The sequence below is a fragment of the Ooceraea biroi genome, chromosome 14 (assembly GCF_003672135.1).
Source record: "Ooceraea biroi isolate clonal line C1 chromosome 14, Obir_v5.4, whole genome shotgun sequence".
Taxonomy (NCBI): domain Eukaryota; kingdom Metazoa; phylum Arthropoda; class Insecta; order Hymenoptera; family Formicidae; genus Ooceraea; species Ooceraea biroi.
Window position 1 is genome coordinate 6,893,152 of NC_039519.1, and position 231,985 is coordinate 7,125,136.

Here is a 231,985-nt window from a genome sequence, read left to right on the forward strand (position 1 = left end):
GGCGATTCTCGAAATATCGAAATAGTCGAAACAGGGAACCAATCGCATTGCAGCCTTTTTAACAGCTAAATCGAATTGAAGTAATAATAAATAATAATAAATTAATAATAATAATTAATTAAGCAATACTTCCGTTGTAGTTTTCAATAATGTAAACAATATTAAAATATCGATATGTAACAAAGATGAAACTGATTTATCGAGTTTGGAGCTTTAAATAAATTTTTGGAGGTTTAAATAAATCGCGAAATATTTCGAACATAATTTTAAAATATTGAAAATAATGATGCAAAGAATAAGAAGTGTACAGGTACATTGGCAATCAGAAGAGAAGATTTATTTGCTAACCATTTGTGTATTTCACAGTATCATGAATAAGAAGAAGTCACAAGAGTTTTTTGTTCAAGAAGCTCAAAAGAGTTCCGTGTTACAGTCACAAAGAACTATGGTTCGGTCAACATTGTGTGAATGATCCCAAGACAGAGAACGACACGTAAATACTCTAATACTAAAATAAAAGCTTTCTTTCGCACCGTTCCTTACCGACCCTAAAGATGCCGTAACGTAAATTCGAAACAAAACGCAGCTCGAACTCGTATTTATCTTTCTCTTTCCCCCGCTCGAATTATACAGATAATTTACAATTAAAATATCTCTTCGTCATAATTTCACTTTTATTCCTCCGCCTTGTGTCAGCACTTTTCGGCACTTTTCGTCTTTTCGTCCAATCTTACAAGCGATTTTTCCGATGTTACAAAGCGCAGCCGAATTCCGTTTTTCGTTTTTTTACACGTATCTACACAGTAGCAAAGCATAAGGATCACCGATTCATTTGATGAACGTGACATTAAGCTTCCTCTACCAAAAATTTAGCAAAATTATTATTTACTCGTTATTCCCGTTATTCGCGTGAAAATGATTGGCGATGAATATCAACGTTCTTGAATTATTTTCCCATCGTCAGGCCTCACTCTCAGTCACGGAGATTCACCCAGGCTGTGGGCCTTCAATAATATCACAGCGCTGTCTCGTGTAAAACCCAACTCATATATACAATTAAGGAATATATTAACAAAAATCTCACATCCGTAGACATTTCATGAAAGAAAGAGTTTCACGACTTGTTACATTCTTTACGGCTATCCTAGTATATCATATACATGTACAGATATGGTTTAATTCTACTTTTTACAATAAAGTTCTATTATTAAAATTTGTATAATTTCCTTTGGATGTAAAACAGAATTTTATTAATTTTTTTTCTTCTTCGTTAAGAGTAAATTAAAATTCGTAAAAGGTACTGTCATGGTAACAACAGTGTGATGCGACGTTGACAATGACAATGGTAATGATGGTTATTAATAATATTACGCGATGTAGAAACTCGTGCGATTTCACTGTGAAATCCCTCAGTACTCGGAGGTAGAAAGACGCACGGTCGAAGTTTCACGAGTTCTCGTTATTTAATAACGACAACGATGATTAAGATTAAGATTTATAATAAGGTGACGATGACGGTAACGATGAGGATGACGGTGACGATGATAATTACGGCGGTCGCTATAGAGGATGTCCCAAGAACTGACAGTTTCTCTCGAATATTACATGAAGAATAGAGAAGCTGAAAATTTTGGAAGACTTAAGACTTGCCACCGTGCCATCAAATGCAAATGGCAAAACTTGCGACAGTTCGGGAGAGTTCTCTCTCCTCCCCGTCATCAAATATGATACAAATATGATACAAGTCTAAATATTTTTTGGCTCCGGACCTTGAGGTAACGGAAAAATGATTGATGCACTGTGTATCGATAATCGATCAATTCAATCCAACCGGTTCAATCAACAGTCTTATCCAAGAGGAAGAGCGCAATAATTCTGGGACACTCTGTATAGGTGGCTTGAATACTTATAACTTTATACTGTATAACATATATAGGTACTATGTATGTGTACGTGTGTGCGTGTGTGTGTATAATAATCTTATTTGCTCATTTAACATTGTTCTTCTATTCTTTCTCGTAATACTTAGTTTTCGTCGGAAGATCCGCTAGAACTTTCTGGCATCGTGTTGAACCAATTCTCCCGAGCTCCGGCAATCCTAAAGGCAAAGGCACTTCAAAACCTCACCCGGGAATATCCATCCATCAATATAATTCAACGATCGATCTTCCCATATATAATATAACAAGAAGTATAAGATACTATATTATATCGATAAGACGTATTACCTCGTACGTTGGCGTGTACTCGTCGGCAGTGTAAGTGAAGTTCTATAATACTGTGGTGTGGCACTTGTTTCGTCCGGTCTTCTCTGTAACGTCATCGTTTCGTGAAGAGACGTAACCAGCTCGTCCTCGTTATCCAAGTAATAGCGAGAGCCCGTCGCGCTCTTGCAGTTCTCGCACTCGCTCCGATAATCGTCCGCATCGTCGTGTAGAGTCGGTAACGCTTGCATGCTGTAGTTGCACGATTCGAAGCTACCGCTTTCGTTGATCTCGTTAGCTACGCTCAACGAAGGCTGCAAGGGTGAAAAAAAATTAAAAATACTCCCGCGTTTCCGGTGACATAATTGTAATAAGAATTTTAATAATTTAATTTAATTTAATTTTATATAAATTAACCATCGTCCTACGTACCTTAAAATCGTACGTCTTCTCGCACATGGCCACCGTGTCGATCGTATACGTTTCGGGTTGCACTAGACCGGACGCTGACGCTACGGGAGCATCTGTATAAAACGTGTCCGAGTCTTTGATATTTCTATAATTACTCGGGGCAGTTGCGGATAGTTGTACGGAGTGCGGTAGACCCTGCGGCGCCGCGACGTTGCTCGGTGACAATCGCAGGTAGTCCTTCGTCGAGCAATCGGTCAGGACGTCCTTCGCTCTGCTGGTGACGTGGGTGGTCAGCGTTCTTGGGATCGTGCGATGGGAAGACACGTCCGAGTTCGACAGAGTCGCCGATATTGTGAACGCGCCGCCGCCGCCGCCGTTGTCGCCCTGACGCGGAAACATTGCCGCGTGTTGGCGATAACTTTTGGGGATAGTCGAATGCGATATCGGTAGCAGTGGCTGCGTGACGGTACTGGCCACGCCAGAATGTTGTTGGCTATCATTGAGATGATTCGCCATGCCGACCGATGGGATGATGGGCAGATTCTCATACGTGTTTGTTCCCATGGTGAAACTCGTGGTCGAGGTGCTCGTGTTCAGATCGATGGTGGACGTCGCGCTGCTTTGGCTCATTGGTCGATAATTAGCAGTGTACATGCTGGGACTAGAGAGCGGCCTGCTCGATGAAGACATCAAGGGTGTGCTTATGTGACTATCATTGGATGATGCTTGCATGTTCACGGTTAATTCGCTTTGCGTCGCGTCAGTGACAATCGCCACGCCCGTGTGATTGTTAGCGTTCGGCATGTAATTATCCGAGAAGTTCATTGACAACAGCGTATGCGGATTCATCGATAACAACGCCTGTTCCGCCCTTGCGGCGGCTATCGCCTCCTCATAAGGAGGTGGAGCCTCTCCACGCGGGAAATAATTGCTGCCAGGTGGCTTCCACAGCGAGTAGCCCGTCCCGCAAGGTATGTCATCCATGGGAACCCCATGGGGCAATCCGCTTCTGTCCAAGTATCCCATATTACCTAAACTTCTTTGGTCCTCTCCAAGTTGTCTGCTTTCCCGGCCTGCCACACAAACTGGTACACCACATACTAGATTTTTATAGCAAAATATTTAATATTTATATAGCATAATTAATAGTTATTAAAGTTTATAAAGTACTACTGCATCTGCTTTGGAAAAGTGATAGAAATTTCTGTTCAACAGACAAGTTACAGTCTGCATTCGGTGGAAACATCGTTACCTTGTATTTTACGTTGGCGCAAACGATGTATCAAGAAAAACAACAGACTTAGTGAAAATATTGCTGTCACAAAACTGGCAACCGATCGTAAACCTATATCATAATTTGCGCTTCCATCTATTACGTTGCTTCCCCCTCCGTCAGTTTTGTCGTTAGATAACAATGTGTTGTCCAGACAAATAAATTCGCAACAGGTATCACCTCGACGGAAGGATTTGCAATTCTCCTGTTGCATAAAAGATATAGATTCTATATAATTCTTCACGCGGCACAAATTGTATTGATCATTTTAATTTCAGGCGAGTCTAGATACATGAATTGGCAATATTCCGAATATTGGTGCGAAACTTGGATAATTAAATCATGATACCTCAATTACATACCTCGATAAATTTGCAAATGAACGCTTTACACAGTGTTGGATTACCATTATCACAAATGCAGAAGGTACACGGTTCAGGTCCAGGAATATAGTGGTAACCGCTTTCATAAGAACGTCCATGTTGATCTTTACAAGCAACTCTGCCTTCCGCGTGTACTATAAATATTAATACATACTAGTTACTAAGATGAGAAAAAAGACAGATGAGTCATAAGATGAAAAAACCAGTTGTCCATAATAGATAATCGCTTTTTTTATGAATATACTTATGAATATAAATTTTATACTGAATTTCTTGTTCCGACTTCATATGTACTAATTAAATGTTTAGATTTTTTCTAGTTTGCTTTTTAATTATAGATTTGTTAATTATGGGTCAAGTTAAAATAATTAAATAAAAAAAGGAAATATATAGATATATACACACACACACAATGATTCATGGAACTATAACGATTCATATTTGTTGTTCCATTCAAAATAAGAAAGTGGAGAAGAGGCAGTGAAATTGTTATCAGTATTACTTTGTCATAAATAATTTTTGTGAATGCAAAGCGATGCATTTGAAAAATGCAACAGTACTTTTTTTAAATAGAGCTCTATCTAATTTTTTTGGAAAAATCGATTCCAGAATATGCTGTGTAAGAAAGTGTTAGAATAAGATAGCTAAAAATAAATATTGCTATTTAAAAATTTTATCTTCAAATTATTAGCACATTGAATTTTTTCTTTTGGTGTTACGGGAAGAAATTATATGAGAGGTATGAAACGGTTACTTTAACAATTCGATTAATAGTTTTAAAGTTTTAAAATTATTCTCCGTTTTACCTCCCATAGGAAAAGATTGGAGGTCAGTCTTGACACAGATTTAAAGACTTCTGGGACCTATAAAATTCCAGATCAGAACGATTAAAATTAATGGACTAAAATGAATAGCTAGCATTGAAGCATTTAGCTGATAAATCTTGCCATCCTCTCTCTTTCTGTACGTGTGTGTGTACGTATACATGTATGTATTTTCATTCGCATCACTTGTGAAAAGATCCGAAATGTTATACCCGACTAAAAATTTCACACATGTAAACATTGCATATAAATTCAATTTATTCTACAAGAATATAGAAATGATCCATGATAATTAACGACGCGATTATATACGCACGTAGCACGCGCACATATTATGCACTTGGCGAGTTATACGCGCAGCTTGCGCGCGCGTATGCACTTTTACATAGCATATAGAACTTGCCCTATTTTTCCGATGGCCCTTAAGCGTTCGACTTTGCATGCGGACACAATACGCGCTCCGACAATCGATGGCATTATAAATAAAAGGCAAAATAGAACGAAGCACTGACGTACGTGTAATCGCGCTCGTGTCTCTCAATACAACAATCGTGCAAATGAACTCACCCTTGAGGCGGGTGAGGGTGAACGTGAGGACCGCATAACCGAACAGATTACCGCTGCTGCTGTATCTCATTCTGCCTCTGTTATCTCCTCATAATTCTGGCCTGTCTCGGTGCCCTGACGGCGGCGATCCCTTCCCCGACGGGCCTGTTAATCGGCGTCAGTGAACCGTCAATGCCGCGACGAGCGTCGGCGATCACATCGCGCTGCCAGCCGTGGGAACGGACACGTTCACGCCGTTACGCGCTCGCTCACTGTCAACTACATCTCCGCGAGAGGCGCATTCATTACCCCGCTCCACCTTGGATCACCCTTCGAGGTTGCCCGTGCACGACAAACCCGCGGCAAACACGACCGACTCACACCGACTCCCGGAATGATCGATTAATAAACGGACGGGCCGTCTCCACGAGCGAGGTTGGCGACTGATCTGCCATCTACGAGCGAGTTGGAAAAACATCGCGAGATCTATCGAATTGGCCGCGTCGGTCACGCGTTTGGGTAATACTTAAGGAGACGGGCTTCCTCACCGATTTCCTTCTAACTTTGCAATATCGTTTATTTTAACGAGAAAATACGATTGCGAGAAAGAAAATCGTCGCTCTCAACTAGAAAGAAAGTTATCACCTACTGAAAAATGACAGTTTCGGGGTTAGGAAAACTGTCATACCGGCGGCGGTCTACGGGCGTAGCGCATACTGACCGAGCATGCGCGGTGACGTTAAAGTGCGTGGAATTAGAAATGTTGCGTGATTGTCGCTATCCAATAAGTAAGTTATTAACAAATCATTTAATTTATCGTACTAAAAATTATTTGCTACTAATCTACCCTAATCTGTTATCTGTTAATTCATGTGAAGCGAGGTTCCACGCAAAGCAAGGTTCTACATTGTAACTTCCACGCAGTACTTTTGGTCACCTCAAAGTTTTGTTATATTTTTTATGTGGAAGAGTACTAGGTGACGGGCGAAGCCCGTCTCCTCGTGCTCCTCCACCCAAGCATATACTTTCCCAGTATAAACTTTCTTACTTTAATATTATTAATTTTTTATACTGGGAAAGTATATGCTTGGGTGGAAGAGCACGAGGAGACGGGCTTCGCCCGTCACTTAGTACTCTTCCACATAAAAAATGTAACAACACTTTCAGGCGACCAAAAGTACTGCGTGGAAGTTATAATGTAGAACTTTGCTTTGCGTGGGACCTCGCTTCACATGAATTGAAGGCCTATTTGGAATCGTACTAATTTGCATTGGAAGTACAATTAGTACGATTCCAAATAGGTCTTCAATTCATGTGAAGCGAGGTTCCACGCAAAGCAAGGTTCTACATTGTAACTTCCACGCAGTACTTTTGGTCGCCTCAAAGTTTTGTTATATTTTTTATGTGGAAGAGTACTAGGTGACGGGCGAAGCCCGTCTCCTCGTGCTCCTCCACCCAAGCATATACTTTCCCAGTATAAACTTTCTTACTTTAATATTATTAATTTTTTATACTGGGAAAGTATATGCTTGGGTGGAAGAGCACGAGGAGACGGGCTTCGCCCGTCACTTAGTGCTCTTCCACATAAAAAATATAACAAACCTTTCAGGCGACCAAAAGTACTGCGTGGAAGTTATAATGTAGAACTTTGCTTTGCGTGGGACCTCGCTTCACATGAATTCAAAACCTATTGGATAGCGACAATCACGCAACATTTCTAATTCCGCGCACTTTAACGTTACCGCGCATGCTCGGTCAGTATGCGCTACGCCCGTAGACCGCCGGTATGACAGATTTCCTAACCCCGAAACTGTCATTTTTCAGTAGGTGATAACTTTCTTTCTAGTTGAGAGCGACGATTTTCTTTCTCGCAATCGTATTTTCTCATCAAAATAAACGATATTGCAAAGTTAGAAGGAAATCGGTGAGGAAGCCCGTCTCCTTAAGTATTACCCGCGTTTGAATGATCGATTATCGATAAGTAGAGAAATCTCTTCTTTTATTTTGAGCACCTTGTATGTATAATTATTTTTGGAAACTAACGGAAGTTAATCACTTATCGATAGAGATTTTTTTGTTCTCTTAAAATTGTCCACAAATATTTCTCAGACATCATACAACTAATTAATTAAAATGTATCAGTTTTATGCATAAACTTGCATAACATATTTTTAAATCATTGGTTATCAAGCACACAAAATGGATATCAAATACAAGTTTTAGCAACTAACCAAGTATGATAACGATAATATAACCGCTCACAAAATGTGATTATTACCGATGAAATATGTCTTGCTTACATATGGGACATTTTATAATTTAGACAAATACCATCATGGCAACAAATAACGCTGCGTCTTCGAACACAAAAGAGGGCAATGTGGAAGCAGAAATCGCCAGAGGTGAGCAAGACGACGTTTTAGAGGATTATTCAAAATCGACAAAGGCAAAACTTCAGGAAAAACCTCGCTCGAAAGCGTTGGCATCAAAAATCGTGAAAGTAATATAATTTAATATTTCAAAATTCTACATAAATAAATAATTCTATAATAAACTCAAAGCAATACGCTCGTTACTGACCTTCCTTACTATATCGCTTCTTTGCACGGTAATTATTGCACTATTAAATTCCTAATCTCGTTATATAAATAATACCATTTATTTTATAATGAATTGCTTATTTTGCAAATATACACAGCGCGATGTATCGCAAACCGCTCCAAAATCCGGATCAGCCCGCATCAAGGAATTGGCGCGGCCAACGAGACAACGCGTGTTGATGACATTGCAGGAGAGAGCATCGACATTGTCACCGGTGTTCGTGGATAATCTCATCAAAATTATCGAGGCGGAATCCTGCTTAACACCGGAGTAAGAGCATCAACCTATTCTTTCTATCCTAATTTGTAACCTAATATTTTATCCTAATTAATATTTTATCCTAATTTACTCTTTAAAATTTCAACTCGTTAAATTTTAGATAGTTTTACATGAAGCTTTTATCACATATTTTTTCTCTACAGTTACTTTTCTGACAAATTTGTTTGTTAATTTGTTATAGAGAGGCTGCGCAAGTACTTCGTGAAAAACGCAGATCGCAGAAAGCAACACGAGCTCCAGTATCCGTGAAAAAATGGGAAAGAAAGATTGCAAAACTGGATGGGACGGAAGCAACAAGCACGTTGGAGAAGGATGCGACGATGTGCCAGTATTTAATAGCGGAATGCTTTGTCAGGAGTATTCTGGGATACCAATGTCAATCGCAGAAGAAAGACGTTCGTGAAATCGCGCAAGTAATACTGAAACGTCTAACGTCTCTCGATGGATACACAGATACTCGAAGCGATGATCGAGCAACGCAGCAGTTGCGCCTGTTAGCTGACATAGTAGCTTGTTGGATAGCTGAAGTACTTATGGAAGTGGCTGAGACGCGTAAAGAGGCTCTAGAAGAATACCGCGAGAAGAGACGGATGAAAATGATGGAAGCAGATGATGATGATGATCAAACGGATAGCAAACCTAATTCGAAGCAAACGGAACGGCAGGAAGTGGCAAATGAGACGGCACAAGAAGCAAAAAATTGGATAAAACGAGAAAATAGTCCACTAAATGAAAGAGAAATAAAAGATGAAGAAATAAATAAAATCGACGAAAGAGAAGATAAAGAAAACGAGGGGTATAGAGTGAAGATAGAGGAAGAGTAAACAATAATAGAAAAATTAAACAAATTATTAAATTAATTAAATAAATTGATAGAAGACAAAGAAGAATGATTGATTAGTTCCCAATTCTAACAATAATATTGGAGAGGGCGTTAGCCATTATAATTTAAAGCAGGAATTTACTTTATCAATGATGATTTTGAAGAAGAATGTAATAAATTCTACCAAGTATAAAATTATTATATCGAGTAAAGGAAACAATAATAAAATGTATAAAATATAACAAATAATATAAATTTTCTCATTTGGAAAAGGAAACGTAACGATAAGAACATGCTCCGCTAAAGTTAACCTAGCACGATTCCGATTCCAGTGCATCCTTTCGCGTCATCTCGTTCGCACGTCTATCGAGTACCTTTTCATTGAACCGTCTGTTCGTTGCGTGTAACGGGCGCTTTCAATTTCAAGAGCGATGATAGCTACGTTACTTATCGATCAAACTATCCTCTCGATATACGATGAGAGAGCAATGTTCACGAACGCGTGTCGAAAATAACGAGGCAATTTCGCGTCGAGTCGATATTTAATAGTACCCTAGATAAATGGCCGAATTGTTATAGGCAGAAGACAATTATTGATTTAGAAAGTCAGCATAGACACCGCGGATCGAACATGGTAATTGATTTCGTAATTGATTGATGCATACTTCGAGAAGTCGTGCATCGCTCGTTGTAGAAACTTTTGTAACGATTTTTTTCCCCATAGGCGTCCACATCTAAGAAGCAACCTAGTGGTGCCGTGAGGAAGAAGAATATATTAAAATTCGAATTGACGGAGGAGCAGAAAGCTGACATAAAAGAAGCTTTCGATCTATTTGATCCGGATGGTACTGGAAAAATTGCTACCAAGGAGCTGAAAGTTGCCTTCAGAGCCCTGGGCTTCGAGCCAACGAAGGAAGAATTGAGGAAGCTAATAGCAGACGTCGATCCAGACGGTCTTGGCAAGTTGTCCTATGAAGAATTCTTACATTTAATGATGGTAAAGATGTCAGAAAAGGATTCAAAGGAGGATGTAATAAGAGCCTTTCGTCTGTTCGATGACGATGACACTGGAAGGATATCCTTCAAAAATTTAAAAAGAGTGGCAGTTGAATTGGGAGAAAATTTGACCGATGAGGAAATACAAGAGATGATCGATGAAGCGGATAAAGATGGCGATGGAGAGATATCACAGGAAGAATTTCTAAGGATTATGAAGAAAGCCTGTTTATATTAAGTTAATGTCAAAGTATAAATGTTTGGACAAGTATGTTGTATTTGTGTGTGTTTAAACGAAAGACTGATAAGTTATTATGCAACATTATACCATTTTGTTATACTTGTCAAAAATATTTTTTCATTAATTCATATCTCCACATTAATATGTTTAATAATATGTATGTGTATATGTGTGCACGCACCATTGATGACATGAAAATAAATAGTATCTTTATTGTAAACATATTTACCTTTTATTTTATTCTTCCACATTTCTCTAAAATTTTATTTTTCCTCTTTCTTCATGTGAAGTTAATTTTATTTCTCATTTCTAATAAAATATAACAAAAGATAGCTTTATATAACAGTTAATTTCCCTCTTTTATATTGTCTCACTTGCAGTTTTCTTTATACATATACTTTTTACACAAATATGTAACGTGTATGTGAATATGGTACAGATATTATAATGTAAAAAATGGATGTATAATGTAAATCATGATATATAAAATGGATATTATTTTATTTATGAAAAATATTTACGTATCTGTTTCCATATCGTGCACTGCAAGCGTCGAAATAGCAGCGTTAATTACTGATCTAACTGATTTTGCTCTTGTTCTTGCCATTTCCAATCCTTTGGAAAATAAATTCGCGGAAATTGGGATTCCACCTATTATTAAATTTACAATTGTTATTACATGCGATGCATAATTCGGTAATCATTACATTGTACAAAAAGTATAGAAATATAATTCACAGTCTATGCTGTGTATAAATAAAAAATACACACCAGGTTTATGCACGTAACAAAAGTTATCTTCGTCGTCTATCGCAATAGAGAATTTTCCTGAAGCTAAATCCTCTTCGTCATCCGTAGGATCAGTTATCAGTAGTTGCCTGTTGACGTAAACATGTTAAAAAGGAAAAAAACCACATAAAGATATTTCTTTATCTATATACATATATAAGCCAATCTTATATAAAATCTTACCTGTCAAATATCGCAAACGAAACAGAAACTGGAAGCGTTCTTACGGTAAATGGAATTTTCTTTTTTGGATGCACAACAATCACTCCCGTTTCCTTATTATAGTTCACTTCAGGCAGGGCCACTGTAAGGCAGATTAATTTTTAAATTAATTTTTAAAGTACAATTAATTTTTAAAGTTTTAATTTTTACACTTACACGTTTTAAAAGCTGCCATTATTGCTCCGGTACAAACGTCTAGAACTGAGCCGTTGTAATTTAGACACAAAATATCGCAATACAAGACCCATACTAATTTGCTTTTGCAAATGCAGAGATCCTTCAAGTCAAGCGCGGCTGAATTGTTCAATATGACGTCTATGCACTTGGAAAGGACTTGTGCCTGTTCACCAGGCGGGCCTGGACGGAACCTTGAGGAACACAGAGGAGACAATTCCACATTTGGCACTACATAACCATGATCTGGAGTGTCCACTTTTGGTGTCGCCAATTCCTAAAATATGATGATTTTAACTTCATCATTATTTTGTAAAATTGATAATCAATCTTTTGAGTTAAGTAATGTATAGGTAAAATAAATATGTAATATCAAGGTATATTTACAGCTTTAATACCACAAACTGCAGTAGTGTTGCCCAATTTGAAAATCGCTGAACTATCTGCCTGAACAATTGACGAGACGTTCACGCTTACTGGCCGAAATGACAAGAACTTTCTACCATCTGGCCGAATGCTTTGCTCCTGTAAAAGCCAGATTTTTCATAGAACATTTTTGAATAATATTAATTTTTATTCAGGCATATATACATATACAAGATACTTACAAGATGATCCTGTAAATACTTTACAGGATGGATTGTTCTGCAAATATATTTAAATAGCTTGTTTATAGATTGTGACTCACTTAGTTGAAATAAAAAGAAAATTATATCTTGCCTAAAAATTTTACAACTTAATTTGTATGTGTCAAATCCAAAAATACTTCTTTATTTGATTTAGCAAGCAATGGTAAATAAAGTTTTTTACCCATTTTCACAGAAAATGACAAAAGTTTGTTATTGCATACTTTTGTATAATGTTATAAATTTATTTAAAAAATAAAATACGCACTTATACTGTACATCCATTTAATTTATATTATATTTTGTCCACTTTCGTTTCTTTAATTTGAATGAACACTTGTTTATCAACCATGTGCCACATGCTGGATTTTAATAAAACTATATTTAATAAAACTATATTATTTTGAAGAATAGAAAATTGAATAAAGAATGTGATATTTTACTGTCGCGCTATCTGTTGAGGTAGTTTGATAACTAAGTGCATTTTTATTGAGTAGTTTAGAGAACCTCAAGTAAGAAAAGAGTATGGACATCGTGAATTCGCACCTGATTGGTCTAGTTTCTAGTGGGATCGAAAATGGCGGAATTGAGGTTTATCAATTAAGGGACTCTATCTAAAATACATCTTTGTAGTGTAAGAGAAGCGACATTGAGGGAATATCGTCTGATTGGCCAGGTAAATCACGTGTTGAGCGCCATTTTGTTTGCTACTATAAGTACTTTTATGTACATATTTATTACATATAAGTCACTAGTAAATCACCAAGAAATTCACAATTTCATTGGTCTAGTAAATTTAGGCAAGAGAGTGACATGACGTATCTACGTGTACTTCATTGCATGACAGTTAGTTTGTGAAAGCCGTGTATTCTTGCAAGTAATATCGCTCATATTATTTTTGCCGTTTAACTTGTAGACAGGAGAGGTTGCTATTAAAAATGGTACGTATTTACTTAATTATCGGTACGCTATATTTTACATTTTACATTATTTTTTTATCCAATTTTATTACAAAAAAAGAAGATGCATGGTTATGTCAAAATCATGACTTTTGCGAATGTGTATAAATACAATAAGCAATAATTTATAAAAATGAAGAATAATATTGTTGTTATATTAGTTTCCTTAAAATTGAAAAACAAAAATATATGTGCATCTTAATGCTATTTTTTAATGCTATTCGTCCTCATAAGTTACTTAATATCGAAAGAGTAGATATTGGAGTGAAAATTGCTCCTATAAAAGCAAAAAGTAAATACCGTGCTTTTTAGTTCCGCAACCAGTATGACAGTGACGTGACAGTATGGAGTCCGCAAGGACGTCTGCATCAAGTAGAATACGCCATGGAAGCAGTGAAGCTAGGATCAGCTACTGTAGGTCTCAAAAATAAAACACACGCCGTTCTTATTGCGCTCAAGAGAGCGTCATCGGAGTTGTCGGCCCATCAAAAGAAGATCATACCAATAGACAAGCACATGGGAATCAGTATCTCAGGTTTAACTGCGGATGCAAGAATATTGAGGTACATTATTTACTTATTGATTCCTTTTATTTTATATAAAGAATAAAAAAGCAACTATTGCATTTATAATATTAGCCTAAAGTTTTCTTTATCCATTGTTATTTTGTAAAGCGAATTATTATTCATAGCCGTTACATGCGGACCGAATGCCTGAACTACAAGTATGCTCACGATGACACGTTACCCGTGAGCCGCTTGATCTCATCTCTGGGAAACAAAATGCAGACATGCACGCAGAGATACGATAGACGCCCGTACGGCGTCGGTTTACTCGTGGCAGGATATGATGTGAGAATTTATCCTACATTATACTAACGATCACACAATAATTATATGGTGGACTATGGTCCTCTACTGATAATTATTACAGGATCAAGGGCCACATATATATCAGACGTGTCCCTCGGCAAATTATTTCGATTGTAAAGCGATGGCTATAGGATCTCGGTCTCAGAGCGCACGGACATATCTGGAGAAACATTTGAATGAATTTTTATCATCTGATCTAAACGACCTGGTGAAGCATGGCCTCAGAGCACTACGTGACACCTTACCCAATGAAGTCGATCTGTCAGTAAAGGTAAATTCGGTGTAATCGCGCATTAATTCCTTTGACATATTGCATTATTTATAATAATGATAAAATTTTTAGAATGAGCAATTTTAACTTTATTAGTGTTGAATTTTATATCTTTATTAAAGAAAGAAATATTGGATCAGAAAATGCATTGAATATATATAAATTATTAAATAAACAAATATATAACTTACAAATATGTTTTTCAGAATGTATCAATCGCAGTAGTAGGGAAGGATCACGATTTCACCATTCTCGATGAAACCGAAACGGCGACTTACTTGACTCAAATCGAGGGCGATGATAAACGCGGAAGGCCTTCGGAGCCGGCCGTGCAGGACGACAGCAGGCCTCCACAGGATCCTCCTGCCGACGAAGGTCCGCAGGATCCTCAAGTCGCCATTGCCATGGAGACAGATTAAATAGTATAACGTAAACTTTATTGCATACAAATTACGTATAAAACTGCATTAAAGCTGCATTTCATTATTAAAATATGTCAGTTTTCTAACAACGGCAAATAAAACCACGCAACATTTATAGTCGGATAAGAAGGAGTATTTGAATTTATAGTCTGCCTATTTATCATCTCTCGCAAGCAACTTGCGATACAAAACTTCTTCACAAATCCAGTTTTTCAAATTATTACGCACATGCGTATAATAATTTCCCATTGCAATTAATTGTAATTCTATTATATTCCATTCGACTAAACTCTAGTTATTTACACAATATCTTTGGTTCGCGTTTCAAGAGACGACTGGTCGTCGATCCGCTGACTCTTCTTCCGTTGCTTTAATATATTTGTCAAGAAATATTCGCCAGCTTTGTACGATGATCGCACTAACGGACCGCTAGCAGTGTACAGGAAACCTAATTCATTTCCCAGGTTTTCCCACGCTTTAAATTTCTCAGGCGTTACGTATTCGATGACTTTCAAGTGTCTCTTGGTGGGCTGCATGTACTGTCCCAATGTCAGAGCGTCCACACCAACGTCCCTCAAGTCCCGCATAGTCTGCTCGACTTCCTCGTCGGTCTCACCCAGGCCTAACATTATCGACGATTTCGTGATTAACTTCGGATTGAGCTTCTTAGCTGCTTTCAACACTGCCAGTGATTGCCTGTATAATAAAACCGTAAAAGATTAGTTAAAAGCATATGAAGTCATTTTAACAAATATATACAAAATTATAATATACCTGTACTGAGCACGTCTATCTCGAACGAAGGGAGTTAGTCTCTCCACAGTTTCGATATTATGTGCGTACACGTCCAGATTGGAATTTACGATCGTGGCAACGCAGTCCTCGTTCCCCCTAAAATCTGGTACTAGACACTCCACCAGAATATTACTCCTACGGTGAGTGATCAAGCATATTTAATAACAATAAAGATTGTGAGCTAAATTTATTGTTAGAAAATGAAAGACAAAGCACTCTTCAAATGTGGATAAGATACCTCTTTTTGAGTTCCTTAACAGTGGATGCGATGTGACTAGCCCCACCATCTTTCAGATCTAAGATAATCGCGATGCATTTGGTGAATTATAATAGCACAGCGTAATTGCATACTTCATAAAAATGATTACTAACCATCGCGATCCACTGATGTTAGAACAACATAGTCCAAGCCCCAGTCTGTTATTGCGCTAGCAGTGTTAACTGGCTCTTCTGCGTCCAACGGCGGTGGTACACGTGCAGTCTTAACAGAACAGAAACGACAGCCGCGTGTGCACGTATCTCCCATTAGCTAGAAAAGCGGTAATTTATTTTTTTATATTCTTTATAGAATTTAATCTTTTTTATTAACATTACAAATATTATATATTTCTAATAATGATGAATTCTATAAATAATATAATACACAAATTAATCGAATCATTAAATTGGACGAACCATGATAGTAGCGGTTGCTGTGCCATGACTACCTCCGCCCCAACATTCCCCAATGTTTGGGCATCTGGCTTCCTCGCAGACTGTGCTTAGACGTAATTGTCTTAACTGAGCTTTTAAATTACTATAACTCTTGCCTATAGGTATCTCCGTTTTTAGCCATGGTGGTAACCTCAGTCGGCCCGACTCCCCTTTTTCCAATTTTAACTTTCCATCATATTTTTTATCTTTCAGAAAGTCTTCGAATCGTGGACCATTTGCTAGTTTTTCAGAAAATGTTTTATCATTCTCCGTTGAAGTCCGCAAGCACTGTAACGAAACATTTTTGTAAGCTCTGAGGGAGCTTTACAATGATACTATGCTGTCACAAATAACAAAATTTACAAAATTTACATTGATGGAGAAAGATTTGTTATTACATAAACATCTCTTAAATAAAAAACATTAACATTTACCGTAAAATGAAAACTGCAGCTAACAGGGTATCTGAGATTCTCGACGCTGGATATCCGTAACATATTTGTACCATGAAATTAGAAAAATATACTTTTAAATATAAAATTCAGGAACAGCTAGCTCATATTTTTAATCTCATTTCGTGGAATATCGCCTTTAGAAAAGCGGAGCAGCGCCAGCAGCGCCGCCGAGCGTTCAGGAACGGTACTATTCGACAGATTGAGTGAACTCTAGTTGCATCGCGCACTCCACGAAACATCGGCTAAAAAATAGGATGATGCGTTTTGATTACTTGCGGAAAACGTGAATAGGAGATGCAACGGAGCTCTTCAGTTCGTTCCACCTAATTCGCCGTGAGAGTGAATGCGCACGGGTCATAGGAAAGTTGATCTTTGCAGCATCAACTTTTGATAAAAAATCGTCGAAATTGTTCGTGTGTACGCAACGCCACGATTGCCACGCCGAACGACCCAGGAAGCGCTGTTGCAGCACGGCGTTGATTTATCCGGTAGAAATGTTGTAGCCGATAAATCAGTATCCGTCACGATACGATGGAGTTTATGTCGCTGCTAAAGTCTGTGCTAAGTGCTTGTCAGTGTCACTCTCGATTTACCGAGTCATAAAATGGTGAGTGTCCGTTACTAATATCTCTCTCTGGGAAAAGCAGATTCCGGAGAACAATCTTCTACGTGAAAATCGCAGATGCGTATCGAACGATCAGTCATTCGCGTGTCAACAGCCCTAAGTGGGTGATCCTGTCCGATGTGTGCGCTGTACTCTTTTGCCACCGTGACTGTCGCGCTTTTTTTACGGATAATAGTAACGTATTAAAAGATTATATATTACTTCGTGCGTCACTGGCATAAAAATCTAAATAAATGCATCGAGGAATTAATCTATTCCATCGGCTTAATAGCTTACTTGTTTGTACATGAATCTTTGTTATCTATAATCGTGATATATGTATTTCGATTTATGTTACTCAGACTGAGACGTTGCAATGAACATAATTCCTGTGTAATATTAGACTGATAATGATATTTTTCTTTCACAAAGTTAGATCTCTCTATGTTTTTGCTTTTTCATATTTATTTTCTATAAAATAGGTTATTTTATTATATTTTCTTTTATATTTATTTTTTGCGTTTTGTGGTTAACATAACAATTTAATTGATTTATTTAATTATCTTGTAATAACATTGGTATATAAATATCAAGTAATCTCTCTTCTGTAATACATAATTTTTGGAATCTGTGATTCTAGGGTGCAAACATATCACAATTAGAAAGAGATATTGGCTCTGATCAGTTTCCACCTAATGAACATTATTTTGGTTTAGTCAATGTAAGTGTAACAGTTTGCCTAAAGCAATTTAAAACGTTTACTCCTTAATGTTGCTTGATGTATAATGAAAAATGTTTTCTCGCAGTTTGGTAACACCTGTTATAGTAACTCAGTACTGCAAGCTTTATATTTTTGTCGACCATTTAGAGAGAAAGTCTTAGAATACAAAGCTAGAAACAAACGAACTAAAGAGACACTATTAACATGCCTAGCAGACTTATTTTATAGTATCGCAACTCAAAAGAAAAAAGTAGGTTCCATAGCACCAAAAAAGTTTATTGCCAGACTGAGGAAAGAGAAAGGTACGTTTTCGAAGATGGATTTGCGCATTTTGCAATTATTTCCTAAAAGCCGTTTCAATCTTTATTACGCCAAGTTAATCTTTTTCAGAGGAATTTGATAATTATATGCAACAGGATGCGCATGAGTTTTTGAACTTTCTAATAAATCACATAAATGAAATTATCCTGGGTAAGTACTCACTTGACTTTTCGACAGCGTTCGCATTTCATTGACGTTCACGATCTCGTATTTCAGCAGAGAGAACTCAAAGCAAGCCGGCCGGAGGAAAGTGTGGGGCAGGGGATGCTGTTGGCTCGCCACCGGAGCCCACATGGGTTCACGAGATATTCCAAGGAATACTGACCTCGGAAACACGCTGCCTTAACTGTGAGACTGTTTCTAGCAAAGACGAGGACTTTTTTGATCTACAAGTTGACGTAGACCAGAACACTTCGATCACGCACTGCCTCAGATGCTTCTCCAATACTGAAACCCTGTGTAGCGACAACAAATTTAAATGCGATCATTGCAGTAGTTATCAAGAAGCTCAGGTATTAATGACAGGCGGCAATTATGCATCACATTTTCAGCAAATCTCGTAAATCGTTGTTGATTGCAATGTTGTTGTGAATTACAGAAACGAATGAGAGTCAAGAAACTACCTATGATCCTGGCATTGCATCTAAAGAGATTTAAATACGTAGAACAGTATAATCGTCATATAAAAGTTTCTCACAGGGTAGTTTTCCCATTGGAACTCAGGCTTTTCAATACTGTGAGTACTTTTTTCCATGTTTTCGATACAAAATATGCTAAAACTTGATCTTAATAAATTATATAAATGCTGCACTACTAATATATATCGAATAGCATTTAAAAATATTTTATTTATTTGTAACCAGCAAATCTTTCTCTAGAAAAAATAAATATTTAGTGACAATGCATGCAATTGTTTGACTTGTAGAGTGATGATGCTGTAAACCCAGATCGTTTGTATGATTTGGTGGCAGTTGTGATACATTGTGGAAGTGGGCCTAATCGAGGGCATTACATTTCTATAGTTAAAAGTCATGGATTCTGGTTGCTCTTTGACGATGACATGGTCGATGTAAGTACGCTTACCTTAGTGCGCGGCTATATAATATGCGATATAAATATTACTAAAATTGTAAAAAAATATTGTAACATTCTCTCTTAGAATATTGTTTTTTTTTTATTTTCAGAAAATTGATGCATCAACTATAGAAGATTTTTATGGACTTACGTCAGATATTCAAAAGAGCTCTGAAACTGGTTATATTCTGTTCTATCAATCGCGAGATTGTAGTTAAAATTTAATATGAATAGCGATTGAAGTTGAATACTTCTACATGCTAATTTCATTTGAAGCAGTTTTTTAAAAAGTGCGCATGTAAATTTCTGAATGTTCTTATAGTATGTCAGGTTATTTATGAAAATAATAATAATGTTTGATCATGTTTTGTCTCTTAGAAATACGTGAAAAGAAGCATTGTAGTTTCATAATTTAATCTAAATCTCTTCAAAATTATATTTTATAAAATATTGTATAAAACTATTCGTTTTATAGAAACCACCGATTGTTTCATAATCATGAAAAATTTTGAAAGCAATTTATATGTAATGTTTATATTTATATTTATGTTTGAAAGCTAGTCTATCTCCGAAGAGGAGAGTGAACTCGGTTATTTACGTTATTACAATAATTTACGTGTCCATTGATATAGAGAGAAGAAACGTTGGAAGCACTATCAGATTCTATACAAATGTAAAGAAAATATGACTGAAAATAAAAATATTGTTATGAAAATGTGCATTCCCGTTGCATTGTATGTAATAATAATAATATATCTATATAGCTTGGAATAAAAACAAATCAATTAGCTCCTAATCAAAGTATCAATATTTTACATCTAGACGTATTTTACATTTTTAGCATACACTTGGAGTCGCGTAATGTTTTCACCTTGACATAAATTCCTTAGGAGGCGGTATTGTTCCTTGTGTATCAATATAAACAGTTTCATTTTCCGGAACGAACGATGTCGACCAAGATATAATTGCACGTCTTGGTTCGCCAAGTTTAGCAGCAAGCATCGAAGGCGTCGTATTCGAATCAGTTCCACGGGGGGGGTTCTTTGATGAATCGTTTATTCTTTTCTCTCGTCTACACTTTTTCGCAAAGATGAATCCATCAGTCCCTTAAATATAATGCTGATATTGTACAATATAATGCGCGGACTCTTACAGCGTACTGTTAAATCCTAATGCGTGAAAAAGGCTGATAGTTTTCTGAGAAAATATTATATTCAATAATATAATATAATATAATATTCAATTTTCATAGAAACTGTATTACTACAAACCTTTTTAAACGAAGCCATATTTTTAAAATAAATGTTTTACGAATATATATACTGGATAAATAATTTATACATTACAACATTATTTACTAAAAGCACTACTATCTGAGAAACACTCAAATCTAGCGCTCGCACAATTTTCCAAGATTATTTCCGAGAAGAATATTCCTTTTATCACGAACTCGGTTCCGTGATTTCAGCAACACTCCGATAGCAGGAGAAAACCTACTCACATTTATTGGATAATATCGTTTATTCCTAACCACTCGGTAGCGTTGCTAGCACTGGTTTGCCGTTCGATGAGGTTTTATTTAACTAATTTATCCTATTTTAAGTAATTTAAAATAGCATGAAGTATAAATGAAAAATTAATAAAAATATGAACTATAATTATGAAACGACGATGATCACGAGATAGTCTATGTAATCTCTATAAAATAAATTAATGTCTATATACAATGAGTCTATGTAGCTGCTTAATAGTATTTACGTAGATTAATAGTATTTACGTAGATACACAGAATAACATACACGTAAATATTAACACGTTAATTAACAGTGATCGCCGACCCTAGCTGCCGCATTAGCTTGTAACATTCCTGAAGACGTTTCCGGTCTCCTATGCGTTCAAGCGTTTTAGCAGCCTCCGCGAGCATACCAGCACGTTCTCCTGGCGAGGCTAACAATAATGTTGGTAAATGCCTGCACGCCAAGCACAATGCGACTGCGTGCTCCCTCTCGCTGTTATTCTGCTCCTGCGATCGGTCCTTCCCACATATGATGGAAGAACGTGAGTTCCTGTGATGCAGACTTCGATCCAGCAAAATCTGAGTTTTCACCGGCGTTGCTCCAGCCATGATACGCGCTGTGGCCTCGTATAAAAACACTCGCGCCAATACGGACTAAAACAAAAATATATATATATTTCAATATGTCCTATATAAACAGAAGCATGTAACAAAATTTTATCATTGTTTAAATGGATTTGTGTACTCACTGGAATATGTTGGCACAATTGTCTCAAGCACGCTAAATCGCGTTGGAACTCGGCGAGAGGCATGCTCGCCGCTGGTTTTTCTAGCTCCGCATCTGACTCTTGCCACAATGTCGTGCGTATCTCGAGGAGCCAGTCGCAGACCCACAACTGAGTGAGCTGAAAAATGAAATAATAAGAAAGATTAGAATATGGAACAATCGCGTGCACGCGCACGACTCACAGGTGGGCATAAAAACTATTGTACTATGTGGTGCTGCGACCTGCCACAGGAGTTGCACTGCAGAAGTACTGCATAGTTATATTTCATGCAATGCAACTACAATGCACACTTGTAACAGGTAAACAATAGCACGGGTTATGCTTGAAAAAAGTTTTGGTGCATTTAGTATACAAGTGTTCAACACTGAGCGACGAAACTTGAAATTCTTTGCCACCTTCGTAGCAAAAGATTCTTCAAGCGTAAAATTGCGCAAATTTATTCTAGCTTTAAATTTTTGGACTCTTAAAGTATCTGCATTTAATGATTTTGTTATTAAATTTAATGCTGTCAGGTTGATGTTGCATTTAACAAAGCTACGTTAACAAAATGATGATTAAAATTTAAATGATAATCAAAATGATTTTTTAAATGATAATTAAAATTTAATAAAAATGTTTTGATAACTTACCAAGACTTGCTGCGACGACTGTTCCTTGCAATTGTAATACACCATAGATTGTTCGAGCAGCAGTCCCGCTTGATCGATAAAACACATAGAAACTAGCTTTGTAGAATGTTTCGCTGCCTGCAGAACGTTGAATACAGCGTGCGGCAGTGGGCTGCTATTGTTGTCGCCGATTTGGAAGTTTCTCTCGTAAGGAAATTTACTCTCTACGATGTTCCATGCCTTCGAATCTTCCTCCCCTAGTCTCCAACTTGCAGCGGCGCAAATCACCGCTCCCCACCACAATCCAATCTCATCTTCGCAAACTGTAAAAAAATAAAAAAAGGAAAAAAAAAGTACGTTATATCATAAATTGCGTAATTTGTAAAAATGCTTCAAATAATTTATGATTTATTTACTTTACGGTTTCAAATAAATTCTTATATTTAAAATATATTTTTACACGTATATAGAAATATATTGTCAATATAAAAAGCTTTTCTTGTAACCTTAGGCAAATCCTTTTGCACTTACTCGCTACGCTGATTTTATCGGTACACGGGAAACAAGCATCCACTTCCGCCGAGGCCATGATCGTTCGTCCCAACTCGAGTACAGAAGACGCGTGACACTCTCCGACTGTACCAGTCAGCAAACGCAGACACTGCTTTATCAGGTGATCCCTGTACGCGCGAGCCGCATACGACAGAGGGTCCGCTCGGCTACTCTGCGACGTGAATTCACTGTTCACGAATTGCTTCTTGTACTGCCACTTCTGAGACGCCAAGAATCTCGCGCCTTCGTCGGTCATGATCCACTTCAATTTCGGAGGAACGGTGCAGGATGACAACAGGGCGCGTGCCTTGCCCAAGTAATACTTGTGTATGTACGGGAAGAGGGACTGTTTCAGGCACAACGCGGTGTTCACGTATATCTCCGCCAGAAGCGGCTTCGGCATGTTCTCACCAGCGACCTCCGCGTAATTGACCGCGCAGAGCGCGAGATACAGGATCGAGTCCTTCGTGCCCTCGGATAAACGCAGGCAGAGCATATGCTGGTAGACGATGGCTATCTCGACCGCCGACATCTCCGCCTGCTGCCGCTCCGACTTTTCCGACAGCCACTTGCTGACTTGCATGATCCACCTTCCCACCCATAACTTGTGGAGGACCTGCCTCACTATTTGCCACGTGGTAGCAAGACAGACCTCCGTTCGCGACAGCGGAAAGGATCGGCCGAAGTACTGCAGGCACTGATGCAGATCCCGGTACGCCTGATTGTACTCGTGCTTCGACATGTTGAACTCGGCTTGGCGTCTCCAGCGACGTAACTCGAGGAAAGCCTTGCTGTCAGTTGGCAAAACGGGGTCGCCGTACAGCAACAGTCTACAGAGGCCACTGGTCAGAAGTATCAGGTTGGTAAACCAAAGAATCACATTGCTCCACGACTGCTTGTCCGATTCAGATTGATCTGTAATGAAAATATTAGCAGTGATGTAAATTTAGCAAAATTATAAACAATAAATTGGAGTTGGAAGGTTTTCTAATTATTATTTTGCGTACCTTGATAATTGAGGATCGTCCGTCCGTCCAGTTTCGTGTTCAGGTAATCAGAATTGAATTTGCCAATGTTGTTCACAAGGATGCCGAGAGGATTGAACGCCAAGAATAATAACATGAGTCCACACAACGTTAACCGAGTGTGATCTCTCATGCTTCCGCTGGACGAAGTGGGTATGGAATGCAGATTGTGCAACGCGTCCGAATCGTCTTTCACCGATGACGGAGAAGGTGGTGAGAGCGGTGCGGGCGCGGGTGACAAGGATGGCTCACTCGAGTCTGAGCGCGGAGGCGTCAGTTCTCCGCACACTAACAAATCGTGAAGATTTTGCCGTTGGGCAGCCATTTTCAGCGCCATGACCTCGGCCTTTAGCTTCGCATTGGTATTTTGTAAGTACCTATATAGTTGCACGAAGAAGGATTAGAGACTTTTCATGGAATTATTTGCATTCATTTATAATGGAATATTGTCCTCGTTCACGATACTCTTGATTTATCACGAGTGCGTGTACGTGAGAAAATTTGCAATTTGATTCTCACCTGATGTAGTCGATGGTTTTTCGTAAAATTGCCGACTTGTTCAATTTCGCGTCAACTCCGACTATAATGTTCTTCAACTCGATGATTTTATCATTAATCGATGTCCTATAACGCCGCTCGATGGCATTGTGGGCACTGCGCTTTACTTCTCTCACTCTCGGTACACCTACGTGTGTGCCAGTGTTCAGACGATTAATTTGTACTTTATCAGTGTCCAGGACTACAGGAATCCCTTGAATCACATAAAATTATAGAAAATATTGATGCATTTTGTATCATAGAACTAATATTTGTGTCTTTTTTCATGCTTGGTACAATGATGAAAATATAATTATTCATACTTATGCAGATAACGTACATTTTTGAAAATGTTTATTTAAATTATTTTGTTTACCAGTGGTTAACACTGCTCCATTAGCAGTGTTCACGAGAGTATGTATCTGATGCGGCACGGGAGTTGACGTAATGGCCTGTGCGCCCTTCGAATATACGAGGGACTCCGACTTTATTAATTTGGCTGGGAGAAGCAGTTGCCTCTGTTGAGGAACTGGAGCTAAAGTCACGACGTTCGGCGACTGGACATTAAAGTTCACATTTTGCGTTGGTATGGCATACTGCGAACTAAACACGGTAGGTGCTGTCGAAGCAACCGATATTCTCTGCGGTCTGTTTTGCAGTACCGGTGCGACGTTCTCTTGTTGCATGTAAGTAATAGGTTGATTATTATTCGTTACTGTTTGTCGTGCCACCATAACATTTGCACTTTGCCGCTCAATAGGTGGATCTTTGAAGTCCTTGAAATCCTTGAAATCCTTAAAGTCGTCGGTGTTACTAAGATTCAAGAAGTCAAACGTACTTCCATCCACTGGCATGGGCTCTTCCAACTCGGACAGTAAAGCTTCATCGCTGAAGAGATTCTCATTGTTCAGTAGTTCGCTCTCGCAATTTGTAAGAAGATCTAGAATGTAATAAATTAATAAATAATTATCGGAGCTTGATAAGACGTAGTAAAATATTCATAAGTTATCTTTCATCATTTTAGATAAATATTTTACTACGTGTATTTACTTCTATTAAGTATTCTACTTCTCACAATTTGTGAGATCTAGAAAATAATATATTAATAATTATTGAAACTTAATAACATGTAGTAAAATATTTATAAGTTATCTTTTATCATTTTAGATATTAAATATTAATATGCAGATTGTTAACATTGTTTACATACGTAGTTGTATGAAAAAGACCGCACATTAAATATATACAGCATTATTTGTGACACAATAATATGAAAAGCTATAATAATTATGCTTTAATATTCTTAAATAAATAATTCTATATATCACAATATTTTTACGAAACATGGCAAAAATGATTGTTCAATAATGTATACAATTCTATCTAATGACTGTATCCCTCTTGCAGATGTAAGCAGCAGTATATAAAAAATAGATAAAAGAAGGCTAAAATATTCAATAATACAAACGAGATAGCGGTAATAAGCTCAGCAGTAAAGTAACATTCATGAAGCTTTCCAAAATATGTGAAGAGTTCGTCGAAAAAACACTGTGCAGAACCTACCATCGATACCAGTGACTTCGTTCAAATTGAAGCTGTCATTTGATTGAAAATTCGAAAAATCATTCTCTTGAGCAGGTACCCATCCTCCTGGGTCTGCCATTGCGCTGTTGCTGTCCTTAAATACTTAATCACATCAAATAAATGCGAATTGTCAATCACAGGTAGCTCGCGCGATGTAACACTGATATGTCAAACGCAATAACTAAAGAATTACAAACGATCATACGATTCCCGTGTGGCCAATCCGAATGCCGCTGCAGATCGGATGATATTTCGTCATTGCGCGTGTTACTAAACTCACTGAGGTGAGGTTGCACGAAAAAGGAAGAAAAGAAACAAATGCGTCAGATATGAATTTAGCAGACGTGCAACGATAAATATGGAAAATGTATATGCGCAAACAAATTAATTATTCAATAATTATTCTGAATTTGAAACTATATAATCAAGATGATAAAAACAAATATGAAACTACTCAGACGATAGAGAGACGGAGAGAGAGAGAGAGAGAGAGAGAGAGAGAGAGAGATGTTAATGCGCCTCATTGACCATGTGATGCAATTAAATCAATGTTGTAATTAAATCGTTTTACCCATATCAAGTATTTCATCTGCAAACGGAAGTCGACGGTTGGCAGCGTAAAACAGAATGAAAAAGCGGAATTGCTCTTAACCTCTGTTCGACTAATCAAAACGTTGCCCGCTACATTTTGATTGGTCGAATCTCAATTACCAAACCGCACGTAATCTCAATTTCCAATGCGTAGTCTGACACGTGCTTTAAGCCTGATCTACAAAGTGCTCTTTGCCTCGTTTTTTTGAATCTTTTCTGTAAACTTTTTCTTAAATTAATAATTTGATACTAAATTTAACTAAAAATATACAGTAAATTTAATGATATATCTTATGAAACGATAAATCTTTTCGTGTATTTTTATAACACATTAAATTTTATTTTGTAAAATATATAGTACAGATACTTTATATTTATAATAATTTTATAAATATAAATAACAAGTTTTACTTCTCTTTGGACAACGCCGCAAATTTATTGTTTGCGAGTGGTATATCACTTTCTTCGCTTAACGATTCTATCGAATTACTGCTAGCTGTATCATCTGAGAGTCTCTTTTGTTTTTGACCTTCAGTTTCTTCACCATCCGAGGACGTATATTTAACTGACGTATCGGAATCGTTCTCTTGCCGGTCCTTAGCTTGAATCCATCTTACTGTATCAATATCTGCATGCTCCTCCCATTTTGCTGAAAAAACAATATTTATTCCAAACGTTTTACATCTCTCAAACGCAACTTTATGGAAAAACAAATATAATAAAAATAAATAAAATAATACTTTTGTCAACGGTCCACTTTGGTGGATACGTGTACAGGGGAAGTTTTCCTTCGAGAGTCATTCGTAGTAACGAATTTGCCGCTCTGTACGTGTCCAATCTTGCTGCTCGAGCCGTCTTGAAATCCTTTTTAATAGCCCAACCCTCGCAGATGTCCATTGCGCTCCATGTATCGTCATTCTCCGGATGTGGAATCCTCAGCAACTTCGGCAGATTTATTCTTTCGGCCATGAACCTTATGGTTGTGTACGGTTCTCTGACTTGGGCGATCGGAAACGAACCCATCAACGTCTGCAGCTGCTTTGGTACGGTTGAGGGAAAGACCAAGCCCGGGCAATCGCACAGGCACACGGTTCTCGTGAGGTAAATTGTCTGGAAGTACTTGGTGTGACCAGGCGTGCGAGACACGCTCACGACCTTCTTACCTTAAAAAGAAAAAACGTAACCTATAAAATTACCTATAAAACACAAGAGATCAGGTCATCGGATTCCCTTCAATTAAAACAAATGTTCTTACCCATCAGCGCGTTCATCAAGGATGACTTTCCGACATTTGGGGTTCCGACACACCCGATAGTCAGAACACCGTTCCTGTATTTCTCATGTTCGACGTACGCAGTATCCTCCTTTTCTATCGTTACGTTATCCTTGTGATCTACGTCCTCTAGATCGCACTCCGAGTGCATCTCTTCCATAATTTTGCTACACCAAGAGCTCAAGTCGACCTTGTCCTTCACAATGTCTTTGCACACCTCCAGCAGCTTCTGCGCTCCTTCCGCGGCCATTTTCACCTTTCCTCTTCGACGTCTCTGCTGCAGACCCTGCTTCTCATCACTGGTGTTGCCACGGAGATTGTAAGTAGGGTACGACGTGAACATTAAGACACGCAACTTTGGATACTGTTTGCAGAAGTAATGCTTCCAAGCGAGTACCAAGGCTGGAGGCACTAGGTCGATCTTGTTTAATACTAGAATCATGTCCTTCTGCAATTCCGTGGTCACGTAATTGTACAGGTACGGGGGAAATGTCATAACGGGATATCGAATGTCGACAATGATCAATACGATATCCGACATCTCCAGCACTCTCCACAGCTGCCGCCAAGTTTCCAGATTCAATTCGAAGTAACTTAGACTATCTAACTCCTCCATCTTTCCTAGGTATTCCTGTATGTAAAGAATTATTAAATTAGTAACTGATAAACAAAAAATATTAACTTTTATTAAATTAATTAAAAAATATTAACTCAATGTAGATCAGTGAGTTTTCTTAAACACAAAGTTATAACTACGCACCGTGAAATATCTCTGTTCCTTCATTTCTAATTGCTGTTTCGTCATACCAAAGTCCCATGGAGGTCGTTTCGGCATGTCCATTCCACTTGGATAATACTTGTCGGATACCTCCTGATCTTTCAGGCTGATAAATTCAATACTTTGAAAAGCTCGCTCCTTACGCTTCTGCAATTCCTCTTTAGATTCTTGAAAGAACTGCAGTGCAAATCTGTTGCTCGAGGATCTGCTATTACTTGGTTGTTCGTTTATCTTCTGCGTCAGTTTCTCACGACTTATATGTTTTGCATTATTCGAATTAATGGAAGGGTCATCCTGGTCGTCGACATCCTGATTTGCTGATATAAAAATACATTTTGTTTTTTGTATAATAGGACATGATTAATTTGTCGATTAAAATATGATTTATCAACAGGATAAAATATGAGATAAAATATATTTGAATGATCAAAATAGAGTATAAGAACATAAACAAATGCAAATATTTTTACAATTTTAACGGATATTTTAGAAGTGACACGTGAACTTACACGATATCGTATTTTATTACAAATTTCTTAAATGTCACTAATCCTTTTATTAATAAATTTTATTAATAAATGATTATTATTACGTGATTCCTTACCAAGCAAAGTTCGTTGTCGTTGTTTTTTAGCCTGTATTTGCATCTTCTTGGCCTTCCCACTGAATGGGATTTTTCGTCTTCCTTGGGGCATGATTTTGAGATTGTACGTATTCTGTGTCGCTATTTTACATTAGCATAAATGTTAAACACTCATCAAGCAGAAATTTATAAACCACTTTGCAAATAGAAGAATAAATTTAAAATTTTTAATTAGGTGCTTTCAGCTCAACAAATCATGTAGCACCGAACACGTCGAATAGAAGAATGCAGTAAAACAGGTTGAAAACAGGAGGAAACGATCTCTAAATTTTAGAGTCCCTAGAAGAGTGTCGCTTGTGTGACAGATGCTGGAAAAGACCCTATACTAGCACTAGTGCAATTCTGCCTAAGAGCTTGTCGGCCCTGGTTTATCCCCTTCCTTCTTCTCTTGGCGGCAAGTCAGAGTATTGTTCGCAACGTGCAACGGAAAAGTTGGATGCAGAATTAGTTGTACTTTTGTTTCTTCTGGAGACTGCTGGAGACTTTCGATAACGATGGAAGACAACTGTGTTGTCAGCGATAATGTAAGTGTTAATGTTACATGCAACGGTAATCCAAGTTCCGCCATAGGTAAGTTCGAAATAAACATATTTGTGTACTCACGTTTATTAGATTGATAATAATTTAAAAGTTTACTAAAAATAGAACAATTCATAGACATGTTTTTCTCTTTTGTTAAAAAATATGTATGACAATTATGGCTATGATCTAAAGGATCATAAAGATATTTGAACATTTCTTCTTTATCTTATTTGCAATATCGAGATCTTTAAATATTTTGCTGATCAGCATTTTTTATATGGCAATATTTGAACATTCTTACTGTGCGTCAAGCTAATATATCTCATCTTACTTCGCAGAAGACACATTAATTGCCGATAATGTTACATTCAATAACGCTCCATTGCAAGAACAAAATGAAGAACCAAATAGAAAAAGAAGTCGCAATAAGGCTGAACTTGAAAGCAAATTGCTCGCCGAGGAGGAATATAATCGCCAACACGATGAAAAAATATACAAGCAATTGATGCATTTGTTAAATAAGAGCCAATTTTATTCGAATTATTTAGTAGATAAAGTTCAGAAATCCATGAAGAAAGCGAAAACCACTAAAGAGAAAAGTACAGCAAGTTTCGTTAACGATGAAAATATACCACCACCACCACCAACAAAGAGGAGACTAAGGAGGGCTAATATAAACAGATACAATATACAAAAATACATGCCTACAGACGTAAGTAATGTGACAATCTTTCGTCAGTATTTGAGTATTTTGAGTAATAATATTATTAATACTCAAGTATTAAGTATTAATGTATTATTTAGTTGTTAATAAAAATTTAAATTTTATTAGATATTAATGTATCAAGTATTGGCATTGAGTATCAATAAATCATAATATTTAAATATTAATATTAATATTTAAGTATAATTTAATTTGATCAAATTATAGATTAAAGAGCAAATACAAAATAGAGACAAAAACAATCTGAGTGCGGAAGAGAGAGAAGCAGCATTGTCTGCAGATTCAGACAACGAAACGAAAACAACAACATCAACCAGCGACGTGGCCGTTACACCAAAATATTTTCATGGCGCTCTGCGCGATTATCAGCTAACGGGTTTGCAGTGGTTGAAAGTGCTTTATGAAAATGGCTTGAATGGAATTTTAGCTGATGAAATGGGGCTTGGGAAAACGATACAGGTCATAGCTTTATTCTGCCATCTCATAGAGAAAGAACAAGCTGGACCTTACTTAATAATCGCGCCTCTTTCAACTTTACCGAATTGGCTGATGGAATTTGAAAGATTCGCTCCCGACATACCAGTTGTGACATTCTACGGCAGCGAATTCGAAAGGCAGTGCTTACGTACAAAAATCAAAGATAAATATCCGATTGCTGATGCCGATGGTTACACGACCCAACCCGTTGTAATTACAACCTACGAAATACCATTGCGGGAAACTAAATTCCTTCAGTCTCAGAAATGGAGATACATTGTAGTAGACGAAGGGCAAAGAATAAAAAATCCTGACTGCATACTGGTCAAGTATGTCATTGCTTATTGCATTATTAAGTACGAATTTACAATTTTAGAAATTTTTGAGGAATCGTTTTTTTACCACGTGCATTTTTCATCAATATTTTTATTCTAGAATTAAAATTAATTAATGTTATATTATTAACTCTTTTTTTTAGTATTCTGAAAACGGTACAGTCCATGAACAGACTGATATTAACTGGGACTCCACTCCAGAACAATTTAGCCGAGCTGTGGTCTCTTCTGAATTTTTTACTGCCAGAAATCTTTGACGATCTGGCCGTTTTCGAGTCGTGGTTCAATATTTCAGAACTGCAGAAAGAAGGCACTGGAAAATTGCTGAAGCAGGAGGAGGACAAGCAGGTATTAATGATAATGCGCGATATCTTGAAACCGTTCATGTTGAGGCGGGAGAAAACCGAGGTTTGCCTCGAGATTCCTTCTAAGAAGGAGGTGATTGTTTACGCACCGCTCACGGAACTACAATACGATCTCTATAAGGCTGTATTAACTCATAACATCGAAATATTGAGCAAAATTAAAACAGAGTCGATCATACCAACTATTGATGGTAAAATGCCAAAAAGACGATGCTTTCTAAGAAGCCCTTATGGATCAGCTGGGAACAGTTCTCAGGATAATACATTGTCGTTGTCATCGGATGCTTCGTTAGAGGAGAAAGAGATCGGTAATATTAGTAACATCGCTGGTTGGGAAACTATGAAGCTTAAAGATAAAAAAAATTTGTTAATGTGGAAACAGTATACCGATGTTACGGAACGTAATAAAGATTTTTTAATCAACATCCACGGGTCTTACAGATGTAAGTATTATTATTGTGTCAATGTGACGTTTATACATCCATAGTTCTTATTTTATATTTCATATTTTACATCAGTAATTTAATTTGTGCTATTTTAGACCCGTTGTACAGGAAGATCGTAAATCATCCATATTTAGTTCATTGCCCGTTGGACGATGTTGGTTTACCAAAAATCGATGAAGAGTTGATCAGATCTTCCGGTAAACTTTTAGTGCTGGATGCCATGTTGGCGAAGCTCAAAGCGCAGGGCCACAAGGTTCTGTTATTTTCGACAATGACCATGATCCTGGACATGATCGAAAATTATCTCTCGTTACGGGACTACTATTACGTGCGATTAGACGGCATGACTAAAATCGACATGAGAAAGGAAAATATTCAGACCTTTAATAACGATTCGGATGTGTTCCTGTTCCTGATATCTACCAGAGCCGGTGGCATTGGACTAAATTTAGCGAGTGCCGATACCGTTATTATATACGACAGTGATTGGGTACGCTTATATATTCATAATTGTTTTACACTTTCTGGCATTTATATTTTCATTCGTGCGCTTCTTTAAACAGAATTTTCATTTTATTATAGAATCCACAAGTAGACATACAAGCTATGGCGCGATGTCATAGAATAGGACAAACGAGACCGGTGGTTGTTTACAGGCTGTGCACTAAAGGAACGATTGACGAGATAATCATTAACCGTGCCGACACCAAGCGATTTTTGGAAAAAGCTATTATATCAAAAGAATGGACGTGGAATGGTCTTGACAAAAAAGAGTCCTTGTTGAAACTGATGGAGCTAATTAATTCCAAAGAATACGAGGTTGTTAAATCTAAGAAAGAAGGTAAGTGTTAGATAATCTGTGTAATGACTAAAGTATGTATACAGGAATGAGAATTTCTAAGACCAATAAATCGATCTTTTTTTTTTAGTCTTTACAGAGGCAGAGTTAAACAAACTCTTAGATAGAAGCGATATGATATGAATCTGATGACACCAAGTAGTTTAGTTTAAAGTAATATTTATTTTGTGGTTATCGTCGAAAAGTATGTGTAAAGATATAACTTTTTTTATAATTATGAATAGGTGATAAAAATAAGTGGCTGTTTTTGTATTTTTATATAAATAATTTATTCAATTGTCTAAGAAAATATATTTAAATTAATTAATTAAGGCCCTTACTCTATGTTTTACACATTTATTGTATAATGCGCAAAAGTTGTGGCAGTAGATATCTCTTTTTCCTTCTTTACATAAAATTACAAAACAAATTTTAACACGATATCGTAATTAAATCTTGTGTTATACATATAAATCAAAATTTATTAGATTTCATGCGAGTCTTCAAGGGGTACCTATATTTGCACGATTGAGCTAATTGTTCGCGAAATTCAGCTTCCAATTTTATGTATGCTCCACCTGTTTCAGACACGATTAGCTTAATATTCATGTTCCATGCTTCGGTTAATACGATTATACAGGAGAAAAACGTACCAATAGGCTGCTTCGCCTTATGGCCCTGTTGTTGCTTGTAAGATTTCGAGAGTAAGTTTTCAGTAACGGTTCTTTTCGTCAAGAGAGCTATCATCTGCGTCGCTGCCCTTTCCTCAAAGTCCCTTTGATTATCTTGATTGCGCCTTACGCTCAAGTTACTGCTCCAACATCTAGCGCTGCTCCTATAAATAGTAATATATAAAATATATTCCCTTAGATTTTAAGAATGCTCCGCGTTTTTTTTTTATTCACTGCATGCAGCGTTATGTTACTTCTGATTATTCGGACGCTTTGCTTTCCCCATCGACTTCAATGTGCACAGCGTATTGGATTCCTCACTGTAATACGACTCTTCATCTATGCTGCTGTCTTCGCGACTCGCGGTTCCGCCATCGTCCTCGTCATCCTCGTCCACGATTGAAGAGGTGGAAGACGAAACGGTAGTTATGGAGATTTGCCGACGCAACTTTTGCAACGATTTTTGCGAATCCTGCACCTGGAGCAATCGACGGAGTCCCGAGCCTCCCCAAATTCTACCTGCTTGCGAAGATAAAACATTTTTCCCTGCGTTATAATAACCTGATCTTGAGCGCGTACGATGCAAAAGGAGGTATAAATGGCAATTTATACCGAGCAAACCAAGCTTTGGTCTCTGTGGCACAAGTTCTATACCATGCCACCACATTGTATCCTTGCACACTAATTTGTCTGTGCGAAGAGACGGATCCCGTGTCACCAGTCGTGTGATCTTCTCGGGGAAGAAGAGCTGCGGGGGTTCGACAGTTATTATTTCTCTATACGCTGTCAGAATATTTAATATATTTAATTCTTTTTGGCTCTTTATATCTGGCGTGTGTTCCTAAAAAAAATGATAAAAATCGTAAGGAAACAGGATCTTTTTATGATGTATTTTCTCTTATATTCAAGTTCTCTTTATTTATATTTAATAATGAAATAACATCCTCCTTTGTAGACGCAAAATTATAAAAGATATGTAACGCTGATACCAACTTTGTACCTACATCCGCCTTGACTTGATAGAGCCTCGAATCTATAGGCACGTTGACTACAACATGGATATCTTCCTAATGGAAAGGGCGTCGGTCGTTGTTGCTCATTCACGAAGAATTGCGCAAGTTCTGGGTGATAACAACACCAATCGATCTGATGTACCGGGAAGTATACGTTGCACTGCTGGCAGAACAAGAAATGGCAATCTCCCCACAGTTTCCAATAGACCTTACGCCAAGAGCGTAATTCCGAGCGCAAGGTAACGACATAATCGTTCAACGTCCATGTCAAATCTCTGTAAAATAATGAAACAGAAAAAATTATATTTTCTACGTATTATTTTGATATTTATAGAAATATTCTCGTATACCTGACATGTTTGCTCTGAACGACTCCCTTGGTATCGATCTTCATTGCGCTTGGAATGCAAGGCACAAAGTCCGAGATTGACTGTATAACGATCTTACTGCACTTTCCACATTTAAATAGCGTGGCCAGTGAACTGTAATGCCCCTTTTTATTATCCGGAGTGGTCTCTACCAGTGACGTTATTAATTTACAAAACAAGCGACTTTGGATTTTATCCTTCTTATCTTTTAACGCTTCGATATCTTCATTGGTAAATAATTCAGCCAATCTACAAAATTACTCAGAGTTTTAATCGAACAATCGATGGCAGGAAACGAGGGCCTTGGCAGAATATTAGAATGCATAGTTAAAATAGTTTCAACTATATCTAAATTGTAGCGTTAATGAGATACGTGCCTTGTGAGAAGATTGTCGTCTAAACATGATAGGATCGACGACGTCTTTAAAATATCTGACGTATTGTCGTGGCAATATTGAAGGCAAATCTCTAAAAGTGGCTCCATTTGCAGGAAGCAAGCAGATACCATAATCGGAATGACATTACTCGCCTCCAGCACTGGCCACTCCGACTTCTTTATCAGATCCTTTTTCACCCATCTCATCAGCCAGTCGAAAATAACAACGTCACAATGTACCGATATGTCTATCTCATCAAGCTTCTGTCCTGCCGTCACGTCAGCAAAATAGCACATCTTTTGTATGAGAAGCTTCTGAGGACATCGGAAGTTTTTCTTCATATTTTTATCTTCATCGTATACATGGATCTCGACTTCATTTCTAAAATATGACGAATGCAAAGGTAATAACGCTTGTCTTTTAGACAACTACTATTTATTATCCGCTTGTATGACAAACTTTTTCATAGAATTTTAATGGAATACATACTCTAACGACTTCTTGCTCATCTTATTCTTTTCTTTATCCTTTTCTTTAGGAGCCGAGGCTGTTATCTTGGTTTCAATTACATTACTCAATGAGGAACTCTTTTTAACATCCACGGCAACATTAGACCTCTTGATAACGGGCTGTGATAGCGCAGATTTTGGGAGCATGTATGGCAGAACGGAATCCAGTAAGCCTTCATGCAAGATATCTCTGAGATTTTCCTTCATGATTTTCGCTAAACCATGTTCGATTTCTTCTGCACACTCCGTCTTTCCTTGTTTAGTGCAGACTTGGCTTTCCGATGACTGATCTACTTCTTTAATATTATCCTCTGTCCTTAAACATTTATCAGAACTGTTTCCTGCATTAGATTTAGATTCCTGGACGGAGTCGGCCTCATTAGACGGTTCATGATTGATGTTACGGGACGTCGCAGAGGACTGCAAACTCATTACGCTTTCCGATACACATGGATACGTTCCTTTATCCTTCATTGTCTGCAGCAACAAATCTTGAATAGAATTGTCGCTCTGTTGTTCTCGTATGTGGACATTGTAGCTATTACTGATTGCTTTATCATCTTCGTGTGCTCCCTGATCCAAAGTGATCCTTGCTAATTCATTCCAATCAATTTCACTGTTTGCACTCAGCATCGTGGCTAGATCTTCGCAGTTATCATTGACTTGGTACGCAGTTTTCATGAACTCAAAGAACGCTCCGATCGTTAGCTTCGAGTGCTTCTCTTCTTGGAGATTTCGCAATCTTTCAGCTAAGTTTATAAAATGCTCATTATTACAATCATCCATAGTTCTCACGTTGCAATCACGATGCAATTCAACCCATTTTACAGTACAAATATTAACCGACTCATTCCCAAGTGTTTTCTACTCATACACATATATCACATACAGGCGTAAAATGCGGCAACAAAAATCGTGCTAAAATCGTACGGCGTTAGACGAAGGCGCAGAAATCATCAAAATATTTCAAAATAACTATGTGGCGTCCGATATCTAATTTTGGTGCAATCTAGCGTACCGGTGAGCCTACGTATACCTTCGTTAGTCGTCGATGCACATGATCTCAGTATCGCGTGTGCATTTAAAGGTACGTTATTAACTTTGTGCGACTCCATGGTTTTAAATAAATTATACGCTCGCACTGCTCTCGTAACGGTTACTCGTGTAATTAACGTAATTAATGTTCCACGTTAGTACATCGTATCTCGACGTGTAAATGTGTCATACAAATATTTGTGAAAATTGTCACAAGAATTTTATTATAAATACGATACGAATTATCGTCGGAGGTATAATAAATTGTGTGAGCTGTGTCAAGTGATTATATATCGTCAAACATATGTTAAGTACAAAAATTGCATACAGCTGTCAGTAACTGACAGTTGGAAACCATGGTTATGGTTTAGTCGATATAATCGATATATTTCTACACGAGAGTATTTTGAAGCATTCGTAGCGCTAAGTGCACCGCGAACCATGTAGCCGTGGTGTCACACCACCTCGTGGTGCTCGCCAGTGCTCGCCGTGCTCGGTTTGCTCCGAAATCACGTGACTGAAGCTCGACGCCGACGTCTGCTCGCTCGCGTCTACAACGCAGCAGATATCGAGTTACAGGATCGCGCTGATCTTTGTCTTCTGAATGCAGTCAATCTTTACGTGAGAAAAGGAGATACATGTAAGTACAAAACTCCAAAACACTCGATCTTTATCGATAATTATTGCTATATCTTTATTTTCGTGTTATTACAAACCCGACGTTTCTTACATTTTGTCTTTATGACAACAGATTTAATATTTTTATGTATATTCTTGCAGGTTAAGGAGTTTTTTAAAAATTTTATTTCGCTGCTTTATTTAATGTATATTAATATCTAATATTCAATACCCACCAAAAATGAGCAAACGAACGCAAGCAAGTGAGAGCGATATCTTAAAAATAGGCCGAGTTTTGAACGACACTGCCAGGCCTTTGAAGGAGAGATTCCGTGCCTTATTCACTCTGAGGAACGTGGGTGGTGCAACAGCGATAGAGCAGATCCATGCTTGTTTCAAGGATCAATCAGCGCTGTTAAAACATGAGCTTGCGTATTGCCTGGGACAAATGCGGGATCCTGCGGCCATTAAGATCTTAACTGGTGTCCTGGAGGATCTAAAGCAGGAACCGATAGTACGCCACGAGGCAGGTAGGTGTCTAGTGCATGTGAGTTTTCAGTTTCCTGATTGTTTTTATAATATAATAAAAAAATATCCATTTTTTGTTGATTAGGAGAGGCATTGGGTGCTATCGGTGACCCAAGTGTAATCCCGTTGTTGAAAAAATACCGTGACGATCCCTCGCCTGAAGTAGCGGAAACTTGTGAGCTGGCTTTAGATCGGATCAACTGGCTGCGATGCAATAAAAGAAGGGACTTTCCAAACAAATATTCAACTGTCGATCCCGCACCACCAATGGACAGACTGGAAGTGATAGAAAGAATGCGAGAAATGGAAAGTACGGGAAAAATGGAAAAAACGCGAAAACAAATGGGAAAAATGAAAGTTATTACAAACGACGTTTGTTTCTTAAAAACTATTTTATTGGATGAGAATGACTCACTGTTTAACAGATACAAGGCGATGTTCTTACTGAGAGATATGGACACTCAGAAAAGCGTTCAGGCACTCACTAAAGGTAATTGAAAATTATTATAATATTATTTTTGTAAGACAAGGATAATAACATCACATATTAATTAATGAAAAAATGCTCTGTTTCTCTACGAAGGTTTGAAAGCCGGCAGTGCTCTGCTCAGGCATGAAGTAGCATTTGTGTTAGGACAACTTCAAAACAAATCAACTATATCGGCACTGCGGGCGTCATTGGAGAACACGGAGGAGCATGAGATGGTCAGGCACGAATGTGCGGAGGCACTGGGAGCTATTGCCACTCCCGAATGCTATGCGATATTGAAAAAATATCTCGATGACGATAAAAGAGTCGTACTTGAGAGCTGCATCGTCGCTCTGGATATGTGTGACTACGAGAACAGCACGGAGTTTCAATATGCGGACACCTTGGCCAATCTCGCTACCGCGTAACAGCTTTGTGACGTTATCGAAATATGCATCTGCGTTGTAACATAGTTCTTGACCAAAGCAAAGAGAAATGCCAGTTATTCTCAATTCTTATACGTATATGTGACAATATAATTGTATAAGTTTATATCTGGTATGAAGTTAAGAAGAAAATTACATTCCTTATTTTAAATATACACTTTCCTCTCTTTCCTTAGATTTAACCCTTGGATTTTCTTATCTCAAATTAGCTAGTTCTACTTCGACCTGCAGTGTCGACGAAAATTTGAATAGAAAAGTTCATGTTATTCTAAACATGAAACAACAATTATATTATTAGAGAGCTTGATATTAAAAAAATTAGGTGTTTTAAGATATAAAGATACATAAAATATTAAAAGATAATTGTATATATAAATATATATATATGTGTGTTACATTTTTCCTAAAATTACAAAAATGTTTATAAAATTATATACGGAATGATGAATGATACACTTCCGTATCTGTACATGTACGTCAGTGACGTTCGCTGCGCATGCGTCAAAAAACCGGCCCGTCACAACGCTGTCACAGGTTTCGAATTTTTTTGATAATTAATCTAATGCAGTGTGATATGATAATATGCCGAATCGATCATAAAGTATGTATGTATTTTGTCGTCACGACATTTCTTTTTCAAGAAAATTGTAAAATCGACAGATTGAATCGCGGCGCGATCCATGCGGGTGTACCGCTACCAGTGAATGAGTTCGATAAGAACGCGATACGAACCGGGCATTTCAAGGCAAAATCGATCAACCGGTCATACTGCCGTTTTTTTACCATAAAATGTATTTGTTCGAAATCTCTGCGTTAAACAAGGTCGTACATAATTTTATAATATATCTGATTATATCTCTGTGTGAAAATATAGATTCACAGTAAGAATTATAATCAAAGGAAAGACATTCTTGATTTAGAAAGAAGCTTGACTTAACCTGAATAATGAAACTGTTAATCAGCGTTCGTGAAACAACACATTGACGTGTTGTAAATATTAGACAAGTAGATATATATAGTCCATCAACTGTTACAAGTCATCCTCACTGAATACATATAAAACACTTCATCTTTATTTAAGACAAGTAGATTATAAATATAATTTTGACGATGCAACTCCAAGCGTAATTTTCAAGTATATTGCAAGTATCAAATATTATCACTTTGCAATATTACATCCACAGTTTTTTATATTAATTAACACGCTTTTAATATATCACACATCCATCTAATCTATTAAAATTATTCATTAATATACAAAGAAATAAATTAAGGTAGAAACTCGTTGATGAAAGTGAGCGCAAGCCTCGGCCTACTTGTCCGTCCATTTAATCTTTATTTTCAGTTTAAAGATACGTTATAGGATGATGATTTATTTTTCATGACTCTTTATCGAGGTGCTTGTAACACTATTGCCCTAAAGTATAAGACGATTCTCGTCCAAGTGGGGGGCGGACGGGGTGGTCGATATTAACTGCGAAGCACCTTCCTCGGCGGAGAACGCGACGGCGATAGTCACATGCCGGTCGCGGTCGAGTGTACTCGTCGTGGATTCACATCTCTGCTCTGCTCACAAAGTAAGCTTCCGTCTATCAAGATGTTAATTATAATAATTCACGAATGGGGATCAATGAAAATAATTATAATTCTGTATTATTTTCTGTAATATTTTGTCAGTAGTGTCTTTCGAAATATTGGTCTCGCACTTTTAATTCATTAGATTTATATCTTTTAAATAATATGTGGGATTTTCATCAAAGTGTACATAGATTCCATGAGTCTCCATTAAATTTCAAAAAATTACAAATAATTTCTTTGCAAAGATACGAAGATAAAGTTATATTTTTTATTGATATTGTTGAGTTGATTAAGTGATTTGAAGATTTGACAAAATTGGTTTAGCTGCGTAGTGTTTTTAATAATATATATTATTAAAATTTTTCTACAAGTTTCAACATCTCCTTTTTTGGGCTCTTTTTTGCATTGCACTAAATATTTTAATGTAATTGTTTGAGCCCATTTTAATATAATTTCTTGTATTATAATATATAATACTATTTAATTATTTGTACTATACTCTAATACCATTATAATAATACTGTAATATTATAAATTATAATACTAACAATTTTAATATTTCGCGAAAGCTTTACATTCTGGGAAAATTGAATTGAAAATAATTAAGTTTTATCAAATTAAACGTAAATTTGCAAAATCTGTAAAGGAAAGCAGTTCAAATTGTTTAGACAGTTCTATCTATTTTTTAATTTATTAAATTTGCGAATTGAAATAATTAGAAGTAACAATAGAAAGAATAGAAGAGAAGGTAATTAATTGCAAATTATCGATCTTTAATTTAAAAAATCAAGATTAACACTCAAAAGATATAAAAAGTATTTTAACTTTCTAAAATGATGTATTGCCGACTCTTTTAATTTACCAGATAGACAGATTATACGTATCATACTTTTATCGTGATCAATGTTAATAAATTAAAGCCCAATGTTCTGTTGAAATTTAATTATCATGATTATTATCAAGCGTGCCTTCGTCCATTTTCAATCTGGAATATGCATTTAAAAAAATATGGAATACGCACGTTCTTTCCCTCCAGATTATGCAATCGCGTTTCGTGTGTACTACTTTTTTACGCGGGGTTCATGTCGTGAGAGATTTAATGATAAACTTTGCGACTTCCCTCTCGCGAGATTTTTACCGTCTTTAAAAATACCCGTTTGCTCGTGTAGCATGGACAGCACGACGTCGCAGTATTTCAACTTTAAAATCGTTCAAACGTTGCCATTTTTTCTCGGCGGTCAAAGACGGCGACGGGCATTTTACCCCCGTAAAATGCGTGTATTCAAAGTATGTACTTCCGCGGGTATAAGCAGTCATGCCACGGACGCATGCGAAATGAAAGACATTGAGCGTTTGATACGATACCAGCTTTCTTTATTTATGAGATATCCGTTTATAAAATATGCATCCTCAAAAGTAATCGCTCGTCTGAGTGCATGAAACAAACTGCTTCGTCGAAAGTGGCAGCTGTCTTTGCAACGTCGAATTGTATCGTCGGACGGACGTAGATGCCGGAAGCAAAACAAATGTCAATCATTCATCGCCGATCGCGCATATTCCGGAAGAAGTCATAGAACCCGCTGCGAATAGGAAATTGTGGGATGCGCTATGATGGACATTCGGAGAACTTGATATCGTGATATCATATACATTGAAATAAATTATTTGAATATGTGTATATGATATTTGAATAAATATATGAATACATAAAAATTGAACATATAAATATTAATACATTAAATTAGATTTTAAATTTAATAACATTACATTTCATGCGCGCGCGCTTTCTCTTTCTCTCTCTCTCTCTCTCTCTCTCTCTTAAATTTATCAGCTATTTAACAACTCTAGTACATTGAACAAAACTTTATATTCGTAAACCCGATATTGCAGTTTTTAGTAAATGAAATATAAATAAGCAGGATTTGGTCGATCGTTAAATTGGCATACTTTATGTCAGCACTCCCGATCTTTACAATCCTAAGTTAACTTTGTAGAAAAAAATCGATTCATTATTTTCTTCTCGATATTACCGTCCTTATCATGTTGTCTGTGACAGTCAATCTCTTTCTCTTGATAATTTGAACAATTAGAAAGATGCGATGTTCTTTCGCGATATGTAAATGTAATATAAGTACAAAAGACACGCTACAGTACGAATATCAATTTTATGCAATTTTATGCAATTTTATGCAATTTTATGCAATATCATGTAATTTTGCTTTAGTATGGCGATTTCGTAAATGCCATCGATGAATGATCTGGAACCAGATTCGCGATCGCAGAGGATCATGAGGAATGATCAGAGGTTTCTGAGGGACGAGACGTAGGGGGATATGTCCGGCTGCTTGTCCTCATCTATGACAGGATCGACAGATGCGGGGCCTTTGCAGCCCCAGGAAGATCCCGCGCCGCTTCCTCCTGCCACCCGATCGCCAGCAACTTTGGACCTTAGACCAGTGTCAGAGGACAACAGTTCGTTGGCTCGACGAGGACATCATCGTCATCAGCCACGACGTAAAATGACGTCCGGTCCGGCATCCGGACAAGCAATACAATTGACTCCTCTCTGGGAACATGTGGTATAAGATTATTTTACAAATTATTGTATATTAATTAAAAACGTATTCTTTTTTAAATATTATATTTTTTACGTTTTCTGTCTTTTATTTTATTTTATTTTACATTTTGTTTCTATATATATATATATATATATATATTTGTATTTTATATGACGTTACGTACGCATTTTTACAGTTATTGTAACTAATTTTTATAATTAACTAATGTAGCTTTATAGTCTTTTATTGATTTTTCTTCTATTATATTACGTCAAAAAGTCTTTTTCTTTTATTCTGATTCTGAGATGCGTCTGACATATTTCTGGGCAGGTGCGTACGCGTAGGTTTCCATCCGAGGTTGATACGCAGGCGACTTTTGTCGAGATCTCCGAGCGACTCCGAGATCCAGAATGGGAAGTACGCCAACACGCACTGCGGGTGCTGATGGACGTTTTGCCAACGTTGAATGCCGATGTCGTTGACAAGGTCATGCAACCGGTGGTGCCGGAGTTGATCAATAATTTGGGACATCCTGCGCCAGCGGTTCGTAAGGGTGCCTTGGACACGCTGCGGGTATACCTCGTCCATAGCCCTAACAGAGACAGCATGGTGAAAAATGTAAATCTTATTTTTCTAAACTAAGCTAATCTCTAATTACACTTAGATTTATAAACTTTCTCGCTCTCAAAATTTTACTTTCTCAATTATTAAGAGGAAATAGTTAAATCTGTTTTGATGATATTATTATAATGACCATTTTTCTTTGCAAACAAAATTTCCTAGCACAATATTTTTGGATATCACAAATCGAAATATGAGTTTCTAGATATTCTCTGCATTTCATTTTTGCGAAAGCAATGACATTTTATCTATTGTAATTCTTTTCTATTTGTTTCGTTGTAGATCCTTCATGACGGTTTAAATCGCCCGGATGCTCACAATCCATTCCAGACGAACGTAACGACAGGCGTGATACTAAGCGCGCCTCTGTTGCTGTTTCCATCCTCCAACAGTCCGCCTCCGACGGCACAGGTCCTTAAAGATGCCACGATCGCTTTCGCATCTCGACTGGTTCAGGTACCTCATCAGGAGGCCGTTATCAAGTCTCTCGTGAAGATTCGCGACATGGTTGGCGAGGAGGAATTCGAAAGTTACTTGGCAGATTACGACGACAAGCTGAAGAAAAACATCGACGTTCTTTCCAAGATTTACAACATCAAGCCAAGCAGAAAGAAACGAGAAAAAAATTGCGCGCAGGATATCATGAAGGAGCAAGGCTTCGACAAGTCTTGGGACAGCGACAGTGATACCTCCGGCATTGCCGAGGAGGAGGATGAAGCCGCTATGCCACCCGCAAGAGTCGTTCTCGAAACCGAGATCAAATTCAACGAGGAGACGGCTATCACGATGACAATCCTGGAAGAGAAGGACGAGGACGACAGCGAGAACGACGACCAGCAGAATATCGAGACCACCAAGAACGACACGAAGAATAATGAGGCTGCCCATAAGAATCTCTCATCTCCGGACAGACACGGACGGAAGACACCTAGACGGGTGCATTTCGGCGGTGAAATCGTTAAGTTAAGGACGCCCGACAGCGATGAGACGGAATCGATCGAGAGAACGTCTAAAACGAGGATACCGTTGCCCGTGTCGCCAGTCACTAAAATGCCGGAAACGACGAGGAAACGACCGTCGTCGCAACCCTGCAGTCCCCACATGGAGAAGCGAGGATCGAGGCGAGCTTCCAGATCGGCATCCAGCAGCCCGAAAAGAGAGACGTACACGCACAACGCGCAGTTGAGTCCCAAAAAGAGCATCCTCACGAGAACTGGAGGGCCTCTCATCGTCATCAATCCCGCGACGGAGGAAACCAAGAACGCGAGGAATTCTGCGAAAGAAAGAAGAAGCGGCAAAGTGATTTCAGAAAACGGGAATTCTCGTGTAATTAGTATTGCGCAGGAAATCGAGGAAGCGTCAAAGAAAGAAGAAATGGCGTTAGTTCAGGCTGCTGCGTCATCAGCAGACAAAGCAGAGAAATCGGCGAAAAACGAAAATAATCGAACGAAAAGTGAGAACGAGGTATCCAGATCGAGCCAAGATGCGAACACAGATATCTCGAAGGATGCAGTTTCGGTGCAAGAACTAGCGATTCTTGAAAAAAATCAAGCGAATGCTACCAATTCGAACAGGAGCGACATTGTCGAAGATCCCTCGAAGCAGGAGAGAAACTTTACGCCCACGAGATCGAGCCCGAAACGGAAGACGGTTAAAGAGAGCAGAGAAAGGGGATGCGCGAACGATGAAAAGCCGTCGGAGGGCGACTTTCCTCATGAATCTAAGATGAATGCTCGCGCGAATGATTTTGCGTTTGGGTCGCCGGTCAACGATGCAAACGAATGCGATACGCGAATGGATCCGATAGACGATCTGATGAACAGTAATTTCCTTAATGACAACGAACAGGCTGTGCACACTTTCGATGTGATTGCGAACGATCGTGTAGTGACCAGTGCAAAATACGACGACGGCGAGTTCTCTGTTAGGGATAGTGACGGTGAGGGGCAGAAAGGAAACAGTCAGCATGACGGAAAGAGCGCGTCGGAGGGAAACGGAAGTATCACTTGTAGCAGCAGCGAGGGCGAGGGCAAACCGCAGGAACCCAACTGGGAAGAATTGGGGTTGGTCGGTCAGGAGGTGCTGGACGACTTGCACAACAAGGTAAGAGGACTCGTGAGATAAATATGTGCTGGCTTAATAAATGCGCAAGTATTTTCTAAATATTATTAGCAAATTATATTTCTGAAATTCTTTATAAAATTTCCAAATAATATAAAAATTATTTATTATATTACATAATGTATATAACATATGGATATAATGACACATACGATATGCTAAGCAAGATATTTGGATAATTTTTGAGGAAGTTTATATTCTTCGTTTCTTCATGTGTTACTCGTAAGAGATTCGTTCCCATTCGTGCAAGAACATTCAGCATTTCTGCCGCGTGACAGGGTAATGCCCTGCTTCGGGTTTTCGATTCAAGTGGCGATTAACGTGTCTATTCGGACCCTTGACTTTAGGACAAACCGTCCGTCCGATACATTAGGTATGGTGAGAAGTAGGTCGATCGATTTTCGTCGACAAAAGTTCGTCGCGTGACGTAACGCGATTTAAGCTCCATCAATTATCAGGATTACGTGTGCACGTGTACTGGCTTAACGTGTCTTTTTCTTTTTTCTTTCTTAATTTCATTGCTCATGTTTCGAACGCCAATATAAAGCATCGATAAACATTAGGTACTTTGCATTTGTCACACATGTTGCGTTATCATAAAATTGTGCCTGAGAAAGTTTTTTGATACGATCTTACATAAAATAATTATCGTCATACTTGATTGATTAATTAATTAGTCGGTAGACGTAGCATATTCGTAATAAGTATCAGGCGTGTAATTAAAAAGTTCGAAATCCAGCTTGAGTTTCTCGTATAATTTCTGCACTGTTGCTCTGTCCAATTGACTGAAGTATACTTTGGAGACATTTGTGTAACCATTACTATGTCTCCACCTAGGCTTGATCTTGTCTTGTAATCCCAACTTGTTGATCGCGTACACTTGATCTCGCCACATCGATTCTACCTGTAAAATTAATTTAGGTTCTTAGAACGTTTAATTATATCTACTAATTAATCTCTCAGCATATTTAATTTAACTTAATTAAACAAAATATATATCAATAATTGCGTATAATAAAGTAGTTTACACTATAATTATTTTGTAAGATGCATGATAATAAAAAATTAGAAAATTGAGATCAAGCGCAACGAACAGGGGTTGCGAGTATGTGTTCCGATACCTTTGCGATGATGTCGTACTTGACGAGGCATGGCGTGCAAAAGAGATAATACGGCATCCAATGATCGTCGCCGTAACTAGCGAGATCAGTATCGATCATGTAATCGACAAATTCTCGAAAAGTTGGCTCCACACCGGCCGGTGGTGGGACACCCTCGCGCCGAATCACCTGATCCTGTCGCGGTTTTGTGAAATCTTTCTCTGAAAGTTTATCGAATTTGTTACCGTGAGATTTTTCCTTTATTTATTAAATTAATTAATTAATATTATTTATTTTATTATATTACCTAACTAAAAACAATCCAAACTCAAGACACAAAAATTGAGAGGATAGTAAATCGTTGAATGGAAAATTTGTTTACAATTATGGGTGAATAATTATATCGTTCGCGTCTGAAGAAGATTGTCGCTGTTCAATGTTCTTTCTTATAACTTACTGCGATATTTCTGAACGATCTTGGCCCCGTACTTTTTATAAAAATGAAGCGTTCCGTGTTCCCGTCCGGCCACGGAGTTTTCCAATTTGTCACGGTAAGCGCTTAGCAGTCTTTCGAACGGATGTCTCACGACCAACAATTTTCTACTCATGTTTAGAACTCGATCGGCCTCAGGATACCCAAGTTCCGGTATAACTCTTCTGGCAATAGTTGATAATTGTTCTTTGCCGTTATTTAGCATCTCTTCAGATACATGCATTAATAAACAGAGATTATAGAGCCAAGTCGTGGTGGCTGCTTTGTATATCGGACAATACGATATGTTGTACGGCCTGCGCAAAAATTGATATCTTATTGATAAGAGTATTTCATTGGCTCTCTTGTCAATTGTTGACCCAAGTGTGACGTTTACGAACCTGTTCATGTAGAAGACTGCATACTGCGGTGCAGGTGGATGCTTGAACAACGAGTCTTCGGCGAGTTTTCGATAAAAACCTAAATTATATTTTTTACATACTCTTTCAATGTTTAAAGATCGCCGTGTATTGTCCGCCTCTGCATCGATCTGAAATAAATAATACAGAATTGTTCAGTTTTTCTTGAAATTTCATTCAAATGTTTGATCGAATCTCTTTTTATAAAACAATTAATATGACTTTGTGACAAACCATTAATAATTAATTAATATTCCGTTTTTCTTAATTAATTATTAACTGTTTATCACCCCCTTACGGTATTTTTATAATTTTCTTTTTCTATTACCTAAGATGGATATAATACTCACCATTAATTGCCTTAAATCATCGGCATTGGGAAGAGGTTTACTCTCATCTCCGATAATAGCGAGAGACAATCTTAGAGTCAAGAGAAGAATTCCGACATAGACAACGATCTCAAATATTCGGAAAAGTGTACGTTTTCTCTGTCGCAACATAATGGAAACAACAGGATTTGATTCGTGTTTATAAATTCGTAAATATACCTCACTTCGCGTATTTTCGCTTAATAATATCACGATCGTTAACGGAATTTTCTAAAGTCCACAAGACAAACATTCTCTCTACCTTCTGCCAAGATATCGACTGACCGGTTTCATGCACCGGTTGCGACAGTGATGGATCCGAAATGTCGCCAGCCCTGAGTATCATTGATACCGCGTGATAACTGTAATAAAATATTGCTATACAAATGCGACATTAAATTTTTATGTCTCAGATATTTCTATCGGTCTTATTAATTTTTCTTTTTCTTTTTCTTTACTTTAATTTATTTCGATGGTTATATTTGGTTTATAAAAACAAGCAAGAATGAGTAAATCGTTCCAGTGTCAATAATTGTATCCACTCCTGAACTCTTTGAGTGGGGAACATCGTGTTGGTCTGAGGAAGCCCAGAACACTCTTTGCATACTAATTCCGTTATCTCAGTAGTTTTTAAATGGTACTCAATCGTTCAACAGAGACTTGACGATTAAATACTAATTGGATCGCACCATGCTGACATAAAAAAGTGTAAATTTTTCGATTGGTGCCAAATAAAAATTTCATCTTTCTTTAATACTTTCTCCAAGTTTTGTAAGAAGTGGCTGAAAAATGGCAGCTTTCCGAAAGTATTTATAGTTGACTGTTACATCCTGTCACAAACTCAACAGTTCTAATAGAGTCGAACGGAGTCAAGTGGTGACACATCACCGCAAAATAATCAATTTCGAAGCTACGGAAGAATTAGAATTAAATCTAGTTGGTTGGTTGATGTTTTATAGATTGTATGACGGGGCATTTGTGTCCAGTGTTAATGTATGTGCACGATTAAACGTTTTAACAACGATCGTCATTGTCGCAGGTACGCCTTTATGTTCATTCAACGAGGAACTTCAAGGTTACTGCACTAGACCTTTTTATGAATGCACATGCGACCCCGTCGATGCGCGTCTGCGAGAGGTCTATGAAAATAAAAACCGATTCCCCGATCGATTTCCACGGGACGTCGTTCCGCGCCTTCCAGGCGTGGAATCCCAGGAAAATGAAATACATATTTCTGACGGCTTTAACTTCGAGTTCTTGCAACGTTGCATCGCGTTGCATAATTGATTCGCGACGCCACGAAGTGTATGATTTTAGAGCCGATTGTCTAAGGCAATTGTGTGCGAGGATTAAATAAGAAGCACTATTTGCTCAATGCAGTTTTCTAATTTTCTATGTTAAATATCTTGCAAACAAACAATTAATTAATTAAAACATTAAGTAATAAAATATTTAGGAGCTAATAGAATAAAAAAATCAAATATCACCAATTTTATTCAACTGAATACATTTACGATACAGCAACTTCGGAAGTAGCTGCTTTCCAAGTTGATTCATGAAAGGGATGCCGATAAGTAATCTCGCCCGCAGCGTATTCCGTCAAATTGTTACGTCATTTCTTTTGTTTAAGTGTGGTGTAATGTCAAGCTTATTATGTGCTCGTACTTTGCCGCGTGCGGAACGATTCGGCCGAAGCGGTGCTCTGATATCGGCGCCCGTATGAATATTCCGCAGGTGAAAAATGACGGGAGATTTCTCCCTCGCGTATCGTTACATATGACGGGTGCATGGGATGGGGGAGGTTGAGGAAGAAGTGGGTAAGGGTGGGGAAAACCGCGCGGCAAGCCGCAAGAAAATAATTAGGCACGTGTTGCGTGCCACGTCGGTCCAGGAAGGCGTCACTCCCATGTATATGCAAATCAGTAGCAATTGTACTGCCGTTTACAGTCCTGGCGCTTAAGTGCAATTTTCAAACTGTTCTCTGATTCATCATAGAGCAAGTAGGCGTACCTACTGGATGCATCACCTCTGTAGTTGGCCGTTTGAATCGTTAAATTCTCCACTACAACCCCTGCGAGATCCTGTTAATATTACCGATAACAATATTTGATTAACAATAATTTAATTTATTAATAGTAATTTAATTTAAATTAATTTAATTAAATTCTCTACTACAACCCTGCAAGAAAATTTCCAGAGAAAGTTCTTATTCTGTATATACATTGCGAGCACAGAATGGGAGATAAACTTCACTTCCGGTCTTATGCGCCAAGCAAGAAGAAGAAGAATTCTTAAATCTCTTACGTTGTTTACTCTTCAGCTAGTAAAATTCGCGACTAAGAACATTAAAGTTCGAGAACGTAAAGAGCGCAATTTTGAGGAATGTTAAAAATCGCGAATTAATCATCTCTCAAAGCAAGGAATGTTAAAAAATCCGAGGTCCGCATTGATTTCGCAGTTAGAGCTCGATAGAAATACATGGGGTGGAATGCAGATGTATACCACCGGTACATTGCATTCGGTCTCGCCGCGACGATCAATAATGTCGACCTGTGAATTTCTTGCGACACTGCTCATATTCCACTCTGTAATCGGATTTCCCTGGTAAAAGAAATCTCTGCCTGATTCTAATCTCATTTATTCCAATCGCATATAAAATGGAGAGAAGTCGAGAGAAGTCAGATAAAAGTAACGGTAATAAACGGTAATGTACGTATGCAATGGCGCATAGCATTAAACCGACGTTTTGGTGATTAGATATTTAAATAATTAACTAGTTCCGAGTCAATGCGGGTGAATGCGGCTTACCTCATCACGCGTAAGTTGTTGAGAGATTTGCAAGTCACGCGAGGCGAGTGTACGGGGAAAATGCAATATTACAACAATTGTGGCAATTTAAATCGATCTTCTCGCAATTAACTTTTATTCTTATTTATTTATTTATTTTTTACTTTATTATTATTATTTTTATTATTATTAATTAATTAGTTATTTTATATTATTAATTTTATTAATTTTATTTATTAATTACTTTATGTTATTTAATCCTTTGGACGTTTTGGTTCACAAATCTAATGAGACACAGCCTTCTTAAATAATTTGGCATTGTCAAATTGTAGTGTAAGAGAAAATATATGTATTGCAAGCGAAGAATGATTATAACTGTTATGGCAGTCATGGTAGTCTTGTTATCACTGCATTACGATGCGCCATAGGAACCCTGATATCCTCTTATCATTCGTCCGTTGTCATTTTTCAGGACGATTGGCGGGCGCGCGTGAGAGGCTTAGAGAGAGTCGCGTCAGCTCTGCGGACGTCCTCGGCGCTAATTGCGATAGAGTCACGATTAGGATCGCTCTTGCATGCGGTGCTCGGCGGCGAAAGGAGCTGCCGAGTAGCTGCCGCTGGCTTAGCGGTGGCGAAGGTAAGCTCATAACTCCTCTTACCTTAAGATCGCCCTTAAATGCGCCGAAATCGCGGCCAATTTATCACCGAGAGATAACCGCCAGTGGATAACGCCAAACGTTGTTATTATGTAATATATTTCACGATAAATGGGAGAATTTACACTTACCAAGAACTCCAATATTTTTTCAATAAGAAAAATTAATCTTGAAATTTATTAAATTGAAAATTGAAATTTGTCAGTTTACTTCCAGATTCTGAAATTATCATTTGCAAGTTTTACAATTAGATTCACAGACTTTTTAATTCGCGTGAGACTGCTGAGACAATTTTACGCTACAAGTACCTGCATTTCTCTCGATGTTAGAAATATATTGCTGGAGGAGTTACGTGTTTTAGATAATACAAGTTGCACAAGGACACCTATCACACGTGCTATTCTATACTACAAATTGCGTAAAAGCCGACTTACAGTGCAACGGAAAAAGAATGCAGTTTGTAACTTTTTTTATAATGTCAAAGGTTCATGATACGTTCTAGCGTCAATTGTCGTTCGAATACTCTGGAATTGCTATTCGCACATTAGGAACTATTTTAGGAACTATCTTATATTTCAGGTGGTCGTTGCCGGTGTCTCAGAGGACGCATTGAGGAAGAAATTGCCTCAACTAGCTTGGGGTCTCGCGAGGCAGGGTGGTTCATCTGCGGCACAGCTCGCTCGAATCGCCATGCTTCGACTCAAGCCTAGCTTGCTGTTGGATCAATTGTTACAGACGCATTGTCTGTGTGCTAGAAATGCCAAGGTAATCTTTTTCTGTATCTTAATGCCGTTTCTAGTAAAGAAATATAGTCATGAAAATATTACTTTGTGAATAAGTGAATAAAACCGTATCTATCAAGTTCGTATTTTTTTTTGCAGACGAGAGAGAACGCGTTGCAGTTGCTGATCTTCTCGTTGGTAACATTCCCGAGTACGGAGTTTAATTTGGACATGGTGGCTAGCCGAGTGGCGACAATGGTTGTGGATCAGCGGCGCAGAGTACGCCAAGCCGCACTCGATACCTTGGCTGTTTTAGGACAAATTTACGATCCCGAGGTATTATCTGAATAAGAAAATTTGTGTAGAAAAGGGTCTTTAAGATTTTAATATTCAGTTTTATTATTATTAATTTTATTTGATTTCAAATTTTACTGAAAAATTTTACTTTTGCGAGTATCAATTTCCGAATGTTTTAAAAGTAGAGTAATTTTAATTGATGGTATAATCTCTTAATCTCATGTTCGTAGGAAGTCTTGGAGGCGGGTAAACGAGCGGCCGAGGGGTGTGCCGATGCCGAAGCGATGATAGCCGCCATCAGAGCACGACTGGCCAGAAAATCACTGCCATTGGTGTCGGCTGACGGTCTCGTGGTGTACGGTTTGCAAATTTCACCGACTGTTCAGATCGCTACTGGTAATAACAACCAGGAATAAGCGAGTAAAGCATAATGCACTTTAGCAGATAAAATCTATAACAATGGATTATAATCTTGTCATTACATCTACAAGCTGAGCAGAGAGATTTTCTGACATTGAAGTTGAATTAGTTGTGATAGGAACTTTATTATACGTTATAAAAGAATTAAAAAGAAATTTGTAATAGAATTAAAAGATATACGAGATGTAATTCTTTATTTTAAGATACGTCAACATATCATATCTTAATCTGTTTCTTATATTTTCGAATAGCACCATTGCATACATATTATAGATAGAAACTTACGTACTACTTGCACATTTTTAATAGAAATTTAAAAGTCTTATATTTGGCCATGGTATTGCGTGACGTTTCACTATGAAAGTTTGATTACGTTGTTATCTGCACGTGTATCGCAAAGCTCATTCTCTTTAACTAGCTTTAGCTGTCCCTGATTTCTTTCTCAGAAGTATGAACGCATGTTTATCTCGTTTTAACTACAGCACATTTAAAGAAATGTGTAATTACAATGGCCAAAATTCTCAGTTATTATATAAGTAAGAGTGCAGTTTTTTATTCTTAACTTTTACAGAAGATTAATTCTTCTCTCAGGTCCTGACGTCGATTGGATCGTGGCAGGAAGCGGTTCAGTTTCGCCTGGCACCGGACGTACTAGGGGACAAATTATTGCTACATCCAGATCAGCGCAAGGAAGAGCGTCCAGGTAGTAATTTGAAAGATTAGAACGCGAAAAAATACTCTGTTAGTAAAAATACTCTGTTCGTTTGACCATCATGTTATTTATTTTAGGAACGAAAGCGTGAATAATTATGAAAATCCGTGGATCGAAAGACCGAGTCTTGTTACGCTTGGTGTCGGCCTACCGTCCAAAGCTGAACAATCGACGGCCTGGCAAATATTACCTTCGCAAACTAATGTAAGATGGATTATATCTCCCATTTTATTTACTTTTTATTTTTTTTAAGTATTGACTAAGAACATATCACAATAATAGTAAATATATTAAGAGTCAAATAACAAATTTTGTAAATATGCAGATATATTTTTAAAGTTTTAAAAATTTGACATATTTGCACGTTAATGAGTTTTATGTCCAGTAGAAAGCCTACATTTATGTGTTATTAATGATATTCATCATTATAACAATGCTGTTACTTTACATAAAATGCTATTGATTTCTCATTAATTACAATACTACCACATGTTATTTTCCTAATGTCATTATCATTATTCATCGGGAATCTGAGCTTTGCAATGCAAATACCGAAATATTAAGTATCCAACAAAGTAGGAAAGCGACGATGATACATGTCTCTTCTCTCGAGTTTTATTTTGCATATCTCCGCGCGACCCTCCGTAATTATTCCTCAAGCGTGAATTGAGTAAGAAGCATTAAACACGGAAGGCATCACTCTTTGCGTGATTTAATAATAATTTTTTTCAAAATTTGCATTTGGGTTTTATTTCACGTCATCACTACAAGCATTTGATATATATTGAGTTGAATTTTATAAGGTCACTGATTAGGAAGAAAAAGATAAAGTGTTGTTAAGATTACTTAAAAGATAATATTTTATGATTTATCTGCGTCATGCAGAGTTCGCTTGTTTTTCGACCAAGCTCGATAGTGCGCATTGCAATATAAAACATAAAATACTTTCGGAATAACAGGTTATTTCTCTATTTGATTATAGACATTTTTTAAAATTCATAACATGTAAAATAAAATTTTGCAACGAAATTATATCTTAAATATCATAGTTTTAAAAAACCCAAGAAGTATCACGCAGTTTGTGAGGACTTGGTGTCAAATTGTATTCAAATATAATAAATACTTCTTTTTGTTACAGAATGATAATGAGAATGAGATAAAAGGTCTGAATGGACGAAACATAAATGCAGGTAATAACTTTCTCCAGTTTTCTTAATTTCTATTACATCAGCAATCTTCGATAATTCGATTGAATACGACAAAATAGATATTGTAAGAAAATACCATTTAATTTTCCAGGAGTTAATTTAAGATTTGAAGAGCAACAGCGATCATCTTACACGTTATCAAATCAGTCGTATGATATTGTCGGAACGGATGCTAAGAATCATAAAGAAGTTCTCGAGCAGAAAACGCGAAATCGTAAAGACGTTAAAGAATTAGTTGCTAAGGAAAAGGCAAGTCATAGAATAATACATGCGAATTATTTTGCTTCTCTAATAATTTATGATACGAGATTATACAACAGATATGTCTTAATTGCGAGATCATGCAGTGTGAAAAATTAAATATGTTTTAAATATGTTTACAGGAAAATGCTAATCTCAGAGGAGAATCCAAGATCCCGATATTATCAACGCGTTCCAAACCAACAGTAACGCAAAATCGTGAACAAGCCATCAATTCGGAACATGTTAATTCTAATTCGCGAAAGCAGACGAAAGATGCGTTAGACAACAACAAAAATCGAATAAACCCGCGACAAGAAAACCTCGGGTGAGCATTAGCGATGGTGATTATGAGAAACGCAATTTATTTATTCTGTATTTAATTAATTGTTGCATTAACTATACATACAGATCATACGCTACACATCAACGACGGAAGCGCCTTCAACGAGAGGAAAATCAAGCGTTGAATCAGACATTTGATTCGCATTACGGCAATTATCATTCTACGAAAGCTTTGGGAGCAACAAATAGAGAATACGTAAGGAAGATGACTTTGTTAATAACTTTAAATGCTTGTAGAGCTATAAAGATTTTTACAAATTTTACAAGTTTTGTGATTTCGCAGAGTGCTCCAGTAAACAGGCAAGCAACTTTTTCGGATGATAATTTACATAGTTACGGCAGATTCGTGGATACCAATAAATTCACGGATAAAAACGAAAATTTGGATAGTACAGGAGGACGTCAACGTTCCTTACCGAGGAACATGCAGCAGCAAGCGCTTGTCGAAACGTGAGTTCCCGCATAAAAAATCATCCTCTATAAGAAGTTTCTTATTATTGATTTTTATAATCTGCTTCTATATTAAACTTTGTAATTATAGCTACAGCTCGATTTACGAACGGCAACGAAAACTTATGGATAGAAATTCATATCGACCGTTACAAACTGCACCAAGTTATTATGGGTATCACGAATCTCAAAATTTAGATCCGCAAGGTGTAGATAACGAGAGAAATGTGATATATCGAGTAAGTAAATTATTTTAATTATTATTGCTATCTTTTCTAAAGTTCTGATTACTGGATCTTGATCGCCAAAACAGGCTACTGCAATTTAAATGCTAATATATAAAATAAAATGTAAAGTCTTAATTTAAAAATTTCAAATTTTAATTTAATTTGAATGAAAGAATTGTATTCTTATAAGTTTAATAATTTATATATTTGTGGGTATTAATTCGTATTTATTCGTATTTATTCATAGCAGTCTAAGGATCGTAGAACGAAAGATGCGACAGTGGCGGAGCAAAGGACCGAGATGGATTTAGTTTCGTCGGATCCGCAGAACGGTCGTCCGTTTTCCGAAAATTTCACCGATCCTTATCGCAGAAGGTTACGATCATTATCTCCATCGCAACTCCATCGATCCAGACAATTCGTCAAATTAGCTTCCAGCAAATTTCACGCTGCATCGATGTACGATATGTAAGTCTTTTCTTCTTAAAATTCAAATACCCACATACATACTTCAAAATAAAGTTTCGGCACACGCTATCGCGAATCGATCAAATATTTTTCTCGCACTGCAGCAATCCAGACAGGATCGATTTTGTCCTAAAATAACCGTGAGGTAATATCGATCACGTGAAATGATATGCGTAAATGCCTTCTAGACATCAATACACACATGTACGCGTACACAAGTTTATTAAAATCCATATCAAGTCCCAAACCAAAAAAAGTGACCTGGTCGATATTTTTATGATATTTTTTAAATTTATTTCTTACATGAATAATAAGTATTTTAAATAAAGAGAAGTTTTGGGCACTGTTAATTACAAAGCTGTTACATGTGTGCTTATAAGAATAATTAGGCCTATAATGGTGATTTCATAGTACACGGATTGCATGATACGAGGTATCCGACCTCATATTTCGTTTTAATCTTAATCTCTTCGCATGATACACACATTATTTTTAACACACTTAACGTAGCATAGTGAGATTCAAATCATCGCTAGTAGCAGGTTGGATTTCTGGTCTGGCAAAAATCGCTTTGCATGTCAGTGATGAGGAAAGCTGATAAACGTGATCGACTTCAATTTATAAAAACGCGACTTGCACCATTCTTCAATCGAGATCGCGAGGATTGCGGCTTAATATTTAACACGAGAGAGCTCATGAACTATGCCAGTAAGAGCCTTCATGCGTTAAATATGTATCGCGAGCGAACAATCTTCAAATTAACGATCGATGAAATTTAAAAAATTATGTGCTCCTGCGCGCGACGAAACGGGCGCGCGTGCAGCACGATAGAGAAGTACTGAGTTTTGCAGAAATTGTACAGCTCTAGAAATTCGCATTGCCTGAGGAGCAGGTACACGGGTATTAATGACGCGGGTTACAACATGCGGGACTATTACCGAAGCGCTTTACCGCGTTATCGTACGTTCCTCTTCGTTGAATATTTTACGTTTATATTTTACATCGGCAGCTATTCGATCGTTTACTCTCGCACTTGCTTAAATATCTTAAGATATTTGCTATACATCGAACTTTCCCCTGAATCTTGATCGTTCCAATTTCTAAACGTATGTAATTTAATTAGCGCTATGAAGATCTGATAGTTCTCCAAGAACACGAAATTTCTCGGAAGGTATGATTCATAGTGCTTCTTCATCGAAATGCCGCATCGCAACAGAAAAGTTGTTGATGAAACGATCGGGAATTTCACTTTAGCGTGCCGGCAATTAGAATTCATTTTCGCCGAAAGAAGAGTTTAATTACAGCTACAATGATCTCGCATTGTGTTTTCTTAGAGCATATAAAGCTATGTAAATTTATAAATACGTATAATTCCAATACTCTGAAGCTATAAAAAGCTATAAAAAAACTCGAAATGAATTTCAAGACGAAATAGTAGAGAATAAAGCGACAAATGCGTTTATCACCTATTTCAACCTTCTTTGACCGCGTTTTACCTGACTCGCACGACAGCAACCTTCTTTCGTGACCACAAGTAGAGAAGGGTGAGTTATGGTCAGCACGGCTTATAGAACCTCGCAGGGAAAGTTTGGAAGAATGGTATTGGGCCATCGAAGCGATAGGAATTTTTAATAGATAATAAAATTAAAAAAGAAATATTTTTATTATATTTTTGAGTTGTAAAATTATTTATAATTATAATTATATTATATTTATGTATCTATAATTATGCTTAACTAAATTTTCCATGAAAACGTGGATTACTGAACGTTTCTCAATTGTTCAAAATAATTATATTTTAATTATTATTATTAATATTGTTATATCATCAGTTTTTTAATTTAAAATCGAATTCACATGACGGATTTGATAAGTTTTTCTTGAAAAAAAGGAGACCATATACTCTTCTCCCTCCTTCTCTTGTATCCATACTCTTCACTTTTACAGTTAAAAAACAAAAGGTCAGAATTCCCAAGTGGCGTGGGGAAACGAAGGGACGAACGGACACGGCGCGGGGATGACGTGGGGTGGCGACTGCGGTGGCGGCGGTCAGCGTTGGGACGCCCGCCACCTCCACTACAGTTCCGCGTACGTCGTCGATTGTCGCGAACGCGTGTCCACGTACGTACGCAATTATGCGTTCTCGTTGTCGGCCGCGTTTGCTGGTCCCTTTCACTGCTTACGAGGAACTCACAACGCGAGGATGCACGCGCGGAATTGCTATATCCGCTCGCGCGACACCGCTCGATGATTACGTACGCGCGCGAGTGTCGTCAACCCCCGTTATTTGAATCGAATGACAGTGACGCAGGGCGACACGTCCCCGTGTATATCGAGTGCATTCGCGACGACACGTGGATTCGCGGCTTGCATTGCGCAAGGCTCGCCCTTGAAAAGTTGCCGTCCTATAAGCACGATGAGCATCGTCTTCTCGATCGAATCGCTATTAGTTTGATGAGGGTTTGCACGCGACAGCTGGAGGATAAAATCGCGAATTCGACCGCGCGAAGAAACCGTACGTGGCGGTTCGGAAATTATACGAGTAAGCTGCGAGTAATAATGCACAAAAGAAGAAAGATTGACAGGATCGATCAAGCGGAATTTCTAAGATAGAGACGAACGCAACGTTAACGGATAAATAAAACGAAGTATAAATATGGAGGTGAAAATGAGGTTCGCAGGCACGAGCGATAAAACGGAAACGCGTCATTCGTTCAAGGAACTTCGGAATACAAATATGTTTCTTGGACATTTGATCGATAAATAATCTGTTGCTCGATCTAGTTCGTGCGTCCTGTGGCTTGCGTATTCTAATGCAATTGCGATCCCGTATTTTACATTTCGCGAAGCACAAAACGGTCGAGCGGTAACGATTCGCCAACGCTTGAAATTGTTATTAGTATCGATTGATTCCTCGAGACTCTCGCGCGTTTATTTTCTAATCATTTCAACGTAACTTTGAAAGGTCGAGATATGTCCATCACTCAGGAGTTATAGAGCAACGTTTAACCTTTTCCATGTGATATTATTTTATTGTTTTATTATCGGAAACATTATCAAGGTATTCTAATCAATATTTCGACGATAGTCTCCCTTAATAATAAATACCTTCTTTTTCTACTTATAAAAGACAAATATTTTGCTCGCAAAATTCGCAGACAGTGAAAGCCACATTATGTAAATAAGTATGAATATTTCTTACATCAAGATAGAACAGTGATTCGAGGATAAGTCATGCTGAATTTGATACCGCACTCGCTATACTCGGGAATCGATTTATCGTTGTTCGAACACGTTTCACGATCGCGCCCGAAAACTCTCCAGCGACGAAACCGGTGAAGAAACGGCAGGACGATGATCTTCAAATCCTGCGCGTGGCCAAATGAGATGAAGGATGAGAACGCTATCGGGGCATCGGCTGCAAACGAAGCTACCGAGCGCAAGATCGCGGACGCCGTTCTCCGTTGCTGCCCGTGCGTCTTCCGGTGCAGGAAATCGGTCGGTGTCGATCACGATAAAGATGAGGACGACAATGTGTCTATTTCGACCATCATCACCACGGCGACGACGCCGGTTATCGCCTTGAGGTTGAATCGGAACAGCGACACGGTGTACGTTGTTCATTAACTATCCCGATTCGCGGCTCGACGATTCCTCAACGATTCTTTTGAGGAAGAAAGATGGCACACACATTACTCGTTAAAAAAATATAAAATAATATTAATATTAATTTAAAAAATATAATAATTAATATTAAGAGCTACGAAGAGAAAAAAATCGCTTGTAGAAAAAGCAACAAAGTTTTACTGAGAAATTTTATTGATTTAAAATCGATTAAGCTGTCCGACAAAGTCGCTTCGATTAAATCGATTAAAGTCCTACAACGTAATTAAATAATCGACCGAGGACAACAGGTGTAAAACATTCGGTATAATTTACAGGGTTATAACATATATTCGTTATTAAAAACACTAAACAAATGGGATGAATTAAAAGCTGATAATTTGATTATTATACAGGGTGAGGCACCTAAGACAGGCCACCTGAATATCTCGGCTGTTATTGGTGATAGAAAAAAATGTGTCAGACCAAACTTGCATGGTTTCGAGGGACAATTTAATTTGTTCTAAATAATTTTTTATTAGGTGGACGCGTAGAGGTCATATGAAAGTCAACTTCGTTTTTTTAAATGGTATAATATGTTTTTTACGTACCATCTAGTAGAGCGTTTGAAGATGCGCACATTGATCTACGGGTCAAAATCATTCAAGGTCATTGAAGGCCAACTGCAAGGGAAAATAATTTACTTTATATTGCCTAGAGTTCTCTGCTATTAAAAATACTGTAAACTATACTAATATGTAGACTTTTATATAAGTATAAGAGCACACGTTAGGCTTACTCTTATCAACCTTAATACCCGCACTGTTTTATTTATCGCGAAGGTGATTCGCGTGACTTCGGAACTGACGCTAAAAAATCAACTTATTATATATATTAACTCGCATAAAAAACTAAATAAAATAACTAAAGCTCGCATACAAATACTGCTCTGTTGTACGCGAAGCGCCGTTAGTAAAACATTAATTTAGAACGCGAATCAGTTACATGCATTGTGAAGGAACTCTCAAGTCGATTTCTATTTCTGCATTTCTTGCAGTGATAAAGCAGCTGTGGTGAGCGAGGAGGAATACAATGCACGGAACAAACGGCATTTCTCATTCGAGAAGAACTACCGCAAGCAAAACTCAAATAACGAGGAATTCCGGTATCAAGGTACGTTAATCCTGTTCCTCACAGTGTTCGCTGCCACTCCGCGTCCTGATAGTCACGATTTATTTCTGGCTTCAATTTTTAATCCTTTCCTTTAACTGCAACAACAAAAATTAACTACTCGTTGACTTTTATACTTAATCGATAAATATTAATTTCTTCTTCTTGGATTGGCACGTTGTATGAAGTTGTGCTTCCAATGGCTGTTCGTTTTATCGAAAGTATTAAGAGTCAAATTTTACTGCCACTCGGCAGAGATGCTGAATGATAATGTAATACTGAATAAACACGATGAAGCTTTCGGCTTGCGCGCGGCCAAGAACACAGCGAAATGGAACGAGAGGTTCTTCACCTCGTCGTGCATGCATATAGAGCTTAGGTTTTGCTAACGCTGTGATCAATATTCCGCTGGTCAAGTCTAAGGTACGATCGAACCTCGCGCTGTATCGTGTGAGAAGTCAGATCGATGATATGTTCATTTTTTAAGTAGATTTTAACAACTTTTATTTATTTGTGAGAGAACGGTCCATGATAAGAATCCTCACGCAGAGAGAGTGACGAATTCCATCATCTTTTAAGAAGAAACCGATTTTTTAATGTTAGAGAGAGAGATCAAACGATGATTACGTTTGATGTCTTCGATAAGTATAGAAATGTTCTGAAATATCTTTGAATACCAAATTCTTAGAGTTTCTACGTTCCTTCTCAGTCGGTGGGCGTGCGCGCGAACGTCTCAAAAGCGCAAGCAGTTCGTCGTCAGACGTTTCCAGAAGCGATCGACAAGGCACGGAGAATCAAGATGCGGCATTGCGGCATTATCGCAACAATAGTGAATCGTCGACTCCACGGAGTCAGGATGCCGATGATCCAGCGTTCGACGTTATCACGCAACAAGCGACGAATCGCCAAAGCGCTCGCGACGATGTCGATTCCTTTTTCGTGAGAACTTTTTTGAAATTGTTATATAAAAATATTTAAAGAATTTTACGCTTGAAAAATGGTGGATAAAATTTTAATAATATTCTAGACATCGCTGGATACTAACAAGGTGGAATATCCGATTGAAATGGCAAACGCATCGACCGTGGAGGAGGTTTCGAAGGAATGGAGCAACGAGGATGACATGAAGCCGACGGTTCGAATCGGATCGATTTCAAGGCACTCGAATCACGAAGAGCTAATCGCCGTGGATGAAAATTGCAACAGAAATACAGGGAGTAGTTCCAGCGTACCTGAACAACCGGAGGATGACGGATTGAACGCAAGGAAAAAGTCTATCGTAATCCCGAATGAGCGGATTCTCCCTTACGAAGATTCGAAGATATTGAAGGAGTCGTTGCAAGCAAAAGCTGGGAGTCCCAAGAAATCATTGTATCAGTCGCCGAATCATAATGCTCATCATCCATCGATATCCAATTCGCCATCTAAACGGACCTCTCACTGCAGTTCGCGCGATTTGGTTAGTATTATATTTATTATATATTTATATATTTTTTAGTTGTTTTATAATCTAAATTGTTTAATCTTTCTTTACATCAGATGGGTGACAGAGATTCTAGCGAAGAAAGGATAGTTGCTTCCATAGTACCTGACGAGGATGCTTCCATTCAATCGTTGGACGCTGTTGGTCATCCTCCCATAGACATTGGCATGACTGGTAATTCACCGGCGATTATTATCGCGTCGAGACCGCATTCTCACGAAACGGTCGAGTACACCGAAGACATCGAAAACGCTAATTCGCGTAACAAAATTAATGCTGAGGAGGTAAGAGATACACGTATAATTCGTGATGAAGAAATGTTAATTAAAATATCACAATTTTAGTCCACGGAGGAAGAGTCCAGCGTGAACGACACCTTGGAGGATAGACAAAGTAAAGACAGCGCGAGCGAAACGAACACGGAACCAGGAATATTGAAAATCGAGGTACAACTTTTGACAAAATATATTCTCTTTAAATGATGAAATTTTATTTACATAAAAAAGTCTCATTTTAATAAAATTAAAAAAAACTACAGTAAATTTGAAAAAGCGATATAAATTATCGTAAATATAATATAATCATCACACACATAAATATAATATATAACATAGAAGGTAGTATATGTCATAGCTAGATAATAACTTATCGAGAGAATCTTATTCACAGTCTGAGCTCGCTGAAGCCATCGAATCCCGCAGGAGAGCCCCTTCGAAAGTACCGTTACGTGGTGCCGGTAGGTACCGATCGTTTTCCAATAAAAAAGCTCCGGAGAAACCCTTGGAAAAATCGAATCGAATGGTACAACAATGCTTCGCGCAGCTTGAGAACAAGGATTGGCAAGTGTTGGCTTGTAAAGCCTCGTTATTTTCTCTTCTCAGTTGAATTACGTCATTTAGTAGAACAAAAGTTAATATATTTGAATTTTCTATATTTTAGGGAGGTAACGATGAAAGGTTTAAAGGCGCTGTCTCAGATTACAAAGCAGCATCCGGAGTACTTGGACGCTTGTGCAGCTGGAACGATAGGCAGATTGCTGGGACGACACATAAAGAATCTTCGTTCGCAAGTTGCGCGAGCTGCGTGCCTCTCTGCCAGTGACGTCTTCTGTTCTCAGATCCGAGGCATCGATCAAGTATGTTGCAAACATTTCGTATGCAAATAATGATTATTTTTCACATAAATGCATCATGATCGTAATATTTTTATTTGACACACCATTTAATTCTTAATTCTACTGATCTACTTATTTTTTTCTACAGGATTTGGATGACATAGCTGGACCTCTACTTCACCGAACGGCTGATACGAACCGATTCCTTCGCGCGGATAGCAACGCAGCCCTGGATCAGATGGCTCAACATTTGCCGCCTCATAAAACCATCGGAATCATCGTGCTTCGAGGCGCCAAGTAAGTTCGAGAAGTTGAGAATTGCTAGAACAAAAATAATATTCATGACGGTGATTGTCTCCTAATTTTTGCGTTGCAGTCATCAGAACGCTATCGTTCGCGCGGCAACCGCTCGACTGCTGTCGGACATTACCGAGCGCATTGGACCTGATCACATCATGATTTTACCGCGTGACGTGAAGGATAAATTATTAAATGCGGGCGCGAAATTGTTGATGGATGGAAATCTAGACGCTAGGTAAATAAATCGACTTATCTTGATCTCGATTTTTGCATAAAAATTTGCTGACAGGTAATCTCTCAAACCTAACGATGAATTTACATATTTATAGAAATCATGCAAAGAGATTGTTTCGGCGATTGACCCGCTGCGAGGGATTCCGGAAGGCACTGACAGACGCGGTGCCCGAAACGACGTTAAGACACATCGACAAGACCATGAAGACTCTGTAATCGACTGCTTGGCCGATATCAAGTCTGCGTAATGTAATTTAACTGTTTGCCGTTGTCTCATCGCTGCACCATTCCAAAAGACTGCTTTATTGCGAACATTGTTTTAACGATCAGTTATAGAAGTCAATTTACGGCGTAGGCAGAGAACGGCTTCTCTCCGCTGCACGTACATTTTCCTCCTGGAAGTTACATGGAACGAAATGTGATTCTAGTGATTAATAAGCGAAAAAGGCTGGAGAAGGCTTAAAAAGGCTCACGTATCAGAACTTGATCTATTATTTTTCATCGACGAATTGTATTGCGCGGTGAGGTTTTGATACTTATATAACTTTAATACATATGCATGTATATGAATTTTTTATACGATTGTATAAAACAATGCACTTTGGTACAAGTGCATTTGGAGAACTTGTAGTGCCTTCACATTGGTCATTATAAATCATCTCCAGTTTAGCTCAAATACCTTTCCTACGTTTTCGGAAGAAGAAAAAGATATTACATTATACACATGCTGTTGTCTTCACCAACTCTACATTAACGAGTTGCAGGAAGAAAAAAACATAAAGCAAATTTCCGCGGGGAAAAGAATTCATTGCTGACGGCAATGAGTCTGTTTCGGAATCGGTAATATCTTTTTGAAGTGAAAGTTTATTTTTGTTAGTTCAATATATATTATTTCTCACTTAGTTTCTCAAGAATGTTAATCTACAATAAAAATTTGTGCGGAGCAAATATCAAATGCGAAAATTTTAGAATTTGTTCATATAAGAAATTGACGTTATAAATATTTATTTAAATTATTAAATTTTTAAGTTTAAACCGTCCGATTTAAATCTTTTTAGAAAGAATTGTATATCAGAGAATAACAAATATTTATATAAAATATTTAAATATACATAATAAAATAACAATTTATATGTATACATATATCATCATATCAAGATAACTGCTTCTATATTATTGAAGGCACATAAATCTATATATATTATTGATAAATAAAATTAATGTTGTTATATCATATTGGTCTTTTTATTTTAGCAATAACATAGTGTATACTACATTGTGCATGTAATTATAATTCAAAACCTGATTGGATGGATTTAAAAAGTCTTATGAGACTAATATAAAATATTTCTTACAGTTGTAATTTAAAATGCGCTGGTATTAAAATTTACACAAACACTTGAAAGTAAATAAACTGTTTTTGTCGTTGTCAAAACAACAAACAGTAAAAGATTATTTTATTAAATTTGCAGAATATATCGATATATAGAAATATATCGATATTTTATTTTATAGATGAGATTAATATATCGATATATTAAACTGTTTAGTGTGCATTATATCACATTATATTTAAATAAAAGGGACGAAAATATGTTTCCAATGGAACAATCTTCAGTTCAAGACGCGCGAATTAAAAGAAGCATTAAAATAGTTATAGAGACTATTGAAAACATCGTAAGTTTTGTTTGCATAATAGAATTATTATTTCGAATTGGTAACGAGACTTCTTTTTGTAAAATAGACTACGAAGAAAGAAACTGCCATATCATTTATCGTGATACATAATGATGTACTACTCGGAGAATGTCCCTTGATTATCGAAGCCGGCTACAAAGAACCTCCGCAAATTTACAATGTCAATTTTACTGTTGAACTTCCATTCATAGTTAACAATCGCAGCAACATGAATCTGATTGTATCAACACCAATTTTAAGTAAAACATCTCTTTCATATCTCTTAATATACTTATATCTCTTAATATACTTATTACATGCACATCAATAAGCAAAATAAAATTGTTAGTAAAGGTGATGTGCAGTACTCAAGATCAGCAGTCTCTCAATTCAATCACATCAAGTGCAGAATCAAAGAAAAAAGTGACAACGATTACTCACGAGCAAATAGGATCAAATGTGATCGGTTTCTGCAACCTTGATTTAATGCCGTTATTACTAGGTAATATCTAACTAGGTAATATTGCTTCAAGATAAAATTGAAGTATATTTAAAAACATCTTGATGGTCCGGTTATCAGGTGAAAAATTGCTTACCGAGAAACTCATAGTGCAAACCAGATATCTTTCGTTTGATGGCACTGCGGTTTCCTGGCAAAATCTTCCCGTACTGACTGTCACGATCATGTGTGATGATGAAATATTTTCCTCAGACGCAATAATAAATTTTCTCAGTATTACAGTAGAAAGTATATACAACCCACCAGAATGTTTTGCTAAAGATGCGGAATACAAAGTGGCAACAATAGTGTATGCTGACGAGGTGACTAAATAATCACGTACCACTCTCTCTCTTTTTCCCTCTAGTTTGAAATAATGAGAATTTCCATAACTTCGCGTATCTATTTCTTAAATTATCAATATGAGAAATCAGCGGAAATATATAAAAAATTGAGATATTAAGATAAACGTACCTATATAAAGAAAACTGAAGAATATTGTGCGATTTTGTTCATTTTTATAGTATACATCAGACTGAAAGAAAGTTATATGATATATCAGTAAAATGTTGTATTTTTTGTTTTAATATATTTATAAAAATTTTAAAAGAGTGAGAAGGTAACTATCTTGATTTCGTTCTTAGAACTGATAATTCGTCTCAATTGGTCCGTACGTATTACTTTTATAATCTCTTATCTTCTCCGATACTTTACTGCACCTAGTTTGTTACGTTACTGTAATTCTTATATATTATAATAACGTGTAGTAAACTGGGTGCAGTGAAATATCAGAGAAGATGGGTGGAGAAGATAAGAGATTATGAAAGTAATACCCAAGGAGACGGATTATCAGTTCTAAGAACGAGATCACGAAAGTTGAAATATAATCTAGGATCATGTATCCAGGCAAACAGTCGAGATTAAAATTTTATCTATATGTTATCATACATTCGGATAATTCGTTTCTGGTTACTCCAGATAAATCTATCTATTTATATGTCACATATAAATATGTAGAATATAAAATAAACATTTTTGCTACGTTTAATTGTTTATTTTGTAATAAAAAAAGAAGTTGTATATTTTATTACAGGCCACAGAAAATTTAATATTTGAAGACGGTAAGTGGACAAAGTATCGTGATGTGGAAAGAACTAAACGATGGCAGAGCTTACCGAAGTTACAAAGTCGCGCAAGATTGTCGAAGCGGAAACTCAGTCAAGATTACGCAAATATTAAAAACACGGTTAACGCAGAATTCGACTTACAAGTAAATTTTAAATAAATACTTTACAGGTTGATGGTATAAATTAATGGATACTAATGACGTATAAATTAACATACAATTTGTAGAAGAAGATGTGGCTAGACGAGCCTAGAATCGAGTGGAATTGTATGAGTCGCAGTATGATGAGTAATGCAGAAATTCAAGCAATGCAAAAGCATATTACTAAGTAAACACCTTTAGTTTTAGTTTATTTATCAAACTCCTTCATATAAAAATTCAAAAATTTATTCTAAAAATGAGTAAATTTTATTCTTAGGTACAAATATTGGCCATTTCAATTTATAGTACCTGAAACTAGGATGGGAAGGGACAACACTAAGTCGAAGAAGGAAATGCCGATTAAATATCAAATTTATCAATGCTACGTCGATTTGTCCGAACTTCTTTTTCCGGGAAGTGAGTATGAATAAATAATAAATGTAGTAAAAAATAAAGAGAACGTAATATATACTGTCATTCTCTTAATCTTTTATCTTTCTCATAAATTGTTATACACACTGTATTTAAAGTGAACTTCGTTAGATATTAATAAAATTTTTCTTGATAGAAAAAGATACGCGCGTAATGGCGCAATTATACACGCATAACGCGTCAAATATGGCTGAAAAGACTGGTTTAAAGGAAGATATCTTTCATATAGAGCTTTGGAATAAGGATTCAAAAGAACAAGGGCGAAAAACCAAAGCATCCGAGGTTAGTCCAATGTAGCACACATACAATGTTAATAAAAATCTCATGCATCATATAACACATTGTTCTGAGTTTCGAGAGCTTCTACATAGGTACTAATTTAAAAAGTAATTAATCCAATAAGGTTTTCTTGAATTTATTTCACGTAGTCGATCCAATCGGATAGCGAAGTAGCGCAAAGTACTCCGTTAGTTACGGAAACTGGAGAACCAGTAATTGTGTTGATCGAAGTTGAACTTCATTATCCATTTATTCCTTGCAGACTCGAAACTGATTTTTCAAGCATGTAAGTTTTCAATTTATTGTAATACAATTTAATTTTAAGCAGGAGTCAATAGTCACTTAAAAACATTTTAATTGATTACGAATTGATTGGCTAGAATTGATGATATGATGAGGCCAAAGGTGACTAAACCGTTTTATATTTATTCTGGCGACGTAGCTGAGGATCAATATGCAACATGCATTCAAAAACTGGTGGAGATTATTACGGAGAGTTATCGGGTATTCCATATTACGAATGATAATATCATTGCTATATATTAAATATATTTTTATATATTTATGTTACGAGTATTATAAATATAAATTATGAATTAAGATGAGAGTTACACCCACGCACGTGCTATTTTTCACGTTAGGATTTTCGCGATGAGAAGAAAGGAGTGTCTACTTCGAGTAAACGAGAAAGTGGCTGGAATAATTTTGAAAAAGCAGGCAAAGAAGACTTTTGCTTTATTCCTGAAGAGGTAGGTAAATTTTAATAGTAATTATGAAATTAACAATACATTATATAAAATATAATGAATTATTGTGTTGCGTGTGCATGACAATTTTCAGGACGAGTTAACTTGTTTCACGCAATATCTATATAAAACTGGCACGTATTTGGCTATACGTAGCACTTTGAAGATGAAAGTTATTACGTTATTGGATCAGAATTTTAAAATAAACATGAACACCATACATTCCGTCAATAGTCAGGTTTAAAAATATTTAATTTATAATTTATTATACGTTTTCTCAATTATGAGTTTCATACTTATAAGTTTATTTTGATCTTGTAAAAAAATAAGCTTTTGCAAACTACGATTTATTTGCAGAATTTTATAGCATCCGTATACATGTATCTCGTGGAACGAATGCACCTTGCCATCAATAAGATCATTGAAAGTCGTCTCGTAGACGACAATTCGTCAAAAATGACAGAATCTGAGAAATTATATTTCTATGCCGAAGAAGCTTACGAGTTAGGTCATACAGATGACGCAAGACGACATCAGACTGTACGTATGATTTATCTTTCTGTGAAAATAAAGAGTATATACGTCGCGCATATTAAATGTATTGTTATGTACATATGTATCATTTTGCTTACAGACAATCGCAGCAGATAAAAGTAATTCTGAAGCATGGACGAAGTATGCAATTTTTCTCTTGAAAATTGGCGATGTGGAGCGCGCAAAGGAATGCTGCCGCGAAGCGATTCTCTTGAACAGACGAGATAAAATTGCGTATGTAAAAGTGTACACAATTTTATATTTTCTTTGATAAAGTTTAAAGAAATAGATATGAATTTTATTTATAAATATATATATGCAAAATATGATAAATGTCTTTTTTTACAGTTTATTAATATACGGATTAATTCTCGTTGAAAATCGGAATTGTTGGGAAGCAGAAACCTTTCTAAGAGCTATTACCGATTTTTATCCGCGGTTTGTTGAAGGCTGGGTTATCTTGCACCTATTTTATATTCACACAGATTATTCTCCAGGTACAGATGTACAAATCTATAAAGTCTATATTAAATTAAATGCAGGAAAGCAAAATATTTTTTGTAACAAATAGGGGTGGATCTCACTTTACGTCTAGCGGAAGAATGCATGAGGGACGAATATCGAGAAACGGAGTTTTCGAGTGAAAATTCGCTCGTTTGGTCGACGGTTCACTGTCCACGAGATAACATATACATGATAACATTCATGCTTTTAATGAAGTTACATTCCTATGATGTATGTACATGCTGCGCATACACACGCACATTTATAGAATACTATACATATATAGAGGATGCATTTCGCAATCAAAATGGATTCTAGCATCTATTTCGTTGAAAATAGGGAGAAAGTGGAAAGACAAAAGTTGAATGGTATAATAAATTTTACTTTTTTGCTTCGTATTTGTGTAGTTTGCTGGTATGGCATTGGCAGAAGAAATATTTCGCACTGGCAGATCCATCCATGTTCTTTACTACCTGGCTGTGTTACATTATTTATCGCACCGATACGAAGATGCCTTGTCGCATTTAAAAGAAGCTGAATGTAACTACGGACTGGTGGGTATACATTATTCTCATTTAATATCGTACATAGAATCTTAAACATTAGGTAAAATTTTGATATGAATTGATCTAATTATTTACTTAATTATATAAATATATAATTTTTATTATATTTATGCGTTTCTTTTATTTAGGACTATTCGATAAGCAGTTTACTGGGACACTGTTACTTTCAAACGGGTAATTTTGTGGAAGCTATTCGTTGCTACGAATTTGCTAACTCCTTGTTTAACAGGCCGAGCGATCTACATCTCGTACAGATAAGGTTTTAAAAAATGTTTTGTATATCTTAATACTATTTAAGACAGTTGGAAGAAAGGGATTATAAAGATATTTATAACAATATATTATAATAATAGAATGGGATTCTGTTACGAAAATGCCGGTGATTTCCAGCAAGCATTAAAAACTTTTCTTAGAGCATGCAGAACATCACCGACGGCGGAAACTTGGCTTGGAGCAGGAGTCGCTTTTTATGAGGTAATATATCTTAAAAACAAGTGATCAATTATTGACAATTTACATATCACATAAAATTATTAACATATAAAAAATAAACTAATTCAGATTGTATAAAACAGGCTTTGTTAAAATTAGTTTTATGCAATAATCAGTTTAATATTAAAATCGCTTCTATGTAAACATTATTTTAGTTACAGCGATATACAGAAGCCGAAGCGGCGTTATTAGAGGCAAATCATATCGACAATCATAACGCAAATGTTTGGAAGTATTTGTGCTTCTTAAACATGTCTTTACAACGACACGATGAGTTTGCTCAGTGTTACAGACAGATGATTCAGGTGAAAATCTATTAAAAAGCCTGATGTTCTTGTCGATTTGTGTGATATGTTATCTTTTATTTTGCAGGACAATGAGACTTTCTCTCTAGAAAAACGATCTCTCAAACCACGAAATGGAAAATCACCGAGATTGGTCATGCTCTGAATGCTGCAGACGCCGTCGCATATAAACATCCTCTCTTTAACTCAGAAATTTAGTCAGCCGTTCTACGACGTTCAATAATCATTCTGACGAACACGATGAGATTATTGGTGAGTTATATAATTATGTAATGGATTTATAAATCTGTCTGCGTTTTATTCTTTTTTACCGTTACTTTTAGGATATCCTGTATAATTGTGTCAATAATTGAAAACTAACACTTTCTTACAGTGTGCTATTTTTATTCTTGGTCTGCTTCAAATAACGATGTTCACAACGATTAAATGCAATGCGTCAAGCGATTTTATGCCTCATCGGGCTAGAAAAAGAGGTAAACGGCGCGGCGATAACCTAATAGTTATCGAGTACCAATGCACTTGTGTAAATGTGTATATTACTCTTGCACATCTATGGACAGAATAGTATCATAAATAATAAACTGTAATTTCTTTTAATAGATTCGATTTTGCCAAGACAATTTCCGCCGAGAGACTCTCCGTTTTCGCCGCGTTTTTATAATTTGTTATAATAAAAATTTTTGTCTTTTTCCGCAGTTATAGTTCCATAATTATATCTTCTTTTTTAATAATATAAAACAACAGTCGATTATGGGGCGGCAAGAAATGTGTGTTAATACAAGATAATAGTATCATTAGATGAATATACATAATCAGAAAAATATGTAATTATTATTTATTTGCAGACAATGTTCCACGAGTCAGAATAAAAGTGTTTCGTGGTCCAACTGAAGAAGGAAATGGCGAATTATTCACTACTTGGGGATATTGGATTCAACAGCCTAGCAGATAATGTGTGTCAAATTATGTATTTTTTTTGTTTTTTATCTTTAATATAGAATATTCATATGTAGTAATAAAATAATAATTCCTTTCCTAATATCTTTTACACACGCACACACATATATTTATTTCGATTTGAAGTAAGCGGAACAGAAATCGAATCAGGGAACATGTAAAATATATATAGGAAATATATATAGGAAAAATAGAATTATAGGAAAATATACGAAAAAAGAAACTTCTGATTAATCCATTTATATTATAAAATTCTACGGTTTACAATGCCAATCGTTATATTAAGCATCGTTATATAAATATCTTTTACTTTTGATATTTCGGATTATTCGGATTCTTCTGTTGAGAATGATTGTCTAAATCAGCCTTCGTGCCTGTTCCTTTGTAGCCTGCTTCATGGCCAGGTCCAGTAGGGGTATGGGTCGGGTTGCACTGGTTTGTGCGATTATCTTGCGCTGCTTTATCCATCTAAGAACAAAAAGAACAAGAACGAAATTTTATTTAATACTTTAATTGTCGATGCTTCTTATACAATTTTAGCTAAACAATTAAAACCAAAGTTTAAAATTGCAATGTTCCATAAGTCAAATAATGATAACAGTTGAGCCACTCGTTTCCAAATATATATTTAAACGTCAAATAAATATATTTATATATATGTTGTTTCGGCTTTAGTTACGAGAAGACATCACATTACTATTACGATTTTATTATAATATACAATAGATATAAATATGTAAATAGCTTAAATGTATAAATGTTTATCATAATCCGAAAAATTCTAAAGAAAAAAAAATGAAAAGTATAAAAAAAGTAGACATAATTCATTAAAAAATAATATTAAAACAACTTCTGCTGATTTGATTTATGTCTACTTCATTCTAATTATTTTTGAATTCATAAACATCAAACTAATAAATACAGAGTTATCGATTTTATTTAAAAAAACTTTTATTGGGTTGATCAAAAAGTCGATACGGATTTTAAAAATTAACTAAGAATTCATACAAAGTATTGCGTGTGATTGTGCTAAAAAATCTGCATGGACTTCCCATTAATTAATTATTAAGCCAATTAAGCCAATATATAAAATTAATAAAATAAATATAACTTACTGCTTTTTAGAGCCTTGTTAGACACAAGCCAATAAATTTCTTCTTCAGTCACTACTACGTAGTTGAAGTCTGAATCAGATTCTGCTTGCAAAAGCACTCGTAGCTAACTCGTAACGATTTACAGTTACATCTATGCCGCTTACACAGTATTTATAGGCTGTTGATAGCCCGTTCTATCAAGGGGGTTTTTCTTGTGGATAAATTATCAGATAATAAAGAAGTGGGATTCCCCTCCTCATAAAATAAGATAGAGTTAAAGTACAGAGTTGGCAATCCTATAATATCAGTTGCTCATGCTTATTGGCGCAGATACCAGAACGAATACAGGAGTGTTCCGTTTACGTACAGTTGTTGATTGAATCACAGTACGTTGCGTTTTAGTGAATTGCAATATCCTCAACGCAGTAAGTGCTATAATCGTGTCCAATTGCAATTGGCCAATCATTCGTAGCATCATTTGGCATGTGCTAAGAAACGATATGACAACCAATTATCTTGCAATGCGTACATATTAAATTAATTAGCCACTAGCAAGAATATTTCTGAAGATATATATTTACTTTTATCCAAAAGCAGATTAATGAGATTTATAGTTAACACGAAATAAAGTCTCTAGAAACTTACTGCATATCATGAAACTCTCTAAATCACAATTTCTTTAGATTTTTAAAACTTGTCACAATTTTTTATATCTAATAATTAATTAATATATATATTAATATATATATAGACAATTTTTAAGTTATTATAAGATAAACAATATTAACTATTTTCATCTATTTGAAGTATTTATAGCGTTAAGTGGACTGCATACTAGGGTTGTAGCCTAGTTAGCACTGCGAATGTTACAAAACACTTTCTATCCTTCTTTTTATTTGAAAGAAGAAAAAGGATAGAAAGTGTTTTGTAGCATTCACAGTGCTAACTGGACTAGCTACACTTGATATTTAAATGCTTCAGAACACTCTTTCTCTCCTTTTTCTTCTTTCAAATAAAACAAAGGGAAGTATTTTAAGTATCAACTGCAACCGACATTTCACAAACTTCAATAGCAACACTTTAAAAACTTAAAAAAGTGAGGACTTATTTGAAATTTAAATAATTATATCAGAGTGTTAAAGGAAAGATTAAAACTTTTGCTTAATTCCTATATTAAATAAAATTCTAATTTTATAAGAAAGGAATCAAATTAACTTTTACAATTAAAAGAATTGTATCATAAATTTTATGTATTTTAAAAACTGTCTTGAAAGAATTAAATTATTCCGAGGAAAACGATTTTAAGACTTTTTCTGAATAAAGAAACATAAATATAATTCTTTATCAGATATAAAAGCACCTTCATGTGTTTTTCGAAATATCGTATCACAATAAATAATTAGAATAATCGTTTCTACAGAAATCAATAATCGGTCATCACTTCTATTCAAAATGCCATTGCAATTCAAACCTTACAAATGTACAGGTTTACGTGGATGCGCACATACGCGCTTAAGTAACGGTTTGCACACATCTGCCCCTCATCCCTATACAATAGGGGTACAATAGGGCTCGTAAGGACCCCTTCGCGCTTCTACGAGATGCACAGTTGGGATCGTGCGCGCACGCGTGCGTACAGACAAGGAGAAATTGGTTGAGAAAACGATTTTGCTATTAAAATTCCCATTTGTCTGATAAAACAATGTCCGTAGATATAGCATATCTATAGAAGCTATTATCATGATGCAAGAGAAGCATTATTGTGCTATTACCACCTGTTAATGGCTTCATTCTTTCTTGTTATCGATAACCCCGATCATCATCAATTAGCGAGAATGCGAATGAAGTTTTCCCTTGGCAGGAAATCATTTTCCGTTGCAGCGTACATGCGTATATACTACATACACATTGTACATAATAATTCAAATATTTATTTAATTTATTATATACGATAATTCATAATTTATATAAAAGTTTCTCACAAAATTTTCAAATGCAAAATCAAATTAATTGTTCTCATTAATTGTCATCAAAATCTCTATAAAAATTCAATACAAAATTTTGGACAGCATTTCTTTCCAAAAATTTTTCTTTTTCGAACTTTAACGGTAACATTTTCCTAAATAATGCAAACAAATTTCACAGTTAACAATGGATTCGTATTAACCATTGCACAACTCTTATACAAGGTGAATGTGCACGAATGCTTTAAATTTCTCTGTTCTTTAAATTCAGCTACGCAACACGCGGATGCGTATGAGTGAGTCATCCACGTGCACACGCATGACGCATTATCACAGGCATTTTACACGCAGATGTTCCAAGAGACGCGTGCCTCCACACTATATCGTCCTGGAGAATGTTACCGTGGTTGTTTGGGGGGCTAGACCCCCGCTCGATCGAACATGGGGGAGCCAAGTCACACCTGGCCCTTAAACATACCATTGGCGTGATTTCGTGACGTCTTCCAGACCCGAGCAAGCTGGAAAACGTCGATTTCTTGAGACGTTGCGATTGTGAGACGTGGCTACGCCAATGAGTGTTCCTCAAAGAGACAGACTTATCGCTTCCGAAAGTAAAATGGAGGCAAAATGTCTGTTTGTCTTCAAAGATACCCAAATTTATTATTAATATTATTAATTGATCGCTATTCATAATTTATTAATTACAATAAATATGTAAATCATGAAGAGAGAGTAAAAGAAGCTAATTTAATTATCTCAATATTGCAATAATATTTTAATTTCTTCAAAGCTATCTTTACTTCGATATCTTCGAGATCATCGTTTATCGACAAAAAAATGATCACAGCGATAAAACTGCATCGCGGTCGCGAAATCGAACAATTCTACCGTTTTGCATACCAGAACCCGGATCACCTTGTATCCATCGAAGCTCAATTAAAAGGCTTTCCTGCGTACGTCGTTCTGTCAAAGGGAACGCGCGCTTCGTTACGGTTTGACGGTTACACACGGACGTGCACGGTGATTCGTGTGCGTAAGGGGATACCTATGGAGAAACGTATGGACGCCCCATGCAAGCTGCCCCCATAGAAACGACCGAGGTAAAAAGGGGAGGAGGAGCCGCTGCGTTTTCACACGACTTGGCTTATGCGCCTCTGGGCGGGGAGGGACGCGAGAGTCGCGCGCGAGTGAGGAAGTCGGAAGTCGGACTTGAGTCAGTCGATTGTGAAGCATTAACACGCTTAGATCAATCATCGCTTAGATCAGTCGTGCCTATATGTGTTATCGCACGTGATAACATATATGTATACGTGGATGGAGAATTTATCATCGCTTCAATTTCGAAACTTCAATTGAATTTCAACTACAAACTGATAGCTGAGGAGTCTTGAGTGCCATGACTTTGTGATAATCGATTGTGAGCTTCAAAGAGCAACTCCTTTCATTAATGTAGTTTCCAATCAAACAGTGAAAGCTTCATTTTAATACAATAATTAAATTTGGAATCATCGATCGACTCGACAAAGTTTTTACATTACCGTCTTGTTGAAGATCAGGATCCACCAAGGAAGAGTGCCTGTCGCGTGCCGGATTCACCGTTAAGCGTAGCCTATGGGGGTTGCGACGAACACCATACGGTCGTTCTCCAGTTAGCCACGCGATCACCAGCCGTGGGAGGGTCGTTTCGCTCCGCTGAGTCGTGAAAGCACCCCGTTGGGGTAATATCGCTCCTGGCGCCCTGTGCGCATCTTGAGCAGCTTGAGGTCTCGCGGGTATTTATCGTGTCTCCTTGCTCGTCCACGACACATTCTAGGAACGTAATAAAATAAGAGAGGATTAGCAGTGCTTTTTATCTCTCTCTTTATTTCGATTGCTTACGTTTTGTTAAAATAAAAGTGAAAACATGAGTGCGTTCAAGAGGTGTCCAAGTAAGGTGTTCTGGGATCAAATGGCTTTGCACGATATGGAAAATGAACGTTTCGTAATGAGGAGTGAGCCTGTGCGTTACAGTTTTAATGAATATCTTTATCGAGAAGAAGACGAGGAAGAGGAAGAAAATTCAAACAGCAAATCAGGAAATGACACGACTGACGATGCAAATATTACTGCAATACATGTTTCTAATAAAAGCAGCGAGAGTGAACCAAGTCAGGACGTGCGTCACAATTCGTTGACCCGTGATGAAGATGTCGCAAGTCACAGGTATCTTAAATAATTAAAAACATTTACTATTAAATATTATTATTGCAATAATAATAAAATTAAAATAACTTTCGCATGTTAAGAATTGTAAAAATATTTAAAAAATTAATAATTTGGAATGAAAAATTTTTATATATAAATGCATATAATAATTGCATTATTAATTTTATTAAACGAAGAATGCACATACGTATATTTCTATATTTAAAAAAAGTATAATTTTAATATTTAGGAAAGTGGAAAATATGGATAAAGAAGAAGAAGAAGAAGAACATGATAGTGGCGTAAGAAATAGATCTTGCAGCCCTTTGAGCCAAGATTTTAAAAGCCAGGACTCTGGATTTTCCGATTCTGAAAGATCAGATTGCTCGAAGACTTATGAAAATGCAACTCCAAGGCGGAAGTTGAGGAGGAAAAGGATTAAACGTAGGATTCAGTCACTGGGAATTGCTTCACCATGGCTAGAAGAGGAATGTTCTCCGATCCCAGCACACACGTCCACACCGAACTCCAGAGTATTTACAAGAAATGGTTTCGAAAAATCCGCGAGAAGCTCATCTCGAGAACACAGGTGAGCGAATTAATCGTAAAAAACGTTAATCATTGTTTCAAATGAAAACAACTAAGTTGCTTCATCAAAGTGAGTTATAAAGAAGAATCAATTAGCAATCTTAGTTTTTCATTTCATTAGAATAAAATAACGCGACACAATCGGGATCAGATTAGATCAACATTTTGCCAAATCAGATAGTAAGGATAATTATGCCTGATTTAGCAAACCTGATTCACGTAAAGTAAGTATGCAGTAATGTCGACCTCATTTTATAATAATTATGTCTCGCAACAACGAAAGAATGCAGAGTATCTTCTTTGGCTTTCGGGAAACGAATTACTCGTTGCGATAAGATTGAAAAAATGAGTCAATCAATAGGAATGTGACACGTAAGACACGTAATTTTCTTGCTGCCGTTTTCAATGTAAAGTGTCTGTGTATGTGTGCATGTGAATCGTACGGCGTTTTGTACGGAAAGCGACCGCGCACATAAGAATATCATAGGGTCTCTTCTTCTTCTTCTCATGCTCGCCGTCATAATATTCGAGAAATGTGTCGGAGGCTCAAGTGAATGATTATCAAGCCTCGAGTCGTAAAGGCGCTTCGGCTTATCGTCGGGCCATTGTGCGCATCACACCTTCGTATACACAGCTATCTGATTCTTACAGTGTAACGACGATACAGTTTTAAATCTCACCGTACGACAATTCAAAGTGATGATTATTTATTCTGCTTATTAAATAAATATGGATGCGCACTTGCCGCACGAGTCAACATTTTCCTTGGCTCGGAGACGGATAACATGATTATTAAAACCGCATATCCGCATATATTATGCAGCGTACTGCAACATGCAGACATGTAAATTAGTACCGTGCCGGAAATACACAATTTCATCTGCGTATTCTATCGCAAATTGTTACGAAATAAGGATACCAGTTGCCAGGTGCCCTCGTGCCTACAGTCGTATTTTTTTATTAGTCACCGTATACATTCGTGGTGTTGTACGTGAGTCAATGCAACGTGCCGCACGAGGAGAATACGTAAATGAATGAGCGAATGAAGTCGGCTCGAGTAGCTGCGCGAGGTTTGACTCAACCGCGGTGAGGCTGTGGCTTTCGTCAGTGCGGCGACAGCAAATCTACGAGGAATTCAGCTGCAGCGTGCACCGCCGCGCAGGTGGACGCATTACAATACGACGTATCGTATAAGAACATGAGATTAGTCATCGCGTGCGCGGGAAAAGAGCGCTCCTCTAGCTCCTTGCAGCTCGCTTAGCTCGATTAGTCAGCCGTTCCACCGCCAATCTATTCCTCGCCCCCGGCGCCGATTCCGTCCTCCCGGAAAAATCGCTCGGCGACGATTCCGGGTATATCGCATCGTGATACATCTCGCAGTAGCAGGAAAATAATCGTGCCATGCCGACAGTGAAGATTGGTTCGTTATGGTTCATCGTTTAAGGTAGTGTCGTCATTCAGACTACTCAAGTAAAATGTTAAGAGGCGTTTGTGAGATTATACGGGACATTTAAAAAATAACTTCCAGCATGTATTCTCATTTTCGCAACATCCTATGGATATTTATATGTGGCCGTGTGTTTTATAAATGTATTTACTTTTGTTATTACGACTTACCGTCGTTGTTATATATTTAAAACCATTTTCTTTGTATTCTAGGCCCAACGAAGAGCGGAACGACGCGTCGCAAGTACCCTCATTTATTTCGTTGGAGGACGAGTGTCTCGGCGATTTTCTATATGCGTCCGAGCCGCCGGAAGACAACGTTCAGCCGTCAATAACGAAATCGCGCACTTCCATTGACAGCGCGGAAGTGATTGCCGCCGGCAGGGACGTATTAAATTCTAGAAACTATCGTCAATCGTCGTCCATGAGAGCCTGGTTGACCGATCTTGCCATGGAAACCGAAAATGAGTGCGGCAGCACGCTTCAAAGCAAGAATCTACCGCGCGGGAGAGCGCAATTGATATCCGGCGAGAATCACGTGCGAGACTTGAAGATGCTGTGTTCCGCAGCCACCGCGGCCGCGAGCAAGCTTCTGGTCAGCGCAGAACAATTCGAGCGACATTATCGAAGCATTGTTGAGTGAGTCTCCGATTTTCTAATCCTTCATATTATGCGTATTTAGATATATCTTTTTATATCAAAATAGTTAGATGTCTTTGTTGCCTCAAAGGCGTCATATTTGGTTACAAATAGAAATAATTATCTTACTTATTTTTCAAAAATCTTAAAAAGAATAAAAACTAACATTTTTTATGCTGTTATATATCGGATAAAATATAACAAAATTGTATTAAAAATATTAAAAATTTTATGTATACATATTTTTTTAAATATAATTGATTTATATAATAATTACGTTAATCAAAAATATATTATAAATATACTTACGTTAATCAAGCATACCGTCCACAGGAAAATAACACAGCTGGAAGGCGGTAGATCCGAAATGGAGCTCCTTCGTAACATAGAGGAAGCTGCGTTCTCGATTCTCTCTCAATTAGGATCGCCTCCTCCACGAAGAATTCAGCAGGGTAGTCTAAGGAGTATCCTCGCGCAGTTGCAGAACATGAAGACGCACGTTGACGACTCGGTCAACACGCGCTTAGACTTCTATATCGAGGTTGGTAGAGGAATACTATCGTGGCAATTTTATATTCATCGAAACCGAGACCATGAGCACCTGCTGATCGTAATCATTTTCCAGAAAATAGTCCGCGGTCTCGAAGAGGCTCCACGGGAGGATAACGGTGTAGCTCGAGGTGCTCTGGCAGCCTTGACGGCGCTGGGATTATCGGACCCTCGCGCGGGCAGCAGCATAGCTCGATGTTCCGGCATCAAGGCGCTCCTGACGTATCTCATCACCACCGGTCGAGTTACGGACGATCTCGTCGCGATCTCGTTGCGTGCTCTGGCCAGCGCGTGCTCCTCCGTAGTTGCTATCGAGTATTTCGCCAGGGATGGCGGCCCGGAAATCCTGACGGATCTCCTGAGCGCAGAATCCTCCTCCGAGAAAGAGAAAACTGAGGCCACCGCCTTGGTCGTGCAGATTACCGCACCGTGGACGGACGCTCGAGGTCTGCCGTATCTCGAGCCTTTCGCGGCCTCACTGATTCCAGCGCTGAATCAGCTGGTCGAGAGCACCGGCTGCGCTCAGAGCTTGCTGTTGGCAGCCGCGGCGTTGAATCACCTGTCCAAGTCGAGGCAGTGCGCCCGGATCGTACTGGAGGAGGACAGCGTGAGGAAGATTCTGAGAAGCGTGAAGAAATTCGCTGGCGGCAACGTGTGGCTGATGGAGCAGGTTGCCGCGCTGATCGGCGAACTGGCGCGCCTGCCCGAGGGTCGATCACACCTGGCGAAGGCTAGAGCTTCCGTCGCGCTGGTTTCCTTTCTCAGAATGAGGCCACCTGGCCTGGAGGACGCGTACCGACGACTGGAGATTACCGCGACAGCCGCGTTGACGAGGCTCTGCGTGGAGCCGGAAATCGCGAGACAAGTAGTCGCAGTCGGCGGTGGGGACTGTCTGTCCATCCACGCGGATCCATGCAGGGATAACGAGGTCCAGACGGAGGAAGAGGAGGTGCAAGTGGAAGCGGGAAGCTTGTTGAGGTACACCAGGTCGTTGAGACGAGCGTGCAAGAAAGCCGCAAGGCAAATCGGCATCGCAAAAGCCAAAGATCACAGCCCGAACAGTCTGAACTAAAGAAAATATATGGGAAAACTTGAAAAGTTGATTATCGAAGTCGGAAATCACTCAGAATTGTTACAATTTTTGTCATTATTACCGTCAGAATCATATATAGTGAAAAAATAAGACTGTAAATATAACTTATAATAATAATCCATGTATATAGTTATATTTTATATTATATTAACTATATATATATATATATATATATTTTATATTATAGAAATAATAAAAAAGAAATATTTTTGTTAAACATGTATGTACAAATATATTTAACTTTGCGCATCATATCTTAGATATGAATACATACTGTAAAGACATAGCCATCTAATTGTACTATCACATGTTAAATCACTGTGCCCATAATTCATATCACATATCACATTCGTAAAAAGTTTACAAAAATATTAACTATTTGGTACTTATTAATTGATCACGTCACGTCCAGCTTATTTAGTGTGCTGCTGAAGCTGATTTTTATGAAAAATGTCTACAGTGGTTTCCAAGCACGGTCTCAGTTCTAGGTCACACGAGCCAAGAACAAACTTGCCCTCCGGTGCCTTAAAGTAATCCAATCCACGTCCAATTTTTATCACCCATCCATTGCTCAGCCTGAAATGGATATAAAAATTTAACAAAAAACTTCTAGGGCACCACATTTTCCGCGTAATGAACAATTGTGTTCAGCCTTACGTGATTTGTCTGTCGTGCAACGTTTCAGAGAAGGACAGGTCAAAAGAGATTTGATGGGACGCCAAACTTTCCTTCAGCTCGGCTAATCTCGCGACTTGATTGGAATCTTCTGAATCGTAAGTCGTGAGCAGAGATATCTTGGATAATGCACAGCATTTCTGAACGGCCAGCTCGCAGAATCTGACCAGGTTCTGACACTGCAAATAAAAATCCACAATTAACCATAAAATAAAATATGAAATTAATGAAAATGTAAAATTATTGTACGAGTTATGTTTACACACTTGGTGAAAGGCTCGTATGTACGGATCCTCGATGTCGATGTAGGTGACATTTCCATCTAAGAATCTACCAAAAACGCTCGCGTAACCGTGTCCCGTCGATCCATTTTCGATTCTAGTCATCTCCCTGTACGTGCCAGCTGATTTTCTCGTACTAATAAATGTTTTCACTTTCTCAGCTCTGTCCAGGTACTCCTTTGTCTTGGCAGTGAGGTATTGCGCCTTGCGGGCCTCCTTTGACTCTGCACCGTTTTATCATAGATTCTTGAATTGAGTCACACAAGAGTATGACAGTGAAGCTAATAGGAAACTTGTTTAACCCTTTCGCTACAAAAATCTCTAATGAAAAAAATGTATTTACATCCAGCAACAGTGAAAGACTATAAGCTGTTCCCTTATTCGCTGCTAGTTTTGGTGAGATCATCCTGCGCTTTTTGTTCAAACGAAGACAAAGTACGCCAGTAGCAGTAACAATGGAACATACACCAGGCATAGTCATCCTAGCGAAGGGATTAACAAACAGAAAATTGCAGAGACGAAACAAGCGAAAATTGTAGAGACAAGAAGAACGAGAATGATAGATAGATAGATTTGTGAGCGTCGTGGTTCGTATTTACCTTTCACAGCATCAAGAAGTATTTGTACGCCTTCCTGGTACAAAACTAACGCCATCGTATACCGTTCCTTCGTGTCCATCTCCACGGCTCGCATGAGAACCGCAGCCGCCGCCGATTCCATTGCGTTTCGGTTGATAATGCGAAACCTTTCCCTCGCTCTAGAAGAACTTCGAAGTCACGCGCGAAGATCGTATCTGCATCAGGAATTAACTTCTTTTAGTTTTTAGTTATCAGGAATTTATCTCTCTTGTTAGTTTTTAGTTATCGGGAATTAACCTCTCTTAGTTTAGTCTCCTTCAGGGTCGCCAAATAATCCAAAGGAGGGTTGAAGGCGATCTTGTTCCAACCGGAACAATTTATTAAAAAAAAGTCTCCTTCAGGTTTTAATTCTGGCGATTTGATCAGATGACTATGGCGATTAAATACGCGTGAGCACGTTGTGTTGTGCGAGAGGAAGGTAAGAAATGATGCACACGATGCACAAGTCTCAAAGCAGATGCCATGTCACACTCGAGGTTCCTTCTGGAATTCAATGCAAGCAGGTAATATGCTACTTCCTCTACTTCTACTTTCGACTGAAAAAGACGCACCTGGGATCACTGGCGCCAATTGAGGCCGCGCAACGTACGCACACATGGCAGCAGCCGTGTACGTGTGCTCGGCGCTCGGCGCGCCGCCGAATCTCTGCCTGCAGAAACTGATATCCAAATGAAACAATGTGATTGGTTACGCGGTTACGCGTTACGCAGAAAATACGTGCCATGTGAATTCAGCCTGAGGGATCGCGAGTGCGTGGTCTGCTAACTTCACAAATACAGCGTCGTCTTGTCTGACGCGAGAACCACGGCGCGTTACAAATACCAGAGAATGTAATTTCTCCAAATATTGCATATATGCGATTTATGTTATGTCCGAGTAGCAAAGTGATTAGGAGACATTAACATAATGGAGTTATTATATTGATATAATTGATGTCACTTTGCTACTTGACTGTTATATAAATATTGATCGTCAAATGAATAACGTAACAGAGTTTTATATATTCTTTTAAGTACCATGAAGTCCAGTAAAAGTTTAGCGAATGGTGGCTTGTGGGGCGAACTGCCAGCACGAGAGACACTCAAGCAAGAAATAATAACGCCAGACCTGATAGAAAATATCTGGCGACAAGTCCTGGATGACACTAATAACACTGACTGTGATTATCGGATTGACCGACAACCCGAGTACTTACAGTAAGTACGATGCTTCTGATGTTCATGTATAAATGCTAATAAATTAAATTATCGTTGCACACCGTTAACGTTTTATTACAGACTGCCTATGGGAAACCTACATGTATTGAACACTATAAATTTTCATCAGCAATTACGCGCAATGGTAAAAAATTTAAACAAATCTTTTAATATAAATTAAATATAAATCTTTTAATAGAAATAGATATAAACAGATCTATTAAAAGCAGTAATAAAAGTAAATCTTCTTTTGTAGGAAGAGGGAACTGTGCTTGGGAACATGACTGTCATAGAGTCGCAGGACACAAAAGCTGTGGCACATTCCAAGAGTCCATTTCACTTTTTACCTTTCCATAAACCAAAGGGGTACTTGTTATATTCTCAAAAAAACATATTTCTCATGGTCTCACAATTTAAATTGTCATTTATACTAATATTCTAATAATTATTTTAGAGATACATTTAAGGATGCCTCTACTGTACATCACCTAACACCGCAAACTGCGCGAAATCTGTTGAAACATTCTGTGACTATCCTGCTAGCTCACATCGGGTTTGAGAATTCATCGGACGTAGCTATAGAAACCCTCACTGACATCACGGACCATTTCCTGAGGCGGATGACCCTGTTGCTGAAAGCGGCAGTTGAACAGAGCAATGGATTTCCTGTAAGATTTAATAATACAAAAATTTATTATAAAATTTATTATAAAACTATTAATTTAATTAATTTTACATTATTATATATCCATATTGTGATTAAATTATTGCGTTTGCCAGGACGCTATGGAAAGGGTACTGCTCGAGACAGGCGTGGGTGGATTGGCAGCGCTCCACGATTACTATCAGGAATACGTCCTGAAGTACGAAGAGAACACGCGGAAGAAGGTCGAGGAGATGATGGAGAAACAGAGGCAACTTGAACTTAATCCTTGTAGTACTAAGTATTGGATCGCATTAAACCGTTGATACGATATCGATCCTCAGACAGCCGCGTTATATCGAGATAATATCTGTCAATTGTTCAGGATGGTCCTAGACGAGGCGGCCAGCAAGTTGCAATTCGAAGAGCTGGACGAGTTCGGCAACGTGTACAGGGAAGTGCCAACGTTGCAACTGCTCGATCCCGAGATGGGCTTCCCGCCCAGTTTGGACGCCGGCTTCCAAATGCTGTACAGCCTCGAACAGGATGAGTAGGTTTCTTCATGTAGGGAGCATGCCGCCACACGAAGTGATAAAATATCTTAGTGCTTCCAGATTGAACAATATAGAAGTGGAAGAGGAGGAGGTGAATGTGAGCGATTCGCCAAATACGGGGCAACAATCGAACGTATCTCTAGATAAAAAAAGATATTGAAACTCCCTGTACGGTGTATTTTTGCCTTCGCGATAGGCTTACGTCTTATTTTAATATTATTCGTCTCCCTAAAGATGATATTCACGGATTCGTGCGTTCATTTTAGACTTTGAAATTTAATTGGCAAAGAATAAGTTTTTGTAACAAAAGAGCAAACCTACTGATAGAGCAAAAAGTCCTCGGTGGATATTCGAGAATTTATTTTATTTAGAATTTATTCTACAGTTTACATTTTATTTCATAAATATTCGTGAGGTAATATCGATAAGGTAGGGAATATTATAGTAAAAAAATATATATCATAAATCTTGTAAAATATTATTGGTACAAATATACAGTAAAATAGAGCATCTATAATTTAACATGACATCATGATTAATGAATAAAAAAACACTGATTAGCGACTATCGATAGAGTTCCTGTTACTCGGACACCTGATTGAATCGAGCGTCCAATCGCGTCCTGCAACGACGCGATATTTCTTTTTTTTTTATCTGTTATGTACTGAAGAGTGGCTGTTTTCGCTTCCGCCGTTTGACACGCTGCAATTAGGTATCGACTGGCATCGCGTACGTACGTATACTTATTGTCGTGTCCGTTACGCGTGTATCGCGTTTCCTACTTTTGAAGAATCGTGTATGTACCGTCATTAAGTGACTTCAGCGCCAAGGCAACCAGCTTTCGCCACGCGTCCCAGAATTCCACCGTGACATACGTTGACAACACGGTAAAAATGGCAGATTCTGCGCCCAGTAAGGTCGACATCGAGGAGATCTTTAAGAGATTGCGGGCCATCCCGACGAACAAGGTTGGTTCAGGCGCGATATCGCGATGCGGATTCGTAGCTAAATATTCGGGAAGAAAAACGGCACGATTGATCGGTCGATCGATAGAATTGCAGCGTCATACTGCCTGGTTGCGATCTCTTTAATTTTCCTGGTAGCTCTCTGCCGACCGAGTGACACGTACGGGATCGCGTACGAGGTCGCGTGTCGAACTGTCGTATTGCATCTTGCGACAATATTCGTGACGGACATTCCGCGGAAGATTCCGCGGCGGACGGACGTGACTTACGCGTCTCGCTGTCAGTTCAGCTATTTCAGGCTCGGTAATTAGCAATTACTTTCTTGCTGTCAGGCATGTTTTGACTGTAACGCGAAAAATCCAGCATGGGCCAGCGTGACATACGGAGTCTTCTTGTGCATCGATTGTTCAGCGGTGCATCGTGGTCTGGGGGTACATTTGACATTCGTCAGATCCACGCAACTTGATACGAACTGGACATGGCTGCAGCTCAGGAACATGCAGCTGGGTGGTAATGCCAATGCTGTTAGTTTTCATATTCAATAATATTAATGTTCTTATTTTTGTTGGAGGGGAGAGTAAATAAACAATTTCGATGAATACGTTCTATTAATTTCAAGTGTGTTATTGATTTTCAGAGAAAATTCTTTGCACAACACAATTGTCTCACGACCGATGCTCAGCAAAAGTACAATTCACGTGCAGCTTCGCTGTACCGGGACAAATTAGCACAGGCCTCTGCACAAGCGATGCGTCGTTACGGCAGAAAGGTATGACTAGAATACATCAATGTAGTAGTACCTAGGATACTTTAGTAGCCAGTATTAGACTTCCACTGTAATTATAAACGTGGTAATTATAGGTGTCTCTTCCTACGTCAAAAAATAAAACAATGGTGAGCTGAGTAAATGTTTTGGCAAACAATTTGTTTAGAATTTTACTAACATCTGCTCATGACATCATCCTAAATTGCTTATTCTTTCATACATGCATATATGTGTATATGGGACACTCTGTACATCGTTCTTCATGTATTCAATATCAATGCACAATGTTTCATGTACAGAGTAATTCATGTCACAAATACAATTATTTACAAAAATTGAAGATATAACCTATAAAATATAAAGTCTTTGTATCAAGAGCTTTTTTTTAATATATCTTCAAGTTTTGTAAATTACATCGGTCGGAAATACGAATGGATCACCCTGTATAATCATCCACAATTGTTTACATACATGTACAGTTTTGATGTTAACGAGTTTCGTCCTTTTTCACGAGTATAATAAACTCATTGTGATAATGCTGTCTAATACAAGTAGGCATTGTTAATAGAATACAACATCGTAATAATATTTGTTTCTTTTCGTTGCTGTACTTAACAGTCTGCGCAGGATGTCTCTAAAATGTTCATCCAAAAACTTTATCAATGTATTTTGTTGACCATCTCGAGGCAAAAATATACACAGATTCGCAAATGTACTTTTCACTTGCACATTGGTAAAGTTGAATTAAACGTTTTAAGAACGTCGTACTAATTGTTACCACTCATTTTTACAGTTGCACTTGGATGAAGGCACGGAAGCGGCATCGGAGGAGACAAGCGAGCTAGATTTCTTCAAGCAACACGAGACTTCGGGTTCGCACGAGAACGAGGCGACAATTCCAATAGAGGAAAAGGCATATCTCACACCCAACGCAGTGCCAAACAATGATAGTGTGGAGAAAAGTGCGTCAGAAACTGCTAATTGTTCGGAGCCTTCCGTAAAGCTTTTCGAATCTACCTCAAATATACAGGCTGAAAGGAAGCCCACTATAGGTGGCAGGACAGTGCAATCCAAGCGTCCCGGTGGTGTAAGTTTGATTTTTCTAATGAAATAATAAATACGACGAAATTGCGTTGCGATTACAGCCTCGTTAATTTATCAGTTAGGAAAGAAAACCGGGAGCTTGGGCGCTCAGAGGGTCAAGACCAACTTTGATGAGTTGGAGAGAAGCGTCGCGGAGGCGTATAAACAGGCACAAGAGAAGAATAAAGAGATCACAAAAGAGGAGCAGGAGGATCTTGCCACGCGTCTGTCTCAGCGGTACGAACAGAATCTGAGTCAGCAGGCGAAGAAGATAGAAGAGAGGGCAAAGCACATGGATCCACTGAAGGCTACACAGGCGGAGCGACTTGGAATGGGATTCAGTGCACGAAGGTAAGAAGAATTTCTGCGTTTTCTCTCTCTTTATTTCTTCCCCTCTTATTTATTAAATTTTATTTTAATTTCTGTTTTTTCTGCTAGTGGCGCGAGTCACTCCGCGCTCGGCGACATGAAGACGATAACGCAAGAGACGAGGCAAGACAAGATTATAACATCACCGGAACCGGTATCGGCAGAGGCGGATGTTTTCTTCAGCTTGGATGAGTTTTATTCAGTTTACGCCAACAGCAAGCCTTCTCGCGGTGAGGAGATTGTGGTTGTGGCGGAACCGGAGCCGCCTAAACGACTAGCTCCCTCGCTCCGAACCGCAAACACGAGGAATGATGTGAAAACCTCGGCCGCTGCCGAGGGGGAGGCTCAGAAAAAGTTTGGCAGCGCCAAAGCCATCAGTTCAGAGCAATATTTTCAAGACAGTACTTCCGATAATGCGGTAAGTTGAAATTGTAGACAATCAATATTTTGTAACAAAAAAAAGTATAATTTGTAATTTTTATCAGACATTAACGGCGTACAGAGCAGGATTTCTCGATTACAATCGTTTCTTTTTTCGCAATAAATTACATAATAAATTTTATAACAAATAAAATATAAAATTTCCAAACTTTTCAGTGGGAACGTAAAAACAACTTACGTCGCTTCGAAGGCTCGTCTAGCATCTCGTCGAGCGATTATTTTGGCACTGACAACTCGACGCCAACCTCGCCCACGTCTCTGTTATCTACGCGCTTGAGCGCTGGAAGAGCTGGCGTCGTAGATCTGGACGACGTACGAGAGAGCGTACGTCAAGGTATGAACAAGGTTGCTGGGAGACTTAGTTCACTTGCGAACGCGGCGGTCTCTTCTATACAGGATCGTTACGGACTCTAATTAAATGGAATGGAATCTATTGCATTTTATGAAGAATTGTTACAGCATTATCCCGGACCCCGATCTTGTCCATTGTTCAAGATTGTAAATAAAAGCTTATAATTGAGCTGTTCTCGCGTAACTTATTATTCTCAGGTGGACTGCGCGCAGAGGCATATTTATATTTTCATCAGTAATGAATAATTAATAATCGATATATAGCGCAAATGAATACACACACACACACAAAATGTGTGTGTGTGTGTGTGCGTGCGTGCGTGTGTGTGTGTGTGTGTACACATACATACATACATACATACAATATGAAAATTGTGCAATGAAAATATAAATATATTTTATAAATACTTCTTTCTGGCCATGATGTGTGTGTGTGTGTGTGCGCGCGCGCGTTTTTTTAACAGCGTCAATGTATTCTTTCAATAATGTCGCGTAACAATGTATCTATATCAAAAGTCTCGGGGGGTACGTCACAAAAGTAAAATACCTAGAATAATTTAGGTCGGGAGGATAAAAAATGTCGCCTAAGATCTAAAACAATTATTCGTCTATATCCGGCGGGGGTTCTTGACAATTCAGGACTAGCTGCGAGCAAGGCTTGCCGTGGAGGAAGCACACGAGTATCACTGTCATGTTGTCGCAACCGGTGCCCATGAGAGCGTCCGGTGCTAGACAACGATTTAGCAGCTCCTCGCAGATCTCCTCGGGGTGTACGCTGGCGTTCTGACACGACTCGCCGTCCCCACCCAGCTTCGTTTGAGCTAAGCGCGTTCTCACAAACTCGACGACCTCCTCGTTGGTCATTACGTCCCAGATGCCGTCGCATGCCAGAACGACGAACTCCCATTCCTCGGTAATAGAAAATTCTTGCACTTCGGGAAAAGCTGCGTGTTTAACAATTTTTTTATTTATTTATTTAAAAAATGTGCATTATGACTTTTCAAAATCATTTATGTTATTTAAAGCAGGGCCCATATCATCATCAAACTGAGCTTCGTGGCAAACTTTCAGCTGTAATTTAAGCTCTCTTGGACCTTTAAGTTAAAGTTTTTGTCAAACTAAATCTTGTGCCATCCCGAACGTACTTGTGATCTATATCTGCTTAAAATACGCACTTATTTACGTTTTTGGCATGGCCCGAAGGTTGGCACACGTGATGCCGTCCAATAAAACACGTAATTATACTGCATCATGCCCTTTGATACGACGGCAAAATTTGCTTTCTAATGGCAAGCTGCGACCTGAGTTGCGTAACATCGAAATATTCATAACTGAAGCTTAACTTGACTTGCAAATGCGCGCGACAAACGCTCGCAACGAAGCTCAGCTCTTGTTCGATGACGCAGACCCTGTTAAGTGTCTCATTATTAGTCTCATTACCAGTCACAATTTGTTCTTGCGGGGATTTGCGATCGTTCCGTTTAAATATGAAATCCCCGAGCGCGCGGGACAGCGCCAGGTTGCCGTTCACTCTCTTGTACTCGACAAAACCGCCGGCTGCTTCGATCCGTTTGCGCTCGTCCTTTAACGTAGGTTTGTGATCTCGACTCAGGGGCACCGTCATGCCGCTGATACTCGCCACTGCCCTGCTGTCACCCGCGTTGGCCTGTAAAACTTTTTCACTGGTCAGGGATTCAAATGTCGAAGCGCATCGTCCTGCGGATACCGCCAAGATAATGAGTGACTTACGCTGTACAGAATGTTATCTTTAATGAGAAGCGCGATGACAGTGGTCCCGGCGTGTTCGTCCCTAAGCACGACGTTAGTCTGCATCGCTTTATCCAGCTCCAGGAAGCCTTGTTGTATACCTTCTACAATGTCGCCCGCCTTGTACTCGCTTCTCTTAGTTATGTATTCGTGCAAGTGTTTCCCAGCATGCTGCGCCATAGCGGCACCTTATAAATATACGAGTGCTTGTGTAAATGAATAATTTATCGATGACGCAGTCAGTTTAGATCCCGTTGTTGTCACTGCGTTACAGATATATTTCCTTATTCCGTTCTGTATTATTCTACATCTGTCTTGTACGCAGCGTACTTACCACCGTGTCCGTCATAAACGGCGAAGAACGCAGCGCCTGGGTCACTGGGTAGGGAAAGTATGTGTACGTGCGAGTCTTCCATTTTGATACGCCATCCTTGCATGCAGGAGCTGCCTACTCGATAGTTGTTATCCCGGCAACAAGCAGACTTCTTCTTCGTTACTGGTTCGCTAAGTGTTTGCCCCATTTCCTCTTCTTTATTGATATCAAACCTACGCGAATAATGCGCCATATAATATTATAAAAATATTAAATAGAATTTTAATTAGAATTAGAAATTTAATAGAATTATAAAAATATTACAGTTATAATAATATAAAATATATTACATAGAAATAAGTCAGAATTAAGCGAACTCGAGGCGTAGCATTTACGTGATTACGAATTCACAGAATTTTACGCTGCAAATCTCACCTAAGAACTGGCGTCGTCGCCCTGGGGCTCCAAGATTAAACACTTTTCATGTTGCTCCGGTTTCATAACAGCTTTTCAGAGAGAACGTGCAAGGATCAGCGCAATCACGAGTCACTTCGTCGTCAGTTCCACCCTGAATTAATCCCCGCGTTGTCGATCCAGTCATGAGAACCGATACGCGTACTGTCAAAATGACTGCGTGCAGACATCGACCGAGATCAACAGCTGATCTGATATGACGTCACAGTATCGTTTGTCTTTTTTTAACGGAGAGAAAATACGATCCTTCCGCGGTGAGTTTCGGAACGCACCGCAGAACGGTAATCACTATCCTGGCGCATGCGCGGTGAATTATTGTAACGTTGGCAGTTGATTTAGTGATTTTTATAATTTTTCTGTTTGTTACACTGAACAATCAAACGTGAATTTCCGTTTCCGTCATCTCTGATCTTGTCGCAGCTTCTGTACACTTGATTAGACTGCTAACTCTTTACGATAATTGCCGCCAGCTTTATAATTCTTCTATTATGAAAGGTATATAAGGTAAAACGCATGCGTTACATATGTTAATTAATCAAACTTAAATATAAATTTAGCTGTTACATTATTTATCATGCATTTAAAAATTCACGATTAATTTCATATCCTAACGATATAAGTATAATAATACTGGATCTCTCGAAATATATATCGTTACCCATACAGCACAGAAGCTTGCACCAACGTTGCAGCAACGTTGCAACGTTGCAAATTACAATGCAACAGTACAAAGACATTGCAGAGATATATATCCGCAAAATACCAGCACACTTGTAGCAACATGACATTAATATTTCGGAAACATCGCACAATCAAAATTTGTAATTAATTAATATTAATAATTCATTTTATTAAAACATTGGAGTCTTCCTATCCTAACGAGATTTGTCCAAATCTATTCGACCAATGATGTGTGATGACCAGAATCTGAGCTCGGTAATATATATGTGCATGCTTAAGCTCCGGTTAGGATTGAGAGATCAAAGTATGTCATTTTACATATAATTCTATACATACTTGCAGTATGTATATTTTTATGTAATTTTATGCTAATATATGAATTTTAATTCCTATTTTATTTTTACAGGCAACATACAAACAAAAACGAAGAAGATTCAATTATTTAATTAAAGGAAAAATAATATCTCAAGAAGAGGATTTTTAAGTTTTTTTTTATAAAGAACAGTTACTTTTTTATAAGAAAAATAGAGAAAATGTTTATTTCATTTTTTATTACTATTGTTATATTACATATAATTGTCTATTTATGTTAATAAATAAAAATATTTAAAGTATATAATAATGAATAATTATAATTATTGCAAATTCATTACATTGCAATATTATTATGACGTTTCGTTGCAATGTTCCGAAAAGCGGACATTTTCACATTCCTGCAATCCCATAGCAATGCTGCAGAAACATTTCGCAGTGAATTTGCAATGTTGCTACGTTGCGGTGGAAGATTCCTGCAATATATATGCAATCTTTTCGTGCTGTATGGGTAGTAGTGCATCCCTGCAATATGACGTAACGTGACATTATACACGCAGGCGGCGAGATGAATGTCTTCTCGCCCCGTCGTTGTATTGTCGGTGTGAAGAAAATTATGTCACAGACGGTGCGACGCGACGCGGCGCTGTTGAATCTCGATCGCTCGATTATGTAGCCTCTACCCCGTGTGTCCTTCCCGTCTGCTTGAATAGCTAGCTAGCTGCGGCAAATTGCGCAAAAAGCTCGGGAGTATTTTTAAGGGATCGCAGCCGCTTTAAAACTTAACGACCTGGATACGTGCTGGCTGCAGTGCTCACTCGCACTGTATTTCGCCATGGGTGAAATCCGCGATTTACGAGCGTTTAATTTAACGTTCTCCGATTTGAAATTTTTCTAAACTTCGTCGTACGAAAGTAGGAGAGTACGAGTCCTATTACGAAGCGCTAGTTTTTTAAATGCGCGACCTGCTGACGGGATTAATGTCTTTTCTAATTGAAAAGAATGAAGTCCTTGGCTTGGCAGCGTGCAATATATTTGAAAATCGATACCGTGTATGCTCTTGCCCGATATTGAAAATTAAAATTCTACACAACTGGTGGTGGAACGGGTTTATCCCTCATGTCTCTCGCACGTTACCGTTCTACCGTCCAAATAGTTCGTCGACACAGTGTACAGCGGTGTACAACGTGCAAAGCACGCGCCTAGAAAAGTGTGACTAGAAATATTTAGCTTGCATCCCATGGAAAATTTAAGGCACGGACAGTTTGGAAATCTTGATTAGATCGCCCGACTTATTTCCACCAGAATGTAATCAAATTACAGTCGTTTTTCTGTTGACCAGCATATCTCAGAACAGTTTAAAAAAATAAGTTGAGAAGAAATAGACATTAATAATTTGAAAATCAAATTTCCATTCCCTTAAAATAGAAGTTGTTTGATTTCTGGATTTATTAATATTTCTATTTATCACGTTTATTATGTTTTCTTATATCTGTTTATTATATTTTTTAAGAATCTCAAAGAATCGCATCTCCTTTGATTATTTTACATCATCGTTGTCAATTATAGTTTTTAATGACATACTAAGCAAAATGAGGATTGACATCTACAGTGGTAGTGCAATTGACTGTCGAATGCATTACAAGCGATGGCCAAACAATGCATCGCGATGCAAGGAAAAGGATAGCATTGTTCGCGGTTTGCGGAATCGATCGCCTTCGTTCTTTCGACAGAATCAAGATAGAATGATGTAATGGCGAGTACGCGGCAAAAAGAGTGCTTTTGTTTCACGGGCATGGATACGTAAATTCTTTGGTGTGTGACAGAACGGGGTTAGTCACGTAGCAAAGTACGAGAAGTTCGGAGCTGATAGCGGCTCGAATGCAACAGTTTCTTATCAGTAGACGTGAATCAATGGAAAAGATATTTAAAACAAGATAATGCAAACACGCGGATAGAACTATATATATATGTGGCATTTAAATTGAAACGCCTAAATAAACATAAAAAAATAAAGCAAAGTGAAAAGAAGTTTCAAATAAAAATTATAGAGCCTCAAAACCGACGTGTGATAATGCTATTGGTTTGATCTGGACGTTTCCATCTTCTTTTACAATCTTTTTCAACTCAATAAAATGAAGAATGTGAATATTTCTCTCGGGATGCACGAGAACGAAATGGCTAGGGTACACTTTCATTCCACTGTACGCACTTGAATCTCAGCGAGCAACAAAGAGAGAGAATGACTTTTATGTTGCTAACTGTTGTGCAATAACGCAACGCGCGTCTTCAGTCAGTGACATAAAAGTCATTCAGTTACTCGCTGTGACTCGAATATGTATGTACTCGGATATGAAAGTGTGCACTAGTCATTTCGTTCTTGTGTATCTTTTAAATAAGAACAGTTTACTTAGTTAAAACGGAATGATTAACTGTAGCGGAGAAAATGAATACGATTTTCATTTACGTTCATGAAGCACTTGTTTTCTACGTCGAACGATTTCCTGAGAGAAATGTTTTGTCACGTTTTTTAATTTTATTTTCATTTACGAAGAAAGAAAGATATAACAATTTCTTCCTTTCCGTCTTATTTTCCGAGCCAAGTTTCACGAACTGTGAAGTCGAAGGCACAACATGCATTACTGGCTATAAAAAATCCAAGATAGTTACGAGAAACTTGAACAGCGGTCATGAAGGATTAATGTCTCGTGCGGAATAATTGGCGATACATTATTTGGATCCTATTTCTTCGATGTAATGATTCGGGACGTTGAGTAAATCAAAATACAGATATTTTTAATAAAATAAATTCAACTAAATTAAGAGAAAATTACCTTGATTTAAACTCTGCTTCCGTCATTTGTCCTCGAATAATCTCGAGTGTGTGATCATTGAAATCGTCATGAGAAAGGCTACAAACGTAGATGTTTAAAAAAATAGGATCTCAGTCAAAAAAATTGAAGTTGATTTTCAATTCATCTTGATAAAGATTATGAAACTGTTAGCACCATCACACGTCTCCTTACAATATCTGAAACATTTATTTTCATTTTATTTTATTTTTTATATATTTCGACATCCCAGTTAAATGTTGCATCCTGTATGTTACAGTTTATTTTACCGCTCTGTTATTTGGTCTATAATCTTTTTGCAATAAATAAAAAGAATTATATTGATATATAAAACATATCTATTTTCATAAGTGTCTTTCTGTTTGGACGCCGTCACTAGTTTCCACAAGCTATCGGTATCGGAGAATTGGTATTTGCAGACAGATCCGTGAGAAGCATGAACTTATCGTAACGTTGAATAGAAATCGGCAGTTGGATTGACATCGTGAAGTGAGTGCAAGAAAGTGCACTTGCGTTTCACTGAGTTTTATCAGGAAACGAGAAAAGGGTTACTAAAAGCATGTATGCGGTAACTTTTTAAATTTACTGTCAATAGTGAAACAAAGTTTGTAAGTTTGACAATACTGAGAATGAATCGCACAATTACAATGAAACTTGGCTTTAGATTTTATTGTTATAACGTGGAAAAATCTGATACAGAATTTTAACAAAATCCATTCTCAAATCTCATTTCAGGAAGGACGTAATTTGCCTAAAAGAAGTAATTTAATCATTATTAGTTAAATAGGTAGACAGAGGTCGCATGGAAATAGCAAATGAATGCGATTTCAGAATAGACAAATCTGATTTGAAATCACAAAGTTGCCTCTCAACTTACTCTTGCTTATTTCAACTTATTCTACGGAAGCTCTTAAACCGACGCCGATAACCTAATCTAATTTTCCCTCTCCGTTTATATCGTAGGTGGGACTATATCCTAGAAAGTGATGGCGAATTTTGTTACAGCCAGATTGTCCAACTAATTTCTACCGTTGGTGCAATCCGGCACCAACTAACTTTCGTGCTCACCAGGGAGAGAATAGTTAATGTGTTATACCTATAATTATTATATTTCCGTTTCAAAATGCGAGTTTTCAAGCTTATTCCAATTTATTTTCAAATTTATAATTCTCTGTGTATGTATACATAATTATAGTATAATTTTATAATTTAAAAATATGAGAGACGAACGTTTGCGTCATCTCTAAATCATGTTTTAGAATAGTAATAAGTTAATTTTTATTATTTAAAGAATACTACATATTATTTATACATTTATATAATTTATAAAGAATTATAAAATTTATATTATTATAAATTGATATTATTATACAATTATCGTTTACCAGAAATTAATTTTGAACGTCCTCGTGTAGCACTTTGAGAGTACCGAATTACCGATATCTTCTACTCGATATCAGCTTTCGGATGTCAATATCCACCACATATAGCGAGTATATAGCATCCATGTCAGTAATGATCATTAGCAATGTCGAAATTCTGGATATCAAGGACGAATATTTAAAACCCTCCGATACCTCCGAACCCTCGGATGTTCGAAAATCCCTAAACCGTAAAATAACTAATCCACTAAAATTGCAGGACACGGCGTGGCGCGTGTAAAGAAGATGGAAGCGGGGTGACGCGGAATAGAGGGAGAGTAGAAGCAAGAGGAGGAAAAGGAGGCTGAGGAAGAGGAGGTGGAGAAGTGGTGAAGGAGGTGGAGGATGCCACTACGGATACGAGGGTAGGAATGGGTAGGAGGAGGCTGAAAGAGAGTCTCCCGCGTCCGAGGGACGACAGAGGGTGCGAATGTACCGCGGGGGCAAGCAGGCAGCACGGGGATGCTGCGAGAGAGCAGAGAGAGGTGTTCAGTCGCGCGACGGCTCTCGCCCCGGCCAGTCGATTGAGCCGTGTTACGCCAACAGCGGCCGGAAGCAGCCGCGTGAAAAAGTTGGCGCGAGATCACTTCCGCCGCGCAATTTTTCCGGTGGTCGATTGCGAAGCGTGCAGCGTCCGCCTCTGATCGCCCGCGTGCGAGGCGGACGAGTGACTTTCTGAAGCAACCACCTGTACGTCGTCACAACCATCGCCGTCGTCGTCGCCGTCATCACCGGATCCTCGCACATCAGCAGACGCGCGTACGCACTAAGCCGGGAACGACCAATCGGGCTCTCGCCACTGTGTCGCGCGCGACCGGCGAGCATTCGCGGCCGCCTTGCGCGAAAAACGTGGTCGTCCTCGTTTGCGCGTCCGAGGGTCAATTCTTGGAGTCAAGGTCAAGGAATTCCTGGGGGAATGCAGATTCGACGTGATCAGTGAATCGACTGGAATCGGGATCATTGAGAGCGCAGATACGAGGGAAGGATTTTCTCGATGAAGGTAAGAACTTGTTTTATGCTAATTCCGCGTCCACTTCTCGTACCTAGAAACCACCGGAGCGTGTTGATTTGCGCGCGACAGAAAGATTGATCTCGTACAAGGTCGAAAGAGAAAGGTGAGAGAGAGAAAAAAAGAAAGAGATGTTCCCCGCGGTAATTTGCCTAGTAAGATGTTTTTTTTGCTTCAAATTCAGATAATGCCAAATTTGAAAACAACAAATTCGCAAAAAGTCATTAAATGACTTTATCACCTGGCACGCATCATTAATGCGAGTTTGCATTAACAATTTTCAGCCTAAATTAGATACTTTTGAGTTACAATAATGCAGGAATTTACAAGAAATGATTTTCATAATTACTGCCTAGGCAATATGTTTCACGCATTTAATTTATTTAATCTAATGTTAATCACACTTTATAGCGTAATACATAAGCATGAAATGAATAGGTTATTATTAATCAATTACTAGTTATATGATAATTTCAGTTACTTGCGCTTTTATATGTTTTTCGTAGTTCGCACATTATTTTAAATTATATGGATATAATAATAATATCGCGAAAAATGACATAACTCGCGTGATAAATTATGTGCGGCATAAAAATTGCTAATTTCTTTTTTATGTATGCGTGTCTGCGGTAATATCACCTTAACATATTTAAAATGAAATTAATACTCTTGAATAATTTTATCGAAGTTTGTTTAATTACATGGATTTTACGCTAATTGCTCTTTCGCTTGGTAATTATTAATCGGTTGTTTAGGTCACATTGTAAGTCTACAATTAATTATTTTGTAGACGCAAAACGAAACTATTTTTTACTATATTTTCGGAAAGTTGATTATTTATGAACAATCATAATAACAATAAAAGACGCAGCATTTAAAATAATTTTTGAATCGAATTCTTCAATTAGCGGAGTGTGATAATTTGACAGGTTTTTATTAATTCGTCAATTTCGGTAATCTCTAAAATTTTTATTAAGCTATATACGTTTATCGATTACCATTGCGGAAAGTGATACGTTCTTCCATTATAAAGTATTGTTTGATCATGCGCGCGCGCTCTTGTTTCTTATCGAATGATTTTTAAAGCGGAAAAGAGCGTCGCGCGCTTCCCGAGTTTATATTTGAGTAACAATATGAAGCACTTATTTCAATAACAGCGCAATTGTATTGTCTTTCAATTAACCCTATGATATTTTATGAAAAATTAAATATGAATGAATATGAATATGAATATATAAAATTAACTATAAATGAATAGAACCTTTTTTTTATTTTCAATTTCATTAAATTTGGAAGCAAATGCGTTGAAAGAACAGAAGCTTTATTAATTTAATTTATTGAAACATTGGAATTCTATTTTAAAAACATTCATTTTTAAAAGAATTTTTATATAAGTTTAGAGATAGATGGATTGATAATTTACGATCATTCATCGTGCGTTTTGCCACAGAAAACTTGAAATTTAAAACAAATTAAATTTTTTAATTAAATTTAAAATAAAATTAAAGCATTTAATTTTTTTATTAATATAAATCAGTACATATAGCAGCGTTTTAGTTAGCCAGTGTATCATATAACTAATACTGTGTTTTGGATTCCGTAACTTAAAAAATCGTACATTGCCAAATTACATAAAATATCATCCCAAGAAGTTTGAAGATGTAGAAACGTTGGGCAATTTTCACATCGATTTTTCTACCCTTCATTCCTCCGAGGCACATACATTTGTTAAATTTCCGAACGGCATCGAGAATTCCGATGCACGTAACTCATAGTAATTACTTTTGTGCTGGACCTTTTCTACCGAACATTGATCAATGAGCTCTTACCCCGCGAAAAGCGAAAAAGCAACGGGCCACGAACGCTGGCACATCAGACGAGGATTTTCTCCTCGAAAATTCTTCTTCTCCACGCGTATCACAGCGATTTGTGTGCATAATCAATTTGCGCGTGCATCCCGCGGATTGGCGGAAGCTCGATAAAGCGCGACGGCGTTTGATCGCGTGGGATTGGCTGAAAAGCCGATGCTGCCATACGCGAAATCTCAGCTAAACGTACACGTAGCGGTCGCGTGCTCACCCCCTGTACTCAGCCACCTGCGTACGTGCACGCATACGGCAAATACTTGCAAGTGCGCCCCGCGCGCACTACCTACAGACAAATACATTTTCATGGAATGCAAAATGCGGAGCGACGGTTACGGCCGCATGAATTAGTGAACACTGTCTGCATCTCCATACGCATATTTCACCGGGCTGATATAGTGAATTCCTTCCTCGCTACCTGACAACCGTAACTCATAGTTCACGGTTAACCGTAACCTTCACCCTTTCAACCTTCCTGACACGAGTGGCAGGAATGACGGTATAATATTGAGATGTTCCGGCGAGACGTTCGAAGCTGCATTGATTTGCTAATTTAATCGATTTTAATCTCGTTCGATCTAAATCTGTGCGTCTGAACATTGTGAAACGAGCTGTTTTACAAAATTACATCTCTTTTCATTGCCTATAATTTTATTTTGGCTACATATTACGTATGTAGGCAATATCTAATAATTAACCATTAGAAGGTACATATAATTTTGTGTATTTTATATTATTTTATATGCACGATATTTATATTTAAACAAATTCTGGCAATTAATTTTTTAAATTATTTTTTATAAATTAAAATACAATATCTCCTTTATTTCAATATCTGTTTAAATTAAAATACTTAGCTCTGTTAAGATATATATATATATATATATATAACATATAAATTTAAATATTTATTTATTGTAATAAAATTATTATTACAAGATAATAATTGTGTCAGTACGGTCAGTAGTTGATTTTCAATTTTGTAAATCAATTTACGTACAATACAGGCAATTACGTTGATAATGTCTACATCATAGAAAATAATCATGGACATGATGGTAATTACTTGGTTGATGAATTATTTGGTTAACTGACTCAATACGTATGTTACAAATGTTACATGCTGTGATAGCGATATACAACAATACTTCTTTTATTAATAAGATCCGTGTTAACAAATCTTTACAAAAATGAGCCGCAGTGGTGTTTTCTTTTTCTGAAAATATGCACGTAATAAAAACTGCCGATATCAATTATTAATCTCATTGCACATTTTTCACTGAATGTTCACGCGCAACGGAGCAGCCCGCAAGAATTTTGCAACGGCACTTTACGGCTCGTATATTTTATCACCTCGCAATTTTTTTCTCGTCGCACGACTGTTAAATGGTTGACCGAGTTTTATGTTCTACGCGAGGCAGACTCCATGAACATAATCAAAGGTAAAATAACAAATGGAAGGTGTATGCATTAAACTGGAAATCAATTGTGTGTTGTTGTTGTTGCAGCCAAATATTATCAATTCTTTTTTTGCATTTCCAAATATAACTATGTTTGTTGAAAATAATTACATTTTTAGCCGTGAGAAGAAAAATTTATCCCATATCCGGAGAATGTTATGTCACTTATAAGAAAGTGTTATAAATAAGCAAATAATATCATTAGTAATCGAAATAATTAATATAAATGCTGTTATTTATCGAAATAACGACTAATGAATTTATCGTTTGACACGATCGCTAGTTTGAACAACGGACATCATAAACCACGATGTTCTGTCTTGCACGTAGCAACCCACCGAATCGATTCATTAAGGGATGATCCAACGATGTATTGTGCTTAATCGACTGTGTTAAACAATGCACCTCTTCCATGCTCTGCTATCGTGCTATAAATAAACAAGCGCTTTATGGCCAAAATTTTCTGACTTAAAACTGTCGTAGTGTTACCCCTTTCACGCAGAAGAGCATATTTAGGCCGAGAAAACATACAGTCTCTATGTTCCTGTTGCAGATAACTGTTGTATTTAGTTCTCGCAAATATAGCTGTTCGATTTTATAAACATTCTAAAAAATTTTGTTTAATACTGTAGTATAGTACAATTATGTTAAATTTTATTATTTCAGTAGAAAGAAATTATTTATCAACCAAGTAATCGCTATTGTTGTTTATGATCATTGATTACTGGTGACAAAACAGGTAACACAGAATTTAATGCTGCCTTTTATCCGAGAATAGTGCGTTTGAATTTTGCACGACTTTCCGTCTTATTGGGTTCCGTATTTCTTCAATTCCGTTAAAAGCTATTTTAGTTAAATGGTTTCTTTCTTATTTAGTTAAATGGTTTCTCTCTTATTCACCGCTTCAATATCCGGGCACATAATCGAGAATATGATCCCGTACCACGTTATTTAAAAAAACGCAATGAATTATTTTACATTGGCCTATATTCTCACCGTATGATTATTGGTTTTATTTATATATAAAGCAATTCTGCAATTTTCTTTACATGACATTTATGCACTATTCTGAGAAGAAAAATGAAAGTTTTTGATGAAATTAGAAAATTAAATATTTTATTTATCATTTTTATTAATTCTTAAATTTAATATGTGAACACTTTTTTGATAAATTTGATATAAATAAAATATTTTTCTAGGAAAGATCGTTTAAGATTAATAAAAAATATCTATGTTAATTTACTCTTTATATTCTCAGTATAATTATCGCTATAACCATTTCTATGAATAAATTTATATTATGTTTACTATATTACAAGAATGGATAAATAATAAATATATTCTAGAAAATTGCCACCATTACACGAGGAAATAAAAATATACTTCGCCACCAAGTAAATCCTTTGGTGCTGAGTACAAAGTAAGCTCCAACTTTGAACAGGAAATTCATTGGGTATGGAAAAACGATTGAACTTTTATTCTATCGCGTGTTTCACAGGCGGCGTTCGCATGCAACGTATTTTCGTTCTTATTCATTTATGGGAACCGTGCCAACCGATAGAGTACATACAATGAATACGGTGAATTATTGGTCGGTGTCTCCCTTTTTTCGCACGAATGCAAAGCGTAAGATTCGATCAAATCAATTCTGCGCATTTGCTTGAGATTGTACTCAATGAACTTGCAAAATTGCGTAGCGATGTGTTATTAAGTCTAACTCGAAAATAATCTACTATTTTCCTTAAATTAACTGCGTTTAAGTAGATTGGCTATTTTACATGCCTAAATTTGCGTAGATAAATTTTCAACAGGCGTTGAAATTCAGAGGTATTTTATTAATGAATGCACATAACAGAGCTAAGCATCCTGCTGCTGTATATGAACTGTCTTGTTTGTTAGATCGTGATTATAAATGGGTTTCACTAGGTAATATGCATATCATGCGGTGGGATCTTGGCACGTTTAACCCTTTCAAACTAAGTGACATAATTCTCGCTGCACCTATTGTCAGCTTACCTATCGGATGAATCAGTCTTTAGGTTCTCATATTAGTCAAGAAAGACAATTGCATTGAAACGTAATTGTTAAACTTTACACAGGCGCGGTCAGGAAGGATCAACACATTTACAACTAACGTCATATTTGAATGATATATGCGACCAAGCCGGTTTGCGGTTTCGCTTCTCACCGTGCACTGTCGTATACGAGGGTAACCAAAGATTTATTATTATATTATCCACGCTTCATATATATATAAGGATGGCATCTTTTCTTATTGAAAATGTTTAGCCGTCATCTATTCTCTTTCACAATCAAATTGAACTTTTGCTTGCAAAGTTGTGCACGGTAAATTACCATTACGCTTAAAATTAACTGTAGGACGAACTTTTCTTATTTGTAAACTACTCAAGAACGTAGATTACAAAACCACTTTAATTCTGAATGATTAATGACTCAAAAGCTGCGCGGGATGATTAGACATAAAAATTTACTTTAAATTAATTAAAAAATTGTAAAGAAAAAGAGAGAAATTTTGAGCAGAGTGAGAGACAGAGAGAGAGTCTACGGAACGAATAAATTGACAGGATACATGCCGACATTTTGAAATTCGTAGATTCTGCTGACTAAAGTGCACTGTACGGTTCATCAGAGAAAGAGAGAGAAAGAGAGAGGAAAAGAAAGGGAAAGAGACTGCATTTTTCAACATCTCTTTACATTTCGTCGAATGTGTTAACTTGATTCTGCCATCACAGAGCGGCGAAGTCGCCACAGCATCCGTATCGTCTAGGAATCTCGCTACATCCGGCCGGTCCATGTACCACCGAATAAATTTCCGTCACCGCCGCCGGTGATTCATTTCTGGCTGGCAGCGAAAGGTCGACTTCTTGTCGGCCGAGGAAAAGCGAGGGCGACCGCGTCTCGTACACGCGCGAAAAACGTGCGACGATCCTTAGCCCGTGGCAGACCAGGAACTTAGCCATTGAAATATCGTCTCGGGGAGATATTCACGAGAGGAGGGGTAAAGGCAATTAGTTACTGCCATAAATTACCATTACAAGCGCGCGCACGCGGCGCCGGCGTTTCTACCGGAGCCGGCCGATCCTTTTTATTCGCCGACTCCTGATATTGGGTTAATGAAACGATGCACCGCGAGCACGATGCTGTTGCAATCGATTTTAGTTAGATGCAACGGGTTACATGGCGCACGAGTCGGCTTACATGATCCGTACCGCGAGTACCGGCGAAGGATAGTGATGACTCTGAAAACAGAAAAGAAATGAAGTTTCAAACAATTATGACGGAAGTAATAAAGCTTCCGAGCTCGAGAGTTAGTAGGACTAATGTACTCTTCCAGTGATCCTTCTTTTTGACTTTTCCTTTAAAGAAAACTTGCGGAATCAATAATGGAGTATTACGAATCATCAGGCAATGATTTTAATGTTATATTGTAATTGTAAGTAATTTTTTACAACGATACGATCATGTAACTTTAAATTTGATCTTACACAGAGTAATATTTGCAAAGAGATTCATATACACATATTCGAGGCGTTAGAACATTTTATACAATTTATTTATATATTTATGTGCGTAAAATATTATTCACTGTAAATATTTTCATTGATCATAATTGTAAATAAGTAGTTAATGCCTGATAACGTACTCGTATATGTTCAGTTCGGAATATTGATGCATTAGTATTTCGGTGTGGTATCACTCGGAAGCACTCGTTAATGGGCCGGCTGGAGGAAACGGAGATACAGTATGCAGTACCACCGGTCCGCAGCTATATTACCAGGATTCCGTTTTTCCGGTGACAATATTGAGGGTGGAAACGCTATTGTCCCTTGGGTCCATATATATCCGACATACTCGCGAATTGTTACATACGCATGAATCTTTCGTGAATGTACGTATATATTCACACCACTTACTGCCGAAAGTATTAAATCGTGCGAAAACGAGTCCCCTGCTGAGATAAAAATCAAAACGATATGTTACTTGTGCCTTCGCTGCTAACATGAGTATATTATACGTAATTGCCTTTTGCGCGAACGTTCCTACTACTCTGCTCTATTACATATGTTAATATTATTTTGGTGTTAAAGATTTGTTTAGATTAATTATTTTATTACTTGAAGTACTATACGTGGCGTATTTTTATATGTAAATATTTAAAATCAATCTCGCTTTATAGAAAAATATTATTCGACGAGACGTTCCTTTTTATTCTATTCCATTTATTCTTTCATTGCATTCCATTTTTTATCAGAATACTTGGAATTTATTTCGAGTCTCAGGAGTCCTTTCAGCATCATATTACCATTAAATATCAAGTAAGCTTATGCTTGTTTTCGTAGATTGTATAGTTCTCATCTCGTTATTCAATCTTTTGTAGCAATCCTGTTTGACTACGTCGACATCTTTGTCTATACAGGGTGAGGCACCTAAACAGGCCACCTGAATATCGCTGTTATACCTCGGCTGTTATTGATGATAGAAAAAAATGTGTCAGACCAAACTTGCATGGTTTCGAGGGATACATAATTTGTTCTAAATAATTTTTTATTAGGTAGACGCGTAGAGGTCATATGAAGGTCAACTTCGTTTTTTTAAATGGTATATGTTTTTTACGTACCATCTAGTAAAGCGTTTGAAGATGCGCACATTGATCTACGGGTCAAAATCATTCAAGGTCACTGAAGGCTAAAATTTCTAAGTGCTAGAACTTTTTCATTTCTGAGTTTACGGTATTTTCAATAGCAGAGAACTCTAGGCAATATAAAAAATATAGATATCAACAACTCAGAACTTCTCGGAAAAGAAAAAATTTTTAACGGCTAGAACTTTTTCATTTCTGAATTTACGGTATTTTCAATAGCAGAGAACTCTAGGCAATATAAAAAATAATGATATCATCAACTCAGAACTTCTCGGAAAAGAAAAAATTTCTAAGTGCTAGAACTTTTTCATTTCTGAATGTACGGTATTTTTAATAGCAGAGAATTCTAGGCAATATAAAAAATAATGATATCATCAACTCAGAACTTCTCGGAAAAGAAAAAATTTCTAAGTGCTAGAACTTTTTCATTTCTGAATGTACGGTATTTTTAATAGCAGAGAATTCTAGGCAATATAAAAAATATAGATATCAACAACTCAGAACTTCTCGGAAAAGAAAAAATTTCTAACGGCTAGAATTTTTTCATTTCTGAATTTACGGTATTTTCAATAGCAGAGAACTCTAGGCAATATAAAAAATATAGATATCAACAACTCAGAACTTCTCGGAAAAGAAAAAATTTCTAACGGCTAGAACTTTTTCATTTCTGAGTTTACGGTATTTTCAATGGCAGAGAACTCTAGGCAATATAAAAAATAATGATATCATCAACTCAGAACTTCTCGGAAAAGAAAAAATTTCTAACGACTAGAACTTTTTCATTTCTGAGTTTACGGTATTTTCAATAGCAGAGAACTCTAGGCAATATAAAAAATATAGATATCAACAACTCAGAACTTCTCGGAAAAGAAAAAATTTCTAACGGCTAGAACTTTTTCATTTCTGAGTTTACGGTATTTTCAATAGCAGAGAACTCTAGGCAATATAAAAAATAATATCATCAACTCAGAACTTCTCGGAAAAGAAAAAATTTCTAACGGCTAGAACTTTTTCATTTCTGAGTTTACGGTATTTTCAATAGCAGAGAACTCTAGGCAATATAAAAAATAATGATATCATCAACTCAGAACTTCTCGGAAAAGAAAAAATTTCTAACGGCTAGAACTTTTTCATTTCTGAGTTTACGGTATTTTCAATAGCAGAGAACTCTAGGCAATATAAAAAATAATATCATCAACTCAGAACTTCTCGGAAAAGAAAAAATTTCTAACGGCTAGAACTTTTTCATTTCTGAGTTTACGGTATTTTCAATGGCAGAGAACTCTAGGCAATATAAAAAATAATGATATCATCAACTCAGAACTTCTCGGAAAAGAAAAAATTTCTAAGGGCTAGAACTTTTTCATTTCTGAATGTACGATATTTTTAATAGCAGAGAACTCTAGGCAATATAAAAAATATAGATATCAACAACTCAGAACTTCTCGGAAAAGAAAAAATTTTTAACGGCTAGAACTTTTTCATTTCTGAATTTACGGTATTTTCAATAGCAGAGAACTCTAGGCAATATAAAAAAAAATGATATCATCAACTCAGAACTTCTCGGAAAAGAAAAAATTTCTAAGTGCTAGAACTTTTTCATTTCTGAATGTACGGTATTTTCAATAGCAGAGAACTCTAGGCAATATAAAAAATAATGATATCATCAACTCAGAACTTCTCGGAAAAGAAAAAATTTCTAACGGCTAGAACTTTTTCATTTCTGAGTTTACGGTATTTTCAATAGCAGAGAACTCTAGGCAATATAAAGAATATAGATATCAACAACTCAGAACTTCTCGGAAAAGAAAAAATTTCTAACGGCTAGAACTTTTTCATTTCTGAGTTTACGGTATTTTCAATGGCAGAGAACTCTAGGCAATATAAAAAATAATGATATCATCAACTCAGAACTTCTCGGAAAAGAAAAAATTTCTAACGACTAGAACTTTTTCATTTCTGAGTTTACGGTATTTTCAATAGCAGAGAACTCTAGGCAATATAAAAAATATAGATATCAACAACTCAGAACTTCTCGGAAAAGAAAACATTTCTAACGGCTAGAACTTTTTCATTTCTGAGTTTACGGTATTTTCAATAGCAGAGAACTCTAGGCAATATAAAAAATATAGATATCAACAACTCAGAACTTCTCGGAAAAGAAAAAATTTCTAACGGCTAGAACTTTTTCATTTCTGAATGTACGATATTTTTAATAGCAGAGAACTCTAGGCAATATAAAAAATAATTATAACAACAACTCAGAACTTCGCGGAAAAAGAAAAAATTTCTAAGAGCTGGAACTTTTTCATTTCTGAATTTACAGTTTTTTTAATAGCAGAGAACTCTAGGCAATATAAAGTAAATTATTTTCCCTTGCAGTTGGCCTTCAGTGACCGTGAATGATTTTGACCCGTAGATCAATGTGCGGATCTTCAAAAAAAGAAACACTTCTAACTTATTACAATGTATTCTCCTAGATTTAACAGTTGAACAATCTCTATCAAACGTACCATGAATACATGTGCACGTGCGCGCGCGCGCGTATGTGTACATACACGAATATATATCTTATTATCAGCTCACAGATCTATTTAAGATGGAAAATCTAATAATGGAAAATCTAATGTTCTGTATAATAAAGTGGATGAAATGCGTTCAATTACAAGTTGAGGGCAAATCGCGCCGCACCGAAGAGAGCTAACCCACGTTCGTGGTCGCCCGAATTCGGCCGTATATTTCATTAATGAGACGGAACGGGCGCTGTGCAGCGGGGAACGATTAAGGTTTGTAACCTGTGGTTAAGCCTCGTGGTATCGGTTCGTGCGCGAACGTCGGCTCCGTGTGAACACCCATGTACACATACATACGCCCAGACACAATCCATTGGTGCAGGAGTCGCTGAAAATGGAAGCAAATTATCGAATTTTCAAGATATTGGCAGCCGGAGCGACGTCGCATTCTCCTGGCTTTATACGCGTGCAGGATTTTCGAGAAAATGCACGGGCGCAAGTAGGCTAACGTAACTTAGCGCAACTTAACGTAACGTTTGTTCCTGAGGGAATTTGTCACTAGTCTGGTATTAACGAGAACTTAATTTAGATTGTTCATTTAATTTTGGACATTAATTATCCTTTACAGTTTAATCAGAGTCTCGTTAGGCTAATGGCTGATGAGAAACCATCGAGAAACTACTTATCCAAGTATATTAATATAATCTGCTGATAACTTACGGACTTATACACGTGTACATACAGAATATTCAAGCGTTGGTCCTTGTGATTCCACAATTTTTTGACCCTCGCGGGTATCCTCGCGAGTGGAAATTTTTTCAAGGGTTGAAACAAGAGAGCGCTTTAAATGTAACAACGGGCACCGACATTCGATATTTTAAAATGTTATGCAATCGGTTCTAGTATTTAGGATTAACTTAATATTTCAGGATTAACAGTCGAACTTTATTGGACCATCGTAATTTCTACTTTCTACACTCTTCCGCTCGCCCGTTCGGAAAATCCATAGATAGGGGATGCGTTAGTTTCGCGCGTATTTTGTTAAATCGCTTCGTGTGAAGTGCGTGACATAAATGCATTACGCAAACAACGTTCGCACGTGTTTGCGAATAACCGCTTTACTAAGTTGCGTTACAGGGCAAATATTTTTTCACTGTGTTCACAAAGTCATGCCTCTCCCCTCGCCCCTCTGCCATCTACTACCTCGCTTTATCTCTTCTCCCCTCGAGCTACAAATTTAAATTGTTCCGTACTTTGATAAATATTCGGACATATTTGTTTCGTAAATTGCAATACCAGGCTTTTGCAGAAAAGCGGCGCCGGATATGTCGTACTGCGAAACAAAATAAACATCCGTTGCAGTGGCATATGCAATTCGGCGCGTTGTTAAACAAATCTGTTGTTTAATCAAACGGAATTATTTTCAAAGCTAGTTAGCTTTTGCTCTCGTAGATTGCCAAATGTCATAAGTGCTTCCATGGTGTCGTTGTATTTATCTTTGTGTGTTGTTTTTTTATTCCATCTATAATTTGTTAATTAATCCGTGTAACAAGCATTTTTAAGGCTGGTATATTAAAAAGCGCACAACTTTCGACAGTCGATATTTGTAAAATATGTATGTCGAAGGAGAGAAGGGAGGATAATATATACAAGATGAAAGTTTTTCTTTCTACATTCATGTTTCAACCTTTTCAAGCCTCTGACGGCACATGTCGCGGTAAATGAATACAACGTTGTTTTATGTGCAAACTTCGTCGTAATACACACTGTTACTTTGTGGTTTGCATCCTTACAAAGGAAACTGCATTTTATTCACCTGGTTCTGAAACAAAGACAGTTTGTTTATTTAACGAAACAGTATTATACTGTTTATGCTGCATTATTTGCATTATTACTCTATTCTATTATAATTGCATTTTTTCGAAGATTGTTTATTTTTAAGAAAAATATAGTTTAAGAGAAACCTTAATTTCTCTTTCTAAAATAAATTTTCTCTTTATAAAACGTCGTCACAATTTCAAGATAGATGTTATCTAAAGATATTTACGTCTGAATATTAGTGCATGAATAGAAAGAGACACTTTTAAAAATTCTAACATTAAACAATAATTTCCTAACGAATGTAATACATTCTTTACGATTAATTTATATCTTTCTGACGAAATCTGGTCTAAAAATATCGATAAATATTAGGGCCAATCTCACCATCTTTAATTATTATTTAATTTAATTTTGTGATAAAATATTTTACACTGTACATTATATCGCACATGAATATTATACATACATGATATGGAGAACAAAACCACATATATCGATCGACATGTAAAAACGGTGTCATCCCATCTATCCATACCGCGGAAGCATAGGGAAACTCGGGTCAAACTGGAATCGCAACAACCAATTTCCCGGGATGTCGTCGCATACAAGTGGGAACGTAATGGTCCAGGCACCACAGTTGAGTTCTTGTCAGCACGAGCGCGATCGAATCTCATCGAGCGGAACCAACGGGACATTGTAAAAAAGAGAATGGAAAATGGCAAAGTTGCAAGGAGGAGCGGCGAACAGTTGGGAAAACGACGCTCCGCCCGGAACGATTCGCGCGCGCACGGGAAAAACTTTCTTGCGCTCGAAAAGGCACATTCGAAGATTAATTTTCCAAATGCACGGTCGTTCGCGTGTTCTTACACGCGAGAGCGCATCAACTTGGTGCCGTTTGCTGCTACTCAACTTCGTGCGACTCCAGATCAGGCTCAATTGGGGAGGCTTTAGGAACTTTCGCATGACGCGATTGCGACCGTGGTCTTGTACCACAGATAATAGAGATCTGTCTGTATTTCGAGTTCTAAACTGCCATCCTAGTCAGCAACGAGACACATGTCTGTCGCCTGTCTTTAATTGAACGATGAAACAGCTGTTGGAGTGAAACGAGATCATTTTATTCAAGTATTTTGCAGCAATAATGTATATAGCACGTGGCCGTTCTTTTTACTAAAGCTAAAAAAGCTAGATTACAGTTTCAATCATCGAGTCAGTTTTTTTAGAATGCGAGTTATTTAACAATTCACCGGATTTTCTTTATTGTTTTTTTTTAAGTGACTTGATACGTTGCTCATTTGCGTGCATGCAAATGTGGGATTTATTCAAGTATGTGACAAGATAAATATTTGGGTGCAATTCTCATCTCTTGTGCAGCTTCAACAGCTTAAGATTACGCGGTAAATAGATAATCCAGTACAATATATCGCATTCTTGTGTGCACCGTTTCTCGCGGGAATAGTTTTTCAAGTTGAGCTTAATGGATGCTAGATAAATCCAGACTAGACTTCCCAGGACGAATAAAATCAGCAAGTTCTCGTGGTCCTTCCATAGCCGTAGTTTTTCACCGCGCACTTTTTTCGTCGAGTTCCTGAGCGAGTGCAAGCTTTTAAAGATCTTTAACACTAGTGATCCCGCTTCGCTTCACTTAAATCTTTGCTTCATTGAGTGGAAAGGTATTCTCTCTTTCTCTCTTTTGTCTCTATTTCGTTGGTACAAAACTGTGACAAACGGAAGTAATAACTGTGCGCGGGAGCTCATTGACAATTAGTTAATTAGGATATTTATATTGTACAATTTGACGCGTCAATTAATCTGAGCAAATTATTGAAATCGAAGATGTACAACGATGAATCAAACATTAATGCCATTCAAAAAATAAACTACAAATTCCTATTGTGCATATATTTTTTGTAACATTTTGCGTATCAAACAAATTCTTAATTTCTATAAATTATTATAATTTATCTACTGTTTTACAATATTGATACGCTTGTATAGATCCTTCTGAAAACTCAATTTTCATATTGCGTATCCTCCGATTAATTCATCTTCCATGAAGGGAAGTGTTTAATATCGCAAAAGCATTAACCGCTGCTACCGAGCCGAAGACGGAACTCTTGAGAAATTCGCGTACACGTGCTTGAGTTCACAATGTTATCAATGTAAATCTCTCTGAACATGCTTTAACTTCCGGCCATTCAACTACTTCTTGATCCCCATGGATTTCAATGGTCGGTATCTATGAATTGCAGCAATTACGAAAGAAATACTCTGCAGTTGAATAAGATCCACATAGTATATTTAACGATGCATTTCCAGCACACTAATTGCATCTTTTATCACGCAAATCGATACAACGAACAGTCGAACGTATTATACCTACTATAATATAACAATCGCATTATATAATATTATAATAGAATAATCTATTGTCCACATTGAGGACAGATGCATTATATTCATAGAATATTTACAGCAGTATAAAAAACTACGTCGTTCGACGTATTCTCAATTGCTTATTAGTTGCGTATCAGATTTCAATGAATAACTATACATTTCACGAGCAACGCATCTCAACGACGTTTCATTCGTCGTCGAGATCGTCAAAGAATTACAAAGATGTTCGAAAGGTATTAAAAGATACTTAAAATGTACTTCGATCTTTCAGAAGATTTTAAGACATCCATTAGACCCGTTGACTTTATCTCTTTTTTAAACGAAGGACGTTCCTGAAGTATGTTCCAACAAAAGGACCGTGTACTGCGCCAAAGAGAGAATTTTAAAAGCTAGATATATTTTCACGTGCAGATGCCGTGCACAGAATAATATTTGAACTTTTTCGCGCTACGTTGTGCGCAGCAACGGTTTATTCTGCAAATATTCCGCGTGCAAATCGACCATTTATAAATACTTTGTTAAAATGATTACTGTTTAATCATGTATTACGTGCGCGCGTGCCCATTTGAATAATTGTACACGAAATTTCAAGAAGCATTTAAAATTCAACGAGACATCAATTAACGATAATAATGATAAAATCGTATGAAATCACGGGATGACATCGCGGATATTCCACCGTACGCAACAAGTTAGCGGTAACGACGAGCTATGAGGGCATGCTCAAACAAAATCGAAATTAATGTGCGCAGCACGAGGACGGAGCGCGTAATCAAACTGATCAATGCAGGACGATACCGTGATTGCAATTCCATGCATTAATATAGGTACGCAGAGCTTCCGAATTAGGCCGCGATGAAAAACGACGTCGAGCCGAAACACGGACGCAGCTGATGAAGAAACTTGCGCGCAGCTGTATCCGGATAATGTATCTGGGCTGCGAGAGGTGTGTGAATGTTCGAGCCACCATCCCCTTTTGCCTTCATCGGGGATTCTGACGCCCTCGTGACTGGAGATCGCGACAATTAGGCGAGAATCGTCGAGCTGGAGCAAGGCCTGCCTCGAAATTAATCCGCCGGGAGGATAACGTCCCTTCGCTATTTTGCCTTCGTTGCTACCTGTGGCAACGAGCTCTTCGACATTGAATCGCACTGGTGTGCGGCGACCTGGAAGAGAATGCGGAGCTTAATATGCGTCTCCTTTTTTCATGCATACTGAATGCTACAGAAATATCAAGAAATAATTTGGTGAATGCGCAATTAACTACTTTTCAATTATAAGCAATTGAAAGTTCAACTATGAATGGAATCTTATTAGATTCTTAATTGATATCTATTTTCTTAGGTCATTCACTTTGTGAGAATATACATATATCTTGTTACAATATTAATTTACAATAATGAACAAAATTAATTTACACAAAAGCGCACGGAAGAAAAATTTTACCTAGAGAAATTCTCCATGAATAAAAGAAGTAGCGATAATTTTTTGACGAAGAGGAGGAAGAAGAAAGAACGCGCATGTATCTACATAAGTATCTACTTTATTGCCGATTGTTAATGTATCAAAGCAGAATAAGTCAGGAAAATCTACGAGGCTGCCTCGAGACACCTCGAAAAGGCGGGCAGACCCAAACATGCGCTCATCCCGTTGCAGAGAAGAATAATGCAGATTTGCATAGATATCGCGCGGTTACTTTCCGGCTATTTTTCATGCCGCTATCGTGACGGAAGTAATAATTAACCGTCTCAACAAAAGATTTAGGCTGCGTCGCAACGTCCGGCCACCGAACCGTAAGCTCGCAGGGACAAAGGCCCTTCCAGGGTACCTATAATTCAATCTCCGTATTGTCCCCGTGCGACATCATTCGTCGACGGGTGTCGTCTTTCGCCATTAAGCAGAATAGCCGGACAATGGACGCAATGCGCTATTAACCCTTTCGGCGTTGAGAGTTTCGAGAGCCGAAGAGCATGCTCGTGGCACCCCATAACGACTACAATCCGACTAGGCACTCTAGTACAGTGAATGCATTTAGCGCATTTGCCCATAACGCAGCTCAAGTAATTTGCCTCGCTGCGTTTTGCCCGAGATTAGATTGGGATATGTACATCTTGCAAATATTTCGGCCCATGCACTTGATTGTGTTAATATGCATTCGTAATACAGACAGATACTTATGCCTTCTTGTGCAATTTAATCTGCATGGTTGCAAGAAGTCATTTTTGCGTAATTTAGTTTTTAAGAGATTAAATGTTCTAGTAGCTGTAGGAAATTGTCAAACGATGCTCGACGATAAAAATGTTACGATATTGATATCGAGAGACAAATGTCACAATAGCTTTCGAGCAATTTAATAACGTTTTGCAGAATAAGACAATTCGATTTTTCTCACGTTTGTTAAATATTGAAATTCGATATAAAAGCGTTTTAATTACCGCCGCTAAGAACTTGAGCGTGTTGTTTTCTCATTTACCGACTCGTTATAAATGGTGAGATGAGCTTTATTACAGAAGTTTTAATTAATTATGAGATTGTACAAGGTTTGCATAAGCATCAAAGACTTTCCTCTTTCATGGTTTCTATTAATGAAACGTTTAATTTGAGTTGCGACTTGAAAAGGAGATTATTGTACTATTATTACTACAATTTAGAATTTACAGAATGTAGGTAAAAATGATAATCTTTTTTAATACTCAGTTTAACACTCAATAAAGTTTAATTTTGTTTAGATCATATTGAAATCTCTCTCGCTTTCTTTCTCCTTTTCTATTTGAGATGTTTATATTTTTGCATTTCTGAAATACAAAACAAAATCCTAGAATATATACTTAGAAACAAACTTAATTTACTTACAAACTTATTTTAGAGTAAAAATTATTATTTTTATCAGTTTCAATGAATTCTCTCCTTAGAGGGTTTCATTGAAGGGGAAATAATCTGGTAATTGGTAAAAGAGTGTAGGTGAGATATTACTATTAGTATAAGTACGGAAATGATAAATAGAATTGAGAGTCACATAAGAGGCTTTATCTGTGGAATAAAAGAATATTATTTTGTAATATTTAATATTGTTAAATTGAAAATTTAAAGTTTTAAAGATTTGAACTAATTCTTTCCATTAAAAAGTAATTTAAATTTGTTGATTCGATTACGATGGGTATAAATCTGTGATTTATACCACAAATTTCTGAACATTGGCCGTAAAATAATCCTGGTCGATATATAAATAGATTAGTTTGATTAAGGCGGCCTGGGGTCGAATCTATTTTAATTCCAAGGGAGGGAACTGTTCATGCATGAATGACATCTAAGGAGGCTGTAATAATACGGATGTTAATGTTGAATGGGATAATACATCGGTTATCAACATCAAGGAGCCGAAATTCATTAGATTTAAGTTGATCAGAGGGGGTTATAAATGAATCAAATTCAATGTTAGGGAAATCTGAGTATTCATAACTTCAGTATCATTGATGACCGATAGATTTAATGGTTAATAAGCATGATGGTGATTCGTCTGTTAAATATAAAATATTAATTGATGGGATAGCAATTATGATTAGAATAAACATAGGGGTAATTGTTCATAGAATTTCAATTAGGTGTCCATGAAGAAGAAACCAGTCAGTTAGAGTGTTAAAAATTAACGAGGTTATAATATATAAGATTATGCATGTAATGAAAATTAAAATAACCATGGCGGAATCGTGGAAGGAGATTATTATGTCAAGAATGGGGGAGTTAGAATTTTGAATTCTCAATATTCAAGTATTGATTTTTAATAAAGAAAAATAATTTTTCTGATATCATTGAGAGGGGGAAGGAGGGTGTTAGTTAGTTTTGTAGTTTAGGGAAAATATTAAATTGCAAATTTAAGGACCTACTTTATGAAAATAAAGGTAGTAAAGCTTATTTTTATATTGAATTAAGTTTGAGGCAATAAGATTTACTAAGGAAGGATTAGTTTTTTAAACTTTGAAGGTTTAGGGTTTAGGACACTAATCTAAAATCTTTTTTATTCTTGAGTTTAAAGTATAATTAAGGAGACGGATAAAAGAGGAATGGTAAAATAGATTATGTAATTTGTATTTATTTTAATATGAGGTATTTTTCAGGGAATTAAATGAGGTAGAGGGGAGGTAATTAATTTAATGTTAGTAGATATCAGTCAGGGTTATCTTAACAATTAGATTAATATCAATATACAATATAAATAAGGACCTAAATAATATAATTAAGGGTATAACATTAAGTTCTATTTCTATGATAAATAAAAAGATTGTATATATCACTTAATAATAAAAAATGAGAACGGAGGAAGCCCAGATATGTTTATTATTGAAAATATTAATAGGAATTTCATACAAAAATTGGATTTCAATCAGGTGGAGGACTTAATTTTAAAGGCTTTAAATAGCTTAGTGATTAGAAAAAGAATAAGAGAGTAGAATAAGAAATAAATTACTCAGATGGTTGGGGAGAAGACAATTAGGAGAAGTATTCATCCTGTTTGATTAATTGAGGAATATGCCATAAATTTTTTGAAATTAGTAATATTAAGTATTGAAAATGGGGGAATAATTATAGAAAGAATGATTGGTAAGAAGAACAGGGAGGAGTGAAAATTGAGCAATCAGATTAGGATGAGGGGGATAACCTTCTGAATTGTAAAAAGGATAAAGATTGTAAATCATTTTATATATAGAGAAATTAGTGGGAGTCAGAGGTGGAAGGGGGGAAGACCTAATTTTAACAACAAACTTCTGAGTATTAGGATCAGTACTGCAGAGTTACTTAATTTTAAGGAGTTGATTAGTAATAAGATAATTAAAATGAAAGATGCCCTGATTTGAATAAAAAAGTATAAGAAGATTATTTTTTTATTTTTTATTAACAAGATAATGTGAGTTGTGTATAGGAAATTATTAATTTCTATGATAAATCAAATTAAAATTAGATCATTAGTTAATATAATAATAGAAAATAATTATACATCATAAAATGTTTTACTATTACCTAAACTTATTTATCCTTAGGATCAGAGCTTTAATTGCTATACTATTATTTATTATGATGATTGATTGAGGTTGTATACACATACATTGGAAAAATTAGAAATTTTTCAGAAGTTTTTATATATAGAGTAAAAGATGGGGATAAGAAATAAGTGTGCCTTAATGTATGATGCATGTAAATTTTTGAAATTTTCTGAATTAGTTTAAATCTAATAGACACAGAAGTAAAGAATAAGTGTTAGGAGGGGAAGGGAGATAAATAATGAAGGTATTTTATTATCTAATTACATTATTAATTCTATCAGAATTACCCTTTTTTAGGCACTTCATTCTCCCTCATTGCCTTGAGTGAGAGAAAGAAGGGGCGATTTTGCTTGATTAATTCATAATTAATAAGAGAAGGGCAATTTCTGTTTTTAGGGTGTGAACCTAATAGCTTGTTATCTTAGCTGACATATTATTTGTTGGTTTTAAAGTCAGTTAAGGTGAAATTGATTGGGAAGAATTAGCCCCCCCCCCGGGGGGGAGGGGGGGGCTAAAGGATTAAAGTAGATGGGCGGGAAGGTGCCCATCTACTAGAACATGATATTTTACTTTGTAATTCTTTATGTATTTGAAAAGCTGTTTGGGGTGTTGTTAGAATTATTAATAAATTTGGAAAAATTAAAATTGGGGTTTTTTAAAGAAAAACAGCTAATTTGAAGAATTTATTTCAATGTTAAATTAATGATATATAAGTATTTATTTAAATATAAAACTTAAATTATCAAATATATGATAATTAAATTCTTATAAAACATTAATTGATATATTAATGTTTAAGATCTTATATCTTAATGTATAATTAATATTAATTAATTTTTAATTTTACAATTAAATGTTAAATTGTAAATTAATGATAGGAAAATATAACATTATGATAAATAAAATATTATGAATCTGATTATATTAATGTATAAAATCCTAATTATCACAAATAACGTATATGATAATTAATTAAGTATTATAGTATCAGATTTTATATAATCTTATATCATTATTATTATTTAACTATTATTATTTAATAATAATATATATATATGTACGTATATATATATATTTAAGTAATTATAATTTAATTAAATACTTAATGATTAAATAAAAAATTAATGTTATATAAATTTAAATATAGAAACTAATTGGTTAATAAACATTAATGTAATATACTTATATTTACTAGTAAAAGATTTTAAAAAGGAAATTTTAGTACTTTATATTAAATAAGAATTTAATGTATTTTCGCTGATATGTATTACACTGATATTTTATTCTGATGTTTTATATTACTATTTTACTGTTAGTGAAACTGTTGTATCAGCAAGCAAAACCTTCTAATGATATCTCGTTTCATCCAGCAATAATATGTCACTGCACATAATTACAACGTTATTATCATTTCCCTTGATTTAAGTATTCGAGAATGTTATTCAGATTATTAAACTAATAGCCGCAATCACTCTCTCTCTCTCTCTCTCTTTGTCTCTTTATCAGTTCATACAATTATGACGCAAATCTGTTACGCTAATCGTTCATTTTACTATAACCAACAGTGAGATTTAATAAATCCTGCGAGTTACTCATTTTATTAATATAATCTGCATTTATCCGTCGTTCGACAAGGTAACATAATGCGATCGCATTTCCGGTTGCGTTACAATGATGTGTCACAATTATTCATCGAGATATACAATTCCAAACCTGCTTAACGAGCTGATAGTACCTTTTCTACTATGCCATTCTTCTTTATTTATGACGATCGTTAACTTCTGAAATCCTAAGGCTAGATAAACTTATGCGAGGTGGATCGAGAATGAAACGTATCACGCGAGTGCGTGATGCACAAGGGTGTCTCCTTCCGCTGTAACATTATTTACGATTCATTCAGCATTTACGGTCCTTCGGGGATATCCGGCACACAGTGGATGCACGAGAGCTAGTAATGACAACCGGAGAACAAGTTGTACCATGTAGGACGAGCATTAACGGGGGCACGTGATGAGAAGTACGCGTCCCGTTGGAGTCTATCCGCTGAATTTGCAAATCGTGATACCATCTCCCCTTTAACGGGTCATCAATAACTATCGACAGCTATTTTTTACGCCAGGTCGCTGCCACAGAGATTGGCATAACTCCGTTTTAGTATACTGCGTTCGAAACCCACAAAATAGGACCAATCTCGGTACGCTCGGCATGCTCTCCGTTCGCAGAAATGTGCGAAATGCATGGCGATGGCCGATTTTTTTGCTGACGAGATAACGATAGTTTATAGACTTGTTATTGTTAAATCTGAGTTGTTTAGATGCAGTTAACAATTATGAATGTGTCTGCGTATATATTGGATTGACCGGAAAGTCCGTGCAGATCTTTTTAAATAGTAAAATTCAAACGCAGACCTTTATATTAGATAATATTATAGATTAATATAATATTATAGATAATATTATATTAGATAAAGATAATACAAAGTTTTGTGTTTTAATTTTGCTAAAAAAATCCACACGGACTTAACTTTTCTTAAAATTGATCAACTCAATATTAATCGGATCTCAAAAGAAAACTTTACATACATACGTGTTTGTAAATGTTTTTGTTGGATTAAGTAATTGAGATGTAAGATAAAAAGATAAATTACGCAAGTCGTGAAACTAATTAAGAAAGAAATATCGCGTTACATGATAAACATCAATTTAATGATTCCTTTCTCGTTATCTCTGACATTTGACATATGATTTTCTTTTCCTTTACTTTTTCTTTTCCTTAATTGCTTTACTAATAGTCTAGTGTTTTTGTTCTAATTCCCTCAAGTTTTGACAAAAGAATGCTAGTGGATAGATAGCATGATTCATAACTTAATAACCTCAGAGAAGGAAATCACATTATCATTTTAGATTACAAGCAAATTAGTGAAAGACATCACATTCACATTAGTGATATCGTATGGAATGCTGCCAGATCCGTGTGACAAAATCTCATTTAGATAATGGAAGTATGCCAGTCTCAATCCTAAGAATTCAGTCTCAGATTTGATAACTCTTTGCTTTCTCTTTCGAAAATTAATGGTTTCAAAATAACTTAAATTTCAAATTTAAAGACAAAAGAAACTCAATCAACGAAATGGAGGAGGGTTGTTTTAAAATTAATTTTTAATTGTATTATTTTTTTGGAAATATTAACATATTACTAAAAGATTAAGGATTAATGTATTAGGTTGTTCATTAAGTTCTGCGGTTTTTTTGCCCTAAATTAAAACAAATCTATTGTACTTACACATTTATTCAATCTAGAATGTATTGTCCATCTTGATCGACCACCTTCTGCCAATGTTCTGGAAGGGACATAATGTCGCGTTTGTAGAAGTCGCGCGACTTCTGCGCGAAAAAGTCCTCCAAGTACGTTTAAATATCGTCCAGTGAATTAAAGCGCTGCCCGTCGAGATTGTTTTGGAGTGACCGGAACAGATGGTAATCCGACGGCGCAAGGTCTGGGGAGTACGGTGGGTGCCGCATGACTTCCCAGCCAAAGCACTTCAACTTCTTCTTGGTCACCAAAGCAGTGTGTGGTTTGGCGTTGTCGTGGTGGAAGACAACGCCCTTCCTGTTCGCCAATTCCGGCCGCTTCTCCGCCACTGCCTGCTTCAATTTTTCTAACTGAGCGCAATACTTCTCGGCGTCGATGGTCTGACCGCGCGGAAGCAGCTCGAAGTACAGGACGCCTCGCCAATCCCACCACACACTCAGCATCACTTTCTTCGGATGCAAATCCGCTTTGGCAACCGATTGTGACGACTCACCCGGACCGCACCATGACCGCTTGCGTCGAATGTTGTTATATACCACCCATTTTTCATCTCCCGTGACGACCCGTTTGAGAAAGGCCTCCAGCGAGTTCCATTTCAGCAGGGATTCACAGATCATGACGCGGTCCAAAATGTTCTTTTCAGTGAGCTCGTGAGGGACCCAAACATCTGCTTTTTTCGACATCCCAAGCCGTTTTAATCGCTGCGCAACCGTTGTATGGGCGATGTCGAAGCGCTCCGCGATCTCCCGCGTCGTCAAGTGTCGGTCTGCTTTGATTGCGGCGACGATTTGGTCGTCGTCAGTGGTGGATGGACGACCGGAGCGAGCAGCATCGGAGACGTTCACATCTCCGGAACGAAAGCGCGCAAACCAACGCTGACGAGTGTCAGCGCTTATGGCCGAGTCCCCGTACACGCCGCATATCTCACGTTGTGCGTCCGTCGCTTTTACTCCTTTGCGGAAGAAAAATAGCAAAATGTGCCGAAAATGCACCTTTTGATCCTCCATTTTCAATGAATAGCGCGTACACACAACACGTCAAAAGACAACAAAGACTCTGGCGAAATGTCAAGCGTTGTCTAACCTGTCACGGAGTATGCGGCACTCTGCGGTTCAGGCGATGCATGCTATCTTTTTCAATGGACAAACGCTATCGAGAAAACCGCAGAACTTAATGAACAACCTAATACATCAGAAATTGCGGCTACTTCTTTCTGTTCAAACCGCCGTGTATTTTTAATTTGCATATTTCCGCTTTAGTGGCGACGTAGTTAGCAAGAAGCGCACCACTTCGGGCGTTGACGCGAGCACGATCCACGTCTTGTTTGCGGACAGGCGATCGAATGTTCGGTACACAAGCAGAATTCGCGGGCCACCGAGCGTGCACGAGCATCAATGGAATGTAATCTACGAAAAGTATCGCATCGCTCACACATATCTGCTTGTACCCGCGAGCAATCGTGATTTATGCTGACAGCTAGTTATCTTTCGCTAAACCCTTTCCTGCCACGTAAAAAAGCTCTTCAGATTTTCAGGAATTCGAATTTACAATACAGATTTATGCTCTACGTGACCCAGATCTGTCATCTTTTATTTCAGTTTTAAGTTTACGTCGTAACATAATTTTCTCGGTTGTCATTTCCTTGTTGTAACTCGCAACATTATTATATTAATAGACTTTTCGCTTGAATTTCATATTAACTTCCCGAGCAAATTGTCTACTTGGAATGACTTGAAAGTACGACTTCATTAATTCTGTTTTCTGTGTTGTGCAAGAAGAGAGAATCTATAATGCAATTACGAGTAATTCAAGTGAGATAAAAACAAGTGCAAGACTGCTTTTAATTTAGATATGTGGTTTCCTTTGTTTTTAGATTTCTATTCGCGTCACCTGTACATGGCGTTAGTAGAATTGAACTATATCATGTACTTGCGGAGAGTCCTTAATTTGCTCAATGACCGCACGTACTTCATAACACGTGCGATAATAATTGGATTAAATAGCACTCGCATAGAAAATGCGAGTGCAAAATTAGTCGATCTTTTTTGCTATGCGCTCAAAGAGCAGACGTGTGAGATTCGCGGCCGAAAAATGCAGCCCTTTTTTAAAAAATTCTCTCTGTCAGTACATATCGATCGTGCCTACCAATTAATCGGCTCAGCGGGCGTATTGTGCACGCGGATATGACGAGCATGTCAGCGAATCGAGACCTTTTGGCGCATTTGCATCGCTGTAATTAGCTTGTTTCGTAGCCCTTCGATTCTCATGGTGCTTGCGATAAATCGTCTATTTTGATTAGCTATCGATTAATTAAAAGGCTTAATTGTTTGCCCTGATCAATACGCTTTGATCAGTATATTAATCAGAAGTTATGATTGATACCTTGGTAAATACATATTAGACATCAAAATTGTGATTATGATACTTTGCATTTTACCGTTTTATATTTACAAAATGAATATACATACATGCAGCATAACGATGTGACTTAACACTTAAAATATTCTCTTTTCTATCGGATTATGCAAAGTAATTGCAAATTATCAACAAAAACGAGGAAATCCAGTGAACAGCAGTTTGGAATAAACAAAGTTTAAGAGACAGAGTTTCGTGTTATTAACTTGTTCATACGTACGACTTATTTTTGTTTAATTTTGTAAATGGACTCACTTTTGCGTAACATCGTTCCATTATGAAGGAAAGTTAGGTACTTCCGTATCCGTAAAAGTTACTTTAGCGCGCGTTATACTGAAATCGCGTACAGGACGACGTTCCTAAGCGTCGAATGAAATTGTCGCAAGAAATAAATTCCATCCAATTTTGTCCGAAAAATCAAACATGACAATTTTTATACGAAAGATGGATTACTCACTTCCTGATTTGTGTGTCGGGAATGAAAGAGAGCAGCGTGTGTCCCGATGGACGAAGTGGCTCGTTGACTCTTTGAAAAACGCAAGGAAAGTTGGTCGAAACTTGCTTTTCCGCATCGGCGCTTATTAAGTCCAGAGGAACTTTGACGCGCCGAAAGATCGTAGAATCGAACTGTGATGCGAGACGATCGGGGGATTATTGGATTAATCCGGCCTGTTAGTCTCTTTGGTGCCTCCCACTTACGAGTTTTCCTACTTTCGCGATCTATCGCCGGATAAGATGGAAGTTGGCAGCGTGGGATGGAAATCGAATTAAAAAAGGGAACGGGTGGAAATTTGTGAGAGACCGGCTGAATGCTAGCGGATTCAATTCGGTTGCGCTCGGCTGTGTTCACCGTCTTTGAAGATTTACTTTCGTTTACGGTCGCTTTAAAAGATTCGTTAACAAGATTTGAGACTAAACAGGCGGCTTAGGTATAGCACGTTAACTTGGTCTTGTCTTGTCTCCCAGAATCAATAACGTCTATCAGTTTGTCTGACGTAATTTGATTTGTCCTGAGTTGAGTTAATTCGATATTTCTGCTTCGTGAATTAAAAATTTGGAAAAATATTGAACTTTATCATGTTACCGTAACAGAAATTTTCCTTTCTCTCCCCTCTTTATTTTTTCTGTATATAAAATATTAATTTTTTGTTTGCAAGGTTTCGTGATGTAGAATTATCTCAACGAATAAGAAAAAATTGGAATTTCTTAAAATGGACAATGCAAAAGTTTTGCCTCCGAGTTTATTACAGAAGCAAATTTACCTTATTTAAAATTTTAATAAGCTAGATAAACACTCGCGGTCCTTTAAATACAATTTGTTACACAAACGAATTTTACAGAGATTTCTATTATTCTTAAATTTTGTTTGCACCTGCAAATTCTGTTGAAACTGCATAGAAGTGGAATGCGTTCCTCCTATCTACTAGCGAACTTTACGTGCATATGAACAAAGCACGGGGATGTCTTTTTGTCAATGTCCCTTGATAATTCGGCCGCGTTCAGTTGCGCGCGAAGATCGAAGGGCAATCGGATTAATTCCGAGTCGCCGACTGCCCATGCCTCCACTCTTTCTTCCGCTTGCTATAGACCAGAAATGAACAGGATAACGAACAGCGTGAACGACGACAGGAGACAAATAGTAGCTTGTTTGTTCACTATCCCGGAATCTTCAGTCAGTTGTCTGACCTGACGTCTATTAAGCTGACACAGCCACTTTAGCACAATCAAATAAAACATTCATAAAAATTTAGTGCTCTTTTGTTGCTAATTTGTTGCTCTATTCCGGATTTTGTTGCTGCAGCCATTTCTTAAAACACAGTGGCTGTGCTAGCTTAAGTTTAAAGTTAGCACAGCCATATTAAAAAAATTTTTTTTAATAAAAAACAAGGCATAATTATTTAGTGCTATTTTGTTGCTAATTTGTTGCTTCATTCACAAATTTGTTGCACCACTCTTATCATCGGAACACTACCCTTAACTATTGCGCATTTAGCACAACATCCTAGAACTCGAATTTCAGGAAAAATTACGACGGATTATGTCATTTCGATTTTGTTGCTTTACATTTTTTCCATCAATCCCGATTTTGTTGCTCCACCCCTATGAGCAGAAAGCCACCCCTAGTTACACCTACCCAGCAACAAATTCAGTTATTGATATATTGCGATAGCCCGTGATTCAAGGAACAATTCGTCTTGACTTTAACTGTGGCGGATGGCCAGGCGCTACAGTTAAAGTCCGCGACCATATAGGCGGTTAGTTTATCGCTTTGCAGTTAGCAACAAATTCAGTTATGGATATATTTCGATAGCCCTTGATGCGAGGAACAATTTAAGACCAAAATCATTCAAGCAACTAATTCTTTAAACAATCTACACCATCTTGAAGTTAAGTGTAACGCGTGACCGCGCGCGACCGTATAGGCGGTTATTTTGTCGCTTTGCAATTAGCAACAAATTCAGATATTGACATATTTTGATAGCCCGTGATGCAAGGAACAATTTGAGACCAAAAGAGTGCGAGCAACTAATTCTGTAAACGTCGGTTGAAGAAACTTGCAGCGCGGCTCGAGCGTCCGTGATAAACTAATGTTTTTCCACATGTTAGAGTTAGCAACAAATTTGGATATTGATGTATTTCGATAGTACGTTGCCTTTAGATTATTTTGGTACAAAATACATGCGAGCAACTAACTATTTTAATGAGTTTAAGAGGATTTGTTGTGAGTGGCAATGACGCGCCGCGGTGCGGTGATGAGTATATGGTGATTTCGTTAATTGTGTTATATTGCGAAAATTCTTTTGCGCTATCTTAGAGCAACTAAATAGCAATTAAATCTAGTTTAGTTGTTTTGTTTGTAAAACCACTGTTTATATTGTTTTCGTTATGGGGGGTCCAGCTTAATGGCAAGCTGGCCCCCCCCCCTACTTTAAATGCGATTTCCTGCTAAACGGTTTGAGCAACAAAATTGGGATTAGAGCAACTAATTAGCACCTAAATAGCACTAAATTTTTTGATAGGTCCGAACTGGATTTGCGCTGGGGGGGGGGGTTCAACTTAATAGGGGTCCAATTCGACTACAGCTATCAAAAGTGAAGCAACAAAATCGAAATGACATAATCCGTCGTAATTTTTCCTGAAATTCGAGTTATAATGTGTTGTGCTGGGTAGGTGTAACTAGGGGTGGCTTTCTGCTCATAGGGGTGGAGCAACAAAATCGGGATTGATGGAAAAAATGTAAAGCAACAAAATCGAAATGACATAATCCGTCGTAATTGTTCCTGAAATTCGAGTTATAATGTGTTGTGCTGGGTAGATGTAACTAGGGGTGGCTTTCTGCTCATAGGGGTGGAGCAACAAAATCGGGATTGATGAAAATGTAAAGCAACAAAATCAAAATGACATAATCCGTCGTAATTTTTCCTGAAATTCGAGTTCTAGGATGTTGTGCTAAATGCGCAATAGTTAAGGGTAGTGTTCCGATGATAAGAGTGGTGCAACAAATTTGTGAATGAAGCAACAAATTAGCAACAAAATAGCAATAAATAATTATGCCTTGGTTTTTATTTAAAAAATTTTTTTTAATATGGCTGTGCTAACTTTAAACTTAAGCTAGCACAGCCACTGTATTTTAAGAAATGGCTGCAGCAACAAAATCCGGAATAGAGCAACAAATTAGCAACAAAAGAGCACTAAATTTCTATGAATGTTTTATTTGATCGTGTTAAAGTGGCTGTGTCAGCTTAATAGACGTTCTGACCTGATGTGAATCGTACGATTCGCACGAATAATCACCCTAACAACTCCCACGCGCTATTCGGATTTCACGTAGCATAAATTGATCACTATGTTTGTAGGAATCCACATTTACAAACAAAAATATTTTTGGAATTGTAATAGTTGCTTATGTAATTCTGGTAAATATATTGTTAGAGGTAGAAAATTTATATCATTAAAAATAACTAAAAGAAAAATTACTCTCTCACATCTGTGATAGGATATAGTATTATCCGGTATATTTCCAGGTCCGGAATCGAATATTTATTCCAGATTATTTGATGTTGAGAAAATGTCACAGAATCATCAAATTTATAAAAACATTATCTGAGTAGCCCAATTAGCGCAGTAATTAATTACGCGTCATTGTCGTATGCATGCGTAGTTGCGAAACTCGTTAATTCCAAAATAAAGTCAACGATGTTTTCATATTTAAATTAAAATCCTTCATTTGCTGTTTAGCTTCCTACCGTATTTATTTTCAATGTCGAATTACGCATGTTATTGAAAGCTTCACAAATTATTACAAGTTGTAGTATAAATTTATCTTTGTTAATGCAAAACATTTTATTTATTAATTTCAATTAATCAACATTAAATTTAATTTCAATAAGATTACTGTCGATATGTTACAAGATTTTTCAAACTTGTAATTGCAAAATCAATTCGACATATTAAGTACATTTTGACACGAAAGTGACTGTTATAGTAAGAATTTCTGATGTTATAATATTATTTATACTTGTATAACACTCTGCAAACATTTTATTATTAAGAAAAACAAGATTTTAAGAGAACAGAATATTGTAATAAAATTTCACGAATTCTATTATGAATTTGTTTTACATTACTTGTAGAAAACTTGAAGTTTTATATCGATAAATAAATTACTTAGGTTTAAAATGCGAATGGACATGCAAGATTTGCTTAGTACGAGAGGCGATCATAAATCACACTGAAAGAAACTCAAATTGTCTCCAAAGCGTAAAGACAAAGAACCGGTAAGCTCGCCTTAATAAGGTGGTCAAAGGACTCTGATACGAGCATCCTATCTGTTTCCTCAATCCCCGATCCGTCTAAGTCGGAAATCGCCGCGGACTTTATCAATTTTTCTGAGATACTTATTTACACACACACATACATCGACACACAAACCCATCGTAATTGTACTCTCGCCAAAATATCTCGCCATCTCAGTTTGATGCAACAGTTTCTCTGAAATCTCTATAAAATGTGCGTGTAAAAATCCGGCGCGAAATCGCTGCCTATCTATTCAACACAACAGCTGTTGCGTTTCGTGTTACGGGGAACACGTCCCACCCTCCGTCTCCCTGCCGAAATTAACGGCGGGAACATTTACAGTCGCCGTAAACCTCAGGGAAGGTCCACGCCGGCAAGTACGGCGGTGTCTCTTTTTGCTTGACTTTTGGGACATCCTGTACGGAAAGGAGCGTGGGCGAAGAGAGTTCCGTGGGATGAAATCAATAATACCTCCATTCAAAGCTGCCACCGCCGCCGTCGCCGCCGCCGCCACCGCCGTCGATGTCCTTCCTTATGGTCTTACGAGGTATCGGATCGTTCGCGCCTGGTTTAACGACCTAATTACCCGTCCTTTAGGAACACTCCAATCTCGAAGATGCACCTGTGATTAGCGACAGCACCGATATCCCCTCGCCCAGCCGCTATCGAATACCGGAAGCATCTACATCAATCTTCCGCGGACCATTCCTGTCCGATACAAGGCGAGGTATCAGTTTTCTTGAGGGTAGTGGCATCATAAAACCAATCGAGAATACCTTACCTTTGAGTGAAATGTCGAATCTGCATGATCGTTATTTCGTTATCGATTATAGTTTACTGGAGCCAGCGGGAGTAATTAGGGCAGTGGATAAATTTGACATTGCAACGTTTCCCGATAACGCAATTAACAAGCGTCGGAATCGTGAGAAACGGGAAACATTTATTGTTCCATCATGCAGCTACACGTGCACACGTGCGTAAAACTATAATTAAGAGATCACTCGTTTATCAGATATATCTGCTTTTTGATATACATTATTGTTCATATTGAGCATATTTATTTTTTTATAATCCTAAATTAAAATATGTATTACTGTCGTTAAATCGCTTGCGTTCGCTTCACATTACGGTATATTGCATACCGTATTATACGGAGAAATCATTTTAAAAGGAGGCTACTTATTCATGCAGATCAGCATTTGTACAGAACGTCTCTTTCATTTTCCGCAAGAGCTTGCAGCAGTCTTAATAATTTTGGAATACACCGCGGATTCCTTTGCACGAGCAGAGGACTTGGTTTGAAATTTGCAAGTCGATATCTATTCGAGTTTACTCAGCAGTGTGTACGATGCGCCCGGGCAATCCGACGAAGATGAAGAAAACGCACATATCGGCAATTAAAATCTACGCCTTGACCGCATCGTGGACACTCGTGGTATATACGGGTCATCAGTTTTATCGATTGGTTGTGCACTGAAAAAGGGAAGCGTCGAGAACAGGATGCGTTCCCGTTATGTACCTCGAATCAGGAATATCGATTTCACGGGAACGCAAATGCTCCCTTGTAGGAAATCATAAAAACATACGCTCTCGCAGGCAAATTGCTGTCTCGAAACTAGCTCTCGTGAATGATTGATTAATTAAGAAAACGATTTGTTTATTTGTTGTTACGCCATGCAAATATGAATGGGATTACTGTAACCATAAGCGTAAGCGTGGAAAACGTGAGCAATTACGAAGTAATAAATTGTGACTAAGCGAATACAAGTTTTCACAATTCACCATTAACGGAATTATTATATGTTATTTATTATATGTTATTGAAGGCATGTATGTTTTAGCAATATTTTATATTTAGCTCCTAAAATATTTTATGGTGAAATAAATCCATGCCTTCAATTATCTAATCCATTTTTTAGTTGCATTGTTACCGATATTAAGCTAACGCTTTATTTCTTAATATTCATATATTTTCAATGACAATAAATACATTTACTTATATATACGTGTACGATACGATATGATACGATTGCAATTGCAAGTTTTAGGTCAAGATTTTATTTTAAGTACAATCGATAAGTAGCTCTTAGCGAGAAGCTAAGAGATCTCAATTGATTAATAAGAGAATAATAAAATAAAATAATAAAAAGGAATAATGTAATAAAATAGGATGATCGTCAAATAAGTAATTAATCTGCTTAAAGCAATTAATGATGAGCGATTAATCGGGCAGCGGAAAATCGATGATTGCGAATATTTGACCGTGTACAGTATATATTTAATCGTAACCGCGAGCGACGAGATATTCATAATGCAACGATCGTAACGGACGAGTAACGGACATGTCGAATCGTCCATTGATCTGTGATAAATAGATAACTCGTGATTCAATAGCTACTTTATCCTTGTTGGTCAATAATACATTCCGGCGTCCGCATCTGCGGCGAGAGCAGAGATTGCTACGATATGACGTCTCAATCAAATAGCAGTATTGGCCTGTTCAAATATTTAACGTTTTATGCATGCGGAATAGCGTGATGTATTACATTTGTTTCTCTCTGTGATGATAACAGTCATGATAACGAACAGTATATCGCAACAGTATATCGATATAACAATGTGCAATATTTATATTGTATTATTCAAATCTTATATCACAAAGATTATTTGTGCCTAAAAACTGTTTTTCTATACCTTTTATTTTTTGTCAAAGCATCTTATTTCTGTTCGTATAAATTATATTTATCAAGCTATTGTAACATTTGACAATTTTTAATTTTAATCTACCGGGATGAACATGTTAATACTTTTTTACAATATTTTTTACAAATATGTTCTTCTCGTGTGGAATATTTTTAAAATTTTGCATAGTGTTTTGCAATCTAAAACATAGTGATATAAAATTTAAACCATTTTTCAGGATTATTAGTTATAATTTCAGTAGAATAAAAAAATTTTTTTTTTTATTTGCTGATATAATTATCGTATATGGAGAAAAATTAATAAGAGAAAAAGTTAGATTTGGATTTAAGTAATATAAATATGATACTCATAGTAGGATTGCAACGGGATATCTTTTAACTAATGACAGTCAAGTTGTATTAAAGAGGTCGCACGCGTTTGCGGCTAGCAACGTTCACATTTTAACTATTTCAGCTGACAAGATGTCAGTTTCACGTTGCGGCCACGTCGGGCTAGCTTGATGCAGCTCGTACGTTTTGTCCCAATTACGGAAGCGTCGTCCATTTAATATCACAGTGGGTCTCACTTCAAACGAAATTTCTTTAATGATTTCAACTGCGAATTGCTCTGAATTGATCCAATTTGTTCTTTGAATGTTTCGTTATAATTTTTCGTTAATTTGGAAAGATCATTCGCAAATTATATTCCTATACACACTCGCAAACATAAAGAAAGGCTCTCCTTATTTAATATATATTGTTATATAAATATTGTTATAAACTAGGGTGTCATTGTTCTTTATTAGTGCCAGAATTAACTAAATATAATATGTGTAGAAAGTATAGAAAAAGATAGAAAAAGAAAGCGAGAAGAGAAAGACATTTTATCATTTTATTAACATTCACATACATTTATATACGAATATATTACCGTCGCGTCGTAGGAATTTTTGTGGCTATAATCTATCATCACTGCAGTAATAATTAACGCGTAACCGCAAAGTGATAAGCAATTAATAACAATAGAAACAATTCATTTCAATTCAGCTACATAAATTAATTTGGAGAATATATAATACATAAGTAAGATTATATGTGTGCACAATGCGCGTGCAGCGTATAAATTTAACGTAATATATTAACTAAATACCAAATTTATATATACTCTTAACAAACCAAAAACTTTTAGCTATAATACAGATCTAAGAGGATCAAAAAATAGAATTATTTAATGCTCAATTAATCTTGAGTAACATCTGTGCACGAACAAATTATAGGAATACAAAAAGAATCTTTTTTTCGCGTAAAGAGCTGTCAACGCGCGTTCTTAAAAAGAACTCGTCGAGTTGCGGAGTTGCGAAGCACTGTGGTCTTGGCATCATCTCAACTGCCATTTGGGTGTATATCCGGATGGTAACCCCATGTTCCCTGAGTAACAGGACAAGGACTTGACGGTAATGGCGATATCTTTTGTTTGCACCCACACGTCTCTTGCAGGAATGTTTTCATAGGAAATTAGGGAGAGAATATGAGGAGCGGAGCGCGAGATGATGACTTGGTCCCCGGCCCGTGGGCGGCGATGGTTACACGATCATCCACCGCGTGGGTCGCTCGAGCTTAGGGGTGGATTCAATCTAGCAGGATTACCTGCGGCTCTATCATCCGCTGTCACGCCTACATACCGCCGCGGGCTTTCTATCGGTCTGGCCCTAGCTAGACCGGAATTCGATATCCCATGTGTCAACATGCATCCTTTCGAGTCCGGTTGCAGACTGTCTTGATCCTTAGCGCGCCGAAATAAGGGCGAGAAATGACACGATATTAAACATTCTTTGGATAGTTTTATCTTTTAATTATGATTCTATTTTAATGTTATTTTATGTACTAAGCAGTAAGCTGTCGACAAAACATCCTTTTTCTCCCTTTAATTTCAGATACTAGATTAATGAGTTTCGTTAATAGTATATAGTGACATTAAAAAATACCATTAACATATATATTTATTTATATCTAGTATATTTGTACATAAGAATTGCAAGCAAAATCACGCATCTGTTTTAGACCAAGAGATTGGAATTTATATATTATCATTAATATCATTTAGTAAGAATTTCAGAAATTTTTTAGCAACGTATTGTTTAGATATAGGTAATAATAGATATTTTTTGGAAAAGAAATCACAAAGAAATAACAAAAATATTTGTTATTTCTTTGTTACATCCCGGGAGAGAAAAACGTATTATTGTTGTGCCATCAATATGCATGATTGCAGCTGTTACAGGCATGAAAGAACCAGACAAAGGCAACGAGGCAATGTAAGCATGGGCCATGCAATAAAGCAATTGCGCGTGCCCGGTTAATTTCGTGACTACGTGCATAAACGATAATTACACAGTGGCACAATATTTGTTTGGGGACAAACCTGTTTCTCGGTACGCTTTTACGCGTGCTCATTTGCCGCTAATTACACTGTTATTTGATATTAGCTTCTCCCCCGACATGTGAAAATCCAAAATATGTTTATGAAGGGTGTGGTGCCCTTCCATTGTTGTAAGCCTTAAACATATTTCAGTATAATTAGAACACGGTTAATGTTACTGCGTGATTTATCTTTCACTTGATAATTATTATGGACTGACATAATAAAATGTGCTTTTCATTTTATACGTTCAATTTGTTGCATTAATGGAAATTTGCGTATGTTTATTTATCTATTTAAATTTATTATTTTCTTACATAAAACTCTGTACAGTGTTAATCTTTCCAATAATATAGGATACATTTAAATGTGCAGAGATAATTTATTCAAGTTTAATTATTTAAAATATTTATTAAAATAATGTCTAGAATTTAACGAATAAATGAGAAGAGTAATAATAATATTTTCATTTTCATTAAATTGTTTTATTAAACCGCACATATTTATGTAAAACCTTTCTATATTACATTGTAAATGTAATTCAACCATGAGAGATAATGAAATGCATCTGGCAATGCTGATATATTTATATCCACTGATTTATTCTTGTAATTCTTATTATTATTAACGACAAATGTGCAATAATTATTGATTGCATTGACAATACAGAAACCCGAAATACGGTTTGTATTGCCGAGAGAACGCCACTTTGAAAACCATTTGAAATTTTATTTGCTTAATAGCAATCAGTACAATTGTCATTTCATCAACTGAATTTGATTTATGTTTAACTCTCCGTGGACGAATATACATACATACATACATACATACATAGATATTTCTACCGGAAAGAATTATATACTCATGAAAACCAAATTAGCTACAGAAATTTATGTTCGTATTTGTCTTCTTCTTCTTCTTGCTTTATGCACATTTGCAAAAATAAGGAAAATTGAAAAAAGATGTGAAGTATTAGAAACATAACAGATACGTTTTAACGTTTTAAACTTTAACGTCGAATTATAAAATAATGTTTCGGCACTGCGCCAGAAAATACTGCAGTTTTATTGGATTGTCAGGGACATTTGATAGCTGCGCGAATTAATTTTTTTTTTAATTTTTTGTAAAAGCAACGAGTGACGCGTGTTGCAGGCGTCGCGCGTTTCTGGAGCTTCATCCGTTTAAAAAGCGCCGATTAAAAAGCGCTTTGTGAGAGGATTTATGGCCGTGGCGTTCTTAGGGCCATTGCGTAAATTCTCCCCCTTTCCCGGCGATGCTTTTCTCGTCGACGTGAAAACTGGGATATATGCCGGACGCCAGCAGCGAATACAAATCTGCCGTTTGTTTCCAACGCTGTTATTCTTATTGTGAGACTTCACTGTATGCCGGTTATGATATCGAGCTTGCGATAGGGCAAGCCGAAGGATCAGTAGCATGCGACGGAGAACATAAATCTTGCGAGATAAAAATTGCAACGTCAGAAGGCTCGATATAGTACGCGTATAACAGTACAAATAGTGTAATGCTGAGATCCAGCATGATAGTATTCATCTTGATACAAGTGCATTTAGCATGATATTGTCATTTATTGCAATAGGAAGAATATAGAAATAAATGTGAATGCAATTGATTTTTTCACTCGAGAAACTGTATTTCTCTCTAAATTGCTATTTTCATATCATTATTTATGGGAAGTAACAGTGTACACGTAGTAGTAAACAAGAAACAAGAAACAAGAAACTGAAATAACAAAAAGCAAATGAATCTTCTGTTCTGCATATTATGATAGCTCCTGTTTAACACAACATAAAGAGAACATATCAAATCTAACATATGTGGTGTATGCATATATAATATTAATATACGCTGTAAATTGCAGGTAGCGTTATAATTAGCGAGGACACCATGTGACACTGTTATCAGATTGTGCATGCTCAGAATTAGCTATGGACGTTTCAAAAACATTCAACACGAGCCCGCAGTGCAACGTGTGAATATCAATGCAGTTAGGGTGGTTAGAAGCGCAGCCAGGGTTGTGCAGTGTGTTACACCAGATTGCAAGAGCGTACACGGGTAGCTTTAATTCTCACAACGGATTAGAAGTAGATTTTCTTCGCAAGCTCTGCTTTTCGGAAATATAGTTGCGCAGGATAATTATATAACGATAATATAGCACGTACAAATCTCAGTGAATTGCACCACTTTAACATCCTATTTCTACTGTCCGAAACCTCTAATTGTAAAATTGTAATTTTATTTCTAACTTGTTTTCTTTGTTTTTATTTAACTTGTGTTCTTAGTTATGACTATTCCAGTTGTAACAAACCTGCGGTTATCAGTTTTAATTAAAAGATTTTTGAAAGGTTTTATAGAACGCGTAATATAGTTGTAAAAACCCGAAAAGAGTTTTGCTAAAACTGCAGAATTCATTGTTATAGTTGAAATTGCAAAACGGTCAGAAATTAATTGAATTCGGCCGACGAAATGGAATGTGTTTTTGGCATATATGCCAATACCTCGAAGCAAAATAACTTGCGCGTGCACATCCGATACGCATCCGATATCAATTTTATCCTCATCGACTCTTCTCGGATGAATACATGCATAAAACATTCACACTATAAATTTCCGTGTTTAAATCGCACTTGTTCAAATTCTGCCCCTAATCCATATATTTGATATTTAATAATGCTTTATCTACGTTTGTAATCCTTTGTTTTCTGACTTTTGATATATAATAACGGAACCATTAAATTTAATAGTAATGATCCCCATTTATGCTGTATAATACAATGACTATTATGAGTTTAACGGAGAATGCGTTTGGGTGCACATTTCACAATTTCATTCGTAATTTCTAAAAGTAATTGAAGGCAAAGTTAATTAATGGTTTTTAACATAGCATATTCCTGACGTAGAAATATATTGGTTGCACATCACATCGATTTTGATAAAATCAATTTTTATTAAATTATCTTAATTAAAATATAGATCGTAATTGTGTTTTTTACATATATGTAATACGCTGTGTCAATATAATCTATCACGAAACATGCAATTACTGCATTACGTTCACGTTTGACGCAAATAATGCGCATATGATTACAATAAGAGAGAAATGAAATACAATTATTACTAATTAGAAATATTGATCAAAACGTTCTTTTTTTGCTTGCAGGTCAAAATGAGGAACACTTCTGAAATTCCAAACGCATCAAACGACCGTAACTCACCCTGTTTGACGAGACTCGTTTAACGTTATCCAGCTCGGAAGTTGAACGGAGGCGATTCAAGTCTGCGACAGTACAGAAGGAACATGTAATTTAATTTTCGCTGGACCTCGCCGGGGGTAACGTGACATGAATAAGTTACATCGAGCGAATCGAAGTGATCGTTGACGTCGGGCAATGTGGGAAACATAAAATGCGGCGTGTTCATCCACTCTGAAGATGCTGGTGGATGATTGCGGAGGCGGAATGGGGTGGACTACAGCTAGTGTACGCGGGGGATGGTCCACCCCGGGAGGATGCAGAAATTCGGCCATGAGCTTTGGCGGTAGCGTGCCATCCTTGCACCCGACTGGTTCGATAAGATCGTTGCGTTCACAACATTCCATGCAGGTGAGCGATAAAACTGACCGATCGTTATTATTTCCGCTGATTGTATCGCGGCTGAATTACTTTGTGAATTTGCATTACCTAAATTTCAAAATTATTTAGCAGTCTTTAAATGTTTACTAAAGTACGATTTTCTGTTCTTTTCTGAAACAAAAAGTTCAAAGTGCAAAATTTGTCTCAGTTAAATTTAACTAGTATTCTCATGAATGACATTGTTACAATTTTGAAATTTATTATTATACGCTTTTAGCATTAAAGGCAAAAAAGCATTTCAAAATGTTAGTATATTTTTCTTTTTGTTTGCATTCTTCGAATCATGCCTCCAATTTGAGTTATTTTTATATTCTTATTTTCAAAACTACAGTTTTATTTTTGCATATGAGTATAAAAAATAAAATATAACAATTTTTTAAACTTTGCATTTTTCCTGAGTTATATAGCATATCTTAAAGTATAATTTTTTCACATTTACTTTTCGTATACGATCCACGCAAGTTATATTACTGTTTAAGTGACAGACAATTTGTGCAATATCACATGGCAACGTCAACCTACAGCGATATTTCGTGACAATAATGAACACGGATGACTGTCTATGCGAATTCCTCTATATCGTATTCTCCGTCTCTCTCTCTCTTTCTCTCTGTGCGTGTCTGTCTGTCTGTCTGTCTTTCTTGCTCTTCCTGTTGCCCTCAAGAGCATTAGAAATTTATCTTGCTTGCAGGTTCCGCCCGAGACACCACGAAGATGCATACATTGTCATCCGGTACATATACCCAGCACCCCCAATAATTACATACAACATCCCATGCAGTACTATACACCAACTCATTGCATGGAAGGACAAAATGGCACGTATACGCCGCACCGTGGGAGTTCATATCACGGTGGTGAGTTTACTTTCAGTTAGTACGGGTAAATTCCAAATAGTGTTGATCCCTGATATTGGACTGTTATGCAAGATAGTTTAGTTACGGGCCACATCCTGTTTCCCTCCTCTCTTTCTGTGCATGTGTGCGTACAGTTTTCATTATTTTAACAGTAAACATTAAATACTATTATATGTAGCATATATTAAGTTCAAATTTAATGCATATTATACGATATTATTCTGCGTTTATGAAAATGATATTAGATTTATGATATTTAGACATTTAATTAAATGTATTTTAATTAAATAAACCAAATTAATTTAAATTTATCTAAATTGACACATGATATCCGACGTGCAAGTTCGTAATAATAATTTAAATAGTATATCCAATTTCTTGTACTATGATATTTGTACTATGATAGCAGAAGTTGTTACATACAATAGTGTTGCAATAGGTTTTGGAAAGAAAGAGAAACACATTTTTAATAAAATTTTCTTCATACGATATAATTTACTTGCACTAATATTGCGTACAATTTTTAATAAATTATTTCATCTTTATAATTTTTGTACGAAAATACGTACACATCTTTGTAGAAAATAAAACAATTTTAGAATTTTCGTAAAATTGCGAAAATTGTTGCTCGGGTATTGTTTCTTCCACTTCTATACGAAAGCAGAAGTCAAAAGAAGTAGATGGAAAGATTATAGAGGATTATATAGAGGATCGTACACATATACAGATATCAAAGAATAAGAATCAGTTTTACTTAAAATTGTCAAAGAGGTAACGTAAAATTTCGAACTTAATGTATCACTGAGAAAAAGAGTACCTATCAAGAATGTAGGTCAGGCCCATTGGTTTTCAATCTTGGCAAACAAAGGTAAATCTGAGTGTAGTCTGAATTGAAAGCGTACTCTGCCGTATTTCTTTTGTTTGAAGAAACTGCAGCATCACATCTATGATAATAAAGAAAATGTTAAGAAAATAATATAGTCATATTATCTTCTATGATACATGGCGATATGTATTTTATTTTGATTTATTTATTTTCTTTTAATTTGTATTAAATTTATGTCACAGTTAATCCAGCAGTGCCAAGCTTTTTTCCATTAAAAAGTATTTAAAAAAAAGTAAATTCTGTACGGATATTTTATACGTATAAGCAGTTATTTTCGGGATGGAATGGAAAAATCGCACATAGACACCGGCAAAAATAAGCATGTCACTTTGAAAAAGAATGGATATACATATATTTCAGTTCTCTTATACAAGACGCTCGCACTCGGTTTCGGTTTTCAGAATCTCTGCTCGCTCAACGCTAGTCATATATATTCCGAAGCAAATGGTATCCCTCAAAACTGTCAATCGCGCGACAGACGCTACTCATTTTGTCTCGCTCTGCTAGTGGTAAATATCACTATTTGTCTTGGTTTGTGGCAAAATATTATTTGTGCCTCGAGAACGTAACGCTCAAATTCGAAATGCGAAAATATATTACTGATAATCCGAATGGGACGTTTTTAATGCTTGCCGCGCAATTTGGCAAATTAGCTGCAACAATTGATCGTTCGTTGGTCGAAACTCCAAAGGTAGAGCTCTATAACCGATTTGTGTCACGTAAGCAACCAAGAGAACAAAGGCAGGCATGTTGTGATCATTGTATCGACATCATTGAAACGAGTACACAAGGTCCAGGTGGTTGGACATGAGATGTTGTTTTTCGGTAACAAACTTAAAGAAGTCCAGAACACGTCTTTGAAACTTGTCCTATCGCGTGAAGAAAAGATAAAGTTTTTCTGTTTCTATGATTCGAGCGGCATTATTTATTTGGATCTCGTTCCGGGAGATCAAACTGACACTAGTCAGTATAATTTTGACAATTTTGAAAATTTGACAATTCGGCTATTATTACCGTGTCTCTTGATAAACAGTAACAAAACAAAATGGGCATTTTTTTACTTATCGATTAATATAAATGGCGAAATATATGCAATATATATTAATAGCTTTACACTAGACTTTTTGAAGATTATAAACTCATACAGTAGTAAATATAATGATGAATAAAATTTTGTTAATTATTACATGCTACAAGATGCTTGATACTATTGCGTACGGTAATGATAAGAACTTTGAAAAATTTGATATGACCGTAAGCGAAAATATTCGCTCGATACAAGCTGCTTATATTTGCAATACCCGTACACAGGAACTTTTTTATATTATTACAAGTTCTGCACATTTGTGCAATTTCTCGCAATCGCCGCGCAATCTCGATATTCTCAAATTTCCAAGAAATTTGAGACATTTCGCTTCAATTGTTTCGCGGCAACGCGATCGTGATTTCAGTAAGGATGCGGCACGTTCGCATTTCTCATTTTCTTTACTTTCATGCGAACGTGCCGCATCTTTCCCGGCATCCCGAGGATGTCTCTCGTAACTCGTCTCGCGGCAATTTCGCCCTCAGCACCTGGAATCACCCTCGACAATTTCTATGTCTCACATCATTTTTATTAAAATATCCCCTCATCTTTTTTCTCTGCCCGCCGCGTTAAAACATTCCTTATTCCGGGTTCCTTGCATTCCTTATTTTCATTACACACTGGATAACGAAGAATATTTCGTCCTCGCTGCTACTAATTTACTTCTCTAAAAGCGGACGCATGACGCCTCTGGACAACGACGTTGACAATGAAACGCAGTAGTACCTTACATTCTCCTCTAAATAGTTTCACGCGCCGTTAATGAGCAACAGGGCTTGCTAGAAACTTATCCATTTATGTTAATTGCCGGGATTAAATTGAATTAGTAAAAGCAGTTTTACTCATACCGACACAGTTGCAGGATAATCCATTACTTATATCAAATGATTGTATGATTTACGAAGATTTTAATCGTGTGAATGAAAGTGTAAAATAAACAATAGCATGCAAGTAAACTTTGTGAGATATGGCAACGAACTTGTTGAGGAAAGGAAAAAAAAAAGGAAAAAAAAAATAGAAAAACAGGAAAATCGAGTTTGACATAATTAAAAGTACTTAAGAAAGCACTATATTAATCTTTCATGTTCAAGGAAACCCAGAAATCAATTAAACTGTGATCAAACTTATCAGATCGATATCGTTGAAATCGGCTACCAGATACTGCAATTTTAAACAACTGCAGTTGCACTCGGATTAAATTATACGCCAGGGTGTATGGCAATATAATACTCTCGTGTATTTAACATTTAACGCTGCTAATGGAAAAGTTTCTACTAGCTACGACGCGACCACCAGCAGCTCGTATGCATTAGCCATAATTCAGTTAGGTACTCTTTTTTTATGGCGAAAAACGATCGGGACCGAACTTGAATTGACGACTTTACTACGTGCGAGATGAAGCTGGGCCGCTTCTGTTTCGCGATCATTAAACCCTCCTTCTTTCTCTCTCTCTTGTAAGTCGCCCTCCAACTCCACTACGCGGCGGTACCTTTCTACTCACCACCTTGGCCCTTTCAAAAGTGCATTTACCTAGCCCTCGCCTCCACTTCCTTTCTTCCTTCCTTCACATCGTTTCTTTCAACTCGTTTCTTACCCATCTCGCACACTGTCGCATGTACACGCCGTCGTTGCTAACCGCGGGGGTCGTCGTTGTGAACACTCAACAGTTGTAAGCCGCTGTATTGTGCGGAAAAACGAAAAATTCGATGCCCTCGCGAAAGGTATTGCCCCCAGAATTATACGTTTCGACTCAGCGTAGGAGCTTTTGTTCGCGCAGCAGCGACGACATTTAATAAAACCCACATCCTACATTGCTGTCCCTCAAGACATGTTATTTTGTAAGAATGCGTGTAATTATAATTTTGTCTAATTTCGAGGAAAGTGGTAGAATAATTGGAATACCTATGCGGCAACATGAATAAGTTGTTCACGATCGATTTACGGCTTCTTCCAGACACGCGTCTACGTTACATGGACGCCGATGAAAGCATGGGAAATACGAACTGGGTTCCAGGCGACTTACACAATCTACACCGCTGCGTACCAGCGTTTCGTCGCACAGGTATACAGTATAACATTTTGCCTTCCGTTCTCCTGCTTCCTTCGACGAAATTACATATTCGAGTATTTGATGCAGTCTCTTGCTGCATTTCCGTTATATAATTTTACATTAATAAATTCAAGCATGATAAATACTTGTTAGATATTTGTTACAAGTAATATGACAAAACGATTGTACACATTCCTAAGTAACCTTAATATTAATGGTTTTGGAGAAGTTCTTCACTATTTTTCACACATAGCAAAGAAATGAACAAAATCATAATGTTCAGATATCTTCTAAAAAACAAAAAAAACAGGATTCATCTATTTTGCTTCCAAGTTCTTCATTCATACGCTGGAAATCTCTTTTCTTGATCAAAACACTCACATAAAAGTACGAAATCCGCATCTGTCGCGAGATACTGAATTATCCATGATATCGGAAATAAAAGGCGATTTCGCGATTATTGCTAAACTATACAGAGGAATAATGTTTTTCGCCAGGTATAGACGTTACTGGTATGCGGACGCATTTCTATCCGGAGGGTGGCTGGGGCTGGTTGGTTTGCGCTGCTGGTTTCCTCGCCCTGTTGCTCACCACCGGGATGCAACTCGCCTTCGGATTACTTCACCTTTACGCCGCGCGGCATCTTGGTGAGCACCACTTGATGGACATAGGTATGTCAAGCACCTCTATTGATCTCGTGATATTATTCTCTTAATATATATTAGGCATGCACATTCATTTTCGTGCCACTTGCCGCTTAATAAAGAGCGAGATTAATTCCTGCTATTAAAAAGATCAGATTGTTTCATAATTTTGTTATATCTTAGCATCTTGTAAACGTTAATGACAGTACTTTAAAACCGCGGTGTTTAGATCTCAGATAATTATTAGGAAATGGGTAAAATAAAACGTATCAAATTTGTTTACACAGTTTATATAGAAATTTGATTAAATAATGTATTGAATACTTGTTGAACTTATTAAGAAAAACATTGATTGTTTTAAATATCGAAACATCAAAATATTCTGGTAGTATATATTACATTATGTGATATCTAGATATAAAAATCTATTTGCATCAAATTTTAATAAAATCTTTTCGCAGTATGAGATTATAATATTATCCAAGTGACATGAAAAATATTAAATTTTTTAAAACAATTTTTAATCCGGAAAAACGCAAACAAATATCGAAACATTACGAATGATTTTGTTCATTTTTGTGTTATATGGAAAAATAGTGGAGAATTTCTCCAAAACTATTATTTTGTACATCTATAAAAAAATGATTATTTGTCAAAATGATTTGATTTTTTTTTTTAAGCAGACTTCTATTCTATTTCCGTCTATGCGTTCCTATGTAGGACGAAAACGTTTTCCAGTGCTTTCAACGATTCCGCACTCGCACTCATTAATATTTTACTTTCTTGCCAGGTTGCTTTTACACTCGTTTCTATACCGATATATCGCGAAATGCACGGAGCGTTTTCTGCTCGATGCACACTGCCTCGCACAGTTTCCGAACTCTAACGTGTATATTAAAGTTCTATTTCTTAGATTGCGACGACGTATTTTACGGCAGGTTGAAGCAACAAATTACGACTCGCGATAACTCACGTCGTACCGTTTTTCTAAGCGCAGATGGTGAATGCAGTACATAAAAAATGAAACTATAAATAAGTAGCAAGTTGCATTTTTCATATAATTTTAAGTCAACATGTTCTTCGGACCATAGTTAATTCAAAACATTTATCTTTTACCTTCAACGCAAATTAAATTTAAAATAAAACTTTTGTCGAGGCAAAAGTGATGTGTAATTAACTGAAAAATGAGGAATACCGTTACATTTGACGTTTCATTTATCAAGACTAATTAATATTAAATAGTTTGCTGATTGTGTTCTGTGTATCTTTCTTGCTCTGTGAATTTATGAAATTTTATTATTTATGAAAAGAATTTGCAATAAAACTGGGAAAATAATTTATCAAAAGAGTAACTCATTGTGAAAATACTTATCCGATTGTGAGCTCGATTCCCCGAAACAATGCATTTTAATTTATATTTTTATTTCGCCATTACATATATATTCTGTACGTGACCTATCGTATATTGGTGGAAATGTAATTTTATTTATTTATAATGCACTTTCAAGTTTATTTTGTATTTTTCGATTTACGTCGGCAGATTGTATTATCGCTTTTTGTCATTTTGTCGACATTTCTCTTGTGCTAACGTCAGAGCGTCTGTGTGGATTTATATTTATCGCGAATAAATCTGCCCTTTATAAATTCACAGTTTAGCAATCACAATTCCGTTGGTGCGTTATGGAATTATCGACCATAAAGCTTGTACCGAAGAACGGAAGAATGATTTTTAGTATAAAACACAAAGTTATATAAATAAATTTGCATACCTATGAAGGTCCATTTTATCAGCTTGGTAAAATTAGCAGCTTGAGTTTGTCATTATTAATTAGTTGCTTATTATTACGCTAGAAAGACCGGTATTTCTTAGTAAGTACATAAAGTCTTAAAGTCGTCTAGTAATAATTATTTTGATATGAATCCTTAGATACTCTAGGCTTTGTCTTTTGTTCGTGTCAACGAACAATAAGTTTAACTCTACAAAGGATTCTATGACAATAATAATGTTTTGCGCGCTCGAATACCGCATTAATATTAATGCGCACAGATACGTCTTTACATAAATTTACTTTGGAGAGATTACATTAGAGAAGTTTCTTGTAATACGATATCATAACTATCTCAATCCTTTATCCTTCACAATTTGCATTATATTCTGCATTATACTGCTGCTTTACTACTTTACAGTATTACATTATACGTTATCAGTCTATAAAATAAGTTTTTAATACATTTAGATAACAAGAATTTTGTGCAATCTGACGTCATAGCATAATCAATAATATGCTTGTGTTTTATGTCGATCCGATTTGCACAGATTATTTTATTGAGTATTATCCCAATCAAGCTTATCAGAACGATAGTATCTGTTGTACTGATATGAATGCAATATATTGACGGGCATACCATCATGTGAACAAAAAAATAAAAAGAAAGAATGCAATAATAAAATGTGTAATATAACAATACATTCGAAAAATTAAAAAAGATTATTATAATTGTTTGCTTGCTTATAACGAGACACTATAGGGCTGATATTTTATTCGATGTTGGGCATTAAACAAATAAAATGCTCAAACTCCGATTTTTAAATAGACATTGTTGACACAATCGATTTTCTCACTGTGTTATTATAATAAAATCAACAAGATACCTTGTATCGAAATTAATTTTGTTTTATTAAATTTATTATAATATTACTTATATAATTAGAATTTTATTTATAGTAACGTTATTTTTTATGTAATAATTAAAATTTCATATAACAAAAGCAGTAGCGAAACAATTCGGAAAACTGAATAGAAGAATAGAACATTTTGCTTATTGAGTTTTCGCAACCAAAAATAGTTGATCTGCCCTGCAGGTAAAACGAGTGTCAGGAAGGATTAATCTTGTTATTGCGACTTATTTTCCTAGCCAGTGGAGTGTTAAGGAGCGCTTAATTTACACGTTATTCGATTAAAGGTTAAACGGCAAACTCTACCGCGGGCTGAGCTCGATCGATGGACGAGAAGTTTACATTATATATGCATATATGTGTATATATATAGGGGAATGTGTGTAGAATAAAAGTGAAAGGTCTTTCCTCTTGACATGACATTTTGCTCGACCTTAAAGTAATTAAAAAGTTTTATGTATCGATTGCGTACTTAGAGACGAGCTTCCTGGTTTTTTTAATGGTACACGTGTACATGCTCGAAATATCCTGCGTATAAATGAAAATATATAAATAGAAAAATGGTGATATGTGCATTGCATATGCATATTGTAATATTAATAATTATTTACGCGTTTAGCTGTTTTAATTATTTAAGAAAGAGAGACAGAGAGAAAAAAAGAGAGAGAGATCAGGAGGATATAAAAATCTACTAAAAGGGTACTAAAAGGTATTTTTGTAGTCAGTAAAACTATTATAATATTATAATTATATATTACAACAAAGAGCTAACTTTAAGTTACAATTATCTTGCAATTAAATTTTATATATACGTGTATAAAATTATAAAGATAGGGTGTATAATAAGATTAACGAGGAAGCTGATAAATAAAGGTCATTGAGCAAATTGATAATCGTTAATTATAAAATGATCAATGCGAGTAACGGACGTAACAATCTCGCGTGTGTGACACAGGTATTGATTATACAGGTATTGATTTTGAATACTGGACATCCATTGTTTTTGTCACCTTTTTCAGAAAATGAAAGGTTGATAGCATACGAAAGCCATGCATGACGTTTTATCGAAAATACCACAGAAAAAAAATATTGAATAAAAAAAAGAATTTTGGGCGGAGAGAGATCTAACAAACTATAACGTGCATTTCACACTCATAGATGAAATCGCGGAACCAAACTTGTCAAACTTAGCGCTCAACCCCGACGACATCGCGAGAACAAGATCGCCCATTTTTCGGAATCCAGTACTGTCTCGATTTTTGCTCACTCATGTTCCTCGACGAGCGGGAAATATCTTACAATTCGGAAAGCGCAATGGAATAAGTCGAGGCAAATTTATCGTGAGAATTTAACCGTCGATATCGCCAGACCATGCTTGCGAGCAAAATGACGCGTCGTTTCACGGAAATCCACTAAACCCCATCAATAAACCGATCATTCATGTTATCGCTACTTAGCTCCGTCATGAAAAACATTCTGATCCCTCTACGGGATCCCCATCGTGCCGTCTTATTAATAACTTTCATATCGACAATTTCCCAATATTTGTCGCGTTCAATAATCTCGTCCGGGTGTATTGACAATGAGTATTGATCTCGCTCTGGAGTTTCCCCTTTAGCTGCCCCTTTAGGCTGCGTTCACGAGACCAGAGTCATGACGGAGGCCAACTCTGAACGTGAACCTGTACATATTCGTCTTTGTACGTTTGCACGATACGACCAGTGACCGTGTTATTTGTCGATCGACCCCACGTGATTCCCACACCGTGGCTCCTCGGCCACCAGGCACGAGTGGAGTTGGGGGAGATCCTGGTTTGTCCCGGGGGTTTGTCCGGTGGTTATATTTCAACTTGCGGCACGAACCAACCGCTGTCCGCGAGTCGCGTCCCTCGAGCTTTTCGCCAAAGCACGATTAACGTGCCATGGCACGCGTGGCACCGCTACAAGCAGGTGATTCCGCTTTTTCACTTCGAGCCTCGTATGACACAGAAGACTACCGAGTTTGGGAAGGAAACAGCGCTTCCATATGAAAGACAGTAGATTTGGTCAAGTGACATTAAAGATGCCTAGAAGGCATGCTAGACGCTAGATTTAAGTTTATCGCGTGACACTTGGGTCTGATGAAAGCATTAATATAATGTAAAATGCTGAAGAATTTTCTGTAGTCGTTGCGAACGAGTGGAAATTTGTAATCTGATAAAACGTTGCAATAGAAAATATTTTAGAAAATTAAAACTACCACAATTATTACAGTAAAAAAATGTTAATAAAGGAAAAAAGCTCGGATAAAATTCGTATAAAGTGGAATTGATTTTTAAAAAATGTCTGGGGAAAATTAAGATGTTCTTGTTTAAAAAAGAACTTTATTTTACACAGTTATCTGTCTTTGTTTATTATAATTTATCATTTAAATAGAATTGCGAAATATGAAATTACAAAATATCATATTTGAAGAAATAAGTTTATATAATAAAACTGAGAGAGAGAGAGAGAATAACAGAGTTTAAAAGTATAATTTTATAAAAACAGTAAAACGATAAATTGAAGCGAACAATCCTTTTGCCACTATGCACATGACTGTGAAAATTTTATTGTAACAACTCTATCAAGTTAATGGTTAATTAATTCTAATTTCTTATACACGTGGTCGATTACTTAGAATCCAGTACACTGAAAATCTCGATAATCCGAGTACGGCCTTGCTTTAATCAGTTCGGATTACGCAACTTGCTGTATCACGTAAGCCGTGGAAAAGCGATGTTACGAGCAGTGAAGCCTTGATTTCACTTCAATCTTCTTGGGCAGCGATCACGTAACTTTTTCCCTAGGATGAAAAGTGAAAAGTGAAAAGTTTCACGTATTTTCGCATCAAAATATTCAATATTGTATAGTTTTTTAAGAAAACGGTGAGAAAGACACTCCCTTAGGGATTGTACTTTTCCACGAACAGAGTTACGTAATCGCGTAAATACTGAAACAGTTCACACGAAAGGGATAATAAAGTGGAATAAATAAATAAAGTGGAAAGTGAAAAGTGAAACGTTTCACTCGAAATTACATGATCGATCCCCTGTAGACGGATAATGTCCGTTAAATCGTTAATGGCTTTCCAAATTTGAGTCTGATTATTCGCCATCGGCGATCCATGATTATTAATCGTTGGTGAGGCAAAGATTTTAAGAGAATTGATAAAGTCAGTCATTAATCCAGCCATTAAAAACTCTTTTATCTTTTGGTATAAAGCTGATTAAAATAGTATTTTAATAACGATACTTTCACGACATTTTATGTTCTTTAATTTAAGATGCAAAGTCAAAGAAAAAATAGTAAAAATGTATGAAAACTTTTCGATCTTGTTACATAGACTTAGTTCCTTTCTACTAGCTCTGTTGTTGTGAAAATAACACTTGTTTTTTTTATTTGTGCACTTTCTGCACTCTCTAAAATGTTATTTTCTCTCTTTCTTGTCTTCAATACTTGTTTCATTCTAGGTGCAACGACCGCAACAAAGCACTCGTAAAAGAAGAACAGACCTTATTGCGTTCTAGTAAATGGATGTTAGCCAATTTTTACAATGTTTTTACAACACAAGCTTAAATAATTAGAATTAAAGTTTGTACAGTATTTTTATATTTCTCTCGTGTCTGTGGTAATTTTTTAATGCAATGGAAAGAACATGTAAAATAATTGATATAATTACATGCGTGCAAGCGCACAAAAGATATTAAAAATTAATTTTAACATTTCTTAGTATACAGGTGAGGCACCTAAAAGAGGCCACCTGAATATCTCGGCTGTTATTGGTGATAGAAAAAAATGTGTCAGACCAAACTTGCATGGTTTCGAGGGACACATAATTTGTTCTAAATAATTTTTTATTAGGTGGGTAAAATATACAGATATTTTAGTATATCACCAAATGAAATAAAAACAATTGGGAAAGTGAAGACTTTTAACCATAACATTATAGATTTGACATAGTTAGTTTAACGTATAGGATCGTTTAAAGTTCCTTTTGCCAAGTCCTATACCCCACACGTCATACTAGTTTAGGATTAACTCTACAATCATGAAATGATATTAGACTTTGTGTCGCTTTACCTGCCACCCTGAACGACAACGTCAAGCTTGCTCAGAACTAGCGATATACACAGCATTGCGCTCAGGAGTGGAAAATTGCTCATCTCCTGTTTGGAAGCGAGTTGCTCCAACAACACTGTTTCCAAGTAAGACAGAGCATCGGAACGAGAAAGCGGAGAAGGATAGAGAGCGGATTGGAGAGTGAGGAAATGAGAGAGAAACTAGGAATTAACAAAGATTTTCGAATTATCAGTAAAAGACACTTCATTATCGTCATAACGAACGCATAACGAAAGAGCGAGCCAGAAAGACAAAGTTATTTTATTGTAATCTGCAAAATTTATTAATTTCTTGAAACATGATAACAACTCATTTATAATTGATGCATGCAATAATGGTTTAACCGCACATAAATAATGAAAAGAATTTTATTTTATGCGTTATATGTTTTTAACAACAAATATGTTTTTTAAACAACAACAAATAACAGTACTTTTTAAATTTTTAAATTTTATTAGTCCTCATTAAATTTGATAAGATTTTAAAAAACTGTTTACTGTACTTAAAAAATGTTTTTAATTATATTCTTTAATTATAATAATTATAATAGTATAATTAGATTCTTTAATTAAATACAAATTTATCAGTTTATTAATCATTATCGAAAAATTTCATTTTTCCTCAATAATATCTTATTTTCATCTCTTATAATGTTTATTATGGAATCTAATAACGTAATTTGTCACTTCAACGTCATGCTTGTTAACGTGATGTTCTATGATAAGCATGAATAATTCAAGCTTCCATTACGCTACGATATTTTAATGAAACTATTTCTATCCTATGATTTCGTCCGATCTACCTTCGTTCTCGAAGAGGTCTGTCTTTCTAACTCCTTGTGTACACGTAGCATACAACTTGCTTGCAATCAGTGTGTGTGTGTGTGTACACACACACACACACACACATATATATATATTGATTTGATTGAAAAGTCCGTGTGCGGATTTTAAAAACATTCAGACGCAAAACTTTGTATTAAGAATTATGTTTATTGAACCAAATATGCATCATGTTTTTCGATAACTTCCATCGCCATTTCTTAGCTAACTGCATTATATCACTTTGATAGAATATTTGATTTTTATTGGCGAGGAACTGAACCAGATGATTTTTGAAGTCCTCTAAAGAATACGAAATATAAGTGGAAATAACTGGAATAAGCGACCGGAATAAGTGAAAATCACACACTGATGGTGCAAGATCGGGAAAATACGATGAATGAGGCAAGATTCCAGCCAAGTTGCAATAATTTTTGCTGGCTCTGTAAAGAAACGTGTGGTCTAGCGTTATCGTGTTAGAACGTAACACCCTTTCTATCGACCAATTCTGGACGCTTCTCATCGATTGTTGCCTTTAATTGAGCCAATTGGGGACAGTATTTGTCCGAATTAATTGTTTGGTTATTCGGTAGAAACTCTTAATGAATGGGTCTCTTCCAATCACACTAAATGCAGAGCATGCAGATCGGCCTGTGGTATATTAATGGTACCTTAATAGTTTCCTTGCTTACCCTACGACCTATTTTGCACTATGTTATTGCAAGCGAATAATTGTCCTCATCCGTCCAACCAATCTTTTAAAAAATCATTTTTACTCCTTTTCGGCAATGAAACACAGATGGAAATGTGTCCATTATATTTTTTTTCAACTAATGCGGCACCCAAATATCCAGCTTCTTTATCAATCTCAGCTTTTGCGTGTGTTCGGGAATAGTGGCGAATGTTGAGTTTCTCTACGATCTTCCTCTGCGAGTAGTGATTTGCCGGTCCGCATCAATTACAGTCGTGATTTGGTCGACATCCGTAGTAACTAGCCGATTGAAAGGAGAAGCGTCTTCAAGATTCAATTCTCCTGCACGAAACTTCGCAAAGCATTCCTGGCACATTTCCGTTTGTTAATAATATGTTCTGTCCATACACAGCGCATTCATCTTTTGTTTAATTTGCCTCGCATTTTTATCTTTATCGATAGTAAAATGGCATTATGCACCAGAAAAGCGCGTTATTTCCTTCCATTTTCAAACTGCTGTTAAAACGCTCGTGTTTACACGATTGCGATCGCTTTACTCAATAAATGTGTGCTGAAGTTGTCACCTTTTGGAACGTCCACATACTTGACAAGTTGTACTGAAGTTGGGACATGTTTGGTTGAAGTGATCGACATCTGTTGGGAAATCCGTATGGACCTTCTGGTCAATCCAATACATATAAAAAGAAATAAATGGTTGAAATTTTATATATAAAATTTATTCAAATATTAATAGAGCCAAAATAATATTAAAAAGTTTATGATTATGATTGCATATGTAAGTGTCGACGCATCCAATCTTTATCAATTAACATAATAAATAAAAACAGGGAGAGAAAAAATTCTCTTTCTAAAATCACAATTTCCTAAATATGTATAATTTATTAAGAAGAGAATAACAGAAGAGAAAGAGAGAGGGAAAGAATATTTGTTAAAGAATTATTATACAAGTATTTTCCTATTTATACTTCAATTCTGTTAAAGGATGTGTCTTCAGTTTGTTCCCATGACAGTAGAATTATTCATCATGGAACCAACATGGATAAATCCATAGTGATAGATGCGATATGACATCGGAGCAGTGCATATGGCAGCCTAAACGGCGAGAGCTCGCGACATGTTGCTTCCCGGTGATCCTTCCCGGCTGATGTCTGTCGTTCGGCATCCGATTGGGGTGCAGCGAGTCGATATATAAGCCAGAAAGACGTAAGGCGGCCGGGAAGCTTCTGGGATCTCTTTCTCATGTGATATACTGTGCATGGCGATGCATCGCTGGCTGATGCACGTAGAGAGAGAGAGAGAGAAGAGAGAGAGAGCCACGCTATGGGGATATGTACCCCCCAACCGGAGATAGACCTAGTTTCGCAAAAGTTATCCACTTCTTCGTTCCCTGTCGAAGTTAGTGGTTCGAACGATGATGGCAAACGCCTACCATAAGGCGCCTCTCAGACCATCAATATTCTAGTGTCGAGAGACCGAAGTATTGACAATGCTTCAGTAATTAGCGTCAAACCGGGTGCCGCCACAGCAATGAACAATATACGTGCATTGTCGATATCTTCAGTTCACGCCGCATTATCACAGAGAGGCTTTATAGAGTGTTACTCCGGGGAGAAGGGTGGTGATCTAAGCGTGATAACTATTGTATTTTGTGTTTAAATACATCAAGGAAGATATAGGTGCACAAAAAAAAGATAAGCGCCACGAAATTGTTATTACCGACATAGTAGAAACAAATATTGACTGCCAGAGAGCAGCTTAAAGAGAAAACTTTCATCAGTAATCACATTCTTTCTTCTTTATTGCTTTTGCAATATTGGTTACGAAACTTTGTAATCTTCTGATTGAAAATTTTAGAACTTTTCATCTGCAAGTTTTTATTTCTTTTAATAAATTTAACTTCGAATTTTTTCGAATATTGTGAAAATACTGGAGTTTTTAATTTAAACTATGTAGTGTTTTACGTTTGTTTCTTTTGTTAACGAATAGTTAATTATGTTTTGAGTTTTGGTAACATTTACATATACATACAACTTCTCTAGTTTTTGTAATAAACTATTTTTAATTTAACTCTTGTTTTTAATTTTAAAAGTTGAAATCGATATTATTTAGCTTGATAAGTCTCATTCTTATTAATATAATTTTGATATTTGTTTAATTTTTTTAATTTAACAATTTTATAACAAAAGAAACACAATAAAATTCGAAGAAGAAATATAGACTTTTTAAAATTTTGCAAAAAATAAATGGAGAGAGATTCCCACTTATTCGTAGACAAGTCTGGATGATTGCATTGTAAATACATATCACAATGCAGTGCAATTCTATTTATGTTTGAAGTTTACGTTGCAACTTTCGATTTGATTAACTATTACTAACTAAACTAGCATTAAGTAACATTACGTGTACGTAGGGACAGCATGATCGATGCGAGCGTCATACTTCTTATTTTACGCGGAACCGCAAGCATAAAATTTATTACACTGCTCTCTGTGATAAAAATACGCGTATCTTTTTTGCCGTAAATCAGAATGCAACATACTTATTTCCATCCATAATTCAAAAAATAAACATTTCTATCTAATTACTTTAGATTTTTTTATTATACTATACCAAAAATTGTTGCAAAATTAATATGACGAATTAATTACAAGTACTCTCATTAGAGAGATGTTAAGCAAACATTATAATGATATGAAAGTAATAATAAAAAAAAGTTTAAAAGATTACAAAGCAACGTCAAGATGAATGGGCAGGTTAATAAATTTGTTTCTCCTTGAAAAGTGAATAGTACGCTGAACAACCATGTTGCTGAAATCACATACGCATTCTTTGTTTTCTCTCATAAGGTTTCTCAAGTAACAATGGTAAATTCTTGGTCTAGAAAGTTTCTGTGTATTTTTGTCCATTCAACATTCTACCAATGAAGTAGGGGCTCAAATGCATCACCGATAATTCTGCACCAAACACTCCTTCCGTTTACCCAAATCCTCGATCAGAATTTGATGTACAATGCTTTTAGGCATCTCAGTGAGTTTCTCGATGAAACTTGCACACAGCGGTCCGATCCGAAGGATTTCAAGTACTTTTTGCACGTTTTCGGAGATACGACTTGTTTTCGCCGGCAGTGCTCGTGGAGCGTCTGCGATGTTTTCCCTGTCGTCACGAAATCGAGCATCTGAAAACATTGGAACGATTCAAACAATCACTACCACACACACTTTTCATCATTTGGTTCCGTCAGTCGTTTTGCCCAGTTTAAAACAAAATTTAATATCGACTTTTTGATCCATTTTTACGACGAGCATGGATAAAGTATTGTCACAGTTAACGTCAAAACTAATGACCGCAGACATGCTAGCCTCTTGAAACTGTGAACAGTTATAGCTGAAATGTCAAGCTTTATAACGCAACCACTTATCAAGTATGGCGCTGCCGTTATTGCCGAATGTAATATGACAGATTATTTCTTCAACCAACAGTCACTTATTTGCTTTTCTCTACCTATTTTAGTAGACTCGGAAAGTCGTTTATTTTCTATTGTTTGACGGGGGCTTTTACAGTTTTACGGTCTTTTTAACATTTTTCTTATTATCGACGATTATAGTCACGGGGAAATAACGGAAATTACTCACTGTAGAAGCAACAATCGCCGTTGGCAATGAAACGGAAACGGTTGCGGAAAATGTAATTCGCGGGTATCCTTTGAAATGGCCGGAGAGAAATGATGTAGCATTAGACTAGCCTTTTATCGACGCCAAAATGCATCATGAAGCTTATGCTCTGGAGCTCTGGGGCGTCGCTAAAATATTCTCTGGGGATGAAAGCGACGAAGAGGATAGGTACGGTTCTCGCAGAGAGAGACGTCATTGAGAGTTACAAGAGAAATACGTAATGACGGACGAGCATCGAGACAGGCATCAGGACAGGCATGAACAAAGCCTTTGCGCTATCGTCCATTCGAATTCCTTGTTGCTGCTATACGTTAAGACCGCCGTGAAAAGCTCTTTTATGCTTTGCGAATGTATTTAAAGCACAGTGTCATCGGTGTGTTTCATCTTTGAAAAATTATCCTGCCCCGTCTGATGACGTGTTCTCATATATCATCATGGTAGCATAATAGGAAACATAAACCCGTCGACATATCGCTTTTCAAATATTTATGGTTTATAGTAGAAACGTTCCATTACAAAAGATGATATTCTTTTTATAAAGAAGACGACCGAGCCAGAAATGACATGTAAATACTTTTATAAAATTTTACTCTTGTTATAATAAGATAAAGATAACGTGCACGATTATTTCTTATTTCTGTTTCAACAAATAGTCTTCAATTGTAAATGTATTATATAAAATTAAATTAAATTATATTAAATCAAAATTCATCTGTTAAACCAAGTGATGCTCTAAAATAGTAAAGTATTAATGGATCTCAATTTATACGTGTACTTTTCGTCTTGTAAATAATAATTGTTCACGGATGTTGTAAAACAGAATTAGCAGTTGCACTGAAATATAAATAGGTAACGTAAGTATTTCGCGGATAAATCCGATTTCGGCTTAAAAGCAAATCCAATCCATGAAATTCTAAGCGAACGCTCATCGCTGTATTTGATTGCGTTTGTGCAAATAACATTCAACCTCGTTAATTATTCGTGCAAGAACGTCGCTACCTGTTGAGGTCATGGTGCACCAATATCCAGATTTCTTCGCAAACCCTTTTAAGTCACAAGCTAGACAATGCATATTCATTTCGGGGTCGTTCCGTTTCTTTCGATCCCACAATTTTATCTCTAATACCAGGATTACGTACTCAGCTTAAAGATTAAACATCGGATTGCATGAATTTACGTGCGGTGCTAGAGTACAAGGGAGAATTTTGCTAATAGAATTTTAAGTCTGAAACATAAAACGCAATATAACTTATAGTTGTAAAACGTAAATTGATAAATTAATAGATGGATCATCAAATTAATTTAATGTTGGATACTTTATTTATGGGACGCCTGTCAAATTAACGTTTTTAACGTAATTTAATAAAGTACAATATTGTTTTTGTTAATTTTTAGAATTAAGTCTTTTATGTGAATCGATATGTTCGACATTGTGATCAATTATGTGATCAATTCGTTCTTGCAACAACGATACAAAACGCGACGCTAACATGCGAGCAGTTATATGTGAGATAAGAAAAGAAGTATCGGTTTCTTTTAAATGTACTGTTATTGTGAAAACTACTGTTGTTCTTTATCGTTTCCGAGTTTGCTTCTCCCAACACATATAAGCATCGCTCTGAATGAAGTCATTCGCTCTGGCATACAGTATAAACTGATTATAACGTTGATGAAGCATTCTGATATACATGTAAATTGTCTACCCTCGAGAGAAAATAGAGAGATGTTTCTTCAAAACACCTTCTATATCCATTTTACATGATTATTTAATACTTAACGTAAAATACGTAAAACGTTGACGTTGTCGAATTTACGTGAAAATTACAGTTCCAAAAAAATCAAAGCAAGTTCCAAAAAAATCGAACCAAGGAATGTACATTGCTTGTGTTGTCATGTGTATAATTATATACGTGCATGCACTTGCGTGTGAATTCACCATGACAAAGTAGTAATTTTCGTAATGCAGCCTTTTAAACGCAGTGACGCAAGGCACCTCGTTCGTTTCGGATATAATATCACGCCTTAAGTATATTCTCTAGTGCTGCAAGGCATTTTCTTATTTCTTTTTTATAAACACACAATAAAGGTACATTTATATTTTTAACAAGATTGATGGCTCATTGCAAACACACGGAACTCTTTAGAAAGTGTATTCAGCTGCAAGAAGTTGCCGTAAAAAAATTCTAAATGTGCTTTAAAACTATGAACGACAAATATTCAGAACGACTATTCATGGGAATAATATAAAATATTACCCGCATGCATATGGGCCATTATGCATTATTCCTATGCAAAAATTTAATTTGATACTCAATTAAGAAGATTAAAACCTTCAAAGACGTTTGCGCGATCTAATCTCAAAAGGTGTAACTAACAGGATTTCTTCATTAATTATCCTGAAAGTTTTTAAACTAGGAGCTCAATTTTATGCTTAATTAGCTAATTGCTTTACGTTAAAATTAAAATATAATAGTACAATTGAGATTTATAATAAAAACGACTTTTTATATTTAATTTCTTTGAAAATGTTTTTATATCCAGAATATAATCTCACTAAATAGCAATCCTTATTTAATTATCATTAGGAGATTTTATGACAAATACGTTAAATTGTGCGGTGTATTCTTAGAAATACCGTCGGTAGTTTTTAATACAACTCGCGTCGCTCTGAATTGAAATATATTTTTATATTTCTTCTGAAAACTTGTTAGAATTGTCCACATTTGTCTGAAAACATTTGCCGAGCACTCGATATTCTAGATAGATAGGCAAATGGGCAAGACGGTAAACATAGATAAATTAAACTAATAGAGTAACAGAAATTTGTGTCTTTCCTTCAATATAAATTTGATTTCAATTCAGCTATTCATACTGTCGGGTTTGTGATCGAGAATACAAGTGTGCGAGACACCGTGCAACGTCTGTTGAAATTGGCACGGTATATTTATAAAAAGAAAGAGGCGTTACGCCACTTCGCCAAGTAAAAAGGATAAAAAGTGATGCTTTTACGAGATTACAAGACATGTACGTCGATACAACTGACGTAGCCCCGTCCAATTTTAGCATTACAGAGAGATCAAGCTATAGTGCGCTTTGACGCGATGCCATTAAATCGGTCGGCGTTCATATTCAGCGCTGCGATGTCTTCGTGCCTGCAACACGCGATGCATATCGAATCTCTCCCAGATGTCAGAATTTTTATCCGCGCAGCTGCGGCGGGATATAAAATTTTACATGAATCTTTGCATGCGTTTGGACCTACAATCAGAAAATTTTTGAATCCTTTTCTCCTGACTAGATTTCTTTATCCTTTTGCCGCACGAATATAAATATATTCGCTTTATTCTTCTCTTAAATGTAAATGTATACATTTTTCTAATTATTTATACATTTTTCTAGTAGGAGAAAACGCCGTTTGTATATCGTTATACTCGTTTCATTAGGCGTTTAATTTCAGAGTGCGGGGCTATTGTCACATCGTCATATCCGTAAACAGCACTTAACGATCTAACGTTCATCAAAGAAAATTAGTGTAGTTCCCGTTAGGAAGATTTTGCCCTAATTGTGAAATCTGACGCTCTTTGCGAGGAATTGCGAGAAGCTGTGCAATAAACATGGATAACTTTATCGGAAACGTGGTATCGTAGAAAGCAAAGGAAAACAAGAACTTTTTACTATTTTTTTATGTGATAATACGATACGAACAAAAATAAATTTTACATTAGTAAATTTATTGTATAAAGAATGATTGTGTGATTCAATTTATGTATTGGTAATTAGTTAAATTTATTCTTGTTAATTATAACAAGAATAAATTTAACTAATTACCAATACATAAATTGAATCACACAATCATTCTTTATACAATAATTTAATCAAATACTTATATTTCGGCGCGATCTTTCTTCAAGATCAACTAACATCTGCGCAAAAAATGTGAACCAAATTTGTATCACTTTAGAAAATATCTAAATATGAAAAAGTTTCCTCAGTGTCCTACAATTTTGAAAACACAATACGAATGGTAGAAACGTGTGAATTTGTATTTCCGCCATTTCACCCCCGACTGGAAGCGCGGTTTCGTGCCACAAACGGCAATATTGGCGGAAACGCGAAACACGTGAAAATAATTCTCGCACGTTCTGCGAATCCTACGAGCTCCGTCGAAATCCGGAATACGAAGGAATAGTTTGCGAACGTTTCTCGTTAACGTTCGACGCGAATCAATCGGCAAACGAGCTCTCGCCGGCCGACCGGCCGGCCGTCATCATTCCTGTTCGTTGTCGGTCAACAAGGGGTAGCGTCAGATGAAACGACCGTCACATCTCACGAACGTAAAAGCTACATAATCCGAGCCACGTGCTTAGGAACCACCCTTGCGCATCCCTTTCCTTTCCCGCGCTGACCCTGCAGTCGCGCTCTAATAATTGTTCTAAGTTGTCCAAAGTAACTATCGGATAAACGTTTCAGTGTGGACAGGGGCGTTGAGCGCTGCGGTTTCCCGTGGCTCGGCGCCGTTGGTCGTCGGCGCGTGTCGTCGTGGCAATACAAGGCTTACGGCGGTGATCGGTGGCCTCGTGCTGGCTCTGGCATCACTCTTCACCTCGTTCGCCCTCCATACACATCAAGTGCTTCTTAGGTGCGTAACAGCGCAAACAGTACAATTGTGCTTGAGAAAACATTACTGATAGACATCTCGTTAAAAATCCTTCACACGAGCGTTCCAGCCCTTCGTCATTAATCTTGCACGCCCAAGGCAAAATGTGAGAGAGCCGTTCACCCTGAATCGTTCACCCTGTTTCCGCTGAAATAACTGTGATTTATTATTTAACGGATTTTTTTTGGGTCATACTGCAAGCTCGGCCGGCTCTGGCTTGGAGAAAGATATCATGTTTTACGGGATTTGTGTTTTTCCGAAATTCAAGTAGATATTGGTAACACGAGAGCGCTGAGAAACGTGTTGTTCTGTGTATTATATTATACAATCGAGTAATCTACAAAGAGTCGTGTTTCCGCGTTGAACTCAATTCAGCTGCGCTTTGAACGAGGCGTAATGGCATTTCCATTTATCATTCGGGAAAGTCGCATTAACATATGCAAGAAGCAACACTTTCAAATCAAACGAGCATTTGCGGCTCCATACGTCTTCCGAGTTTCTTTAAGACGTCAGTCCAGGTAGGAAAGTGACGTCAGAAGACGATACGATAACATCTATGATGATACAATGACGTCATTATGTCATTACTTTTTTACTTGGGAGTGACACCGTTCTCGCTGCCCTTTCTGATAAAGATCGTCTCAACTTATCCCTTTGCGCAAACCAGACGATGTCCCAAATGTAAAGTCATACGATTTACTTTTGCAAAATGCAACAGCTACGGGGTCGTGCTGGGCGTAGGGACTGGCCTCGTGAGGGAAACCGCCGGGTTGGTGTTGGGCAATTACTTCAGGAAACGACGAGAGTTCGTCGAGATGGTGGTGCAAGCCGGCACCGGCGTGGGAATAGCACTCTTCAGCGTCTTCTACAAGGAAGCAGTCGGGTGAGTTATTACGTGTTATTAAGGGAGAAAAAATGCGTGGGATACATTAACCGATACCGTAAATATCCGTCCGACATTTCCTTCAAGCCGAGTAAAAAAGATCCGATTAACCTTTGGTCGTGTTATTTTTTCTCATGCGTGGGCGCGCGATGCAATATTTAATATCACTTGCTATTTTTTCACCGTGCGGAACGACGGGAAGCGATACCAGAGAAGATTATACCGGCCGGTATGACGAATAGGTTTATCACAGATCATTTTTAATTTATATCGTTACAAACTGAACTTTCGAATCTAACTTGTACAACTGCAATAAAAGTAGCAAGATTAACGTGAGAGAGATTATATTTTAATATGAATGAATTTAAAATATCACAATGAGAATTGTGTTCCAGAAATCATTCCTCTATCAGATATTTCTTAATTAATGTTACTGAGAGCCAAAATAAGAAAAAAGTTAGAAAAGTACAAATACAATATATATTTATTATATTTTCCGATGAATGACATGTTACTTGAAAACGATCAATTCTGCTGGCAATAGTAACGATACTTGCCTACTGGACGACAATGACTCCCGAAACGAATTGCGCAGGACGAAAAGTCGGACGGTTGCGTGCAACATACGGGCAAAGCTGCTTTCAATGCATGGCATCCCTTTATCGTAGAGTTTCGCGCGACTGCATGCTCCCTCGCAACATCCGTATGGCGTGGCGACGGTTACACAAAAATAGCGAACAGATTCGATGTGAAATAATTGATCATTCTATTCGATTCAACTCTTTATCTCCTCTTTTCGGTCCTCACTTCGTCTATTTATGCCTCTCATCGACGTCAGAATAGTTCATTTTGGAATTTCCAGCGGGCGTTCGTTAGTATCATTGATCCATTCAATCTGTCCCTGCGCCTGTTCGACATAAATGCAAATTATTTTTGGTCGCACCTCGTGTCCGAATAGCCTTTCACAGTTACTAAATCTATAATGACTAAATAATCTATGATTGCAAGTCAATTGTTTTCTAGCGAAGGCGAAAAGTTATTAGCCATTTAATTTTTTGTTTTTAATGTGTTGTATGTAGTTAACGTTACGCGCGTTTATAATAGATTTCTTGTTAAACTCAGGTTAAAATTGATTGAAGAGCAACGTTGCAGTACCTAATTATTTTTGAGATTTAATTCTCTTAAAATTTCTGTGATTTCTTGATTTATAATTTATCTCTCGTTATTAAAATAATTATCCTTTTTCCTAGTCATTTTCAAGTGTTTCTGTGATTAAAAAGGCATTTATAAGAATGCCTTGCATACAAATAATAGTTAATTATGTGCTACCTCCCATCATCGGAATATCAGTTTTTCAGAATTATTGTTAAAATAAATAATTGAAATTTGTTTTTGTTAACGACCGGTATTTATTGTAATTTAATCCACGTGTGTATGTGATACAAATACATGCAAATACATGCGCAACGGCACATGCAAGTTATTAAACATTTAATTACTCCGTTGCTATTGCAGTAATTTCAGTTCAGTATAAAAATATGGCCAATTAGAGATCGAGCTCTTCTGGACTGACGAGCATATCATCCGGTTGCTGGAGTAACTCGCTAAGTCGATATAGTTTACTCAATAACTGGGGATAAGCTCGTTTAGCAGCTTGACGATACACCAAGGCAGTTTGTAACGTCGAAATTTACAGAAGCTATGAAACAAAGAATGGTACACAAAGAAAGTGTTCAAAATGTTTTAACATGGAAAAAGAATAATGAAATACGTCGATAAGCATATTAATAATAAAAAGATTCTTTTTACGATTTGCATTATTTTTTCTTTTCATTTAATATTTCAAATACAAAACTTATCAATATAATATTTATACTGTTATAATAATCAATTATCCATAATAATTATCAGTTATCCGTAATAATTTTTTAATATGTGAGCAAATTATTTATATAAATATTAATACTTTTATAATAGAAATTATGTAAAAACATATATAAATATTACATTTATACACATTATCATTTTCAGTTTCGTTTTAAATAAGGTTTTCTGTTTGTAACAGTTAATTCTTCGCTAATTGATTAACGAACCGTTAGTAAACTATTAAACTAGCTATAGGTAATCCATGTTGCGCGGAAATGACTGCATTGCGGATATGAGTTTACTACGACGCTATGAATTTCTTCTATGATTACTGGTGATATTAGATGTTTTTTTTAAATAATACCTTATCTTTGCTTTCTTCTATTAAAGAAATTGTATTTCGTTCTAAACTCAAAAAATACAAAATGTTAGATGAAGTATTTCAACAGTTTATTTACAGAGATAATTAAAGTATCTTTACTAATTTATAATAAAAAGTATACTAATCAATCAAATATTTTTTACCGACCGAAATAAGATTGTGCAACATCGCGTGAATACGGTGGATACGGCAAGAAATCCAATAAGTTGCAATAATTTCCGAATCGGTAAAGAAACGTATGGTCTGGCATTGTCGTGTTGAAACATAACACCCTTTCTATTGACCAATTCTGGACACTTCTCGTCGATTGCTGATTTTAATTGGTCCAACTTGGAACGGTATTTGTCTGAATTAATTGTTTGGTTGTTCGGAGGAGCTCTTAATGGATGGTCCCTTCCAATCCCACCAGATGCAGAGCATGACCTTCTTCGTATGCAGATCGGTCTGTGGTGTACTTAATGGTGGTTTACCTCGCTTGCCCCACGACCTTTTTCGCACTATGTTAGTGCAAGCGCTCCACTTCTCCTCGCGCGTCACAAATCTTTTAAAAAATGAGTCATTTTCATTCCTTTTCAGCAGTGAATCACAGATGGAAATGCGGTCTATTAAATTTTTTTTAGTTAACTGATGCGACATCCAAACATCCAGCTTCTTTATCAATCCGAGCTTTTGCGTGTGTTCTGAAATAGTAATAATTGGCCAATGTTAAGTTTCTCTGCGATCTCTCCCGAGTGGTGATTGCCCGTCCGCATCAATTAAATTTAAAAAAAACATGATTTGGTCGACATCCGTAGTGATTACCATCAGAAGGAAAAGCATCTTCAACATTCAATTCTTCTGCATGAAACTTCTCAAACCATTTCTGGCATTCCCTTCGCTAACAGTATCTCCTCTCCATACCTCCAGGGCACACATCTTTTGCTTAGTTTGTCTTACATTTTTATCTTTACGATAGTAAAAAGCATTATGTTGTCGGAAAAACACGTTATTTCCTTGCATTTTCAACCTGCTGCTAAAACTTGTGTTTACACGATTGCAATCACTTTATTCCATGAATGTATGCTGAATTGTCACCTTTTCGAGCGCTTACATAGTTGACAGGTTGTACAATAGATTGCAGTTGGCGTATATTTGGTTGATGTCTGTTGGGAAATCCGAACTTTTCAATCAATTCAATACAACAAACAAAAATATTAGACAAGCGGACAAACTAAAATGAAACAGGATGAATTTCTGCCACGTAGATATTTTCCAAAATCATACAAATTATGACGAATTCCACTACATTTCAACAATCTCACGTTACCTCAGCGATAACAACATCAAATTGTTAACTTGCGCCTATTATATACACCGCATGGGAGGCCGCATGCGGTGCATAGTTTAAGTTTACCGTACTCGTAGAATGGTGGTTAAACACGGCATACGCACGGTCGAGCAATGTGCTTTACGCAAAAAAAAGATATCGTAGGTGTACATATAATTCCGCGGTAACGACGACTCGTGGGCGTCAAAACGTGCTCCAATTGCGAGCGTGCCGCATAAGCCGGCTTTTTACCGGATAATTTTCCGTTTCTCTCGCAAACGTATCGAGCGTGGCAGCGCAGCGGTTTGTTACACGTGCCGTGCGTTGTCGAACCATCATCCCTGACCCGGGAATATATGATAAACATTTAATGCGCGTTCCATATTCGATGCCGAGCGAAATGTGAAAAGGTACGATGCATTTCGAAAAATGGATTCGACCGCTCGTGGAAATAACTGATCGTGTTAGCGATAAAAACATATAGGTACCGGCTGCGTGTATATTATGAATAGTGACGAGACGGTTTCATTATCCTCACGCCAACGGATTAAAGCACAACTTTTATTTTGCAGCGATGCGTGGAATATGTAGCCGAGGAACTCAGCTTTATTTCTTATTTTAATCTTCTTATGCACGGCGCGCGCATATTTGCCGACATTCTCTTCTTACGTACAAATGGGAGAGCATAAAGAATTTTACGTCTGCATTTTCCGCTTGAAGGAAAAATCTTGAAAATGTGGTTATAGTGGAGTTATTGAAAAAAAATCGTTTATTTATATTTTGCGATTGTTGGAGCTCGCGAGAATTAAATATGTTACTTTATTTGTTAATCCTATGATATTGTAAAGAATTATCTTTTTTCTAGTGGGATTATATGCATGTTAATGCCCTCTTGTTAGATTTTACATCTCCAGACTCAAATTTTATGATGTGCCGGTCGGTTCATGTTCGTTTGTTTTAAAATGTTTCCATAAAATTTTATACAATAATTCATATTTATGCATGTAATTTTTCTAACATAATCACACATGTATATATTTTGCGTAATTGTTTTCTCGATGATAGAACTTTCATTCTGCTTTCTAAATGTTGAAATAAACGAGGTTCTGCGGAAATGTAACAGTTACGCTACGCTATGAAAATATTAAAAGTTATAAAAATGCTTGCAGAGTATTACAATTTGATAGATTTACTATACGTCTTGTCTTTTAACGAGTTCTGAAACTACTAAAAAAGATAATACGGGAATAGCAAGTAGATATTTCTCTTTTTGCTTGAATATAAATTTCATACTTTATGCAACTTTTGGAAATGTTGCATATCAATGCACTATTGCTTTTAAATGAGAATTATTTTATCATACAATTTTTGTTAAAATTTTCCAAAGTTACAGATAATAATGCATAATGTTTGAACTTCTAAAATTTAAAAGTTAATTGTTAAACTTTATCGCCCACTCGATCCTCTTATTATTTTTTCAAACTAATTTTTTGCCAATATGTTTTCATTAAGGCTTGTTTTAAATGTACACATCGCTGTACGTATTCATTATCATGTATTGATTACGTATTTGTTACTCTTGCTATTATTACCACAATTTCAATAGTATTTAATGAATTATCTTTTTACACGCACACACAACCATGTGTTACACGCATGCAATCCAATAAAAGTGTTTTTTCCAATAAAAACAGCCTTTTCAACATTTTCGAAAGCAATTTGTGAATAAGAGGGCGGAACGCAACTGCAGTCGAGAAACGTTTCGCAAGCGGTAGTACTTTCCTCACGAAAATGTAGTTATACAGCAGTTTTACTTGCGATATAAAACGAAACTACCAGGATGTATACGAAGTGCAACGTCTGGCAGGCGCGTAAGAATCGCGTCAGCTGAGTTAACAGTTTCAGTTCGCGATCATCACAACTGTTCCTTCCTGTATTGTTCGTGCAGGAGGCTGGGCTGGCGACTGGGACTGCAATCGGTAACGGGAGCACTCTCGTTGGCCTTCTTCCTGGGGCTGATCTACCGGAGTGCCTCGCAGTATCATCCTCAACGGCGAGTCATGCTGCATCTAAAGAACCAGCGCAGCAAAGTCAAAGAGAAGAAATCTGCTACCAAGATCCCGAAGCAGCCGCTGGTCGATCTGAGCCCTCTGGGATCGCGTCCTGTGAGGATGCTCATGCTGGCCGCCGGTGCTGCCAGTTTTGGTCTTTATACCCCTGCCTTCTATATCGTAAGTGCATTTAGCGATTGAAAAGCATGGATTGTCTCTTCAATAACAAGTTCTTTGGAAAATAATGCGAACAACAATATTGAGTTTATGGAAAGTCCATGTCGACCCCTTTAGCAACATTCAAGCGCAGAGAACCTCTGCGGTAAGTATTAATACAAAGTTTTGCGTCTGAACCTTGTCAGAATATCCACACGGACCTCCCGGTAAGGCAAAACTGTGTATTAAGAATCAATACAAAGCTTTGTATTTTGCTAAGGAAATTGACATGGATTTTTCAGTCAACTCAATATTGTTGTTCCCAGAGACATGATGTATAAAATAAATTTCGAAAAGACTTTGTTATTATTATTATTGATTCGCTTGAACGTTTCTCATTTTCAAATTTTCTCAAATTCGTCTTAATATTGAAAAATTTTATCACATGATGATTATATTATCTATTTGTATTTCTTCATTGTCAACATTTCTTTTAAAGAACATAACTTGAAGATTATTAGTGTTACTTGGATGATTTTCGTCGTCGACAAAAATATTCGCTTTGTTTATCAGATGCAGAAATTATGAAACAGTTTAGCACTCAACATGACTTAAACTTTTTCGCCAAATTTTCGTTTTATCCTAGAAAGGATGTAAGCAGAATAATGGTCAGAGAGTAGAATATCCTCGTGCTCGATCGGAAACATACAACGTGAATAGAACGGGCGTTGAATTTCCTAATTCCGCGATTTCCCGGACTAATCTCAGGAAAGACGAGCCAATTTCGATAATCGATATTAGACGAGCGTCATTAAACTAGCGGTATTGTCTGCATTATCGGGGCGATCCGTAGCGCGTTTTCTCGGCACAATCCCATAATGAGAAACATCACTTTCAGGCACTGCAAGGCTACCAGGACGGGTTGGAGGCCAGTGCTCTAGTGCTCTTACAGACCTGTCTGGGGTTGGCGGCGGCATTCGGGTGTGCAGCTTGGGGGGTAGTTACCGCCAGGCCTTCTGCTCAGTGCCTAGTGTCCAGGCAATATCTCTGCCAAGCAGCGCTCATTGGAGTTGGTCAGTAACGACTCATCCTTTCAAACTTTCGTCGAGAAAACTATTTTCATGAATACGTGCATAAAGTAACTGCGAGCAAATTCTACTTAGTTATGATGTTCGCGTTTAATCTTTAGCGCAATGGCAACGCATGATGGCAATGGCTACTACGCTCCGAAAAGCCTGCATCTTCCATCTATCAGAATAATTAACGTGTTCTGTATATTTTAGCGTTACCATGTCTTAAGTCTTTTAGTTCACTTAATTTAATTAATTTATAATTAATGTTTTTAATTAATGAATTAATTTTTTCAAATTATACTGCACGAAGTGACCTGTAACAATTTTTATATTTAAAGCGGATTCCGTTGCATTGTCTTAAATTAAAGTACACTTGTACCAATTTAAGAATCCGGATTTTCTGAAAAATCTTTTCATCATATACATTTTTACCAAAAAAAGTCGGAATTGGTCGGTTAATCTGCATCCACAAGATTCTACGGAAGTGGAATTACAAGCGAGAAGTGCAAGCTAGAAAATTGTACCTCTGCAAGTTTTGCGCGTAAATAGCTGGGAATTGTAGATGCAGAGATCACGTACTCGGGGATTACCAGTTCGAATTGGATTTTCTCTTTGCTTAAAGCCGTAGCTCAAGTGGCGCTTGGTAGCGTGCAAGGTTATCACGGACTTGTACTGGCCTCCGGGCTTTACGGCGCTTCGCTCGGTGGTGCGCTTTACTCCCTCAAGATGTTGGCCTTGGAAAGGCTGCGAGCAAGACACTTCGCTCGATCGTGGGCTCTGGTACAAGCCGCAGAAGCGCTACCCATCCTTCTCGGAGTTCCTCTTACAGGTATGCAGGATTGAATTGGAAACACATTCATTTCAAAGGAGGGTCTCAAATTTTCTTATTTCATTGAAGATCGTGAGACTGCCATGATCTCCATCGTGACGGAAATGGCAAACTGGAATTTTTCTTTATTTACATATTTATTAATTAACCAGAAGATTACACGCTTGCTGTTTACCATTTTGTTGAAGGCTGAGTGTATTTATTATAAATGCATACATGCATACATTTAAACACGAGTTCTTTATGCGTTCAAAGGACCGGAACAGTATTAGGACAGTAGAGAAGCAAGGTGGGCGAAATCCGCTCTCTTGCTTACTAAATCCGTCACTGGTAATAGTCTTATGGTTCTTGTGTATAAATTTGATGTCCCGTCGTCCTTAATAATAATGTACTACGGGACTTGGAAAATATGCTTGTCTACCCGCAGAGAATATACAAGTGAGCATGACAACTGTCACGCGTATTCACATCAGACTCAAGAATATTACAATGGTGGAATACTGCAAGTTTGGGCCATTTTAAACAGCTTAATTTAGTTTCTGGAAATTTCACCAATTTTTGTGCATTGTCTTTGATGTTACGTTACAAACCTCCTAAAAGCTGCTTACAAATTTTAAAGTTTATTTTTAAAATTGTAAAGTTACATTTTCAAAGTTAACTTATAAAGTTTGCAAAATGTTCAAAGCTGGATGACAGACATAAAAGGTTGTTAATTTATTTAAATTGATTGAAATGTAACTATATATAATAAACTGTTTTATTAGTATTTAAAAAATCATTACTCACAATCTATATAATATTCATTTCAAATACGACGGTAAATTTAAAGTGAATTTTGTAAATGAACTTATTTTCTTCTCTTGGATTTTCTATTTGCAAAAATAATAGATTGCTCTTGAAAATAGTCTATTCATATTAATGTATGTACACAAATTATTCATGCTTGATAATTTTTTACATATACCCAAAATAATTCTCCTCCACGCTTTAAAAATTTGAAGCGAAACCTTGCGGAATATCTTGGCGCGCGCAATAAAAGAAACCCTAATCCAGTCTCCACCACCGTGTCGCTTAAAACGACTCGCTATTTCGCGGTGCAGAATAAAGGGATGCTTTAATCGGCGCTCGTTCCCTCAGGTTACATGAACGCTAGCAGTCCACGGGTGGGCTACTACGCGTGCACTCTGAGTTCCTTGTGCGGTGCGGCACTGCTGTTCTTGGTCGGCTGGGGACGGCAACCGGCTTCACCTATCCTCCCAGGACCTCGTCTCACGAGCTTTGGCATCGTGCCGCCACCGCCACCCTGCGCGTGCCCGCCACCCCCACGGCCCCGGCTACCGAAGTCGCATTCCCTGCACGTGCCCCTGGACGTCGAGGACAATATGCGGGATCGTGAGTTTGTCGAACGGATTCACGACACTGATCACTACTACCATCCGCAGTTCCACGTGCCGTTACGACCGAGCAAGAGCGTGCCGGAGGGCCTCAGCCATCAGGACCCGTATCGGACCCGGCCGCGACGCCACCGCGACATCACAGTCATAGAACAGATCACCACCAGCGTGTAAAATAACGACGGTGGTAGTCAACCTTCCAACGCGCAACCACGAAATTAGGCTAATGGGAAGCAACGCCAGACGCTCGTTTCAACTTCGAGCCGAGTTTAACCGGGATCCGGTCATATTTGCCTCATTCTAGGACCGCTTTCGCGTTTGCTATGTCCTCGCGATAGTTGAACTAGTTGAGAAAATATCGTACGATCATATTTTATTGGGACACGAGTTACAGTTGTATCCTCGAGAAGCTTCTGCTTTTTCTCAGCTTTTTTGCTTTACACTTGAAAGTTGAGCGAGGAGGAGCGCTGCAGTTCTTTTTGCTGTCGCTGCCGCCGTTATATTATTATTTCACGATTGTTTAGCTTACTTTCTTTTTACGTGTGCTTTTCACGTTTGTCACAAGTGTAATTTGCCGGGAGATTTAAGGTTGCTCTTGAGAAAGGTTGGGGACCATTAGCGTAAAAGCTGGTACGCAGTTGCAGGCACAGGCGGAAAGCAAAACGGGAATCAGGAAAAGAAGCAATGACGCACAATATGCACGCGGGAGAGACACTTACGCGGTCATACGAATAACGAAAGGATAGTTATAATTAATTACACAATTGATTATAACTATTTTATAAAAGTAAAAGTACTTAATAGTTAAAAATTCTTTCGGAGATATCCCTACGTCTTTTTCCTACTAGGTAAACTACTAATTACTAAACGATCGATTACTAAATCGAACTAGTACACGAATGAAGTTTATATTATAGTCTATATCGAATAGAGATCAAATTAAATGTACTATGTGCATTATAGGAAAGTACTTATTCGCACACTGATGCGCGAAGTAGTTGAAGTATTACTGCCAAGGAAGTAATTGTCTGAATGTGCTAAGTGTAATTCAACGACAGAATGATGAGGCGAATACGAAGCTTCGTGAAGGGAAGCTTCCAGTGTAAAAGAAAAAGCTTGATTGCTGTTTCAGGATTCGCAAGATTGCTAAATATTATTTGTATTTCTCGGAAAAATTAGATGCATAAGAAGATAAGTGAATGCAAATGGTATGCAATGATTCGGGAAGTGAATGACCTCGTTTCATTTGTAATAAACTTTACCTGGGTTTTCTCTTGTATGTGCAGATAAGCGCGTGATATGTGAATCAGGAGTTTTAGATGCGCGCGGTCAAATGAGAATGTCCTGATTGGCTCGTAGACATACCTGTCATTTGCATTTCAAGTGACTAGTAAACTTCGAGTTTGATCTACATTCGTGAGAGTTTGTACCTGTTAGCTCACTTTGTCGTTGACTGTGCGATTAGCTAATGCGAATAGTAATTGCATAAGTATTATCGACACATCGTTATCTCCCCTGTCGTGTAGAAGTTAAAAACGCGCAAAATAGCTCGTTTATATATAAATATATATATATATTAAGTGATCAAAACGCGCAACATCGCGCGCGTGTTACGTTTCGGGATAGACAGAATATATGTATAGCGCACGGAGCTGGTCTCCGGAAACGCCGCCGCAGAAATCGTTAAATATTAATAAGAATTTAAAGCGTCACGGACATTCCGAGTAAATCGGTCTCCAGGTCGAACGCTGACAAAAGATCTCTGCAAATAATAGATGAATTAGAATTAAAGAACCGATAGGTGTCCGTTTTATGCAAAACTGCAACCTTTTCGTTTCTAAAATTACGCGTTTTGACCGTGTGTCAAATTCTGTTATATTTCTGTCATATATGCATTTTCTTTTGTTCAGAATTAAAATATGCTAAACAACCGTGTTTCTTATCCTACGTATTTATACGCTAAAAGCAAAGGATGTTATCGTATCGGCTCGTATTAGCTGCATAATGAAGTATCGAATATATCTTTAGTAGCATGTTCAACTATAATCTCAAATCACTTTATGATAACATAATTAGTACCTGAATATTAAGTGCTCTAGATATCTAATGTGAGGTGAGTGACGACGTAACTTAATTACTTCTATACTTTCTCGTATGATCCATCTTGCTACATGTCGAAATTACACGCACAGTACGAACCATCATACCAATCGTCTTCTTACGCAACTGATTAATCAATGAAACGTAGAAAGTATCCTAAAGGTATTTACCGACTGTAAGAAAGTAGTTATTATATATGTACAGATTATATAAATCTCGTAGTTGAATTTGTCGCGCATTTTTCGATATTATAATCGGAAATGCTGCATTTATTAACGACGATAATGGTGAATACGTTCAATATACTATATATATAGTATTAAATATATACAGTATATTGAATGTATGTAATCTCTGAAAAGTGGAACACAATCGTTATGGAATAAACGATTTATATTTCCTACGATATTTCGCCTGGAAAATATAAATCAATTAAAATTAATTATATTCTTTAGGTCACATTCTGTTACACAGTTTTCTTCTTAGTTATGTGTCAGTTACAATTTTTGATGTTCGAGTTGTGAAGTAAACATAAAAGCAGAGGTGCGCAATATACATACGGGGCCAAAATTAAGTTTAAGCTATAATTTATAATCATAAACATACATGTCAATTACATGAATGAAAAGTTAAACATTTTTTGTCTCGTTTCAATTTGTTTCATATTAAAATAATTATAAATTTGTGCATTAAATTTATTATATTAAAATTCAAGTTTTTACATTGATGTATAAAACTTTTGTTTGTATAAAAATATTTTACAAATAAAGGTTTTAGCATATGGGTTTCATACATACAATGAAAAAGGTCCAGTTAGTCCTTCGCTAGAATTTGGATGTGCACCTCTGCGTTAAATGCCAAAGTTTTTATTACACATTGTCACAACCAGTGCCAGTAAATTTATTACAATATAAAAATTGTAGTTTATATAACGTTACGATATTTCTCTCTTGGTTGCAATGGAAAGATGTCCGATTTCTTTAAATCAATTACTAAGAATCAACATAAACATCACCAATTTTAAGATTCCTTACGCGATCTGTTTTTACATATATACATATATACACGTATATATACATATATCTAACTTTTGATGTGATGAATTGTTTGTATACTGCCAATTTTTATAGGATATAAACGAATTTCGATTTTCAGTAGTGCAACAAATGCAGTGGAGAAAAATCACATTATTTTACGAATTTATCGATGAGGAGATAGAACGTTTTTTGTATTTGTATCAAATATTTATAAACGATAGGGCAGTTTTTCTTAACTAGTTTCTCGAAATTATTAAATCGGGATTGTTAACGAATTTATACGATAGACGAATAACTTATCTCAAATTATAAGTAATTTTAGCATTTGCCACATCATGTTTTTTCACCTATTTGATTTAACAATTTGTAAAATTACTGTTCATTAATTTTGCATCACTTATAAATTCTTAGTAATTAAAAATTAATAATTTTCAAAATTTCTATGCCATTTTATAATTTAAATTTTTTGCAAATGCAAATTTTCTGTTTACTATATAATTATATAATGTTACTATTGATAAAGATATGTTAACACGTATATCATAATTGATATACGTGTTAACATATCTTTATCAATAGTAAATGTTTTATAAAAGCAATGGATTTTGTGCAACGAATGATAACTTTTTGTTTCTGTGCTAATATACATCTTAGGCACAAAAAATTAAAAAATTGATATATTAAATTTATTAATTAAATTCAATTAAAGTAAAAAATAATTATACATTTAAACCTCTCGTGACAAAACTTTTATTTTTTTAAATATTATTTCGATTAATGTTTTTTGTATTACGTAAAACCAAAATGTCAAATGAAACATATAAACCGAAATTATAAACCGAACAATAATAGATCGTTTTCCCCTATTTTATTCATTAATGAATATTATTATAGTGTCGGTTATATACAAGTTATAATCTTTACAATAATTTTTAAGAGTTAACCGTGCATACTTACAAGATAAGTGCACAAAGGGTTAAATGTGCCTCGCAATAGTGTATGGCATTTTAAGTTTCTAAAATTTTATATCCGAATTGTTTGAGACAATGAAACATGTTTAACAAGTTTCTCCAGTTAGACCAATATCCGAGCTTGGAAATATCTGGAATCACGTTGTGTTTACGACGAAAATTATCCTAATCCGAAATATCATGAGAATTGTAATCCAGATGTTCGAAGAATCTGCGGTAATGACATTAACATATAACAGCTTGTCCTCAATCGATTCTTAGAAATCGCGTAACTTCGTTGCCTTGTAAATATATCTAAGCAAGGTTCCCCTATTGCAACACGTTGAGCATTTTGTAAAGTTTTATAAATAGTTCTGCGTAGTTAAACAGCTGGACCAATAAAGTATATATCCGATTGTATGTTATACGACTATTTCTATTCTTTATCACCTTGTTTGTGACATCCGAATCCACAATTAGATAAACTAATATTAATGTAGCATTAAGTAAAACAACAAATTAAATTATTAATTAATAATTGATGACATGCAAGTTATTTACATCCTACTAACGAAATGTTTCATTTTTAATATAGTATTGAAATTATTGTATCTAAATTATTGTAAAAATAATGTTTTAAGCATTTTAAATATTACTTCTGTTATGATAAACTTATCTTTTATAATTATGATTAATATCTCATACAATTAATTTACATATTTTACATTCGTCGCTATCTAACATTACATAATTAGAAATTACACAACTGCGGATCAAAAATGAAAAATACGCTGTGTATAATTTAAATAATCCGTTATTTATTGAAATTATAAGTATTTCTTCCATCACAAAAATTATGTTACATCGTAATTATGCGATCACAGTTCACATTATCGCAATAGAAATGCTTACCTCTCGAAACAATACGTAACATATAATACTGTGTAAAAAAAAGAATTCAGTACATGGATAAAAATAAGATTTTACAACCAATGGAATAATACGTGGGCCATTTCAACAATTAATAATCACCAATTTCTTTATACATAATTATGCAAATTTTGTTTTTTATTTTATTCAATCTCGGAATTTGCGAATACATTAAAATGATATAAAAGTTCAAATTTGTTTCGTCTATTATTCAAACAGAAAATTCGGCTCCGAATATAACGTCGTACTGGCAAGTGGAATTCCACGTGTTTTATTCCTTAAACGCATATTCGTTGTACTTCAGAAAAAAACAATAATGCGAAATAGTAACGGGATAGTATCACATCGACTATCAATTTTAAAGAAATCATCACAATAACTGAAAGCTAGCATAATTTTATGCTTGACACGTTACGTTACTTTGCAGGCACGTACTTTCATGTACCGGATAAAAAATCGTGATGACTGATGGATTCACATAAGAAACAATTTATAGACATTCAAAAACGGATGAATATCTGCGACCTTTTTGTATCTAATTGCGAGTGGACCCTTGTTTTGGGGTTGTACTTGTTGCTACGTAACAATTCGACTCGTTAATGTTCTTGCGTAACAATGTAATATCTTAAATTTGCTCGTTATTACATTACATTTAAGTACATTCACAAATGTGGCTTCACGACAAACCTCCGTTGCTTGTCGCCGATTAGTAAATTTACAATAAGGTAACATAGTTGTTCCTCCGCAAATTTCTCTCACTGCGAATCTTTTCAATCAGGAGATACGGGAATTTTACGTACACCTTCCGTCACCTTTACATATTAATACTATCCCCCTCACATTGTTGACATTTTCATTTAAATATAAATAGAAAATAAATAAATGCTTGATATTCCGTCGATATTTTAGTTACAAATTAATCAGATCAGATTATTCAAATTATTTTTACCTCAAATTATTTATTACTTAAATAATATAGTTTGTCAAATTTAATTTAATTTTAATTCACTCGATTATAATCAGGGCTCATAAATTGTTTACTAAACTGATTAATTATTATCTATACGTATAATCGAAAATTGTGCAATATATTTATTTGATCCTTAAAGATCACATATGACTCAATTTTTATGAGTTTTAATCTCCTTCTTTAATTTTCATAAACTCGCTCTATTTCGAACTCTGCTTTACGAAAACGTCATTAGCTATAGATGATGAGTATTTTCACATTGATTGAAAATAATACAAAATATTCTTTTCGATCTCTGTACTTCGCATAGAAATCTAGAATTACATGTGCGTATACGTATATATGTGCGTCCTATGTATGTATATAGTAAATGGTTGATAGAGACTTTAATATAATCTATATATAAAACAAACAAATATATTTACACTGTAATTATAATATAAACAATTAGATATTGTTATCTTCTTAGTAATAAAGTCTGAAATTCTTGTAAAATTTCAAGTGCGTGAAACTGAAAATATTAATTTACCATTAACGTCTCTAAAAATCAGTTTGATTTGAAGCAATATTTGATCACAAGCCCTGATTACAAATCGATTACAATCTAGAATAAATCAAAGGAATAAAAAATAAATCATAAAGGATGCTGAAATCTTACTTTGATAAATAAATCACTCAGATATAACAAAACTATCGTACATATCTGAGTGTATCGTTCAAATATGTATGTATGTAAGTGATACTGTTAAGTACGGGGATTGAAACCGGTATTATATCGTCGACGTTATTGTGCTGAGATCCTGATAGGTGCACGTACGTGTGTCCTATACGCTATTCTTGGCAATGGAAGTGCGAGAATTGCTATAAAAAAGTCTTTCGTCGTGTACCTATGGCATAGATAGAGAAGTAGGAAAGATGCGTTGATCGAAGTGATATCGGTTTCAATCCTTCAAGTCGGACAATCGCAGGTAATCCCGTAATAATTTGTTACACATGCATATGCATTCGACGCGTGGATGTGTCCTTATTTATATATATATCTATGTACACATATGCATATATAATGTAACGCATTATTACGTGCGCGTATGTCGTATGTAACATGGCGTTTGTATGTACATTGTGCAAATAATCGAACACTTACATTGAACTGTTGTGTGTGTGTTGTATACATATACCGACCGTAGAATTAAGATACGCGGAAAGTATGAGAGCACTCTCTCTTTCTGTTTCCTGTCTTCGCATCGGGGAGACCGAAATATAACAAAATTCTCCTATTAGACATTTTTTTAATTCGATAGGCTTTCACTGCTAGGCCGTGATTTAGTAACCAGGCTATGTAAGGCGCGTATCCCACTTTCCGACAGGTTCGGAGGCCCGAACAGAAAATCCCGTCGAGCGCTTGGATTCGACAGCAGGTCCCGCATGCTCTCGCCCGTAAGCACCCAAGAGTGTAATGAGGTTTGCGTTAAATTTACTTTCCTAGCCAGTGTCCCGGTAATGTGCACGTCGTCGATCCAGAAGTACGGCTCCTTCTGAGCCTCGCGGTACAGTATAAATACACTATCGGGAGAATATAGAATCGCCCATCCGGCACAGTACGCGGGGTAAAGTCTACCAGGATACTCCTGGGGAGAGACCCGCCACTTCGAGCGCCAGGATCTCTTCACTGCGGAAGCCGACAGAAGATCACAGAGAATCAGACGTCTTGCACCCCACGGCGAGAGGCCATGCGCCAGAAAGTCCAGCATGGCCGGTAAATGAACAAAAACGTCGTCATCTAATTTAAGTACATATTTGGCACCTGAAAAATATCAAGGTCTCATGTACGCTTATTTATGATTAACTTAAAGTATTAGGATGCATTTTTGACTATCACATACAATGAATAAAAAGTAAAGAATATATAATACATAGAGAGAGATACAAATAAAAAATTCTATTTGATAATTTTCTAATAATTGCACATCTTCAAAAAACAATACAAGTAGCATACTATCGATTCGACATTTAATTACAACTACATTATTGATCCTTAAGCTACATTAACTTTTAAAATACACTTATTTTCCGCTCTTTGTATTTCAATCTGATCCGTTATCGTTTTGATTGCTCAAAAATTAATTGACAATATTATATATTAATGTATTTATCAGTAATGGTTTTTAGGGAGTTATATCACAAGGTCTGAAGTAAAAGAACAATTTCGAGAAACTTATTATAGAACTCAATCGAATCAAATGACTCGTGTGTGATCTTTAAGGATTAAATTCTCCAATGCTTCGCAAATTAAGCAGATGTGATCGAACAGAATAATTAAAACAAGATAACGTGAAACTTTTATCTTCTTACTTGGACAGTAATAAGTAGCCCACTTTAATCCCATAACATGCTTGTAGGTCATGTTCCTATAGGCATCAAGAAAGTTTCCCTGTATTAAGTCTTGATATTTCTTATTCTCCTCCTCGAGCCTGGATTGATACTCCTCCGAGTATCCCACAAGAAACAATAAAGTCACGTCCGCCGCTTGTTGACCCCAGGTTTCCCGCACAACATGCCTCTTCGGAAAATTGCCTGGCGCTGAGTGAACTAACATTAGCAGCAACGGCTGCGTACGGTTGCAAGGATTATGATTCATGGTGAACCTAAAGTCCGTGATGTTGATTAGCGTGGATTTATCATCGGACGGAAGTTCGTTTATAGAATACGGTTGAGCGGAGGGTGTGACGTTTCCGGGAAATATAAGGATATATCCTGGCGCGGCCACACCGCCGCTGGAGTAAGGGATCGGTGATCCTGAACCATCGATATGAATCCAAAACGAGAAGCATCCAGTTAGTGCCAAAACAACCAACAAGATGAGGGTGCATGGCGACGTACCGGAGGCATGAAGCCGCCGCTTATCCAGCATGCTAATGAGCCCCTTTCATCATATACATCGGATTCTACCTGAAAAATACCGACAATGGCTCGATTAGCTGGATTCCAAGTTTGCTGAAAGATTACATTAATTAGAGATTATATTAATTTTAGAAAATTTTCCTAAGATGATAAAGTACAAAATGATGTATGATATTAAAGAGAGGATAATATTTTTGTAAAATTATATCTTAAAAGATTATATTTTATGAAAAATTTTAAAAATTTTCTATGTTGACATACTACTTGTGTTATCAGCACTCATTGATTCATGTCTCTGAGTCATGAAACAAAATAAAATATGCGAAGAGTGCTGATATGAAATCATTTTGCAACACATGTTACGCACGAGAAAATGTCACGTGCATTAACTCTTGTACATGTCGCAGGTAAGCTAGCTTTCGAAAGTTTTACAAACAATAATAAATTTTCTCGCTCGATAATAATTTAACTCGAATGAAACAAACTAAAAAGTATCAAGGCATGTCGTTTGTAAGAAGTTTCCCACGCAAATCAATGAAGACCAAGTACGCGAGAGGCATAATATAAGACTGGATTAACCGATAAACATTGCTGTAAAAACGATTGTAATGAAATGTCATTTAACATAGAGATCTTAATAATTTTAACGATATTTATTAGCCTGTTTAATCAAATTAATATAATAAAACTGTGTTTTTAAATTACATATCAGAGTCAAATTATAATACTGGATAAATGTTCAAACCACTTTCATTCTCAGAGAATGCGAGCAAGTAATAGCATTCATTAATCACAAAAGTAATTTTAAAAAAAGTTAATAAAGAGCTCTTTTTCACAAATCAATACAACAGACATACTCACAGATTTCCAAAGGACCTATAGAAGAAGACTCGAAAGGCAATCAGGCGATACTGTTATGAATTCTGTCAGTTCCTCCCAACGTTTCTATCTATATCGTTTCCACTCAACGATATAGATAGATAGTAACATTATACTACTCATTTTACATTTTACATTATACTACTCATTTTACACTTTATAGGATAAATATTTTCCACTATTTAAGAGAAACAACATTATCATGAAGAATTTTAAATAGCATTTTTCATGTTATCATATTTTTTCCAAATATAACATGTGAGAATAATTATATAAATTTATGTGACAATACTGTTTTATCAAACGTCACATAAAAATATTTAACATTTCAGAGTTTTGCGGTATAGATAATTACTATCAGATTTGGTTTCCGGGTTAGAGTCGCGTTTCTTATCGTTTTGTTCCCAACATTCGTGAAAATGTTGTATCATATTATCATATTATTATTTATATATATCTTTACAGAACATTCAATTTATTTTATTTTAATTTCAGTTAATTTTAGTTAATTTTAGTTAATTTTAGTTATTTTAAAATACTTCTAAATATATATACAGTGTTTTAGAATTAATAAGAAAAATGGCAATATATCACATTAAGTGAGAGATCACAAATATTATTTAAAAAGTAATATTTATATTACTGTTTTTATACTACTTTTATAATATATATAATACCTTGACGACAAGCCACGCAACGTGAGTTGTGACAAGACGTGACGTGCTCTATACCGTAACTATAATTTCGAAGCAACTTATACCATACACGTATTTCTCAGTCGTACATCAAGGTCAAGAAGTTCATAAATGAATAGTAACGGTAGACTACTACGTAATGAATTCGTTATTCGGCATTGCTGTAACATAATAAAACGAGTGTCCGTGCGCGAAAAAAAACACTTGCTGTTACAAGTGTTCTAATACACATGTAGTGGAATATATCCATGCACTTAAAACAAGAGCTGTTCTCTAATTTTCTTTACAAATTAAAAAAGACTTATAAAATCATTAAGATTCGAGGAATGTGGTCACGATAATGGAATATAAAAAAATATCAAAGAAAGTCTGGAAGTTCACGCCAAACAGCAATCAAACAACTTTTTAACATGTGTGACATACCACGCTATGATAAACAGGTCAAGATCGGTCTGACCTCGGCATATCTCAATCTAGATTTAATTTATCCAATAATCATCTATAGAGCGTGTCTGAATTTTTCAATTTCATAGCAAACAGCTCTAGTATTATCGCTTCTCTTAATCGCTCTACGTAGATGTGCTTTAATATTGGGAGAGGATTAAACACCATGCAATGTTTGAAAGATTAAAAAGAAGTATTAAGAATATACATAAAAATATTAATATCTAACGAATGTTATTTAGATTAATCGATTATTTAGATTAATCGACATTTTGTTCGATCGATGTTTGTTGTATTGTTTCGTTTTCTAAACAGATTGTCAACTGCACAAGGTATAAGCAGGAAATTGTGTTTAATCAAACTAATCTGGTATAATCTGGTATAATGGTATCGTTAATTAATTAATGTCACTAAGCAATTAGAGTGCACAACGATACTGTGGCATCGACAATAAAATATCTTACTTGTAAAGTGCAGTTACTCGCATGTTTATAATTATCTTTTTCTTCCAGAATTTTTGAATTGCATTTTAAGTTCTTTTTTTAAATATATAAAAAGTAAAAATTTTATTATATACATATATTTATAAGTTTTTAACATGATAAAAAAGTATTAACCTTTTACGATTCTTACGTCAAACTTGGAACTAAAAACGCTTACAGTCTATAAAACAAGATAATTACCGTTCTATATTGGCTTACGACCAAGTCGCTAGTTTAAAGTACAAAAGACATGTACGAATGACGACTATTTATAAATTTTTCTTCAGACACAAGTGATTGTAATAATTTATTATAACTTTATTATAATAGATGTGAAATATATTTTAATTTTATGCTAAACTACATTTAGTACCAATTAATACGCTAATTTATATCGAAAATAGCGTGATGTTTAAGATAGCGATTATATTTAAGGTGCCAAGACCAAAATATTTCGTTATAAACTTTTCATAACAAAATATAAAAAAAGTACAGTTTCGGTAACCGATAATCCATTTCTTTTAAATGAGTGTGTGAAGGTAGCAGCCTGATATCAGAATTCCAGAGTTCTGACTAGAGTTCTATCTTCTTTCTAAAGAGTTCTAAAGTTACCTATCATTTAAGAATAGACTTTCGCGATTAACATCACCGTAGTTGCATTTAAAAAATGGAGTACAAACTTTACGCCAGATTCCAAGATTAAATAATTCTGAATAGCTCTTATATGCTTCTTTTTAAAGTATTCTAGAATTCCTGAGAAGCAAAAGAAACATTTCTGATAGATAAAAAAAAGATATTTACCTTTATTACTTTTGGTTATAAGAATATTGTTAATAACTCCTTTTTAAATCGTATCTAACTTCTAACTATAATTATAACAATAATTATAACAATAATAGCAATATAACATAAATATGAATACTAACTTTATACTTTTTCGGCGATTTAAATAAATTGAGATATAAACACGAATGCGAAAGTAAAACTTGTTCCTCGGATATCAAAGTACGAACTGATTCGATTTCTCTGGATGCTTATCAGATAACTAGAGATTATTTTATCATTTGCCATTAGCAACAAGCAAGTAATCGACACAGGAAGTTTAAATATATGTATAATCTTTTATAACAAAAGGATTAAATATGGTAGAGCTATTTCGAATCAGATTATTACATTTTCTATATTTGCAGATCTTATCAGTTACATCCAGATTAAAAGCACATAGAAGAATAAACAGAATTAATCTGATTCTAGATTTATAGATTTGCTATCACATTTAATGTACTGATACGACAAGTACCGTTAAGTATCGTAACTACTGCTGTCCGATCAATATAATTAATGTAATTAATATCATTACTTATCGTGTATCAAACATAACAATATCAATTAATTTCAAGTATCTTTTTGTTATCTGCTAATGAAAAAAATGTACATTTCTAGAATAACAATATTAATAATAACATGTAATAGAATAACAAATATTATTATTGGTACATGTTATTCGAAATAAATTGTCGAAATTGTCGAAATACTGCAACTAATCTAGATTGCAATAAATAGTGTCGAACTAATTTTCTCTGCCGACGTTACTTGCTTGTTGATATAGGCAAGTGATAAAGCACTCTCTGGTTATCTCACAAGTATCCAGATAAGCATACGCTATCGTAACATGAATTGTTCGTTGGAGTTGTATAACTCCAACGAACAATTCATGTTACGATATCCGTGGAAAAAATTTTACTTTCATGTTTCTGTAATTTATTTCGCTGTACAATTTATTTAAATTGTCGAAAAAGTATATAAGTTATTTATATGCATTATATTGTTATTATTGTTATAATTGTGTGAACGTTAGAAGTTGAATTGATTTCCGCATATATATAGGAATGGTTGAACTACATGTCTAATTCGAGATTGTCGAAGGATTTTACAGTGACAGTACAGAATTACAGCTGTTCCCATTACTAGAGCAAACTTAGTACTGTGCACACAAGGGTTGATTACGTTGATCCTTGAATTATCGGTTTGAAGTCGACATTATCGATCCTACAGATTCGTCAAGCACCAACATGTATATTAGGCCCAATACATGAAAATAAATTCTTTATATTTACAATATTTTAACTTAATATCTTTTACATCTTGTAACTTAATATCTTTTCTAACAAACTTAATCAAGTTTGTTAAATTCAATTAAATGTTCCGCCATGTCACGTGGTAGTTTTAAGCACCGATGGTAACGCTTCAAAACCACAATATTCAAATGTAAAATGATTAGTAGAGGATAAATTACCGGATTAATTTGCATTGAATACATTTCCTATTTATAATCTTATATTTACTTTATCATATAATATTTGGCACTTCGTTTTGTAATGTCTTTCTGAATAACGATGAATAATTTTGTTTCGATTTCTCATTGTGTCTCTATGTTGCACAGAATTCATTCACCGAGATCAAACTGACAGAAAAAAGCGCTTTGCGTGCGTAACTCGTGCGTAGGAATGAGATCACGTACGTGCAATTATTCGCGACATCCTCCGACACTGAGGTTGCCAACCCTCGGAAGTATGGTAGATCGACCGAGAAAAATTACATCGCGATGATCCATGCACGTGAGGAAAAAGAAAGTCGCATGCGATCGACGACAACGATGAGTGTGGCACACTCGAACCTCTGAAACTGGGTGATGACGCACACCCTTCATCTCTTAGGTCCAATACGCGTCGCCGAAAAACGTGGCACCAGGACGGCGCCTGTCAGGGACGGCCTGAGAAGGGAAGAAGCATCCCAGAAAGGCATCTTTACGTTGTCCTTGCGGGCAGTAAGAATAGTTATATATTTTCCTGACCTTTGGTAGGAACATCGAATGTAATCCTTCAAAAGAAATTTTTTTATTCGAAAAATGGTTTGGAAAAAAGAGTATATATCGTTACCTGTCTATTTTCAAGATCCAGGAGGAAAGTGGATCAACAGAAAGAAAGAAAGAACGAAAAAGAAACAGTTAATATAAAAGAAACAGTTCGAAATATAACTTCGCCATCCCCAAAGAGAAATATACAACAACTGAGTTGATAAAAGTAATTGTAAATAAATTAATATTACGAATTCTAGTAAAGATCTTCTCTATCTGAACGATGAACTTCATTAGCTTCTTCTTCATCAGTAAAAATAAAACGCGTGGTTACACAAATATATAACGACACGGCTTGAGGAAAGGTATAAGACGAGAATAAGACACACTCTGCTGCCAAATATTTGTTTGCTAATCGATAACTATAATCTAAAAGACGACTCTAAGGGTCAAGAATGAAAATGTCACGTGTCCTCCTTCGCTACGACTTTCAAAAGTATACGTTTCATAATGCAACAAATAATAACTTTCATCGCCTTAAGTTTCGTTACGTAACAGAAAATATAATGCAATAGCAATTAGACTTCGACTTGTAGTAAACAAGCAAACTATTGATAAAAAAATTGATAAGTATTACTTAAGTAGATTATTACTTAAGAAACTGATGCGCTAATTAAATAACGTCTATGCAAGCGGTGTAATATCTCGGCCTTACACGACAGAACAGCCCAGCGGTTTACCAGCGTTCGACCGGCCGTGAATCAAAATCTTCGATATCACGCAACCATATTTCCGCTGATATTTCATTCCGAGATATGAACGAACTTTTGGCATTTACGACGAGGCGTGGTAGACACGTCTGTCAAAGGATGATTATTCAAATCGCGCGCATCCGAACTATACTTCGCGCACGACGTTCTTTCAAAGAGTGAATTTTCGATCAGGATGTTTGGAACAAAAATTGTTCGACCGCATCTATGGTTTATTCATGGCGCTAAAAGTTCCTCTCATGCCTCTCGCACTACGAGAAAGTCCACGGAGTGCATGCATTCTCCTCTTGTTGACGAGGCTAGGCTAGTCGATGAAAGAAATCGAACAGATATGACGTTCCCCGCGTTCTATGGAAGTGTTCCGTAGAATTCGAAAAATTTGTTTCCGCATAGCGTGGAATTTACTTAAGCCTCCTTGTAAATTTACTTTTACTTTACACAATTTTTCCTGTGACATTCGATATATCGTAATAAATAGCTAATAATTATCAATTTTGTGTTTTTTATGCATTTTCCCCATTAAACTTTGATTTTTACACACGAAATTGGAAAGTTTCTATTGTGCCTGTAGTGTGTACTCGTGCGCGTTGCTTATGTTCTTGCAAGCGAATTAAAGTTTTTACTTTGTACGATTACGTTTGTTCGTAGAAAAGCATATTTTATTATCCTGCGATTCTCGAGTCCGTACATCACGCGGAATCGCTATAGTTACGTCATAATGTTTATATGTATGAGTTGCGAGTCTAACAATTCGCGAGGGAAGCATGCACGAAATGCATTTATAATGATATCAACTACTACTTAATTATTTACACAGGATGTCTTCTAAAATCTAAAAGAAAAAAAAATTAATATCAAATCAGTTGAAAGGCTTGTCCTTGAGACGATGCGCGCATCTCAGACACGCTGCATATAAAATAAACTTTCCGTGTATGCGTGCGTGTGTGTTTATTATCAAGCAATATCAAGCAAAAAAGGGCAAAGCCAACGCCGTAGCTTAACGGGTGGACATCCAGTTCAAATGCATTTTTTTCGAAACGAGTTCGAGCAGCTTGTGGGAGCGGCAAGTTTTTTAAATCAAGCATATGGCTATTTTATTTAGCAGTAATTATTTGCGTAAGACGACGTGAATCTAAATATCACGCAACGTAAAGCGGACTTGCTCAATATGCAAACACGCATTTTCTCGTAACACAGAGTCCTGCATTCTCTATTTAGCACGACACTTAGCACCAAACGAGGACACCCGTTACTAATTTTCTTATTTATCCAGGTCGCCTACGCAATGTAAATCGATGCGACGTAAAAAAAAATTGAAAATTGAAAATCTTAGAAAGAATTCCTGCAAACTTATGCGTGTCGAGTGCACATGCACACTAACGAATATTGCGATGTTTGTTTTAATAATAAAACGGATATTTTAAATTCGATCGCATCCGTAAACGTTTACCCGGAGAAACGGAAACGCTTGGGCACATTAGATAAAATAACACCGCACGATTATTCGCGCAAATATTAAATATACAAAGCGAGATTTAATTGAAAGGTACTCCGTTAATTTTTCACTCCATTTCGGAAAACGCGAAGCGGAGAAGTCGCGGAACAAAAGAAAGTATCGTCAAGCGTGCTTGCCCGAAAAGTAAGAGTATTTTCACTTTGCTCGAAAACTTTCGTCACTGCTGAAACATCCGGACGCTTCTGCAGAAGCAAGCGAGAATGTAAATCGCTTTAGCGATCTCCGTCCTTTCCTCACTCAAAAACTGGCGCGTTTGTCTTTTTCTCTCAAATTTCGGCGATTTTGCACACGCAGAGTCCGAGACGAACATTCAAACGAAGAAAACGCGAGAGGGGAGATGTCGCTCCGCGAGAGATGCACTCGAATTTCTCTGGTACAAAAAAGCCGCAAAAAAAACAGAAAACAAAAGGAGAAACGTCAGGAAAAATGCGCGGATATCGCGGCAGCGGGTTCGCCGTGACCGCACGAGTTCTCGCCGGATCCCGGCGATTTTCGCGCGCCCGGAGGCTGCGGACGGCAGATCGGAAAAAGATGAGGATGCGGCGAGCGCGTTGTTCACGCGTCACCGTGGCCGAGCGTACGGAGAAAAGCCGACAGGGATACTTACAAGTCGCATGTGGTGAGAAACTCCGAGAACTCACTAACACCCGCTGCGACAGCAGGAACCGCACCACGCACATTCGGGACCCGGTTAGCCGCGGGAAACACGGCGATCGTCGAGCGACGCGACACGAGCTCGCCGACGGTTTGAGGTTATATGCCAAAGAGGGTGTGAGTCGGAACGAGAGTGAGCGAGAGCCGACGGCGGTCAAGAGAGAGAGAGAGAGAGAGAGCGAGAAAAGGAGAGATGGAGGGATGGGGGGAGAGAAAGAGGGGAGTGTTTCTTGCGGAATCACCTGGCCGCACACATCGCCGACGTAACGCGCCGTGCGGCCTTTCTCCCCTCCTCTCTTTCTTTCTCTCGTGCAATGACAGATATATATGTACATATGTAGCGCACACGTGCGCACCGTGCTGTACGCATTCGTGCTTGTATGCGAAAGCCACATCCCCTTTCTCCCTCTCACTCTCTCTTTCTTTCCTTCTTTCTCCTTCTTTCCCTTCCTCGTTTTCTCTCGCTTGTTCCTCGTTTCTTCTGTCTTTTTCTTCTCTCTCTTTTCTATCGCAATTGAACGCACGCTTGATTGGATTGCTCGAAAAGGTGTTTTTCTTTTCTTTTTCGTGACAGTTTTTGTTTTTTTTTCAGTGCGAAGTGCTTGTACTCGCTCTTGCCTGACCATACATTCGTGACAAAAAGAAACATTCGCGTCAGAAACTCGGATCTACGACTCCCAATGGTATCGCTGATCTGCAGCGCTAACTGCATCCATTTTTTATTTCCGTAGAATTTCATAGCCACATTGTACTGCCGGTAAAATCATCCTTTGATGTTCATACTATATCTACAGTTTTCAAATTTTTCCAAGATAACAGTTTTTCCATTCTGCAAAACATACTGCTAGATAGATATTGTAAAGGCTTGTTTCTTGTCCTTCCATCAAATTCGTTACAAAATATTGTAATTGTTATAACATGGAATACTAAATATATGTATAGGTTAGTCACGATTATGAATATATCCGAGATTTTATTCTAAATGGAACAAGAGAACATTAAATTATAGGTTTTTTTAACATAACAAATTAGAATTATATCTACACAAATTCCTATTTTAAATTATCATTATTATTTAGTTTTAATGACACTCGATTGTTCGATCCAAAAGCAGTCGAGTTCACTCTTCGCGATCTTTTATTTTATCCGAATATCTGAATCTTACTGAATTTATTTTATCTAAACATAAAATCAATTAGAAATTCTTATCTAATTACACATGTTTAAAAAAAACATTTCTATAAATAAGTTTGCCGTTCGAAGGCTTTCGAAATTCCCGCCGCGCTTGTGCGGTCGATGATTCGTGCATGAATTGAATACACGCGAGAGGAACTCGAGCGTTCACGGCGTCCGAGCGAGCGACCGCCGCTCCTACGGCGCGCAACGCAGCGCGCATGCCCCGGGGGGTTTATTATCTTCTTTCTGTTCAAGTGCCATTTCATTGCATGCAGTGCAGTCTATAAAACAGGATGCGTTCTCCGCGGGTCTCGAGTTTCCTATCACTTATCGTCATTCGTAGCGTATAAACATAACAACACGCGGTCATTAGCTCGATTCATATTGTTTACGTATCTGTCTGGCACATGGGAGCGCGGCTGGAGTGCGTCTAGAATCGCGTCGGCTTCGCGTTGCTGGTCGTAAACGACGAGCTCGGTACGTTCGTGGCGTCTCGAGCGTCGTTAGATATTCGACAGGGCTTTCTCGCCGAGTGAGCGCGCAAAAATGTCATCCAGCTACGCGGACGGGTTATCACCGTACGAAAACAAAGGAGTGCTGGGACTGGAGGAGGTAAAAAAAAAATATCCAGCGGAATCTCGCGTTCTTTTTTTTCCCGTTTCTTTTTCTATTTTCGTCCTTCCTGCGATTTACGGCGCGTAAACGCGACGGCGTTCACGGCGTTCGTGCCGATTTATTTTCAAGCCGAGCGTAAAAATAATCGACGTCCTCTCCTCTCTTTTTTCTCCCCCTTTTTTTCGCTTCTATTTGTTTTCTTTTTGTTTTCCTTTTTTTGGCTCCTACCTGGTTTTTGTTTTTTTTTTGGTTTTTTTCGTTGCTCTTCCCTTTGTCTCTTGCATCATCACTTTGTCTGCTTGCAGCGGTACGATAGCGTCGAAACGCTTCGTCTGAAATGCGGACTCCTGGCTGAGTGGATACAAGGTGCCCGCCACGTCGTGGTCCATACTGGTGCCGGTATCAGCACCGCAGCTGGCATTCCTGACTTTCGGTGACTATCGCCTGCCGTTTCTCGAGAACAGAATTCCCTCGTTCCCCTAAACTTACCCCGTCATCTCCCTTTCTTATGTTCCTCTACTGAAGATATCGTTTGACTTTGTATATCGAAAGGCCTGACGTATGAAGACTTTCGAAGCGAGGAGATTAAATATGAGATGAGAGCACATTGAGTGCCCTAACAATATGTTAAGCTATATAATATATTTTTAAAACTTTATAATAATAATCTCTTGAAAATGTATGTACATGTGTACGATTGTCACATAATTTGCTTAAACGTGAACAATCAATGCTAATATTGCACATTGATGTTCAAAACCAAAGCAATCTAATTGAGTTTATAATTATGTAATTAAAAACAAGTCACTGCGATACAATTTTACAAGTTACACTTTGCGATCATAATTTAGTACATGTATTGGTAATAAATTTGAACAACATTCTTTTTCCATATTTCATTAGAGGTACAAACGGAGTCTGGACGTTGGAACAGAAGGGTTTAAAGCCCACAATGAGTATTTCTTTTGATGAAGCGATACCCACAAAAACGCACATGGCACTGAAAAAATTGATAGAAGCTAGTAAGTATTGGTAAAAAAAAACTTTGGAAATTCTCCCCAGGTATTTGTTCGCTGCAAGATCTTTTTTTCCTTCTAGAAAAAGTGAAGTTCATCATAAGTCAAAACATAGACGGACTGCATCTACGATCGGGAATACAGAGACAGCATCTAGCAGAATTGCACGGAAACATGTTTACGGAGCAATGCGACAAGTGTGGCAGGTTTGTGCGCTGAGAAAAATATTATGAGACGAAAATTATCTAGACTCGTTAAAACTGCCTTCACAAACTTATTACTGGTGAAAAAGTGTAGCTAACAGATTTTTAGTACAAATTATGACAGCATGTCATTAAGATAAGTATCCTGAGAAAAAAAATAAAAATTGAAATTACTTTGCAGACAATTTATTCGTAACTTTGCAACCAAAAGTGTGGGGAAAAAGTCTTTGGACACTGTATGCCGATCGGAACAAATAGGCGGTCGCCCGTGCCGTGGCCGAATGCACGACACCATACTTGATTGGGAGCATAATTTGCCGGACAATGACTTGTCATTGTCCGACTTACATTCCAGGTAAGCGACATAATATATTGCGTGCCAGTATTTTAAGCGAAGCGCTCTTAAAATTACATCTGGAAATTTTAATGGCGTACATCAAAAGTTAAAAACTATAAATATTATAGCACAAAAACATACATGATTTTAGTATGGCTTATGGAATAAAAAATGGAATCTCAGGTTTTGTAATAAAAATTTTTCAAAATATTGCAACATGTATCAACGCGAAGTATAATTTTTTTCCCGATCCTCTAGCGTTGCTGACTTGAGCATATGTTTGGGAACGACGTTACAAATTATCCCAAGTGGCAATCTACCTTTGTACACGAAGAAGTATGGAGGCCGCCTTGTTATATGCAACCTGCAGCCAACAAAACACGTAAGATCGCCACTTGTCATAAAAATATCCATCTCTTGTCGTCGTAACAACGCCAACATGAAACATTAATATAATTGCAGGACAAGAAAGCCGATTTAATCGTTAACGGCAACGTTGACGAAATCATAGTCGCGGTGATGAAGAAGCTGGGAGTAGAAATTCCGGAGTACGAGAGCAGCATGGATCCGACGCGGAATTCCGACACGACGGCTAAGGAGATGGACTGGACGATCCCGATGAGCAGAATAAAGGAGATGAACGTGCTGTACAAGAAGGTGTGCAAGCCCATGCGGAGGAAACGAAAGACGTTTATGTACGAGCGAGAGAGGACCGACACGAAGAGGGAGACGAAGGCGAGGAAGCAGGCGTTCGGCGCGGTTAAGCAAGAAATCAAAACGGAGGACAACATAAGTACGTCGAGTGAAATGTGCAAGACCGAGGAGGATCATCTCGTGGCGAGTAATCCCGCCAAGATCGAGGAGAGCGCCGAGGATATCGAAATGTGTAGATTTACGGTGGAGGACACGACGACGACGGGGCGCGACACGGATACGAAACTGAGCGAGACGGTGTAGTCGAGTTTTGTAACGGGCCGATCATTTTTTCCATTCTAATATTTCAATTATACTCTCAGTGTACGCTACGGTTAGTTATGAGTGCGAGTATTGAACGGTGTTTGTTATTATATGTGAGAAAAAAATCGAAAAGGTCGACTAGGTTCGTCAGCGTTCAATAGATACATTTAACATAACGCATAACGTTGAGAGCGTTGCACATTTAGCATAGCCGTGTTTCTTCCTGCTTTGTTGACGCGACAACAAACATATGAAGTAAAACAAAATGCATTTATATATCAGCATCGACATCTTGATCTTTCTACATTCATTATCAGAATTTTGTGTTTCGGGTAACGGGAAACCTGCGAACAAAAGCAATAATATCTCGATTTCTATGCTTTCACTCGCGCCCAATTGCGGACACGAGGTGCGCGTATTGTTAAATGTGCAATGCGGGAATTAAAATATACAAGCTTATAATTTTGTTTAGAGAACAAGAAGTGTCGGGGAAGAGAATATTCTAGTGTAACTGTATATATGTTTTCCTTTCCGTATATAAAATTACGTTTTACGCTGAATCTGCTTTCTACAGCTCGCCTATATACGCGCATACGCATATATTAGATATTGCGGCGGGAGAGATCGAGTGCGAGTGCGAATCTCTCGGCAGGCAAACGTGTTCCAAACTTCTTGTGCATAATACGATACTTTTTCCATTATAGATTGAGACGGGGCGAGCGAGGGGGGGAGGGGTTATTCGATAAAAGAGATCTTCCTACAAGACATTTCGCCAGTAAGAATCTCTGTAAAGCTTCTTTTTTCGATTACGAGGTAGTTGACATTGGTAGAATAGCTCGCGCGATCGTAACAATAAAAAAAAATCGTTCAAATGTGAGCTGCTTAGTATTCGAATAATTTACGCCTATGGGTAGTCAGACTTACTAATCCGGTAGATTTCTATGTTAAGCCGTCTGCTGAAGATAGAGAACTAAGAATCGTATATAATTGTATCCTTGTTTTTTCAAATTATTCGCTCTCTTGTTATTTCTTTCTTCTCATTGATTCGGTGATTTTTAATGAGAAATTAACAAGTGCAAAGATACATTACTCCATAAAAAAAACATATCTTTATTAAAAGATCATTTTGAGCCTTTTAAAAAAAAACTTTATCAAAAAGCTTTATTTAAAAAAAATATTATTTTGAACTTTACAGATACGTAACTTGAATAAAATAGAATATATAAGGTTTTACAAGTAAAAGTCTAGCCTTCCGGCACGGACATGCTCGATTGGATGACGATGAAACTTTGTTTCTCTACTGGCGATATTTCGTGTATAACTTTCCGAGATACTGCTTTCGTAAATACGTTATTCCGTGTATCGTGCGCGTTTTTAGTCTTCGATGTTGTCAGGTATGTTCGCCTTAGATTTGACGGCGCACACGGGATCCATTTACGAATGCATCATACTATAACAATGCATAATGTTTATAAGAGTAAGCTAATAAATACTACTACTACTGCTGCAGGCTGATGTTAGATCGTCCGACGAATCCAGATGTTGAATTTTTGACAGAGTGCGCATTTTTCCATATAGTGTTGATGAGAATGTTGAAAGTAAAAGTTTTAATGATATCTCAACAATTAGTACGCTAAATGATATTCGCGCGTAGATGAGCTGCAAACGTATAGAACGCGGAAATTCCGATGAAATCCGGAACGCGGTATAGCGAATCGTGTAATATTTATATGTACATAGTGATGTTTTGCTTTATTCATCGTAACTTTATTTAAGTAATCATTATTATCCGCTAGATATATGATATGCGAAATAAAATCTATGAAAAAGTCTATACGATATCTTTCTATTTTCAACCTGAACGTCGCACGAGAATCAAGCGTAATTCTCTACAAAATATTATTTCATATATTTAATTTATATTATTTGATGTAATCAAATTTGATATATTCAAGATATTTTTATCTTATCAAAGAAGACATCAATAACAAGATATTTTATTATTATAAAAAGGAATACTATGAATACCGGCCTATAGTGACTCTTGTAAATTCGTTAATGTTCTCGTACCTACACTTTGGCCTCTCTAAAAACCTCGTAGCTGCACTACGTGCACTGTATAACCGATAAATATTTATTCTAAATACATTAACATTTTTTTAAATTGTATTTTACATATATTGCACTTCTTTTTATCTCAGATACCGGCAGATAGCATTATTAACTATTTTCAATTTTTTATAAATTTGTGCATAGAATATGGTGGCATGTATTATTATTTGATTGAGAAACTCGAGGTGCAGCAGTGCTTATCGCACAGCAAGGAAAGAAGTGACGATCAATCACCTTGCTTACGTATGATTAACTGCAAAAAAAAGCGAAAATAATTGCTTATCGCACAAATTACGCGTAATTTCTTAGCGTGACGCATTCTGTATATCGAAAAATTTGCAATTCCCTATTCGATGTTTTATTCCATTAATTCCTATCATTTTAAATTTGGCCAGCAAAAAATAAATACGTTGAAAATAAAAAAATTATACTGTTCAAAAAAATGCACCTATCCAACTACTACTCAGTCTCAGTCTACTCAGGTTTTACTAATCCGACTTATCGCTATTTCTAAATATTTTTTCTCGCAAGCACCACTTGAATCAGGTCTATCCCCCCTCCGCCGCATTGCAGGGTTCCCCGAGCTTTATGTTCTTCACTGAAGATCTTTATATCAAAGACGTTCGGTCCACGAGGCAGTGCGTTACAACCAGTTGCAGCGGTGTATTGTTCTGATGGATCAAATCATGGAAGAGAATATTGATAGTAAAATCAAGGCGGATGTTAAAACCAATCAGACCGAAACGACAAAACCCGACATGGAGATTAAAAGCAGTACAAGCGGTCAGTATTTCATCTCTCAATTTACGTTAGAAATAAAACTCTTCACGTGCTTCAACTTCTTTTCACCGTAATCGACATGGACTTTTCGTGGAAAATCTAAGCTTGGTACTGTAATATAATTATTACTGCTGTGTTCTATATTTTGTATGCGTAATTGCTTAAAATTCTATCCTTTGTTATTTTATTGGGTTGCACGAAAGCTCATGCCGTGCCCCTTAGCAAAATTAAAACGCAAAACCACTTTAAGAATTAATACGAGATTTTGCAGTGACTGGCCGTGCGGGGTTTTTTTGGGAAAGTTCAGACGCAAAACTTTGTGTTAATTGTGTTAATTCTTACAATTGAATTTTGCCAAGGGGATCGGCATGGATTTTCGTTCATTTCGGTATTAAAGTGAGATAATTCTAAAAATTCCTCTCTTTTTGTTAAAAATGAAAAAGAAATTCAAAATGATTGCTTTTCAAGAGGCTTGTTTTGTAACTTCGCGATAAATATAATATTTTAATTATCTATATAGAGCAATTTTTAAAATTAAAAAAATGCAATAACATATCCTTTTTTATAACACATAATAATGTTGCATGTAAATTACTCAACGGCGAATAGCAGATACGGACACAGAGCTTAATATCTAATCGTTAAGGATCATATTTCACTTAACAACTGGATTGTATTTCTTTTTTTAACTTAGATTCTTCTTCATTTAGACTCCACTTAGTGATAGAAGGATCTTTTATCGATCCTTCTAATACGGCACATGCATAAATAATGACTTAATTTACCATTGCTTAAATATTTACACAATAATTTATTAATATTTATTAAAACAGTAAAAGTGTATTTAATAATAATTATTTTTTGCTGATATACAATTATTCCTGTTATTTTCATTAAAATTATTGTTAAATAATTAATGTAATTAACTTCACAGGCTCAACAGAGGAAACTGAATACGCAGCTTCCTACTTAAAGACAGGTATCTCGCGCGGCATTACATACCAGGTGAAGCTCTTGACATGGATCGCGTGGAAGCTGATGTACAAGAATGAAAGCGTGAGCGACTGGTGGTTGGCCACAGAGGTACGTGATGCGCGTGGATTTCACGACATGGTTTTGAAATACGTCCCAAGTGAAGAAGGCGACAGTACGCCGAATAGAAAATACTTGTACCGCTTCGTGCAAATCAAACACAAGATGAATCTGAGCGAGGTTGCCAAGATCTCCGTTGGTAGTCTGATGTCCGAGAAGCACATCGAACGTCAATATAGTCTCATCTACTTGTTCAAGTCTTACTTGAATATGCTTAAGAAATTTGAGGGTATAACGCCGGATCAGATCGTGGACCTGACTATCTTCACGAACAAAGATATCGGCGCGCTCAAGTTCCTGGTGCCAGTGGCGAAGGATGGCATCTTTGATTTCGAGGGGAAGGGCAAGCGATACCGCATGGACATACCCATGTTCCAAATTGACTCGAGAATGCTGACGTGTTTGCGGCAGGTCAGGTCAGACGACGCTCTCATACTTGGCTTTCTGAAGAAGCTCGTGTTCGCGGTGGGCCAGCCTTGCGAGCCCGAGCTGGAGGAATTGATCACCAGGGACATGGGCAGGCTTTACAGGTTTCCGGATTTCTTTTATAACGATCTGTACAAGAGCATAATCGAGTGGTTCCTCAGTTACGACAATGGCAAGGCGCCGTATCTCACTAAGAGACATGTAACGGAGAATCTGGCAAAGACGCATCACATGCTGTTACAGGCAAAGAACGTAGAAGAAGTTTTCACCACTAACGCATTATCGAAATTGACGGACGAAATGAAATCATTATCATTGTCACTATCATCGCCATCATTATCTCCACAATCCTCGGCGGGTTTTACCATATAAAAATAATACTCTTCGCTCCATCCTATCCTTTGCCTTGATTCTCGAGTTTTTTTGTTCTTAGTCTTGCCGCATTTATCGTCGTTTATAAATAGCTTAGTTTCATTTTTTTCCTAAACAGTCGCAATTTTTTTATACTCGATTATAGTCAGTCATAAGCTTAATCCCCAACGTAGAGAACCAGGATACCTATCCCAATCTGATATTTCATCATAGTCTAATATATCTTTGAAGATAAACTCCCTCTGAGTCATTGACGCGTGTACAAGCCCCTTCGACTTTGTCAGGGTCTAGATACCATTCGGAGAGGATTATTATCCACATTAAGATATATTATTCTTTTCATTAACATTTCCTTTTTTTATTACTTTTTACTAACGTAATTATATTTTACTACGTTTTTAATTTTCAAATAATATAATCCATATTTCTCCTTTTTTATATTTACATTGATTAAAACAACATAATTTTGTTTTTTTTTAATATAAGCTTTTGCTACTTACGTATTATATTGTTTTGCGTACATACGTGCCAGATTCAAAAGTTGTGATTTTTGTCCTAAAGAGATTATGCTACGCAGTAAAGTGGCATATTAAAAAACACATTTTATTTATCATGTTTTTTTGTTTTGCTACGTTATATCTATGCGTGCATGGAGATTTTAACTGTTTATACGAAATGAACAATTGTTTTTCGCAATAATGACTATAAGAGCAATAGCATTTTTCAGTGTACATTAATCCAACTTTTATTCTTGCTAAGATTATATATGACGGCGTTTAATGTTTAATGTTTAATTAAATATATGTTAAACATTAATTTAATATTATTTTTTACATTACATATAAATTTTAATATTTTAAATCTTTTTTATATTATTCAACTATTCAAGGAAAATGTGGAGTTTCCGATGGCAATAAAGAATAAAAACATGTCTTGCATATGATATATTTATTTATCTTGGTAAGATTTAAATTAGAGAATACAACTTAACATGTACACGTGCGCTACATGATTATTTGATATTTTAATTTCCACAGTAATCAAGGAAAATATCACTCGAAAATGTTAGAGATGGATTCGCTCGTTTCGATAAATACATTTTTCTTTCTTCGTCTACAGTACACTTATACGTAAAAGACCCTTAATTTTATGTTGGCGCGTAGTGTGTCTATCGCAGGCTATTTGTAAATTCAACTCTCTTACAGAAAATATCTAGTCTTTTTACAACTTTTGTCAACGGAAAAGCAACGTTTTAATAAAAAGACTAAACCTTTTATAACAGATCTGAGAATTTACAAACATCATGTGACAGAGACATCGTGAGGAGATGCGCCAAGGCGAGATCAAGAACGATGTTGCTAGGTATTATTCCCAACCTCGGTTTCAGACTTGGCTAAAACATTATAGCCGTTATCATTATCATATACAATCGTCCCTACCATAAAATAATAAATATCATTTGTTTAAGAAGAATGGAAAATAGAGAGAGAGAAAGAGACAGTAGGGTGGATTAAAGGGGTGGTAAATATGTGATGTAAGTAGAGACGGAACAAGAAACTGCATAAAAAAAAGTATAAATGAACAAAGTAGAGGAAATGCAGTAAAAGGATAGGAGATACAAATCGATTCCCTTTGGCCTAGTTAAATCCGTTATTTCTCGCTCTAGTCTAGGTATTTACCTACGTCAATAATGAAATCAAATTCGTCATTTGGTATAATTGCGTTTCGCGAAAAATAATCGAGCTATCTATATACACTAAAATCTTCTTAGCACGATAAGACGATATCATAATTTAATTATTTGATAGTGTCAAACTCTCTTTCCTATATTGCTCTGCGCGTTTCCACGTTTCTCATTAGTCTTAGCGTGGAAATTTTGCATTTCGCTTCGCTGTTCTCATCTCCTCGTCGAAAAGGAAGAAAAACTTAAATCGATGTATCGGTATACAGACATGGGCATTTAAGATTGCACTCGCAATCCTTGAACCAACGAGCACTCCACCACTAAACGTGTAAAATCACTTGCGAATTTTCTGCATCATTTAATGTAGTTGGAAATTTCTCTACGAGATATCGAAGTTCGAACGCAGTCGTTATGTGTTCGACGACCATATATTCACTATATAATGCGTCGTACATAATAATATTTACGTGGCTATGTGTATTAGTTACATACGCACCTTAAGTTACAGTTCTCACTCTCGTAGAAATACATGGCTAATAATAAATTAAATCATAATGCATATGCCTAACTTATTACATTGCATAAAATGTATTCTTTGGATTTAAATGCAGTATCGCGATAGAGACGTAAGACACATCAACTGAGATGAATATCTCTCTCTGCTGCAGGATATTTGTAAATTTAACTCTTTCAGGAAATGCCTATGCTTTTCTTAAGCCTCAATTTATTAATACCCTGCTATATTATTAATGAGAGATTAATGAGAATTGCAGTATTCATGAAAAAATCGACAATTTACGATAAGCGATCGTAAATTTTGTCTAATACCGTGAACAGAACACAGACACTATAATGTCCAATTCTCAATGCATATTTTATATAATAACATTGCTGAAAATTTTTCAGAAATGTCACGTAACAATATACCGCAATATTTCATTTGAAGATTTCAAATAAAACAGAAAAAATATCATGATTTTCAAATATATCAAACGTTGCACTTCAAAACACAATTTTTTTGTAGCGTCTTTTTGTAATTTTTTTATCAAAAACTGGAATTTCTACCCAGAAAGTTTTATTTCTTTTTTAATCACGATTTATAATTTCAATTTCCAATAGAAAATAAATTCGCCAAATTATGGTCCCTAATATAGACGGAATATGCAGCGCAGGTTCTTTTACTTTCGAAAAGTAAAAGAAAGCGTCAAAATAATAGCGTCAAAATAACGAATAACGAATAATTCACCATAACAATATTGCAAATAATTAAGCATATAGGAAAAATAGGTGAATTAAGATCCAGTAGTTTTTAAAATCCAGACTTTAAAGCAACTTTAAATCGCTTGTCCTTTTTTTCATTCATTTACATCTTTATATCAATTACTCAGTAATATAGATTGATGTCTAAATGAAATAAAATAATGACCTATACACACATATACACAATACTGCTTGTCTGCCTATTTTCATTATATATTATAAATTTACCTTTACAGATTATATACATATATACATAAATATATATATATATATGCAATAAAATTTTACTTTCTTTTTAATAGCAATCAACTAATCAAATAATCAAATTTAAGTACGTCAATAGAAATAGGAAATTATACGTATAAGTACGTAAACTGAATTTCTATCAATCCATCTTACTTCACCTATTTTCCACAAGATGAGCGATTTCCCACATGATTTCTGACAATAAACTTAATATATCATATATTGTTTACTGTTCCATTCTCATATTAGCAATCGTATTTGAGAAAAACACTTTCAGAAACACTACGGTATTTTGTATGAACACGTGCGACAAATAGATATATAAGGCACGATCGTGAACCTCACAATCAGACGAAGAATTAGAGAATCCGCCGATTAATTTAAAAAAGGTATCTTTTGCACTCACGAACCACAGAAGAAAGTGATACCCGATCAGACAACGATAATGTATGATTTCTTTTTTTTTCTTCTTTTCTTTCTTGGAATTGTGCACGATTATAAGCGATATTACCTGATTCCGCTTATTCTCTCAGAGTTATCTCTCAATACTCCACATACGCATTCAGTAATGTTTGCTACTGAATGATTTATATCTATACAATATTTATATAATAAAATTATATAAATATATGTAGCTATGTGTGATTCACATACGCATTCTCATATGGCCACGTGTGTCTGATCGCGCTCCGCTTTCCCAAATTCCGATCGATCATTTATTACTCGCTGTGTTTTACGCCCAATAACTTCGCTGCGTCGTCCGCCGAGCTCAAAAGAACCTTGTCGAGTAAACCCTTTTCGCGTATTCCTAGTAAATTGGAGATCAGGTCATTGTCTCCGCTCTCGCTGGGCGCTTCCGCGGGAGGAGCTGGGAAAGGCAAGGAGGCCGGAGCAGCGCTCTGCGAGCCGTCGTTTGCCATTCTACCAGTAAGAGTGGCCATATTATCATAGTGATTATATCGCATCAGTGCGCAGGGTGCTGCGTCCGCTGTTGCGACCGCTGCGACTGTCGGCAGAGAGATTCTATCCTGGGTACGGGGTCTGCTGGTGTTCGTCGGGATCGGTGAATGCTGCTGACTCCTGGGAGTTATCGTCGGCGGCTGCGCGGGCGTGTTCTCCTCGTCGCCGCTGTTTCCTATGTACATGGCAGAGTCCACTGATTCGTGCTTTTTGCGGTGGCGAAGCATGCTGTGCTTCAGCGTGAATTTCCTGCAGCAGATGTCGCATTTAAAAGGCCTCTCGCCCGTGTGAGTTCTCATGTGACGGCGAAGATCCTCCGCGGACCAAAATCGTCTCATACAAAAAGCACACACTACCTGGAAAAGATAGAAGAATAATTATATGTGTGTAACGTATGTATTATATGCATATGCTTGTACTCTGTACACGCAGTGTAAGACGAAGTCTTAGATCGTAAATTTTTAAATTTGTTAATTTTCTTCTTCAATTCTAATATATTAAGATGTTATATATTATTCTAATATATTAAGATAATTTCAAGTTAGTCATAATATGTTATAATATGATAAGAATTGGACATGTGATTGTGAGAAAAAACGAACAAAAATTTATAGAATGAAATATACATATAATTCTTTAAATTTATAAGTTTCTATGACAATAAATTGATATGACTATTTCTAACGAAAGCGTTCAAACTTATTTCAAATACTATGTTATTTTTTATCTTATTTTATATTTAAATTTTGTTCTTTTTACCTGTTTTACTTTTATCTTAATTTTTACAATAAAGTTGATAGAATAATTTGTAAACATTTTCAGAGTGATTTAGGTACTTACTTTTCTGTTGCTATAGTCGGGAAAGTTTCTTCCTTTTTTTTCTTCGCCGTCGCTGGGATGCTGCTGCGCTGCTGATATCTGATCTTCGTTCGCGTCTATGCTCATATGTTCGAGAGCGCCTTTAGCCATCAGCATCTCGTATGAGCGCTCGTGATTAATTTTGATATGGTCCAAACAATCTTGTCGCTCCTGAAAGCCGCTCTCACAGAGGTAACATTTGAAGGGAACGTCGCCAGGACCTGGCGATGATCTCGGTGATCTACGCGATTTGCTGATCTCGTTCACTGGAGGGGACGTGTTACGATTTGACCTCGTAGTTCCACTGGTGCACGAGTTTTCCATGTTCTCAGACGTGCTCGACGACCGGCTCTCGTAATCGCTCTGATCGTTCTGCGCGGAGCATTGCGGTGGACTGTTTTGCTGATCGCTAGATTCCGATCTGCAACTAGCCTTGCGATGCTTCGTCGTTCGATGTTTCTTCAGATTGCCTAACGTGGAAAACGTCGAACTCGGGCACTGATTGCATTTGTACGGTCTCTCAGGTACGTTTCTCATGGAGAACGTATTGCTGTTGTTACCGCTGCTGTTGTTGCCGCTGTTGTTGTTCACTGCTAGCTGGACGTCCGGTGAGGAGGAGTTGTTTCTTCGTCGCATCTTATTTGCCTTGGTTTTATGTTTCCTCAGAAGATGACGATCACAGTTGGACTTCGTGGTGAAATGGTGTGAGCAATGAGCACATTGATACGGCTTCTGGCCAGTGTGAGTGAGGATGTGTCGTCTCAATGACGAGGTCCAAGGGAACGGACGCTGGCAGAAGGGACATATCACTCGATTAGGTGCCATCGAGTACGCGGACTTCTTCTTCTTTTTCCTCTTCTTGCTCGACGAGGAATCATTTCCCGAGGTGAGGGAGTCGGATTTCTCGCTACCGGAATTGTTGCCGCTGGTCGAGGCCACGGGACCTTCCTCGTCGCTCAAATACTGCGGCTGAAATTGCTGGTATTGCTGAGAGGCGTTGTCCAAGAGTTTCGAGACGCTCGCGAGATCGGGCGTCCCGTCCTCGAGTTTACCTTGTTCTTTTTCGACAGGTTCTGTCTTTACGGCCGCTTCTTCAGGTTGCATCACTTCTTCGCTTTCATCTGCCGCGGATTCTTCCGGCTTCGCTGTCTCATCGACGCTATTGTGCGCGGCCTGTTCGTTATGGGACTCCTCCGAAGTTTCTTCGGTAGACTCTACCGCTTCCGTCTTCACGGCAACATCTTTGACGTCCTCGTTATTCTCTAATTGGTCTCTCAGTAAACTCGTACTAGGTTCGTGCTGAGTTTGTGGTTCCTCAACGCCTTCCTCCTCATCTATAACCATTTCGTCGTCCGTATCATTCTCCTCTATTTTATTAGCTTTTAATTGCTGCGCAAGAATTGCGTATTTCACTTGGTCCGAGATAGGATGCTTGTTGTAGTCCGACGAAATCATCGACGAATCCATATTTGAGGGAATGTTCGGGTATGGCTGAGCCACCTGTGAAGTCGACGGAGCAGAATTCTGTACCACAGTTGGATGATTCGCGGGCGGTCTGCCTCTGGTGGAGTGTCCACCGCGAGGTCTTTGGCTCCAGTACTGAGGATGCTGCTGCTTAATATGTCGTTCCATGTTGCTTCTTAGAGTGAATCTCGCCGAGCAATGTTCACAGCCAAAGGGTCTCTCAGTTCGATATCTGCGTTGTTTCTGCTTGGGGATTAACACTCCGTTCTTGATGACCATTTTAACAGAATCGTTTGATGAGATGTTACTATCCGTTTTCTCGCGGCTCGACGTGGTCTGGTTAGCCATTTGCGCGCTTATTAGATTCGCATAAGCGGTTTGCTCGCTCGTAGCTGGCGGAGCAACGTCTCTTGCCTGCGTATAAGCTGCGTAACTGGTGCTAGGCAACGACGGATCTACCGAGAGAGCACCGCCGCCGGTCAATTGCAAACCCCTAACTAATTCCTTTTGCAGTCTGCCTTTCGCGGCCAGTTCCTGGTTGAACATGTGAGGATTGAGGAAATAAGGTGATATCATACCTGCGCCCACTGCACCAGCCGTTAGTGTGCCAAGATTGCGATAAATAGTATTCGCGTAAAAAGAATCCAACGATGTCGGAGAGTTCTCGCGAGCTCTGTTTAACAAAGCTTGCGTCAAAAGCAACGCTTGATTCGTGGCGTACAATTCTTGCTGGTTGTTCTTGTACCGTTTCTCATCCTGAGACCCGATATCTTCGCTCTCCCTCTTCCGTTTCTTGCTCAGATCCAGAGGATCCATCGAAAGATCCAACGGCCCGTCCTCTCCGGAATTCGACACAGAGCTCGTTGAGGGTTTCGACAAGTTCATCGGACTAGCTTGAATTCTTTGGTGCGGATCCGTTTTGGTATCATTGACTAGAGACACGCTCCCATCCGATGATCTTGATTCCACGTCCTCGTCGATCTTTGAGTAATTAGGCTTCGCGACCAGATCGTGAGACACGTTCGAGTCCTCGGTACTTTTCTTCACGACGTTAAACATTTGCATCTTCGTCGGCCTGGAGAACATTTCCGATTTCTCATAGCAGTTCAACACATCGGCACGAGCGTTCGATGGTCCAGGATTACTGTCCAGCGGCACAGGCGGATAATGCATTTGTTGTTGCTGCGAGGCTTCCTCACGTTCATTCGGATAAATGAGCGTTTTCCGCACGTCCTCCCGAACGACTCTCGGCGAACTTCTCTCGACGTTTTCGTTCGTCGAGTCCTCACTTGGATGATAGATCAACGCGTTCTTGACGTCTTCCTTGCTTATCATTCCATGACGGTTCTTCACGTGCCTCTCACAATTCGCCTTGGTAGTGAACGCGTAGTTGCAGAGGGAGCACTCGAACGGCCGATCGCCATTGTGCGATCTCAGATGCTTCGACAAGCTCCCCTTGTCGCTGCTAATGAAGGGACACATGTTGCATGGATACGGCGTTCCCGGTTCCACGTTCATGTGCGCGCGATTGTGGCCCTTCAGTGCCCGCAGATTGGGAAATACTGCCGTGCACAGTTTGCAAGGGAACTCACCCTTCAACTTCATCTTCCGAAATTCCGCGGTGAAAGAATCTTGCGCTTCCTCTTCATTGTACTCGGACGAGCAGGTGCCCGATGAGCCTGAGGAACTGACACTCGGATTAAATTTAACGTTGTTCTCAGGCGTGCTGGTGTCCGAGCGAGGAAAAGTTTGCAGGCCGTTTAGACTGACAGATAAGATGCTTGGGATGTCGGCTAGGTCCTTGGCCTCTTTAGGCTCCTTGATCTCCTTCAGCTCTTTGGCCTCTTTCGCGTCTCTCAGCTCTTTCGATTCCTGCACCGAGGACTTATTTTGCAGATCTAGCACAGCGAAGAACTTCTCGCGCCTCGTTTTAGGATCATCCAGCTGCGGCGGCGAGACGTCCAGCTCTGTTTCGAGATTGTTATTGGTGCTGTTGTCGTAATTATTGTTGTTGTCGTTGCTGTTCCTCTTGTTTTTGTAGGGACCCCTACATTCTTTCTCGTGAGCCAGCTGGGCTTCCCTGCAGGGAAACGCGTGCTGGCACTTCATGCATTGGAACCTGTTCGCCTCGCCAGAAGCCGGCCGGTGCAACTCCCGCTCGCACATCGCCCGGGCGATCGTCGGAAACTTGATGGCTGAGAAGTCGATGAATGTCAGATCTTTGAAGCCGTCCACGGAGTTACGTAGGTTCCGGCTGTTGTTGCCGTCCGAGTTTTTTTTATAGTGCCTCATGGAACGATGGAGGTTCAGTACGCGGTGATTCTTGAAGGACAGGTTGCAGATATCGCATTTCGCTGGAGAACCCGGATGCATCCGCTCCACGTGGGACTTCAGGAGCGCGCTGGTCACGAAATCCTGTCGGCCACAGATCAAGCAACTGAAGACTTTCTGCTCCTCCTCCGGCCGGCATCTGATCATCATTCTGGCGTTGTTTATGAGGATCTTGTGGTGCCTTTGGTCCTCCACGTCGCTCGTATCCTCCTTCGATCTCTTCCGTTTAATCGTATGGTTACTGGGCGACGCCTGTTGCCGATCGTCCATCAGATCTGGCGAGTTGCGCTCAGTAAGTTCGTTGTTGTTGTACTCATCTTGGTTCGTTGTCGCTGGTTTCTCTGAGCCACTGCTGCCCTCGGAGTCTGTGCAGCTGTTCGGCGACACCGCCCGATGAGCACATCTCACATGTAGGTTCATGTTACTGTTTGTCGTGAACGACATGTCACAGTGCTTGCACTTGAACGATCGCTCGTCCGAATGCATTAACACGTGCTCGTCGAGTGAGCTAGCCGAGCTGAGCACCTTGTTGCAAACACCACAACTGTAGTCTTCCTCGCCACTGCAGTCCGTGCTACGAGGCGAGTTGTGACCGCGCAGATGATTCGTCAGTTCGTGAGAGGTGGAAAACACCGACGGACACGTCGGGCATGGATGCGCACCAGTCTCCGACAGCTCAGTCTATTTTCGGAAAAAAATATGCGATATTGAAACACATTGCTGCATAGAATCGTGATTATGTCGTTAAAAGTATGATAATAATTTTGTTCACGTTGCTAGTTTATTTCTAATAATGATAAAGCTTCTAATCCTAATTACTTAATTATTATTATTAATATAATTGCCTTACAAATCTTGATTTTTAAGAATTACTAAAGCTTTTAAAGCGATTGATATTAATTATATTAATATTAATCTTAAATAAAATTAATGTAAAATATAACGATATATAACATTATAATCTAATAGTATTTTTACACATTCTGGAAATGTATAAATACTTACACTTGATGATGGTGATGCAGCATCAACCGGTGTTTCATTCTCTTGCTCTTGGTCAGGTCCATTTTCGGTTTCAACCACTACAACAAAAAAGAATATTGCAAGTTTTAATAAAACATTTAAGTAATCTTTTATAAACAGTTATAACTATATATAAATTATATATAAATGAGTTATATATAAACACTAATATAATTATATATTTAAGTAAGCAAAACTAAGGCAGATGACAAGTTTGCAATCTCTATGTACCTATCCATTCACTATTGATCTGCATAACTTGATCTGCACATATAAAACAGAACGTTTGAATGTGGATTACTGAATTCAGAATTAGATTTTAATTTTTCATATTATTTCTTTAACGGAAATTTCACGACGACCGGAAAAACCCATAGAGCGAGTGCGATTGTTGTGGACCACACGTCTGCTGATGAAACAGGAAAACCGAAACACCACTAATGATGAATAGTGAATACAGCAATTAAAATATAGAAAGAGCGTGTATGCAATTATCACAGGGTATAATTAACTTTAACTAAATTTTTATTGTGGTTAACACGACCGAATGCTATAATTGTTCGATATTTATTCAATTATATAACTATTTATTTCACTTTGCTTTTTTCTTTCTTTGACGAAAATAATAAATTTGCATCCACTTATACGAACACTAAAAAAACTTGAATAAATTTTATAATGTTATCAAGTTAGAATTGTGTTTACTTTCAAAGACTATGAAACCATCGAGATCACATAAATCTATTATATAATTTACAAAAATTTGTAATATCTTATACTCGATATCGATAATTATAACATAATTTAGGATATCTCGGCGTCATAGGAAAACTTTGTTCGGAATATAATACTGACTGATGCGCGTAATGTCTTTTAAATCACGGATAAATAGGAGCCGCACCAGATCCGCCGGTGTTGCGTCTCTGGAAACCTTACTGAGTAAAGAATTGTGTCAGCGGCAAGACAGGACACAAATCTGACCAAGTATTCCGGAAGCTGATACCAAGGCTGAACCGCAGATGGAGCCGGGACAATAACATTTTTATCAACGTCCTCGCCCGATGTTCTAACCGCATTCTATTCTATTTACATGCTTTTGGAGAACGCAGTGGGCATCTTGAGAAATTAGCGATTAGCATAGGATGCGAGATAGGATACATCTGGGCTGTAAACTGGCGCGCTAAGACCTGGCATTTTAATCGTTTTGATATTTTCTTATCTACTCGGAAAAAAATCAAATTATTATTCAAAAGATTTAAAAGGTTATTACCAGAATTCTCGTTTCGAATACATAATAAGCATAATTAGCTATAATTAACCGAATATTATTTGATATTATCTAATTATCTTGATACTTATTTATTAATTTAAGGAATATTGAAATTTATTCGACTTTTCTGCAAACCTTATATTGATTGATCGATTGATTATTATTTACACAATCATGATTTTGCTTGGATATTCAGAACAAAGCAGAATCACAAGAATATCTTGTGAATCATATCAACTTAATATCGTCTCTGAGTATTAGTTTGAACATTTCTTATCACATTCCATACGGAATTAGAATCTGTCCGATATCTAGAACATAACGAGAGTAACATGGATTTACGCACAAGTTTCCGGATTCTGAAGAAGCCACGTATCACTATTATGATAAGAATTGTATTTCTTGAACGAATTTCTGTAGAACTAGAGTTCACTCGTACATTGTAGTAATCAAGATTGTGGTAAGGAAAATCAGGCAACGCTAAGATGTTCCGCTAAGCCACGCACAATGACCATATCAAAAGAAAGAAATAGATTAAAGATACGAGACGAGACTTCAGAGTTAAAAAGACGTTTAAAAGAGAGATTTAATATTTTCATTGAATTTCAATCAAATATATAAAATTTTTCATCTCTATTTCATAATTAGATTTAAATCCATTAGAATTTAATTATTCTTCAGAAATACACGTAGGTATCAATAATATTTATATTACTTTTATGGATTTCTATAAATTAATAAATTAAAAGTAAATAATAATTAATAAATAAACTTTTTTGGAAATCTCGTAGTCGGTTCATCGAGATTTATGCGCGTCTTACGATAGCGCACTCTCACGATATCTCACGATAATTATCTGCAATAAAGAAGCGATAGTTTTAGTCGAACAGTTAGATTAAATTTAAAACAACGAAGGAACTTTATATATTAAAGTACATTTTTGTTCATGTCAATGTTAATGTCGTGAAACACGCACACACAATTATCAAATTTCCAACTTATTTTCCTGTGCTATCATATTATAAATCTCCTTGAAAGAGAGAGACAAAAAATAAAGCATTACACAGGTTGCTCCTCGATTCAATGACTACATAGTCATTGAATACTACATGGTCATGTGGTCCTAAACGAACCTGCTCGACTGGCGCCCATATAAACGTACCTGCCGACAGGTGGATTTTATTCATGCACGTAAATCATGTGCGCGCGTGCGTACGTTCTGGTCAAGTGTGAAGAAACGAGTCTGATCACTTTGGTCTGCGGTTTGACTCAAGCCTGATCGTGAATAACTTCCTGACCTCTTGCAATCAATCTTAACTGCTTAAGTAGCCACTTATAAGTGACGTCAAAAGTGTAATCATTATCATTTCTAATTTATATTAATTTCTTAAAAAGACCACTTTTTAATTTGATTTGCAAACTTATAATTGAAAAAAGAACTTTACAAACAATTATTCAAGAAAGATCAATTGCATAGTTTTTCGTTAATTAATTGTGCTTTTATAATATTTCAAATATATCTAATCACACGATATTGATAACAAAATCAAAATATGTTTCGATCAATCTTTTCTCACTAATTAAATTATTTTGTACTGTTACGATTACTTAATAAGATACGACGTATTATCACAAAGCATAGTTAAGAAAACATTAATATTCTCGCATCAATGACGAGAAACGCACGCCAAGAAAAATAGAAATCGGTTTTCGTGGTTCATGGAACGTGGTAACGATTGGTTTTGAGTCTCCGCGATCGTTAGAAATGGAAAGCACCAGAAGGAAAGATTTCCAATTGCGACGATCAGGAATCTATACCGAATTTCACCCGAGACAATCTCTGTGACGAACTTAAAAAAATTAAAAACCAGATACTCATGACGGAACCATGTAAGCAATAAAGTTAAAATATTGAAAGAAATTGACCAAGTTTTAGCAACTCGTCAAAAATTAGTAATTAAAAATTTTAATTTTGTTTGCTTTTATTTTTCCAATAATCCTATTTCTCCTACACAAGTACATTTTTTACAAATTATTTATTAGCATAATATGCTTCAACACTTCATGATAAGCATTCTGCACTTTCTATCTCATTGCCATATAAAAAAATCAATAAAGAAACATAAAACAATAGTAAGGTAAGATATTGAAATTCTGCCTTCAAATATAACAAATATCACTGCCCACATATGTCACTTTTTAGATGTATAACCATCTGTTTAAAAATCGTTAAAAAATCAATCATTGAATTTGTACTCATAAAAGGCTGTCGATATTAAAAATTAATGAAAAGTAATGCAAAAAGTGAGCGATTCGGGCAATGCGCGGGCGCGGGCGCGGGCGCCCAACACCCCTAATCGCACAGTTCCAAGGGAAGTTCCGAGCGAACCGAGGAACTCGAATGCCACGCCTATATCTGCATTGCACCCTCATGGAACCACCTCGCCGGGGAGCCTTGAGGGAAAAAGGGAGCAGTGTCATGTCCGCTCGAGGGCGTACATGCGCATTTTCGTTCGTTCACTCGGTGCCTCCTACGAATCGTAGGATGCTGCGCTGAAGCATGGAGAGGGGGAGTCGGCGACTCGACGTTGCGCCGCACCGCCATTGGCCGCCTCTCATCTCTCTCGGAGGCTTTTTTATCTTCTCCTTCCCTTTCCCCGCCGCTTACTCCACTCCCCCCACTCCCCCTTTACATCGCGCCCTACCGTTCCTCGCCCCCTACCTCCTGCCTCTATTCCTTTTATCTCACTCGCGCTCCTCTCCTATCTAGTCCTTTTATCTTATGCCCGGACGTACCCTTCGTTCTTTCTTTTAGCTCTTATTGCGCTCGGGCGTACTCTCTCTGCTCCTTGTTTCTCCCTCAATTGTCGTAGTTCTTTCCTTATCTTTCTCCAGCCTTCCGTTTCTCTCTTTCTGCTCCTAACTGCTCCAATCTTCCTTTTTTCCTTCGCTTTCAACATCGCTGCTCGCTATTGTCAGCGATCGCACCAAGCGTTTCTCTTCTCTTCGTCTTCTTTCCTGCAGACTCATGCGACTGCGTCTCGTCCTTTTTTCTGCTTCCCCTTCTCACTCCCCTCCTCCTGCTCTCTCTCCAGTCTGTCTCGGTAACTCTGCCATCCCGCATCTGTCTCTTTTTCTCCCCCTAGCACCTTTCTCTCTCTCTCTCCCGACGGCGCTTCTTTCCCCCTTCGTCATCCTCTCCCTCCTTCTCCCTCCGGTTCTCCCTCATCATCCCCGCTTCTTCCACGCTCGGATACACCCACGCACCACGCAGGAGAAACAAAGATGGCGGTCGGTTAGTATGTTTCGAGAGTCGTCTCTCTGACAACCTTGGGGCTTACCCATCCGTAACACACCGGATACCACCCACCGTAAGCAACCCTTCACTCGTACCTGCGGGTGACTACTCTAGTTAACGCACGAGTACCCTTCTTCTCTCACTCTCCTCTCTTTATCTTTTTTTTTGTTTATTACGAATTTCTTACATGAACAATAAGCATCGATTTCATGAGCAAAACTTTATTTTGAAGATCAGTATCTCCATAAATAAAAAAAAGCAGTTGTATAAAATTTCTTCCCACTTATCTTTCTTATTTTATTAAAATGTTAATATTTTAATTATAATCGCGGTTACTAAGAAAATATCTATGAAGGATTTTAAACGCAGAAATATTGCATACGAACTGAGATTAGAACTGTCTTCGATTCTCACTTCCGATCAGCAAATATCCTCCGAAGACGTAATTCGACAGTTGCATGAAGACGCGTGAGCATGCGGGATGTAGACAGAGCGAAACTTCAGAAAAATCTACCGCTGCCATTCATTAATTTCACGATCGACCGTAGGTGAACGGTTCGAGGTGCTGCGAAGGATGTCACGCGAAGCACCCTCGTATACGTGGCCCAACCGAGTGTTTCCGCATGTACCTAGACGCGGTTGTCATATCTACCTACCTACCGCATCTATAGATGCTGTCGTAATAACACCTATACAAATTCTAGACTGACCTTATAGCGTCTGAGGAGTAGGGACTGAAGAGCGATGATAGGTGTGGTTGGCGAACGTCTAATCCTTAACCGCGAGTAGCAATCGATCTTATATCATTCGCGTTTTCCGCGTAGGAATAGTAGGCCTTCTTCGCAAAGAATCATATTCACGAGAATCATTGTTCTTACGATTTTAACTAAGAAGTGGACCATTAAATTGATTGTGAAACGTTGACTAATACTGACTAATACTTCTCAGTATTTTTGTAAAATATGTTAAAAGATACATTCCTAATTAGTTACGGTGCCCTCCAAGGGAAGATTTGGTCAAGATATTTTATATGTGCTTTAGGAAACGATAATGATTAATAAGAAACTGTTTTATTCGATTTTGCAGTGATTAATAGTCTTAACTTTTTGCAGAAAATATAAAGTAGTACATAGCAAAATACATTTTGTACTTCTGTTAAAAACAGAAAATCCTCATAAAACTTTTTATGTTAAAAACGCTACATATCCACGTGTAAATTTAACAAATTGTCGTTGTATTAATTGAGCTGTGTGTGTTAAATTTATAATCAAAATATTAGATCCAAATTTTAAAATAACATTTTATATGTAATAGTAAGAACATTGTAGGAACCATACAAATAATATTTTTCTTAAGTAAAATTTAACATTGTAAATGTTTCTTTTACATAAAATTTACTTCCAGACATTGTAATTTTCCTAGTTATTTTATGTTAAATATATATTATTTACATAATATTAACGTCATTGTTTGACATTTTCGCATCATTTTAAATTAACACAAAATTTGATTTGAAAATTGAGTGAACTGTATGGGATATGTAAAATATGTTGAATTTAACATATTAAATTTTGTTGCTGTGTAAATGAAGAATCTTTCTTTAAGTCGAGAACACGGGGTTTTGTCCGGAAACCACGATGTGGTATAAGTGCTGATCACATCTTGCATTGAAGACACAAGAATCAAATACCAAAAGGATATATGGACAGAAAGAAAAAATATCAAATAATAATTATAATTTCTATATTGGATGCAAACAATCATTTTATCAAATTTTTATCTAGATTATTTGTAGCTTTAATATATTTTTTATAGATACCTTGATCAAAAGTTCGACCTACGTGCATAGTAAAAAATTGACATTATAAAACATGATAAAACAATTATTTTTTAGGTTGATTATATTCTTCAAAAAATAAAAAACTTGATATTAACCCAAATTTTGTTTGAAAATAAAAGAAGAAGCAGGTGAAAATGTTTCAAAAAATTAGATTCAATTAATCATAGTTGAAAAACGTCAGTCACGAAAATATGTAACGAAAGCATGAATTTGACTAATGAGTATGAAAATTTTTTACTATATAAAAAATATTTTACCAGCATAATGATAATTACAGATATTTCATAATTTATTTCAGTTTAGATTATATCCATGCACAGTAATACAATCATCTACTGTAATTGTTTGTTATTGCGAAAAGTTGTTTTCCATGACTTAATAAATGCGTGCACTCACTTGTCAATAAGCCACCACTAATTAATCTATCTCCCTACCGAAGGGCTCCCCTTCACTAGAGTGAAAAAGGGAGCGGTGACTTTCCGCACCACACCCTAATCCAGGCTTCATGGAGCCGCTTCTACACCTAATGATCCTTGTACTCTAACAGGATAAAATCAATTTTTTCCACCCAATATTCATCCCGCGCATATAATGTCTAAAAGCATCAAATTTTAACCACTGCGTGACTCGCATATGCATGTGCGTGCACGTTTTGCCACAAACAGTGAATGCACGCGTGATGAATTTGTTAACATACAATACGATTTAAAGTAATCAGATTCGCACTAAACTAATTTATCGTGATTAATTCTCTAAACTCTTTTATAAACTCTGAATTTTCTTACATTATTAAAAAAATCGTAACATTGCATTGATAATGTTGATACAGAATTTTAGTGAGATAATGTTGATGTATCAAATATTTCATGTTACATTATGAACACGATTGCGCGTTACTTATCTAAAGTTATTTCCTATTTATGCCTAATTACGCTTTGCTTCCTGCAATGTGTCTCAAGATGAATGTAGTTAAGGAGATAATTGCGGAAAGATGAAAGTTGTTTGTAAGAAATCTTAATTACAGTTTTCAGATAAAATAATCTTTTACATTTCCAAATTAAAGTATCCCGCTGCAGCTTCTTTACTGCATAGATGTTCCGAACTACGTGTAATTGCTCAATCGTGTGTGAAGAAGTTATTATACTTCTCGACAAAATTACGTCCACTAATCGTTATAGAAAGTTATCTATATTTGACGATATTTGGCAGACAGAATTAGAGACTTCGCGTTCGGACTTTCACAAAAGTATTTCGACAATGTGTAGATAAGAGAAAGCACAAAACAGTCTTATTTAGCTTCGGACTATTATTCAATTTTTTTCTCAGTGTGTCATTATAAAGATTAGAATTTCGATACGGCACCACGTTTATCTGTAAAGCGTAAACTGTTTACCTTTTCGAAGTATCCCTTTCTTAATTACCTGTTAGTAAGAATCGCCAAAATAAAAGAAACGCTTGAATCAGAAATTGATTAAGAAAAGAAGACGATTGTATGTTAGCCGTTAATTTGCGAATTCACAACTAATTTGCAAATTAAGTTTTAAATTATATAAAATTTTGTGATTCTTGCAATTTTTCAATTAGTTTCTTAGCGTTTGTTAATTAGCCATAACTGTTTTCGTTGCTATTTATTTATCTCAAAACTGTATCATCTATTATTAATTATATAATATAATAATATTATGTTAATGCAATAATTAATAAAATTATATTAATAATATTACTACTTAAGAGAATATATTATCGTAATCTGTTCAAAACAGGAATGATCTGTCAACAAGAAATAATAACATTTTTAGTTTAATAATTATTGCTTTATAAAGGGTTTTTGAAATGGTAAATACCAAACGGTAATAGCGAAATTAGCGAGCGCTTTTAGCATAAAAACGAACAAAACGAGAGTGCCTTAAGGATGATTAAGCGACAACAATTTTACGCATTCTTACTACAATTACATTACAAGCACACACACTATAATAAATACATTACAAGAGAAATACTGAAAGAACCACTTAACGCACATACATAACTGTATACAAATAGTCCAACTGATATACTTAAATATTAAATATTAATGTTGTCGCTTAATCATCCTTAAGCACTCTCGTTTTGTTCGTTTTTATGCTAAAAGCGCTCGCTAATTTCGCTATTACCGTTTGGTATTTACCATTTCAAAAACCCTTTATAAAGCAATAATTATTAAACTAAAAATGTTATTATTTCTTGTTGACAGATCATTCCTGTTTTGAACAGATTACGATAATATATTCTCTTAAGTAGTATTATTAATATAATTTTATTAATTATTGCATTAACATAATATTATTATATTATATTATATAATTAATAATAGATGATACAGTTTTGAGATAAATAAATAGTAACGAAAACAGTTATGGCTAATTAACAAACGCTAAGAAACTAATTGAAAAATTGCAAGAATCACAAAATTTTATAGAATGCAAGAGTAAAATGTAATGATTACGAAAAATTTAATATTATTTATCACGAATGTAGCAAATATAATAAAAGCAAAATATAGTTTACAAATTGATTCCTTAACTTATCTTTATTTTACCTTTAATATTACCTTATTCGCATTTTATTTCAAAAAGAGACCTAATATTATAAGATTCATTACTAAGGCTAAAATGATCAATGTTGCGTGTTACTAATTGCGGTGCACAAATATTTGTAAAATTACTCTTGTCACGTGCTGATTACTGTTCGGCCATTTGCAAATTTTTAGCTATGTGTACTACATCCTAGAAATGTCACGTTCGGACAATCAATAGCATTCCTCTATGAAACCGAGATAGGTAAACACCTTTTGTTTAATACGGAGTACAATGAATTACACGTGTACGCATAATCAGCGTCTGGCGACAGATTAGCTAGAAATTCGCGCGAGAATTGCAGCTATTCGTACGAGACGTGAAATTGCGTCACTAATACAATTGATATAATCTCGTTATCTCAATAAGCTTCGTCCATCGGAATCTTTGAACTTAGCTCGCTCTCGGTCATCACGAGAACAGGTGAATACTGTCCGCGAGAGTAAAGTGGCTAGGTATCATTGAAAATATTTTATACACTTAAAATATCTTCTTTCACATGACTTTGGTGAAAGAGAAAGAGCATGTACAAAAAGAAAGAACACGTGCATAAGTGACCATATCACCAAGTTGGGTCTATTCTAAAAAGTTCCAAAAAGGAACTTAGCTCGTATCACAAAAGTACTAATTTCAATTCTCCGAAAAACGAAAAACATAAATTCTTGGATGATATTGCGAGATTCTTTTCGAGAAAAAGTTTGACGCGCGGAAGAGTGACGGCACGATACAGGCAAAAAGTAGAGTAAATACTGGCACACACGACGACGACTACAGATCGATTGGTATTCGTCGGGGCATCTTTTTCTAGAACCGGAGCTTGATATCAATCAGCGTGACAATGGACATACCTTTCTTCGAATAATCCATGATGCTGGAGGCAGCGTCGCGGGCGACAGCGGCGGGTAATCTCTTTTCCCGACAAAAGATCACTGCGCAGGAAGAGATCCAAACGCCTGCATCCGTACAATCGATGAGCACTTTAATCCGTCCGTGACCAGGGACTAACGACCAGGGTACACTCCCGACACCGGGGTTTTTCCGAGTCCAGGGTTTGAGAAAAACGCTCTCGTTTGGGAAAACGCACTTGCCGATGCCTCAAGTGGTTACTTGAGCGATAGCAACTCCGACAAGGAGGAGCCGCCGGTACGGGCGCATCGCACACTTCCGGAAAGTATCACACTAATCACTCGATCGATTGCTCCTTTCGCGCTGGCAAGATACGAAAGACTGCCGCGATCGATCAAGTCTCGTCCCCCAAGTTCGAGTGCGCCTCAGTACCGCGAGTCCCGTCCTTACCACTCGGCGTCCGGCAGCAGACTGAAGCGCGTGGCGCCGTGGCGTTCCCGTCACAGTTGGCCGACGTCTCTGGACTGGTCTGGACGCGGAGGTAATCCCGAAACGAGAGAGGAACCGATTTTCAGGAGAGACGGCGGGGGTAGGAGTGAAAGGGGCGAGCGGGGGATGCGAGCCTTTCCGAAAACGGGCGAGGTGGGGAAGCGAGAACGGTCGGGCGGCGGCGAGGAGAGACGGGCTGCGGGGAGGAGGGGCACGACGAGAAGAGAAGACCCGAGAGATCCATGAGAATGGGTCACAGCGGAGCCTACTCACCGCCCCGGCAGTACCTCTAACAATTTCTCTCAGCCTGCGCTGGGCCTCATCATCCCTTCCTCCCATTGGTCCGCTCGCCTGCCCCTCTCATTGCGCGCGCTCGCTATCACGCTCTCCCGCATGCTCTCTCCTCTCCTCTCGCGATTCCTACGGTCATCCTCCCCACCACCGGTCGCCGGAGACTCCCCCGTCCGCACCCCCGCGGCGACCTGCCGCGCCAGCTCGCTCGACATCTACGTGGGTACATGGGCGTCCGGATAGAAATGTTCTCCCCAATGCACACGCGGGACAGGTAGGATTTTTACACCTTTTTACGGTTTTATTTTTTTCTAAGAATTTTCTTTTTGCTGGTTTTGTATTGTAGAAAGGAGCTCGCTTTCCATGCAGAAATATAAGCGAGCACAGCTATGTAAAATCATCCTAATAAATACGTAGAATCAATTAATTTCTCCTTAAAGTTCAATTATGTGGAGAACAATGGAGTCTGCAGATAAAAGTAGAGATAAGTATATAATAATGACGAATTAATCGACGATTACTTCGTCATTATGTTTAGTTATCGATAATGAAAACCGATTTGTACAAAGTTTCATGGTCTGACAAAGAAGATGTGTTATGCAAGATATGTGTGATGAATTTATGCAACCGCTGACATTAAAAGAAGACATAGAACGATAACGTTTGTCTAACAGAATTGAGAAACAATATACAATATTAATAAATAATTTAAATTATTACGTCAATGCTACACAATAATAACTTCTTGTACATCTTTATAACGTATGACTTGATGACGAACGGCTTTTGATCATGGTTTTACTATAAAGTCAATATATAATTTAATATCTTAATGAAATTCATGTTTTTTATCTGTATGCATTTGATTCTTGATTCAGGGAAAAAGCAGTTTCGGAAACGTATTAAATTTCCAGAGATTTACTGTTTTTTTATCATAATAAAGTAACAATCCGCTTTTTTAAAAATAATACTTATTACAATTTCTATAATATTGTGGTCTAGTATAAATAATGCAAAAATTATGAACCTTTAAATTTAAAATTTTGATAAAGAGGTCAAGTAATCATGCAATACAATATTTTTATGATAATTTAAAAACGCAGGATTGAACATCTTTTTAAACCCTAGTTTAATAGTACGTATCTACTACTTTCCGTATGCTTGTATTTCAGCGAAAAAATTTTATTTAGCAATCACTTAAGCAGAAGCAAAAAAATTATGAATAACGCAGTATTTATCTCGTCTATAAATTTGGAAAATACAAGATACACGGAAAACATTTTTAGCGATGTTTTTTGGACCACCAAGGGTGCTTGCTTTTTCTGAGATTAATTATTGTTGCATAGTTAATAGTCACTGTTTTAAAAGCGAGTCCAATCGGACACAATACTCCCTCATTGTCCCTTCTTGTGAGCGTTTCTCGCTATGGACATACATTTTCCAGCAGAAGAAACCTTCACCCTACTCGCCCCCTCTGCTGCTTCCCCTCACTTATTCTCGTATCGCGTCTTCTTTCTGAATCCTCTTTCCCCACCTTTCTTCAAGCTTGTCGCAGGGTTCCCTCTCTTTCTCTGTCCGGTACCGGTGCACCACCACCGCCACCACCACCACCACCATCATCACGTGAACGACTCGGACTCGGAGTCGGCGCACGCATTTACAACCCACACTAACTCGACAACCCCTCTCGATGGAATATGCTGGAATCGTCTCCTTGCCATCTACGTGCTCCACGTCTGATGACGACGCGATGCTTCCCTCCTGGAGGCAATGGGCGAGCCCGCGGCTACGATTCATCGATTTAGCTCTCACCTGATTTAGCACCCCCCCTCCCCCTCCTATTCGTAAACCAGTCTATCCCATCTGCCATCGAGAAGCTCTAATGAAATTACTTCGACGACTTGTAAGATGAAATGAGGAGGTATTATAAATATTATGTAACATGTGCAATTTTTCACGTATTTCAGCGCGTAATAAATAATAGCGCACATCATATCGAATATGGAAAAGGTCTGCAATTGCACGTTATTCAAATAGTTAAGACCGTTCGCGACAGTTTCGTAGATAAGACGCCAAGGTCGACATTATTGGACAGATGATCGAAGCGTTAAGGTTCCATAGATAATGTATGTTAGAATCCGCGTTGATTTCACCACGACATAATAGCTAGTCGATGCTCATTTGTGATTTCAATGAAATCGCTAAAAGGAAATATTATTCACTTGGAATTTATAAAAATCTTTACTATAACGTATTTTGTGCAAAGTAAATAAACGTATAATAGTAACAACAATAATAATAATAGTAATATTTCTCTTTAATGTTGTAATATTTTTATTATTGTTTAAATTACATCTAGAAAGCTATGGTATATTTCTGCCGGAAATAATATTTCATTAAATCCATTACTTTGCTCATCTATTTCAGTCTTCTCTATTTATTTCTAATGTTTTCAAATCACAATAGCACCGGGAATCCAGAAGCAAAGGGTTTATAGCAAAGGGTATACAAAATAGTTCATCTCTTTCTCCAAATGTGTTAGCTGAAACTCTTTTTGTTGTCACGGGATGAGATAATATCTAAAGAAAGTTGACCTTTGACTATTACGCTCAAACACAGCGGATGACTTTGGGGGACGTTTGCTTATGCTAATTTCTGATACCTGGACTAGCAAGTGTGTGTAATTGCAAGACCGATGACCAGATGCTACGAGAAGCTGAAAAACCAGAGGAGACCCTTTCTCATTGTTCGTCTGGACCTCAGAAACTGTCTCGTACGTAAAAGTCATAAAGAGATTAATATTTAACCGTCTTCTGTTCTATCTGCGGAGTTAAAAAGAGGATGAAAGAGTACGTTGATTTATTTGGAGAAAGATTGTAGTATATTTGTCCTAAAGAGAGATAGTTTTTCGGATAGTAGAAAGTTACGAAACTTTTATAAATTGGTACGTCAAATTCTACACATTTGTTACATATTTTATAGTTATTAAATAACTTATGACAAATCAGATTAATTTATGCACGTTATATACGCAAGCGCAAATGCTAAGATTTAATCTTGAAGTTACCAATTGCGTTAACAAATATAACAGAATAAAATTTTATAGAAATATTTTTAAACAATTTGTCTATATACATATATGACTCTTAGAAATTAATCTCTACAGAGAGTATTACAGAATTTCTTGATAGATACGACCGCAAAAGAAACTTAATGACCAAAAGTAAATTTCAAAAGTAACAGTTCTAAGTAACAAGAAATTAATAATGGCATATTTGTTTCTTTATTTTAGAAATGAAATGCACATTTTATTTTCCAATTTTCCAAGAAATCTTGAATTCTTAAGCTAAGAACGTTTTCCAGAATTTGTGAGTTAATTTTCCATAACTTTGGAAATCCATAGAGATTAATTTCCAAGTATAAAGGATACGATCGTAACAGAGATAGACTTAATGATCTGAAACTATGTTCCAAAATTACCGAAATTCCAAATCACAAGAAATGATATGCAATGTAGTTTTCTCTTTTTAGAAATTTTAGAAATAAAATTATCAATTTCGAAAAAAAGAAAACTACACGTCACTTCTCGTAACTTGGATTTGGTAATTTTGGAATATAATCATAGTTTCAGGTTCAATTCTTTCTTTTCTCTCTTTTACGTTAATTTTGAGGTTGCCTAACTAACTTTTGTGCTCCAGGGGTATCTTCCCTGGGCATATATGTACAGAGAGCTAAGGTCTTTGCATTCCTAAAATATTTTGTGAAGATTTTAAATATATATTTTGTTAAATATATGTCTAAAACCAACGTTTCATAAAAGAAAACATTGAATGAAAAAAATGTCACTAGCAGTAGCAAAATACTTTAATATTATACGAAAACTCTCGAGAAAAAATGGAACCTCACAGAAAAATCTCACCTGAGAATTCCCGAGAAGATTATAGTGTGTCGGATAGTCGTGTGTGTGTGTGTGTGTGTGCACGCGCAACCGACTCTTATCAATCGTGTATGAGGACACGGCGTTTTTCTCGCTGGGAGTCCTTGGAAGAGAGAGGCGTATAAGGCGCGCACGGTGATGCTGCAACGTCAATAGCTTCTCCGTTTCGTAAAACTCCGTTACCGATAAGTGTCGAGCGCGCGATTAGATCGCTCTTGTTTGCTTCTCTGAGTCCTCGCCCATGTTTGTACGATGATGTCATCGGTTGGTCCATCCGGTGCGGATTAGGTCAAAGTCTCGCGCTCCCGATAAAAATCATGTCCGCAGCCAGCGATCGTTTTCGTCTGGCCGGATCGATTTATATCTCAGCTAACACGGCAGAAACAACGCCGATAGCGCAGGTAATTAGTCGCGGTGGTCCATGTGGTCCAGATTAGATTACGGTCGCAATCGTGCCATCTAGCAACGCGGCTTTTGATCGACTTGCGCAAACGTCGCGCGAGAGAAATACCATTAACGGCCTATTTTTTTCGACATTAGTTGCTCAATGATGCACCTGCGGAGAAGCTGTCCATCGTCTGAACATGTTGTTTACGATGATAGAGCTTTGTCCTTCGTATGATACGTGTGAAGCATCATTTCATGAAGGATGTAAATTTCTAATTATGTCTGGAATTAATTATTTTGCAAATACTACCTGTACGTATTTATGTCTATGAAACAGACTGTGTTTGCATTAGAAATCATTGTTATGTACACTCCTGAGTGATTAAGATACTGAAGATTAGTTTGTGAAGGATTTAGGTCTATTTGATGTATTTTCATATGGATATTTGTGTACAGGTTGCATCTGTTGCGAACTTGTTGAAAATACGTGAGATCATAACGTGATAAAAGATGGATAAAAGTGAAGAAATATAGCTGGATATCAACTTGGACAAAATTGCGTCTTATGCGAGAGCTGGGAAGTATCCTCATATCTCACTTCGAGATAATGCTGTATCTCACTATCTCGCGATCGCTCGAAAGGGATAGTCACATTCTTCCTATCAGAGATTCGATGAATTAGATTAAATCACGGTACTTTCCGTAAGTCACGAGTTAAATTTTTCAACTGCGTATTTGGATTGTGTACAGTCAATTGTTGCTAGCATGATATTTATAGGTACTTAATTTTTTAAAATTTTCATTGTATTATAATCTTCTCAAATTTCTTATCGACAAATTTATGTTTAAAAGATCAATTTGGCACATTATAAAATGTTTTACACAAGTAATAAAAGTACGAGGGACGAAAAGGGAGAGTCGGAGAGAGGAAGAAGGGAGGGAAAGAAACCCTCTTACGAAATCTTCGCGTTGTCACGTCGTTATAGAAATTTCAAGTTTACCTTCACGGACCGGAAAAGCAACACCATCGCGGCGCAGATGGCGTGAAAACAACAGCGAGATGACGGTTCACACATGATACGCATCCGTATGTAGACCTCTCTCTCGAGTCTCCTGAAAAATTCGATCAAGCAGATGCTACCGGTCAGGAAAGAGAGAGACATCAACTTTTATTCAGCTTTTTTTCCTTGCTCAGCGCGAGACACTTCGGCATGAGAGACCCATTTACAGTCGTCGCATATCTGAGAAAAGTCATGATGGTAGTGTTAGTGGTAGTGATGTTACATACAGGTTTGCGCGCTCATGTAGATACGCGTGGATAAAGGTGTACGAGGAAAGGAAGCTACGAAAGTTGCATACGAAAGGGACTCGACTAATCCACGTGGACGGTCGCAAGCGTATCAGTTCGCTTCGAATGTAGGTCATCCGTTAGAATATGACCGGCAATTGGAAGTACTGTTTTAAAGACTACTGCGACAGCGCAGGCAACAATAGAGGCATCGTCTTACTGGGATATTAAGATTTATCCTCTATCTTCATTGGTACATATTAATCAAGTGTCAGAAAGGAGCGAGCTATACCCTAGCGTGCGACTATGAGTAATAATCAAAATTAAATCGAAATTAAATGCAAGTTAGTTTAGTCAACTTAAAGCAGCATAATTTTTCAAAATTATTAATAATACATAAATTTACATATCTGCGTCAATGATAAGAATAGTTATGCTCATGAATCAGGAATACAGATTTATAACTTCTATATAATGGAATTATATATATTTTTTATATATTAATTATCCAGTAAAATAAAAATATTTTAAAAATGCATCAATATCATATTAATTTTTTTACACTTCTGTACAGATGAGAATTTTACAGACTCTCTTGCAAGTGCATTTCGTGCTTACAATATTATCTATAAGTGTTCTTGCGAAATGATGAGTCTTGTCATAAGAACCAAACACTGATGTCACGCAGGATCAACATTTGAAAGATTGCATAAAGGTGATGCATCTATTATACACCCTAATTACAGCAAGTCGATCGTTTTTATACGGCAATTTCTTACGCATAGTTCATTATCGAATTAATCCAGGTTTGTAAGATAACCGATCACGGAGCGAATCGACTTTGTGTACGTCTCGTGTACGTGCATGCGATCCTACCAATGCGTAACAGATGTCTATCCGACTTGTGTAAATATAAAGTACCTGCCCAGCTTATAACTCCGACAGCTAGCCTTCGATCTCTCTCCCCCTTCTTTCCCCCTACACCATTATATACTCATATATACTCATCAACGACTTTCCATAGGGTATCGGCCAGCATACGTATCACTAATGTACGTCATACACGCAAGGAGGGGCGCATTCGGCCCCATCCTCGTCTCGTCCTTGCTGTTTGATAGTAATCACCGCAATAGTAATTGTCGAATTCTAGTCGCTTTATCATAGTACTCGATTGTCCGGGAGTTGATATCGATTCTAGACAGCTTATCGTTGCAAGCCAACACACTGATGACAAATGACGGTGTGCATAGTCGTCAGAATTAGCTTACCAATGTTATCAGAAACATTAAGATTTAGAGGCAGAATAAGATTTAGATGTAGAAGATTAATAATGTACAGGTTGTAACAAAGTATTTATTTATTTATTTATTTAAATGTTATTAGTTTATTATTTTATTATTTTATTATAACGTATTATCAATCAATTAAATCGATATAACATCAATGTTATACAATTGCCGATTGGTCAATAACAAGTAAAAAATCCATCCCGCAAGTTCCTAAAATAAATTTAAGTTATAAATTTAAGAGCTAGTCCGTTTATGTAAACGCATTTGAGCTTTACAATCGCGCTACGCCAGCGATTGCATTCGCGATGCATGTATATTGCATTGTTTGACGACATCATTAAATCAGCACGATTGCAAGTACCGACGTAACGCGTCATCGCGCGTGTCAGAGTGCTTGTAAATGTCGCTCGATACTCGGCGCGAAGATAGCGTTTCGGAATTCTATACAGGCATATAATGACTAATACGCCTGGTATGGTAAATGCAAGTGAATTTTGCTAGTATGTCTATCAAGGGTCACCGAACTGCAACCGTACGCACGTACATCTGTTTACGTTTCACGCGAATACACGGATATTCGCGTGAACGTCATGCGGATGATACCGTCTGCAATTATACATGTATGCCATATGCCACGTACTTAATAATGCCGTGGCAATTACAAGCCACGGAATTTTGTTAACAACAATCACCGGCTTCTCGATCAACATATTTTCAAGAATTCTCGCTCGACAAGAAAACGAAGTTTTACTCCGACAAGTTTTGCTCCGAATTTGTTATTCTACTTTATTTGCATTGAATGTATGTCATACACGACTCTATTAATTTATTTTAATTAATGCATGAAAACATACACGTGATTGTATGTACATGCATTATGTAACAAGAAAAAATATTGGCTCTTTGAAAGCAGTTTATAATACTGCAAAAATATATTTCTGTCTTTCTTTCTCAATTGTTAAATATCAAAATCTTTAATTTTTATATTTATCATCTAATTTAGAACGTTAATTCTATGGGATAACATAATACTATCAGAACGAGTATTATAATTTTTTAAGTGGAGACTCTCGTTAAGCGATCGATTGTATTCAATATTCTCGATGTATGATATAAATCGATTAATAAAAAAATTGTGACTATTTAACAATGTCGTGGAAATTGAATAGTTTTCAAGGTGGAACGCTTTTCTGAATGACGCCGGCGGAAAAGCTTTCGTATTTCTGGCACGTTCGCGATGATGGGGTGTCTAGTGACCTCGTGGTATGAATGATTCCGGGGAAACTTTTACGTGACGAACGCAACGCGAGCGCCGAGAAACCATAGAGGGCTTCTGCGATGATGAGCAGTGCGCGGACCACCTGTTCGAAAAATTTCCGTCACGAACTTGCGGTATCGCCGATAAAGAAAAGATCAATGAAATCAGAGATGAGATTGCCGCCGGATTGCGGTAATTGCTTCCCGTTTGCACAGGAAGCACGGCACGTTTCAGGAAATATCCGAAGACAATTGCGCTACCTCCCAAACATCAAAGATTCAACAACTTAAAATGTAAAAAAATTATAAAGATCTCAAAACTTTCTTTTTTCATCCTCGAATCTAAGAAGAAAGTTTTATGCCAAGGATGCGCATTTGTGAAGAGAAGAGAGAACTTAAGAGAGAGAGAGAGAGAGAGCGAATCAATGCGACTGCCGCTTATTCATAGTTCCGACACGTCTCGTTCGCAGATGAATGAGATTTCGAAAACACGGAGAGCATAAAAAGCTGCGTTGCTTGGGAGGTGATCTGTGATCTGCTCCTCTACGCACATTCGCGTGAGTGTGTGTAATAAAACGTTCACGGACACAGAGCATCCTCCCTCACTGGCTGCTGCAATTACGTAGTCGCGACATATACGGTAATATAAAAATAACTGCGATGTGTGACGCTGCGCGTTTTCAGTAATCTCAAAATGTTTATTCTTAAGATATAATTAAATGTAGGCACAGTAATATTTTATTATTTATATCATTAATTACAGTATAAATAATATATTCACCAAAGAAAATTCAAGAATATTTATACATAGTTGCTGAAAAAGATATAAGTATAATAAGGATTTATCATCAATAATTGTTAATTTTTATATCGTGCAACTTTCTTGCAAAATGCATAACACAAATGCTAAGCTATATATAACATATATAATATAGCAGACCCTACAACTTAATCAGACGAAATACAAAACATTAAGCATATATATATGCTTTTATATACATGCATTTTAACAAACTCGTCGGATGCAAATGCAATGATGTTTTAAGAACGACATGATGGACCACTGCATGCATCTCTGTGCACGTAACGCTCGTACTCACGCGGTCGGCTGTGCATCCATTGTGCACCTGTGTGCACGACTGTGTCGACTCTCGAGTCGCGTTGCATCGCATTACGTTGGGAGGCTGCATCACACGTGGGAGACAGGTAGCTTGCTTCCGGTCGACGGAGACCACTACATAGGATGCATGAAATGCGGAGGGCTCCATCGCATATATCCTACATACTATGTACCGTCGAGTTAAATGTCAACTTCACATGGCATTTGTAGTAGACATACAATATACCGTGATACCGATACTGGAATCGATTTTACAAGGAATTATTATTTATGGAAGTCAGAAAGTAGAAAAAGAGAGAGAGAAAAAATTAATTATAAATATTTCCATGTATGGTTAATAGAATTCTAATTTGAATAATATATTTCTAAAGCTCTTTGCAACCACTTGCAAATGATCGACTATGTCGGATAGCTTTCCGTCTGTTCCAAAAATCTTTTATAATTATTCAAGTCGAAATTTCTTTCAGATTAAAGATTACAAATACTTCGTAACTTTAAATTTTTGCTTCCAGCAGCACATACATAAAAGTATGCCAACGCGCATGTGTGTGAGCGTACACGTACGCGTGCCTGTGTGCGGAATCGTATCGACTTTCGAGAGTCTGGTCGCGCAGACTCGTCGGGAAGCTGCATCACACGTGGGAGACAGGTAGCTCACTTCCGGTCGGCGCAGACTATTGTACCCACGGGGGCCCAGTCGCCGTGCTGAGGGGCCCAGCGAGTTACACTACGAGATCGTATATGGGACAGAATGGTACGTGGTACTTCCATTGTCACATCCACACACGACCACCGGCCGTTCTCTCGTGTGCCGGCAACAATGTCCTCGCTTCTTTTATCTCTCCTTACAAGTATGTAAACGCCAGGCATACTGTTTCACTGTGGGCCTTTAAATACATCTGTGATGACCGGAATTTCCGGCTAAGTGTATCGCGATAAAGGTTGCTACCTACATTCGTGAACACTAGCTGCCCCGAGTCAGCGGAAATTTAATCTGAGGAGAGTCTCATTTCTCTTATCTGCTTGTATATTAATCCTTCGTATTATACATATAAATTTTCATAAATATTTTATCTGAATTCTTTTCCCCGAGTTTCGTCCACGAAGAAAGTTTTCAGCATTGATCTAATTCAATTGGCTTGTTTCTATTCTATATTAATTGATAATATAATTTAATATAACATGTAAAATCACTACTAAAAAATTCAGGGAAAAAGAAATATGTACATGGTATTTAATGAAATCTTAGGAGATATTTGATTTTTTTCGCAAGCTGCGAACAAAAATATTACGCACTACACCAAATTGTCTATGGCCTCTAATGACGGAGTTAATAGCTCAGAAGTAATTTTATCATCGTATTATATCGATAACGAAGATAAAATGGATGTGGTACTACGTGCTGTTGCGAGCACAATCTTTATCCGCGCGTTTATCTATCTTCTTAAGGACCATCGAAACTCTCACACGTGCTCACTGTTTCTCTCATTTCCTCATCGCGCCAGCTATTTGCACACCTGTGATCCACTTGCTTTCGGCGTTCACCTTATTTATGATCATTTTTTTTCTCGCAAACGCAAACGCAAAAGAGATACGGGCGAAGAAGATTGCGGTGAGGATTGCAAGGTGAACTGGCAATCTCGTGATTGTACGTTCATCCCGGCCGATTATCTCCTTATCTCTCACCTCGTTAGCAGAAATATTTTGACACTCGTCGTCGCATGATTCCCGGTGACGCCAGGAAGGTGTTACAAATAGCTGTTCCTCCAGAAGAGATACGCGGGGCGAAGATACATACGTACGTACATACGCGCGTATGGCCGATGGGTATGCGTGCCTATGCGTGTGTACGAGTTTGTCGAACGGATGACAAAGGCGTGTTCTTTCGCGGCGAGAAGATAATGCGTGTTCGTGTACACAGGTGCCGAGAGGAGGCCACGCAGATGCTGTGCGTCTAATCGTAAGAGCTGGCCGGACGCGCATTACGGCTCGAGAAGCGCGCGTTATCGCGCCGGTTAGCCAAGTTAGCTGGGCTGGTCGATGAAAACCTAAGACGGATTAGCTTCACGCTCGGCTTTAATATCTTTTGTCCATGAGAGCCCCAGCTAGATAATCGCTTGCCTACAAATAGTCACGTGGCTCCGATGACTTCTCTCGGGCGATTGCGTTCCAGTGAAGCGATCGGGACTTTTGAAATGCCTTAGCTCTCTTTTGAAGAAAGAAATCCTGCCACGAGGAGGATAGCAATGATTTCGAAAGAGTACCCAATGGCCATCGTCGGGATTATCGCCGCGGGAAAATTTTCTTATCTTCCGATAAAACTTTTTCTTCTATTACACATCAGTTGGAAGAGATGTCTAACAATGAACCAATTCAGGGTGAGTAACAGAAGAAGAGGACGATGAAAATGACATGAGAGAAGTCTAACGCGATCTGTATCGTCCTCACGAAAACGATGATCGATTGAGAGAGTTACGTGTTAGATAACAGGATTCCATAGCCACGCAGTGGAATCGATATATCGATATCTGTACGTTCGTAATTATTAAGAGGAAATCTCAGTGTATTTTTTTCAAGATACTAATAGAGGTGCATCTCCCGGTATTCGACGACGGCCGAGCCGGCTTCCTGCGCGGCGGCCGCCACCAATTATTCGGAGCCCACTTTTGGATATAGCATGACTAAGAGCAGTGCTGCCTCGTCGCCCGTGCACCAGACCGCGAAGATGTAATAATTCTTTGTGCTCATGCGAGCTGCTCCTCGCCGCTCGCACGATGTTCGCTCGCGTCAGGCGAGCGGCGGGAGAGGCACTCTTGCGAGATGTGCGTTCACGGTACGTCGATTTTCCGCTCACGCCCGGGGATTCTGCTCCGCAGAAGTATGATTCTCCGCTTCCTCCTGTCGTTAGCTCGCGCAACCGTACCGCAAATCAATTCCTCGTCTCTCTCCGCTCGCGTCTCCGCGAGGAGGAGAAGAATACGTTGCGATATTCGATATTTATTGAATCGAATTGGGGGAAACACGAGCTTCCGGAGACCACTACCTTAAAATATTCTTAAAAATATTTTTAACAGTATATTATGATAATACATAATATGTAATAATAATATGATATAATTATAACATAATGTAATGCGGAGAACGAGAGAACAGGGAGGCGGAGAAAAAATAAATTAAGCTTAAGGATGTCTTAAATGCTTGACTAGATAATTTTAATTTAATTCATTTTTAAACAAACTTTGCTCGCACGTTATGCGAGATGTACGGCAAAGATACGCGAATCTGTTTCAGTTCTTCCAGCGTCATGAATACCGGAAATTCAACGGAGAAGATGATTGTCAGTCGGTGATGTTCGGTGCACGATTGCATCGAAGATGTGATCTTAATCCGAGGAAAATAGCTCGTTCTAATGAGTTATTATACATCTGGGAGATAATGATGCGATACAGAGACGTGGAATGAATAAATAATTGCGTGAAAATAGAAGAAACAATGAAGCACTGTTGAAGTTGATGAAGTTACTATCACATAACTCCGTGCTCTCTTTACTGCTAATGCTTGCATCAATACTTGTTCGGGAGTTGAGTAACTTGATGGTAAGTATCAGCAAGTGAGCGAAAAATTTTATGTGGAAGCTAATTTACAAAATTTACATACATTACGGACATTGCACATTATAAATAAAATATTATACGAGCTATTTTACAGTAACAATAAATTATATCTTCGAAAATGATGAATGTATTATAAAGCGTACGAAACACTTCTGTATTCAGCTCGTGTAGTGCGACCTTGGAAATGCTGTGCGGAGATAGATAAATGAGATTTCGCAAGATATACGCGAAAATGCTAAAACTCGTTTAATTACAATTATGGCGATCTTCTCTCACGGTCAGAGATTCTGTTCCTTGCTTCCCCTCCTCATTAGCTCAATGCTCGTGACTTTTTTGTAATATTACGGTACCGCTTATACATTACCAGTTCCGACATCCTGAGTTAAAAAGGCGTACGGGAGGAAAAATTATACAAGCCTTCTCTAACTTTTTAATCCAAACTTCACGAATTAGAGCGTCCATTCGGCACTTGATGTCACAACTGACTGATACCGCAAGTACAGTGTAAAGCTTGTTAAATGTAAACCTTTTTACTGGTGATGCAAAATTATATACATGAATTAATCAGTAACATTATGTCTTTATCAATACCAATTGATTCGCGTAATTAGTTCGTATATTAATCCCGAAGAGAAATTAATAAAAATATTTTCTTTCGCGGAAAAGTGAAGGAAAATTGTCGGACGTGTATCTTTCTGGAAAACAAATTACAATTAACGATTCATTTAACGATTAATTAGCACCAATGATTCATTTAAATGTTGCGATTTAAATTGCAAATTAGCGAGGCGCGTTAGATCAGATAGATAGATTACATTCAACGAAATATTCATTAGACGAATTAGATCGGCGATGAAGTAAAATGTTTCTGTCGCGCCGATTAGGACACTAATTAGCATCTTAATCGTGCGAATCTATTTTATTCCGTTGATTTCGCGTAGTTAGCTTACGTGCGATCGCGTAGCCTGATAACGCAGCGTGCCTGTCTTCGGAAAATACGTTCCGCACGCGAGGCTGGTGTCGTTACGTTCGCGAATTCTATCTACTTCTTCACTCGAGTCGGCCCCCATCATTATTGTAACGTTACACTCATTTCTGTTACTTATTGTCGCAAATGTGTCTCGTCGTATAAATTCGCGAAACATGTCATTACAATAATGGTAGCTGCGTGCACGCACACATATACACGTATACGCATTGCGGGCGAATACACGATTATATGATGTTCCTTTATCTTATGCGATCCTGGAATGCCTTTTATGCATTTCTTGTAACTAGATTGCATTTCTCTCTTCTGCTGTTGCTACATCTTCTCTCCCAGAGGATTCGCGTCTCGTTTAACGCAGCTGATATGTATCTGCGCTATCTACATCCGGCGAACTACCCTATCTAGACTTAGATGATAAAGATAATGTTCTAGAGTAGAAAGCGGGTAATCGTTGGCATTGTGCGCGATTACTTGGCCATTCCGCTAATGTGTAATCCAAGTTGATAAATCAGATTGACGGAGTAATGCGCTCCGCAATCAGCCAAATTTTCGGCCGCATTCTTATCCGGCGATGTCTCATCGCGATACCTCGTTGCAAAATGCTCGCTCATTCTTTTGATTTCCCTGACCTCTCGATCTTCACAATTTTTTGATTCTCTCGTATTATTATAAATCCCTAACTAAAAAATTTCGCT

The 231,985-nt window shown here is 37.0% G+C and overlaps 24 protein-coding genes, 3 long non-coding RNA genes and 1 pseudogene across 49 annotated transcripts; 16 read left to right on the forward strand and 12 right to left on the reverse strand.

Moving 5' to 3' along the window:
• Nucleotides 1-313: 313 nt before the first annotated feature.
• On the reverse strand, nucleotides 314-5,870 carry LOC105283270. 2 transcript variants are annotated; one of them, XM_026974875.1, is made up of 6 exons: nucleotides 5,663-5,870; nucleotides 4,251-4,405; nucleotides 3,868-4,093; nucleotides 2,637-3,700; nucleotides 2,229-2,518; nucleotides 314-2,098 (listed from the first exon to the last, which is right to left on the reverse strand). In XM_026974875.1, the coding sequence occupies exons 1-6, from the start codon at nucleotides 5,730-5,732 to the stop codon at nucleotides 2,026-2,028; spliced, it is 1,878 nt and encodes a 625-aa protein (XP_026830676.1). In that variant the 5' UTR covers nucleotides 5,733-5,870; the 3' UTR covers nucleotides 314-2,025. The 2 variants fall into 2 exon arrangements, with proteins under 2 accessions (XP_026830676.1, XP_019888505.2); XM_020032946.2 differs by having other exon boundaries at nucleotides 2,637-3,715.
• On the forward strand, nucleotides 5,806-10,805 carry LOC105283271 (caltractin). 2 transcript variants are annotated; one of them, XM_026974885.1, is made up of 5 exons: nucleotides 5,806-6,076; nucleotides 7,965-8,141; nucleotides 8,340-8,512; nucleotides 8,703-9,126; nucleotides 10,069-10,805. In XM_026974885.1, exons 1-5 carry the CDS (start codon nucleotides 5,834-5,836, stop codon nucleotides 10,576-10,578), a joined length of 1,527 nt encoding a protein of 508 aa, XP_026830686.1. In that variant the 5' UTR covers nucleotides 5,806-5,833; the 3' UTR covers nucleotides 10,579-10,805. The 2 variants fall into 2 exon arrangements, with proteins under 2 accessions (XP_026830686.1, XP_011344201.1); XM_011345899.3 differs by lacking the exons at nucleotides 5,806-6,076; nucleotides 7,965-8,141; nucleotides 8,340-8,512; nucleotides 8,703-9,126 and adding an exon at nucleotides 9,602-9,978.
• A 119-nt stretch (nucleotides 10,806-10,924) lies between these two features.
• Nucleotides 10,925-12,856, reverse strand: LOC105283273 (exosome complex component RRP43). The gene is made up of 7 exons (XM_011345900.3): nucleotides 12,661-12,856; nucleotides 12,375-12,411; nucleotides 12,154-12,291; nucleotides 11,749-12,043; nucleotides 11,554-11,674; nucleotides 11,353-11,459; nucleotides 10,925-11,232 (listed from the first exon to the last, which is right to left on the reverse strand). Exons 1-7 carry the CDS (start codon nucleotides 12,675-12,677, stop codon nucleotides 11,099-11,101), a joined length of 849 nt encoding a protein of 282 aa, XP_011344202.1. The 5' UTR covers nucleotides 12,678-12,856; the 3' UTR covers nucleotides 10,925-11,098.
• A 362-nt stretch (nucleotides 12,857-13,218) lies between these two features.
• LOC105283274 (proteasome subunit alpha type-1) lies at nucleotides 13,219-15,037 on the forward strand. The gene is made up of 5 exons (XM_011345901.1): nucleotides 13,219-13,333; nucleotides 13,664-13,914; nucleotides 14,043-14,202; nucleotides 14,285-14,494; nucleotides 14,701-15,037. Exons 1-5 carry the CDS (start codon nucleotides 13,331-13,333, stop codon nucleotides 14,911-14,913), a joined length of 837 nt encoding a protein of 278 aa, XP_011344203.1. The 5' UTR covers nucleotides 13,219-13,330; the 3' UTR covers nucleotides 14,914-15,037.
• LOC105283275 (lipoyl synthase, mitochondrial) lies at nucleotides 14,915-17,263 on the reverse strand. Its single transcript, XM_011345902.3, has 7 exons — nucleotides 17,132-17,263; nucleotides 16,839-16,884; nucleotides 16,387-16,692; nucleotides 16,084-16,240; nucleotides 15,950-16,007; nucleotides 15,691-15,846; nucleotides 14,915-15,612 (listed from the first exon to the last, which is right to left on the reverse strand). Exons 1-7 carry the CDS (start codon nucleotides 17,215-17,217, stop codon nucleotides 15,216-15,218), a joined length of 1,206 nt encoding a protein of 401 aa, XP_011344204.2. The 5' UTR covers nucleotides 17,218-17,263; the 3' UTR covers nucleotides 14,915-15,215.
• On the forward strand, nucleotides 17,255-20,294 carry LOC105283269 (ubiquitin carboxyl-terminal hydrolase 46). 4 transcript variants are annotated; one of them, XM_011345891.3, is made up of 8 exons: nucleotides 17,255-17,466; nucleotides 18,104-18,184; nucleotides 18,270-18,486; nucleotides 18,575-18,655; nucleotides 18,722-19,017; nucleotides 19,104-19,241; nucleotides 19,431-19,574; nucleotides 19,690-19,797. In XM_011345891.3, exons 1-8 carry the CDS (start codon nucleotides 17,464-17,466, stop codon nucleotides 19,795-19,797), a joined length of 1,068 nt encoding a protein of 355 aa, XP_011344193.1. In that variant the 5' UTR covers nucleotides 17,255-17,463. The 4 variants fall into 4 exon arrangements, with proteins under 4 accessions (XP_011344193.1, XP_011344190.1, XP_011344192.1 ...); XM_011345888.3 differs by lacking the exon at nucleotides 17,255-17,466 and adding an exon at nucleotides 17,473-17,658 and having other exon boundaries at nucleotides 19,690-20,294; XM_011345890.3 differs by lacking the exon at nucleotides 17,255-17,466 and adding an exon at nucleotides 17,473-17,658 and having other exon boundaries at nucleotides 18,725-19,017.
• Nucleotides 20,295-20,618: 324 nt separating this feature from the next.
• On the reverse strand, nucleotides 20,619-26,268 carry LOC105283268 (sterol regulatory element-binding protein 2). Its single transcript, XM_011345887.3, has 8 exons — nucleotides 26,169-26,268; nucleotides 24,982-25,545; nucleotides 24,588-24,819; nucleotides 24,051-24,445; nucleotides 23,023-23,958; nucleotides 22,513-22,814; nucleotides 21,845-22,000; nucleotides 20,619-21,749 (listed from the first exon to the last, which is right to left on the reverse strand). The coding sequence occupies exons 1-8, from the start codon at nucleotides 26,266-26,268 to the stop codon at nucleotides 21,396-21,398; spliced, it is 3,039 nt and encodes a 1,012-aa protein (XP_011344189.2). The 3' UTR covers nucleotides 20,619-21,395.
• Nucleotides 26,269-27,107: 839 nt separating this feature from the next.
• On the reverse strand, nucleotides 27,108-29,678 carry LOC105283267 (guanine nucleotide-binding protein-like 1). The gene is made up of 5 exons (XM_011345886.3): nucleotides 29,436-29,678; nucleotides 28,814-29,148; nucleotides 28,036-28,684; nucleotides 27,521-27,943; nucleotides 27,108-27,429 (listed from the first exon to the last, which is right to left on the reverse strand). Exons 1-5 carry the CDS (start codon nucleotides 29,524-29,526, stop codon nucleotides 27,188-27,190), a joined length of 1,740 nt encoding a protein of 579 aa, XP_011344188.2. The 5' UTR covers nucleotides 29,527-29,678; the 3' UTR covers nucleotides 27,108-27,187.
• Nucleotides 29,679-29,836: 158 nt separating this feature from the next.
• LOC105283266 (lymphoid-specific helicase) lies at nucleotides 29,837-33,610 on the forward strand. Of its 3 annotated transcripts, none has more exons than XM_026974872.1 (7): nucleotides 29,837-30,044; nucleotides 30,335-30,708; nucleotides 30,928-31,553; nucleotides 31,676-32,340; nucleotides 32,439-32,833; nucleotides 32,926-33,184; nucleotides 33,273-33,610. In XM_026974872.1, the coding sequence occupies exons 1-7, from the start codon at nucleotides 29,969-29,971 to the stop codon at nucleotides 33,323-33,325; spliced, it is 2,448 nt and encodes an 815-aa protein (XP_026830673.1). In that variant the 5' UTR covers nucleotides 29,837-29,968; the 3' UTR covers nucleotides 33,326-33,610. The 3 variants fall into 3 exon arrangements, with proteins under 3 accessions (XP_026830673.1, XP_019888514.1, XP_026830674.1); XM_020032955.2 differs by having other exon boundaries at nucleotides 30,928-31,526; XM_026974873.1 differs by having other exon boundaries at nucleotides 29,837-29,998.
• Nucleotides 33,478-37,482, reverse strand: LOC105283264 (uncharacterized protein KIAA1841 homolog). 3 transcript variants are annotated; one of them, XM_011345883.3, is made up of 9 exons: nucleotides 37,156-37,482; nucleotides 36,100-36,868; nucleotides 35,611-35,991; nucleotides 35,216-35,482; nucleotides 34,846-35,140; nucleotides 34,465-34,693; nucleotides 34,107-34,371; nucleotides 33,835-34,016; nucleotides 33,478-33,759 (listed from the first exon to the last, which is right to left on the reverse strand). In XM_011345883.3, the coding sequence occupies exons 1-9, from the start codon at nucleotides 37,232-37,234 to the stop codon at nucleotides 33,656-33,658; spliced, it is 2,571 nt and encodes an 856-aa protein (XP_011344185.2). In that variant the 5' UTR covers nucleotides 37,235-37,482; the 3' UTR covers nucleotides 33,478-33,655. The 3 variants fall into 3 exon arrangements, with proteins under 3 accessions (XP_011344185.2, XP_011344184.2, XP_011344183.2); XM_011345882.3 differs by having other exon boundaries at nucleotides 34,107-34,374; XM_011345881.3 differs by having other exon boundaries at nucleotides 34,107-34,693.
• Nucleotides 37,483-37,633: 151 nt separating this feature from the next.
• On the forward strand, nucleotides 37,634-39,370 carry LOC105283265 (deoxyhypusine hydroxylase). The gene is made up of 4 exons (XM_011345884.3): nucleotides 37,634-37,794; nucleotides 37,935-38,302; nucleotides 38,386-38,790; nucleotides 38,884-39,370. The coding sequence occupies exons 2-4, from the start codon at nucleotides 38,014-38,016 to the stop codon at nucleotides 39,195-39,197; spliced, it is 1,008 nt and encodes a 335-aa protein (XP_011344186.1). The 5' UTR covers nucleotides 37,634-37,794; nucleotides 37,935-38,013; the 3' UTR covers nucleotides 39,198-39,370.
• Nucleotides 39,371-40,688: 1,318 nt separating this feature from the next.
• On the forward strand, nucleotides 40,689-66,120 carry LOC105283262. Of its 2 annotated transcripts, none has more exons than XM_011345873.3 (27): nucleotides 40,689-40,792; nucleotides 43,018-43,372; nucleotides 43,682-43,969; nucleotides 44,255-46,075; nucleotides 51,712-51,876; nucleotides 52,475-52,660; nucleotides 52,777-52,953; nucleotides 53,145-53,310; nucleotides 53,926-54,037; nucleotides 54,124-54,250; nucleotides 55,185-55,236; nucleotides 55,346-55,503; nucleotides 55,638-55,822; nucleotides 55,906-56,035; nucleotides 56,123-56,289; nucleotides 56,381-56,528; nucleotides 56,764-56,984; nucleotides 61,645-61,760; nucleotides 62,446-62,696; nucleotides 62,785-63,216; nucleotides 63,297-63,524; nucleotides 63,585-63,686; nucleotides 63,910-64,079; nucleotides 64,180-64,375; nucleotides 64,503-64,651; nucleotides 64,731-64,889; nucleotides 64,984-66,120. In XM_011345873.3, exons 2-27 carry the CDS (start codon nucleotides 43,127-43,129, stop codon nucleotides 65,102-65,104), a joined length of 6,273 nt encoding a protein of 2,090 aa, XP_011344175.2. In that variant the 5' UTR covers nucleotides 40,689-40,792; nucleotides 43,018-43,126; the 3' UTR covers nucleotides 65,105-66,120. The 2 variants fall into 2 exon arrangements, with proteins under 2 accessions (XP_011344175.2, XP_011344178.2); XM_011345876.3 differs by having other exon boundaries at nucleotides 62,467-62,696.
• Nucleotides 46,306-51,390, reverse strand: LOC105283261 (carbohydrate sulfotransferase 11). Of its 2 annotated transcripts, XM_020032958.2 has the most exons (5): nucleotides 48,435-51,390; nucleotides 48,067-48,215; nucleotides 47,651-47,982; nucleotides 47,215-47,414; nucleotides 46,306-46,997 (listed from the first exon to the last, which is right to left on the reverse strand). In XM_020032958.2, the coding sequence occupies exons 1-5, from the start codon at nucleotides 48,582-48,584 to the stop codon at nucleotides 46,767-46,769; spliced, it is 1,062 nt and encodes a 353-aa protein (XP_019888517.1). In that variant the 5' UTR covers nucleotides 48,585-51,390; the 3' UTR covers nucleotides 46,306-46,766. The 2 variants fall into 2 exon arrangements, with proteins under 2 accessions (XP_019888517.1, XP_019888516.1); XM_020032957.2 differs by having other exon boundaries at nucleotides 47,651-48,215.
• A 246-nt stretch (nucleotides 66,121-66,366) lies between the features above and the next one.
• LOC109611246 lies at nucleotides 66,367-73,358 on the forward strand. Its single transcript, XM_026974886.1, has 22 exons — nucleotides 66,367-66,565; nucleotides 66,633-66,825; nucleotides 66,915-67,067; nucleotides 67,146-67,387; nucleotides 68,158-68,334; nucleotides 68,418-68,518; nucleotides 68,609-68,748; nucleotides 68,900-69,045; nucleotides 69,192-69,328; nucleotides 69,423-69,546; nucleotides 69,684-69,791; nucleotides 69,883-70,026; nucleotides 70,146-70,328; nucleotides 70,423-70,556; nucleotides 70,671-70,819; nucleotides 70,894-71,057; nucleotides 71,234-71,380; nucleotides 71,521-71,651; nucleotides 71,746-71,866; nucleotides 72,040-72,189; nucleotides 72,563-72,662; nucleotides 73,035-73,358. The coding sequence occupies exons 1-22, from the start codon at nucleotides 66,404-66,406 to the stop codon at nucleotides 73,139-73,141; spliced, it is 3,213 nt and encodes a 1,070-aa protein (XP_026830687.1). The 5' UTR covers nucleotides 66,367-66,403; the 3' UTR covers nucleotides 73,142-73,358.
• Nucleotides 73,359-76,921: 3,563 nt separating this feature from the next.
• On the forward strand, nucleotides 76,922-82,793 carry LOC105283263 (protein inscuteable homolog). Of its 2 annotated transcripts, XM_011345878.3 has the most exons (5): nucleotides 76,923-78,406; nucleotides 78,639-78,977; nucleotides 80,636-81,061; nucleotides 81,395-81,602; nucleotides 81,687-82,793. In XM_011345878.3, the coding sequence occupies exons 1-5, from the start codon at nucleotides 78,108-78,110 to the stop codon at nucleotides 82,680-82,682; spliced, it is 2,268 nt and encodes a 755-aa protein (XP_011344180.2). In that variant the 5' UTR covers nucleotides 76,923-78,107; the 3' UTR covers nucleotides 82,683-82,793. The 2 variants fall into 2 exon arrangements, with proteins under 2 accessions (XP_019888515.2, XP_011344180.2); XM_020032956.2 differs by having other exon boundaries at nucleotides 76,922-78,406; nucleotides 81,395-82,793.
• Nucleotides 82,794-82,909: 116 nt separating this feature from the next.
• LOC105283259 (MIT domain-containing protein 1) lies at nucleotides 82,910-84,940 on the reverse strand. Of its 2 annotated transcripts, XM_011345869.3 has the most exons (6): nucleotides 84,849-84,940; nucleotides 84,535-84,780; nucleotides 84,259-84,452; nucleotides 83,645-83,883; nucleotides 83,361-83,557; nucleotides 82,910-83,279 (listed from the first exon to the last, which is right to left on the reverse strand). In XM_011345869.3, the coding sequence occupies exons 3-6, from the start codon at nucleotides 84,377-84,379 to the stop codon at nucleotides 83,117-83,119; spliced, it is 720 nt and encodes a 239-aa protein (XP_011344171.1). In that variant the 5' UTR covers nucleotides 84,380-84,452; nucleotides 84,535-84,780; nucleotides 84,849-84,940; the 3' UTR covers nucleotides 82,910-83,116. The 2 variants fall into 2 exon arrangements, with proteins under 2 accessions (XP_011344171.1, XP_011344170.1); XM_011345868.3 differs by lacking the exon at nucleotides 84,849-84,940 and having other exon boundaries at nucleotides 84,535-84,842.
• Nucleotides 84,941-84,999: 59 nt separating this feature from the next.
• Nucleotides 85,000-87,254, forward strand: LOC105283260 (STAGA complex 65 subunit gamma). Of its 6 annotated transcripts, none has more exons than XM_026974877.1 (8): nucleotides 85,000-85,127; nucleotides 85,311-85,493; nucleotides 85,575-85,638; nucleotides 85,750-85,859; nucleotides 85,948-86,161; nucleotides 86,274-86,437; nucleotides 86,522-86,686; nucleotides 86,742-87,254. In XM_026974877.1, exons 2-8 carry the CDS (start codon nucleotides 85,315-85,317, stop codon nucleotides 86,848-86,850), a joined length of 1,005 nt encoding a protein of 334 aa, XP_026830678.1. In that variant the 5' UTR covers nucleotides 85,000-85,127; nucleotides 85,311-85,314; the 3' UTR covers nucleotides 86,851-87,254. The 6 variants fall into 6 exon arrangements, with proteins under 6 accessions (XP_026830678.1, XP_026830680.1, XP_026830681.1 ...); XM_026974879.1 differs by having other exon boundaries at nucleotides 86,751-87,254; XM_026974880.1 differs by having other exon boundaries at nucleotides 86,274-86,407.
• Nucleotides 87,255-87,363: 109 nt separating this feature from the next.
• LOC105283257 (ADP-ribosylation factor GTPase-activating protein 2) lies at nucleotides 87,364-90,836 on the forward strand. Of its 2 annotated transcripts, XM_011345866.3 has the most exons (8): nucleotides 87,364-87,658; nucleotides 87,988-88,179; nucleotides 88,293-88,424; nucleotides 88,517-88,549; nucleotides 89,215-89,508; nucleotides 89,584-89,855; nucleotides 89,943-90,291; nucleotides 90,471-90,836. In XM_011345866.3, the coding sequence occupies exons 1-8, from the start codon at nucleotides 87,584-87,586 to the stop codon at nucleotides 90,726-90,728; spliced, it is 1,605 nt and encodes a 534-aa protein (XP_011344168.1). In that variant the 5' UTR covers nucleotides 87,364-87,583; the 3' UTR covers nucleotides 90,729-90,836. The 2 variants fall into 2 exon arrangements, with proteins under 2 accessions (XP_011344168.1, XP_011344169.1); XM_011345867.3 differs by lacking the exon at nucleotides 88,517-88,549.
• Nucleotides 90,837-91,142: 306 nt separating this feature from the next.
• On the reverse strand, nucleotides 91,143-93,373 carry LOC105283256 (probable protein phosphatase 2C T23F11.1). Its single transcript, XM_011345865.3, has 5 exons — nucleotides 93,181-93,373; nucleotides 92,767-92,978; nucleotides 92,415-92,620; nucleotides 92,106-92,331; nucleotides 91,143-91,609 (listed from the first exon to the last, which is right to left on the reverse strand). Exons 2-5 carry the CDS (start codon nucleotides 92,951-92,953, stop codon nucleotides 91,266-91,268), a joined length of 963 nt encoding a protein of 320 aa, XP_011344167.1. The 5' UTR covers nucleotides 92,954-92,978; nucleotides 93,181-93,373; the 3' UTR covers nucleotides 91,143-91,265.
• A 139-nt stretch (nucleotides 93,374-93,512) lies between these two features.
• Nucleotides 93,513-94,324, forward strand: LOC113563371. The gene is made up of 2 exons (XR_003407430.1): nucleotides 93,513-93,714; nucleotides 94,307-94,324. It is a non-coding gene; the product is annotated as an uncharacterized LOC113563371 (long non-coding RNA).
• Nucleotides 94,325-98,933: 4,609 nt separating this feature from the next.
• Nucleotides 98,934-175,171, forward strand: LOC105282964 (monocarboxylate transporter 4). 2 transcript variants are annotated; one of them, XM_026975134.1, is made up of 11 exons: nucleotides 98,934-99,485; nucleotides 138,055-138,496; nucleotides 139,218-139,383; nucleotides 143,308-143,415; nucleotides 143,901-144,074; nucleotides 160,538-160,706; nucleotides 161,443-161,607; nucleotides 167,110-167,392; nucleotides 168,267-168,441; nucleotides 169,064-169,270; nucleotides 170,408-175,171. In XM_026975134.1, exons 2-11 carry the CDS (start codon nucleotides 138,326-138,328, stop codon nucleotides 170,836-170,838), a joined length of 2,049 nt encoding a protein of 682 aa, XP_026830935.1. In that variant the 5' UTR covers nucleotides 98,934-99,485; nucleotides 138,055-138,325; the 3' UTR covers nucleotides 170,839-175,171. The 2 variants fall into 2 exon arrangements, with proteins under 2 accessions (XP_026830935.1, XP_026830936.1); XM_026975135.1 differs by lacking the exons at nucleotides 98,934-99,485; nucleotides 139,218-139,383 and having other exon boundaries at nucleotides 138,365-138,496.
• On the reverse strand, nucleotides 110,598-119,558 carry LOC109611243 (annotated as a pseudogene).
• A 376-nt stretch (nucleotides 175,172-175,547) lies between the features above and the next one.
• On the reverse strand, nucleotides 175,548-188,160 carry LOC105282965 (beta-1,3-galactosyltransferase 5). Of its 3 annotated transcripts, XM_011345325.3 has the most exons (4): nucleotides 187,803-188,160; nucleotides 184,730-184,869; nucleotides 179,004-179,600; nucleotides 175,548-178,455 (listed from the first exon to the last, which is right to left on the reverse strand). In XM_011345325.3, the coding sequence occupies exons 3-4, from the start codon at nucleotides 179,560-179,562 to the stop codon at nucleotides 177,941-177,943; spliced, it is 1,074 nt and encodes a 357-aa protein (XP_011343627.1). In that variant the 5' UTR covers nucleotides 179,563-179,600; nucleotides 184,730-184,869; nucleotides 187,803-188,160; the 3' UTR covers nucleotides 175,548-177,940. The 3 variants fall into 3 exon arrangements, with proteins under 3 accessions (XP_011343627.1, XP_011343626.1, XP_026830600.1); XM_011345324.3 differs by lacking the exon at nucleotides 184,730-184,869 and having other exon boundaries at nucleotides 187,803-188,158; XM_026974799.1 differs by lacking the exon at nucleotides 187,803-188,160 and having other exon boundaries at nucleotides 184,730-184,879.
• A 1,108-nt stretch (nucleotides 188,161-189,268) lies between these two features.
• Nucleotides 189,269-193,987, forward strand: LOC105282966 (NAD-dependent protein deacetylase Sirt6). Its single transcript, XM_011345326.2, has 7 exons — nucleotides 189,269-189,637; nucleotides 189,946-190,073; nucleotides 190,544-190,662; nucleotides 190,739-190,862; nucleotides 191,041-191,214; nucleotides 191,455-191,578; nucleotides 191,659-193,987. The coding sequence occupies exons 1-7, from the start codon at nucleotides 189,572-189,574 to the stop codon at nucleotides 192,151-192,153; spliced, it is 1,230 nt and encodes a 409-aa protein (XP_011343628.1). The 5' UTR covers nucleotides 189,269-189,571; the 3' UTR covers nucleotides 192,154-193,987.
• Nucleotides 193,988-194,662: 675 nt separating this feature from the next.
• On the forward strand, nucleotides 194,663-197,311 carry LOC105282967. Its single transcript, XM_011345327.3, has 2 exons — nucleotides 194,663-195,048; nucleotides 195,980-197,311. Exons 1-2 carry the CDS (start codon nucleotides 194,940-194,942, stop codon nucleotides 196,933-196,935), a joined length of 1,065 nt encoding a protein of 354 aa, XP_011343629.1. The 5' UTR covers nucleotides 194,663-194,939; the 3' UTR covers nucleotides 196,936-197,311.
• A 3,271-nt stretch (nucleotides 197,312-200,582) lies between these two features.
• On the reverse strand, nucleotides 200,583-217,065 carry LOC105282968 (ras-responsive element-binding protein 1). Its single transcript, XM_011345329.3, has 4 exons — nucleotides 216,633-217,065; nucleotides 206,744-206,820; nucleotides 201,926-206,419; nucleotides 200,583-201,441 (listed from the first exon to the last, which is right to left on the reverse strand). The coding sequence occupies exons 1-4, from the start codon at nucleotides 216,649-216,651 to the stop codon at nucleotides 200,845-200,847; spliced, it is 5,187 nt and encodes a 1,728-aa protein (XP_011343631.2). The 5' UTR covers nucleotides 216,652-217,065; the 3' UTR covers nucleotides 200,583-200,844.
• A 380-nt stretch (nucleotides 217,066-217,445) lies between these two features.
• On the forward strand, nucleotides 217,446-218,248 carry LOC109611225. The gene is made up of 2 exons (XR_002193562.1): nucleotides 217,446-217,684; nucleotides 217,757-218,248. It is a non-coding gene; the product is annotated as an uncharacterized LOC109611225 (long non-coding RNA).
• Nucleotides 218,249-221,299: 3,051 nt separating this feature from the next.
• Nucleotides 221,300-223,955, forward strand: LOC105282969. The gene is made up of 2 exons (XR_002193563.2): nucleotides 221,300-222,046; nucleotides 222,191-223,955. It is a non-coding gene; the product is annotated as an uncharacterized LOC105282969 (long non-coding RNA).
• The last annotated feature ends 8,030 nt before the right edge of the window (nucleotides 223,956-231,985 follow it).

Excerpts from the sequence above, each read along its gene's own strand:
- LOC105283270 (XM_020032946.2), bottom strand. The coding sequence starts at position 5,732 with ATGAGATACAGCAGCAGCGGTAATCTGTTCGGTTATGCGGTCCTCACG. Across the intron at positions 3,716-3,867 it reads GCGCCAACGTAAAATACAAG|TATGTGGTGTACCAGTTTGT; the intron begins GTAACGATGTTT and ends ATAAAAATCTAG. Across the intron at positions 2,099-2,228 it reads AGTACACGCCAACGTACGAG|GATTGCCGGAGCTCGGGAGA; the intron begins GTAATACGTCTT and ends CTTTGCCTTTAG.
- LOC105283271 (XM_026974885.1), top strand. The coding sequence starts at position 5,834 with ATGCCGCGACGAGCGTCGGCGATCACATCGCGCTGCCAGCCGTGGGAA. Across the intron at positions 8,513-8,702 it reads GAATCCTGCTTAACACCGGA|AGAGGCTGCGCAAGTACTTC; the intron begins GTAAGAGCATCA and ends AATTTGTTATAG. Across the intron at positions 9,127-10,068 it reads GACGGATGAAAATGATGGAA|GCGTCCACATCTAAGAAGCA; the intron begins GCAGATGATGAT and ends TTTTCCCCATAG.
- LOC105283273 (XM_011345900.3), bottom strand. Across the intron at positions 12,292-12,374 it reads AGTATTTACAGGATCATCTT|GAGCAAAGCATTCGGCCAGA; the intron begins GTAAGTATCTTG and ends TGGCTTTTACAG. Across the intron at positions 12,044-12,153 it reads CAGTTTGTGGTATTAAAGCT|GAATTGGCGACACCAAAAGT; the intron begins GTAAATATACCT and ends ATCATATTTTAG.
- LOC105283274 (XM_011345901.1), top strand. Across the intron at positions 13,915-14,042 it reads GCGGATGCAAGAATATTGAG|CCGTTACATGCGGACCGAAT; the intron begins GTACATTATTTA and ends TATTATTCATAG. Across the intron at positions 14,495-14,700 it reads AAGTCGATCTGTCAGTAAAG|AATGTATCAATCGCAGTAGT; the intron begins GTAAATTCGGTG and ends TATGTTTTTCAG.
- LOC105283275 (XM_011345902.3), bottom strand. The coding sequence starts at position 17,217 with ATGACCCGTGCGCATTCACTCTCACGGCGAATTAGGTGGAACGAACTG. Across the intron at positions 16,885-17,131 it reads CCTATTCACGTTTTCCGCAA|CGTCGAGAATCTCAGATACC; the intron begins GTAATCAAAACG and ends ACGGATATCCAG. Across the intron at positions 15,613-15,690 it reads GATAGACGTGCTCAGTACAG|GCAATCACTGGCAGTGTTGA; the intron begins GTATATTATAAT and ends TTTATTATACAG.
- LOC105283269 (XM_011345888.3), top strand. The coding sequence starts at position 17,602 with ATGTGTGCGCTGTACTCTTTTGCCACCGTGACTGTCGCGCTTTTTTTA. Across the intron at positions 18,656-18,721 it reads CATAAATGAAATTATCCTGG|CAGAGAGAACTCAAAGCAAG; the intron begins GTAAGTACTCAC and ends CTCGTATTTCAG. Across the intron at positions 19,018-19,103 it reads GTAGTTATCAAGAAGCTCAG|AAACGAATGAGAGTCAAGAA; the intron begins GTATTAATGACA and ends TGTGAATTACAG.
- LOC105283268 (XM_011345887.3), bottom strand. The coding sequence starts at position 26,268 with ATGGCAGACCCAGGAGGATGGGTACCTGCTCAAGAGAATGATTTTTCG. Across the intron at positions 25,546-26,168 it reads CGAAGTCACTGGTATCGATG|ATCTTCTTACAAATTGCGAG; the intron begins GTAGGTTCTGCA and ends ATTACATTCTAG. Across the intron at positions 22,001-22,512 it reads AGTCGTCGCAGCAAGTCTTG|CTCACTCAGTTGTGGGTCTG; the intron begins GTAAGTTATCAA and ends TTCATTTTTCAG.
- LOC105283267 (XM_011345886.3), bottom strand. The coding sequence starts at position 29,526 with ATGCCCCAAGGAAGACGAAAAATCCCATTCAGTGGGAAGGCCAAGAAG. Across the intron at positions 29,149-29,435 it reads ACGACAACGAACTTTGCTTG|CAAATCAGGATGTCGACGAC; the intron begins GTAAGGAATCAC and ends TTTTTATATCAG. Across the intron at positions 27,430-27,520 it reads AAAGTGGACCGTTGACAAAA|CAAAATGGGAGGAGCATGCA; the intron begins GTATTATTTTAT and ends TTGTTTTTTCAG.
- LOC105283266 (XM_026974872.1), top strand. The coding sequence starts at position 29,969 with ATGGAAGACAACTGTGTTGTCAGCGATAATGTAAGTGTTAATGTTACA. Across the intron at positions 30,045-30,334 it reads TAATCCAAGTTCCGCCATAG|AAGACACATTAATTGCCGAT; the intron begins GTAAGTTCGAAA and ends CTTACTTCGCAG. Across the intron at positions 32,341-32,438 it reads CATCCACGGGTCTTACAGAT|ACCCGTTGTACAGGAAGATC; the intron begins GTAAGTATTATT and ends GTGCTATTTTAG.
- LOC105283264 (XM_011345881.3), bottom strand. The coding sequence starts at position 37,234 with ATGGAGTCGCACAAAGTTAATAACGTACCTTTAAATGCACACGCGATA. Across the intron at positions 35,992-36,099 it reads ATGAGCAAGAAGTCGTTAGA|AAATGAAGTCGAGATCCATG; the intron begins GTATGTATTCCA and ends GTCATATTTTAG. Across the intron at positions 35,141-35,215 it reads GTTCAGAGCAAACATGTCAG|AGATTTGACATGGACGTTGA; the intron begins GTATACGAGAAT and ends ATTATTTTACAG.
- LOC105283265 (XM_011345884.3), top strand. The coding sequence starts at position 38,014 with ATGAGCAAACGAACGCAAGCAAGTGAGAGCGATATCTTAAAAATAGGC. Across the intron at positions 38,303-38,385 it reads GATAGTACGCCACGAGGCAG|GAGAGGCATTGGGTGCTATC; the intron begins GTAGGTGTCTAG and ends TTTGTTGATTAG. Across the intron at positions 38,791-38,883 it reads CGTTCAGGCACTCACTAAAG|GTTTGAAAGCCGGCAGTGCT; the intron begins GTAATTGAAAAT and ends TTCTCTACGAAG.
- LOC105283262 (XM_011345873.3), top strand. The coding sequence starts at position 43,127 with ATGTCCGGCTGCTTGTCCTCATCTATGACAGGATCGACAGATGCGGGG. Across the intron at positions 62,697-62,784 it reads ACGATGTCGATTCCTTTTTC|ACATCGCTGGATACTAACAA; the intron begins GTGAGAACTTTT and ends ATAATATTCTAG. Across the intron at positions 64,080-64,179 it reads CAGCTTGAGAACAAGGATTG|GGAGGTAACGATGAAAGGTT; the intron begins GCAAGTGTTGGC and ends TCTATATTTTAG.
- LOC105283261 (XM_020032957.2), bottom strand. The coding sequence starts at position 48,584 with ATGTTGCGACAGAGAAAACGTACACTTTTCCGAATATTTGAGATCGTT. Across the intron at positions 48,216-48,434 it reads ATGATTTAAGGCAATTAATG|ATCGATGCAGAGGCGGACAA; the intron begins GTGAGTATTATA and ends TATTTATTTCAG. Across the intron at positions 46,998-47,214 it reads AGTACGACATCATCGCAAAG|GTAGAATCGATGTGGCGAGA; the intron begins GTATCGGAACAC and ends TTAATTTTACAG.
- LOC109611246 (XM_026974886.1), top strand. The coding sequence starts at position 66,404 with ATGAGATTAATATATCGATATATTAAACTGTTTAGTGTGCATTATATC. Across the intron at positions 66,566-66,632 it reads TAGAGACTATTGAAAACATC|ACTACGAAGAAAGAAACTGC; the intron begins GTAAGTTTTGTT and ends TTTGTAAAATAG. Across the intron at positions 70,557-70,670 it reads AACAGACGAGATAAAATTGC|TTTATTAATATACGGATTAA; the intron begins GTATGTAAAAGT and ends CTTTTTTTACAG.
- LOC105283263 (XM_020032956.2), top strand. The coding sequence starts at position 78,108 with ATGAGTGCGTTCAAGAGGTGTCCAAGTAAGGTGTTCTGGGATCAAATG. Across the intron at positions 78,978-80,635 it reads AGCTCATCTCGAGAACACAG|GCCCAACGAAGAGCGGAACG; the intron begins GTGAGCGAATTA and ends TTTGTATTCTAG. Across the intron at positions 81,062-81,394 it reads CATTATCGAAGCATTGTTGA|GAAAATAACACAGCTGGAAG; the intron begins GTGAGTCTCCGA and ends TACCGTCCACAG.
- LOC105283259 (XM_011345869.3), bottom strand. The coding sequence starts at position 84,379 with ATGGAATCGGCGGCGGCTGCGGTTCTCATGCGAGCCGTGGAGATGGAC. Across the intron at positions 83,558-83,644 it reads ACATACGAGCCTTTCACCAA|TGTCAGAACCTGGTCAGATT; the intron begins GTGTGTAAACAT and ends TTTTATTTGCAG. Across the intron at positions 83,280-83,360 it reads TTGCACGACAGACAAATCAC|GCTGAGCAATGGATGGGTGA; the intron begins GTAAGGCTGAAC and ends TATCCATTTCAG.
- LOC105283260 (XM_026974877.1), top strand. The coding sequence starts at position 85,315 with ATGAAGTCCAGTAAAAGTTTAGCGAATGGTGGCTTGTGGGGCGAACTG. Across the intron at positions 86,162-86,273 it reads AACAGAGCAATGGATTTCCT|GACGCTATGGAAAGGGTACT; the intron begins GTAAGATTTAAT and ends TGCGTTTGCCAG. Across the intron at positions 86,438-86,521 it reads CTTAATCCTTGTAGTACTAA|GATGGTCCTAGACGAGGCGG; the intron begins GTATTGGATCGC and ends TCAATTGTTCAG.
- LOC105283257 (XM_011345866.3), top strand. The coding sequence starts at position 87,584 with ATGGCAGATTCTGCGCCCAGTAAGGTCGACATCGAGGAGATCTTTAAG. Across the intron at positions 89,509-89,583 it reads AATCCAAGCGTCCCGGTGGT|TTAGGAAAGAAAACCGGGAG; the intron begins GTAAGTTTGATT and ends TTAATTTATCAG. Across the intron at positions 90,292-90,470 it reads ACAGTACTTCCGATAATGCG|TGGGAACGTAAAAACAACTT; the intron begins GTAAGTTGAAAT and ends CAAACTTTTCAG.
- LOC105283256 (XM_011345865.3), bottom strand. The coding sequence starts at position 92,953 with ATGGGGCAAACACTTAGCGAACCAGTAACGAAGAAGAAGTCTGCTTGT. Across the intron at positions 92,332-92,414 it reads AAGATAACATTCTGTACAGC|GCCAACGCGGGTGACAGCAG; the intron begins GTAAGTCACTCA and ends AAAGTTTTACAG. Across the intron at positions 91,610-92,105 it reads GCAAGAACAAATTGTGACTG|CTTTTCCCGAAGTGCAAGAA; the intron begins GTAATGAGACTA and ends TTAAACACGCAG.
- LOC105282964 (XM_026975134.1), top strand. The coding sequence starts at position 138,326 with ATGCTGGTGGATGATTGCGGAGGCGGAATGGGGTGGACTACAGCTAGT. Across the intron at positions 138,497-139,217 it reads GTTCACAACATTCCATGCAG|GTTCCGCCCGAGACACCACG; the intron begins GTGAGCGATAAA and ends TCTTGCTTGCAG. Across the intron at positions 169,271-170,407 it reads TCTCGGAGTTCCTCTTACAG|GTTACATGAACGCTAGCAGT; the intron begins GTATGCAGGATT and ends TCGTTCCCTCAG.
- LOC105282965 (XM_011345325.3), bottom strand. The coding sequence starts at position 179,562 with ATGCTGGATAAGCGGCGGCTTCATGCCTCCGGTACGTCGCCATGCACC. Across the intron at positions 178,456-179,003 it reads GGCTACTTATTACTGTCCAA|GTGCCAAATATGTACTTAAA; the intron begins GTAAGAAGATAA and ends GATATTTTTCAG.
- LOC105282966 (XM_011345326.2), top strand. The coding sequence starts at position 189,572 with ATGTCATCCAGCTACGCGGACGGGTTATCACCGTACGAAAACAAAGGA. Across the intron at positions 189,638-189,945 it reads GAGTGCTGGGACTGGAGGAG|CGGTACGATAGCGTCGAAAC; the intron begins GTAAAAAAAAAA and ends GTCTGCTTGCAG. Across the intron at positions 190,074-190,543 it reads GCTGGCATTCCTGACTTTCG|AGGTACAAACGGAGTCTGGA; the intron begins GTGACTATCGCC and ends ATATTTCATTAG.
- LOC105282967 (XM_011345327.3), top strand. The coding sequence starts at position 194,940 with ATGGATCAAATCATGGAAGAGAATATTGATAGTAAAATCAAGGCGGAT. Across the intron at positions 195,049-195,979 it reads GATTAAAAGCAGTACAAGCG|GCTCAACAGAGGAAACTGAA; the intron begins GTCAGTATTTCA and ends TTAACTTCACAG.
- LOC105282968 (XM_011345329.3), bottom strand. Across the intron at positions 206,420-206,743 it reads CTGCATCACCATCATCAAGT|ACTGAGCTGTCGGAGACTGG; the intron begins GTAAGTATTTAT and ends TTCCGAAAATAG. Across the intron at positions 201,442-201,925 it reads CCGACTATAGCAACAGAAAA|GTAGTGTGTGCTTTTTGTAT; the intron begins GTAAGTACCTAA and ends TATCTTTTCCAG.